The sequence below is a fragment of the Aethalodelphis obliquidens genome, unplaced genomic scaffold (assembly GCF_003676395.1).
Source record: "Aethalodelphis obliquidens isolate GAN/ISIS:26980383/991018 unplaced genomic scaffold, ASM367639v1 scaffold43, whole genome shotgun sequence".
NCBI classification, from domain to species: Eukaryota; Metazoa; Chordata; class Mammalia; order Artiodactyla; family Delphinidae; genus Aethalodelphis; species Aethalodelphis obliquidens.
Genome location: NW_020837987.1, coordinates 11022715 through 11274268, shown reverse-complemented (window position 1 = coordinate 11274268; position 251554 = coordinate 11022715). Strand labels below are relative to the sequence as shown.

The 251554-nt window shown below is 54.9% G+C and overlaps 14 protein-coding genes across 35 annotated transcripts in view; 1 reads left to right on the top strand and 13 right to left on the bottom strand.

The window, feature by feature from the left end:
• The window catches only part of PPP1R37 (protein phosphatase 1 regulatory subunit 37), a 44411-nt gene extending 23971 nt beyond the window's left edge, over positions 1–20440 (bottom strand). For 2 of the 5 annotated variants that reach the window (XR_003427421.1, XM_027079833.1), the window contains exon 1: positions 18844–20439. Coding sequence is in view for 4 of the 5 variants with exons in the window: in XM_027079833.1 (XP_026935634.1) it covers positions 18844–19045 (202 nt within the window). In the remaining variant the exon portion in view is untranslated. Of the gene's footprint in view, positions 1–18843 lie in introns of all 5 variants that reach the window. The other 3 variants (XM_027079830.1, XM_027079831.1, XM_027079832.1) reach the window with 2 other exon arrangements.
• An 830-nt stretch (positions 20441–21270) lies between these two features.
• On the bottom strand, positions 21271–31644 carry GEMIN7 (gem nuclear organelle associated protein 7). 9 transcript variants are annotated; one of them, XM_027079812.1, is made up of 4 exons: positions 31520–31548; positions 24658–24745; positions 22335–22470; positions 21271–22053 (listed from the first exon to the last, which is right to left on the bottom strand). In XM_027079812.1, exon 4 carries the CDS (start codon positions 22043–22045, stop codon positions 21659–21661), a length of 387 nt encoding a protein of 128 aa, XP_026935613.1. In that variant the 5' UTR covers positions 22046–22053; positions 22335–22470; positions 24658–24745; positions 31520–31548; the 3' UTR covers positions 21271–21658. The 9 variants fall into 9 exon arrangements, with proteins under 9 accessions (XP_026935613.1, XP_026935614.1, XP_026935612.1 ...); XM_027079813.1 differs by lacking the exon at positions 31520–31548 and adding an exon at positions 28949–29246; XM_027079811.1 differs by lacking the exon at positions 22335–22470 and having other exon boundaries at positions 24663–24745; positions 31520–31644.
• On the top strand, positions 31568–35629 carry ZNF296 (zinc finger protein 296). Its single transcript, XM_027079807.1, has 3 exons — positions 31568–31886; positions 32182–32331; positions 34551–35629. The coding sequence occupies exons 1-3, from the start codon at positions 31589–31591 to the stop codon at positions 35528–35530; spliced, it is 1428 nt and encodes a 475-aa protein (XP_026935608.1). The 5' UTR covers positions 31568–31588; the 3' UTR covers positions 35531–35629.
• A 483-nt stretch (positions 35630–36112) lies between these two features.
• CLASRP (CLK4 associating serine/arginine rich protein) lies at positions 36113–59604 on the bottom strand. 2 transcript variants are annotated; one of them, XM_027079806.1, is made up of 21 exons: positions 59339–59603; positions 58420–58547; positions 51306–51403; positions 50633–50734; positions 50325–50404; positions 48095–48179; positions 46770–46918; positions 45871–45967; positions 44804–44882; positions 44646–44719; positions 43340–43381; positions 42212–42427; positions 41809–42096; positions 40130–40393; positions 39772–39811; positions 39413–39473; positions 39113–39171; positions 38973–39019; positions 37179–37261; positions 36546–36570; positions 36113–36262 (listed from the first exon to the last, which is right to left on the bottom strand). In XM_027079806.1, the coding sequence occupies exons 2-21, from the start codon at positions 58516–58518 to the stop codon at positions 36220–36222; spliced, it is 2031 nt and encodes a 676-aa protein (XP_026935607.1). In that variant the 5' UTR covers positions 58519–58547; positions 59339–59603; the 3' UTR covers positions 36113–36219. The 2 variants fall into 2 exon arrangements, 1 of the variants encoding a protein (XP_026935607.1); XR_003427420.1 differs by lacking the exons at positions 36113–36262; positions 36546–36570 and having other exon boundaries at positions 37191–37261; positions 39768–39811; positions 59339–59604.
• Positions 59605–59804: 200 nt separating this feature from the next.
• RELB (RELB proto-oncogene, NF-kB subunit) lies at positions 59805–88446 on the bottom strand. The gene is made up of 13 exons (XM_027080373.1): positions 88436–88446; positions 87955–88271; positions 86907–86954; positions 83470–83478; positions 81622–81968; positions 72928–73085; positions 71491–71582; positions 71179–71310; positions 69514–69618; positions 64968–65183; positions 64083–64151; positions 63867–63944; positions 59805–60624 (listed from the first exon to the last, which is right to left on the bottom strand). Exons 1-13 carry the CDS (start codon positions 88444–88446, stop codon positions 60239–60241), a joined length of 1968 nt encoding a protein of 655 aa, XP_026936174.1. The 3' UTR covers positions 59805–60238.
• Positions 88447–92922: 4476 nt separating this feature from the next.
• Positions 92923–121526, bottom strand: CLPTM1 (CLPTM1 regulator of GABA type A receptor forward trafficking). 2 transcript variants are annotated; one of them, XM_027079804.1, is made up of 14 exons: positions 121350–121526; positions 115413–115525; positions 108516–108639; positions 107500–107658; positions 105090–105207; positions 100710–100795; positions 99770–99890; positions 98935–99179; positions 97767–97860; positions 95399–95589; positions 95036–95131; positions 94595–94730; positions 93772–93939; positions 92923–93566 (listed from the first exon to the last, which is right to left on the bottom strand). In XM_027079804.1, exons 1-14 carry the CDS (start codon positions 121509–121511, stop codon positions 93307–93309), a joined length of 2073 nt encoding a protein of 690 aa, XP_026935605.1. In that variant the 5' UTR covers positions 121512–121526; the 3' UTR covers positions 92923–93306. The 2 variants fall into 2 exon arrangements, with proteins under 2 accessions (XP_026935605.1, XP_026935606.1); XM_027079805.1 differs by lacking the exon at positions 121350–121526 and adding an exon at positions 121098–121210.
• A 4010-nt stretch (positions 121527–125536) lies between these two features.
• On the bottom strand, positions 125537–127027 carry APOC2 (apolipoprotein C2). The gene is made up of 4 exons (XM_027079264.1): positions 126941–127027; positions 126433–126508; positions 126103–126262; positions 125537–125784 (listed from the first exon to the last, which is right to left on the bottom strand). The coding sequence occupies exons 2-4, from the start codon at positions 126485–126487 to the stop codon at positions 125694–125696; spliced, it is 306 nt and encodes a 101-aa protein (XP_026935065.1). The 5' UTR covers positions 126488–126508; positions 126941–127027; the 3' UTR covers positions 125537–125693.
• Positions 127028–127569: 542 nt separating this feature from the next.
• Positions 127570–129339, bottom strand: APOC4 (apolipoprotein C4). The gene is made up of 3 exons (XM_027079263.1): positions 129234–129339; positions 128007–128148; positions 127570–127774 (listed from the first exon to the last, which is right to left on the bottom strand). Exons 1-3 carry the CDS (start codon positions 129307–129309, stop codon positions 127609–127611), a joined length of 384 nt encoding a protein of 127 aa, XP_026935064.1. The 5' UTR covers positions 129310–129339; the 3' UTR covers positions 127570–127608.
• Positions 129340–139147: 9808 nt separating this feature from the next.
• On the bottom strand, positions 139148–141954 carry APOE (apolipoprotein E). The gene is made up of 4 exons (XM_027079803.1): positions 141821–141954; positions 140966–141031; positions 140292–140481; positions 139148–139997 (listed from the first exon to the last, which is right to left on the bottom strand). Exons 2-4 carry the CDS (start codon positions 141006–141008, stop codon positions 139280–139282), a joined length of 951 nt encoding a protein of 316 aa, XP_026935604.1. The 5' UTR covers positions 141009–141031; positions 141821–141954; the 3' UTR covers positions 139148–139279.
• Positions 141955–143714: 1760 nt separating this feature from the next.
• Positions 143715–155164, bottom strand: TOMM40 (translocase of outer mitochondrial membrane 40). Its single transcript, XM_027079802.1, has 9 exons — positions 154692–155164; positions 153904–153971; positions 153340–153432; positions 152363–152464; positions 151623–151728; positions 146098–146220; positions 145830–145906; positions 145607–145709; positions 143715–144376 (listed from the first exon to the last, which is right to left on the bottom strand). The coding sequence occupies exons 1-9, from the start codon at positions 154963–154965 to the stop codon at positions 144237–144239; spliced, it is 1086 nt and encodes a 361-aa protein (XP_026935603.1). The 5' UTR covers positions 154966–155164; the 3' UTR covers positions 143715–144236.
• A 1398-nt stretch (positions 155165–156562) lies between these two features.
• NECTIN2 (nectin cell adhesion molecule 2) lies at positions 156563–184917 on the bottom strand. 5 transcript variants are annotated; one of them, XM_027079800.1, is made up of 10 exons: positions 184585–184917; positions 172921–173316; positions 169547–169843; positions 168180–168297; positions 167431–167579; positions 160522–160675; positions 158872–159010; positions 158571–158634; positions 158314–158424; positions 157564–157675 (listed from the first exon to the last, which is right to left on the bottom strand). In XM_027079800.1, the coding sequence occupies exons 1-9, from the start codon at positions 184673–184675 to the stop codon at positions 158363–158365; spliced, it is 1470 nt and encodes a 489-aa protein (XP_026935601.1). In that variant the 5' UTR covers positions 184676–184917; the 3' UTR covers positions 157564–157675; positions 158314–158362. The 5 variants fall into 5 exon arrangements, with proteins under 5 accessions (XP_026935597.1, XP_026935599.1, XP_026935601.1 ...); XM_027079799.1 differs by having other exon boundaries at positions 157566–157675; positions 158338–158424; XM_027079796.1 differs by lacking the exon at positions 158872–159010 and having other exon boundaries at positions 156563–157675.
• Positions 184918–192018: 7101 nt separating this feature from the next.
• On the bottom strand, positions 192019–202806 carry BCAM (basal cell adhesion molecule (Lutheran blood group)). Its single transcript, XM_027079794.1, has 15 exons — positions 202271–202806; positions 200169–200290; positions 199373–199601; positions 199206–199276; positions 198880–198976; positions 198606–198788; positions 197940–198076; positions 197517–197673; positions 195426–195541; positions 195183–195324; positions 194884–195020; positions 194558–194702; positions 194325–194469; positions 193284–193401; positions 192019–193190 (listed from the first exon to the last, which is right to left on the bottom strand). The coding sequence occupies exons 1-15, from the start codon at positions 202773–202775 to the stop codon at positions 193185–193187; spliced, it is 2310 nt and encodes a 769-aa protein (XP_026935595.1). The 5' UTR covers positions 202776–202806; the 3' UTR covers positions 192019–193184.
• Positions 200755–221699, bottom strand: CBLC (Cbl proto-oncogene C). 3 transcript variants are annotated; one of them, XR_003427419.1, is made up of 12 exons: positions 221321–221699; positions 218601–218747; positions 218117–218273; positions 217756–217877; positions 216502–216639; positions 213745–213832; positions 212923–213054; positions 211094–211231; positions 210725–210805; positions 208014–208129; positions 207827–207892; positions 200755–204108 (listed from the first exon to the last, which is right to left on the bottom strand). XR_003427419.1 is itself a non-coding variant. In XM_027079795.1 (11 exons), exons 1-11 carry the CDS (start codon positions 221668–221670, stop codon positions 207883–207885), a joined length of 1479 nt encoding a protein of 492 aa, XP_026935596.1. In that variant the 5' UTR covers positions 221671–221699; the 3' UTR covers positions 207358–207882. The 3 variants fall into 3 exon arrangements, 1 of the variants encoding a protein (XP_026935596.1); XR_003427418.1 differs by lacking the exon at positions 200755–204108 and adding an exon at positions 207358–207721; XM_027079795.1 differs by lacking the exon at positions 200755–204108 and having other exon boundaries at positions 207358–207892.
• A 9454-nt stretch (positions 221700–231153) lies between these two features.
• BCL3 (BCL3 transcription coactivator) lies at positions 231154–240849 on the bottom strand. 2 transcript variants are annotated; one of them, XM_027079793.1, is made up of 9 exons: positions 240417–240846; positions 238535–238688; positions 234120–234228; positions 233677–233881; positions 233484–233572; positions 233195–233272; positions 232404–232571; positions 231918–232035; positions 231154–231780 (listed from the first exon to the last, which is right to left on the bottom strand). In XM_027079793.1, the coding sequence occupies exons 1-9, from the start codon at positions 240670–240672 to the stop codon at positions 231593–231595; spliced, it is 1365 nt and encodes a 454-aa protein (XP_026935594.1). In that variant the 5' UTR covers positions 240673–240846; the 3' UTR covers positions 231154–231592. The 2 variants fall into 2 exon arrangements, with proteins under 2 accessions (XP_026935594.1, XP_026935593.1); XM_027079792.1 differs by having other exon boundaries at positions 231154–232035; positions 240417–240849.
• Between the last annotated feature and the right edge of the window lie 10705 nt (positions 240850–251554).

The following is a 251554-nucleotide window of genomic DNA, read 5'->3' as shown; positions in this document are numbered from 1 at the left end:
TGTGTGTGTGTGTGTGTGTGTGTGTGTGTGTGTGTGTGTGTGTGTGTCGGGAGGTCCGCTGAGGCCTCCATGAGCCTCCAGCTGGAAGGAGCTTCCCAAAGAGACGTGTACATCTGAGGACACTGGTGACTTTCTGCCTCGTGGCACGAACCTGCCTTCTCAACACAGAACAGTGTGGCCGATGCCGGAGGGCGTGGCCTCTGGAGGCAGACTGTGCGTTCGGCGGTGCCTGTGGAGCCCAGGCCCCCTTCTCTGAGAGCTGTCCCCAAGCCCCCACGAGGGTGAGCCTGGCCCTCTCAGGCCCCATTTGACAGGAAGGATATGGGATCTTTGCTCAGCCTGCATGCGCCTCCTGCGCCAGGGACTTGGACTGGGCAGTCCTGTCCTGACCACCAGGACGGCAAACTATTGGCTCGTGAGCAGACAGAAAGAGGAACACATCAGCAGTGCCTGTGGCCCAAAGAGCTGGAAGCAGTTCTGGTTCCCGTCGGCTTTCAGGCACCCACCTCCTCCCCCGGGGCCCGGGAACTGGCAGAGGCCCCTGTGCCCTTCCAGTGAACACTCTCATTTACCTCACATGGCCCCAAGTGGATGATTCTGGCCTTGACAACTTAAACAGATCCTAACCGCTACAGGAGAAGGCCCTAATCTCTTTACGGTCGAGTCTCCTCTTCTGGAAAATGGTGCCAATGAAACAGACACAGACACACACACACACACACACACACACACGGGCTTCTGGAAGCAGTCACTGAGATCACTCGTGTGAAGTGTCTGGCATAAGGCTGGTGCGTAGTTAACCTGCAGTCACCATCAGCAGCGGCGCACAGCCGGACGCCTCGGCAGCACCGCCGAGAGCGGACGCAGGATGAGAACAGGGCAAACAAAGTGCTCAGCTCCACCTGGAGCTTCCCCAAGCATCTGGCTACAAACCAGCTGCCTCCACCTGTCCCCTGCCTCCTGGTCGCACCACTCTTGCTTGCCTGAAGACAAATATTTACCCAGGGCTGGGCACCCAAGGGCGCAGAAGTGAAGCCTTGGGGACAAATGAGGACCAACAAGAGCAGCAGGAGAAAAGGCCTCCAGGGAGCAGCCCGGCCGGGCCTCTCAGGTGTGGCGCGGGGCCACGCAGCGCTGCTCCTTAGTCATCCCGCCTGCAGCGGGCGGTGCTGCTCCCCACCCTGCAGGGGGCCGAGATCAGGAGCAGGAGGGAAAGCTCTCAGCCTAGCGCTCCAGGCACCCGCTTGCTGCCACTGCGCCGCACAGGGTTGAAGGCAGCAGACTCCTGGGGGACGAGCCGGGAGAGCTGGACTCCACCCTCTGCGACTCACGGTCCCCCCTCATCTGTGAAGTGGGGCGACAATACCACCTATCCCGTGGGACGGGGTGCGCACAGGACCAGCTGGCGCACGGAGAGCACTCAGCGCTGCGCCCGGTACACAGCGGGCGCTCTGAGCACAGCAGCCACCACCGTCCCAGCTGGTACAGACCTACAGGCCCGAGACGCCCCTCGCAGCCCCGACTGCTCCTCCGGGACTCCTCAGCTCCTGCCTCGTCCACCTTTTGCAAGGCTTCGCACACCTCCCAGTCCTGCCCTCTTCAAAAGAACACCCACGGGCTTCCCTGGTGGCGCAGTGGTTGAGAGTCCGCCTGCCGATGCGGGGGACACGGGTTCGTGCCCCAGTCCGGGAGGATCCCACATGCCGCGGAGCGGCTGGGCCCGTGAGCCATGGCCGCTGAGCCTGCGCGTCCGGAGCCTGTGCTCCACAGCGGGAGAGGCCACAACAGTGAGAGGCCCACGTACCGCAAAAAAAAAAAAAAAAAGAACACCCACACCAGCTCCAAGTCCCAGAGGGTTGGGCAGGCCTCCCGCTCCTCAGCGAGGCACTGCTGCCCAGCCCTCCCCACTGTCCGAGGAGGGAGCAGCTGGGGCAGTGGCTCGTCTCTCAGCTGCCGAGGGCAGAGGCCACGGTCCCTCCTTCTGCCACGGGGCCAAGCACGGGTCCAGGCATCTTGTGTGCTCAGCCATCTGCGGAGGTGCTGGACTTTGGACCAGATGGGCCTGGGGCCCGAGTCTAACTCCAACGAGTACTGGATACTGGACTCCATTTCTCTCTCTTAATCCCACCTGCCTCAAGGGTCAGTGTCTCAGCAGTAACTAAACAGATCCTTCACAGCTGCTCTGCGCCCCACCCCAGGCGGTGATACTGTGAAAACGGTATCCAAAGCAGCTCTGATCCCTGCCTACACGGGGCTCCCAGTCCAGTGGGGGAGACAGACCCATTCCCAGACAGTGATGGCCCCGAGGGGGCAGGGCTAGGGTAGGAGAGCCCAGAAGAGCACCTAACCTGGTCCGGGGGTCAGGGAGGGCTTCCTGGAGGAGAGGCTACCTAACAATGCTGGTCATGTGAGCACAGGGTCTGTGAGTCTCATTCATCATTGCACCCTGGAACACAGCTGCACCTGGCACAGGGCAGGTGCTCCACGGGCATCTGCTGAAGGAAGGAAAGCGGGTAAGGAGACCCAGGGAGGATGAGTAGGAGTCAGCCAAGTAAAGGAGGGAATATCCAATTGAGAGGGCTGGGCACGATCACGTAACGCTGCACAGCTCCAACTACAACCAGCAATTCCACTCCAAGGTCTGTACTCTGGCGAAATTCTTGCTCGCACCCCAGGTGACCTGTACACGAAAGTTCACAGCTGTACCGGTTTGTAATACTGAAAGCCAGAAACAGCCCAAAGGTCCACCAATGGCACAACGGGCAATCTAAGACACAGCCACACAATGGAAAACTCTAGAGCATCTACGTGGATGGAACTGGGACACTGACTTTGAGAGGAAAGGCAAGCCCCAGGAGTCCACGCACGACACAATGCCATTTTTATAACACTCAAAAACAAGCTAAACCAAACACCTTATTGTTCAGCATACACGCATAGGTGATAAAACTTAAAAGAAAAAAAAAGAGGCATGACATTCACAGTGTGCGTCGTAGTAGTCACAGGGCTCTGTGCTCCACCCGCCCACCCAGAGATGGAGGTAAGTCAATGGCAATGCTCTCAGCCGTAAATTGGGAGGCTCAGAGGTGTTCGTTATACTACGCTTGAACTTACGCGTATGCTACACATGCAGTTCATATGCCAAGAAAAGAATTTAATAACAATAATTTTAAAAGCAGAGAGAGGGAGGGACTTCCCTGGCGGTCCAATGGTTAGGACGCCGTGCTTCCAGTGCAGGGGGCATGGGTTCGATCCCTGGTTGGGGAACTAAGATCCCGCAAGCTACCTGGCGTGGCCAAAAAAAAAAAAAAGCAGGAGGAGGGAGAAGAGTGTTGCAGCGGAGGGAACAGCACGTGCAAAGTCTCAGAGGAAAGAGAACTGAGGCGCCTCTGGGGAACTGAAGGTCGCTGTCAGGGTCAAATAAGGCAAACGGGCAAGGGACCCAGCATGGGGCTGGGGGCATCGAGGTGCTTGAAAAGGGTCTGCAAGACACTCAGGGGCTCCCTGCTTCCCATCACTGCCACCCACTGAAGTCCTAGGTACCAAGCTCGACAGGCCAAGCTCGGGGAAGGGGACCTCTGAGAAAGCCAGTGCCCTGCCAGAACCAGCTGGGCTATTTCAGGCTGCCCACCTCAGGCTTCCGGGCAGAAGCGCCAGATGGCCAGCTGGACTCGGAGGCACTGGGGAGTTTGAGTTTGGAATTTTAAAATCAAGTAACTGTGAGCTGTTTACTGGTCCAGCAAAGGCTCCAGGGATGGACACTGGGTGCCTGGAACTTCTCATTGCCCAACCTGACTTTCCTCCTCTATGAAAGGTAACACCACTTACCCTCACGAGGTCTGTCTGGGAACTAAAGGACGTATCATTCTTTACCTAACGATCTGGGCTGGGCAGACAACAGAGAGCAAAACAGATCTGCGTCCCTGCCCTTGGGCAGTAATTACTAGGAAGGCAAATAATCACACAGATAAAAATGACAAATTATAAGAAAGAAAACACTCTTATAGGGCAGAGGTGATGATCATTTAGGTTGGAGGGAGTCATTGGGCAAGACCTGTAAGAGAGAGGAACATTTAGGCTGAGACCTAAAAGACCAGTAAGAGTCAGAAACCCATTCATTCCTTCCTCTATTTTTCGAGTGCCTATTCTGTGCCAGGCGCTGTTCTAGATGCCAGGGCTGCGGCAGTGACCACAGCGCTAGAACGTCCCCTCCAAGTTGCTTACACTGGAGGAGGCAGGCACAAGACAGTCAGCAGATGCACAAAAGTCGTGGAGAGTCTCCCAGGCAGAGGCAAGAGCCAGCGCAGAGGCCTGGCACGTGCGTGCTGGAGGAGCTGGGGTATAGGTTCCCGGGGACTCATTAAGGCTGCAGCGGAGGCAGACTGGATGTGCCCAGGGCCCGGGCCGCCCTGGCCTCTGCCACCTTCCGCGAAGAAGCGTGACCTCAGCAAGTGACTGATGGTACCAAGTCACAAAATGAGGGGCCCCACCAGCTGCACCGGATTGCTCGGCCCGGTGCTCAGCAAACAGTGGCTGCAGTTGTGTTTACAGGAGAACCTCTCCGGAACCTGCTGTCCCTTCGCCTGGGCCTGGCCGCCACTGCACTGCCCCCAGGGTGCGGGCTGCTTCCCCCTCCTCTGCGCTCTCCGTTGTGGAGAGCCAGTGAAAGAGCAAAGGGTAAAGTGATTCTTTCTAAGGAGGCTCCCTGCCTCCACCTTTCCAGAAGGCAAATGATAAATGAGGAAAAATATATCTGCATAATGAAATTCCAAACACTCAATATCTGAAATAGACATAGAATGCTTACAAAAAGTCCCAAAACAAAAATGGGCACAGGGCATGAGGAAGCAACTCTGGGAAGTATGTAACTAACATGGTAACGATAAACAGGTTAACTACTAGTTAAGGAATGTTCATTAAAGGCTTCCCTGGTGGCTCAGTGGTTAAAATCCACCTGCCAGGGCTTCCCGGGTGGCGCAGTGGTTGGGAGTCCGCCTGCCGATGCAGGGGACAGGTTCGTGCCCCGGTCCGGGAAGATCCCACATGCCGCAGAGCAACTAAGCCCATGCGCCACAACTACTGAAGCTGGTGCACCTAGAGCCCGTGCTCCGCAACAAGAGAAGTCACCACAATGAGAAGCCTGCGCACCGCAACGAAGACCCAATGCAGCCAAAATCTAATTAACTGATTAATTAATTTTAAAAAAGGAATGCTCATTAAAACAAAATACCATCTTGGCATCAAGACACCCAAATGCAAGTATTATTCATTTATTCATTCTTTCCAAAAAAAAAAAAAAATCAAGAGATACAACCAAGTCCCTCAAGGCTTCCAGTCCTGTGTGGGCACAGACAGTATATGAGACTTCAAAGGTTCCTACCCTCTGACCTGGTAAAACCACCTTCTAAGAATTTCTTCCGAGAAAGCTACCCGTGAGGAACAGAAAGATTTATGGACAAGGCTGAACGTCACTGCATTATTCATGCAGCTGAAAACTGGAAAGGACCTAAATGCTCAGCAACGCGGAAATGGCTGGAACAAATGGCAACGGCCTGATGATGACAATGGATTGTAATCATGCTTCGTAAAAAATGGAAAATGAAGCAAAAATGCAGGACATTCAACCGTATGCACAGGCTCCAGCCAGTTTTATTTTTATGCATCTGTGGCAGTGTATGGAGCCAAAGAAAAGAGATGGGAAGGAAGTGCTCTGGCATTTCACGCTGACGACATTCATGCACATGTGGTGCGTGTCGTTTCCGATAACAGTCTTGCATCTAGAATATATATAGAACTCTCACAACTCAACCAGAAGACAAATGATCCAATTTTAAAACGGGCAAGGGATCTGAATAGACATTTCCCTCAAGGAGATATACAAGGGCCCAAGAGGCGCGTGAAAAGATGCTCCACATCATCGGCTGTCAGGGAAATGCAGATCCAAACCACTTCATACCCTCTGGGGTGGCTAACGACAAGGACGTAGCATGGAGGGAGCGGAACCCTCATTCAACGGAGGGGCATGATCAGTGGGGCAGTTGCTCAAATGGTTAGAGTCACCAGATGCCCGAGCAGTTTCACTCCTAGAAACGTGAAAGTGTGCGGCCACGCAAAAACCTGAACGTGAATACCCACAGCAGCATTATTCATGACAGCCGGAAAGTGGAAACAACCCAAATGGACATCGACGGATGAAGAGAGCGGTATATCCATGCAACAGAACGTTCTTCAGCAGGAACAAGGAATGAGCTACAGACACATGCACAACGTGCGTGAACTCTGTAAACACTAAGCTCAGGGAAAGAAGACAGACACGAGAGTCCACGTATTGCAGGACTGCATTTATAGGAAATGCCCAGAAGCTAGCGAGACAGAAAGCCAATCAGCGGAGGCCTGCGGGGTGGGGGAGGGGCGCTGGCGTTGCCGGGTGCGGGGTTTCTTCGGGGGGCAATGAAAATGTTCTAAAATTGACTGTGATGACAGATGTACAATTCTGTGAAAAACTGAACTGTTCCCTTTACACTGGTGAAATGTACGTGAATTACATCTCAATAGAGCTTTTTAAAAAATTCCAGATGGTAAGATGAAGAAGTGATTTTCATTTTCTCCTTTAGACTTTCCATCTCTTTCTTTTTTTTTTTTTCTTTTTTACAGTGAACATACCTTACTTTTAAAGTCAGAAAAGAAGCAAAGTAGTATGAGCTTCCAGGGTGACTGCATGCCCTTCTCCCCCAGCTCCCCTCACCAGCTCCAGGAAGGGGGCGAGGAGAAAACTGAGCCACGCGCAGCGCAAGCTCGCTCTGCTGCCCAGTGGGCTGGAGAGAGAATCTCCATTTCCCCAGAGCCCATACACTTCCTATTAATAATAACGCCACACAGCAAGTCGGGGCGGGGAACCCAGGTTCACAACGAGGCAGGTCTCTTCACTTGCCCACCCCTAGGATGTGTCACTCCGCCCCTCAAAGCTACAGAGAAGCCATCCTGAATGCCAGGCCATCCCTCTCCAGCCTGCCGTCTCACTTAGAAAACAAGGAGGTTATCCCTCCACACCTGATAACCGGGATGCTGGGAACAGGGAAGGGGCCTGTGCCAGCCCGGGATTCTCACAGCTGGGTGGTCAGTGAGCACAGGCGTTTCGACCCAACAGCTGGTGGCGGCACAGTAAGCCAGGTGGCCCTGCCTCCCCCACTGCGCTCACCGGCCTGGGAGGTCTTCCCCCAGGACCAGACAGGGTCAGGTTGCTGTCAGGAGTGGGAGCTCTAAGCAGGGCTCCACAGAGGGCTCTGTCTCTGGGCTCTGCCAGTACCCACACCCCAACTCTATCCTAATGGAACAACGCTCACTGGGCACCTGCTCTGCGCCTGGAGCTGCACTGGGGACACAGCAGTGGCCAAGACAGCCCAGCCCTGCCCTCCTGGGGCTCAAAGTCCAGTGGGAAGACAGAGATAGGGCAGGGAAGCCTAGGGAAGCTCAGACCCCGAGGGCCGAGCCCAGGCCCAGCAGGAAGAAGACCCCCGAGCCTCACCCCCCGAGGAATGCAGCACTTTCTAGTCACTGTGATCAAAGTAGGGAGAGCTGGGTCAGGAAGCAAAGATCCCAGGGAACAAAGGGATTTACAGGACAAGGAGGAGATGGAGGAAAAGGAGAGAGGATGGAGGCCTGAGCTGGGGGGCCGGAGGCTGCACACCACTGACACCCTCCACCTCCTCCTGTGACACACCTTGTTGCTGGTGGGGCAGGGGATCAGGTCACCCGCCACAAAGGTAGAAAGGCACACCAAGTTACCAAAACCTGGGCTCTCTTGCCCCACCCCAACCCCCCATGACGAGGAGGAGGTCCTGGCACTCAGTTCCCTAAACGGTGGGGACGACCTATGGACAGAGACAGGGAAACACACACAGTGGGAAAAGACCTCAGACACCACCTTGCTGCACAGAAAGGGCAGTGCCGTGGCCTACAACCCACAGCAAGTCCACAGCAGAAGTGGGTCTGCAACCCCAGACCTGCACTCCCGCACTCCACTGGGCTGGCTAGCTTGGGGGTCTGGCAGACCCGGCAGGGGCGCTCGGTGCCCTCCTCCTCTCTTCAGACTTCCTTTTCTGGCCCTGGGCTACGTGAGGGCGGGGCCCATCTACTACCTGAGGCCCAGCATCCCACTGCGCTTCCTTCTCCACCTACCATACAAGCTCCTGCTCGGGGCCAGGCTCAGTGCCACGTGCTGTGGGCACCAGGGGATACAGTGGCACCGAACCCAACCCACCCCTGCCTTCACGATGCTTACAGTCAAGCGGGCAAGAGAGAACCTCCACAGGCCTGCAGACAAACAGATCGCTGACACCCCCTGGCGGGAACCTATTTAGTGCGCCAGGAAAGAAGGGTTTGCTGGTACCTGAAGCTAGAGCTGTGACAGCAAGGCAGGCCTTCCAGGACACGAGGTGGGGAGCTCCTCGCATGTAGGAACTGAAAAGAAGCCACGGCACTTGAACCCAGAGAGGACGTGGGGAAGGGAGAGCCCAGTCGTGGTCAGCGACGGCAGCGGGGACCGGCCTCCTAAGCTGTTTTAGGGATTCTGCATGGGGTGTGAAAGGCGGTGGGGGGGAAGTGGGCCATTAGTGTGACTGGAAGCTGGGGAGTAACAAAGTCCGCTTTTTCGGGAATGGAGAAGGGGCACAAGAGGGCAGGGAGAGCAGTCAGGACTCCTCCACCTGGCTCACAGCAGAGCGAGGTGGAGGCAAGGAATGAATGAATGCATGAATGAATGAATGCATGGAAGCATGAACAAATGACCCAATGAACATCTTCCTCGGCCCCTGCTCTCTTTTGGGCCCCGAGGCGCTGGCCTGGGGCGCTCATTAGCAGACCCACTTTGCTCAGAGTCCCTGTGGTGCCTGGGTGTGTCCGGTGGTTTGCCTCCTCCAGGGAGCCAGACACAAGATGTCGTCCCTCACGGCGCTGCTGGGTCCAGTGAGGGGAGATGGACCCAAACAAATAACAACAGCGTGAGGAGGTGTCACGGGAACCTGGAAGAGCAGAGCAGCACTCTGTGTGGGGACGACCTGCGCGCCAGTGCAGGAAGGCTGAGCACAGGGAACCAGGATCTTGGGTCAGGACTGAGGAGGACAGACACCAGCTTGGGAAGGGCCCCCACCAGGCTCAGGGGCGTGGCCTCTACCCTGTGGTGACGAAGGGGCCCTTGGAGGCTTTTCGGGAGCAGAGGATGAGCCCTGTGCCTTCTGGTTCAAACAAGGCTCCTTCCCTTACTATCTGTGTGGCCTTGGCACCCGTGAGCCTCAGCTTTCCCTTCTGGCTGCTGTGAAGAGCTTAGATCACCACCATCGTCATCACCACCCCAAAGCATGACCCTCCGCAGGGTCACTTCCCTGGCGTTTGCTTTCATCTTCCGGCAGTCCCACCCTTCCTCCCTCCCACCAGCCCTGTTGCTCTGAGGAACCCAGTGAGTTCAGCTGGGAAGGTGCTCTGCTTTGCACAAAGGGGAGGGCTGCCCAGAACACGAGCGGCTCTCCCACTACACTGCTGATGGCAGCTGGCAGGAGACTAAGGCTGTGGAGAGACGGAGGGGTGGGCGTGAAGGTGGCACACGAGTCAGACCCCAACGGGTTCCAAGAGGGGCCCGCCCACCCGACTGGGGAGGACATCCCAGCTGGGATCCAACAAGGCCTCCGCAGAATCAGACCACAGGGCTCCCACCCCAGGCTTCCGCTGGAAAGGGAGAGGGTGTCAGGCAAGTGACATGAGCCGAACGGCTGCCAGCAGACACTTCCAAGCTGCCACCCCCACCCTGAGGCAACGGCTCCACAGCAGTTGCAGAAAGTAAGGCAGGCGGTGAGAATAACTTTACAGAGTGCCACCGTGTACCTCCATCCACCGCCGATCCATCCACATGAGGGCCTGCGGAGCGCCAGGCACCACGAGAAGTGGGACCCAGAGGGAAGCCAAAGCAAGATGGGCTCTGCCTTCGTGGAACTGCCTTCCCAACAGCGGGGGAAACAACCAAAGCATGATGGCTGTCAATCACTCCTGTGGCCACCTGGCCTCGGAAACGCCCTTCTGGAACACGGGACCCCCTCCATCTCTCCCACACCAACTGAAAACGCCAGACCCCAGCCTCCTGTTGCAGCTCTAGCCTGCAAAGCCCCCCGAAGAGGGGGCTGCCCTAACACGAGCAGCACCGGGGCCAGGGTGGGCAGTGACGGTGGCAGCCGGGAAGCGGTGACATCCAGGACCCAGGGCATTCTCACCAGATCTGCTGGAGTTGGAGTGTGCTCCTGGCTGCGAAGGCCCCGGGCCTGGCTCCTCCCAGAGAGCCAGAAACCTTTGAAATAGACTCCTCGTCTGCCAAAATAGCTTCACGAATGAGCAAATTGTGACACAGGGAGGTTTGGGGACGTGCCTGAATTCCTGCAGCTGCATTCACAGCAGGCAGAGCACTCGCCTATCCCATCCAGCCCAGGGTCACGGGACGGTCAGCCTGCTCTCAGAGAGGAGGGAGTCCGGGCAGGCTCACGAGGGACACGACCCCATTCAACTCTAACAACCCCTTACTGAGTGCCCGCAGTAGCTGGTTACTGGGCCAGTCGCTTCCCAAGTTCCGAATAATCGAATCCTCAATCCCCATACAAATGGGGATACTGAGGCAGAGAAGCTGGGCGACCACCTCAGGGCAGAGCTGGACTGGCACCAGCACGCTCCAAAGCCCGAGCCCCAGGCTGCCTCTCCTGTTACTACCGCTTCACAGATACGGGAATGGGGTCCACTGGGGGCTCCACGGTCTCCTACTGGAAACTCTAGGACCACATATTCTAGAATTCAGAATTTCCTGGCTTTCAGAAAGGTGATAGGATACCTACTACTGAAATATTACGTAAGACCCCCCGCAGGGCCTGGGTCAGATCTTAGAGCTTTCTGGATCCGGGAAGTGGGGGCCCTAAGGGGATTCTACAGGTGAAGCCAGTGGCTGAGGTCACACGGGGGAGGTAGTGTGAGCACCCAAGTGCACAGCGGCCACTGCCCACCACCTCACCCAAGGGCAGGAGGAACTAACGGGGGGCGGGGGGCTGGAGCTCAGAGACCCAAGGAGGGAACGGATGGGGGAAACTGTCACCTTGGAAGTGTTAGGGAGAACACTGCAATGGCAAAACCTTCTGGGGGAGGGGGAGGTTCAGATAAAGCTGGTGAATAAATGAAGAAGTCAAATGTCAGCTACTAGGGGCTTCCCTGGTGGCGCCGTGGTTAAGAATCCACCTGCCAATGCAGGGGACACAGGTTCGAGCCCCGGTCCGGGAAGACCCCACATGCCGCGGAGCAATGAAGCCCGCGTGCCACAACTACTGAGCCTGCGCTCTAGAGCCCACGACCCACAACTACTGAAGTCCGCGCACTTAGAGCCTGTGCTCCGCAACAAGAGAAACCACCGCAATGAGAAGCCCGCGCACCGCAACTAAAAGTAGTCCCTGCTCGCCGCACTAGAGAAAGCCCGCGCGCAGCAACGAAGACCCAATGCAGCCAAAAATAAATAAATTAATTAATTAATTAAATCTATTTAAAAAAAAAAAAGTCAGCTACTGGCCAGTGCAGGGCCACATGGAGCCAAGAGCCTACAGGCTCGTGGCCCATGGCTACCTCCCTGGTCCCCAGCCTCGGTCTCACCCTCTTCACGCCACACTCCCAGAAGGTTCTGTTAAAAACAGTAGGCATGCCCCACCTGCTGGCTCCCCACCACCCTCAGGCTAACACAGCCTACAAAGCCCCACCTGGGTGGTCCCCCCCAGCCTTCTCCAGTCTCACCTCCGACCCTCCTGCCGCCAACTCGACTTCTGACTCCAGTAAGGTCAGCTTTTTTCTCTTCCCAGATGCTCCTCACTGGCTCTCTCTGCCTCCAACCCTTCACACATACTTCCACTGCTCCTCAAGGGGCTAACTCCAGTGATTTCTTCAGGCCTGAGATGGCCCTTCCTCCAGGAAGCCACCTTTGCCCTGCCCGTCAGCCCTCAGCTCTTCCCAGTCAGGGTCCTGGGCACCCCGGTTGGATTAGAACTGTTTACTGTGGGTCTCCCTCACTCAACTGTGACCTCCATGGTGGCGGGGCCGGGCCTGTCTTCTTCCCAGACCCCTAACACTCGCATTCACTAAATGAGAGGCTGCTCACGCATTCGGCCGGGAGGTACTGAGCGCCTACCATGTACCGACACTGTGTAGCACGCGAGGAACTTGGGCCCAGGGTCAGGATAGGGACCCGATGGGGAGGACAGGGAGGCTGCGTGAACCTCCCAGGCCTCCGAAGCTGTCCAAGAACGACGGCGAGCCCCTCCTGAGCGCCAGCCAGCTGGGCCCTTCACTCAGTCTGCTTCTCATCCCTCCACTACCCGGCGAGGCTGGAATCGTCATCTCCGTCTTACAAACGGTCATGGGTTCAGGATGAAGAAACTATACGGCATGCAGAACTGGACGCAGCAACCTGCCGAAGCTCACACAGCCGGGACACAGGGACAAAGAGCGCAGGCCCCGCAGCCAGACTGCCTGGGTTTGAATCCCAGCTCCCCACTGCCTGGCTTTGTGACGACCTCAGGCAAGTGACCTCGCCTCTCTGTGCTTCCATTTCCTCATCTACAAACCGGAAAGAATAGCACCTACCTCCCGGGCAGCTGGGAGATGTAACAGAGATACAGACTCAACCCAGCAATGGGCACGTGGGAGCAGTGAGCGGTGACTGCTAGGGTCACTCGGAGAGCAGGGACTTCGGCCTGGGCCCCTCTATGCTCCACCGCAGCAGGCTGCCCGCCCAAATCACATTTCTGCAGTTCCCGCAAGTCCGACACTTCAATTCGCTCTAAAACAAGTCCATGAGGCCAATCCCGGCCAACCCCCGAACTGAGGTCTGGAAGGCAGCCCTGGGACTGAGTGCTGAGTGGCTGAGCTGAATCAAGGGCCCTCAGCAGAAGGACAGCCAAACCTGGCCGTCAGGGGAGCTTTCTAGAAACACAGATTCCTGGCCTCCATTCCCAGAAGCTGCCTCAGTCACGGCCAGTTCAGCCCGGAGCGCCTGGCTCCATGCTTCTTAATACTTTTGCAGCCAAACGCCTGTGAGAGACAGGAGACGCCTGGCTCCCAGTAACATGCGCTCACACCGCAGACGACCCCCCGGATGACCGTGTGCCGAGCGCCCGCGGTGAGGGGACCCCACGGGGCCCGAGAGCTCCTCCTCGGGGCGCTGAGGGAGAGCCCCGTCCGGGCACAGGCCAGTCAAGTCCTCCCAAAAGCTTTCTCCCAAATGCCACGGCGGCACATGAGATCCGACGGAAAGCCTCACTCTCCTGCCACTCATCACCCCGGCTGGTGCCCCGAGCCCTCCTGGGTGCCAGGCAGAGGTCACAGAGGTGACTCTCGTGGTCTTCGCCCTTGAAGAGGGAAACACGATGAGAAAGCGCAGCGGGTGTAGGAAGGAGGGTGGCCCACCTGAGCCCCAGGGCGCAGAGGGCCCAGCCTGGCGAAGCAGGCGCTCCCCACACAGGCCCGTCCACACAGTCGGGTCCCCACGGGGCAGAGGGCCGGGGAGCCGGGCCATTCTACAGAGGGGAGGGGCTCAGGGGGCAGCCGTAATTTGTCGACAGTCACGGCCAGCGGCTGAGAGGCTGCAGGTAATGCTTTGAGCTCGACTCTTGGTGCCCTTGCTGCCTCTCAGGCTGGGGGAGGGCCGAGACAGGCTGATTGAGTTTCAGCTCAGAGAGACCAGGCAACTTGCCCAGAGTCACCCAGCTTGTAACGGGCAGGATCATCCCTGTCAGGGACGTCGGGGCACTTGTCTCGGAGGAGTAGGCCTCTGAAGGACAGACAGCAGGGTTCTGACGAGGGAGACGCTAGGGGAGGCAGTAATGCACTGAGGGCGCGGGGCGGGGGGGGGGGGGGGGGGGAGGCTGGCAACGACCGGAATAACGAGGGGGACACCCACCGAGTGCTTGCTGTTGACGCTGTTATCTCACTTAATCCTCACCGCCCTGTGAGGAGGTACTAATGTCAGCTGTATTTTATAGAGAGAAAAATCACAGGCAGAGAGAACAATTGCCCAAAATCACACGGCAGAGTCTACGTGCCAACACCGGCAGTAGGAGGTGAGGTTGGGCCCACATGGAAATCTGGGCGAAAGCATTAAAGCCGCCCCCCAAGACCCCACTCCCTCCGCCCCAGCAAGACCACCCACCACTTAGGCTAAAACGAGCCATTAACTAGTAAGAGAGCCTCTCCCACCACTGACAGGTACCTTCTCACCAGTCCAACCAGTTTCAAGGACTGAATTTGCAGCACGGGTTTCAATGAGAACAAACAGTAAGGCATTTATTTCCATCCTCTCTGATCGTCATTTAAGAACATCATGGCCTGTGTACATATAGCTGTTTCACTTTGTTATAAAGCAGAAACTAACACACCACTGTAAAGCAATTATACTCCAATAAAGATGTTAAAAAAAAAAAAATCGTGGCCACTGTCCCCACCACCCCTCCCCCCTCCCCACCCCAGCCTCGAAGCTTGGGCAGCTAGAGGTGGGCACGTTCCGGCCCCCTGCACCTTGCAGACACCTCCACTTCACATGAGGAACTTCCTGGTGGGCACAACTCCCCTACCCCCACTCCAGGACAGACTCCGCAGGCTGGAGGTCAGGGAGCAGGGAATGAGTCATGGGCGGGACTGGAGGGAGGGGAGACAGCCTTCCAGACCGCAGCCGGTGTCATGTGCTCTCCCGATGCCTGCCTCGCAAACCCCATGTCTCCTCCCCACATGGCGTTCAGCTGGGACTGGGGAGACAGCTGAGCCTCAGGTCATTCTTGCAGTTTGGTCTGAAGAGTTCCTGGTACACAACCGGCCCTGGTCCTCAGAGGAGCTGGGAACGCAGGGCCTGCCGCCACGGGACTGGGGGGCGGGGGCGTGCACCAGGCCAGCCCCTCCTCCACCGGCATCCACTTCCACCCCCCACAGGGAGAGTGGAGCGCACCCTGTGCCCAGCCTGGCAGTACTGAGGCAGCCTCCTCCCCAGCTTCACGTCCCTTCCACTCGCAACCGGCTTGCCACAGAGACCCTGCCTTCCCCACCAGGTCCATGCCCTCCATTCAGATATCCTGGGTGGTCAGCAGGGCAGGGATCACAATTTCACAGATGAGGAGACAGACAAGCTCAGCAAGAATAAGTGCCTTGCTAGGGCCGCAGCATATGCTGCGGCCAGGGCTGGCCTGGAGGCGCACCCCGGCTAGAGGGGCCCCAAGGATGGCCTGGCCTCACCCCTTCCAAAACGGCTGCACACACGCCCCTGGCGTTCATTCAACCACGATAACTGTTGTGTCTTTCGAGGGGCTGGGTAGAAACGAGGACAGACAGTGTCTATTCCCCGATTCCAGCGGGGGAAAGAGACCACCGAAACAAAATAAACGTGCATGGTAACAGGAGATGGCCTTTAGTGCAATGAGAAAATAAGCAGGCCCCTGGCACTGGGGGCAGGCGGGGACACCATGTGACATGGGAGCCAGGGAAGGCCCTTCTGAGTGCTGGGCCGGGTTGACCCTCTGTAGGCCTGAGACCCTCCTGCACCATCTCCCTCCTTCAGACGTCTGGTCTCCAGGAATCCCCCAACACGTGACCTCTGACAGGGCCTGATGGGGCTCTTGCCTTAGGCAGACACCCCCAGAGGCTCCCACACAGCTGGGTCACCACCTAGTCTCAGTCCCAGCCCTCCTCCACCCCAGTCAGAGGCTGTGTCAGAGCCTAGCTGAGCTCTCCTCCCAGGGCAAGGCCCTGCTGAAAGGGCGCCCTGTGCTGGCCCCCAATTCCTCTAGTGGCTGCTTGCTCCCAGCTCCCGGCTCCCAGCTCCTGCACCTCCTGGCCGAGGCAACTTCTCCAACTCTGCGATGGAGAACAGCTTCTGAAGGACCTCTCTTCCAATTCAGATCCGCCAACTCCTCCCTCACCCTTGGCCTTGGGGTCGTGTCACCACAGCAGGCCCCAGAATGACTCCTTCCTCACGCTTCCCACTAGGGCCACAGCTCAAATGACACCCCCTGTGCTTTCCCACAGTTTACAGACCAACTCCAACAGATCTCCTGCCCCTCCTGCAAGTCTGGCCGGCTCCTCCCTGAAGCCCCCAGCCAAGATCCTTGGCTCTCTCAACTAGGCAGATCCTTGGCCCGACTTGCCACGGCCTGGGGGGCGAGCCTCCACCTCCCTCAGTCCCAGGCCAGCCCACCCCTCCACTGTCCTCAGGCACTGCCAGGCCCGCCAAATCCCACCATCCAAACTCACCAACTTCACCAACGAACCCTGCTCTGCCTGGGGCCCAAGATCCCCCAACTCCTTCCCTGTCAGGTCAGTGGCAACCCCTCTCCCCGGCCCAGACAGACCAACTCTCCCAGCCGAAAAAAATCGATCCATTTCTCCATGTCATCACCTCTCCACCTCAGACCCACCGACTCCTCCAGAGGGTGAGTCCATACCCGTCCTTGCCACCCCTCCCTAAACTTCCAGGCATGAGAGACTCCCCCAGCCCGTGCGCCATCACCACCTCCACCCCTTACGGGGGGGGGGGGCAGACCAGTCAGCGACCATCCTCATCCTCTCAACCCCTCCCAGCCAGACGCCAATTGACCCTCTTTCTCGACATTCTTCCCTCCCCCCCCGGGGGTTCCCCCCTCCAAATTCCTTCACTGCATCTCCACAACTGCCACAAGAGAAAAAACAACAACAACAACAAAAACAAAACCGAACTGAATCTGCCTGGATAACAGCAGCTCTTATTTATGTGGCAGGAACTTACAAGGACTGTCTTATTTAATCCTCACAACTACTCCACAGTAGAAATTAGCACCTCCATTTGCAGAGAAAGAAACAGGAGGCTTAGAGAGGAAAAATGGCTTCCCCAAAGCCCAACAGCTGGTAACACACAGCTGTTCCCCTTCTGGGAACCTGCAGACCAGAAACTTTCCCCCACTCCCAACCCCTCCCCGCTCCAGAATCTCCAGCTACGCTAAGGTCCACAAACGGGAACACCTTCCCTTCCCCTTGCCCCGAGCCCACAAATGGACCACCGTTCTGGCCCTCTCCTGGAAGCCTGTGAAGCGGAAACATCCAGGTCCCAGCTCCGTGAACCAACTCCTCTAGGCTGGCCCCTAAAATGACCAGTAGCACCTAACATCTCCCCTAAAATGACCAACAATACCTGCGACTTTATGAAGGCTCACCCTGGCCAATCACTTTGCACACACAATCTTAGTCAGTCCTCTCTGAAACCCTGTGACGTAGTTTTCTCACCCACTTACAGATGGGAAACGGAGGCTCCGAGGAGTGAGGTACCCAGCCTGAGGTTATGCTTCGGGTACATGGGAGTCAGGATTGAACTGGAGCACCGTCTCATCACCATCCTGCTCTGCCTCTCCAGGTCTTTCCCGCTTCCTGGACTGGATATCATGCTGTAGCCGAGGCCCATTCCAACTCTTCCCTTCCTCAGCCCCAGTCCCCCAAGCCCTCCAACCCAAAAGTGCCCGCCTACTCCTGGGGCCAAGAGCGCAGGGACTGGGCTGGCTCCCAAGGCCAAGAATTTTAAATTAACCACCGTCTCTTTAACAATTAATGGCCAAGATGGCATTTATGGTGGTTCCCCGTGTGTTCAGCTTCCAGTTCCCACGTCTCCCACGCTCACATCAAAGCCACCAATTTCTCCACTGCCCACAGACTAGCAACAGTTCCTCCTCTCTCCCCAGGGCCAACAGACCAACTTCTGTAGAGCCGGGGCCGGGCTGATCCCTCTCTTTGCGGGCTCCATCCCAGCAAGACTGCCAGACCTGGCCAGGACTCAACACTGCCAATCCACCCCTGAAGCAACTTTCCACCTTCCCAGCCCTATGGATAAAACACACTCTTCCAACTGCCCTTTCAGTTTCAACACTGAGCCGACCTTCTCCAGAGGACGTACAGCCCATGGACTTGCTCTCTCTCCCCACACCTCAAGCCACCAAAGTTCTTCAATGCTCTCACCTTCAACTGACCGGCAACTCCAATTCCCCAATGCTTCCTCAGGGGAAAGAGAAAAAAAAAAAACACCCTCCTAGAGCCAGGCTCCAAAGTTCCTCTGCTCCTGAGTGACTGACAGTGCTGTGCTTCCCTTTTTTTGGGGGGAGAGGAAAAGGAGGCACGCAGTGACTTTTCTTAAGGCCAAGACTGAATATCTCCTCTATCTTACCCACCCCCAAACTGACCACCAACTCTGCTACTTTTCTGGCAAGTTTGTTTACTTCGACTCCCTTTTCCCAGCCCCAGGATCTACTGACTGGTCTAGAGCCATAATCCAGGTTTATTCCTCTTCCTTCTTTCACCCAAGGAAGTGAACCACATGACCATCCCTTGCCCCGAGGCTTGCAGAACAGCAACTTAACCTTTCTGTCCCCATGGGCCCATCAAACTCCTCCAACTGCCCTTTCAGCGCCAATGTTGACCCACTCTTCCTCCCCTGACCGCTTTATCCTTCTCTGGGGAAACTATAAACTCAAAGGCTACCGCCCTCCTAATCTCCCCAGCCACCAAACTTTCTTTGATTGCTCACCGTTTCAATTCCTAAACAGATCACCTTCAGCGTCCCTTGGGGGGGGTGAGGGGGGGAGTAGCATAAACCAGCTACTTTTCACCTTCCCAACCCAACAGCCACCTCCTCTCTAACACTCTCCAGCTCTAAACTGACGACTGTCTCCTTAAATCATTAGGTGCAACTTATTGAGCTCCACCTCTGTGCTGGGGTCTGCACTGACTCCCAGGTCCCCCACCAGCCCGCCTCCACGCTCCAGCCGTAGCTACCGTGTCTCCACGGGTCTTTGGGTTCCACAGCTCCGGACACGATATCTTCGTCGGACGGGAATGTAACGCGCTTGGCCGCAGCCTTGAGGCGCCCGTCGGCCGGGGGCGATGCGGGGCTGGGAGACGGGGCCTCGGCGGGGGCCTCCTCGGCTTCGCCGTCCGCGCCCGGCTCGGGCGGCGCCTCCTGCGGCGGGACCTCCATCGCCGCCGCCACCTCCTCACGGGGGCCCTGGGGACATGCCCCGGGCCCCGGACTTATCTCTCCGGGCCCTCCCGCCGTCCCGGGGCATGGGCTCAGCCGCTGCTTCAGGCGCCGCCTCCGTCCGCTCTCCTGGTCGTCGTAGTCGTCGCCGCCGGGAGCTCGAGCGCGCCTCCCCCGAGCCCCGTGCGCGCCTGCTCGTTCGCAGCCGCACTTTCGTTAAAGGCCGGTGAGCCCGCCGAGTACCCAGAAAAGCAGAAAATCAATTTAAGTTATTTGCAGGTAGAGTTGTCTCGTGCTTTGTTAAAGGGGGCAAACAAAAGGCAGAAAGAGCCACAGGAAAAAGAAACGTGAGCAGTGAATCTGCAGAGCCGGAACTGCAGAATATGAGGGGCGGGGCGAGGTGGACGCCGTCTCCCAGAGCAGCACGCAAGCGCGAACCTGAGCCGCCCCCACCGCGCCTCCCCGCTTTAATCTAGATAACTAATGTTTAGGCTCTCAGATATTCGTCACGAGCTCAGGCACGGAGAAGGGAATGGAGTTGATAGAAATAAAAATATCTGCTTGGTGGGGCTAGGCCAACTGGTAAGGACAGAAGTAAAGAGATGGAGAACTTGAAAGGGAAGGCGACAGAAGCTGTGTTGAATATATAAGTACAGGTGATGGATGCGGACAGAGGGACCATCTGCCTGCAGACGAAGCCAGTCCCCACTTGCTGGTTAGTCTCTAGCCTTCCATTTGCAGACTGCAGCTTCATCAATAACCCTCTGTATTTGGATAGCGTTGTATAAAATACAATTTAAATTTAAAAATTGAAATAGGAGCCCATAAGGAATATTATAGCCCTGATTTAAGTTGTTTAAAAAACTGAACGAAGGAAGAAATGCCAAAAGCAAGGGACCAATCTGCCAACCAAAATACCGGGCGATGGACCAGGTAGATCACGGAGCCAGTAGCGAACTAGCACGAACTCAAGCCACGCCCCCACAAGGGCTCGATTCAGTCGCTTAATATTCGCATCCGCACTTTCTCCACGCTATCCCAGCCCAACAGGCAACTCGGGGAAGGAGGAGCTAAAACCAAAAAAGGATACATGGGGAGGAGCAGGCGACATCGTTGCTTAGGCAACTCGAAGCTAGGCCCAGGAGTCGCCAAAGGTAGCTCTGTGAATGGATATATGGGAGCTGAGGCTCTCCACATGCTTCATTCAACTTCACTGGCCACCGCGCTTTGACGACTGAGGAGGAACAAAGCAAATCTCATCCATATTTAATGGAATCTTCACTTACCTTCTTAAATAGATTGGACTACAGAGGGGGCAGAAATTACTTTTAAAAGTAAATCTGGGCTTCCCTGGTGGCGCAGTGGTTGAGAGTCCGCCTGCCGATGCAGGGGACGGGGGTTCGTGCTCCGGTCCGGGAGGATCCCACATGCCGCGGAGCGGCTGGGCCCGTGAGCCATGGCCGCTGGGCCTGCGCGTCCGGAGCCTGTGCTCCGCAACGGGAGAGGCCACAACAGTGAGAGGTCCGCGTCCCAAAAAAAAAAAAAAAAAGTAAATCTGCTGAGGGAATCCCCTGGCGATCCAGTGGTTAGGACTCGGCGCTTCCACTGCAGGGGGCAAGGGTTTGATCCCTGGCCCGGAATCTAAGATCCCGCATGCCGCCCGCGGCGGCCAAATAAATAAATAAAAACAAATCTGCTGAAAGACTACTAGTAATGGGGCTAAGTAAAGCGAGTGATACGGACGGCCACGCTACACAGCTGGGGTGAAATGGAGAAAGGGCAAAGTTTCACCCTAACCCTTAATCCTCTGCCTTTTCCCAGTGGTGCCGCCACACAGGGTTAGACAGGTCCCAACCAGTCCCCGTATGGGCCGGGAAGCGACTCTACCCACCCAGAGGCCAGGCAATAGGAGGAGCCCTTGCGCGTGACCATGTGACCCAATGCGAGAAGCGCAACTCGTTATGGACATCCTAGACCACCCGAAAAAGAAATCAAGTCCAAATCTCCCAAGTCTGGCATCCAGGTCGCTCCAGCGTTCCCAGAGACTAGCGGGAGGTCCAATCACCACACCTTTATCGGAGTTCCTCCCACTCCCTTGACGTGTCCTCCCCTTCCTGGCCCAGCTCCATGGGATTCAGCCCGTAGATAGCCACCCTGCTACTCCCTAAGTCTGGCTCAATCCCTATAGGGTACATTAAAAAAAAAAAAAAAAAAAAGGAGGCAGATTTTCCTGGGATAACTGGTACTTTGGCAGGAGGGGAGTATTTCCAGGGCGGCTGAACTTTGCAGCCTCTTCAACAGACAATTTCCCACTAGACAATTTGCCTTCCTTTATTCCCTTTCTCCACCCGGAATCTTCAGGAATGGGCATGAGGCCCATGTATCTGTACAGTTTAGAGTTCTGTGAGGTACAGCCTTCCTTTCAAGAGGATCTAGAACTCCTGGGGCCGCAGAATTTTACTGTCCCAAGAAGCCAGAGTTGCTTGAAGCTTGGCTCAAAATTCCAAGGGTGTTCCGAACTCTCTGGGGCCCTGAGGTCCAAGCTCAGGAGAATATGGAGGCCTGGGAGGCTGTGGCTACGCCCAAGGAAGAAAGATGAACACGATCACATCTTTACGGTTTGAAGGTGTATGAGATAATGTCACTACACCGGAGCAGCGCCTCAGCCTGCACGCCTATCGGAGTCTGCAGCTGCGACACGTAGAAGTTGGCCACGTCCAGGTCAGTGGCTCCGAAGTGGGCGGTCACATGCACACCCTCGTGCAACGTGAAGCTCACCTGGCGCCCCACCATGGCCAGCAGGCTGCGGAGGTAGCGCTCCCGAAGGGCGGCTCGGGCCCGCTGTTCCTGGGATTCCCGAGATTCTTGAGACTCCGGGATTTCAGGAACCACCGGTTTCAGGAGGGCTCTGCGTCCGTCGGGCGCAAAGCCTCGGCTCAAGCCATCAGGGCCCCGGGGGAGCCGGAGCACGGGCACAGTAGTGGTCAGTGGAGTCTGCATTATCCTGGCTGTTGGGTGAAGAAGAAGAGCAGGGAGCCATTATGGGGAGTGTGGGGCTACAGGAAGAGGGAGCCCGGAGGCCTGGGAGCAGAGCGCTGTCTACCCCACCTCCACTTAACCTGACCAAGACCCAATTCCTGAGTCCCCCTCCTAAAATCTGTGCCACCCCTCACCCAGTCCCCCTCTTCCCAGGAACTGGCACCACCATTCATGAGGTCCACGAGAGCAGGGCCTTTGCACTGCTTTGATCACAGCTTTATCCCCAGTCCCTGGCAATAAATACATTTGCTGAAAGAACGAGTCCTGGCCTCCTCTCTTCTCTCACACACAGCCCATCCAATCCATCATGAAATGCGATCTTCCAAACAAATTCCCAGTCACACAGGAGTCAGCTTGAAAGGGCCAAATCCATGAGTCCATACTTACTGTAAATAGATAAATGAAGAAATACATGAAGGGGGAGAGGGAAAAATCCGCATCGTACGACGGCAGCTAAAATTGTCAATGGATGCTAAAACTTGTCAGTGAACGTTTCAGAAGGTCCAGGATATCTACAAAGCCTTAAAGTACCTCCTCACAAGATAGTCCTTGTTAAGACTAAAGAGTAACTTTATGGTGGAGAAACCTGGTGGACACCAGCCTAACTTAGGCACGAAAGCCAACATGTGCAGCAATAGGACAAACAAACACCGTGTGCATCCTGATGCGATACACTGAGGGCAGGGCGCCACTTCTGTGGTCTTCCTGCCAAAAACGGATGACCTGCATCTAATCACGAGGCAACTCAAATTGAGGGGCGTTCTACAAAAAAAAAAAAATTATCCTGTTGTTCGAAAATATCAAGACCATAAAAGACAAAGAAAGAAATACTTGGGCGGGGGCTGGGGGGGGGTAAGTTCCCTGGTCTAGTGGTTAGTATTGGGCAGTTTCACTACAGTGGCCGGGGTTCAATCCCTGGTCGGGGAACTGAGGCAGCCAAAAAAAAAAAAAAAAAAAGAAACACTCAGGGGGAAAATATATTTTTTTAATTAAAAGAAAAATGTGTATATGTATTCACAACCTAATAGTTCTCACTCTGTCCACTGCCAACATCTCGGTCCAGCCACCGTCACTTCTTGCCTGGACTACTGAAGTCAGCTCCTCACTGGACTCCCAGTTCCACCTTCACCCCCTGCCAGTTTGTCCGCACACATGGCCAGAGGGATCCTGTTAACACCTGAGTCAGATCACATCCCGCCTCTGCTCGGAGCCCTCCCCCTGGCTTCTGTCTTGCTCAGAGTCAAAGCCAAAGTCCTCACCACAGCCCTCAAGGCCCTGAATGCTCCAGATCCAGCCAGCACCCTCGCCGAGCGCAGCGCTTACCCTCTCCACCCGGCCACACTGGCCTCCTCGCTGGGCCTCAGGCATGCCTGGCGCGACCCCTTGGTGGGCCCTGGTACTTGCAGTTCCCTCTGCCTGTACCTCCCCTCCCCTTCCCTGACCACCCTGCCTTCAAGATCTACCCCTCAGCCCCCTCCGTCCAAACGGGCTTCCTCATTCTTTGTCGCACACACCACTCCTGCACGTGACGTTGTCTATTTATTTTTCTGCTTTGGTCTTTCTCCCTGCGAGACGGCTGACTCCCCACAGGCAGTGACCTTGCTTTCTTTGCACTGCTGTGCCCCCAGCTCCTGAACGCTAAGTGGCACAGGGACCAGGCTCCTTAAATACTGTTTCTGCTGGAATGAATGGAGTGGAGAGTGAGCTCCCAGGCCTGCTTATCTGGGTGACCTCAAGCAAGAGACAGTTTCCTCTTCCATTGTGTGGAGGAATGGCACCAATGGCTGGCCACCTCGCCTTGTTATCAGGATTCAACAGGCTCATGCCGGACGGGGCCTATTATGTAGTAGGTTCTCCATGAAAGTTACAGTTGAATACCGACTGTATTAGAATCAGTATTGCTGTGTGACCTAGGGTAAGTTGCTTAAATGGTCTGTGCCTCAGTTTCCCCATCTATAAAATGGAGGTGATAAGAGGACCAACCTGACAGGGTCGTCACGGGGACTAAATGACCTAACAAACGTGCAGGTTAAGCAATGGCCTGGAACATATTACATGCCACTGCACTGAGGTGTTTGGGGTTTTTTTGGGGTTTTTTGTTGTTGTTGGTTTGGGGTGGTTTTTTTTTGTTTTGGGGGGGTTTATTTTTATTGAAGCATAGTTGGTTTACAGTGTTGTGTTAGTTTCGGGTGTACAGCAAACCGATTCAGTTACACATATATATGTGTATATATATATATTCTTTTTCAGATTCTTTTCTCTTATAGGTTATTACAGAATATTGAGTAGAGTTCCCTGTGCTATACAGTAGGTCCTTGTTATCTGTTTTACATATAGTAGTGTGGTGAAATGTTAATCCCAAACTCTTAATTCACCCTCCCCGGCCACTGCACTGCTGTTGACTGCATGCAGGGAGATGCAGGCTTTGTGAGGAGGAGAGAGAGAGAAGGACCTAAGTTTCAGGCAGCTGCACCCCTCCCCTCCCTGTGGCTCCGTCCCCTCTTCTCTAAAGTGATTAACTGAAGTGACTGACACGCATCAGGCACCCAGCGTCCCATCCCAGGGCCACTCACCGTACAGGGGTGATTGGGATTGTCCTTCTTCTTGTGAGGCTCTTCCTGTCTCTGCAGCTCAACTGTCAGCTCCTTGCAAGAAAGGATCCTGCAGAGCAAAGGACCAGGGCTTCTCAACTTCGGCACTATTGACAGTTGGGCCTGGACTATTCTTGGTCGCGTTGTAAGGTGCTGTCCTGTGCATAGGTGTAGGGTTTGGGCAGCATCCCTGGCCTCTACACGCTAGAGGCAGGAGCGTCCCCCACCCTTACCCCAAGCTGCGACAACCAAAAATGTCTCCACTGGTGAATACTTCGGTAGGAGAATTACAACCCAATAAAGCCATTTTTTTAAAAAGAAGATCTCCATCTATTGCCAAATGTCCTCTGGGGGACAAAAAAAAAAAAAAAAATCATCTCTGGTTCAGATGCAGACAAACAGATGGACGGTGGGTAACAATGACTACTGAACACATGAACATATTCACAGCCTCACGGACACTCAAAGAGGGGCAGTTTGACAGTCTCCATGAAAACTGCAAACAGGGACCTCCCTGGAAGTCCAGTGGTTAGGACTCGGCACTTCCACTGCTGGAGGCCTGGGCTTGATCCCTGGTTGGGGAACAAAGATCCCACAAGATGTGTGGCACGGCCTAAAACCAACCAACCAAACAAAAAAACTGCAAACGCACATGGGTCATTCAGCCCATGCAGGGCCCGGGGTGGAGACTTTTAGCTGTCTACCTTTCTTTACCTTTTAAATTCTGTTTGAATTTGGATCCATTTTGAATCTGTATAACCTTTTCAAAAGAATTTTGAAATTCTAGTTTTTAAAAAGGAAGGGACATATCGGAATGCTTCCACGTCCCTTAAAAAATGTTAGATCCTCCCTCAGGAATCTGAACTCCCTCTCCTAGCCTTACTGTCACGCACTCCCCAAACCTCTTTCTGTCCCTCACCTGGATCTTTCCAAGTCCTCCTGATAGGACACCCCCGCTGCTGGCCCAAATCTTATTAGCAGAACATATAGCAAAGGTCAGCAAATCTCCTTTGTCAAGGGCGCAATGGTAAATATTTTAGGCTTCAAGGGCCTGTCTCTGTCTCTGTCACAACTACTCAACCCTGCCAGGGTAGGAGGAGAGTGGCCAGACAATACGGCAGCACGTGGAAACGTGGCGGTGCTCCAATCAAACCTTACTTCTTGGGACACTGATACCGCATTTTATATACTTTCATGCGCCACAAAAGATTTTGTTAGTTTTTCAACCACTTAAAAATGCAAAACCCACTCTCAGCTCTTGAGCCATATGAGAACCTGCGGCAGGCCACAGCTCACCACCTGGCATAGGGGATGAGGGTGTGGTCTGGGGGAGAGCGGGTGGGTCCCAGCCCTCCCAGATTCACTACAAGGGGTCTGGGCAGATCCCTGCAACTCTGGGAGCAGCCTCCCTGATCCGGTTCCTCATCCGTGAAATGAAACGTTAAAAAAAGACCTCCTAGGGCTGTCGGGAAGATCTTTCAGGGGGAGGTTGCCGATCACACAGGCAAAGGACATCTGCAGTATCCTGGGCTCCTCACTTTCTCTCCCACCCACACCCAGTCCTTCAGTCAAGTTTGTCAGCTCCACCCTCAAAAATGCATCCAGCATCTGGGAACTTCTCACCATCCCTACTCTGACCCTTCCTCGGTCTAGCCACCATCACCTCCCACCTGGACTATTTCAGTAGCCTCCCCACTGGGCTCCTGGCCTCCACCTTCACCCCAGTCTGTTCCCCACATGGCTGTCAGAGGGATCCTCCCGTCAGAACTAAGTCTGATCACACCCCTCCGCTGCCCAGAGGCCTCCCATGGCTCCTATCCCACCCAGCGCAAAAGCAAAAGTCCTCACGATGGCTACAAGGCTCTATCACCTCTCTGGCCTCATCTCCCACCCTTCTACCCTTTGGTCACCAGTGTCAGTCCCTGAAAATGCCAAGCACATTCCTGCCTCAGGGCCTTTGCATGTGCTGTTCTTACTGCCTGGAACCCTCTTCCATTTGGGAGACATATATATATTTCCAGATACATGACTCACCTTCCTCCCTTACTTCATTCAGCTCGCTGCTCAAACATCATCTTTACAGGGAGGAAAATAATAGCCCTTTCACCCTGCAGTGTCTTTTTTTTCCCACAGCACTATCACCTCCTGACAATATGCATTTACTTGTTTGCCTGTGCGCTGTCTGTTCTGCCACAGGACATAAGCCTTCGAGAGAAGGGATATACCTGATTACGTCACAGCTCCATCCCCAGCCCTAATTAGGGCCTGGCAACCAGGGGGGACTCAGTAAATCTTTGTGGAAGGGTTCACTCCCCCTGTTATCTGAGTGCCTGCTCTGTGCCTGGCCCATGCTGGGTGGTGCTAGAGACACAGCTGGGAGTGAAAGAGCCCAGCCCTGCCCTCCTGGGCTCACAGTCCAGTGGATGACACACACTAGGTCTCCACACAATGACAACCCAGAGTGGGCAGGGCTGGAATGAAGGAGCCCGGGGGCCTCAGGAGCCCAGAGCAGACACCTGGCCCTGCCTGGGGGATAAGAGGTGGTTTTCAGGAAGGGGCTCAGGAAAGATCTCTCTGATAAGGTTACTTTGAAGCAAAGACCAGAATGAAATGAGGAATTCAGCCATGTGGAGATCTGGGGGGAAAGCATTGCAGTTCGAGGGAGCAGCAAATGCAAAGCCCATGGAAGGGAGACTGAGGCACAGCAAGGAGGCCAGTATGCAGGGGGCTGGGGCAAGGGCAGAATGTGCAGGGGCTTGAGGACTGGGGTCTCGCCAGGGGCTGGTTCTGAGCAGAGGAGGGGCAGGGTCTGACTGGTGGTAATCACGGGATCCCTCTGCCTGCTGCAAGGAAGAATGGACTGTGAGAGCAAAGGGAGAAGCAGACAGCCTGGTGAGGAAGCCACTGCAGTGGGTGGTGTGGAAGATGACAGGTGTCTGGGATGGGGGTTGGGGGGTTGGGGGTGGGGGGGTGGGGTGAGGAGAAGTGATTGGATTAGGCTATCTTTTGAGGGTTGAGAGCCCTCACTATTTGCTAATGGACTGAGCAAAGCCGAGGAAGACTCCCTGGTTTTTGCCTGATGGGCAAGACCACAGTGAATGGAATTAATGGGATTGGTACATTTTCATTATCTCACCATTACTGGCTGTGAATGAGATTAAGGGATATATACATTTTCTAATGTATCTGACCACTGCATTCCCAGTTTAGTCAAGGGTCATCAGCTCCCAGGGCTTTTTCTCCCAACCTAGGTTAACACTTAAGTATTTTAGGAGAAACACTCTCCTCTCTAGGGCTAGTACTTAATGAAGGACCGATGGGAATTATGCAAGTGGCCAAAGAATTATGTTCTTTGGATTAAACGTGTTTAATTACATGACTAATTAAACATGTTAGTCATGTTTTCTCCATTAGGGAGGAAAAAAAAAAGATTTGGTCATACCTGCACAAGCCCCATTTTCCCGAAGAGGAAACTGAAGCTGGACGATGCCAAATCATTGACTGGGTGCAGGCTTGCGATTGGCAGGAAAAGGGAGCAAATCCAGGCTGGTCTGATAACAGAGTCAGGGCCATCACCCCTGCCCTGGGAGCAGGGCAGTTTTTTTCAGCCAGCATAGGGGAGTCCTTGGAGGTTTGGGAGTCAAGGTGTGACCTGATAAGAAACTGGTTTGAGAAAGGTCACATACGGTGGGCCCAAGACAGCAAAAGCAGGTATTATCCATTCTCCCTGGTGACCAAGCCTGAGAGTCCTTTATCCTGTCAGTCTCCAAGCCAAGGATTTCCTGCCCAGGTTTCAGGAAAAAATGTCCAAACCCCTTTCCCACTAGAAAAACTAAAGTGCCCATCGCTTTGGTCAATGGCAGGGCCAGGAGATTCACAGACTTCCATCCCTGGGGCCTCAGTACTCACTTTCTAGAAAATGGGAACGATGTGTTCCGTGGACAAACTAACCCTTCAGTTGCCAGGTGGAGAACCAGCTGAGTTACCAGCTTAACCGAGATACTGACCAGCCTACACCCACCTCATGGGTGGGCCCTGTCTGGATGCAAATTAGTTAAATGGGCCACACACACACATACACTCACACACACCCAGTGAGGATCGGGACCCCAAATGCAGAATCCCACCCCTCAACCTCCGCCCACTGGGCCGGTCAGTTTCCTTTCAATTCCGCTCTGGCCATGCATCGCTCTCCTTTTCTTACACTAAGTAGGTCCTCCCGGCCCTCAGGCGTCCACTCCCCACTCCGCCCTGGGCTAGACGTTCTTCCCACCTCCCGGCTCAGATTAGGCGAGCGATTCCACTCCGGGAAAGGCGGGAGTCTCAAGACTGCAGCCGTTATTACTGTTATAATATCGTCGTCGTTATTGTTTTCCCGAGGGGGTGCATTCCGCCCCCACCTCCACCCCGGGCGCGGGAGTGTGTGCGCTGCTGCGTTCGGAACCAGAGTCCCGGGTGCAGGCGTTCGGGGACCAGAACGTCCCAGCAGCCGGCGTTGCAGGCGCGGACTTGACTCTTGCCGCCACTCCCGGTCTTGCACGCGGGTGGGCGTCCCGGGCCGGTGCCGGGGAACGGGAAAGTGCTCGCAACCCACCAGCAACAATCCCACACTCACCGAGGTCTGCAGCGGCTGGAGCCCCCACTTCCGCCGGCGCCCCAGCTGCAGAGGCCCGGGCGGGCCGCGAGCCGCCGAGCCTGGGTTCCGCCCGCGCCGCCAACGCCCCACGTGGTCTCGGGCGGGCTCGCGGGCTCGGAAGCCAGCACAGACCCGGGCGCCATCCTGCCAGCGGCTTGGCCCAGCGCTTAGAGCTGATCCACCAGTCTGCGAGGTGGGGACGTCCAGGATACCCATTTTACAGAAGAAGAAATTGAGGCGCCTCCCGTCTGAGTTAAGTGCAGATTGGACTTGGCACCCCCATCCCCCTACACGTGCACACTCCTACCCCTCACCTCCAGTCCGAACCCCACCTTCCCTACTTGATCATGCTCTCAGCAGCCACGCAAAAAGCCTTGGAGAGCAGCAGCTGGGAGAGACCAGAGGCGGTCATTCCTGCAGCCCTCCCCGCAGCCCCATCTTACACAGGGGGAAACTGAGGTCCTGAAAGGCAAAATGTATGGCCTGAGGTGGAAACGCGCTGCTGTGGGCTCAGAATTCACTTCTTCCACACGGTTTCAGTAAGGCAGGGCCTTGTGGGCCTTGGCTTCCCAGGGGACCCCCAAGACCCGGTGCCTGGTACGCAGACCCTCTGCAAATATCTATTGAAAGAATGCACATAGCAGGAGCTCAGTACACAATTTGTTAACTGAACTATGAACGATTAGGGGCTCTATTTGTGAACAAGACAGACTCCGCTCCTGCCATCTCAGAACCTACATTCTAGGGAGGCTGAGAGGGACACCACAGCTTATTACATGAACAAATACATCGACAAGATCCTTCAGGGCTTGACAAGGATGTAAAAGGAATAAAATAAGGGCAATGGGGTAATGGGTGGCAGGGTTGAGGGAGGTTGGGTGGTCAGGGTAGGTGGCACTGAGGAAGCCACCTTAGGTAACAGATGGGAAACCTGAGGCCCAGGAGGGAACTGGGGACAGATGGAGGTCATGGAGTGTAAATTGTAAGGCCTTCAGCAGGGTGGGGCTCCTTTAGATCCTGTGGTCAGGGAGGTCCTCTGCTCTCAGGAGGACAATTGAGCTGAGACCTGAATAACAATATGAGGAACCCTCAGGCCTGCAGTGGAGATTAGCATGTGAAATTCCCTCAGTGCTGGGCTTGGGGACACGGCAGGGGCGGACTGACCCTGGCCCTGACCTCAGGGGGCTTGTGTTGGGGGAAGGGGTGAGAGGACAGTAAACAAACAGTTGTAGATCTGATGTGGTTGGTGCCAGGAAGAAAAGAAAACTTGCAGGGTTGAAGGGTGGGGCAGGGTGTTGATACCACTTCAAACAGTGATCAGAGAGAGCAGCCTTGAGGAGGGAAGTTCGAGGAGGCCCCATCCGAGGGAGGCAAGACGGTTGGCTATTTGGTTTTAAAGACGATCTCAGGTCTAAGAGCAGAGTCAATGTATATGATCACGACCCTCCTCTGCTCAAAACCTTCCCAGGGCTTCCATCTCAGAAAAGCCAAAGACTTTAAAGTGGTCAAAAGACGCCCTTGAAGCTGACCTCGTTTTCTCACAGAACTCAATCAATACAGAACTTAATCACTACAGAACTCCTAGAATACGCAGGCCCGGCATGGGGAGAAAATTGAGGCCCACCCGTCACCCCAGTAATCCTGTCCCTTTATAATCCTTCCTGGATTTTTTCTTTTTTTCTCCATGACAGGTGTCACGGAAGGCACTCTGTATTTTACATAGTTATCTTGTTGAGAGTCCTGTCTCCCTGAACGAATAAACTGCATGAGGCCAGGGTTATCGTGTTTTGTACCCTGCTGCATCCCCAGTACTTGGTCCAGAACCTGGTGCATAGTAGACGCTCAATCAATGTTTGCCCAGGGAACTTTTATTGTAATGCGTTTAATGGAACAGACCAGATTACTATCAGGCGCCCAGGTAGAAACGTGGCCCCTACCACTTTCTCGCTTGGGGGTGTGTGTGGGCACCTTGTGCCTCAGTTTCCACCAGCCCGAAAACGGGATCAGGAATAGCTGTTTCTATGCGTGGTTGTGTGAACTCGTTATGGTTAAGATTTGATCACTTAGAGAAACGCAGGGGGCATGGTCCAGATTAAGTTTGGCTGAGGGTGGGGCAGTCCTCTCGCGTCAGGCCCCGCCTCGGTGGGCGGAGCCACGGGCCGGGCCAGCACGTGTAAGAGTTCGCCGCGGGTCGCCGCAGTCACTCACCTGGGCGCCTCGGTGTGAGCGCGCACGGCTCGCGAGTCCTCCGCCCGCCAGTCCGCCTGCCCGTGACCCATGTCCCGCCGCAAGGCCGGCTGCATGCCTCGCCGAAGAGAGCCCGCTCCCGCCGCCAACTCAGACGACGAGATGGAGATGCCGGACCTCTTCATCGATGTGAAGCTCGAGCCGGACCCGCGGCCCCTACAGGCCCGGCGGCTAGGGCCCTTCAACCCGAAGGAAATGCCCGCGCCGGGGCGGTTCGAGGGCGAACCCCGCCACTCCCCCGGCCCCGTGCCCGCTGGCGGCCTCTTCCACGCCCTGGGCCTGCGCAACCAGTGGGCGCCGTGGACGCCGCTGACCCCGCACCTTCCCGGTGAGCGCCCCCTGCCCCTGCCCCGGGCCCGCCCGCCTCCCTCCCCTCTCTCTCCTCTCTCCTCTCTCTCTCTCTCTCTCTCTCTCTCTCTCTCTCTCTCTCTCTCTCGTGGGACCTCCTTCTCGGGGCACCGCCCCCCGCATCCCCCCACCCGCACTAACCCCCCTGCCTTATTTTCCTCGCCAGGTCCTGGCCTCCAGCTCCCCTTTTGACCTTCGGGTTTCCCCTCTCCCTCGGAACCCCCAGGCCCCATCCTGGCCCCACCCCACGCTCACCACCCGCTTCCTCCCTGCAGACCGCCAGCCGTGGACCGACAAACACCCAGATCTGTTGACCTGCGGCCGCTGCCTGCAGACTTTCCCGTTGGAGGCCATCACTGCTTTCATGGACCACAAGAAGCTGGGCTGTCAGCTCTTCAGAGGCCCCAGCCCCTGCCAGAGCTCAGGTGAGTAAAGCCGGAATGCAGTCCCTGGTCTCAAGTTCAAGGGCCCAGCTTCCTGTGGGAGAAGGGGCTGACCTGGACAGGCGGGGCAGTGAGCACTACTTCCCCTTTCTGGCTCCCCACTGGGTGCAGCCTAGGCGTGGCCAGAGCCTGCCCTGTCCTAGGGCTGAGACTAGTGGTGGTGAGGGGGGTGGGTGAGGATGGGGGCTGGGCAGGGAAGCAGGGCCACCCACAGGGTGTGGCCAGCCCCAGAAGACTGGTCTGGGGATTTGCCATACACACACCCCCAATCTGGTTTCACTTCTCCTTCCCCTTGGCCAGAAATAACTGGCCAGGTGGCTGGACCAGTGTGGCAGCAGGGGGCACCTCTGGGGAGGGCAGCAGCCTGGGGGAGGGGAGCTGAGGCCAGCTGGACCGGGGGGTGTTGTCACCCCCTCCCCCTCTTTATCACTTCTGATTGAGGTGCTGGGCATTTGCTCAGAGCCAGGGAAGGGACTTCTGGTTTCCCTCCCTGATGGAATCTCCCAGCCTTGCATGCTGGGAAGGCCCTGTTTTGAGCCAGGTCCTGGGTGTCTGGATACCTGGGTTCCTCCCCTCGGGTAGGAATTAAAACTCTTAACTTGGTACTAGACTCTTGGCGAGCTGAGCTTTTGGTCAGCGTTGATGATGGGGCTCATCCACAGCTCTAGATTGCCAGTCTCTGGGCCATGTGCTCCTGGGGATTTGTGAGAAATGGAATTATATTCAGGGCCGGGCCAGGGAGAGGGTCCTGTGGTGGGAGGGGGGGAGGAGGAATTATGATTGGCTCAGCTGTAGAGTTAGGGCCTGGTGGGCAAAGGAGGGGCTGTGATGGGATCATTAGAACAATACACTCTTAGGTGCTTGGACTTGGGAGAATTGTGGACACCTCAGCTAATGTTTACTGAGGGCCTGATGGATCACAGCTCTCAGCTGGTTCTGAGCTCACAGCAAGTCTAAAGGGAGAAGACCCCTAGATCCCCATATTCTAGCAAATGAGGAAACTGAGGCTCCGAGAGGGGTATTTCTTGCCCAAGGTCACACAGCTAGGGAGCAGGAGAGCCAGCTGGAAGTCAGGCCAGGCTGGCCCTCTCCAACCCCACCCATGCTCTTGACCCTGGTGTTGCATCAGGAAAGCCACCCCCATCCAAGACATAAAGGCAAATAGATCTGGCAGTACCTTACTGACAGTACCTGGGGTGTCTCGATCTGGAGGACTCTCAATTTGGGTTCCATAAAGAGGGAGGGGAACCTAGCTCACCGTCCACACCCCTACCTCGCTAGGTGGCTGCTAAGCCTTCTCCCCATTTAGACCTTGGCTCCCTCTTCTGTAAGGCAGGAAAAGGGGATCATGCGTGGGACCCAGGAGCCTGGGGCCTGGCACAGAAACCCACTCAGTTATCAAGAGCTGTTTTGATTATTAAACCAATCTTTTTTCTTGAAAACCTCTATCTCCCACCCCCTGGGTTTCTGGATTGAAACCCCAGCTCCACCCATTCCTAGCTGTGTGACCTTGGGGAAAGGTCTCTTTGCCTCAGTTTTCCCGTCTGGAAAACGGAGGTCTTATTTCCTGCCTCGAAGGAAAGTTGTGAGAGGGAGCTGAGCGTGCCAGGTGGCAGGTGCCTAGCGCACTGAACTGGATCACCTGCTTAGCAAGGCCTTCCTAACCCCAGTAATAAAATAACACCCCCCCATCCATCACTCTGCTCTAACTTGTTTTTTTCTTTTTTTTTTTGCGGTACGCGGGCCTCTCACTGTTGTGGTCTCTCCCGTTGTGGAGCACAGGCTCCGGACGTGCACGCTCAGCGGCCATGGCTCACGGGCGCAGCCGCTCTGCGGCATGTGGGATCTTCCCGGACCTGGGCACGAACCCGTGTCCCCTGCATTGGCAGGCGAACTCGCAACCACTGCGCCACCTGGGAAGCCCTCTGCTCTAACTTTTAAGTTTTTCTTGAAGATTTTTCAAACACAAAGAAAATCCCCAAGTACTTATCATCCACTGCACGGATTTTCCTTGCTTCTTGTCTGTCCACTCACCTCTCTGAACACCAGCTTCCTGAGGGCAGGGAGTCTCGCCTCTTACTGCTGCCTCTCAGCTCCTGAAATAGAGCCTCTCCCCCAGCAGGTGTCCAGCCGGCAGCTGTGAACAGCAACTGCTCTGACTTGCCTGACACACTAACCCCTGGCCCTTCTCTTCTCTGCAGAACGCGAGGACCTGAAGGCCTTGAGCTGCCTCCGCTGCGGCCGACAGTTCACAGGAGCCTGGAAACTGCTGCGCCACGCCCAGTGGGACCACGGACTGTCCATCTACCAGACGGAACCCGAGGCCCCAGAGGCCCCGCTGCTGGGCCTGGCCGAGGTGGCTGCTGCCGTGTCGGCGGTGGCGGGGCCAGAAGCCGAGGCCAAGGGCCCCCGGCTGGGTTCCACCCGACGGAGCCCCACCTGCCCCGTGTGCAAGAAGACCCTCAGCTCCTTCAGCAACCTGAAGGTGCACATGCGCTCGCACACTGGCGAGCGGCCCTACGCCTGTGACCAGTGTCCCTATGCCTGCGCCCAGAGCAGCAAGCTCAACCGCCACAAGAAGACCCATCGGCAGCAGCTACAGCCCCAGAGCCCCTGCGTGGCCGATGCCAGTCGGGAGCAGGCCTCCGCTGCCCCTCCGGAGCCGGCCGCCCATGCCGCCGCCCCGGCCAGCATCCTCCAGTGCAGCGGCGGAGAGGGGGCCGGAGCAGCCGCCACGGCGGGGGTCCAGGAACCTGGGGCTCCTGGCGGTGGGGCCCAGGTGGGCCCCGGCGTGGACGGCTGGGGAGCTGACACCAAGGAGCAGAGAACTGACCCCGAGAAGAACCAGAAGACGTCACCCAAGAAGACGCTGAAGCCAGCGGGCAAGAGCCGGGGCCCCGGGCCCGGGGGCAGCTGCGAGTTCTGCGGGAAGCATTTCACCAACAGCAGCAACCTGACGGTGCACCGGCGCTCGCACACGGGCGAGCGGCCCTACGCCTGCGAGCTCTGCTCCTACGCCTGCGCCCAGAGCAGCAAACTCAACCGCCACCGCCGCATGCACGGCCTGGGGCCTGGCGGGCCCCGCTTCAAGTGCCCCCACTGCTGCGTGCCCTTCGGCCTGCGGGCCACCCTGGACAAGCATCTGCGGCAGAAGCACCCCGACGTGGTTGGGGATGCCTGAGCCGCGGGAATGCCCCCTGCGGTCCCCCGCACCGCCGTGAACCGCTTCTGTGACCTCCCTGTCCTTCCCCTGCAAGTAAATCCTCCCTCCCCACAGTTACACACGCGTTTGGACTCTGGCTTTCTTGGGGTGTCTGAGGTGGGGCGGGAGGCTTCACTCCTTGGGGTGGACAGCTGGACAGACCGGTTTGGAACGAGGGGGTGAGGGGAAAGGCCAGCACCCAGTGCCTGGGGCACAGCAGGACTGGCACTGAAAGCTGTGCTCCCGGTTCCCAACGTGGGTGTGGGTGAGGCCAGGGCAGGGGCCGAGGCAAGAGCTGGGAGAGGCCTGGACCTGTCACCACAGGCCCCTGGGCAGATTCCTGGCCCATCGTTCCCACCGCGTCGCACCCCTGCCCTCACTGAGAGTGGCAGGAGTTCTGATTACCAAGGAGCCTCCGGTCCAATGCCCAGACGTGGGTGGGACCTCCACCTGGGCCACAGCTGAACCCACCAAGCTCCTTCCTCAGCTGGCCTTGGCTGGCGGGCACTGGGGTTTGGGAGCCCTGCACCAACCACACGGACGACACGGAGGCCAGGTGAAGAGAATTAAATAATGTGTGATTTTATTCCATTAGAGATAAAACCAGCAGCATCACAGCTTGAGCCCTCGCCCCACCCCCTCATCCCTCTGCCCCGCCACGCTTCTGCCTAATGTCGGTAATGGGGGCTTCGGGATCTGGACCTTGAGCGCCTGGAGAGAGAGAGGGGAGAGAGAGGCCCCGTGAGGGCTGGGCAGCAAGCAGGGAGCCCTGCTGTGTAGGCACGTGCACACATACACTGACATGCTTGGGACCACTGGGGCTTCAGTGATGGGGAATTCAGCTGCAGAGAGGGATGTTCCCGAGGGGTGAGGCCAGGCCCTATGACTGGAGGGGATTGGAGGGGGCTGCGTCGGGATGGAGCAATCAGGGCTGGGACCTCGTGCCAAAGGGCAACTGTGATTTCCCAGGGAGCTGGGCCAGCCTGCTTATTACCTTCGGGAAGAGCTGTATTCTCGACCTGGAAAGAAAGGATGGGTGAAAACAAAGTAAGTGCCCAGGACCAGGAGTGGGCTCCAGGGCTGGGCTTCCAGTGTCTCCAGCTAAGGCAGCGCCGGCGCTTCCGGCGTGTCCGCTGCTGGACGCTACCTGTGCCCCTTGGCCCACACCCACGCGCTAAGAATGAGCTTTTCTTCCAATTCCTGTAAGTCCCTTGTGACTAAAGCAATCACCGTGTGTTGTGTGTGTGACTTAAAAGTTTTAATTTATAGAAGGCTGATGTGGAAAAAAATGTACCATGGTTTTTTTGTTTTTGTTTTTTGGGTTTTTTTTTGTGGTATGCGGGCCTCTCACTGTTGTAGTCTCTCCCGTTGCGGACCACAGGCTCCGGACGCGCAGGCTCAGCGGCCATGGCTCACGGGCCCAGCCGCTCCGCGGCATGTGGGATCCTCCCGGACCGGGGCACGAACCCGTGTCCCCTGCATCGGCAGGCGGACTCTCAACCACTGCGCCACCAGGGAAGCCCTACCATGTTTTTTTTGTAACCCAGTTTGACATCTCTTCTTTTTTTTTAATGCCACAGAGCCTCCAGCCCGGCTCTCCAGACCAAGCGACCACGCGGACACTCACTGTAACGGGGGGAGGGCGAGCGGCTCTGCCGGCTGTACTGGCGTTCCCATTCTTCTCTCTCCTTCTCGCGGCGTTCCCGTTCCCTGCACGGGGAAGGGGAGGCAAACCAGGGGAAGGGGTGGGCATTCGGCTGGCGATAACACTGAACTGAACTCGATGGCTGGCTGGGTCCCTGTCAGGGCAGGTGCTGCCGACAACCTAGTCCAGGTGGAAGAATAAGCCAAGGGGGCATGTCCTGCTCCTCTCCTCACTTGGAAATGAGGGCACTGAACTCGGAGAGGGGATACTTACTGGCTGGCAGAGCCAGCATCTGAATCCCAGTCTGCCTGGCGATGAAAGGCTTGCTGAAGGGCTGGAGAGTTCGATAATTTCCTGTCACACTCAGGGCACAGCCTCAGAACAAAGGGACTTACATGCTAAGTGCTTAACTGGTCTTTGTCAGAAGGACCAGGATTTGCAACCCCAAGGGCTACATTTACTGGGTGCCTTCGTGCCTGGCTCTGATCTCACGGAATCCTCTCCACCAGCCTAAGAGCTGGGACAACTATTCCATCCGCATTCGGTAGATAAGCAAACTTAGGCTTATCTATAGGCCGAAGGCTCAGACAGGAGGAAGGCGCACAGCTGGTGGGTAGCAGAGGCAGGATCAGAACCCAGGTCCGACTGACTACAACGCTGAGTCCCTAGGCACTCTGCTCCTCCACCCCCGATGGGAGCACATGGCAGCCCTGGAAGCCCAGCACATGATGTGCCTGTAATAAACAACTAACAGCAGCAGCTCCAACCATCAAGCCTCCCCACGTGCCAGGAACCACACACCAGGTGCCTTAACGGGAGAACCCCATGAAGGTGGCTGCCTTATCACATCTATCTCATACAGTGAGTCCTGGCGTAGAGAGCTTAAAGTGCTTGTCCAAGGACCCACAGCAAGCGCAGGGTAGAACCAGAAACAACAGGTGACCCGACCCTGCGACTGACCAACTCTCCTCTTTGCTAACACCAAGCGCTACGGCCTCCAGTTCTGCCCATGGGTACTGGGTGGGCTGAGGCTTTACGGACACTAATCCCTGAGTTACCCTGTGCAGTTGGCACCAAGGTCTGTTCAGACTCTGGGCCAGTGCCCACCCCAGGGCCACACAGTCAGAGAGGCGGAGCTGGGAATGAACCCTGAGTCTGCCTGACCCAGGCTCTGAGCCACTCAGCTCTGCAGGGGAAGAGTCAAGGTGAGAACTGGAGCAGAATGGGAGAGGGGAGAGGCCCTGGCTCCCAGCGCGGGGCTGGCTTGCATTCAGCCGTTCCGTTCGGCAAACGTTTATCGAACACCAGTGTTCTAGGGGCAAAGCACACAGCAGGAACCCAGCAGCCACACCCGACTTCTTAATGGGGACACGAACAAGAATGAGTGAAGGACACAGACAGTGCACACTGGGATGCCAGGTGCAGATTAGTGCTATGAAGAAAAGCAGAGTGGGGCTGGAGGATGTCGTGTTTTGGGGTGCTACTCCACAAAGGATGGTCAGGAAGGACCCCTGAGTTCAGCAAGGGAGGGAAGTGGGTGGGTATCTTGGGAACAGCAGGAAAGGTAACCCAAGCTGGAGGGTGGCGGAGCTGGGAGGAGGTCACAGTGGCCGAAGTAAGCTGGGGATGGGAAGGAGACTGGGGGACAACATGAAGGCCAGGCGAGGGCTTTGATTATTTTCATCCACCCAGAGGGATCGGCCAGGGCTCTGGATCGGAGCAGGTGGTGGGGAACACAGGGCAACCCAGAGGCAGGTGGGAGGGAAGGAGTCTTACTTCATACGGATCTTGCGGGCCATGGCTCGAAGCTCGTCTTCCCGCTCCTACGGCAGAGATGGCAGGATGGCAGGATGGCAGCGAGGGCGGGGCCGGGCCGGCACCCTGTGTGAGCCCTATGCCCTCACCCCAACCCGTACCTGGCGCTCATGCTCCTGCTGGATCATCTTCTCCTGAGCCGCCTTCTTATCCGCCTTGACTGTGGGGAGGGAGAGACACAGTGATGAGGGGTGCCCTCAAGCCCCGCCCCCAAGATGTGGAAGCTGAGCTCAGAGAGGCCAACCAGACTGCCAAGGCCCTAAACGTGGTGGCCGTGGGGCAGGTGCACACCCACTCCTCCCCAAAGGGCCTCCTATCTGGCAAAGGGCAGGGCCTCCCCACGGCCAGGCCAGAAGGAGGAGGGGCAGGGGAGCCCTGGAGGGGCAGGTGGCGGGACATACACTGCCTGTTCAGTGCCTTCTGCATCCTCAGCTTCAGCTTCTCCTGTGGCGTCAGCTTGGGCTGGGGAGGGGGAGAAGAGGCAGGAGACCGGGTGGGTGTCCCGGAGCTTCCACAACCCACCTCATCCAAGAGCCTGGGACTTGCGGGGGCATGTGTGGAGGACGGGCAGGCTGTGGAGACTGGCCACGAGGGTCTGGGAGCCCCAGTGGACAGTTGAGGAGGGAAGGGAGGCACAGATCTCAATCCCCGGGGCTGGATCTCCCGGCCCACCCGGGCCCCCCTGCAGGCCCACCGGGCCCAGCTCTCGGGCACTGCTGCTGGCGGGAATTACACGGGCGAGTTCCAAATTCTTACTGACTTTGGCAGCTCCTGTCTCTTTACCAGCGGCAGGTTCGGTCCTGGGAGGAAAGAAAACCAGCTGCCACCTTCGACCTCACGCGCCCTCAGCACTGCCCTCAGAGCAGACAGCCAAGGTCATGGGCCCTTAACACCCCCCAGGGAGAAACCAGGTCCCTCCCGGACCCTGCAGGACAGGGCCATGTCCCCCTCTGACCCCCGACCCAAGGCAAGGGCGTGACTCCTCAGAGCCCCTAAGGGCAGAGCTGTGGCCCCCTCAGACCTCTCAAGACAGGACCAAGTTCCTTCAAAAAGAGCACAGTGGAGTCACCTCCTCACCCGAGCTCACAATCCCCTTCCCCCAGCCCTGCCCCACTCACTTTTTCAGCTTCTCGCCCACAGCGGGGGACGCTGCCGGCCTGCCCAGCTTCTCCCTTGGGGGCGACGGCGAGTGACTGCGACTGCGGCTGCGGCTGCGGCTGTGGCTCTGGCTGGGGCTGCGGCTCTGGCTGGGGCTGCGGCTGCGAGTCAGGCTGCGACTTCGGGACGGGCTGAGGGACCAGCTGCTGCGGCTGCGGCTACTGCTGTGGTGCCGGGGCCCCCGGCCGCCCCGCCTGTACCGGTCCCCTGAGCGGGAGCGGCTCCTGGGGGTGCGGTGAGGCAGGAGAGAGGCCGTGAGGCTCCAGGGACCCCAGGTGCGCAATGCCCCACCCAGGCACTGAATCTACGAGCCTCCTCCGAGGCCCTGGGGTCCTTGTGTCTCCACTCCTCTCCCGCTACTTTCCTCAGAAATCCTCCCTGGCCTCCCTCAGTCTCTAAACAGAGACCGCCCTCTAGATACACCGGCCCTAAGACGGCTCTTCAATTCTCACTAGACACCCATTCACCCACTTCTCTGAGAGGTGACTTCTGGGGGGGCAGAACTTGGCTGGCGGCCCCCCCTTGTATGCTCACGGCCTCCTCACCTTGCCAGGTCCAGGGTCTCGCCACTAGTGGGGATGACCCCCCCGCCCCCGTGCAAGACTGCAGCACAGACCCACAGGATCCAGTCTGGGGACGTGCAAGCCCCACCCTCTCTCTGCTCAGGACCCTCAGGCTGGCCTCAGAGATGTGACCAGGGTCCCCCTCCGACCCCAGTCTTTCTCCTGACACTGCCCTGTGTCAGGCTCCAGGGAACGACCCAGAAGCCAAACCAACGCCACACACTGATTCTGGTGGGACTGTCCTGGGTTTTTACAAAATTCAAATTTGTTGGCAATATTGAGAAAACAAGAGCTGTCCTTTAAAAATCCAACCCAACTTCTCTTGAAAAACCAGAAGACTGAGCAACACCACGCCTGCCACTGAGTGGCCAACGAGCCCAGCAGATGGGACGTATGCTCCCGGTTCACCGGGGCCCACGCGGCCCCTCTATTTTACCTGCTAGACCTTGTAGGTAGCTGACGTTGAGATCCACACAACAATAACACGGGTAATGATGCTGATGACAATAAAAGCACTCACCGAGTGCCAGGCCCTGTACTGAACACTTACATAGAATTCACTTGTCACAACTTCATGACCCAATAAAGGGGACACCGTGACTGTATCTCTTTTTACAGATGCAGAAACAGGCCCCGAGAGTTCACTAGCAGGGCCAGAATCCATACCCAGCCAGGGTCTCCGCAGTCCATGCTCTCATCCACCAGGCCCCCTCCGGGAATAGGACCGGAGGGATGCTCCCGTCCCTAGGTCACTTTCCTCCTGCCCCATGTGCAGCGCTTGTCTCACGCCCCGCCTTCTCTCAAAGGGCTGCCTTGACTCTCCGGCCCCTGCCCACGGAGTGCCCCAGTCCTAAGGGTCGCCAGCTGCAAACACCTGGGGACTTCCCGTGACAAGCACAGCTCAGTCTCCCTCCCCACTGCATCCCTGAGAAGGGAGGCTGTGCTCCAGCCCCGGCACCACACCTGGAGTGAGCACATTCCCCCCTGCACCAATCCCAGGTCTCCCCTCCCAGAGCCTGGTCTCGCTGAAATGGGGCCCACGCCCAGCCCAGTCCCCACAACCCAGCCCCACGCACCTGCTTCTGCGCCGGGGCCCGTAACCGCCACGCCGGGCAGGCGAACGGGAGTAGCGGTGTCCGTCTCGAGAGCCCCCACCTGAGTGCCGCCGGCCACGGCTGCGGGATCTCGAGTAGCGCCGAGAGCGGGAGCGGGAGCGTGACCAGGACCGGGAGCGGGAGCGTGCGTGGCGGCCAGAGCGGTAGGAGCCCCCGCCGCGGCGGGAGCGGGAGCTGGAGCTGGAACGGGAGCGGGAACTGGAGGTCCTCGAGGCGGAAGAGGAGGAGGAGGTGGTGGAGGAGCGGCGGCTGCAGGTGGGGCACGGAGGGCGGGTCAGCGCCGGCCCGGGCCGTGGCCCACCGCCGTCCCGAGTCCCCCCCACGGCGGCCGGGGTGTAGGGCAGGCAGCGTGAGCGTTACCGACCGGGCGCTGGCATTACGTCCCGGTGCGGGGCCGCCTGGCTGGGGGGGCGCGGGAGGCTTCCCTGTGGCGGCCCCTGACGCAGCTGCTGCAGCTGCGGCTGCGGCTGCCTCCTCATCGCTGCCCCCAAAACTGGTGATGAACGTGATCTTCTCCTCTCGGCCTGGGGTCGGGGAGCGGGAGCGGGAGCGGGATTCGGAGCTGGATTCCGAGGGCGACCTACAGAGCAGGAAGCAGGGGGCTCGAACGCCAGGCTCCTGGAGCCTGCCCACTGGCTAACAGAAGCCACCACAGAGCAACAGAAATCAGAACAGCAGAGCCCCGAGCAACGGCAGCCACCGGCGCAACGAGCAGAGCCAATGGGCAGAAAGACACCAGCTGTGCAAGGATCGGATTCCTGACCACGGAAACCTTCTCAGAACAACCAGGAAAAGGAGGAACAGCAAACTGTACTATTAAAAAGGGATGAGCACATCTGTAATGTAACAGGAAAAGATTTCCTCAACATAGATGTCAGGTCAGGTGGAAAGCAAGTTCTAAAGCATTAACTGTGATTTAATTCCATTTTTGTGAAAAAAAAGTATACCTTATCCCTAATGGCGCCCACGGATTGAGCACTTACTGTGCCAGACTTTTCATCAAAAGGTGCACCTGCCTCATCTCACCTATCCTCCCAGGAGCCCCGAGGGGGCCCTCCCACACCATTCTGCAAAGGGAACTGGGGTCAGACCAAGGTCTGTCACCCTCAAAGCCTCTGTCCCAACCACTCCCACAACCAGGAGACACACGCGTATGCAACCAGGCTCTTCTGTGCCTGTTATCTCTCACTGCTTATTTCCGGGAGTTCAGATTAAAGGGACTTGACTTCTAAGTCCTGCCTTCCTGCCACGTCTGGTCATTTTCCACACAAGACTACGTTACAGCTAAATGAGAACAAATTTTTAAGGTTCACGTTTAAAGGAAAAAGAAATCAGGAAAGCAGGCTAACACTCTAGGAAACAAAAAATGATTCAGACTCCCAGAACACATTCTCCAGTCTGTGATCTCAGGGCAGCCTACAGGGTGGGCCCCCTGGCCCTCCTCACCACCCCTGCCCTCCATGAGGAGAACTGCTGGGCCTTGCGAACTCACCGCTTATAGGGGTCATAGGTGGGGCTGTCTCGGCGGGCGTAGCTATGAAGAGAAGAACGGGATGGGACAGGTGGGGGGGTTTGGGATTAGTGTGCACAGAAGTAAGGCCAACCCCCAACCTGGGCGCCCAAGGCCACACGCTGGGCACAGTGATGAGGGGGCTGCTGGCCAGGTTACGGGCCCTGATCCCTCCTCCTACTCACCTCACATCTGTCCGAAGCCTGAACCTCAGCCCTGACCCACAATGTGCCAGACCCACCCTGACCCTGAGCAACAAGGACTTCAGCAGCCTCCGACCTGGCTGGCCTCCGGACCCTAGACTAGAAGCGACACTCCTCCCACTCCAAGTCCCTGGCTCTACTGGGTCCTGGCTTCCTACTGATGATGATGTTGAAACTAGAAGAGCTAACACGTCTTAGAGGCACACTATGCGCCAGGCACCAGGTGCTTTACTCAGTGAACTCAATCGCTCTTCCTAACAACTCTCTGACGTGGGTACTGTGATTCTTCACACTTCACAGCTGAGGAAACAGGCCCAGAGAGGTGAAGTCACTTGCCCAGGGCCACACAGCTCATAAACGAAAAGAGCCAGGATTCCAACCCAGGCCATGTGGCCCTAAGTCCAAGCTTTTATGCACTACACTGACCTGCATCTCTACAACTCTTTAAGGAATATTTTCCAGACCGCACATCAAACCCTGAACCCACAACAGGTCCCTTAAGCTTCACAGCAACCCTCAATGACTCCCATTAAACACACGAGATGTGTCAAAGAGCATGGGTTTGCCTGGAGCCCCAGGCTGGGCTTTCCACATCAGACTGCCGCATCCAAACCTGCCCGAGACCTCGCTGTGGGCACTGGCATAGCCCCTCTCCTGGGAGGTGATGGTGCCCCTTTTCCAAAAAGGAAACTGCAGCTCAAGAGAGAAAGTCACCTGCCCAAACTCTGACCGTGAGGAAGCGGCCAAGCAGCAGAACCAGGTCAGAGTCCGGGGCCAGGCCCGTGCCCCTTGACTCTGCTCTCAACCCTTCCAGCCACCCCATGCCACCTCGCCACTGGCTCTCAGGGAGCACGGCAAGCGTCCCGAGTCCAGCAGGGTGAGGGGAATGGCTGGCAGGGCAGGTGTCCACACGCCCCTCACAGCCACGCCTACTCCAAACTTTCCCTACTCACTGCCCTACTAGGAGGGAATTGCCTGCAAGTGGCGAGCTTGCCCCCAAGGTCTTCCTGAGCCCCGGCTCCTCCCCCAGAGCCCTGAAAGACTGGTGCTGGCAGGGTGGGGGCATGGGGCAGAACCCGTCCTACCTGGGTGGGCTGATCTTGCGGCCCCTTAGCCGCTTCTCCCGGAACTCCCTCCGCTGGCGCCGGGAGCGACGGCCCTGGAGCAGGGTGGGTACGAGGCTGGTGAGGGTGTGCCGTCCATGAGGCACACACCTGCCCTACCACCCCGGCCCAGCCCTCACCGAGTACATGGCCTTCTCCTCCTCAAGGGCCTTGGCATGTTTGATGGCCTCTGCCTCCTCCTTGTCTTTCCGGAGCATCCTACAGAGGGGCACGAGGGGCACGATGGAGGAGGGGCCAGGCCACAGGCAGTGTCACTGCAGGAAGTGAGAAACCCCAAGCCATCCTGGGGGTCTCGCATTCATTTTGCACTATTATTGAGCACCCACTGCATGCCAGGTGCTATTTCAGGTATTAGGGATTACTGAAAACAAACAAAAATCCCCACCCCCTTGGGCTACCATTCTGGGGAGAAGAGACACAATGACCAAGGTCACATAACATGGTATGTTAGACGGTGAAAGCCTCGATGGGAAAGTAAATCTCAGAAGAGGGAAGGAAGTCCAGGGAACTGGTAGAGGCTGCTGCAGCCTTCAACAGGGAGGTTGGGGAAGCCACCCAGAGAGAAGTGACAGCTGATGAGAAACCCGGGACAGTGAGCGGAGCAGGTGCCGACAGAGCCAACGGCACACTGAGCGGCCCCGAGGTCAGGTGGGGCCTCAGGCACCGAAGGGGTAAAGAGGCCATGGAGGCCGGCAGGGGTGCAGTATGTGGGCAGAAGACCAGACAGGTGAGACTCTGCGGCCGTGGTGAGGAGGCTGGCTGCGCCTGAGGGAGGTGGGAGTCATGGAGGCTTCTGGGCAGAGGACGCTGTGTTCAGACTCCAGCTCAATACCCTGTCAGATGGGACCGGTCTATGTGACCCACACAGGTATGGCACAGGGCAGAGGCTCAACCAGCAACTGCGAGTGAATGATCCGGGGAGCGAAGCCTCTCCACTGGAGGGCGCTGTCCACCAGGCCCAGGAACCCGGGAGTTTCCAGGAGTCCGGTGGCCTCAGGTCACACAGCTGGGGGCAGCCTCCGCTTCGACAAGGCTGAAGCCAGTCACAAGTACCCACCCCACGAGCTCAGGAGCCTCTGTGTGTGATGCCCTGGCGCAGGGCCAGGCACACAACTGCTCGGGAAGAGGGGTAACAACATATGCCAGGTCCACAGGACGTGGAGAGGCGTCAGCCCGCCGGCCTCACCTGACGAAGTCGCCATCGGCCATGCCATAGGTCGTGGCCTGTTTGTTGAGATCTGCCACCTGCTCCTGGTTCAGTTCGTCCACGTCCACCTCCACGTCTACACCAAAAGAAAGGCTGTCAGGGACCAAAGCCGAGCGAGAAGGGGAGAAGGGGCAGTGCCCCGGGAGTTGGGGGCGGGGGTGCCCACCAGACCGCAGGCCTCTGCAGGGAGGGAACGAGTCAGCTCATCTTGGCATCCCCAGGCTGGCGCAGGGCTTGGCCAGAGGCAAGCACAACAAACGGTGGGTGGGGGCCGGGAGGGGTGTGTGATGTGGAGGAAGTAAACGGGGGAGTGAACGGGGGACGGACAGAGGGCGGCTGAAGATCTAGGTGGGCGGGAGGCAGGGGGTTCGGGTCACAGGCATTCAGAAGCCAGATGCTGGATGACTCAGTGGAAGGGGGACGGACACTTCACATATGTCTGAGTAAGTCTGAATAAACAGTGGGTGGGCTGAGTGAGAAAGGGTGAGAGGTGGAGGGAAGACAGGCATTTAGGTGGAGGTGGGTGGCAGCATGGGGGATGAGGCTCTATAACTGGAGGAACACTTGTTTTCCAGAAGAGAGAGAAAGAGAAGGGGAGGGAGAGACAGAGAGGCTGACACAAGCAAGGAGGACAGACTCAGAACCTAGGTGGGGACAATATCATAGAAGCAGAATCCTAGAAACGAGGAAGGAGAGAGACATAGAAAGGGAGGCTGGACCAGGAGGACACGAGTGAGAAGGGAGGACAGCAGCGCCCTGGAGCAGGGGCGGGACAGGCGGGGCTCCTAAGCACGGGGGCACCCCACAGAGGGGGCGGGACGAGACACGAAAACAACGCCCAGGGACTGTGGGGGGGGAGGGCAGAGAGGGGACCCCACCGATGTCGGGGATGACCTCATCTTCGTCCGAGTTGCTCTCCTCCTCGGCCGGTGACTCCTCCTCCTCCGGCTTCTCTGCCACCTTCTCCACCTCAGCCACCGTGCTGTCCTCATAGGTGTAGCCAATGGAAGCCTTCTTCTCCGCCAGCCTGGGACAGGGGAGCCATGAGCCAGGGAGGTGCGGGGCGGGGGCGCAGACTATGGGCAGGATGCAGCCCAGGCCAAGCCTCGAGGGCCCGCACACCGCACGCTGCCCTCCCAAGTTCCAGGGCAGCTCGGCACCCTTGCCTGCAGACCCTCACTCACGCTCGCCCTCAGCCTAGAACCCTCTGTGGCCACCTCCCACCGGCTCTTCCCTCCTCCTCCAGCTCCAATGCACCATCCTCCAGAAAGTCCTCCCTCAGGCGGGGTCCAGCCCCATCGTCAGATCCCCAGCCCCACTGCTACTGGATCTGTCTCCCCCGGCCCCAGCCTGTGAGTCCTGCAAGGGCAGGCCCGCGTTATCCCGGGTAACAGCACGGCCCAGCTTGGTCCAGAGCGGCGTAGGGGCCTAGTGCACGCCTGCTGCTGAATTTAGTCAACACTCCCTGACGCTGTCCCGGTGCCGGCCTCGTCCTGAACGGGGGGGGGGGGGGGGGGGGGGGTGTCAGGGATAAGGATGAGAGTCATCAGGAAGCTCCCGCCACACCGTGAGAACTCTTCAGAGGGAGGGAAGCAGCAAGCACTAGGATCGCAGTGGGGGAGCTGCGCAGCAGCAGGTGGTAAGGAGGCAGGGCTCCAGGACCGCTGGGGAACAAGTGGAGCAGCGGCTGTCCTGGCGAAGGGGGGCCATTCCTCAAGGGACACAGCCTGGAGAGGTCCCTCTCCAGAGCGACATCAGCCGCTGCTGACCACAAGCTTACTTCACGGCAGCAGAGGACAAACACTTCACAAGCTCCGTCTCCTGCAGCCCTGGAAAGTCCAGGCAGGGGGCACTGCCGCCAGCCCCCTCACAGGGGAGCCCGCCAAGGCTCGGAGGGAAGTCCTCACTGGCAGGTTTCAAACCCAGGCCTGTCCAGCCCGGGGCCTGCTCTAACTCCCTGCCCTAACTCACCTCCTACCATCCCATGCGTTGCAAACGCAGTGTAGAGGTTTGTCAGCAGACCCTTCCTGTCCAGCTGCTGCTTCCTCCTCTAAACATTGATCAATCGAGCGCCTACCCTGTGCCAACCACCAGCCCCAGCTCTGGGGAGCCCAAGGTGGACAGGATGGACGAGGCTGTGCCCTGTGGGGCTCACAGTCTGCCTGCCTCCCTCAAGCCCACGGTGCCCCAGACCCCGGCTCACTTCTTCTTCTCATCCTCACTGGGTCTCTGGAGGCCTCCGTACAACTCGTCAATGTAGATCTGGTACAGGCACTGCTCCTCTGAGACTGGGGCAAGGCAAGAGGCACGTGGGTCAGGGGATGCTGGGGACACTGGGAATTCAGGGGGGACACAAGAACGGAGGGGGTAGGAGGACAGGTGTGACCCAAGCACAGCCAGGGTCAGAGTCACGGATTCCCAGATAATCACACCGTGTGTGTTGAGGACACAGCACCTGCAGGAGGGCCCTGGTGACACCACTGACTCGCCATGCAACCCTGATCAAGGAAATGAGCCACTCTGTGCCTCAGTTTCCTTTTCTGTAAAATGGGATCACTGGCAGAACGAGCGCGTTGTATTTTGGCGCTGCTACTGTTACCACTGTTAGGAAGGTCTTCAGCTGGACCCTTCAGAACGACAAAGCTATCCTGAGCACTGGACGTCAGTCACCTGGACCCCACGGGCCACTCCACTCTGTGCCTCTGTGGGCCAGTTTAAATTAAGCGCGGTTAATCTGGGCTCTCGTTCATCCACAACACGCAACTCAAGGAGCTCAGCAATGTACTGGAGCCTCTCCGGGTCTTCCTGCAGTGAGACATGCCTGAATCCCAGTGGGACCCTGGCCTTGCCTCGGTGGGCCTCAGCTCTTCTATCTGTAAAGCGAGGTGCGTGGGCCGGGCGGGCCCAGGCGGGCCACGGTACAGCCCTCCCCGCAGCCTCCGTGGTTCTGCTGGTAGGTCCACAAAGCCCCGCTGACCTGCCTCACGTGAGCTCCAGCCAGCCAGCCCTCCCTGTCCCCCAAGGCCACCCCGCCCCCTTCCCCCACAGGGCTGTCCTCCTGGCCCGGAGTCCAGCGGCCTCTCCTCACTGGGGAAATCTTGCCCACCCTTCCCTGAGCCAGCCTTGGCCAAGCACCTCAGAACAGCACACATCTGTCGTGACGGCGCCTTAGCTGTGACTACCACCTGCTTTCGTGATTACATGGCTCCCCCACTAGACCCCTGCTCCCAGAAGAGTGCCCGACGCACCACAGGTGCTCAGGAACTGCGGGAATGAATGAACGAATACAGAGTCAGAACTGAGGGAAACCCTGGCTCCATCACCAAGAATCTATGTAGCCTGGGGGGAAGGCAAAAACAACAACGGCATCAATGATGACGCATTCCCCCTGATTCTAAGGCCTCAGTGATTGCCGAAATTTGACAATCTCTGATTTTAGAGATGCTAAAACACCTATTTTAGAAACAAATACGGGGACAGTGAACCCACTGGGAGGGCTGACTGCCAGGCGCGGTGCAGGGCCTTATGCACTCCTCACCGAGCCCTCACAACCACCCCAAGGGACAGAATCCACCTTTATCACCCTTCCCCAGGAGGAGACCGACACTGGCCAGGCTAAGGGACAAGTGTGTGGCCCTTAATTTCACAGGGAGATCCTGGGAGTGTGTGTGGGGGTATCTCAAAGTCCTTCTCAGGAGGCGAGCTGAAGTTCAGAGCTGTCCAGCAGGAGGCAGCAGTGGTTAAGGGCAGGGTGAGAACCCCAACTCCTTGGACATGGTGTCCCCCCCAACCACTGAGCCTCGATATCCTCATCTGTAAAATGGGGGCATCATCCCTACCTTGCTGGGAGGTTATGCAGATGTACTGAGGTAACAGAGACAAAAAACTCTAAGTTTGTCAGGGTCTGAACCACCACAAGCCCAGAGAGGGGAAAAGTCTCTAAACCTATTTTCTCATTTGTGAAATGTTAACGGTGATGGCTTGGGAAAAGAACACTGGACATATATGAACGCTTGGCAAACTGCCAAACTGTCTAAATATTCATTTAAAACAAGGAGAAATTTCCTTTCCAGAGCTAACATTCTGACCCATGCAGGCGGGGGAAATACACAGAGGAAAATAATGTATTCTTGCTATTTTCACCAATTTTTTAGGAAAAAACGCCACAGAGTTAGAGGGCATGGGATGTGGTAGGACCATCTAGTTCACCAGACATCTCCTGTACCAATTCCAGAGACAGAGGGCCCCAAGAGAGAAAGGGATGTGAACAGAGCGGGTCCATGACAGAGCTGGGACCAAAACCCAAGGCCCCTTAGTAGAAAGGCCTGGGATAACTTTTCTTGCCAACCTTGTCGAGGTCTTCCAGTCTCCAGGGACACCCTCCGCCCCTCCCGCCAAAAAACCCCACTCCCCTGCCGCCCCAGGTCACTTACTGCCAGCAAAGTCGTTCTGTACCAGGCCTCGGTAGCGCTCGTAGTTACATTTCCGCTCGTCCGACTCCTGTTCTGGGGAGCTTTGGGGGAGGCCAAGGTCTTGAGACCACAGGGAGAGGGCAGACCCCCATCCCAAGCCAGCAGGAAGGGGGATGAGGGGCCTGGCTCAGTCTGACGGGCGGGGGGGCCTCCCCACGTGCACACCTCCTTCCTTCCCAGGATGGTGACAGGCAGGCCAGGGCTCAGGAAAGAAGAGGTGCTGCTGGGTAGGACTCCCTGCCTGGCAACCCCTGGGGGAGGCAGCTTACATGGTGGTGAGCAGAGGTGGGGTGTAGTCAGGGATGTGGTCCAGGTGGGCACGGACATCGAAGCGGTCAATCATGTTGTTGGTGTCCCCCTGCCAGGGCATCCTGAAGTGGGGAGCAGGGGAGCAAGGAGCGTAGGGTCCCCATTGCCCAGGACACAAAGTACCTGCTCCCTGCCACCTCACGCTTGGGAGTCTGGCCCCCAAGCCCTCTGATCCCCATGCCAGCCCCACCCTCACCCCCCACCACGCAGTCCCTTATGCCACCAACCCCCCCACCAAATCTACATTCAGGCTCCTGACAAGAATAGGGCCCTGGGGAAACTGGGGCCCTGTTTTTCAGAACCAAGCAAGAGTGGAGAACTCGAACCACGTCCTAGGAGCCACCTTTATAAGCCCAGTCACCCCAAAACACCCCCTCTGGCAACCTACTCTCTGCTGCATCTGGGCCTCTGGCCCCGGCCCCACTCATTCTCCTCTAAGTCCTCCTCCAACCACTACACCACGGGGCCTTTATCCCAACCGCTGCCGTACAGCCTTAGCTAGTGACCTTCACCTTCCCATGCAGGCCAAAGCTTCCCTCTCTCAGACTCCGAAGGTCTGTGTCCTACCCCAGGTCCCTTTGGCCCTCCAACCCTCAGTCACAGACACTACCCTACCCCCAGACCCAGTCTTACATGTTAACGGGGCTCTCGGCGGCCAGGGCAACTGCAGAATCCAGGTGCACCTTGCAAGCTCGACCATGCACCTGCAGGAACTGGGCTGGGTCCTTCTTCTGCAGGGAAGGACAAGATGGAGGTCACCACCCAACGGAGCCCCAAACCCTGCCACTCCCACACAACCAAGTTAGCAGCAGGCTCACCTCTGACGCCAAGAGGCCCTACTTCAGAGGTAAAAGAACCTACACAAGGCTGGCAGCACTAACGGGGGCCACCTAACCCCTGGAGACAGGGGAAGGGTTTCCTCTCGAGGTGGTAGCAAGAGGCTCTGAGCTCTGGCCCCACCTTCTACACAGCCAGTACCAAGACCCACCTCCCTAAAATACTTCCCCCAACTCTTCACCCCACCCCCACCCCAAGGCCACTCATTCAGAGGCAGGTGTGAGCACTTTGGCCAGGACCAGCCTCTAAGACACCAGGACTGCATAAGCTCATGAAAGGACAATCAATGTCACTATTCACCAGAGACACAGCAATCAGAACTACAAGACACCACCTCACACTAAGATGGCTAAAGTTGAAAGGACAGATGATAGCAAGTAATATTGACAAGAGTATGCAGAAACAAGGTTCTTCAAAAGGTTAGACAAAGAACTGCCGTATGACACCAGGCAATTCCACTCCTAGGTATATACCTGAAAAAACTAAAAACAGAGACTCAAATACTTGTACACAAAAGTTCACAGCAGCACTATGCACAATAGCCAAACCCTGGAAACAATCCAAATGTCCATCAACGCAAGACAGATAAACAAAACATGGCATATCCAGACAATGCAATATTGTTTGGAAGTAAAAAGGAATGGAGTACTGATCTACACTACCACACGGATGAGCCCTGAAAACATTACACTAAGCGAAACAAGTCAGTCACAAAAGGCCACACATTGTATGATTCCATTTATGTGAAATGTGCACAACAGGCGAATCCAGAGACAGAACGTAGACTGGTGGCTGCCCAGAGCTGCGGGGCGCGGGGAACCGACCGCTAATGGGTATGGGGCTTCTTTTGGGGCTTATGAAAATTTTCTAAAATTACATTGTGGAAATGCTTGCACAACCCTGTGAATATACTGAAAACCACTGAATTGTACAGTATGTGAATTATATCTCAATAAAGCTGTTTTAAAGAACAAAGGTACCTAGATGGAGAATGGCCCCTGAGTCGCTCCCACCACCTGATGTTACACCTTACACTCATCGCCTCAGGCCTGAGGCCTCCTGTGGGGAGTCACGATTCCAAGTCACCAGAACTGCGTCAGGAAAGGATAAAATCTAGCCGCAGCAGCTCCCACCACTGAGCTTCCCGAGAGCCGGGCCCTGGCGAGCTGCAGCCCCTGCCACGTCAGAGGAACCCACAGGAGCCACGAGCCGGGCTGCTGGTGCTCCCCACTAAACCCTGGCCAAGCTCCCAGCACCACCGCCCCAGAGCCCAACCACTTCCCATCCCGCCTCCCCCCTCCCCCGCAGCACTGCCACCTTCCCCAACCACTCTGCGGCCTCCTGGCCTCCTCCCCGCTCCCTGCTACCACCCTTGCCCTCTGCAGCCCATTTTCCGCGAGGCAGCCTGAGGGGTTCTGCTAAAACCTATTAGGCCACGTCCGCCTGCTCAGAGCCTCGCCGCTCCGCTCCAACTTGGCCCTCTCTGACTTCTCTCCCCCGCCTCTGCTCCAGGCGCCTGGCCTCCAGACCACAGCACACATTCCCCATCTCCTTCTAGCCGCCTTCCTTGTCAGCTCTGCCTAACAGCTCCCCCGCAACCCGCCTGACTCTAGCTCCTTAACCGCACCGTCTGCTTCGGAGCACCGCCCCTCACGGGTCACCTGTCTCCCACACTAGACCGCAGCTTCCACGACGCAGGACCTGTCTTGCTCACTGTTGTATCCCCAGCGCCTAGAGCAGGGACCGGCCCACGGCAGGCGCTCAGGAACACTGACGGAAGGAAAGAGAACAAACCCTCACCGACAGACGAGGAGGCAGAGCCCCTGCAGGAGAAAACCGTCAGCATCAAGCTCCCAAGCGCCTGCACTTCCCGCTCTGCCTCCACCTCCCGCCCCAACCGCCAGGCGAGCAGGAGCTGAGAAGGACGCTCCCCAGTGACCACAGCTGCTACGGGGCTACCACCTGTCCTGCACTCACTAGGCGCCAGGCCGCTCTCCCTCTCCTCTCACATGTGAAGACGCTGAGGGTGGGGTACACCCGAGCCCACGGAGTCCAGCGGGGTGGCGCTGCTGGAATCCAACTCCTCATCCCGCACCTCCCCTGCCTCCCTCAGTCCCTCACCTTGGGCCACACAGCGCCCTCGGCCCGTGACCGCCCCAGCCAGGTCTAAGGCCAAGAGCCCCTCGTGTTCTGAGGCTGCGCCAGGCCAAATGCCCAGCTCCCACAGCCAAGACTCACGTGGGACACTGTGTGCAGGATGGACTTCGGCCTGTAGCGTGAAGCCACCGGCAGTGCCAGCACCACAACAAGGAAAATAGCATTGGGCGGGGAGTAAAAACCTGGGTCCATGGACTGGCTCTGTTGGGAGCATCTGGAAAAGTCAAGGAACCGTACTCAAAGCCAGGAGTTGGGGACTTTCCTGGTGGTCCAGTGGTTGGGATTCCATGCTCCCAATGCAGGGGGCCCAGGTTTGATCCCTGGTCGGGGAACTAGATCCTGCATGCATGCCACAACTAAGATCCCGTGTGCCCCAACTAAAGAGCCGGTGCAGCCAAATAAATAAATATTAAAATAATAATAATAAAAATAAAAGCCAGGCGCTGAACTAAGTGCCTTATGTACATCTCAAACGTCTCAGTCTTGGGAGAAAGGTGCTACTCTTACCCCCATGTCCCATGAGGAAACTGGAGCTCAGAGTGGGGAGGCTCACTTGCTCCTGATCACACCAGCCATAAACAAAACTAGGATCTGAGCCTAAATGGTCCTGACTCCAAAATCCACTCTTTTTTTTTTTAAGTGAAAGGTACAATAGCGTTAATTATATGCACCTTGCTCTGCACCGGATCTCTAGAACTTTTCCAGCTTACAAAACCGAAACTCTATACCCAATGAACAACTACTCCCCTTTTCCCCTCCCGCAGCTCCTGGCAACAACCATTTTCTGTTTCTAAGGTTCTGTTCTGTTTCTACTGCTTCTAAGACCTCATACACATGGAATTTTGCAGTGTTTGTCTTTTTGTGACTGGCTCATTTCACTAGACATAATGTCCTCAAGGTGCCTCCACGCAGTAGCATGTGACAAGATTTCCTTTCTTTCTGAGGCTGAATAATATTCCACTGTATGTATGGACCACTTTTCTTTACCCATTCATCAGCTGATGGACATTTAGGTTGTTTCTACATCTTGGCTATGGTGAATCATACTCCAACGAACAGGTACAAATATTTCTTCAAGACCCAAAATCTATTCTTAACCAACGGATCATTACATCTCCAGGATCAGAGGGGGTCACAGGAGTTCATGGAGTCAACTGTTAAGCAGGCACCGACTCCAGGTGCAGGCGTTGTGCTAGGGCCATGGCACTGACTGAGACAGCCAGCCTGGCCCTCAGGGCTCACAGTCCAGTGTGGGGGACAGACCCATCCCCCACAGTGACGACCTAGAGTGGGCAGTGCTGGGATAGGGGAGCCAGGTGATGCGTCATTTAGCCTGGGCCCTCCTGGGTAAGGAGATGCCGGAGCTGAGATGTTTTATTTCCCACTTTCACATCAACAGGGAATTGTTTCTTTATCCAAACCGCTGATCAGAAGAAAGCTGACAAGGACAGGAGAAATGACAGAACTAGGGTCAGCTAGGGAGAGAGAGCAGGCACCGTGGACAGATGAGCAGAGAAACCGGCTGCCTAGACACACCTGCCCGGCCCATCACAGCTGACCTCAGCTTCCTCAGTGCTCGCCTCAGCTGCCTCCCTAGGCCCAAGAGCAAGATGAGAGACCCGTGTGACAGCCCCATCCCCTCCTCAAAGCAGCTATCATCCACAGCTTGGTGGCCGTGATCTGAATGCTCATCACGTTCTCGTACGGGGACAATGGTTGCTTGTACAGGCCTGCACCACAAAGCACCCCACAGACACTGTTGTATTCTTGAAGCTCTTCCCTGTCACCCTGTCATCACCACTGTCCCAAGGGGGAAAACAAAGCTCAGGGAGCTCCCCAGCTACAAGAACAAGAGCACGGAGTCCCAGGCCTTCTAAGTGGCCCAATTCCAGCCTTTTTTCCTCCACACCATCCATCAACCTGGATGCTAGTCCAGCTCTACTTGGTAATAACAACAACCTCAGAACCAACAAGAGCCGGCATTTACTGAGCAAGTTACCCTGGGCAGGCCTGCCCTCAGTGGTCTCTGTGCCCAATCTCACTACACTCCAACAGCCCGGGAGAGAGGTGTCCTTGTCCCCACCATTTGTGGCAGACCATGAGTTGGCAACCAACATCCATTGCCCCTTCCTCGATAGTAATAAGACTCCTAACTGGCACTAGGCCACCCAGGATACAGTCTACGCCTCTTAACCTTCCTGACAGCTGTTTGTGACCATGGGGTTACTTGCCGGCCAGGGGGATATGAGTGGACATACCATGTGCAAACATCTAGAGACTTTCTTAACTGGCATGAGCCCCCTGGCCTCTTTTCCCTCCCTTCTTCTTCCCCGCTGGATGTAATGAACACATGATGGCTAGAGCTTGAGCAGCCCTCTTAGACCTTAAGACAACACTGGGAAGAGAAGCCATGCATGGCTGAACAACAAAACGGTCCCTGAGCAGAAATGGCCGCCTCTGCGCTTTTATGTGAAAAGGAAATAAACTTCTATCTTGTCTAAGCCATTGATGCTTTAGGTCTCCGTTATTCACAGCCAAACGTGATTTTATAGGATACATCATTTCACATGCAGAAGAGGAAACCAGGCTCAGGGATACAGTCACTTGCCCGGGCCACATGGTATGTAAGTGGAATAGCTGGAATTGGAACCCAGAGCCCTGTGACTCCAAACTCTTAAGGACCTGGTATGGTTTGGTATTTTGCCTCCCGGCCGTGTCACCTTGAACAAGCTGCTGCACCTTTCTGAACTTCTATTTCTGCAGTAGAAAGCCCAGGTGAAGAGCTAAGAGAGGTCCAGGGTCAGAGAGTCTGGGTTAGAATGCCAGCTCTGCCCTCTTGCTATATGATCTAGGCCATGACTCTCTGAGCCTCAGTTTGCTCATCTGTGAAATGGAATCAATAAAAAGCAAACCACCTCCCAGGCTGGGCGTGACAATTTGGTGAAGTGGAGACGCATCAAGTGCTCAGCACAGTGGATAACACATAAATGCTCAACAGAATTAGCCATTGTTATCAGCATCACCTTTAACACAGGGATCAATACCAATCTCTCAGGCCTGCTGAAAGGACTAGAAAGAATGTGCCAAAGTAGCAGGCACAGGGCCTGGCACACCACGAACCCTTAACAAATGGCAGCTATTCACTCCTGAGCACTGACTGTGTTCTTGGTCCACTGCTGGGGCCTCACCAATAAGCAACATAGACCCAACCCCTGCCCTTGTGGTCATGTTATAGTTATTCTGACACCACTGGAGAGGGGCTCTCTCTACAGCCCAGTGGTTCCCTCCCGGGTGACAGAAGGCAACTGAGGCGCTCTCAAAGATTCCTCTCCTAGGGTAACAGCAGCCTCTGTCTCATGGGTGACTGTGGGGATTCAAAGAAATCACGCATCTAAAGCTCTTTTCAGAGCCTGGTGCCTGAGAAGGACCAATTAAAATGGTAACTGCTATGCTTTATTCATCTGTTCTTTTAAACCACGTTGGGCTCAAGCTTGGAATGCAAACATGACCCAAATACACCTAGTCCCCAATGCTACAGAGCTGGATATGTGTGCTAAATTCCGCAAAGGGGAATGACAGGGAGCTATGACGGCTGAGTATGGAGGATGAGGAAAGACTTCCCTGAGGACTGAGATCTGACAGATGAGCAGCAGTTAATCGAGTAATAGGAAAAGCTCATGCAAAGGCCCTGTGGCTGGAGAGGGCTATATAATTTGGGGAGGTAAAATGGTAACTCTTTATACATCTTTTTTTTGTTAGAAAAAGTAGCCTAGATATTGAGGACGCCAGATGGCGTGAGCAAAGGAACAAGGCAGAAAGCAGAGTGACAAGAGTCTGGAGGGGGTGGTAAAAGGCAGAACATGTAGGGTCTTAAACGCTGGGTTGAGGAGCCCGGCACTAGGGAGTCACAGAGAAGTTCTGAGCAAGGGAGGGACAGGGTCAGCTTTGTGCTTTAGAAAGACCTCTCTGGCCCCTCCACCCTGGAGGGTGGATTAGAGGCGGCAGGACTGGAGGCCAGGAGACAAGGGAGGAGGCTGAGGCAGTGATGCGATGGTAAATGAAAACGTCTATAACAAATACCATCTAACAGGAGAACTGAACTGGCAAATGCCAGTTCATAACTGAACTGAAATGGCAAATGCCATTTCAAGCTGGGGTCTCAAGAGCAAGTAACAGTTAAATAGGTGAGAGGACGCATTACAGGTTCAATCCCTGTGGTGGCAGAGACAGAAAAAAGGCCAATGGAGCTACCTAAGGATGAAGCTGAGAGGCCAGACCACAAGGGCCTTTTAGATCACAAGATGCAGTGCACTCTTCTCTCCAAAAGCAACTGAAGCATCAAACAGGGGAGGGAAATGGTCAGACTTGACTCAGTGAATGATGACGGCACTCCTTTGGGGTGCCAAATTCAACCTCAAGAATGCTGAGCTCTTCTGGGCACTGTGAATACAGCAATAAGCAGGATAGACACCATTCGGAGGTGGCCAATCTTATGTCTGGACTGCTCTGAGTGTTACAAAGACTTTCCTCCTTCCTACTGACCCCAGCTCTGTACTGAGTCCACACCAAACAGTGCAGTATACTACAATAAACAGAATGCCTCAAGTTTTTACCAATGATTATGCTCAAAAAATGGACATTCTCTGGAGGAAACTGGGCTCTAACATTAGCGCACTTCCAAGCCCAAATCGTACCAGGAGGACCGGGCCCCACCCTCCAGCAGAGCTCCCAGCCCAGATTAAAGGTTACTCACGATCTTTTCATAGTACTCCCGCCGCCGCTCTGCCCTCTTTTTGTAGTCGACCATCATACCTCGAAGCTTCCGCTCATGCTTCCGAGCCTCGTGCCACATCGTGGTGAGGCCAAGCCTGGGGCCTCAACCTGAGGGATAAGGAGACGGGTGTCAGACGGGCTTTAAAAACCATATAGACAGACTCTATGTCATCTAACAAGTTGGTGACAGAGTTGATCCTGAAGAGCAGCTTCAGGGAGGGGAAGTGAGGCTATGGAACCCTGCTCCAGATGCTCAGGTGTATCCCAGGCAACTCTGATCCAGTACCCTGGGCATTCTGAAACCGCCCCCTCGGGTGATTCTGGAGTGAGCATCCCTGGGAAAGGGGTATCCTGTGTTCGAGGAGCCAGAATCAAGGATGAAAGGTTCGGGAATGGAAGGAGCGAGTGTTGGAAGCAAGGTCTGGAAACAGACCTGGAGCAGCTGGGGCTGGAGCTCAAGGGAGGGGAAAGAGCTGAAAGGGCTCCCACCAGGGGGCATCTGTGGGTGTGCCTATGGGTAGCAGGGGTCCGGAGATGAAGGCAAGTGGACGAAGAGGAGAAAGATTTTATGGGAACAGAGTAGTGGCTTGGCGGTAGGGGTCGAGGGCAGGTGAAGGGCGTGGACGGAAGACGTCGACCCTTGGGGGAGGAGGGGGAGCATGGGAGAGTGCTGTTAAGGAGAGACCAGAGCGCGGCTTAAGTCTAAAGACGGAATCTAAATTGGGGGCGGGAGGGTAGGGTAGAGACTGAGGGAAGCGGAACGGGCAGACAGGACGGGGTGGGTTGAGCTTCGGGGCGAGGCTGGAGGACAGAGGCAGAGCCCGAAGGTTTGGACAGGGCCGAACACCGGGTCTGGGCCTGAGGGTTCGGGTTAAGTTTTTTTGACAAGAGGAAGGGACCTGTGGCAAGCGGCGGGGTCCGACGCGGCGAGTTCGGCCCGACGGCGGGGGCAGGGCGCGGCCTCAGGCCCGGCAGGCCGAGGGGGTGCGGAGCGGTCGGCCCTCGAGGCCGGGGCCGAGCGAAGGCTCACAACAGACCGGGGAGAGGTCGCGGCAAGGACGAAGCTGGGCTGACGACCGCCCGAAGCCAGGAGGTCACGGCCAGCAGCCTGCACTCGGCAGCTCGCCGCCGCCTCCCACTGCTGCGCTCGCGCGCGGCCCGCACCGGAAGCGGAAGTGGGAGGCTGAGTGAAGGGGGAGGGGCGGAGCCTCGCGGACGGTGCTTCCGCTCACGCGAGGGGCGGGGCCTATATTCGGGCGAGGGGGGAGGGGCGGGGCTTGAAGGAGATCAGCGGTGCGTCAGGAGATCCTGGAGACTTTGTACGTAAGGGCCGCGGGTGTTTCTCAAGCGGAGAAGAGAAGAGACCCCCAAAGCTCAAAATCTCATCTTTATTGGGAAGACTCAGAACAAACAACCTACCCCCCACCTTCAAGCCTGGGGACGGAGGGCGGGGGATCTGCATCCTCCTCCCATATGTACACAACAGAATCCGCCTGGAGAAGGTGCCCCCGCTTGTGAGGGCTGAGGCAGCAGCTTTAACAAGCGAGCGCTTGAGAGCCAAGCAAGCCCCTTTTCCTCTCCAGACTCAGTTTTCTCACTTGTAAAATGGGCTCAGGGGAAACCGATGCTACGGAGTTTCTCGCCAGCGCTGAAGATGTCCGATTCAGAAGGATGAGAACGTCGGAAGACTGACCAAGGGCCGCCCAAGGGTATGGGGGGTGCTGGATATCCTGGTTGGGTTCGCACGGCCCCTTCCACCTCCCTCCCCACCCAGCGCCTCTCCTCCAGCGCCGCGGGGGCTACGTGGCCTCAGGCCCCGGGGACAGGAGGCTGCCCCCAAAGCCCGCCTCGCGGTACTGATTGGGGAACATGTTGCTGCCCACGAGGCTGGCAGTGCCTCCGTCCCCGGGGCCCGGGGACTGGTACGAGTCCAGCGTCAGCGGCTCGGTGCCGGGGGGCTCCCCGACCGCGGCCCCTGCACCCCCATTGCCCGCGACAGCGCTGGTGAGTGGTGGCGCTGGGGGCAGCATGTCCAGCATGGTGAAAAGCGTGGGGGCAGCGGGGTCGTAGGCAAAGCCGTCGTCCAGGAGGTCCGGCTCGCAGGGGGGCTCCAGGCCTGGGAGGGATACGGTGCCCGGGAAGAAGTCTGTGTCTGGCAACAGCGCTGATGGCGGGAGGAACAGGCCTGCAGGGATGAGAAGAAAGAAGAAAGTATGGTGGGCTTTTAGGGTCGACCTCTGGCCAGGCCCTAACTCAAATGCCCCCTCTGTTGCTAAATGCTTTATCCGTGTGGCCTCTTATAATGCCAAGAAACTCTGAGTAGGGACTATCACCGTTCTCTATCTCCCTTTTTTTGTTGTTGTTACAATAATTTTTTAAATTACAAAGTTACAAAATACAAAACATTTGTAATTACAAAATAATTACAATTTTTTGGTAATTTTTTGTTACAATAATTTTGTTGATGTACAGTATTATATGTTCCAGGTGTACAACATAGTAATTCACGATTTTTTAAGGTTATACTCCACTTATAGTTATTATAAAATATTGGCTATATTCCCTGTGCTGTACAATATGTCCTTATAGCTTATTCATTTTATACATAGTAGTTTGTACCTCTTAATCCCCTGCCCCTATCTTGTCCCTCCTCCCTTTCCTCTCCCTACGGTAACCAACTAGTTTGTTCTTTGTATCTGTGAGTCTGTTTCTTTTTTGTTATACTCACTAGCTTTTTTCTTTTTTAAGATTCCACATGTAAGTGGTATCATACAGTACTTGTCTTTCTCTGTCACTAAGCTTATGTCCTCCAAGTCCATCCATGTTGCTGCAAGTGGCAAATTTTCTTTTTTTTTTTTATGGCTGAGTAGTATTTCATTGTGTATATGTACCACATCTTCTTTATCCATTTATTTATTGATGGACACTTAAGTTGTTTCCATTTCTTGGCTAATGTAAATAATGCTTCTATGAACACTGCGGTGCATGTATCTTTTCAAATTAGTGTTTTCTTTTTTTTTTTTCATTTTTTTAAAAATATATACCTGGAGTGGAATTACTGGGTCATATGGTGTTTGCAAATGATATGACTGATAAGGGGTTAATATCCAAAATATAAACAGTTCATACAACTCAACATCAAAAATTAAAAATTAAAATTAAAAAAATGGGCAGAAGACCTGAACAGACATTTTTCCAAAGAAGACATTACAGTTGGCCAAAAGGCACATGAAAAGATGCTCAACATCATTAATCATTAGAGAAATGCAAATTAAAACCACAATGAGATAGCACCTCATACCTGTCAGGATGGCTATCATCAAAAAGACACGAATAACAAATGTTGGCAAGGATGTAGAGAAAAGGGAACCCTCCTACACTGTTGGTGGAAGTGTAAATTGGTACAGCCACCGTGGAAAGCAGTTTGGAGGTTCCTCAAAAAACTAAAACTAGGATCATTCTCATTTAATAAGCAAACAGGCAAAATAACTTGCAGTCCACAGGTGAGTTGCAGAAGCAGGGTAGAAACCATGCTCCTGTAGTGCTAGGGAGTTTTCCCCAAGAATGAGGAAGAAGAGGAGGCTCCAAAGCCCCCCCTCCCAGCAAAATAAAGACAACCCGATAAGTGAAACATCCACACCATGGGAGACCCAAGGGAGAAGTCACAAGCCCCAAAATTGTATAGTAAAATGGTAAGTGTCACTGTGGGAGAGTCTCTCTTTTTGAGACAAGACAAACCTCACCAGCAAAGGCTGACTACACTTGTCTCAGAAAGAGACGCTGCGCTGCTGGGACTCTTATTTCCCAGCCTCCCTTGTAGCTTGATGTGACTAAATGCTGCTGGCTGAAATCTGGGCGTGATGGCTGCAGCTGCAACAGCCACCTTGGACCATGAGGTGGAAACTATGAGCTGAACATGGCAGGAGCTTGGGTCTCTGATGATCATGCAGCCACCAAACCATCCATGGACCACCTCCCTCTGGACTGTGTTTATGTGAGAGGGGAAATAATGTTCTATCCTATTGAAGCTCCTGTTATCCTATTGAAGCTCCTGTTATTTGGGGGTTTGCTATGAATGCAGTTAAACATGATCAAATGCAGCTAAACAAATGCAGGTGGCATTCCTGCTTTCTGGCAAGTTCCTAACATCTCCTGGGCACCAACTCTATGTCAGCCACTGTGCTAAATAACTGTGTGATGTGACCTCACTAACTTCTGGAAGGAACCCTAAGAGGGAGGGTCTCCATCTGCAAGTTAAGTAAACTGAGGCCCAAAGAGGTCATACAGTGGCTAAACTGTGTCCTCAAATTCAAACCCAGTCTGATTCCGGAGGCCATGCTCCTAACCACCACACTCTAGTGCCAGGGCAGCTTTGCCACAAGGATGAGAGAGGGGAACTTTAGACACTGGGAAATCGGGGTGATAGAACAAGTGGATGAATGACAGGTGGCTGATAAGCAGAGGCTTTGGGGATTGGGAATCGAAGGTTGATGAAATAGACTAGGATTGGGGGTTTCTAGGGGCAGAGCTGTTGGGCATTGGTTACAGTGGGTTGCGGGGACAACAGGTGATAACTGAAACCTTCAAGGTGGGACTGGCTGGAGTGGTCCAGGCTCAGCAGACTCTGAGTGGTTGGCAGCTGGCTGGGAGCTGGGCGCCGTGGGGTAGCTGGGGTGTTGGGGACAGCATTCTTAGAGCTAGTGGTCAGCGAGTGGGGGGGCTTTGGATGGCAGCCAGACAGGGTTAGAATTCATGGGAACTGGAGGCTGGCATGTGAGTTGAGACGAAGGCCGCGGTAGAAGAGGCCAGAGGGTGGCTGAATTCAAGGCTGGCTGGCTCTGACACCACCCCCATTTATCCACCGTCTACTCCCTACTACTGGTTTCACATGTCATCACTAATCTAAACCTATACCCAGGTGCAGCTCCCCACCCCACCTCAGACTGGCTGTGTGACCTTGGGCAAGAGACATCGCCTCTTTGGGCCTCAAGTTCTTCACCAGTAAAATGGTGGTGGGGCGTGGGGGGAGATGACAGCACCCACCCCCCCCAGGGTGATTACCCAGATTAAGTGAGTAAGCACACACAAAGCAGTTATGTGATTATATAGTGTCTGTAAAAATAAGTACATTAAATTTTAAAAGGTCAATGAGGTAGGTATGTGGTGAGACTTTTCAGAGGAGCCCTGAGGATCTGAGAGGTAGAGCAACTTGATGAAGGTCACACAGCAGGTAAATGGCCCAGCGGAGATCAGAGCCTCCAGACCGTGTCCAGAACCACTATTCTTTCCACTTTATGTTGCTGGCTAAGTGGTAAGGCACTGCCCTAGTAGGAGCTCCTGGGGGACCTGAAAAGGCCAGAAAAGCAGGGATGCAGCTCACCCTCAGCCCACCTTGCGGGCAGGGGCTTGCACTGAGCCAGGACCCACCTGAGCTGTGGCCGGGCAGGAAGTGATCCAGAAAGACCGGCTTTTTCCTCCGCCGTTTGCTTTCGATGCCATGGGGGTCTGAGGGAAGACAGAGATGAGGACCCCTGGATCCCAACAGCCCCTCCTCCCCAACCTGGGGTGGGCCAGGGCAGTGGGGTCAGTCATCCCCTCCCAGTAACCTGGAGAGGGATGTGAAAAGGGGCAGAGTGAACACACCAGAGCTATTCAGCTCCCCAAGGACATCGGGCAGCCCCCGTTTCCGCTTCTTGTCCACACCGTAGCTGTCTGTTTAGGAGATACCAGAGGCATACAAAATAATCCATTAAAAATAAGAATTAATTAAGAATTAATTATAGAGACCATTTGGGAAGTTGTTATGCTGTTCTGGTTTTTGCCCAAACAATGCATATAGATGTCCACATCTTAATCAGAATAAAACCCAAATCCACTTCTAGCTACACTGGAACGTCCCAGGCACTATGCTGCCTCAGGGCCTTTGCACTTGCTGTTCCCACTGCTTAAAACACTCTTCCTCAACTCTTACCACTTCCCTGGAGAATTGCTTAGTCATCCTCCCATTCTCAGGTCAGCCATCCCCTCCTTTAGGAAGCTCTCCCTGAACCCTAAGGCTGGGTCAGGTGCCCCACTCTGGGCAATCCAAGTTCTGTAAGCAATTCCAATCCCAGCCCTGCCCACTCTGGTTGTCACTGTATGGGAATGGATCTGTGCCCCCTCTCCCCATAAGACTATGAGCCTCACAGGGTAGGGCTGGAGCTGTCTCAGTCACCGCTACGTTCCCAGCACTACCCAGCGAGGGCCAGGCACGAGCAGGCGTGCTGAGGGGAGGAATGATTAAACAGTCCCAAAATGTCATAAAATGGGTACTATTATTATTTCCATTTTGCACAGGAGGAGTCTGAGGCTAGGAGAAGCCAAGATCTCACAGCCAGTAAGCAGCAGACCAGGATTTGAACCCCAGTCTGTGCAACTCTGAGCCTGCATTCTACTTCTGCCACTTCCCCTTTCCCCTTTGGGTCACCACAAGCAAGACCAAAGACCTAGTCTCTGGGGCGGTGGGTCACCCTGGGTGGCCTTGGTTACCATGGTCCCGAGGCAGGTATGTGAAGGGCAGAGGCTCACTGCAGACCCCATCAGTAAGCCGCTGCAGGAAGACATTCACTGTCACAGGTTCAACAATCTCCAGGTCCTCGTAGGGTGGTGTCTTGAACACAATGGCAATCTGGCGGTGCACGTCGGCCTGGGAGAAGTCAGCCCGGCCTTCCCAGGAGGCTCTGCTGAAAACCACCGATATATCCTCTGGCAGGAAAGTGGGGGTGTCAGCTGAGCCAGGACACTGGTCCACCAGAGACCCAACTCACTCAGCCTCCCCCAAAATCAACACCAATATTTCTAAGAATAAAACTAGTCATAATAAAACTAATCATAGTGGCAACTAACTTTCTGTTGAGCACCTACCATGTGCCAGTCACTGACATACACACATACACACACACACGCACACACACACACACACACACACACACACACACACACACACTCATCTAATCCTTTAACAATCCAAAAGGCAGGTAGACTTAATATTTCCACCTTATCAGGGGCCCCCAAGACCACCATCAGATTCAGAGATTCACTAACGGGACTCACAGGACTCAGCATATAGTTGTACTCATGGCTATGATTTATTACAGGAAAAAGACATATGCACGCGCAGTTAAGAGGAAAGGTGCCTGGAGCGAAGTCCAGAGGAAACCAGGTGCCAACTTCCAAGAGTTCTCCCCAGGAGACTCACACAGAACATGCACACCGCACACTGCTGCCCCCAGTGGCAACACACATGAAATGCTTCTACCAGGGAAGCACATTAGAGACTTACTGCCCAGGGTTTTTACTGGGAGTTGGTCAAGTAGGCTCCCTCTAACTGGCACATATCAAAATTCCAGACTCCCAGAAGGAAAGCAAATGATCTGCACAAACCATATTGTTTGTACGGTTTAGGTACAGTGAGCCACTCTTAACAGTCAGGGAATGGTAGGAGCCCTCTCAAAGTTCCCAAAAGCCAGCCAAGGGTCAACCTTGTAAGCTGGGCTTCCAAACACTAACAGTCTCAGACCTGCTATGTTAACTCTTTTCTAGACACCCACTTCATAGATGGGGAAACCGAGGCTTGGAGGGTTTAAGAGACTAACCCAAGGTCATACAGCTGGTAGCAGAATAGTCGGGATTCAGTATGCTACTCTGCCTACTATTTCTTTTTCTTGTCTTATTGCATTGCCTCTCATCACACTAACTCCATATACTGAGGCTTTATATGTGTTGGACAGACATGGTTTGCCTCTAAGACACATAAAAATCCTATGAAAAAACTACCTTTAGGAAGTCCATTATATTGAGGGGAAAGCAAAGGCACAGGGAGGTTAAGTCACTTGTCCAAGGTCACAGAGTCAGCAAGTGGTGGAGCCAAGATGGGGATCCAGGCAGGCTAGAGCTCTTCACCACCAGCTGCTATAGCTTGAGGAAGTTACTGATATCTCTGGGCCTAGTTTCTTCACCTTCAAGAGGGAAAGTCATAGTACTCACCTCACAAGAGTTGTTAGGAGGATTAAATGAGTCACTCCAAGAAAAGGACTTAGAAGAGGGCTTAACATAATAGGTGCTCAGTCCATGTTAAGTATGATAGTTTTTATTAGTATTATGCAAAATACTAACTCCAGGTCTGGCACTCAGGAAATCCTCAGTAAATGCTAACTCTCTGTAGTGTAGTTTTTAGGTACGTGGGATCCCATCTCATCCTAACACCAGCTCATTTTAGGGATGAGGAAACAGGCTCAGGGTGGTGAAGTCACCTGCCCGAGATCAGTCAGTGAGTGAGTAACGGAACAGGACTCACATGTACCTCGAATCATTCACCCAGGGCAGGAACAGTTTCCCTGCCCTGACCCCAATTCCCAGACTCCTAACAGCCTCCTTGTCATTCCTCAGATTTGAGCTCAAATATCACCTCCTCTGGGAAGCCTTCCCAGATGCCCGGACCATGTCTGGACTTCCTGTTGTTCAATCTCAGCACTTTGTCTTCTTCCCTCTCAGCATTACTCACATTTGTAATTTGTCTTTCTTTCCCTACCTCCCTCTGAACTGAGAGCCGTGTGAGGGCAGAGGCTGGGGCTTTCTCTGTCACTGCTGTGTCCCAGCACTGCCTAGCACAGAACCCAGCACAGAGGAGCCACCCAATAACCATTTGCTCGTTCATTCAAAATCTTATAAGAACCTTCAACTCCTGGGTACATATCCAAAAGAACTGAAGACAGGTGTTCAAACAAAAACTTATACACAAATGTCGAATACGCTATTCATAATAACCAAGAGGTGAAAATAACCCAAATGCCCATTAACTGATGAATGGATAAACCAAATGGGATATATCCATATATGGAATATTAGCCATAAAAAGGAACAAAGCACTGATACCTGCTACAGCATGGATGAACCTTCATAACATTACGCTAAGTAAAAGAATCCAGACATAAAAGGCCACATATTGTATGATTCTATTATATAAAATGTCCAAAATACGTAAATCCATAGAGACAGAAAATAGATTGGTGGATGCCAGAGGCTTGAAGAGAGGGGAATAGGGAGTCACTGCCTAAAGAGTACTGGGTTTCTTTCTGGGGTGATGAAAATGTTCCGGAACTAGAGAGTGGTGGTGGCACAACCTTGGGAATGTACTAAATGTCAATGAAGTATACACTTCAAAATGGTTAAAATGTTTTGTTTTAAGAGTAAACCTTGCAGAAAAAAAGAAAAATAAAAGAGAGAGAGAGAGAGAGAATCAGGAAAAAAAAAAAAGGTTTTTGTTTTTTTTTTCCCTGAGAACCTCATGTGTGCTTGGCCCTAGACTGGGTGGTTCTGGGGACACAGCTGCTCACCAGGATGTTCCCAGGTCCTGCCCAGACAACCCAGTGGCGGAAGGGTGGGGATGGAGATAGACGTTAACTATATAACCATACAACCTGAGAAAGGATTGTGGGCGGATTCCTGAGGCTGTAGCATGTTCTCCTACCCTCCTCCCCTCTCACTGCCCTCCTGCCCCATTGGCCTCACTGTTCCTCCAACAACTAGGCCTGCTCCTACCACAGGACCTTTGCACTTGCTGTTCCCTCTGCTGGAGCACTCTTCCTCTCATGGCCACACAGATTCTTCGTGGCTCCAGTGTCACCTCCTGAGAGCGGTCCTCCCTGGCCCCACTAAGTCAAACTGTGCCCCACAACACCTCCAGCCATCTCTCTCTATCCCCTTCCTCAGCATTATCTATCTCCAGATACTACTTTTTCACCACCTTCCTGATTTTTTTTCAACTCCCTTTCTTTATTTTTCCTCCCAGAAGCACAGACCACCTGGATTCAAATCCTGTCTCTACCTGACTACCTCTGTGACCTTGAGCAAGTTACTTAATCTTTCTCTGCCTCGGTTTCCTCATCTGTAAACGGGGAATAAGAGAATCTACCTCATAGAACTGTTAGGCAATTAGATGATTGAATAAATGATGCATACAAAGTGCTTAGGACAGAGTTTGGCACTTAACAAGAGCAAGATAGGCTTCCCTGGTGGCACCGCGGTTGAGGATCTGCCTGCCAACGCAGAGGACACGGGTTCGAGCCCCGGTCCGGGAAGATCCCGCATGCCGCGGAGCAACTAAGCCCGTGTGCCGTAACTACTGAGTCTGCGCTCTAGAGCCCGCAAGACACAACTACTGAGCCCACGTGCTGCAACTACTGAAGCCCGCGCGCCTAGAGCCCGTGCTCCACAATGAGAGAAGCCACCGCAATGAGAAGCCCGTGGGCACCGCAATGAAGAGTAGCCCCCGCTCACCACAACTAGAGAAAGCTCACGCGCAGCAACGAAGACCCAAGGCAGCCAAAAATAAATAAAATTTAAATAAATAAATGTGGAATTAAAAACAAAAAATAGATCCCGCATGCAGCAACGAAGATCCCACGTGCTGCAACTAAGACCCAACGCAGCCAAATAAATAAATAAATATTAAAAAAAGAAAAAAGAGAAAGCTCCCCCCCAGGCAATCCTGGGTTGTTTTTTCTTTTTAAAAAAAATCCTGGTTTTAATTGGTCCAGTGGTTAAGACTCCGCCCTTTCAATGCAGGGGCCGCGGGCCAAAAACTTTTTTTAAAAACCAACAAAATATCCCAAAAACCCTATTTGAAAAAGGGTTTTGACATTTGAACAGATGGGGAAACATCGTCCATTTTCTCCATTCGTAGCCCTGATCCAACTGTCATAAAGCACTTATTTATGCACCTCCACGATTTTAATACCAGAGTCCCCCCGGAACTCATGATGGCAAGGCCTGCCAGGTACCCAGCGCAGGCCAGCACTGTTTGTTTGTGCCTCCTTCTTTGTTCATGAATGAGTGAGCAGGTGAGCGAGTGACTCAGTGAGTGAATGAATCAATGGGCTATTTCTGTCTGCCTCCAAAACCAAAGCTCTGGACCCTTCCACTCGGCTCCCCTGGTTAACTGGCTCTTCTTCACCCTCTCATCCTCCAGGCTCCCCAGCTGCCCCTGCAAGCCGGCAGACCCCACTCCGCCCACTTGCTGCCCCAGGCCCCTCACCTTTCTGCACCTTGTCGCACAGCAGGTAGAGCTCCTCGCCGCCCGTGCACGGCCCGCTCTCCTTGTTAATTCGGCAAATCCGCAGCTCTGACGTGTTTGTGGACTCTGGGAAAGAGGAGAGGAAGGGGCACACAGAAAAAAACGAGAATTCAGTCATCAAACCCTTACCAGGTACCCCATGGGTGCCCACCCTGGGGTGTGGAGAGGTGGGAAATGGAGAAGCCAGGGTGCCTGATCCTTCTGGAACCTGTGGTCCAGGTGGAAAAAGAAGATGCCCAGGCAGGAGGGGTTAATGGATGATCATGAGTCCTCCGTGCTGAGGTCCGGTGAGTGTCTGCCCAAAAGGGAGACCCTCAGACCTCAGGGAGGGGTTGGTGGGGTCAGGAGTCAGGGATGAGTCTTAGATGAGAGCTAATGGCCTGAAACTTGTAGTGGACACATGTCGTTTTGCCAGTCTAGCAGTCCTGGCCCTTCTTTTGTTAACAGCCCCCCCAGTTTTCCTTTAAGGAACCACCCCCCACCTCAGTCATGGGGATTGGGTAGGGCGGAGCCCATTCCCAGCTCAGCAGTGATCATTTGCCCTAGACCTGGCCAATCACAGCATCGCCTCCTTCTGGCTACAGCTGATTAGTCAGAAAGGAGGACATGACTAAAACTAGGCCAATGAGAGACAGCCCTGGGACTTTGAGCAAAAATGCTGAGTAAGAGAATCTCTCTTTGGGAGCAGGGGAGAAGTGTCATGCTGGTAGGATGTAAGACTAGAGCTGCGTACAGTTATTTTGCCCCTGCATGGGAGGGCCCTGCCAGGAGTGACTCTAACATAAAGGAAGCATGGCTGAGAGATGGAAAGAGATCCCTAATGACATCACTGAGAACCTGGATGCAGCCAGACCTGAAGCACTGTGCTACCTCTGGATATTTTTAGTTAATGGAACAAATTCTTCTTTTTTTCCTTATTTGAGTTGGGATTCTATCCCCTGCACCCATAAAAGTCCTGATTGAGTGAATATCCCTGCCCATTTTGATGCTTGTGGCAGTCACTGCAGGCTGGCTAAAATCTAACAGCCATTCCCAATCTCCTCTTCCATACCTGTACCTCTCTACAGAGGATGAAAAACCTAGATACTTGCTTCCTCAGATTCTCTTGCAACTAAGGGTGGCCGTGGGACCAAGTTCTGTCCAATGAGACATAAGGAGATGTCTACCAGGGTGATTCTGAGGAATATATTATTTTCTCTATGAAAGAGAGAGAGATTATTACTCATGCTGCCTCTTCTCAAGGGCTACCTAGTATAGTTGTCCTGGTTGTGCATTCTGCAACACCAGAAAGCCCCATTCCCAGAGGCTACCTAGTAAATGCTGACCCTTAGAATTGGGCAGTGTACAGCCTGCACACCACACAGGGTGTCACTGCCCATCATGCCTTGAACACAGACATGATGTCTGGAGCTGTGGCAGCCAGTTCCTGACCATGAGGGAAAGCCCAAGAGAATCACAGAGCTGCTGAACCAGCACCCTGATATAGCTGAGCAGCTGAATCAACAGGAACAGCCTTAATAACTGAGAAAAAAAGAAGAACTCCCTGTTTGTTCATGCCATTGTATGTGGGGCTTTCTGGTACCTGCGGCCAAAGACAACCCTAATGGAACAGCACCCTCGACTCACTCTTGTCGTAGACGGGCTCAGAGAGCACAGGGTCCATCCGGCGCATCTGTCCTTGCTGGTCCCTGTATGAGGCCTGGAAGCAAATCCTCACGACATTCATGTCCACCTCCTGATGGTTCTTCAGGGACCCAGCTGCAGGAGAGATATGGGAAGGCTGAGTGTGGGGGGTGGAGACCCTGGTGGGGGATGGGGGACAGGGAAGGGATGGGGCTGTGGTGATGGCGGATACTGGAGAAGGCGAGGGGACAGGGGTGGCAGAGGGGGCGAGGGGTCTGAGAGGACAGGATGCTGGGGCTAGGCGTGGGGACTCACCATTGTAGGGGTCGATGCCCAGCTGAATCTTCCGCTCAATGGCCGCCTCGATCTCCTTCTTCCTCACACACTGGATGCCCAGGTTGTTAAAGCTGAGTCGGGGGGAAGGGGGGAAGGGGGGTAATCCTGAGGGGGCAGGTATAGCCCTAACCCACAGGACGGCTCTGGTAGATGCTGTCTCAGGGCTCACAGTCTCAGAGGCTGGAGACCCCAGGCCCAGGGGTCCCAGCATTGGGAGGGGACTGGGGTTCAAACCTTTCAGGGGTGTGGAGAATTCTTGAGAGAACTTATCTTTACCACAGGAAAGCACCTGTTGACCTCATTTATAATAAGAAAACTGCAAATTAAACAGCAATGTGATGCCAATTTTAAAAAAAACTCATCAAAACAGCAGAGATCAAAACATCTGACAATACCCTCTGCCTGTGATATTGTGGAGAATCAGGCACTCTCACCCATTGCTGGCGGGACTGTAAATTGCCCCAGCAATCACATATTGGAGGACAACATGGCAGTATTCATTCATTCTACCAATATTTCTTGAGCACCTACTGTGTGCCAGGGACTGTGCTAGGCACTGGGGGATACAGCAAGGAACAAAAGAGATAAAATCCCTGCTTTCATGGCGCTGACATTTTCACTAAGTTTATAAATCACTAAAAGTATAAATGCACAGACTTGGGGCCAGCAATTTCATTTTTAGTAATTCATCCTGCAGAAGAAAGAGTATATATGTGAAGCTGTTCACTGAAGCACAGTTAGTGATAGAGCAACAAGAGATTGGAACCATTGTGGGTGCCCATTCATAGGGACTTAATTAATTGTGTGCATCCATACATTGGAATACTATGCAGTCAATAAAAAGGACAGGACAGCGCTAACTGTACTGACGGGAATTATCTCTAAGATGTACTGGAACATAAAAACAAGGTGCAAATGTCTGCTACCATTCATAAGGGAAGGAAAAAAATATAAATGCCTAGCATATCTTTAGCTGCCTCCAGAGAGGGGCACTGGTGGCCAGAGGACCAAAGATGGAAGGAAATTTATTTTTCACTGCATACCCTTTCTGAACCTTTAAATTTTTAAATTAAAAGCATATAAATTATAAAGCGAAAGAAAGAATGGGATTTGCAGCTAAGTCAGGTCTGCAGTCAAATTCCAGCTCTGCCATTGGCTATCTGGGCTCCTTCGCCTCTCTGAGCCTCAGTTTCCTCCTCTACAAAATGGGGATAAATATAATGCGTGTGAATGCGTGTGCGGCAGGGTTCCAGGCCTAGGTAAGACCCTCCACGGCCCCCAGGCCTCAGTTTCCCCATCTAGGAAATGCAGTGGGGAGAGTCTGGCTAAGCTGCCTCTGCTCCTAAGGTTTTCCGGGGTGATCCTCAGCCCCTCAAAATCTCCGTGACCAAGGGTGAGGGGTCAGGGCTCAGGTACCTGTGCCGGGGGCTGACATGAGGCCGGAGCCGCACCCTGCAGACACCGTCCGTGCAGTCTTTCCCCACGAGGCTGTGAGGGTGAACGCGGTGAGGCCAGTCCTTCCACACCAGGCACGCGGTCACCTCCACCTCCCGCAGCCCTCCACAATCCCGGAGCTGCAGGAAGACAGGTGCTCTTGGGGTCCCTTTGCAAACACCTGCACCCATCCAAGCCTCCTTTGGTAGCTCCCCGCCCCTCCCCTCTCCCCGACGATGGAGGAATGTTTGCTGAAGACCCCTCCAGGATCCTAAACCGAAGGCTTCCAACCTGGGGGCCTCATAGCATGAGAGCTGCCCCACAGATGTGCCTTCTTTCGCCACTTGACTTTAAAAACATTGCATGCACACAAGGTCTCCAAGCACAGCCCACAGATAACATACTAATTGTGGAGAGACCAGGTAGACACCACCTTAACCATATGATCAAGGTCAGTGTCGCCACTACGGGGCCAAAGTAACACAGGCATCCCCTGATGGGATGGACTGGGAAGAACACGTCACTTCTATGACAGCCCCTTCAGAAGTGCATCACCGGAATCTAATCAGGAGGAAACATCAGAAAAGCCCAAACTGTGGCCATCTGGTCAGACATGAAAGACAATAAAAATACGGGTGTCATATTTTGGGTTAAAAGAGAACAAAAAATGTATTTTGACCTGGCTGGTAGTTACACAGTTACACATATATATATATATATACACACACACACACATATATATATATATTTGTCAAAATTCCTAGAGCTATACACTTAAGATTTGATAAAATATAACTCAATTTCAAAAAAAAAAAAGAGGAGAGAGGCTACAGAGACATGATAACCAAATGCAACATAGGATCCTTGACTGGATCCTGGATTGGGGGGGGAACAATTATAAAACACACATTTGGGGGACAATTGGGAAATTTAAGTATGGACAGTATATTAGATGATATTATGGAATATTATTAATTTTCCTAGGGATGGTAATGAGTGTCCTAGACATGCAGGAGCTTATTTTTAGGAGATGCCCATTGAAGTATGTAGAGGTGAAATAACATGATATTTACAACTTATCTGCAAATGGGTCCGCAAAAAACACAATGTGTATTTGTGTGTGTGTGAGCGCTGTGCACGCGTGTATGTGTGTGTTTGTGTGTATGGAGAGAGAGTGACAGATATAGCGAATAGGGCCAAATGTCAACTGGTACGTATAGGTGAAGGGTACACAGGTGCTTATGGTACTCTTAATTTTTCTGGAGATTAAAATTTTTTTCACCTAAACTCATCAAAATGTGTACATTAAATACATGCCTTGTTTGTATATCAGTTATACCTCAATGAAACAAACAAACAAAAAACCTAGAAAAAAAAAGATTTAAAGGATTTTTTTTTTTCAGAATAAAAAGTTGGGGCAGGGTGGGGGAGGGAAGGACTTGGAGTCTGGGGTCAGCAGATGCAATCTCATATATAGGATGGATAAACAACAAGGTCCTACTGTATATCAGAGAACTCTATTCAATATCCTGTGATAAACCATAATGGAAAAGAACATGAAACAATATATATATATGTAAATATAAATATTTATAAATATATGTATAACTGAATCACTTTGCTGTACAGCAGAGATTAACACAACATTGTAAATCAACTATACTTCAATAAAATAATGTTTTTAAAAATACAATGAACAGGTGCGTCTCAGTGAGGCAGTACTGCCCTCTAGGGGGCGTTTGGGATACTGAGGACAATTCTGGTTGACACTGGGATCGGGACCCACAGCAGGCAGTACAGGGCCACAGATGCTACACAGCCTGCAATACCAGGACAGTCCCACACAAGTCCTGCAAGACCTCTGAATGTCCCGCCAACATTCACATCAGTGACAAACCTGTTTTAAATGGTCAGAACCCAGAACCTCCTTCCATTTTACATGTACAGTATTTTTTCCCATAACTTCCAAACACACTGAATTTTCAAGGACTGCAATCACCATGTTAATTGAGAGAAGACTGGTTTCATTTGAACTGGGAATTGTTCACCACTTTGGTGGCCTTTTTTTTTTTTGCTGCGCCACTGGACTGCCAGGGAATTCCCAATTGTTCACCATTTTGGAAAATCCTGTCACCTACGGCCACGCTGGACGTGTGGCATTTAAGTCGCCAAGTCCCCACGCTGGGTCGGGCTGCATTCATGCTGCTGTATTAATGAAATCCAAAGCAACCGCTACTTTGTTTTCATTTCCCTGAGGCTGTGCCCGAGCATTTACATACTGAAATAAATGTGCTTGTATAGGCTGTATAATTTTATTTCTCCTTCATACTAAAGTTGGGGCATTATGGATTTCAGGGATGATTATGAGTAGACAATTTATATTGAGTAGACAAATTTCATTGAGTCAGATGGGTTAAAACCATTAGTTTAACCAGCTCCCTGATGGAACATTAGGAGATTCTGAAAAGCAAGATTTCTGCAAGGCTGAAAGCTTTTCATCCCTTTTTTTTTGGCTACACCATGCGGCATGTGGGATCTTAGCTCCCTGACCAAGAATAGAACCCGCGGCTCCTGCAGTGGAAGCTTGGAGTCTTAACCACTAGACTGCCAGGGAAGTCACGAAAGCTTTTCATCTTTGAGATGTCGTGCGAGATTGTGGATAGACGTTAGGCCTTGAAGTCAGTCGGAACTGGTACCAAACCAGGCTCTACCTGGTGATAAACCTCTCTGGTCTTACCATCCTTATCTGTAAAATAGGTACTAAGTACCTGGCACACAAGAGCACTTAGTAAATGGCAGTAATTACTACAATGAATTTGCTGTGTACCCTTGTGCAAGTAACTTACACTCTCTGAGCCTCAGTTTCCTCCTCTAAAAGATGGGGATGAAAATACTAAATCGAAATTTGGAGTCAGGTCACCCCCTATTGTTGGACATTTACTGTTCTAACTCTTTGAAATCAAAACCAACACAAAGCTAGAATAACTGTCTGGAAAGACTTAGAAATAAAAAGTTGGGGAAAACACAGCTTCAAAATATCACCCCACAGGTAATGTATTAATTACAAAGAGAAAGCTATACCTTTTCAATGGTGGTCACTCCCTGTTATGGACTAAACTGCACGCCCCCAAAATTCATATGTTGTAGCTCTAGCTCCCAGTACCTCAGAATGTGACTGTATTTGGAGATAGAGCCTTTAAAGAGGTGAGTAAATTAATGAGGCCTTAGGGTGGGTCCTAATCCAGTCTCCTCATGGCCTTATAAGAAGAGGTGATTTGGACACACAAAGAGTGTGCTGACACTGCTGACACTGGACACACACCAGTGCTGACACAGAGGAAAGACCAAGTGAGGACACAGCGAGAAGGCAGCCGTCTGCAAGCCCAGGAGAGAGGCCTCAGAGGAAACCAGCCCTGCCAATAGCTCGGTTTTGGACTTCCAGCCTCCAGAACTGTGAGACAGTAACTTCCTGTGGTTCAAGGCACGCAGTCTGTGGTACTTTGTTATGGCAGCCCGAGCTGACTAATACACCACCTTCACCACGGGCTCCGACTCAGCATCAGATATTAAACTACCACCCCATGGCCATGATGTGAGACTCTTAGAGGCCCACAGCATCACCACTGGGGTATTCCCACCAAAATGAATAACCTGATCTAATTTGGAAACAGCCAATAAATCCGGAATGTGGGACATTCTACAAAACGCCTTTCCTGTCCTCCATAAATGTCCCTGTGCTGAAATGCAATGACAGACTGAGGAATGAACCCAAGTCAAAAGATACCAAAGACACCTGTCTTCCTCTGTTTGGGCTGCTGTGACAAGATACCATGAACTGGGTGGCGTACACGCAACAGAAATTTATTTCTTGACAGTTCTGGAGGCTGGAAGCCCAAGATCAGGGCGACAGCACGATTGGGTTCTGGTGAGGGCCTCTTTTGGGTGCAGACTGTGTCACTGTGACCTCACATGGTGGAAGGGACCTTCCCCATCATCTTCCGGGTTAGGGTTTCAATATATGAATTGGAGGGTGGGGGACACAAACATTCAGACCATAGCAACACCTGACAACTAAAGGCAGCACGTGATCCTGGACTGGATTTTAAACAAGCAGACAAGAAAAGAAACAGGTATAAAGGATATCTGGGGTCAGCTGGGATCATTAGACTATGGACCTAATCTTAGATAATATTCTTGCAGGAATATTACGTTTCTAGAATGTGATAACAGCATTGTGATTAGACAAGGTCCTACATTGTAGAAAAAAGTCATGGCTCTTGAGAGATGCAGGCTGAAACATTTTGAGTGAAGTGTCATATCTCTGACTCACTTTCAAATCTTCCTCCGTAAATGTCTATATAAAGAGAGGCAGGCTTCTCTGGTGGCGCAGTGGTTAAGAATCTGCCTGCCAATGCAGGGGACATGGGTTCAAGCCCTGGTCCAGGAAGATCCCACATGCCGCGAAGCAACTAAGCTCGTGAGCCACAACTACTGAAGCCTGTGCACCTAGAGCCTGTGCTCCACAACAAGAGAAGCCACCGCCATGAGAAGCCCACACACCACAACAAAGAGTAGCCCCCGCTCACCGCAGCTAGAGAAAGCCGGCGTGCAGCAACGAAGACCCAACACAGCCAAAACTAAAGTAAATAAAATAAATAAATTTATTTTTAAAAAAAGAAAAAAAAAGAGAGAGGCATTGGGAATTCCCTGGCGGTCCAGTGGTTAGGACTCTGTGTTTTCACTGCCGAGGGCCCGGGTTCATTCCCTGGTCCAGGAACTAGGATCCCACAAGCCTCGCGGCATGGCCAAAAAAATAAACCAAGAGAGAGGCATAAAGCAAATGTGGCGAAAGGATGTGGGTGTTCATTGCGCTATCCTTGTCTACTTGGCATAGGTTTAAAATTTTTCCAAAAAAGTTGAGACATAAAGTTGAAAAAATATCCCTTATCAAATTGGAAAAACAGACAAAATGCTTAAAGATAAATGAGGGGCTACAAAATTGCCCCTTAACGTACCAGACTTGCCCATTCCTGAAAAGCCAGTGATGGAATATACGTTTCAAAGTAAACCGTTCTTTTCACCAGAATGTCCCGCTAACACGCTACTTCTGGCCACAACGCCTGGAGCCAAATCCAATAACAACAGCTACAACCACCTGTCTGAGTAAGGGGTCCTGCACACCAGTGCTGGGCCATCTCCCTGGTTTCCTCACAGTGTCCTGTGGGGGCAGGAGCTTCATCCCCATTTTACAGATGAGGAAACTGAGGCCAAGGGAAGCACTGGACTTGCCCTACATTTACAGCTGGTAAATGGCAGCGCCAGGACCAAAGCCCAAGTCTTTCTGACCCTAAAATCCAAACTTGTTGGGGTAGGACAGGGTTGCTCTGCTAATCCCCCAAGTAAAGCTCTGAGTACAAATCCCACTGAGGAAGAGGAGAGGGAAACAGATCTCACACGAGGGAGCTGGGACCTGGGGCTGGGGTCAGGGATGGCGTCCCTGAGGTGGGCTGAGGCCTCACGGGTGAATAGGAGGTGACCAGGCTGCAGGTGGAAAGCACTCCAGGCAGGAGGAATGGCACAGGCAAAGGGCTGGTGGCTGGATGGTGGTGAGTGAGGAGGGCTGGATGGGAATGAGCAGGAGAAGCCGGACCATGAAAGGTCTTAGAGGCTCAGGAAGGATCTCGGGTTTCCTCCTGAGGGTGCTAGGGAGCCAAAGGAGGATTCTGAACAGGGGAGAGGAGCAGATGTGTAATTTAACAGCACCCCTCTGGCGGTCTTGTATGGGGAAATCTGGAGGAGACTGAGAGCTGGTCACCAGGGAGGAAGCTGGAGGTCAGGGAGCAGATGAGCCCGGGATCCAGGGCTGGTGGGATGGTGAGGACATAATTCAGGGTCCACGGACACTTGGGCAAAGATCCAGAAACACATGAAGTCTCCGTATTGGAAAGGCACAGGAACCAGGCCTCTCAGAAATCACTGGGAGAGACAGTCATGCATGCAACCCCCCGGGCAGGGCAATTTGGCAACAGCCGTCAAATTATCTTTGACGGGCAATCCCACTTCCAGAAGTTGTTTTTTTTTTTTAACTTTTATTTTTTGGCCATGCCACCCAGCTTGCAGGATCTTAGTTCCCCCACCTGGAATCAAACCCGTGCCCCCTGCAGTGGAAGCGTAGAGTCTTAACCACCTAAAATGTGTTTTTTATAACTTAAGAATGTATCTTGGAGCTGAGCTCACATCAGCATGACTGAAGCTGCCTTATTCTCTTTACCATCTCATCCCACCGTGTGGACATAGGATACTATATTGTGCAAGTCTCCTATTGGTGGACATTTTGGTTGTTTCCTGTTTCCCGCTATTACAAGCAGGGCTGTAGAGAACGACTCAGTTCATCTATTATTTCCTTCATGTGTGTCACTCAAATAACTTCTGGAAGGGAATCTGGTGGTCCAGTGGTTAGGACTCCATGTTTCCACTGGCCTGGGTTCGATCCCTGGTTGGGGAAATAGATCCCGCAAGCTGCGTGGCACAGCCAAAAAAACCCAAAAAACAAAAAACCCCACACATTTTATATACACACGCGCACGCGCGCTCCCCTTTATGTAAAAAAGGGGGATAGTATATACGTATATATATATTTGCCTGTATAATCATTAATCATAAAATACTCCTGAAAGGCTCCATGAGATATTGATAACAATGGTTACCTCTGGGTGGCGGGGGGAACCTGGAGGCAGGAATGGGGGACTTTTGTTCATTTTAATTTAATTTAAATTATGTTAATTTAACATGACTCTTCATATTTTTGAACGTTTTGATCCACGTCATATGATTCAAAATTTTAAAACAAAATAAAGGGCTTCCCTGGTGGCACAGTGGTTAAGAATCCGCCTGCCAATGCAGGGGACACGGGTTCAAGCCCTGGTCCAGGAAGATCCCACATGCCGCGGAGCACCTAAGCCCCAGTGCCACAACTACTGGAGCCTGGGCTCGCAACAAGAGAAGCCACCACAACGAGAAGCCCATGCACTGCAATGAAGAGCAGCCCCCGCTCGCTGCAACCAGAGAAAGCCCGCGCAGCAACGATGACCCAACACAGCCAAAAATAAAATAAAAAATAAAATAAAATAAAGATGGGTATAGTTGAAAATCTTGTCTGTACCTTATCCATTCAGCACTGCCTCCAAAAAAGAATTCACCTGTATTTGTTTTCCTTTCCAGAGTTTCTGTACGCAAATACTACCAAATACCAATTGAAAATCTTATTTTCCCCTCTTTTTGACACACACGGTAGTACAGTTTACCTTGAACAATGTGGGGAGTGGGGGAGGGAGCGCTGGGGCATCGACCCTGCCTGCAGTGGGAAATCCACCTATAACTTATAGCTGGTCCTCAGTATCCGTGTTTCTGCGGTTCCGCCTGGGGGGATTCCAACAACTGGGGATCGTATTTACTGTTGAAAAAGATCCCCGTTTGGGCTTCCCTGGTGGCGCAGTGGTTGAGAGTCCGCCTGCCGATGTAGGGGACGCGGGTTCGTGCCCCGGTCCGGGAAGATCCCACATGCCGCGGAGCGGCTGGGCCCGTGAGCCATGGCCGCTGAGCCTGCGCGTCCGGAGCCTGTGCTCCACAACGGGAGAGGCCACAACAGTGAGAGGCCCAAAAATCCCCGTTTAAGCGGACCCGCCCAGTTCAAACCCATGTTGTTCAAGGATCAACTGTATAATACCCACAAAATTCTGCACCTCAATTTAAACAAAATTAATATATCATGGAGATGGATACTTCCACATCAGTACCTAAGGGATGGCTTCATTTAAAATTTTTTCTGTATTAACTGTATGTATTTATATTTATCTGCACACTTACACAGATACATTTGTCCCTGCTGCATAGGATTGCAATCGGTAGATTATCGATTATTTCACCAGTCCCCTGATGATGAACACGGAAACTTCCAATTCTTCTCTATACAAACAAGGCTGCAAGGGAGAAACTTGTACGTCCCTCTTTCACCCAGATGCAGGCATATCTACATGATAAGTTCCTAGAAGTGGAATGGCCCGGCCTAAGAGTAATAATGATAATAATAATTATACTAGTAATACTAGAAGCTCTCTCAATCGAGCACTCACCATGTTGGAGGTACTTGGCGTGTGTAAGTAACTCATTTACTCCTCCCAGCAACCCCAGGTGCTTGGTTGTTATTATTATTCAGTATTATAATTTTTTTTTGGGCCACGCCACAGGGCCTGCAGGATCCTAGTTCCCCAACCAGGGATCGAACCCGGGTCCCCAGCAGTGTAAGTGTGGAGTCCCAACCACTGGACCGCCAGGGAAGTCCGTATTATCCCATTTTGTAGAGGAGGAGGCACAGAGGGACCGAGTAACCTGCCCAAGGCAGTACCTGGATTCGAATCCAGATACTCTGATTCTTAAGGCCTCACTGGTGAACCAGGAGGCTACCAATGATAATCTTGACCAATACTGTCAAATTGCCGGGAAGAAGGCCTTTCTTTGAATGCCCTTTAAATTTAAGGCCAAGTGACAGTGGTATCATCCGCTCCAACAATAGCAACAGCAATAATAATAACCACTATAAAATACATGAATAATGAAATACATGCATATGGATCTCCGGGGCGGGGACACGCGAGTCCCACCGCCCCTGGTGCCCACCTCGATGGCGGGCAGCGTCTTGCTGGCCTCTGTGCTGCTCTCCCCGAGGATGCTGCCGGCCGAGCGGCCCTCGCACTCGTAGCGGAAGCGCATGCCGCGCTGCTTGGGCTGCTCGGTGATGATCAGGTGCGGCCGTGGCCCGGGGCCCGGAGCCGGGGGCACCAGCCGGCCCAGAGGGCAGCCCCAGGGCGGCGGCGTGGCCGGGGGCGGAGGCGCCGCAGCGCCCAGGGTGACGGTGCTCAGGGAGGCCGCCCCGCGAGACACCAGGCGCGGCAGCCCCTCGCCCGGGCCCGGCTGAGCCCCCTCCAGGCCGAAGCCATTCTCCTTGATGTACTCGTCGATGATCTCTGCGGGAGAAGCAAAACCTAGGGATGACGCTGATTGTCAAAGAAAAGGCTTTTTTTACCCCCAGACTTGTGCTGCTCTCGCCTTTTCCCGTCCGTTCATTTCTTCAAGACATATTCCTTGTGGGCCAAGGGCAGGGGCGTCAGCTCCGAACACAGAAAAGCCCCTGCCCTCCTTCTTGGAAACAGACGCGTAGCGTCCCCCAGTTTCTTGAAGCCCAAAACCCCAGGGGTCGGCCTGGTTTCTCCTTCTCCTGCACCCTCCTGTCCACCCGCCTCCGAAACAGCTCCTGAGCCCATGCCTCCATCACCTCTCACCTGGATCAAGGTAGAACCAAGTCACAGGTACCCCTGCCTCCATCTTGCCCCATTTAATAACAACGAGAATAACAGGTGCTCTGCCCAAGCCGTTCCCATCTCAGAAGGCAGCACCACCATCCACGGTGCTCAGGCTGTAAGGAGGCACATCTTTATCAGCTGCTTACGATCGCACGTCTACTATGTCCAATCCATGAACCTCTCCTCCCTCTACCTCAAATATACATTTACGTTCCCACCACCTGTCCCCACGCCCACTGCTCCCTCCCTGGGCCACCCTCTGTCATTCTCCATCTGAACCACTACTCCTGTTCCCCACCTCGCCTCTTCCAGTCTATCTGCCAAACACAGCCAGAGGGATCTGATGTCAGACCCTGTCCGCTTCTGAACAGAAGCCTCCAGTGGCTCCCATCTCCCTAAGAGTCAAAGTCAACACCTTCCCCATATAAAACTCTCCCCAAACTCCACTCAACTCAGGAAAACAGGACAAAGAAAAAACCCACACCCCCGACCTTGGCCACAGAGCCTTCTGTGGACGGGCCCCCTCTGTCCTGGGCTTCTTGCCTCCCGCTGCCCCCTGTCATCATGCTCTGGCCTCTTTTCTGTCACTTGCACCCACCAAGCCCGGCCCTCTCTCTTCAGGGCATTGGACTGGCTCCTCCATCTGCCTGTTCCACGCTTCCCCCCATTCAACCCATGCTGGCTCCTTCTCATCCTTCCGGTCTCAGCCCACCTCTTCAGAAAGGCCCAATCTAGTGTGTTTTCCCCAGGCCTCTTGCTGTTTATTTCCTTAGCCCAGTCTAACATTGTTTTGTTCTTTATTCCTTTTCCTCCTGTCTCTGCCACTAGAGTATCAGTTCCAAGAGAGCAGGGACTTTGGTTCGTGGCTGAATCCCTGGTGCCTAGAACGGTGCCTGGCGTGCAGCAGGTGCTCAATACAACTCATCGAAGGAATGAACAATAGTTGTAGTAACAGTAACTAATATTAAAGACGGCTGGCCTATGCTGAATCTTCACTAAGTGTCAAGCATTGCTAAGTACCCTGGGAGCACATGACTTTGTTAAAATCCCCCAGCAGTCCCAGAAGTCATACTGTGACCTCCTCCCCAACAAGGAAGGCCAAGGTCTCTCTCTGTGAGCACTTGGACTCCCCAGCCTCCCCCCAGAACTGCCCTGTGATACTCACCCAATTCATCTGTGGAAGGAAGAGAAAGAGAAAGGTGAGGTCCAGCAAGTGGTCAAGACTTTCATCTTTTAAGACAGATTCCCCAACCCCATCCCCTCCCGGAGCCCTTCCCCCTTCCTCCATCCTGGGAAATCCTGGGCTCTGACTCCCTGGGATGTTAAGCCCTAACCCCCCATCTCTCCCTCCTGGCCTACCCTCCCTTCAGCTCCCAATGTTGGGGTCCCAGGGTCAGGCTACCCTCAAATGCCTCCCCCTAAAAACCTTTAGATCGGGGATTATGAAGCAGTGTTGAGAATCTAAGGAAAAGCCAAGGGTCTCATCACCAGGGGAAAAAAATGGATGCCCAAGATTCTAAACAAAATGTGGGGGTGGAGCCCTCCCTAAAGCCCACCCTAGACCCCAGGAGATCACTTCCTGGTGTCTGAAGACCCAGGAAGGCTGATCCTTCACTTCTAGGCAACCACCTCCCTCTGCGTCCCACGCCAGTCCCCAGCAGTACCCAGCCGGTATCCGGGATTTGCCCCTACTTCCTGAGGGAGGAATGACAGCAATGCTGGGGAACCCCTTATCACCTCCTCAGGAAAGCTCAGCCTGGAAGGGACCATGAAGGATGGAAACCAACCTCCCATGATTCCACAGACAGAACAAGGGGAGTCCAGAGGGAGCAAGCAAGCCTGCGGGGTCACACAGCAAGGGAGGGCAGACCGGGGCCAGATGCCCCATCCAGGGTTGCCTGCGTTGGCCGCTGGCCACTGAATCGTTGCCAGCCTGCCCTGCTGCCAGACCTGTCCTCCTCCTCCACTCTCGGGGAGTGGCTCCCAGAGCCAGACCTTTGCTCCCTGGAAAGCAGTCTTCCCGCCCCGCTTATCTCATGTGATCTGTGAAGTCACCAGGGTGGGGAGGACATCCCCACTTGGTAGATGGGGACACTGAGGCTGGGAGAGAGGAAGGGACACGCTACAGATCACTGGCAGGGCCAACTTCAAGTCACTTCAACTTGGAAACACCTTCTCAGGCATTCGTGCTGGATGACCTGGGGATCCAAAGATGAGTTAGACTTTGTCTGAGCCCTCAAGGAGCTCCCAGGCTGCGAGGGGAAACTGAGGCCCAGGCAGCTGTGGCTGAAGCTTTGTACTGCCTCAGTTCAAATCCTGGCTCTGTTCCTTGCTAACCATGTGGCCTTGAGCCCATTACTTAAACTCTTTTTGTGCCTTGGTTTCTTCATCTATAAAATGGACACAATAATAATGCTTGTCTGGCTGGGTTCTTTAATATACGGGAAGCACTTAGTACTGCCATAATAGTAGACGATACATAAATGCTGCTGTTGGGTAAGGTGTTGGGAGACATTATTTTATGGATGTGGGTAAATTGCTTCCCCTCTCTAGGCCTCAGATTGTCTGTCTATAAAATGGGGAGGTTGGAAGACATGGTTTCAGAGCACGGGGTGTGGAGTCACAGAGATGTTAGTTTGAATCCCGGCTGTCACTTCTGGCTGTGTTGCCTTGGGAAAGTCGCCTAACCTCTCTGAGCCTCCTTCTCTATAAAAAGGTCTGCTATATCTCAGGCATTAACATGAGGATTTAGAAGCACACTGGGAAATTGCTTAGCACAGGGTCCGACCACTTCAGGCCCTCCATAAAACTTAGCCATTATTATTATTATCTAAAATCCTCTTTCAGCCAGGAAATGTTAGGGACTTCTTCTCTTTATTCAGGGCTCAGCTCAAATAACAACCTGCCCCCCTCCCAAACTCCCACACAAACTTGCCACCATTCAGGGCCAGCCAGGATGGGCCACACTTGAGCAGCTGTCTTTCATGCCTCAGGGCCTTTGCACAGGCTGGTCTCTACCAGAATGCTCTTCCTTCCGACCTTTGCATGCCTCCTCCTCCACTTTCAGGTCCCTGGTCAAATGTCACCTCCTAGATGGGTCTTCCCTGACTACTTTATCCAAGATAGCCCCCAGAACCCCCACTCCAGTCACTCACAGTTAGGTGCCTTGGTTTTATCATTTTCATGGCACTGGCTAGGATTTGACATGACCTTATATTAGAGTGATTCATATCTGTCTCCTGTAGACTGTGAACACCAGAGAGTAGGAAACACACCTGCACCATCCCCACTGTATACCCAGTGCCCAGTATGTGTTTGGCCCATCAAAATGAGGGAAAATTTCCCTCCCAGTCTATCTCAGTCGTTCTCCCATCCCCACCATGCTATTTAGGTGTCACTGATCCCAAGATTTGTTTAGGGCCTTTATATCACATTTTATAATCCTACATTTAATTCATTGTGTACATATCTGCTTCCACATCTAGGTAGGGAACCCTGTGAGGGCAGAGCCAGGGCTGTCTTGGTCACTGCTGAGTGCTCAGCACTGCCCAGCACAGGGCCAGGTATGCAATTGGAACTCAATAAATATCTGCTGAATGGATAACGTCAGAAATTACTCTCAATTGAAAGAAACCAAAGATCTAGGTCTTGGGTCAGAAAAGTCTCAACCTTGCTCTTGCCCAGAACCAGTGCTTGGCAGTACCTGTTCCCAATGCCATCTCCCACCTTTCACTATCTCCCAAACTCACAAACCTCTTAGAGAACCCGCAGGGCCTCCTCCACAGCCACGCCAGCACTTCTGGGGTCCATCCCAAGATTTTACCTCCAGAGAGAGGTTCAGACCCAGCCCACTGGGGCCACTGAGTTTTCCTGGTGGCAGGACTCAATCCCTGCCCTCCAAATTCCAGCACATTTATGAGAGATGATGTCATCCTTTGGCCATGCTTCTGCATTTCCTTGGGCAGCACTGAATTTTGGATGGTACAGGATGAGGGGCCTTATAGACTAGTGGTTCTCAACATCTCTTGGGAAGTTGCTAGAAATGCAAACTCTTAGAGCCCATCCTGGAGCTACTGAATCAGAAACTCTCGAGGTGGGGCCCAAAACTCTGTTTTAACAGTTCTCTGGGTGACCCTTAACTGTGTGCCAGACACTGCTTTAATACTGTTATTCCTTTAATACTGATACTGTTTAGCTGTATCAGCTCATTGAATCCTCTCGGTCCCTCTGAGGCATTGATATTATGCCCATCCTACAGATGAGAAAGACTGAGGCCCAGAGAAGGGAAGTGACTTACAGTGAAGGGGTGGTGGCACCAGTATGTAATTATTACGCTCTGCACTACCATAGTGAATCTCTAAAGAGGACTCTCTTAGAGAGTGAATAGGTGGTTAGTTTTACTTCCCCAGCTCCCTATCACCCGGGAGGTAGGGGCATCTGGGGACCCCATCTCAATGGGCAGGGAGGGATACAGGCTGAGGAAAGCTGAGGTAGACCTCCGCAAAACCCCCAGACAGAGGCGTACACAATGCCACCTCCATAGGATTCCTCCTGCCCCATCCTGAGCGTGCAGATGGGCAGGAACTGTGGAGGGCTGCTCACCCGTGGTCCTGGAAACGGCGAGCGAGAGCGAGGAGAGGTCCGCGGCCCCTGCAGGGATGGAGGCATGTCTCAGGAGGTGATGGAAATACGGCGGGAGAACCAGAGAATCTCCCAAGCCCCACCCCGTTCCTCTCCTGGCCCCGCCCCTTTGGAGCATGCCCCTCACCCTTCTAGCCCGCATGGTCCGGCCTTCCTTCCTTAACTCATGGACAGGTTCCCTAGTTTCTGTCAGTCACCCCACCCTTCATCACACTCAGGCCCTGCTCCTTCTCTCCCTTAAGAAGGCTGAGAAGGGCCTGGAGGAGCTCTTCTCAGCCTCAGTTAGGAAAGCCCCCACCCTCTTCCTTATTTCAGGGTCAGACCCTCCCTCTTCACTTTTCCAGTGTCAGGCCCGTCCCCTTCTCCCTCAGACCCTGCCACTTCTCTCCAAAGGCAAGCCCCACCTCCTCTTTCTTCTCTGAGTCAGACCCCGCCCTCTTTTTTTCAGAGCAGGCCCTCCCCCTTCTCTCTGCCAGAGTCGGGCCCGCCTCTTCTCCCTCTCCGAGTACGGCCCCGCCCCCGTATCTCCCTTAAGCCCCGCCCCTTACTCTGAGTAGATGAGGCCTTGCTTCTTTGAGTTTAGGTCCCGCCCTCTTCTCGCACTCATGGTCAGGCCCCGCCCCCTTCTGTGGGCCAGGCCTCTCCTTTTTCTCCCTCTCTGTGTCTGGCCACGCCCAGTCCCTCAGGAGCAGCTCCCGCTCCTCCTTCTCCGAGTCAGGCTCTGCCCCTCCCCTCTCGTAGTCGGGCCCCGCCCCCTTCTTTGCCTCAGGGTCAGGCCCCGCCCCCTTCTCACTCTCTAGTGGGACGTCTCTCTCTTACCTTGGACCGGACCCGGTCACCATCCTCTGCCTCCTTCCTTCCCTTTGATATAGTGTCCCCGGTACCGTCACACTCTCCCCGCAAAACCCCTAAGACTCCTGTAGGAACCCCTAGACCACTCCAGGGCCCCAGGCCTCCCGCATCTCCAGTCCCGCCCCAGACTCCTCTCCTGAACCCCGGCCCCTCTTACCCAAGGCCCCCAGCTCCGGCGCAGCGGACGATCTGGCGACGCGGCGACTCGGCATGGCCCAACCAGTGGGGACTGACGGCCCGGAGGCCAGCCCAGACCAAAACACACACACGCGGGCAGGCCGAGCGGCCAGGTGGCACGGTCTGGCGGACGATCGCGGGTCGGGAGAGCGACGCAGGGGCTGGGGCCGCAGGCCGGGCTGGACGCGCGGCGCCCGGGTTGCGGGGGGCGCCGGGCCGGGCCGGGCGGGCGGCGGGCGGGGGCGGGGCGGCGGAATTCCCCGGCGCCGCCGGCCTGCGCGCTCATTGGCCTGCACCCTGTCGTTACGTCACGCCAGGGAAACGGGAAAACCCCCACGCGTCACGTGGCCTCGGGGGCGGGGCCGGCCGGGAAGAGGAGGCCGGGGCACAGGAGGGGCCCGGTCCGCGACGATGCCCATTGCTCTGGTTGAGACCACTGAGTCCTGCTTGGGGCCACTCACAGCCTACCCATGGAGCAAGTAAGAAGACTGAGGCCTGCCCACCCCAGGGCTGCCAACCGGACTTGACCTGTTGTTTCTGTCTCGAGGGGAAGCTTTGGGATCAGGAGGTTAACAGAGCTCCACAGCTGCCAATGATGATAATCTTTTCGAAACCTCCATGGTCTCTCTACAGCTCAGTTCCTTAACCTGAGTAAATCGGGAGTGATCCTACGTAAAAGTTTAAAGCTAGGATGTCAGCTGTAGGACTTGTCTGTTTTGTTCCTTGCTGTATCCCCAGCACCCAGAACGGCGCTTGAAAAACAGTAGGTGCCCAATAAGTTTTTACTAAGTGAATGGATGGATGTTTTATTCCTCCCCACAGCTCCTCCAAGTTTCCTAATAGCCCGTAGCACTTTCAGCTCAAAGGCTCAGTAACTTAGTCCAGGAACGGTAACAGTGTAGCCCCCAGGATACATATTGAGCTGAGTGCCTGACCCCTGGGCTTACCTGGGGGCCTCACAGATACCTCACACCTTGCACCAGCATCAGAGGAAGGTGATAGAATTGGAATTACTGCAGAGAGGAGGAGACTGAGGCTCAAAGAGGGGCAGCCATTTGGTTAGATCACATTTCTAGGCCTATTCCTAAGAAAGATGGGATGACATTAGGTCCCAGCTTGGATGCCGGGCACCCTCAGACCACAGAGCCAAGGTTTGATGTCCTCTGTCTCCCTGTGAAAAGTTTGAGTGTTCCATTTCTACTCTTCACGGCCTACATGGACTCACTGATTCAGTCGACATACATTTATTGAGCACCTGCTGTGTGCCAGAGCCTGCACTGGGTACTCGGGCACAGCGCTCACCAAGCCAGCCCTGGCACCTGCTCGTAGGAGGCAGGCTAGTCTACAACAGTTCTCAAGGTTGTGGCCCAGCCCTTCAGGTGATATGATGCAAGCTCAAGCTGGAGAACTACTGCTATAATGCAAAATATGGAGCAGACTTTTTCTGCAAAGGGCCAGATAGAAAATATGCTCTGCTTTAGGCTTTAAGGGCCAGACGGTTTCAAAACTCAACTCTGCCATAGCACGAAATCTGCCAAAGACCATACAGAAACAACGAGCATGACTGTGCTCCAATAAAACGTTATTTTATGGACACTGAAATTTGCATTTTGTATAACTTTCACGTGAAACAAAGTATTCTTCTTGAGATTTTCTCCAACCACTTAAAACATCTAAAAATTACAGAAAAACTGGAAAATGCTGGTTTTGGCCTGCAGGCTGTAGTCTGCATATGACAAGGGCATTGCCAGAAACGCTATGATTTGAAGGTTCAGAATCAGCCTGCCTAAGTTCAAATCCTAGGTCTGTCACTTACTAGGAGACCTCAGGAAACTGACTTCATCTCTGTAAGCCTCTGTTTCCTCATCTGTAAAATGGGTGTAATAGGATGGTTGTGAGGATTAGATACTAATAATAGTTGACACGTATAGACCTCTTTCATATGCTAGGCGCTGTTCTAGCACTTTATGTCACATTACTTTGTGAGACTTCGGACACATTGCTTAATTTCTCTGGGTTTCAGTTTTCTCATCTGCTCTTGTGAACATTTGACTTAGAGTCATTGCACACAGGGTAACAGTACCAGGCACTGCTCCAAAAGCTGGAGACACAGCACACAACACAATAGACAAAAGCCCCTGCCATCATGGAACTGAAATCCAAGTGGGGGAGACAGATGGAAAAGAGATAAGCAAATATATGTCTGATGGTGATGGCAGTCTTACAGACGATTAAAGCAGGATACATGGCTTGAGTTTGAAGGGTAATATTTGGGTTAGGAAGTTTAGGGAGGGTCTAAGGTGACATCTGAGCAGACAGCTGAGACAGTGAAGGATCCATGTGGATATCTAGGGAAGAGTGTTCAAGGCACAGGGAAGAGCAAGTGCAAAGGCCCTGAGGTGGGAATATGCATGGCAATGTTGAAGGAACAAATCGCAAGGAGGCTGGAGTGGAGTGACAGCTGGGGAAGTAGTGGAGATGGGTAATATTAAATTTAAGGAAGCGAACCACACGCAGCACTTAGACTAGAGCTTGGCTCATGATAACTGTTGAATAGTGGCTCCTACGTGTAGGAGTAGGAGCCTACCTGATTCCCCTCTGCCCCTTGAAATGTCAGGCCTCACAACTGTTTGTTGGGTCAACGGCTGAAAAGACACATCAGAAATCCTCAGCGTTCAGGATTTCTGTGGGGCTCTGAGCCCCATGAGGGCAGGCCTGGGGCTGTCTTGATCCCTGCTGTGTACACAGAACCCCCAGCTCAAAGCAATGTCCAGGGGAGGGGCTCAGGAAACATTTGTTGACTGACTGTATGTCAGTCTCTCCACCGATGTCTTAATGCAGACCTCATCAAGGTCCACACTTCTGGCTGTGTGCCTGTGTCTGTGAAAGTCAGGATTATGCAAACATGCACTCAGCAAATGATCCCAGAGCGACTCCTCTTGTGCTGTGGACACAGCAGTGACCAAGACAGCTCTGGCTCTGTCCTCACAGGGCTCAGTCCAGTGGAGAAAGACCTGTCTCCAGGTAGTGATGACCCACAGCAGGCAGGGCTGGGATGTGGGAACCCAGGGAGCTGGTGGGTGGGGGGGCAGTGTCCCAGAGGAGGTGGTCAGGAAGGGTTTCCTGGAGGAGGAGCCATGGAGCTACAAACTGGAGGATGCACAGGGCAAGGTGAAGAGTTGCGTGCCTGGAGGTGTGTCTCAGTTTAGGGAAGGGTGCCAGGAGGTAAGCAGTCACAGCTAGTCAGAGCAAGGGAGATGAGGCTGTAGGAGTTAGTAAGTCCCCTCCCCCCAAGGTATCGTTCACCACAGTTAGCAGCCTGGGCTCTTCTCCCAAGGGTACTGGGGAGCCATGGTAGGTTCTGAACAAAGAACGGGCAGGGTCAAGTTTGTGCTTCAGAAAGTTCTGGCTGCTGGGGACTTCCCTGGTTTGTCAGTGGTTAAGAATCCTCCTGCCAATGCAGGGGACATGGGTTCTATCCCTGGTCCAGGAAGATCCCACATGCTGCGGAGCAACGAAGCCCGTGCGCCACAGCTACTGAAGCCTGTGCGCCTATAGCCCATGTTCCTCAACAAGGGAAGCCAGCACACTGAGAAGCCAGCACACTGCAACAAAGCTCGCCGCAACTAGAGAAGGCCCGTGCGCAGCAACAAAGACCCAAATCAGCCAAAAATAAATTTTAAAAAAATGGTTAAGATGGTAAAAAAAAAAAAAAAAAAAAGACTCCATGCTTCCACTGCAGGAAGCACTAACTTCCACTTAGTTCCTGGTCCAGGAACTAAGATCCCACACGTGGCCCGGGCTGGATGAAAAGTGAATGGGAGGAGCAGGGGACCAGGGAGGAGGCTGAGCTGGGATCCCAGCCTATGAGGAGGAGCCGGGACCGGGTGGTCTCAGTGCAAGTGAAGAGGTGAGAATGCCAAGCAATTGTGGGGTACAGCTGATAGGCCCTGCCAAAGACTGTGGGATGAGGATTTGGGCAGGGGGTAGGCCAGTGAGTTTAGGTGGCCTGAAAGCCGACACCCGGCTTGGTTCTATGAGCTCAGCAGGGGAGGGAGTAGAGCAGGTCTGTGGCTGACTCAGCGATGGAGCCTGCAGAGTGTGTGTGTACATAGGTGTCTGCACACAACTCTCCTGGGACCTCGTGGATTCCCTGCCTGGCTCTGCAGGGCACTGTGGTGGTGGAGCCCAGGGGAACCTGGCTTGGTTCCCAGCCCCGGGCCTCCTCTCCCAGAAGTGTTGATGAGAACACCCCCCCAAAAATAAAACCTGGGAATGTGGGGTCCCAACCCCTCAGAGTGCAGGGTCACCCAGGGGCCTCTGTCTCCTCATCCACAAAGTGGGTGAACGGTTCTGGTACCCAGCTTGCTGGGAAGGCATACGCGCCACATACTAAGAGTCTGGCTGGGTCCTTGGCACAGGCAGCCCTAAGGGTGCTGATGACACCCCAAAAGCTATGGCCGCTACAGCTGGGCACCACTCTGAGCCAGGATTCACTCCCAGGGTCCCCTGGAGACGAGCTCATAAGCCCAGAGAAGCAAGGTCAGGCAGCCAAGGTCCCAGGATTGCTGAACAAGGCAGGCTACTGGGACGGCATCAGTGGTGGCTAGACGCTCCTGCCCTACCGGGCTGTGTGAGGCCAGGAGATAATCAGTGGCACAGGCGAGGCTCCGTGCCTCAGCAGGTCTCGTGGTTAAGAGCACTGGTGCGGTGAGGTCATGGCGAGCAGCTTCCCAGTCTGTGAAATGGGGACGGTTACGGAAGCCCCCTCAGAGGGCTCCTGGGAGAGGGAGGAGGAGGAGAAAGGGCCTGGCCCAGAGGGTCACTGTCCCCAGTTTAGCATGTCCCGCGTCCTGCAGGTCTCCGTCTCCCTGCCAGACTCAGGAGAGACACCCCCACCTGCTCTCCAAGGTGGCAGGGGAAGGAAGGCACAAGGCGGGGGGCTCTGTTGAGTTTAAGTTAAACACCCATATGAATTTATTAAATCCAGACTGTGTTAAAGGGCGGCGGTCTGGGAGGAGGGAGTGGTGGGGGATCGAGGGACAAGATGATGGACGGCCGTGGGTGTCCCAAAGAGGGGCCCGGCCCCTGCCCCGCCTGGCCCACCCCCTCGGCAGTGCCATGTCAGCTTCACCATGATTCCTGATGGTGTTGGGCTGGCGGGGCGAGATGGCTGGAAACACGGAGGGACAGACAGATGGTGCCTCCACAAACGACGCGCCCTGGCCCCCACACCACACACCGGGCCCCAGCCCGATCTGTCCAGGGAAGCGGCGACCGGGAGGGGAGGCGAGGGGGCCGGGGCGGCGGGGGTGGGGGTCACCAGGAGCGGCTAATCCCTTTTTTTGTCCTCTGCTGGCTTTGGAGGGGCTTCCTGGGGCTCGCTGTCAGAGCTGGCCCCCTGGGTGGGCCTGGTGGGCGGGGGTGTGGAGGCCTCCTCCCTGGCGGTGGCGGTGGTCGTGGTGGGGGCGGGGGCCGGCGGAAGGGCCCCTGCTGCTGTCGGGGCCTCGCCACTCATGCCAAACTCGTTCACCCGCGTGGGGTCGACGCGATAGATCCACCGTTGGTAGAGGTAGATGAAGAAGACCACATCTGGGGGTGGGGCGAGGGGGCAGCGTGAGGGGAAGGGGCAGGGCCCACCGGCTCACTGTCAGACTCGGGGCAGGGGGGTCCTGCAAGGAGTGGGCTGAGCCTCCAGGCTGAGGCCGGCGCGCCTCCCTCAGACCAGGGCCCTGCCCGTGCCCAGCTCTGGTGGGAGCCTGCCGGCCAGCCCACCCACCTGCCCACCGGGCCTCACCGTCCCGCAGGCAGCCGATCCGGTACATAACAGGCATCTTGATGACAAAGGCGAACAGGTCATCAATGAAGGTGTTGAGGGCCTTGTAGGTGAGCATGCGCCAGGGCAGGTGGGCCACAGACTTGAGCTTGTAGTTGATGAAGAGCTGGGGTGTCATGGTGATGAAGCCTGCGGCGGTGAGGAAGGGGCATCCATGAGCAGAGGAAGGGGCGTCCTGACCCTCCACCTCTTTGACTGCATTTCTGGCCTCTGTCCCTTCACTCACTCTGTCCCAGCCACACTGGCCCCCGTGCTGCTTCCAACACCCCAGGCACATCCTACCTCAGGGCCTTTGGACTTGCTCTGCCTTCTGACAGATCTCTGCACAGCTCCTTCCTTGGCACCTTTCAGGCCTCAGTTTACGTATCATCTCCTCAGAGAGGTGATGATGGAGGTCAGGGACACCTGACCAGCCTCCACGCCCTCTCACCCTGGCCCCTTCAGAGCACTCATCACAGGCTGTAACTCACTTGTCTGTTTACTCTGTCCGTTCCCCTGAGGACGAGGACTGAAATGCACTGTCCAAGGCTTCCCGGAAGCCCTCCCTGACTCCCAGACCGGACCGGGCACCTCTCTGAGGCTGTCCACGTGCCACCCCTGCTCCCCCTGAAGTGTCCCTGTCTGGAGACAGGTCTGTCTCCCGCACTGGACCCCAAGTGCCAGGAGGGCGGGGCCCGGCTGACTCGCTCACTGCCGAGGCCCAGCACGGCCCAGCACGCGGCTGAGGACTGCTGCTGGACGCCTGGCTGACTGCGGGGGCCGCGTATGGTGAGGGCCTGCTCACCGAAGGTCAGCAGGAAGCCATAGAGCATGCTGAGCACCCAGGAGTACCAGCCCTTGTGCTCCAGGTACAGGAGGCTGTAGACGGCATAGCAGCCCAGGAGTGGGAAGAGGATCCAAGACAGGTACCGGAACGCCATCTGTGGGGCACAAGGTGGGGCTGGGACCCAGCTCCTTGGGCCCCACCTGGCACCCCTGCTCCCCGCCCTCACACACCCACACCTGGTCTGGCAGGCCAGCCCGGGGGAATTTCCAGGTGGCCCTGGGAACTCTGGACTCGGCCAGGAAGTATATGTGGCTGGCAGGGGACACTAGAGGGTATGATGCAAGCCATGAAGCATGGGGCTGTCAGCCGACAGGCAGACATCCTAGCCATGTCCTGGGTCCCCAGGAGCGTGTGGGTACCTGCAGACCCTCCCTGAGGCCCACTGTGGGGGACACTCACGTCGTCATACACTTTGGTCGAAGACTCAACGTATGTTGACTTGTCTTTGAAGGTTGGGCGGGGGAAGAGTCCTGCCACCTTGTGCTCCCGGTCCAGCTGCGGACAGGGAGGGAGGTTGCAGTCAGCTGCCACGCTGGCTCCTGTCCCCCAAGCCAGTTCCAGCTCCCGCCCTTCCCCACCGTTCCCAGTTCCCCTGCCCCACGTGTGACCCGAAAAATCCCCTGGTGCGAAAATCCCCTTGGTCTTGGGAGTGTGGCAGGCATTGGGAATCCCCTAGGGGCCAGCTCCAGGGTCTGGCTGGGCCACACGACCCTGCTCCCAACCCCTGGCAGCTTCTGAAACAGCATGGCAGCCTGGCCTTACCCGGACATCCATGACCTTGGTGATCTTCCAGAGGTCGATAAGGACCCCGATGAAGACGCTGACCTGGACCACGAAGTTGGTCTCATTGTCCAGGATATAGAGGAGGACCACGAAAGACTGGAAGACGCCAAAGAAGACGGAGCGCACGGACAGGCCCTCCAGGGACTGCCGGCTGTTCCAGAACTGGATATCTGTGCACAGGAGTTGGGGAGGAAGCCAGGAGGGTGAGGAGCCCCCGAGTCCCTCCCGCAGCTCCCTCAAGCCCCGTCCTCCGTCCTCCTCACACCCCCGGGGCAGCGCTGGGTATGCCAGGGAGGAGGGTGCACACTACTCCCCCTTGCGGTGAGAGTCTGCTCCACAGGCGCCAGCCAGAGCCCCAGGCAGGCAGGATCTCTGCAGCCTCACACTGGACACACCCTGCCCCCCAGGGTGCGGTCGGTCCCTTGCCTGGCAGTGACGGTGGCGGAGACTGCTGCCATGTGCCACATCCCTAAGGCCACACAGCCTGACCCAGCGGTATCTGCATGGAAGCCGGGTCTGTGTGACAACAGACCTGAGCTGTCCGCCGTGGCACCGTGGCGCCTCCGCTGGGTGGGAAGGTCTGGGACATGCACATCAAGACCGCCTCTTCCAGCCCACCACCCCGAACCTGTGAAGGAACCAGCCCACATTCCCTGGCGGTCCAGGGTCCAGTGGTTAAGACTCCGCGCTTCCACTGCAGTGGGCGTGGGTTTAATCCCTGGTCAGGGCACTAAGATCCTGCATGCCGCAAGGTGTGGCCAAAAAAAAAAAAAAAAAGGGACCGGCCCACAGACACGCTCAGGACATGCACAGGGGCCATGGGCTCTGCTCTCCAACCAGAGCTTCTTCCAGTACTACTCTCCCGGGCCCCCGCCACCCCCCACAGGGCCCAGCTCAGCCCCTCTCCCAGCCCTGGTCTTCCCATCGGCCAGACGAGGAAAACGGCACCACTGGACTCTGCCTGGGCTGTGTGTCCAACACCTGCCGCCACAGCAGGCCGACCCAGCACGATGCCCTTCTTCCAGGCGAGAAGCCATGCCCGAGGTCACACAGGGGCGAGACCCGGGTGCTGGCCACCCCTCCGGCTCTGACTCTGATTCCAGAGCTCCAGCACACCCGGTAGGCTTACACCTCTCCCTTCAAACCATCAGACCCTGAGGAGATATGAAGGGGACACTCACAGGAGCCCCCCCAATCCTAACCGGGAAGAATGCGTCTGAAGACAGCGTTCTGGTGGGGGTGGGTGGATCCGAGTTCTGCCTCAGACCAGAGAGGCAGCAAGCACAGGCTGTAAGGCTGGGCTCGCCCAGGGCCCATGCCCTTGCTCTGTGACCCTGAGCAAGTAACCACCCCCTCTGTGCCTTCATCTGTCATTAGGGAAAAAGGGACCCTAGGGGACCCAGCTTGCAGTCAGCAAGAGCGTTTGCAAGCATGCGCCCACCTGGCACAGCCAGGGCTCCACGCACCACGGCTAACACATGCCTCCCTACTGGGGTGAGCACCACTTACTGTTTGGTTTTGATGTCATAATTTTCCAGAAGGTAACTCAATCATGGCAATGTCCTCTTAATAAGAATGATGATGATAATAATAATACCCATTACTACTGCCACCTCCAGAAGCTGCAGAGCAGCAGGCCTCCTTCAGACCAGGGTTCTCTAGGACAAGGAAGAAGTGGCCAGCAGGGCCTGGAGTACGGAGAAGGCTGCCTGGATCTAAATCCTGGCCTTGCCACTTGGGAGCTGTGTGACTGTGGGCAGGTAACCAACCTCCCCAAGCCTCCGGGTCCTTGCTATGATAGTGGGGGTAACGACGCTTCCTCACGGGGCTGTGGCTGCAGGGCTCAATGCGCTCACTGGAGGGCGCTCCAACCGTGCCTGGCATGTGGCCGGTCCCCCTCAAACGCTGGCCATCACCACTGCTGGCCTTTGGAACCTCGGGGCCCTCTGGGACAGGGCTGTCACTTTCCCACTCAGGTGGGCCCTGTCCACTCAACCCGAGGGGTCTTCCCCAACAGGCGGCCTCCCGGGCAGGGCGGCAGAAGCAGCTCTGGGGCTTCCCTGCTCCCCGCCTTGGAGTTCCCCGGCCCTGCTTCCTGGCGGCTGTCCTGGCCTTTGCCAGAACGCCAGGCCCAGCCCCTCCCCCAGCACCACGCCCGGTAGATGGGAGTTTCTGGGCTGGGAGTTGGCGGCTGCTCACCAGGCCTCTGGAGAGTGGGGCTGACAGGCCCCAGGTAGGGGGAGGGCCCAAGAGGAAGAGGGAGGGAGCAGGCCCTATCCTCCCACCACACACCCCCTTGTCCCCAGTCCCCCACGGCCTCTCACGGGGCCCAGGGTCCCACCCTTACCGTTCTTGAAGGCCAGGAACTCAAAGACACTGTGGACAATGGACACGATGATGGTGAGCGCCAGCAGGTAGGGGTTGGTCTCTAGGAGGGCAACCTGGGGTGGGGGTGGGGGAGATGCTGTGAGCGCTGCCGTGCCCTCATCAGCCGACCCATCTCTCCTTGCTCTGGGCCCCGGAAGAACCTCCTGATATTCCCCAGACCTGACCCCAGGGCTTCCCAGCGGGGTGTGGTGCTGGCTGGGAGGAGAGCAGGTCAGAGATGGGTAGATGCGCACAGAGAGGTGGGCGAGGGATGCACGGAGAGGGAGGGAGAAAGATGGAGACAGAGGAGAGATGGGGAGACAGTGATGGGGGTAGGCAGAGAAATAACTGAGAGAGATGAAGGGACTGTCAGAGCCAGGGACAGAAACCCAACACCAAAGACAGCCCCGGGCAAGCACAGACCAGGCTCAACAAGACAGACACAGGCAGAGAAGAATATTCAAGGACACAGTGAGAGGGAGCAGACACATGGAGTCAGAGCCCAAAGTCGGAGGCACAACATGGGGCCGAAGAAGCAGGGAGGGGTAGATCCAGACCCTGAGGGCCAGGCCTTGCAAACAGAAAAGCCGTGACAAGGAGGACCATGGGGACTTCCCTGGTGGCGCAGTGGTTAAGAATCCGCCTGCCAATGCAGGGCACACGGGTTCGAGCCCTGGTCTGGGAAGATCCCACGTACCGCGGAGCAAATAAGCCCCTGAGCCACAGCTACTGAGCCTGCGCTCTAGAGCCCGTGAGCCACAACTAGTGAGCCCGTGCTCCGCAACAAGAGAAGCCACTACAATGAGAAGCCCGCGCACCGCAACGAAGAGTAGCGCCCACTCACTGCAACTAGAAAAAGCCCGTGAGCAGCAGTGAAGACCCAACGCAGCCAAAAATAAGTAAATAAATGTAAAAAAAAAAAAAAAAAAAGGAGGACCGTGGAAGCCTCAGAGGCAGGACCCCCAGAGTCAGCCAGAGCCAGAGGGCCGAGTGCGTTTCCTGCCCACTGCAGGGAGGGCGGCTGGGAGGTTGTGAAACTGTGGGCAGGGGAGCATCCGCTCGCAGCCCCCAGGCCATCGGCCTGGCCCACTTCCCCTTCCCCTCCTGCCGCCAGGAAGGGGCTGGGAGCCTCCCGCCACCCCCCCCACCTTCACCGAGTCCTGCTCCTCATCTGACTGCTCGTACAGCTCGTCGCCCAGGAAGTTCCAGGGCGACTTGGTGCTCTGGGCAGCGTAGAGCTGCCAGCGCCAGAGCGAGAGCGGGCAGAAGGAGACGCGGAGGGGCAGGCTGGCCAGACTCTCGTTGATGGGGTAGTAGTCCTTCTGCAGGTTCCAGTAGTCGTTGAAGTAGATGATGGGGTAGTAGTCACCGCTCACGGCATCAAACTTCACATCTGCAGGCACACGGGGCAGGGGTTACCGCTCAGCCTGGACCAGAGGCCACAGGCACCCACGGGGGTGGGGAGACCCCTCAGCCTCCGAGGACAAAGGTGTCAAATTCGGATGTTTGCAGGGATCCAGTGGGGCCCCTGGGACAGAGACTGGGGCACAGGGAACATTTCTGGGCTGTGCCAAGGAGTCAGGGAGAGGGCAGGCTAGGGAGGGCTGGGTAGGCCCTGGCTGAAGGGGACAGCTGCAGCTCAGCTCCAGACTGTGGCTGCCCCGAGGCTCTCCACTCGTCAGGCTTCAGTAAAAGAAGTCAGAAACCTGGGTTCCTGAGTGATGCTGCCCCAGTTTCCAAGGCTGGCAACGGAGGCACCCCTCCCGAAAAAAGCTCGTGGCTAGATGAGACCAGTTTGGACACACGGTGGTCAGGGCTGGGGTCACCAGGGGGTGTGGGAGGAAGAGAAAGGGGAGTGTCTAGAGGGGCAGGGCAGGAAGCTTGGGAGGGTGGAGACCTAGTCAGAGATCTCGGGCTGGGGGTGGGGCCAGGAGACAAGAAAATGGCCTGGTCAGGAGCCCAAGAGGGTGGCCGGGGGCTCACACTGGTCCAGGGGAGGAGGCACGCTGCCCTTCACCCACGGCGTGTGGTCGTCCACAATGTTGATGGTGATGTTGGGGTGCCAGTGGGAGATCACCTCCACAGGCCCGTAATCCTCAGCCCTCTGAGGGGAGACAGGGGGTGGTGGGTCTCAGAGGCACCTGCTCGCTTCCTCCTGAGGACTCCCGTGACAGTCGCGACAGCAGAAGAGCAACCACCACAGCGACCGCTGGCCGAGGGCTCACCCTGGCCAGTCCCCGCACCAGCCTCTAGACCCCGCTGCCCTGGCTGCCCCCAGCCACCTCACGGAGCAGAAAACCCAGGCCTGCCCATATGGATGGCACGGCGCACCAGGCTGCAAAGTACAGCCTCATGACCGCACAGCGTGGGACCCGCGTGCAGCCTCCGTACTCAGGGGCCGCCCTCCCGCCTGGAACCACCTCGTGGAGGGAGGAAGACTCTTGGTGCCACCGCGGGTTAACGTCCCCGGATTAACCAGGAGTATTCCTTCTAGAGCCAACGTTAGCAGGTACCTCATCTGTGCCGGGCCGAGCCCGGGCTCTGGGGTCCGGCTGCTTGGGTGTGAATCCCAGCCCTGCCACTTCCTGGCTGTGATACTTCGTGTAAGTCTCCTTGTGACGGGACTCACCCAACAGGGCTGGCGCGAGGCTTCCAGGTGGGTGCGTGTACGGCGCACAGAGCACCCGCCCTGCCACTGCTGGAGGTCAGCTGTAACCTCGCCGGCAACGCCCCCACTCCCTGAGAGCTAGCTCTACGTTCTAACCCAGTTTCCAGGGAGGGAAACTGAGGCTCAGAAAGGTGAAAGCCCCCGGCTACCAGTGGCTCAGTGGTGGTGTCAGAAGACAATCCCCGTGGTCCGGCTGCTGGGCTGGGAACGGGCCGGACGGCACCCCCAGAACTCGACGGCTCTGCTCGTGTTTACCTTGATCATTTCTGGGTCAGCTTCCGTCTCTCCCGTCAACAGGTTCTTGGTTTTCTGAAACCGCCGGCGCTTGTATTTGTTGATCACTGAGGGCGAGGAGGCAGGGAAAGGGGGTGGATGTGAGACCTGCTGGCACTCGCAGGCCCCAGGCCCCAGGCCTCTGCCCACCCGGTTCCCGGCTCCCACTCTTCCACCCACCAACCGACGGCGGCAACCAGAAAGCCTGCACTGCCTTCTCAAATCTCACCCCAGTCCCAGGTTCCCCATCTTTACAGTGACACCGGCATCTACCAAATTGCACCAGGAGTCTCCTCCTCCAGGATTTGCTGCATCTGTTCCATCAGCCCACCCCGGGTGAACGGCCCCTCCGACACATGCCTCAGATACGAGCACTGCCTCCCACCTCCAGAGCCCCACCCCAGGCCGGCCACGGCGCCCCCTCCTGGATGACCGCAGTCACCTCCTCACTGGCCTCCCAGTGGCCACTCTTGCCCCTAAGATCCAAGTAACTGATCGAGTCATCCCACTGCCTCAGAATCCTAGACAGCTCCCGCTGCCCCGGGCAGGGCCCCTGACGTGCTCACCACGGCCCCACCAACCTCAGCCCTCGCCACCTCTCATCCTTGCGCACCCCACTCCTTCCTCCTCAAATGCGCCGACCTTGGGCCTGCAGACGTGCTGCTGCGCCTCCCCGGCAGGGATCCAGCATGGCTGGGATCTTCCTGGTTGGCTCCTTCTCCCCCTTCCAGCCCCTGGTTAAATGTCCCTTCCGCCCACTCCACTGAGGGCGGCTCCTGGAGCCCGGGTGGGTTCCTCGCCATTTCTGTTTCCTTCACCACAGTTCATCACGACCCACTGGTTCACCTGCCCACTGGTTTACTTGTTTGCTGTCTGCCCCCTCAACCAGTCTGCAAACCCCAGGTGGGGCCGGGCCCGTTTTGGGCCCTGCAGTATCCCCCCCCAGTGACGAACAGCAGCATTGATAAATATAAACAGGTGGGCCGAGACAGGGCCGGAGAAGGCCCAGAGCCGCCAACGCGAGAAATATTTTGGGGCTGTGAATCCCCGGGCAGGAGTGGACCTCACTTCCTCTTGCCGAGGCCAGGTCAGACACGGGCTCCCTGCCACGCTGTCCCAAACCCTGCCAAGACATGCCAGGACGACAGGGCTCGTGCTTGTTCATGCTCCATCTCCCCGCCTCCATCCGGGTCTGGGTAACTGTTCAGCTCCCCCTTATGCTGGGACAACACATGGCCTGTCCCTCCTGTGACTTCTCCATCCTGCCCCCACGTGCTAGGGAGATGGGGAAATGGAAGAGGGAGCTGGCCAAGAGCGGGGGCCCTGGGGTCACATCCTGGCTCTGTCTCCCATGAACTGAGGGACGCTGGTGAGCTACATCACCTCCCCGGGCCTCAGTCCCCCCTCTGGAGAATGGAGATTAAAGCCTCGCCTCTTCTGGGCAGGACCACTGCGAAGTGGCTCTCTGCTCTACAGAGCCCAGCCGGCAGAGCACCCCTGCATGTCACACTGACGCACGCCACAGGGCCCAGATCCCTCCCACCCGCTCAGAACCAGGGGCTTCTGGAGTCTATGGATGAGCTCAAGTTCAAAACCACTTCTGGGAATTGACTCAGGGTTTCAGCCCGGGGGCCAGCTGCTCTTACGGTTTCCATGAATATCATCCCATCACTTCTATCACAATTAACGCATTTGAGACCTTGCTCCCACGTCAGGGGAAAGCAGTAAACACCCAAGGGTGGGCATCCTGGAGAATAAATTCCCCGGGGACATGCTCCGCTGCTGTCTTCCACACCCATGAGAGGCTGTCCAGGGCAGGGAGGGACTGTGCCCGGCCAGCCCCAGAGGCGAGAGGCTCTGGCTCAGGTGGAGAACATTCTGCAACTTGGTGGCATCCAGATGGGGTTATGATATGAGATGGACCTGGCTTCCGTAGGGAGGAAGAAGCCCCCTTTTCTTGGAGTTAGACTATACCCTGAGCACTGACAATGTGGCTCGTTGAAACTGAAATGTGCTGTGAGTGCAAAACACACACTGGGGTTTGAAACTTAGTGCAGGAGAAGAAGAGTGAAAGTACCTCATTAATTTTTTTATACTGATTACATGTTGAAATGACAACACGTTGACCTCAATAAATTACTATCGTTCATTTCATGGCCTTTTTTTTTTTTTTTAAGGTGGCCACTTAGAAAACTTACAATGCCTTCTGCGGCGGGCACTGTATCCCTCTGGGACAGTACTGTGCTACTTTGTACTGGCCCTTTGGGGAAGGGAGGAGGGGGCTCTTCCGATCCCACACTCTTGCTCTATGCCCTGGAATGGGCCGGTGGCCAGCTCCATGTCCCTTCAAGCCCCTGCCCTAAGCGGGCCCAGGTGTGAGGCAAGCCTGGGGGATCCTGGTGGTTTCTCAGGTCCACAGGCTGCAGATTCTATTTTGCAGACCACACCAACATCTGTCACGCTGACCATGAACACGACCTCACCACACAGTGACACGGATCACGTTCACCAGAGACAAAACCACAGAAGATGCTGGCATTGAGCGAGGCTGGTCGGTATAACTGGGACGCAAGTGAGCGGCCGCCCACCTGGGTCACGTTCAAAGCAACCTCTGACGCGTCAGGCACATGTAACCCAGACTTTCGGGGACACCTCCGTGGGGATGGCCCCTGCAGGCCACACCCCTCAGCCTGCCTCTGCCCACATCTTTGCAGATGCGCTCCACGGAAGCCAGCCAGCCAGCCAGCCGGGCGGAACGCCCTACAGAGCACAGTCCGCAGACGTACTTGCTTAGAACAGCGCTTAGCACACCTGGGGGACTTTTCCAAATCAGCTTTGGGTACTGAAATACAGTCACTAGAGTTTTGTTTCATCCAGTGTAGATGGTCACAAAAAAAATTCTCATCCTTTGGGTTATTTTTATACCAGAAGAGGTAGGAAAAGACCTAACCCATGCAAATTAAAGCACATCTGTCTCTGCGCCACACAAAACAGCCACAGGGATCTTAACCAAGTCCACAGGCGCAGCAGAATCAAAGTGAGGTGGAGCACGCAAAATTCACACGAAGGGAATGGGGGGCTTTTGGGAGGGGGATGTGGGGGGCTGTCTGTTCTCTAGATCTGCTGAAACTGAAGTGCAGCGAGAGAGTCCCACAGCTGCCGATCAGGAGACAGTGGACTCAAGGACAAAAGACACGAAGGGCAGGCAAAAAAATGCCAACAATTATTAACCTCATAGAAAAGGAGATGTTGGACAGGAAAGGAAAAATAAACTACACACACTGTATGGTTCAGATGGGAAGAAGAGTCACATACTCAAAACCATTTGAGTGCTGAATATGAATCTAATCAAATTATGTTCCTGAGTTGAGATTTCCTCTTCCGGAGAAGGAAGTCAAGAGACAATGTCAAAACTGAAAAACCAAGAAATTGCATTATCATCTTATTATTGGGAGCCTTGGAGATTTAAGTAGCAGAAACAGCTAAAGCAGTTGCCTGTGGGGAGTGGAAACTGGGGGAACACAAGAGGGGGAGAGCAGGAGACACATGAGTGTCGCTGTCTGGTTAAATTACTTGAATTTTAAACCATGTACTTATAACAAGAGATTAAAAAACATTTTTTTTAAAGAAGATGCCCTGGGCAGAGAGAATCTGTTTCAAAATGAGGTCGTGTCAGAAGTCCCAAATGGCCACAGTTCTGACCCAGGGCTTCTTGGGGTCACTGGCAGTCCTGCGGTTTGCTCACCCAATCAGGATTCTCAGGGGGGGCACCAGGAGGGTGGCCAGCGAGGTGAGAACGGGGCCTGTCCGGTGACGTGGCCCTCACCAGCTTGCCTCGTCAAGGGAGGCCCTACTCAGAGGTGTGCGTGCGGGGGCGGAGGCTCACAGCGCAGCCATGCAGGACGCGTTCAAACCTGCAGCCTGGGAGCCTCGCACGGCCCCGCAGGAGCTCCCAGGGCGGTCACTGTGCAGCACCCATTCCAGGAGCGGCCGACACAGATGCAATCACAGAGAGCACGCCGGATGCAACTAATGGCAAAGGGCCTGCAGTCTCCCTCTGCTCGTTTAATCAGCCATCGTTCTCTCATGGGCCATTCTGGAGTGTCTGCTCTGCCAGGCCCGGTACTGTGCACACGCCGGCCTCGCCCTTCCTCTTCTCCGAACTCCCTTTCTCCACCTGCTCTTTCTAAGCCGATTCCTCTCCTGCCTGCCCACGGGTGTCCAGAGGCATGCAGGGTACGTGGGGTTCGAGCCCGGCCACCAACCCCAGCCTCCCTGAGCACAGGGTTCTTGCCTGCCCTCGTGGACCTGGGAGTCCAGGCCCGCGGCACCACGGGGGCCCCAAGATGGAGAGGGACTTACTCCGAGACATGTGGACCGTGGCGAGCCGGCGATACAGCGCCTTCTGCCGGGGGTCTGGGTGGAAGCCGCTTTTGGTGAAGTAGACGTGGATATAGATGGAGCCGTTCTGCTGGACGCTCTGCAAGGCGGTCCGACGGGGACAAGGAACAGTGAAGCCCCTCACGACGCCCGCCCCCCACGGCTTCCTCACCCCCGTTACTGAGTGTTCAGGGTGGGCAGTGTAGTTAAGTGGTTAGGGGCCAGACACTGGAGTTAGGCTCAAATTCAAAACCAGGCTCTAGCCCACAATGGCTGTGTGGCCTCAGGCTTCGCCTCGCTGAGCCTCAGGGCCCACCTGCAGGACGCAGATCATCAGCACTGAGGGCACAGCAGGGCCGTAAAGATTATCTGAGAGCGCTGAGCACGGTTACTCAAGCACCGAATAGGAGCTCAACAAACGTCAGCAGCCTTAATTCATTAAACGGTAGAACAACGAAGGCCAGATACCACTCTGGCGCTTCAAATGGTAACTGCCCGATCCAGTGAGTCACGTCCGTATAACTCACGTAAACCTTGGGCACTGGGGCATGTTATTATCCCATTTTCCAGATGTGGTGACTGGGGCTCACACAGAGAGGCTACATGCAGCGAGTAAGTGGGTCCGAACCCAGTCTGTGGGCTCTCCCGTGGCCCTGCCTCTCACCGTCTGTGTCCTACCTCTCTGCCCGGGTCTTTCACCTACTATTCTCACCCCCCTGCCACACCCACCCAGATGAGGAAACTGAAGTGGGGTGGCCACCTGCCTGAGGCGCAGGGTGGGTGGCCGAGGCCGCACTGCAGCCTGTCTGACCTTCGTGGTAAGCTGGGATTCACCTGGCCACGCTGTGTCCTCACGTCCCTGCCTTTTAAATCCACCTCTGTGTCAACCATGTTTTTATATTTCATGCTGTTTTCACATCTGGCAGGGAAGAGACCGCCCCTCCCAGGTCTAGCTGATTCCTGGAAATAATAAACAACTCGCCTAACTTTGAATATAACTTTAAAATGCAAACCAACAAACCCAAGTCCACACCCCAGCCACCCCCTTAGGGACTGGCAAGCAGGTCAGTCCTAAGGTGTTTCCCCACCTGCCCTGCATTTCCTGCGGAAACCTCGATAAAGGCTTCGGCCTAGGCCTCCCCATGCCCCTTCTGCTCCTGTCCAAACCTGGTGCGTCCCCATGTGGCCCTGCGTAGTGTGGTGGGCCCCCTCCTCTTGGGAAATGTAAGCAGTAAATTCTCCTTCCAATGGCCTTGGCCTGTGTGGCTGCTCAGTCGCCTCCATAAATTAAAGTCAAGTACAACTTAGACACGCTCCCATCACAGAGCTGGGAAGGAGGGTTAGCAGCAAGTCCTTGGAAGCTTCTCTCACTGCCTGGCTTACTGCCCCTCCGTCTTCCTTGGATCTGGGGTTGGGGGCTGGGGGCTGGACGTGAAGTCTCAGCGGGAGCCACCTCTCAGCACGGGCTATCCTGTCTGCCTCAGAAAGAATGCCTCCACCCACTGCTTCCAGCTACCCAAAGAGACCCAGACAGAGCCAGACAGAGCAGAGATGCTCCCTCCTCCCCAGGAGGCCGAGGAGAAGACTTGACGGGGAGAAAGGAATGAGAGAGCAGCCCCAAAGAGAGGCCAACATTCACAGGTTCATCAAACTCATCGATTATTCAGCAGCCACTGATTCTGCACCCAGTCCTCTGCTGGGCAGAGCTGGGGACAGAGCTGTGACCAAGATGGTCCCATGGGGAAAACAGATCCATATTCAGGTAGTGACAACCCCCCAGAGCCGGCACGGCTTGCGCTGGGGAGCCCAGAGAGGGTGCTGGCTAGCCTGAGTGTCAGGGAGAGCTCCCTGGAGGAGGCAGGATTTGAACTGGGGCTGCCAGAGTCCAGAGCCAGACAGCCTGAGTTCAGTTCAGTTGACACTGGCTGTGCGACCTTGGGTGGGGCTTCTCTGTACCTCAGTTTCCTCATCAGTCAAATGGAAATAACAGTTCCCACTTCCTAGGGTTGCTGGGAGGTTTCCACCAGTCAGCCCAGGCTGGTGCCCTGTACGTACTCAATCAACATTAACTATTATTTTCAAACCAGGCTGGCTGACTGGCCACCCCCAGGGATGATTACTAATCTTTCACTGGTTTATACCACAGACTTACACAACCCTGAAAGTAGCTGGGAGGATCCTACGCCAATTCCAACTCCATCCAAATGGAGAGGTGGGGAAGACAAGGCCCAGAGACCTCAGGGACCTGCCTGTGGTCACAAAGCATGTGAACTGAGAGTAGAGCCAGGCTTGGAACCTGGACTCCCGATTGCAGGACTGGGAGCTGGTTCAAGGAAATGCCCTTAGTGCTAGCCGAGCAGCCTTGGGGCCAGAAACCAGAAGCTGTCCCCACCTGTGGAATGTCGAGCTCAGCAAAGTGCTCGTAGCAGCCGTCTGAGTTCTCGCCACTCGTCCAGTCGCCATACACAAGGTCATGCTGCTCCCAGAAGAGCGCTGATGTGGCATTAAAGTCTGTAAAGTGCTCGTGCTCTGAGATGTACACGTGCAGGTTCTGTTGGGAGGGGGAATGGGGGGAGCTTCGTTAGGGCTGCTTACAGGACCCTCTGAAGGCTGACAGATAAAGAGCAGATGAAGAGCCGTGGCAGCAACGGCCCACTAATATGAACAATTTGCGGGTGGGGGGGGGGAGGTTAGTGGAGAGAAGAGCAGCAGCTAGTAGAATAAACTTTCTCTTTCCTCATACCCCCACCACGTCTGTCCTGGTCTGAGAGCAAAAAACAATTAAACAATGTCCAGCCTGCCAATTAGAATTTGGGGTTAGAAAGGATCCGGACCTCCCTGAATCATCTCCCCTCTCAGCCTCTCATGGGCTTCTTGGTCAGAGCGCCACAGGCTTATGGATAAAGCACAGTCAAGATGTGCAGGAGTGTCAGCTGGCTACTGAGAACCGAGGGGCACTGGGGAGCTGGCCTCAGAACTCCCTCCTTTCCCAAGTCCCCGTGGCCATCCTTGTCCAGAGCCCAGAAGGCCCACTGGTAAAGAACAGCCGAGTGGTGGTCGCCCTGCTGGCCAGAATTCCACGAAATCAGGCATCCCAGAGCTGCAGAGAACCGCAAAGGTGGGAGAAGCCGAGATTACTGAGGTTAGAACACCTGTTGCAGGTGCTCCCGAACAAAGTCCTTCTACGCAGAAAGACCACCACCACAAACCCAAAAGAGTTACTTGCTCCTTGTGTCACCTGAGTGACTCAGATTTCATGGGCTGAAGATGCACCTGGAGTCTCTCAATCCTTGACCCGTTCACAGACCTGACAGTGACCAGGGGTCGCGTCTGCCCCAGCAGCCCATGCCACTCCCCGACACCTTCCCCGCCTCCTCTCCCGGGTCTGGCCTCCCAGCCAGTGGTTACCATTAAAGTGTCTTTGGGGAACAGGTTGCGGCTGGCGACGCGTGGGGCTCCTCCGGGGCCTGCCTGGTCCTGAGGGGCCGGCCCGCGGCGGAACCAGCTGCTGATGGCCCAGATGATGAAGATCCTGAGGAGGCAAGCAGGGCAGGCGGTGAGTCTCCATGCCTTTTCTTTCCAACGTGGATCTGCTTGACCTTCGGACTCAGCACCTGCTGCGGCCTGACCCGGGGGCTGATCGAGTAGGGAGGGTCCCTGAGAAGGCAGTTGTAGGGCTGCTGAGAAGACAAGATGCCCCCAAAGGCCATGCCCGGGGATAGACCCCAGATGCCTGGCACTGACTCCCTGGAGTCTGGCGGCCACAGGGCTGCAGGGGCTTCGACCCTCGAAACTTCCGAACTAGGAAACCTAACGTCCCAGTCCCCTGGAATCCCAAAGTGTGAGAAACCTAGAACCTGGAATCCCAGCATTTTAGAGACACAGACATCAGGCAGAGCAACATTTCAGAACTTCAAATCAACTGAAAACTGCAGAAGCAAACAGTAAGTAATGGGTGAGTCCCTATTTTTAGTAACACTGCGCTAGGTTATTCAGACCAACTTTCCTGTTGGAAACAACTTGGAAAAGCTTGATAAAAATTAATATACGAAGAATATACTAACACCAGTTTTACATTTACAATTATATATCTCGATATAGCAACATATTCTATATGTTCTTCTATTTTTTTATATATTTTAATCAAGCTTATATATATATATGTAAACATATATTCGTTTTTTAATTAATTAATTATTTTATTTAATTTATTTATTTTTGGCTGGGTTGGGTCTTCGTTGCTCTGCGTGGGCTTTCTCTAGTTGCAGCAAGCGGGGCCACTCTTCATTGCAGTGTGGGGTTTCTCATTGTGGTGGCTTCTCTTGTTGCCTAGCACGGGTTCTAGGTACCCGGGCTTCAGTAGTTGTGGCGCACGGGCTTAGCTGCTCCACGGCATGTGGGATCTTCCCAGACCAGGGCTCGAACCCCTGCACCGGCAGGTGGATCTTTAACCACTGCGCCACCAGGGAAGTCCTTCTTCACTTCTTTGGTTCCCATCTTCCTTTCAGTTTTTGCCTGGTAAGTCTGCAGTCTTGTCCATTCTTCAATGCTTTTAAGAGTAGATGTTTACAGGGCTTCCCTGGTGGCGCAGTGGTTGGGAGTCCGCCTGCCGATGCGGGGGACACGGGTTCGTGCCCCGGACTGGGGGGATCCCACATGCCGCAGAGCGGCTGGGCCCGTGAGCCATGGCCGCTGAGCCTGTGCGTCCAGAGCCTGTGCTCCGTGGCAGGAGGGGCCACAGCAGCGAGACGCCCGTGTACCACAAAAAAAAAAAAAAAAAAAAGAATCCACCTGCTAATGCAGGGGACACGGATTCGATCCCTGGTCCGGGAAGATCCCACATGCCGCGGAGCAACTAAGCCCGTGCGCCACAACTACTGAGCCTGTACTCTACAGCCCGCGAGCCACAACTACTAAGCCCTCGTGCCACAACTACTGAAGCCCATGTGTCTAGAGCCCATGCTCTGCAACAAGAGAAGCCACCACAACGAGAAGCCTGCGCACCACAACGAAGAGTAGCCCCTGTTCGCTGCAACTAGAGAAAGCCCGCACGCAGCAACAAAGACCCAACGCAACCCAAAAAGTAAATTAATAAATTTGAAAAAAAAAAAAGTAAACAGCAATGTGATTCAGTTATATATACACATATTTTTATATATATATATAATTGATAATATATGATATAATGAGTATATATATTCTTTTCCAGATTATTTTCAATTCTATGTTATTACAAGATATTGAATATAGTTTCCTGTGCTATACAGTAAGTCCTTGTTGTTTTTCCTTTTTTTTGGAAGCTTCTTTTGGTGTTTGAGGACATCTGCTAGGTGTTTTGATGGGTGAACAAAAACGCCAGCCCAGGGCCCACACAGGGTAACCAGAGACCTACTCTATGAGAAGCTAAGACTCCACAGGGCTCGCCGCCAAGGTCACGGGGAAGCAGGTGTGCCCTAGCCCTCCTCAGAGTCGCACGCCAGGTGGGCACAGCCAGAGCCTTGAACCTGGTACCAAGGAGACCCCGAATGACAGTGCTCCAGGCAGCCAGCAGAGGCAAAGCAAGTCCTCTCTGTAGGAAAACAGGTTCATCCTAGGCCTGGAATGATTCCTATAAATAATTTTCCAAGTATGATGATCAACACCCAGCCACAGATTAAGCCAGGCGCACAAGGAAACAAGACACTATGAGTGAGAAGCAGCAGAAACCAAAACCAATCTACCTAATGGCACTGTGGTAACCTAAATGGGAGGGAAATCCAAAGGGGAGGGGATAGCTGTACGTGTACGGCTGATTCATTCTGGTGTGCAGTGGAAGCTAACACAACATTGTAAACAACCATTTTCCAATAAAAATTAAAAAAAAGACAGAAAAGAAAAGAACCCAAAATTTGAGATGCTCAGAAGCACTGGAGGTTTCAGAATGTTATAAAACCCTCAAAATGTATATTGAGAGAGCGCTTCAGAAGTATCCACTCTGAACAACATGATAGAAAGAAATCAAAATAGAAACAAAATGACAGTTAAAACAAATATACTCAGAGTCATTTTCTCAATTTACAAAACTGAATAGACATAATACACAGTCTTTGTGTTGTAAATGAAGTAGAGATATTTACAGGATACACTGTTTAAAGAGAAAAGCAAGATGAAGGAAAGTGTACAGAGTAGCCATCCATTTTTGTGTAATATACTATGTGAAAACGAAAACAAAAACCTGGGCTGGGGGAAAGAGAAGTGGGAGTTAGTGTTGAATGGGGACAGTTTCAGTTGAGGAAGATGAAAAAGTTCTGGAGATGGATGGCAGTGATGGCTGCACAATAACGTGGATGTACTTAATGCCACAGAATTATACACTTAACAATGGTTAAAAGGGTAGATTTTGTTATACGTATTTTGCCACAATAAAAAAAAAAAAAAACCCCAACAATTTGTAATGCACCTTTACGTCAACATAAAAGTAGAGAAAGGTATAAAATACACATCAGACTTTAAAATGGATTCCCTTGGTTTGGGGGAATAGGGAAGGCCTAGGGGTAAGCAAAAAAACCCCAAATGCCTCAAAACGCAATACTGCCTTAAAAAAAACTCTGCACAATGAAAACAACATGCACGTGAATCAACATGGGAAAGGACCGCCACCAATAGAGGAATGATGAATAATGGTTACCTTCAGGTGATTTTTGATTTTCTTCTTTATGCTTTTCTTTTTGAATATTTTTTAATGAACAAAATAAAAGCCCCACAATGAAACTGTAGCAGACTGCTAGTTGTTTCCCAATATTCATCTTTCCCTTTTCCCTCAGAAAGAAGACTCCTAAATTTTAACTGGACCCCTTGGCTACCTGGAATAAAGACTACAAAATCCAGCCTTACAGCCAGGTGTGGACACATGGTGAAGTTCTGGCCAATAAAATGTAAAAACATTGTGTTTACTGGACTTTGGGGAAGTGTCGTCAATAGAAAGAGCATCCCTCCTTTATTTCTTCTTCCCTCCTGGAATGTGGACGTGATGGTCTTATCCTCAGCAGCCATATTAGGCCATGAGGATAAAGGGCAAAACCTAGCAATGGTGGAACAAAGAGCAGGAAGCAATCTGGGATGCAGAAGCCCGCAGAATCCTGGTCTGCCTAGGCCCAGGATAGTACATGAGAGACAGGGAAATGTCTATCGTGTTAATTCGGGTCTCTCAGATACATGCAGCTCTATAATTATTAGATGAGACAAGTACTTATTGATTGCAGGTGTGAAAAGCAATACAGTTGACCCTTGAACAACAAAGGTTTGAAGTGCGTGGGACCACTTATACGAATCTTTTTCAACAGTAAATACTACAGTACTACACGATCCATGGATGGTTGAATCCGTGGATGTGGAAACACAGATATGGAGGAATCGCTAGTACAGAGGGCCAACTGTAAGTGATACGTGGATACACAGGGTCGGCACCCCCCATCCCCATGTTGTTCAAGGATCAACTGTATAGCAGAGAGGTTAAGTGCTCAGCCTCTAAGTTGCAATATCTGGATCTGAGGCCCAGCTCTCCTACTTCCCGACTGGGTGACCTTAGGCAAGACTCTTAACCTCTCTAGGCCTCCATTTCCTCAACAGTTAAAATAGGGATAACAGGGCTTCCCTGGTGCCACAGTGGTTAAGAATCCGCCTGTCAATGCAGGGGACACAGGTTCAAGCCCTGGTCCGGGAAGATCCCACATGCCGCGGAGCAACTAAGCCCGTGTGCCATAACTACTGAGCCCGCACTCTAGAGCCCGTGAGCCACAACTACTGAGCCCATGTGCCACAACTACTGAAGCCCGTGCGCCTGGAGCCTGCACTCCGCAACAAGAGAAGCCACTGCCATGAGAAGCCCACGCACCACAACGAAGAGTAGTGCCTGCTCGCTGCAACTAAAGAAAGCCACGCACAGCAACAAAGAACCAAAGCAGCCAAAAATAAATGAAAAAAAAAAAAGGGATAACAACACTTCTTACCTCGTAGGCTTGTCTACAAGCATTAAATGCATTGATATGTACACACACACGATATAATACATCATCTAGAATGGAGCCTGGTACATACAGTAAGTGTTTTAGAAGTGTTAGCTATTATTGTTATTTTCATCATAGGAAAAAGGCATACCAAAAACTTCAGAATGGAAAAACACTACAAGAGAATTCTAGCGTGAGTGGGCGCCTCCCTGCTGAGCCCCAAACCACGCCAAAGGGCAGCATCAGGCGCAGGGACTTGCCTCTGCCTGGACAAGCCATGGAGCCCTGGGGTCCGGGGTCTCAGGGGCCATGGCCCAGCTGAGCTATCTGCTGCCTCCCACCACCCCAGGAGGTCCCTGATGCGCACGGCTGGGGAAGGTCTGGAACTGGCCATTCCTGGGGACCCCTCCATTTCCAAGGGAGGCTCCCATTTTAGTAAATATGCCAAGGGAGAGTGTGCGAGCAAGGACACCCACAGGCAGCTGTGCCCCGGCTTAGCGTGTGGCCTGCAGGGGGCCCACGCACTCTGGGCTCCTGGGTCTCAAGGAGCAGACTGGACTGGACTTTCTGTAGGATTCCAGATCCCCAGTTCCCTGAAGAACATCTGCTCACCATGGGCCCTCCATCCCCGCATCCCAGACCAGGAAGCCCTGCCCTAGGACACCAGGGCTGGCCCTCACCTAATGCTCATATCCTCCCTCCCACCCCAAGCAGGCATTCTACATTCACGGGGAAATTTTAAGTGTATGAAAAGACATACGACAACTCTCCCTCCCACCCCGCCCTCCACTCCAGGTAACCACTGGTATAGTTGGAGGAAGTGCTGAAAACCACGGGCTCTACCCTCTACTCTCAAAACAGGCCATTCTCACGCCATCTGCTTGATGCTTCAGAGAGCTCACAGGCCCCTGAAAACAAACCCTGAATCCCATCTAAGAGCTCCAGATGGAGACGGTCTTCCAGCACCCACCGGGGCTGATTCTTGGTGGCGCCTGGCCCTAAGGAAGGAAATGAGCCTGCACTGTGGCTGTATTCAAAACGTCTATCTGAAGGAAGCTCCCTTATGTACTGATGTGGAAAGATTTCTAACATATAGTGTTAATGAAAAAAAAGATCAAGGTGTAGAACTGTGTAAAATAGGCTACCTCTCATGTAAAAATGAAGGGAAAGATAAAAGTAATCTTTATTCCTAGCTGCTTGAAGCATGAAAAGAAGAAACTGATATATAAGAAAATCCTAAGTCCTTATTGGACACGGAGGCAGGGGGAGGGGAGGGAGTGGCACGGTGAAGAGAAAGGAGGGGCTCCACGGATGAAGAAACCCAGTCCCAGATAGATCCCCCTGCGCCCTCCCAGCAGCTCCCCAGGGCCTCACTCAGAGGCCAGGCTTCCAGAAGGCAGGCCCTGTGCTCCCGGTACCTGGGAACGGTCACACGCATCCGCGTGTAAAAGGATCTGCACCAGCCACTCTCAAAGGCACAGCCTGTATGACTTCACTTACAGGAGGGACCCAGAGCAGTCAAATTCACAGAAATGGAAGGGAGAATGGCGGTGGCCAGGGGCCGGGGGTAGGAGGGAGAATCGAGGAGTTAGTGTGTAACGGGTACAGAGTTTCAGTTTGGGGAAGATGAAGAAGTTCTGGAGATAGGTGGTCTGATGGTTGCACAACAATGTCAGTATACTTAATGCCACTGAGTGGTGCACTTAAAGATAGTTAAAATGCTAAATTTTATGTAATGCAGATGTTGTGGCTGAATTGTGTCCCGCCCCGCTCCAAATTCATGTGTTGCACTTCTAACCCCCAGTATCTCAGTGACTGCATGTGCAGATAGGGCCTTTAAAGAGGTGACTAAGGCTAAGTGAGGTCATTACTTAGGGTGGGCCCTAATCCAGTCTGACTGCTGCCCATATAGGAAGGGGCGATTAGGACACAGACAACACAGAAGAAAGACCATGTGAAGACAGGAAGACGGCCAGCTACAAGCCAAGGAGAGAGGCCTCAGAGGAAACCAGACATCCTGACACTTAATCTCAGACTTCCAGCCCCCAGAATTATGAGAAGGTAAACAGGTCCCCAGCGGTGCAGTGATGACGGGCATCCTCAGCGATTCTTGCCTCTTTTTAAAAAAAATTTGTTTGTTTGGCTGTGCCACAGGGCTTGCGGGATCTTAGTTCCCCGACTAGGGATCGAACCCGTGCCCCCTGCAGTTGAAGCACGGAGTCCTAACCACTGGACTGCCAGAGAATTCCCTCCCTTCCTCTTTATGCTTTTCTTACTTGAACTTTTTTCAATGAACAGAACCAAAGCTACATCTGCTCACCTGAACAGCACGCCTTTGATGACCTGCCAGGCATTGGGTGCTGGCTGGGGTGGTGGGTTCTGGGGCTGGGTCTCCGCCGGCGGGTCCCTCCCGATGCTGCCGTTGCTCGTCACCTGCAGGGACAGAGGCCAGGGTGAGGAGGGAGGATGCATCCTGAGGCGCCAAGGCTGTTGTAGGCACCACCATGTGCCGAGGCCCAGTAAGGGCTGATCACAGGGAGGGCGCCTGGCCCATCCTGGGGGTCAGGGAGGGGTCCTGGAGGAGGAGACAGCAGAGCTGAGCCCTAAATCATAACCAGTTGGCTGGTGCAGAGGAGGCAATGAGGGAAGCAGCAGCTGCAGACAACAAGGTGAGAGAGACAGTCTGCCTCCGAGGATGGGCCAGTGCACCCTGGGGCTGGAGCCCAGGATGCAAGGAGATGGCTACTGGGGACAACATAGAAGGGGCTAGGCGGCAGGTGTCAGATTCTGCAAGGCTTGGGTTTATCTGAAAGGTCCTTCCGTGGGCAAACAATTCTTGACGCCTCCTCTGTGGCCAGCCCTGTGGGGGGCCCATCCCTCCAGGGGCTCTGGATCTAGCAGGTGAGACAGACACAGAAAAACACAATCAGACTGTGAGCCACACAGAGGTGTGTGAGATGTACACAGCACAGACCACCCCGTGAGGCCAGAACCAGGAACACTGCCATTTGGCAGCCGAGCAAACGGGGGCTCAGGGAGCCTAAGCCAACTTGTCTGGGTCACTCAGGAAGGATGATGGCAGCACGATGACAGGAGTGTGGGCAGGCCAGGGAGTCAGGCAGGACTTCCCAAAGAAACAATCTTCATTCAGAAACAGAAGCTCAGAAGTGACAACTCCCGCCAGTTGTCCCCTCACCCTCCAGCTTTTAAGAGACAGGACCAGGGCTTCCCTGGTGGCGCAGTGGTTGAGAGTCCACCTGCCGATGCAGGAGACACGGGTTCGTGCCCTGGTCCGGGAAGATCCCACATGCCGCAGAGCGGCTGGACCCGTGAGCCATGGCCGCTGAGCCTGCACGTCTGGAGCCTGTGCTCCACAACGGGAGAGGCCACAACGGGGAGAGGCCGGCGTACTGCCAAAAAAAAAAAAAAGAGAGACAGGACCCAGGACTGTCATGATGGCTGTTAGGTGGGAGCACTGCCCAGCCCAGGGCTGGCAGAGAGCAGGGGCTCAATAAACACCCAGGGAATCAACAAATGCTCTCTGAAGGGCTTGCCCTGAACACTCAGGCCACCAATCCACCCATTCCTGGGCCTCCCCAGTCCCCCGACTCCTGCCTCAAGCCCGCTCCTCTGCAACGTCTTCTGTCGGCTTCAAATGCCCCCAAGAGTAGGGACAGAGGCTCCCAAAGCCAGATGAGGCTGCCACGAAGCTGAGGCCAGCATCTGTTAAAGGCGTCACTTGTCACTTCCTGTCCCCTTCACCAGCAAGAGCTCTTCCCTTTCATCTCCCAAGTGCAGAAGAGCACTGTGGTAAAAGGTGGGGCTCTGGGGTCTGACAGACCTGGGCTGTGGACCGGTCCCGCGGCCCCTGGCTGTGAGAGCTTGGGTGTGTCACTTCCCTCTCTGGCTCTTCAGCTCTCTGACCCAAGGGCCAGGCTGTGATCATACCCGTACATTTAGGGTAGAACAGATTTCTTCTGTGTGTCGATAAAAGTAACTCCTGAGTACCTACGTGCGCCAGGCCCGTGATGGGCAGCAGGGTCAGTGGAAGCCACACAGCTCTGGGGTCTCTGCCCTCCCAGAGCTCAGGGTCTAGAGGGAAAGGTGCCGGCAGAACGGTAAACAGGATAATTAACAAAGGTAAACAGGAAAGTGTTCCAGGGGAAACAGGCAGAGGGGGTGACCGGGTGGTTAGGGAGGCCTCCCGAGGAGCTGTCTTTGACATTTGGGTGAAGGGTGTCTAAGGGAGAGAAGAGGTGTGGGCAAAGGTCTGGCTGAGGGGCGGGCGAGGTCGAATAGGCATAGGGCCCCCTTGTTCAGGGCTGGCCTCGCTCATGGGAGCACTGGGTGGGGGGGGCAAGCAAGGGTTTGCAGCAGGTCTGAGCTGATTCTGGATCAAGAAAAGGAAGCTTGAGGCCGGGCGAGGATTTGAACCCACGTCTGGCTGGCTCCCAGGTCTGTTCTCTTACCTGCAATGGTGGACAAGCTGGCTGGAAACCCTCCCAGGGAAATGCAAAGGAAAGCCAAATGCAAAGGTGCCACTTCACTAGGATGCCCGTAATCAAAAAGATGGACAATCACAAGTGCTGGCGAGGACGTGGAGAAACTGAAAGAGCTGTACACTGCTGGCGGGAGAAATGAAGCTGCTGCTTTGAAAAATACGCAGCTACTTAAAAAGCTAAATGTGCCCCTGCCATCCGAACCAGCAATCCCACTCCGAGGTCTCTGCCTCCGAGAAACGAGAACTCTGCGTCCACACAAAAGCGTACACGCAAATGTTCACAGCAGAGCTACTTGTAAAGCCAGAAACAACCAAAAGTCTTGCGATGAGTGACCGGTGATGGATCTGCACGACGGAATACTACTGAGCAATGAAAAGGGACACTGCTGGGGGCAGAGAAAGTGCAAAAGGGAACAAGGGAGTGTTTTGCAGGGATGGGAGTGTTCTCAGACCACACGGTGGTGGTGACTGTACTGCACAACTGCATAAATGTGCTGAAAGCCACTGAACTCCACACTGACAACAGGTGAATGTTACGGCATCTAAATTACACTTCAATAAAAAGGTAACTCTCCTGTGGCTTCCCTCAGAGTACAGGTAAAGTTGTCACCATGGCCTCTGAGGCCGGGCATGATCCTCTGTGCCCATCTGCTCTCACCCCTCTCCCCTCAGTCACCAGTTCCAGCCACATCAGCCTCCCTGCTGCTCCCTCATCACACCTGTTCCACCTCAGGGCCTTTGCACTGGCTGCTCTCTTTACCTGAAAGGCTTTCCCCCACCATATGTGTGACTCCCTCCCTCATCTCCTTTAGGTCTTTGTTCAAATGTCACCTCCTCAGAAAGCCCTTCCCAGACCACTGTATTTAAATGGCAACCTCCTACCCACCCCTCTCTTCCTATGCTCCTCCCCACCTTTAGTTCTGCCCATGGCACTTAGCACCATCCGAACCGCTGTATACTTTTCTTATTTACCTTGTTCACTGTTCCTGTCCCCAACCCCACCCCACACCCCACTCCCAGCCCTCAACAAATACATGGGCTCCAAGAGGGCAGGGCCTCTGTTTTGTTCATAGCCATAGCATCAGCATGGGGACTAGCATGTAGTGGGGACCCAACCACGTTAGCTGAAGCAATGATTACCAGAGCTGTGGGCCTGGTGTCTGAGTCCCTGCCTGAAGGAGGAGCAGGCTGGCTGGGGCAGGAGATTGCTGAGGGTCTGCGCATGAGCCAGGAGAGGGCAGCGGTGGCTGCGGACACTGCAGTGACTAAGAAGCAGTTCCTGCTCTTGCACCCATGAGCCCACTCTCACACACAATCCCCAGAACACCCACTAAGGGGCCCAGGAAGCAGCTGAGGCCATGAGACTGGGCCGGGGCTGGGAGGAAGTCAGGGCATCCTCCCTGACTGCCTGGATCCACCATGGGAATTCCACCTCAGCCCAGCCTCTGCCTCAAGACCCATTCATTCCACTAACGCTGAGGGCTTGCTCTGTGCCTGGTCCTGAGCTGGGAAGCGCTGGTGACCAAGACAGTTCCTGCTCTACCCTCCAGGGGCTCCCAGTCCACTGGAGGAGACAGACAGTGACAACCCAGAGTGGGCAGGGCTGGGACAGAGGAGCCCAGGGACTGTCGGAGCCCTGACCCAGTCTGAGAGGGTCAGAGAGGCTTCCTAGGGGAGAGAACACCTGAGATGCACAGGACTAATAAGGATCAGGCAAGTAAAGAGAAACATGTGCAAAGGCTACGCGGTGCAGAGAGAGCGCAAGGCACACTCCTGGAAATAAAAGAGCTTCACGGTGGCTGACGCTCCTCTCGTCCAGTGACTCAAGCAGGGAAAATTCTGCCCCCCAGGGGACATTTAGCAACATCTGGAGACATTTTTAGTTGTCACAGCTGGGGAAGGAGATGTGTGTGCTACTGATATCTAGCACGGCCAGCGGTGCTGCTAACATCCTACAATGCACAAGGCGGCCCCCTACCACGAAGAATTATCCACCCCCAAATGGCAATAGTGCTGAGGCTGAGAAATCCTAGCCCAGTCTGAGGAAAAAGGGCAGATCATGCAAAGCCTTGATCTGCCAAAGAATTTGTACTTAATCCTGAAAGCAAAGGAGTAAGCCTTGAAAGATTTTCAGCAGAAGTGGGACAAGAGGAGATCTTGTGGGGGAGGGGTCCTCTGTAAGCTCAGGGCAATCGGGGCACCCTGAGCCCTAGTCTCTCCGATCACCCCCCACCCAATAATCAACAGAAACGCAGAGGGGGAAAAGACCTTCTTTCAGCGAGACTGGGAAGCCCCTAAAGATTGAGACGGACATTTCCTAGGGCTGCCCCCAGGGCCAGGCCCTGGCTGAAGATGCTGAAAAGATCCAGACCAGGGATGCTGGCTCTGTCACACAAATCTCACACTAGTGTCCTCCCCAGGTGATATTATTTGCTCCTCCTCTGGGCTCCCTCAGTTTCTGACACAGACTTTTTGTCACCATCCTTGTCATCCAGGATTATAATTCTTTGTTTACACACCAGTCTTCTCTCTCACTCCACTGATGAAGGGACATGGCTGGAGCTATCTTCATGGCCCATCACAGGGCTGGCCCTCCTATCCAATCCCTCCATTTACCACTGGAGAAATGAAGGGGGAAAGGAACTTTCCAAGGTCACAGAGTGTCAGCTTCAGTTTCGTTTTCCCCTCCCAACCTGCACTCTTCTCCCCTGTGCTGCCTCCCACGTGTCAGTGACATCCCAGTGGGTGGGTCGACAGCACCTCCCTGTCACTCCATCGATTCCCTAAGCGTCTGAAGGGTGGCTGCCTGAACTAGTATGTTCTGCAGCCTCAGTTTAGTTCAAGTGGCAATGGGTCAGAAGTCATCAGTACCAGGACTTATTCCGGCACAGGACTAGTTTATGCTGAAAATAAACCCATCTCAGTCCCGACCACCTTGCTTCAGCAATGGCTGGTAAGTTCTACAGGGAATGGATCCCAGAGCTAACCTGGGTGACCTTCTGTAGGCGCCTCTGTCTGTTCCTTGGATTCCTAACTATAAAATGGGTCTGTCAGCCTCCACAGCGCGTGCCCTTATCCACGATGATTACCTGACTTCCCCAGAGTTAGAAAACTCCCAATCAATCAATCATTGCCCACACCTAGAGCACCCCGTGAACGTCAGCCCATTCTAGGAACTGTCCTGCAGCCTGGAATCACGGAGTCGAGAACCCAGGGCGCTTGGGTACAAGTCTGCGCCCCTCCGCGCCACTGTGTCCTCAGCTCGAGCAACGAGCCTGGTGGCCGCCCGGCGCGAGCATGCAGGGGAGCCGGCGCGCAACAGGGCCCCGCTCCCTACACTGTCCAGCCTCCCGGGCTGCCCGGCCCCACCTGGGCCCGGTATTCAAGGTCCCTATGGGCAAGGAGCCCCCAGTGCACAGGATTCTGTGAAAAGAGGCAGGACACGCCCCGTGGGAGGCCCCCCGGGTGGGGAAAAGCCCCTCAGGCCCCTCTCGGCCTCCGTACCTGACCGGAGCTGCCTCCCCCGGCCGCCACTACGGCGCTGCCGGCCCCGTCCGCCTCCTGCGCGGCCGCCATCTTCCCGCTCCGGGTCCCCGCCCCCGCCGCCAGCCCCGCCCCGTCCCTGACGCTCCAGCGCGATCGCGCGAGATTTCACGCGTTCCCCGACCTGCCGGCCACCGTAACCCGCAAGAGCGCCTCAGCCACGCCTCTCAGGAGCCACTAAAGTCTATGAAAAGACCAAGCAGGCCACCGTACTCTCCGTCGCGTCGCAGCCTGTTTGTTTTCGCGTAGTAGACACACTGCATGCCCCGAACTCCCAGGGCTTTCTTGGCCAACATGTACGCTTCCCACAGCCTGCGTTCTTTCTGCCCCCACGAATAACCCGCTTCTTCCAGTTATACGAGCCTCCTGGGTCATCCTGTCCACTTTGCCCCGCCTATTCTTTAAGTCCCAAGTTCTTGAGCTTTCCCGGCCACCGTAACTCTTAGAGACGCTCCACTTGAACCACGCCCCTCCTGCGTTAAAGGAACCTTCCTGGCCTCCGCACCCAAGACTCGGAGGGCAGGATCTTTGGTCGGTGGCTTCGCTTTCAGACCCCTCTTCGTAACACAGCCCTTTCCTCCGACAAGTCTCCCTAGGTTATAGTTCTGTGCATTTAGTTACTACTTCAGTGTTCTCACGCCACCACACTTCCAAATCGGACCTTGTCAGCCCCTCCCTAAGCTTTCGGGCCGCCTAGTTTAATGCGCATGCGCGTTCCCTTAGCGGCCCGCTTTCTAGTAAACCTCGCGGCTATAGCCTCGGCTTCAAGGGCTCTAAGAACTCCGTACTTTTTCATTAGCTATCTTCCTACAGCTCCGGGCTTGGACACGTGTTGAAAGACCCTTGGCCCGGAGAAGGAATTATGGAGGCCCAGAGAGGACAGAAGACTCAGCGGCTTTTAAACCTTCACCAATGAATTGGGTGGAAGTCTGACCTGGGTTCAGACCCTGGTTGTGCTGCTGACCGACTAAATGATCCCGGACAAGTGACCTATCTCTTTGGGCTTCATTTTCTTCCTCTTTTATAAGCTAGGCATTATAATGGTACCCGCTATTCCTCTCCGCCTTTGCCCCGTCGGGTTATTGGGAAGACCCAGTGAAATCAAGAATATAAAACACCTGGCCCGGGTTCTCCGTGTGGGGCTAAGTGATCAGTATCACGCACTGTTATTATGAACTTTACATATTATATGAAAAGGAGAGCAGGCTTTGCATAGAGATATTTTAATTATTTATTTATCATTTTACTGTCTATTGATAATCCTCCACTTTCCTCGCGGTCTCAGCTCAATAGTATTATCCCTCCTCCCTGGCCCCCAGACTGGGCGGGGCACCGCCTCCCAGTCCTCCTAGATCCCTGGACTCCCCACCCCCTCCCTGCCCACTTTGTGTCATCACTGACAGAGATGGGTGTGTCTCCAGCACTGTCCCAGGGCATGATTGCCGAGTGAAAGGATGAAACTTTGAGTGGGGAAGATGAATGAATTACCTCTGTGAACCAACACAAGGACAAGAAGAAACCTTGGAGAACTTCTTGGGACTACCCTGGTGGCGCAGTGGTTAAGAATCCGCCTACGAATGCAGGGGACACAGGTTCAAGCCCTGGTCCAGGAAAATCCCAAGTGCTGCGGAGCAACTAAGCCCGCGTGCCGCAACTACTGAGCCTGTGCTCTAGAACCCGCGAACTCCATACTCCTGAAGCCCGCGCACCTAGAGCTGGTGCTCTGCAGCAAGAGAAGCCACCGCAGTGAGAAGCCCACCCACCCCAACGAAGAAAGCCCTCGCACAGCAACGAAGACCCAACGCAGCCAAATTAATTAATTAGTTAATTAATTAATTTTTTTTAAAAGAAAACTTGCCCGGTCCCCTTCTCTTACAGACAACAATGACAGTAATAACGATTCTGTGAAATTGTAGACCCAGTCTTCAAGTCTAGGGATGAAATGAACGTACTGATGAAGTCCCCCAGAAGATGGGCAGATTGAGATTTTTGTGGGCTTCTTTTTTAAAAGTACAAAATTACACGTACACATATAAATAGAGAACCACAGAAAGCCCAGGCAGGTGAGGGGCTTTGAAGCTCATCTTCTCCGGTTTCATTGTTATCCCATCTCTGCTCTCAGCTCTAGGTCCCCTAACGTCCTGTCTCATATACCGCAGAGTCCTGATCTGTTGGAACACTAGAGGCTCTTAGCTAGACTGTGACCTCAGGTGGGGCCCTTGTAAAGCCCTCCCCCATGTCTGCTGAGTGACCAAGTAAATTCTTCCGTTCCTACTAACTGTTAAGTGAATCACAGGCCAGACCCACACTGCGCTCCACTAGGGGACGCCCAACACCAACCAGAGGCTGGGATTTCAGGTTCTAAGGGGGCTGGGGACCTGAACTTCTGGGTCCTGAGGAGAATGGATTGGAGGTCCTGAGTTCTGGGGGAGGAGGAGTCTTGGGGCCTGGACTCCTGGGGTCCTGAAGGGAGTGGGACTGGGGTTGGGAGCCTGAGAAAGGAAGGCGGAGTCTGGGAGGTACAGCAGGATTGGTTGGAAGCAGAACTGGCCTGGGCAGTGGTTTGGTTTGGCTTGAGTCTGTGGGAAACAAGTGGACAGAGCAGGGATTGTTCCTCCAGGGTTCCCCCCTCCCCATCACCCATTGGGCTTGGCAGCCTCAGCTCTTCCCAGGCCCTGGGGACTTGGGGGCATTTCTCACAACCCTTCCCCAAGGCCCCTGTTTTCTGCTAGATTCACAGCTGCCCAGCCCCAGAACCTGGGAAAACTGCCCCAAGAGTACTGAAAAGGCTGGCTGGAAGTTTATGCCAAGTCTGTTAGGAGAATAGAGGCCCCGCATCCTCAGAGGCCAATAGCCCCGCCCATAGGACTTGGCGGCCCAGGACCACTCTCTACTCCCTCCAGATGCAGGAGTCCAGGCTCTTAGCCCATCTAACCATGTGCCCCAGCACTGTCCTCTCTCAGACTGCAGGGCCTCTGCTCTTATTTGCACCCTGTGCTTTTGGCCTGTAATCCCCCACTGCCCAGATACCCTCTTCCATCTGCTCAGACCTGGGAGCCAAGTGAGTACTCCCCTCCCCCTCCTTGCCATCAACAGTAGTCCTTACCACACTGCATTGTGACGCATGCCCTGTGACCAGCCCAGCTGGGTCCTCTAGAGGGCTCTCCCCGTGCCCCAACCCAAGGTGGCCGCCCCCAGACCTTGAACTCACTTCCTCTCCTTTTCTTCATGGCCCGCATTGCTGTCTCAAGTTATCTTATCCATGGGTCCTCTTGTTCATCCTCTGCCTTCCACCCCCTCAGCCTCTCTATGTGTGGCTCAGGATGGATCAGAGCTCCTGGCCCTGAGTAGGAGCTCAGGAAGTGTTATTACTATTGCTAATAAGAAGAGAACAGCTAAAAAGCATACCACAAAACGGTAATCAATAAAACCATGTGATGGACTTCCCTGGTGACGCAGTGGTTGGGAATCCGCCCACCAATGCAGGGGACACGGGTTCAAGCCCTGGTCCAGGAAGATCCCACATGCTGCGGAGCAGCTAAGCCCGTGCGCCACAGCTGCTGAGCCTGCGCTCTAGAGCCCACGAGCCACAACTACTGAAGCCCGCACACCTAGAGCCTGTGCTCCGCAGTGAAGAGTAGCCCCTGCTCACCACAACTAGAGAAAGCCCACGCACAACGAAGACCCAACGCGGGCAAAAATAAATTAAAACAAACAAAAAACGTGTGAAACTGGGTCAGGACCCAATCAGTACGTTTTTGCGGGGGCCACGTGAGGGCAGGTCTTTTCCCTGCTGTGTCTCCAGCACCTGGTTGTGTCTCAATAAATACACGTGGGACAAATGTATAGGAACTGGCACAGAGCACAGCGTTTACAGTTCTGTCCTCTCGGGTCTCAGCCAACCTGGGCGCTGCCTTGCCACGCTCAGCAATGACTCATGGGCACCGCTCTCCCCTCTGCCACAGGGCCACTGGACACCTCACTGCGATGGCACATTCAAAGTGTCAGCCCAGGACCCGGACATGGCCAGAGTCCACTGCAGATTAGCTATATCCATTTATCATTTTATAAATGAGAAAGCCGGGAGTTCCCTGGTGGTCCAGTGGTTAAGACTCTGTGCTTCCACTTCAGGGGGCATGGGTTCGATCCCTGGTCAGGGAATAACCACGCATGCCACATAGTGTGGCCAAAAAAAAAAAAAAAGAAGAGAAAGCCAGACCTTGGTGAAAGGCAGTCTCCAATTATTGTTGTTATGATTATTCATTATTATTATTCACCTCTTTATTCCCATTGACCAGGTTAGGGCGATATACATAGAATAGACACTCAATAAATGTTGGCTGGACAGCATCAGATCCTCCATCTTGACCTTGAGGTCTCAGAAAAGCAACCATATCCAGAAGAATAAACTTGGCTTTTTTTTTTTTTTTATTATTGATAAGAAGTCAGGCTAGAGTTGGGAGCAGGACGCTGAGAGTTGCTAGGAAGTGGGATGGGGTATAGATCAGGGGACCCAAGGGGTTGCTGGGTCTCCCCCCGAGATTGGGGGCCCAGCTGTTAATGTTCTCCCTTCAGCAGAGAAATGACCTGGTCAGTAAAAATCCCTGCATAGGTGGTCACAGCTGCCGTGCTTTTGCTGTATATGTCCCTGGGGAGAAAGGACAGAAGGGCTGAGGAGGAGGGGCTGGGGGCTGGGACTCCTGGGTCTGAGGGAGGAGGGGCTGGGGCCCAGAATCATGTGTCCTGTGGGAAAACGTGGCTAGAACCCAAACTCCTGGATCCCTAAGTAGGACAGGGCTGGCATCTCAGAATCCCAGGTTCTACTGGGACTAGGGGCTGGGAGCCGAGATCTCTGGGCCTTGAGATACCAGGTCCAGGTTTGAACCTGGACTCCTGAGTCTGAGGGAGAAGGGGCTGGGGGCTGGGAGTCCCTGTTCCTGGGGTGGGGGTGGGAGGCGGGTGATACCTGATTTTCTCATCCATGGCGGGCAAGTATGTCTTCTTGTACAGGTTGTGGGCAGCTGCCTTGGCTCGATCCCAGTAACCTAAGAGTGATTCCTGCACCTTGGTGAGCACGGCAGGGCTGGCAGTCTCTTCCTGCTGGGGCACAGGGTCGCCCTGGACCTCTGCAGGAGGAGAGTGAGTTAGGGGAGCTGAGGGGCCTGCAGCAGCGGGAGAATGAGGCAGGGAAGGAGAGGAATGGGCAGGGGCAGGGCCAGACAAGAATTGGGCTGGGAAGATGCTTGGGGCTTATCCCTCCCCTCATAACCCCTCCTCTCCTACTGACCACACTCACCGAATCCCAACACCAGGAGGATGAGAAACAGAGCCAGGAAGTATCGGGTGCCCATGGTGTCAGGAGACCTGGAATGCTGAGGAGGGTGTGGGACAGGGCCACAGGAGATGTCTAATCCTAGGGTCCCCTGCGCTCAGGGATACCAGCCTGGAACCCCCTCTCCCCCTCCCCCCCACCTGAGTCAAACCCCTAATGGCTTGACTTGGTTGGCTTGGGCCTCACTTCCTAACATTCTCTGATGCTACTCCCGATGGCTGATTGTAACATCTTAATTTTTTTTTTTTTTTTTTTGGCAGCCCTGTGCTCTTGCAGGATCTTAGTTCCCCGACCAGGAATTGAAATGCGGCCGCAGAAGTGAAAGCCCCGAGTCCTCACCGCTGGACTGGCAGGGAATACTCTAAATTCCATGATTCTATCACTGGAATCTAATATCTTGACTCTCGCAGTTTCTGCTCTAACAATCTTGGCCACCTCCTGCAGTCCCCCACCCGCCATGTCCCTCTCTTACCGGATTCTGGCAGGCTGTCCTCACCAGCTCCAATCAGGCAGAGAAAGGCTTTATAGCGCTGGAGGTCCACCCCTTCACAGCCACCACCCCGACCTCAACGCCTAGGCCAAAGTCCTGGCCAACAGAACTGCTTGTGGGGGGTGGGGGGGAGGCTGCGGGCAGAGAGGGCAGTGACATCCCTGAGGTCAAGCCACAGGAAGCCTCCACTCTGAACATTCACCGCTGAGAGAGACAGGCCGGGTGGGGAGTGTGGAGGTGATGGGGGCTCTGGGTGCCCGCCAGGCATGAGGCCTGGGGTCTCCATCCCGTGCGAGGTGAACGCAGAGCGCTGAAGGAGGGGCCGCTGGGGGGGGCTTGTTAACCCTGCCTGGTCTCCAGCCTTCACCCTCCACCCCAAACTGAGAAGCCTGAAGTCTTCCGCGCCGCCCACAAGCCTGCAGTGGTGGGTCTCAGCACTGGGGGAGCAGGGTCATTCCCCCCCCACCGGCCCCCACTCCTTCCCCCGCCCCCACTGTCGCTCCCCTGCCACGTGTGTCACTTCGTGTTGTCACTTCCTCTACTCCTTAACCTCCGGGGGGCAGATGGGGTGGGGTTATCTCTGGCAGCATCCGGGAGGGACTGGGACAGGGACAGAGGAGAACTTCTTTATTGCAGAGGCTGTGAACACTTTAATCCCAGTAGCTGTCCCTGCAGAGCAGCTGGGGACACAGGTTGTAGGCCTTGTTCAGGAGGCTGTCCTTGGAGCTGTGGAGCCAGGCCTGGGTGTGGGAACCCAGGTCCCCCAGGTGGTCATCATAGAAGGTCTGCACAAAGCCCTGGAAGGCCCTGGGGCCCCTGTGGACATCACAGTGGAGAGTCCAGCTACCCCCCGAGACTTCTGCCCCATTGACCCCTTCCTCCCTCTGACCCAGGAGTCCCTGCTCTCACCTCTTACCCTCTACCCCTCTGGGACCCAGGGGTCACAGCCCTGCCCCCGCCCTGTCCTGCTCCCTGGGAACCCATGAGTTCCGGCCCTGCCCCTCCTCCCTCAGACTCAGGCCCCCAGCCCCGTTCTGTGCACACGCACCAGAACCACTGCCAGCTCTCTCTTGTCCTGGTCACGAGCGACTCCATCCACTCCTTCATCTTGCCCGGAACCAGGCTCCAGGAACTACTGGCCGGCTCTGGCGGGGGGCTCGAGGTTCCCCCAGGCCCTTCTTGCTGACATGCTAGATGGGATCAGAGGGCAACTTGGGACGGCTGGGACCCCAGAACTCTTCCATCTCCTTTTCCCTCCATGCTCACCGTCACCGTGGCTCCTGCCGGTCCTCTCATCGCCTTCTATGTCCCTCTTGCCCCTCGCCCCCCTTCAGCCAGCGGTCATCTCCTTTCACTATCTGTGCCCGGGAGCCCCGTCACCCCTGCGTCTGCCTGGGGTTTCCTCCCTCAGTCTGTAACGCCGCCTCTCTGCCCCCTGCCCCGCTCCTGATGCCTCCCTCACTTCCTGATCTTGCCGCCCCCTCCGTTCTCCTGTGACTCCCGCACGTTTTGAACAACCTCCGCAGGCAGTGAAGGATGTCCCCGGGGATGGAGGTTGGCAAGGCCATATGTCAGGCTGGTGGGCCAGGGGTTCTGCCAGGAATCACACACACCTGTCTGTCCAGCACCCATGCACCTGGGCAAAGCCTCACCTACAGAGACCAGCCATCACACGGGTACACGGGTACACATGTGTACAGAGGCACCCGTGTGACCTGTGGTGTGCCCTTGGTCAATGACTTAACCTCTTCAAGACTCAGGTTCCTCTTCTGTAGAATGGGATAATGACAGGTCCTGGCTTATAGGGTTATTGTGAGAGTTAGGGGTTAACATGTAGAAGGCACTTGCACCGGTTTCCTGCACATCGGATGCACTGCATATATATATATATATATATATACACACAATTTAAATACATGTGCAGAACGCAGACATACTCACACACCAGTACACATAGACACCCTTCCACATGCCCAGACTGTCAAATCTTTTGCATAAATACCCCCTAAAGACACACATGTGCGCACAAGCACACAAATGCATGTTCACAGACTTAACATGTTTACCATGACTGCATACCCATCTGCTGACACACGCACAAATGCATATCCACGATCACTGTCATCTGTACCAACCCCGTGTACACTGTTCACTCATGGCCGCCCGTGACACACACTCCCAGACACACACGCACATCTGCACGCCTCACAGCCGGTCACACTCACACCCCATGCTGCATCAGGGTCCCCACACCTGCCCACCCACTCCTCCTCACCCACGACACAGGCCAGGACCAGGACGCAGAAGCAGAGGGAGGACAGGGCCCGGGACCTGCATCCAGGGAACAACATTTCTGGGGGCCTCTGTCCCTCTGTCCTTCTGTGCTCAGCTCTCTGAGCTGGGGGAGGGGGAGGCTGCGCTGAGCAGAGCCCTCCCCTGGCCGCCTCCCCACGCCCCTTGGCAAGGACTTCAGATAGAGAGGGGCCCAGGTGACGGTGATGATCCGAGGCCATGCCCGCCCCTGCTGGCCTTCTTCCTTTCTCCTTCCTATCCTCCCACCACCCTAAACTGACAGGGGAAGATTAGCCTCCTGTGCTGAACTGGGTTCAAATTCTGGCTCCACCTCGTGTGACAGCCCCTCTTTTGGGCCTCAGTTCCCTCCTCCGTAAAATGGGCTCACAGTCCATACTTTAGGACGTTAATTAAATGACGTGAGAACAAGGGAAATTCTTTTTTTTTTTTTTTGGCTGCGTGGGGTCTTCGTTGCTGACGCAGGCTTTCTCTAGTTGCGGCGAGCGGGGGCTACTCTTTGTTGTGGTTCGCGGGCTTCTCATTGCGGTCGCTTCTCTTGTTGCGGAGCACGGACTCTAGGTGCGCAGGCTTCAGTAGTTGTAGCACGCGGGCTCAGTAGTTGTGGCACACGGGTTTCGTTGTTCCGCAGCATGTGGGATCTTCCCAGACCAGGGATCGAACCCGTGTCCCCTGCATTGGCAGGCGGATTCTTAACCACTGCGCCACCAGGGAAGTCCTCAAGGGAATTTCTTAATGTGGAGTCTGGCAACACAAGTGCTCACAGATCAGACCTGTTTATTATTATTTCTTTTGTCTCGGAGATCCGTTGGCCACTGGACTACAGGGCCAGACACACCTTCACTGCGTGACCAGGGCAAATACATTCACTTCTCTGGGCTCAGTGTTTTCATCTGTAAAATGGGGATGGTAGTAAGTGCCTGCCTCCCAGAGTCCACATGAAGGCTGGGTGAGGCCCTGTGAGGGAGAGATTAGTGAGAGGTTGTCAACATCAGGCTTGGGCCAAACACCAGCCAGAAAGAAAATGAGCCTTTTTCTCCCAGAGGACCCAGCCATGAGCCGGGGTGCACAGTTTAGCCAGGGAACCATGGGCTGGATTCCTTGCTCTAAGGTTGCCAGATAAAATACAGGACGCCCTGTGATATTTGAATGTCAGATAAATAACGAATCTTTTTAAATTAATTGATTTATTTTTAAAAATTGGGGGGGGGCATGCACAGCATGCGGCATCTTATTTCCCCAACCAGGGATTGAACCTGTGCCCCCTGCAGTGGAAGCACATAGTCCTAACCATTGGACCGCCAGGGAAGTCCCATGAATCTTTTTTTAGTGTAAGTATGTCCCATGCAATATTTGGGAATTATACTCTTATTTATTTGTTGTGTATCTGAAATTCAAATCTAACTAGGCATTCTATATATTTTTTCAATATTTATTTATTTATTTTTGGCTGCCTTGGGTTTTAGTTGCGGCCCGCGGGATCTTTCATGGCGGCACGCGGGCTTTTAGTTGCCCTGCAGCACGTGGGATCTTAGTTCCCCGACCAGGGATCGAACCCTCATCCTCTGCATCGGAAGGCGGATTCTTAACCACTAGACTACCAGGGAAGTCCCACGTCCCATATTTTTATGTGGTGAATCTGACAACCCCACTTTGGCCACAACCTGGATGATTGTACAGGACAAATCCAGAGGCTTCCAGAAGAATGCTGTCCATTCCAATGGCCCCAGCGTGGGCTCTAGCACACAGTAGTTGCTCAACGAATGCTCCCTGGAGTTCCTCACTGACACTAATCAGCAAAATAAAATCTCCTGGAGTTTCTGTTTGGGATGCTGAAAACATTCTGGAAATGGATAGTGGTGATGGTTGCACAAGATTGTGAATGTAGTCAATGCCACTGAACCGTACACCTAAAAGTGGTTAAAATGGTAAACTTGATGTTATGTATTTTACCATAATAACAAAAGAAAAAGGAAACACCCACTTTGCATGGTGTTAGGAGAAGCAGCATGGTGTTGGGTTCACAGTCCGGCTCCACCTCCTTCCTGCTGTGTGACCTGGTGTATGTTGCTTAACGTCTCTGGGCCTGTTTCTCCGTCCAGGAACCAGAGTCACGTTCCTACACAGGAGAGTAAAGCAGGTCGTTTACCTAAAGTGCTTCGAGCAACAAGAGACGTGCAGCAGAGCCGTGCTGCCAACGCCAGCCGCTATTCATTAAGCTTGTGTTTCCCGCGCGCTCACTACGCAGCAGATGCCACCGCAAGGCTTCAGCGCATGAATTCACTGAATTAACGTCAGACCTTATGAAGTGGGCATCTTTTTCATTCCCATTTTACATATAAGGAAACTGAGGCTGTGGGGGGTGGGGCTCCCCAGCCACCAAGTGGTGAATCTGAACCCAGCCCTTTCATACTTCGCTAGCCGTTTCTGGCTAGCTAAGCCAGAAACGACCTCTGCCCTCACCTCCCCACCCCGATTCTAGAGGGCAAGAAAGAGGTTGAAGCAGGGCCAGGGTTGGGTGGGCCCGGGGGAGGGGGGAAAAGGCCTCTGACCCTGCCCTGGCTCCAAGGTCAGCATGAGCTGTTTGCTGCTTGCAGTGTTTGCCCATCTGTTATCCAGGGCAGGAATGGGCTGAAGGTCGTTCGGGGTGGACCTCAGAGGCAGCTCAAAAACAACAGCAGTTGGGAGGTGGGGGCAGAGAGGTCACAAGGAGGGACTGGGGGCTGGGAGCGGTGGGCCTTGAGACCCCAGCACGTGTGTCTGGGGACAGGTAGCATCTCTGAGCCTGCACCTCTGTGTCCACAAGATCGTCAGTCCCACCACCAGACTCCCGAATCACTCTCTCCACGCCAGGGTCCCTGCTTCAGTCTGGACCCCATCCCCTCTCCCCTGAATCCCTGCAGCCACCTCCCTTCCAGCATCCCTCACCACTCACCTCCCTGGCTGCTCTGGGTTGTGGCAGGGAAGTCGGGGGGGTGGGGGTGGAAGAGAGGTTGCTCTGTCCCCTCATTGATCTCTTCTTTCTGCCTTTGTCTGGAAGATCTCCATTCATTTTTTAAAAATTGAGATATTCAAAAAAACCCAAAAAACAACAACAAAAAATTGAGATGTTCACATACCATAATTGTCACCCTTTGAAGGTGTACAATTCAATGATTGTTGGTATATTTGCAAAGTTTGCAACCATCACCACTACCTAATTCCAGAACATTTCATCACCCCAAGAGGGAACCCCACACCCTTTAACCCTCACTCCCACCCGCTTCTCCCCAAGGCAAGGCAACCACTAATCAGCTTTCTGTCTCTATAGATTACCCAGTTCTGGACATTACATATGAATAGAGTCATATAACATGTGGTCTTGAGGCTTCCCTGGTGGCGCAGTGGTTAAGAATCCACCTGCCAATGCAGGGGACACCATAAGGATTTGACTTACATACATCATGAAATGATTATCACAAGTTTATTAAACATCCATCATTTCGTATAGATACAAAATTAAAGAAATACAAAAAAAATTTTTGTGATGAGCACTCTTAGGATTTACTCTCATAATAACTTTCATATAACACACAGCAGTTTTTTTTAATTTTAAAAACTCCCAAGGTGATTCCTTTTTTTAAATAATATTAATTAATTAATTAATTAATTTATGGCTGCGTTGGGTCTCGGTTGCTGCGTGCAGGCTTTCTCTAGTTGCAGCGATGGGGGGCTACTCTTCATTGTGGTGTGTGGGCTTCTCACTGCAGTGGCTTCTCTTGTTGCAGAGCACGGGCTCTAGAGCACAGGCTCAGTAGTTGTGCCGCATGGGCTTAGTTGCTCCGCGGCATGTGGGATCTTCCCGGACCGGGGCACGAACCCGTGTCCCCTGCATCGGCAGGCGGACTCTCAACCACTGCGCCACCAGGGAAGCCCCTTGTTTTTTAAATAAATTTATTTATTTTATTTATTTTGGGCTGTGTTGGGTCTTTGTTGCTGTGCCCGGGCTTTCTCTAGTTGCGGCAAGCGGGTCTATCCTTCGTTGTGGTGTGCGGGCCTCTCATTGCGGTGGCTTCTCTTGTTGCGGAGCACGGGCTCTAGGCACGCAAGCTTCAGTAGTTGGGGCGCACGGGCTCAGTAGTTGTGGCTCGCGGGCTTAGTTCCTCCACGGCATGTGGGATCTTCCCAGACCAGGGCTCGAACCCGTGTCCCCTGCATTAGCAGGCGGATTCTTAACCACTGTGCCACCAGGGAAGCCCCCCTGTGTGTCTTTTGAGTCTTTAACCTGAGCGATGTTTTGGAATTTAGAAAAATGCTTGGGAAATCATTTGATTGGTTCCAAGGTGAAAAAAAAAAAATTGACCAAGTTAAAAGTTAGTAATTTTGAACTTTTTTTTTTTTTTTTTTTTTGGCTGCACCGCTTGGCATGCGGGATCTTATAGTTCCCCGACCAGGGATCGAACCCGCTCCCCCTGCGGTGGAAGGTCCAGCCTTAACCACTGAACCTTCAGGGAAGTCCAAAAGTTAGTATTTTTTTAAATGAAATTGTTACAGAATATACCCACATACTAACTAGCCAACAGCAGTGTGACTCCTCATAGGAATTATATATAATAAGGGACGTGGGTGCATTTTAATATGCTGGATGTAATGCCAGTGGGGCCTGGGGCCAGATGTGTGTGCATAGCTGTAGCCCATATGATAGGCAGGGTGATTCAGCAGGGGAGGAAATCAGTCAGGATGTGGCCCCAGGATCCCCACCTGGGTTCAAATCCCGTCTCTAATCACTTTGGGCTTTGGGATGTCTGACAAGTGACTTTAGCCTTCTGTGCCTCAGTTTCTTCCTTTGTAAAGTAGGAGCAGTGACAGTATCTGCCTCAGACGGGTTTTGTGAAACTGCCACATTTAGTTTAGGTTTTGTTTTGTTTCTGATTTAGCATACTTGTTTCACCTAATTTTTTAAAAAAATTATTTATTTATTTTTGGCTGTGTTGGGTCTTCTTTGCTGCACGCAGTCTTTCTCTAGTTGCGGTGAGCGGGGGCTACTCTTCGTTGCAGTGCGTGGGCTTCTCATTGCTGTGGCTTCTGTTGTTGTGGAGCATGGGTTTTAAGTGCGTGGGCTTCAGTAGTTGTGGCGTGCAGCCTCAGTAGTTGTGGCACACGTGCTTAGTTGCTCCACGGCATGTGGGATCTTCCCGGACCAGGGATCGAACCTGTGTCCCCTGCACTGGCAGGCGGATTCTTAACCACTGCGCCACCAGGGAAGCCCCAAGACCACACATTATATGATTCCATTCATATGTAATGTCCAGAATTGGGAAATCTATAGAGACAGAAAGCTGATTAGTGGTTGCCCTGCCTTGGGGAGAAGGGGATGGGAGTGAGGGTTAAAGGGTGTGGGGTTCCCTCTTGGGGTGATGAAATGTTCTGGAATTAGATAGTGGTGATGGTTGCAAACTTTGCAAATATACCAACAATCATCGAATTGTACACCTTCAAAGGGTGACAATTATGGTATGTGAGTCTCAATTTGTTGTTGTTTGTTTTGTTTTTTGAATATCTCAATTTCTTTGCGTTAAATATCTCAACGCAACTCGCTGCGTTGCCTTCACGACTTGACTCAACCACGTTACTCCTCTGATGATGGAAAGGAATCTGATGCGGCCTGGGGCCGCCTGGGCTGGGGCTGGGAGTGCCCAGAAGAGGGTCAAGTGTGCAAAAATTTTCAAAATGGAAGCCCTTTAGGATGAGATTCCAGGGATGGGAAAGGAGATCCTTGAATGTGTTTCTGGGGGTCATGGTGTTAGAATGCGGCGAGGGGTACCAGAACCCCCAGATCAGGCTCAAGATGCTGAGAATGCCTTGCTCTCAGCACCGGACTGGTCCCCCGCCCTTTCAAGGCTGTAAAAGCAAGCCAGCCAATCCCGGAGGAGCAAGACTGAAGACGTCATCGGTTGCTAGGGCTCCCCTGGGCAGATTGCCACCCACTGGACTAGCCTTTAGGGAACGCTGAAACTCAGCTGGGCGGGTAGAGATGGGGGCAATTGGGGGATGACATGGGAACCAGGGCACAGAAGGGGCCCCAGAGTTCCCAAGGGTCATCTAAGCCTGTGCCCCAGGCCCATGACAGCTTCACTCTTCCAAATCTCAAACTCTCAGTGTCCCATCCCACTTTCACCTCCCAAAACCACAAAGAGAGCCACCGTCACGACCAGGAGGGACAGAATGAGCCTTGTGGTGGGGTGGGGCCAGAGAGGCACTCCGAATGTTCCTTCCTGGGCACTGAGGCCGGCTTGGGTGGCCTGGCCCGGGACCTTTTTGAGGCGGGGGGGGGGGGGGGGGGGGGGGGGTGGTCAAGTTAATCTCCCTCACCCTAAGCCTCACCTGGCCACGTGCCTCCCTGTGCCCACCCACCTCTCTTCCTTCACCCCTCCCTCGTGGTGGTGGGGACCAGGTGGGCACAGGGCTGAAGCCTTAGGCCCAAAGCGTCTTGCTCTTCAGCACCTGCACCTCCAACTTTCCCTGACTGTTGGGGACCCCCAGCTGCCAGAGTCCCTTCCCCACTCAGGGGACAGCCTTCCCCCTCTCCCTGTGCCCTCTTCCCTTATGGGTCTTGCTGCTTCATACCTTTCTCCCAGCCTCAGTGGGTGTCTCTCGGTAACCCTCAATAACTCCCTAACTCAATTCACACTGTGTCCCCAGGCCACCTCTACCGTCCCCTCCCCCTTCTCAGCAGGCCTCTTCAGCTCAGGGGAATCTGGGGTCACACAGTCTGCCTCCACACTCCTGCCCACCCCATGCCACCTCCAACGTCACTCTCATACTAGCTCTTCTATTCCCCCACCTTTCTGCCTCTGGGAGACTCCCAAACCTCCCTGGATGCTCTCTGGGGTCTCTATTCCCCCAATCTCCCTTTTGGACAGAGGTCTTTTTTTTTTTTTGGCTGCCTTGGGTCTTCGTTGCTGTGCGTGGGCTTTCTCTAGTTGCAGCGAGTGGGGTCTACTCTTCGTTGCAGTGTGTGGGCTTCTCACTGTGGTGGCTTCCCTTGTGGGGCACGGGCTCTAGGCACATGGACTTCAGTAGTTGTGGCGTGCGGGCTCAGTAGTTGTGGCTCATGGGCTATAGAGCGCAGGCTCAGTAGCTGTGGCTCACGGGCTTAGTTGCTCCGCAGCATGTGGGATCTTCCCGGACCAGGGCTCGAACCCGTGTCCCCTGCACTGGCAGGCGTATTCTTTACCACTGAGCCACAAGGGAAGCCTGAGAGGTCTTTTCAACCTGTCAAAAGTGCAAAACCTCAGCTGCCAGGCTCCCGATGTGTGCCCCTCCAATCACTCCACCAGAAACTCCCTTCTCTCTGCTTCCCCACTGTCCAAGCCTCCAGGGCCCCTGTAAACGCCCCATCTGCTCTTGTGCACCCTCTCTGGCCGCTCCGCACACCAAGCACCACCGCCCTTTCCTTCCACCACATCAATCCCTCAGGGCTGCCGTCCCCCTTCCTACCAGCTGCCTTTTTTTTTGGCTGCATCGGGTCTTCGTTGCTGCACACAGGCTTTCTCTAGCTGTGGTGAGCAGGGGCTACTCTTCGTTGCGGTGCGCGGGCTTCTCATTGCGGTGGCTTCTCTTGTTGTGGAGCACGGGCTCTAGGCGCGCGGGCTTCAGTAGTTGTGGCTCGCGGGCTCTAGAGTGCAAGCTCAGTAGTTGTGGCACGCAGGCTCAGTAGTTGTGGTGCACGGGTTTAGTTGCTCTGCAGCATGTGGGATCTTCCCGGACCAGGGCTCGAACCCGTGTCCCCTGCATTGGCAGGCGGATTAGTTAACCACTGCACCACCAGGGAAGTCCCATCCCAGCTGCCTTTGACTGCTAATGAACCCTAGCCGCTGGGGGAGGGTGGCCCTGGCCCCAGACTCCAGGTTGGCTGGCCTCATGTCCCCACACGCACGTATCAGCCTTGGGGTGAGGGGGATGGTTGTGAAAGGGAAGCACAGACACCACCCTGGCGGGATTGCAACAGCCCTCCAGCCAGCTCCATGCTGCCAATCCCTGTTGGCCCCTCAGCAGCCTTCCCAGACATCTGCTTCCTCTGTGAGCCCCCAGCGTTCCCCACACATCCCCCAAATGTCTCCTCTCCTCACCCCACCCCACGAGACCAGAACGCCAACTTCAGTTTGCCAGTCTCATCCTCATGTCAGCTGTAGGAGTTTCTGTTTACAGATGAGGCAACTGGGGGGTAGCCAAGAACATTCAACGGCTCAGTGAGAGGCTCTAAGTGTCCTCCCCTTCTTTGTCCGTCATCTTCTCCCTCCCCTTCCTGGACTTCAGGCTGTCTCTCTGGATCCCTGCTGGGGTCAGCCTCCACCCCACAGCACCCCGTTCCAGCCTCCTTTCACAAAACTAACCAGGGTGGGGGGCTGCTTGCAATGAGGCGGGACACCCTCTCCGCTTAGCTGGCTTCATACCGAATTCAAGATTCAGATCTTCAAGTGGGCGATATGGCTGACGCCCCCGCCCTCACTGACAACTGGGAAACAGGTTCAGGGGACTTGGCCCCAGGTCCTGGGCACACAGTGAGTCAGCAGAAACTTGGGTGGGACTGGGCCCCCTGCCTCTGAGCCCACAGATAACCTCCCCTCCTTCCTCGGCCCCAAGGGTGAATCATCTGGTGGGGGCGAGGGGGGGGGCTGATTCCACAAGGGCAAGCGAGGCAACTTGGGCGAAGCTCGGAGTGCAGAGTGTGTTGGAGCCAAAGCAGGCAGAAGTCGGCCTGGGAGATACAAGTCCTGGCCCGTCCCTGTGATGGGAACCTTGTTCTGCTCCTCGGAGAACTGAGGACGTGAGAGGGGAGAGCGCCCGGCATCTCCAGGCTCCAGCCACACTTCTCTGTGTGTCAATTTCCAAGTGGATTGTCCAGCCCTAAACGCCAAGGGGCCTGCTGCAGACCCTCGCAGAGTGTGCCTCTCTTGGCAGCCCGAACCCGGCAGCCTGAACCCAGCACCCGGTAGGCTCGTCAGGGTAGACCAGAGGCTAACCAACCAGCCGGAGGAGAGAAGGAACAAGAATGAGGAGAGAAAACAAATGCAACAGAATGCTGGCAAAGACAAACCCGGATGAAGAAGGGAAAAAAGAAATAAGCGGGACCAGGGGCAAGAGAAACTGGAGGAGGGAGAGAGAGAAGACAGAGGTGGAGGAAAAGAGGAAGCTGGAAAAACGAAGCCTCTCTGGGACAGCGGGACGGAGACAAAGCCCAGGAGGGAAGAAAGCCGAATCAGATTAGACAGGAGGGAGAATGATAGTGGGGGAAAAAAAAAAGTGAAAATGGCTCACAATTAATGACAGCGATCTTAGGTCTTTTGAGTCACAAGGCTATGAAGCAGGTATTGTGAAGCTGGGCCCCTGGAGGCTCAGAGAGGTTGCTTTTTAATTTTTAAAATATTAATGAATTCATTTTATTTTGGGCTGGTCTTCGTTGCCGCACGTGGGAGATCCCACTGTGGACCATGGGGCTCAGTTGCCCCACGGGCATGTGGGATCTTAGTTCCCCGACCAGGGATCGAACCCGCATCCCCTTAACCGCTGGACCGCCAGGGAAATCCCTCAGAGGCGTTGCTTTTTTGCCCACAGTAGTCAGGGGCAACTGTAGGGTTTAACCCACCGGTGGATTGGTTCCAGAACCACATCTCAGAGACGGAAGGGTAAGAGAGGCAGGGAAGAGAGTGAGCAGAGATGGAAGAAAAAAGGAGACTCAGAAAGGGGCAGAAGGAAGCAAAGACAGACTTCGAAGAGACAAAGAAACAGACACACACAGGCAGAGGGGGCAGGACAGAGCGCTGCGCGGCCGGTGTGGGGAAGGAACGAGAAACTGAGGCTTGAGCTGTGAGAAATCACACACGGACGCCCAGCAGCTGCCATGAAGCTTGATGAAACTTTATTAAGCTAGGGCCCACCGGGAGCTGGGGCAGGGACAGGGCCTCCTGTAGGCTGGGGGGACGTGGGGCCAGCACAGGAGCGGGGCCTCCCAGGGGGATGCGCGGGCACTCAGTTACTCTCGATGGGCGCAGAGGTGGGGCTGGTGGCCATAGCCAACTGCACTTTCTCCACCAGCCCAGCCCACTGGCGCTGCATGTCTTCCACCAGAGGCTCGAACCAGCTCTTGAGGCGGGCCTGGAAGGCCTCCGCTTGCAGGCGCATCTGGCTGCCCTGCTCCTCCACCTTGGCGCGCACCTCCTCCAGCTGCTCGCGCATCTCCTCCAGGTGGTCCCGGGCCTGGGTGCCCATCTCCTCCATCCGCCCGCGCAGTTTCTGGTGCCAGGCCTCGGCGCGCTCCCTCAGCGTCTGGCTGGCCAGGGTTCCCACGGTGGCGGCCCGCACTCGGCCCTGCTCCACCAGGGGCCCAAGGCGCTCGCGGATGGCGCTCACGCTGCGCTCTGAGCCCTCGAGCGCCCCCGCGCGGTACACGGCCAGGCGCTTCTGCAGGTCCTCGGCGTCGCGGAGCAGCCGTTTGCGCAGCTTGCGCAGGTGGGAGGCCAGGCGGCCACGCAGCTCGTCGGTGGTCTGGCCCATCATGGCCTGCACCTCGCTGCGGTACTGCGCCACGCGACTGCGCACGTCCTCCATGTCAGAGGCCAGCCGGGCCTGCGCTGCCTGCAGCTCCTTGGACACACGGGCCTGCGTCTCCTGGGCTATGGGGCCCAGCTGCCCCTCCAGCTCCTCCCTATAGGCCTTTACCTCCTTCATGGTCTCGTCCATCAGCACCCTAAGGGGCGAGAAGGAGGGAGCATGGGCGTGAAGAGAGCGGAACAGGGATCCTGAGCTAGAGTGATGGAGCGAGAGACAGAGAGGAACATGCCAGAGACAGGAAGGGTCGAAAAACAGAATCAGAGAGAGGTAAAGCCAGGAGCTAAAAAGGGAAAGAAAGCAAGAAGTGAAGAGAGATCCAGACCACCAAGAGTTGGTGATGGGGACAGAAAGAAACCCAGACCACTGGAAGCTGAGGGTCTGGAACGCACTGCCCACCAGGAGGGTCAGGGGCCAGGGCAGGGGCACTCACGTCAGTTCCTGAATGACCTGGGTGCTGAGCAGTTCCTCCTGCACCTGGTCAGACAATGTCTGCACCCAGCGCAGGTAATCCCAGAAGCGGCCCAGCGCCTGCTCCCAGGGCTGGCTGCCCTGCCACCGGGGCCACTCCCGCCCCAGCTGCACCTCGGGCTCCGGCTCTGGCTCCACTTCCGCCTGGCATCCTGCACGGAGCAAGTTCACAGCAGTCAATGTCCTCCTCTGTTCCCTCCAGGCACACAGTACCTGGTACAGAGTGGGTGCTCCACAAAGGCTGGTGGGCTTCATCAGAGCACTGGTGGGCAGGGAGGAGGTGGAGGGACACCCAGCTTGTTTTAATCACTTGGCAAGCATTGATTGTGTGTTCCATGCACCGCCATGCTGGGGTGATGGAGAATAAAACTAATCACAGCTGACGCTTAACTACTGCTCACTACCTGCCCGACAGCAAAGGATTAGAAACTGTTACAACTCTCATTTTAAGGATGGGGAAGCTGAGGCTCAGAGCGAATAAAACAGCTGCTCAGAACGAATGAATGTCGGAGAGACCTCAGACCTGGGGAGATAGACCAGCAAAAGAGGGGACCCAGGGACGGGAAGAGGGCAAGGGGTACGGCTGAGGATGGGAGGGGGAGGGGCAAGGAACCTAAGCAAACCCCATCCCCATACCTGCCAGGAGCGTGATCACCAAGGCGACCCACAGAACCTTCATTTTCTGGCTTGCGATTGGCCAACCTGGGGGAGGGAGACATTGTCACTCAACAGTGGGGACTCCTCCCACTCAGAGCCCCGCCCCATCAGGTCTCGGCCCTCAAAGCCTTGCACCCCATAGCTAATCCAATCACAAATAGTTACGAAGCGGCCCGGCCCCTTCATTGTCTATTTAATTCCCATTGTCTTCTCCTATATCCCCATCCTCAGGCGGTCCCTGCCAAAAATTCTATCCCTCTCTCCCAGGGTTCAAATTCCACTCACCCCACCCTCCCCTCCACCCCGGAGTTCCCTGTGAGCCCCAACTGGACTTTCTAAGTTCCAACCTCGCATTCCTCATCGTACCTTCACATTCTAAGCTCCAACTTCACATCTAAACGGTATCTTCCACATATTCGCTAATTTAATCCTCATTCAAAAGTCCTTCAACCGACGCTCTAGCTACCCTGCCGACACCCCTGGTCGCCGCCACCCCTGCGCCTCCCACGAACGGAGATCTTAGGATGATGGGGGCACTCAGTAGGTGCTCAATAAACGACAGTGACAATTGGTGGGCTCTTGCTATGGCTCGTCTGGTTTTCCTACAGGTCCAGCTGCTCCCCTGACCCCACCTTCCAGCCCAGACGGGATGCCCCTGCTGCCCCCCCTTCTTCTAGGTCCAGTCCCCTGCCTCTGGCCTCATCCCCTGCTCCTGCTTCTGTCCTGGCCCGGGCGTAGGACCGCCACCTCCTCCTCCCCCCACCCCGTGCACCCCCAGCCCATCCCCCACAGAAGCCCTGAGCTGGACTTTGCGCCCCCAGCTCTGCTTCTCACCCGTTCCTGGGGAATGGTGTCCTTCGCTTCCTCCGGGGCTGAGTAGGAGTCAGGGATCCCAGGTTCGTCCAGTTATAGGGCTCCCCCTGCCCCGCCCACTCCTCCAGATCTAGGGCAAGCTGGGCCAGCCCCTGTCAGGTCACGAGGTGGGCTCTCCTCCCCCTCCACACACAGCAGGGAGGCGGAGGGGGGTGGGGCTTGGAGGCTAGCAGCTCCCACTCCCAGCCTCCGTGAAAAGAGATGACATCTCACCCAGTAACTCAGGCGCCTTCCTCCATTCTGGTGGGTGGGTGAGTTGGGGGCAGGGTGCTGGGCATGGAAGGGGAAGCAGGCGGCTGTCCGGAACACCCATTCCCTGTTCCTCTCTTTTCCAGCGGATGGATGAATAGAATTTGAGGAAAGGGCTGGGGGCCCAAAATCCTGGGTCCGAGGAAGAAGCGGGGCTGCGGTCTGGGATTTCTGGGTTGGGGGAGAAAGGAGCTGGAGGCCCAGACAGAAATGGCATGGGAGTTCTGGGGACAGTGTAAGGCATCTGGTAACAGCCCAGGCTTTGAGAGTGAAACCTGGGTTTTAAGCCTAGCTCCCTCTTGGGCTGTGACCTGGGGCACGGGTGAATGCCTCTCTGAGTCCCCTTCCCCATTTGTGACTTGGAAATCCAGCATTTCTCCCCAACACAAGCATCGTGGATTCCAGGAATCGGTGCGTGTTGTAACTTCCGCAGGGCTTGAAGCATTCGTGTTGTGTTGCCTGGTTAGGACTGTGGACTCCGGAACCGAACTGTCCGGGCCTGAATCCAGGCTCTGCCGGTTGCCATCTGTGTGACCTTGAGCAAATGACCTAGCTTCTCTGAACATCCAGTTTCTTGGTCCACAAAACCGGGAAAACAGTTGCACCTAACACCGTCGTTCGGCGAAGCAACAGGCTACTATATGTAGGAAGTACTGAGCAGTTCCTCGCAAACAGCAGGCCCTGAGTTGGAGTTAACTTCTGTGATGTGCCACAGTGGGCCCTTACTGTCCCCTCCCTCCTTAGCACCTCTGTGACATGAACGCCAGCTGTTACACAGATGGGAGACAACTGAGACAAGATTCAGGATTGAGGTGGATGGTAAAGCCACACTGGATGAACTGGAGGAGCTGGGATTCACTCCTGGTCCTTTGAGGGGTGGGAACATTGGATGCCATGGGGTCAGGGGAGGCTGGATGCCTGATCCCAGGAAGGGAGCCCCAGTGCCAGCCAGGCCCAGGCCTGTTGTTTGGGGCTCAGCTGGCGCTGGCAGGGAGCCGGTGGGGTGGTCTCTGGGCCGTGACAGCTCATCACGGGTCAGGTCGGCAGCCTCCCTCCCCAGTGTGAGAGGCGGGGTTTCGGCTCCTCTGTCTGGCGAGGGCTCAGGATGTGGGTCTGCCTGGAGCAGGAGTGACCGACTCTGAACTCTCTCCATCCGGTGCTTGAATGCTTCCTGAAGCTTCTCGGAAGCTCTGACCTTCCTATCAGAAAGTCCTCACACCCCTTCGTGCCCTGCCCCTTTGGGAACCTGGAAAGACCCCGGGGAACCTGGAAAGACCCCGGAGTCCCAGCTCGCCACCCCCACCCCTGCACCCAGAGACAGCCTCACCCCTGTTGCTTCAGTTCACAGGGACAAAGTCCTCTGCAGCCATGCTGGCCAGGCCAAGACCACAAGACCATGCGAGGGAAGGCCTGTGATGCCCCTGTAGGGAAGGTCACAGGGAGGCTGTGTGATCCTCGGCCAGGCCCCTCCCCTCTCTGGTCTGGGCTCTGGCCAGGGACTCCGCTCAATTCCCTTGGCCCCTGCTAGTCACTGTGGGAGGTCAGACCAAATGAACAGGCCAAATGGACCACAGACACGTGGAGGAAAACAGACGCCTGCCATTTCTTTTTTTTTCCATGTATATTTTTTGTAGGTTTTTTTTTTTTTTTGTAAAATGTCCCAGTTCTTCCATAACTTATAAACATGATTTATACCGAAGGGTGGATGGGAAAGCGGGCAGGGTGGAGTGACTGGGGATGGGGAAGCGCCTCTTCTTGCTGCCCCCTGGGGGCTAGGCCTAGGGCCCTCTGGGGCACGGGGACACCCCAACACCTCCCTGAGGTTGTCTGGCCGCCTCTGCCCCTGGTGCTCAGAATCCCGGGCGCCCCTAGATTCCAGAATCCCTTCCTGGACCCCAGGCCCACCGGGCACGCCGCCCCTGGTACTCCGAATCCTGACGTGCCTGTGGTTCCAGGAGCCCCCCGCCAGCTGCGGGGGTGATGGGTCCCCTCCTTTCCGCTGCCCCCCTGACCCCCGAGGAGGAGGGAAGGGAGGGGGAGGGGGGCTCAGGTCTCCCCTCCGTGGCAGGGGGAGGGGGAGGTGGGATCTGAAGGAGGAAGGGCGTGGAAGGCCGGGGCCAGGAGGGGCTCAGCCGATGGTGAGACCAAAGCCGCACTGGAACTTGTTCTTCCGGTGATTCAGGAAGGCCCCGAGGGCCAGCGTCAGGGGCAGGGGTGGGAGCTTCTTCTCCAGCGTGGCGCCCACGATCCAGTTGCTGTCCACGGAACCTATGGGTGAACAACCGAGCTTAGAGCCTTGCGCTGGCTTCTCGCCCCATCCCCGCGAGCTGCCCTCCGGCCCACCTCAGATACCACCGGCCAGACCACGGACCGTGCTGTCCCCGCCACCTGAAACCTCTTCATGCCCTCCAAGTACTTCAGCTCTGAGCTCAGTGACCCCTTCCCTCCGGGAAGCCCTCCGCCACTTCATGGGCCCCGTCATCCCAGTCCTGTCCACACCAGGTCGCTGCTCTCTGGGGATGGGTCTGTCCCTCCCACTGTGAGCCCCGGGGCTTGGGGGGTGGAGGTGGGAGAAGGGGCCTGGTCACTGCTGTGTCCCCAGCATCCTCGGCACAAGGCCGGGCACAGAGCAGGTGCTGAGCATCTGCTGAAGCAAAGACTGAAATCTCTAACTCTACTCAATACTCTGTAATGGCCTATATGGGAAAAAAGTCTAAAAGTGGAAATATATATACACATGGCTGATTGACTTTGCTGTACAGCAGAAACACAACATTGTAAATCAACTATACTCCAATAAAAGTTTTTTTAAAAAAAGTGAGAAAGACTGAAATCTCCTCCAGGGCCTGTGCCCCAGGACCTGACAGGTGTGCAAGTACCTGGTGTGGTCCCCACAGGGTGGAGCCTGAGAACTCACTGAACCCAAACCCAGCCTCTGACCCCGGCTGCCTGCAGAGCAAGGGCTCGAGAGGTGGGCAGGGAAGGCGGGCTTCAGAAGCAAAAAAAAACCCAAAACCCGACAACAATAAAAACCCCCAAACCCAATCCCTGGCCCTCCTGGCTGCCTTCGGAAACCCTGACCCAGGCCCACTGAAGCGGCCCTTCCAGGGCTCTCTCCACACACCCCAAACCTGAGAGCCACTGAGGCCCAAGAGGAAACTTAAGACTAGAGTCGGTCGGCCTCGGGGAAGGTTCCGGATCTGGCTGTGACTGGGCAGCCTCCCTAACGTGAGACTGTGGGGTCGGCCGGCTGTGCTCCAAGTTGCCTTCCACTCACGAGAAAAAGAAAAGCGAGGGCCGTGTGCGCAGACTGGGAGAGGGCCACTTGGGGGGTGGTAGGTGCAAAGCTCAGGGCCCAGGCACCCATCCACCCTCTCAACTAGCGTTCCTGGGCAACCTGGGGGCCCGGCACACTGCCCTCTACCATCTCCCCGGCCGGTATACCCACTCAGAGCCACCTCTTGCCTGTTTCCCACACAGGGAAATGGAGGCCTGTACCTTTGAAGAGGAGGTTGGCCTTGGGCAGATCCAGCTGGTACCCAAAGGAGACACTTGTGTCCTGCATCCTGGTGCTGGCCTCGAACTCCACGCCCACCTGCAGCTGGGGGGGCCAGGGCGACACACACGGGTCAGCCTCCCAGGCTGAACTCTCAGGCATGCCAGCCCCGGGCACCCCACACCCAGCACGTGTGCCACGCGGCCAGTCCCTGGACCAGCTCACCTGGTCACTGGCTTTGTGGTAGTATGTTGCATGCATGCCCGCCTGACCCAACGTGACTGTCGCCAACCAGTTGTTCACTGTAAGAGAGCAGGGTGGGGGGTGGGGCAGGTTACCAAGGGGGCTCGGCATCTGGGAACCCAGGTTTTCCCCCATCTCCCTCAGAGCCAGGAGTCCAGGGCCCCAGGCTCCTCCTCCCTCAGACCCAGGAGTCCAGGGTCCCCAGGCTCCTCCTCCCTCAGACCCAGGAGTCCAGGGTCCCCAGGCTCACATGTGTATTTCCCAGCTAGTGACATAACAGTGCCCTCCTCCCCAGGCCGCCGGTGGTAGACCAGCTCTCCGCCCAGGGCCAGACACGGCGTGATGCTCTGGAGGTAGTGGGCCACGAGGATTCCTGCAGGTGAGATGGGAAGGTATTACTTCTGGGCTCGGTGGTTAGTTTCTGCCCAGCTGGACTCCCGCTCCCTCAGGCCTCCCACTCGGGCTCTTTTTAAAAATTAATTAATTAATTAACTGATTTATTTATTTTTGGCTGCATTGGGTCTTTGTTGCTGCACGCAGGCTTTCTCTAGTTGTAGCAAGCGGGGGCTACTCTTCGTTGCAGTGCATGGGCTTCCATGCACGGGCTCTAGAGCGCAGGAAGCCCTGCGGGCTCTAGAGCGCAGGCTCAGTAGTTGTGGTGCACGGCCTTAGTTGCTCCGCGGCATGTGGGATCTTCCCGAACCAGGGATCGAACCCATGTCCCCTGCATTGGCAGGCGGATTCTTAACCACTGCGCCAGCGGGGAAGCCCCAACTCGGGCTCCTTGCTCAAGCAGTTCGCAGGGCTCTGAGGTCAGCCTCCCAGGCCCCCTGGGACCTCATCTGCTCTGCATTGATTTGTCTCCATTTACAGAGGAAGCCACAGAGGCTGAGGGGGTAAGTCACTTCCACATGGTCACACGATGCATCAGGGGCAGAATCCAGGCCTCTCCAAGCCCTGAGCCCAGGCTCTGAGACACTATGCCGCCATGAGCAATAGGAAGGATAGGGCTGGTAAGAGCACACCTCGGGGGGCCAGACAGCCTGGGTTCAAATCCCAGCCTTACCACTTGCTGGTAGAGTAACCGCGGGTCACTGGCCTCACTTTGCTGTGAATGGGACACCCCATGAGGTTGTGAGAAGAAGTAGAGGGCTGGATGCAGGTGCGGTGCACAGGGAGGGCCTGGCACACAGCCAGCACCCGGCAGTCAGGAGGACAGGCCCTGCTACCTCTGTCCCTCGGCAGGAGGGATGGCTCTGACTGAGGCCGCCTGAGTGTCTGTTAACCCATGACTCCACCACTGGGCTGAATTCCTTGAGCCTAAGGACTCATTTGCGTCTGTCTTTGAAAGCCCAGGAGAGGAGACGCCACAGATGTAATCTCTGTGGAGAGGAAAAACCAGGGAGGAAGAGAGAGTGATTGGGGGTTGCAGAAGGAGTGGTGACAGAGAAAAAGAAAACAAGAGACATCTCTGTAGAGACAGGGAAACAATCAGAAACAGACAGATGGGGACTTCCCTGGTGGTCCAGTGCTTAAGAATCTGCCTTCCAATGCAGAGGATGCCAGTTCGATCCTTGGTCAGGGAACTAACATCCCACATGCTGCGGGGCAACTAAGCCCGTGCACTCTGGAGCCCGCGCGCCACAAGCCGCAATTAGAGAGAAGCCTGCGTGCCGCAACGAAAGGTCCCGTGCACCACCACGAAGACCCAAAGCAGCCAAATAAATATTTAAAAAAAAAAGAAAGAAAAAAAGAAAAGAAATGGAGAGGGGTGGAGGAACTGAAGATTCCCAACCTGACAAGACAGAGCAGGTGAGGACAGGCGACATAAGCTTAGAGTTGGACCCCCAGCCAGAATGAGGGAGACCAGAGCAGAAGGGAAGGTAGGGACAGGGAAAGCCCAGAGCCGGGGGTGGGAGTGGGATGAAGCCTCGGGGACAGGAGCACGAGGTGTGAACCGGAGACGGGAAGACGCTTCCCAGACAGAGATCAGAGGCACAGACTAGGGACCGGCTCTGGGAGCAGGGCAGGACGGGACGACAGGATCAGGCTGCTCATATCTTCAGGCACACCTGGGTGAGGGTTGCCACCACGGGGGCTGAGCAAGGCTGAGGGCTGCTGGCCAGGGCTCTGGAGGTGCCCTGGGGGAGGCTGTGGTCAGGGCGGGCTGGAGCTGGCTTCTCCCCATGAGTAGACGACACAGATCCACCTCCTAGCCCCTACCCCTTGAGGCGGCTATTAAGCCATTACCAGCACACCTCTGGCCAGGAGCAGCCACTCCTTCAGTAGAAGAGGGACCTCAGGCCCACAGAGGGAAAAGTGACCATCCAGAGATCACAAGGGGACTTAACTCAAGAGTCTCTGGCCACGATTGGAACTGAGTGCCTCGCGGGCCCTGAACTTCTCTCCCACGCCCCATCTCCCGGGCCTGCCTCGCCCTCTGCTCCCCAAGCCCCACCCCTCTCCCTGGTCTCTTGCCCCAGTCTCACACACTCCAAGCAGCTTCGCATGCAGCAGACAGGGATCTTGTTAAAGCACACACCTGGCTCTGCTCCCCCTTCCCCGCTCCAGAACCCGCTATGGCTCCCCAGTGCCAAGGAGACCCCAGCTCCTCAGGGCACAGGTGCAAGGCCCCACGTGGCTCGTCCCCAGCTTTGAAACAGGCTTCCTCCGAGAGCTTCACAACTCACTGTGCAGCGCTTATCTCCACACAGGCCTTTTTCTTGAACATCCCAGCCCTTCCTGCATCTCTCTCCTTAAGTTGCTCTGTTTTTTCCTCCCACTTGTGTCCACACCCAGCTCCCCCGGGAGCTCCCCAAGGCAGGGGCTTTGTGAAAGCCAGTGGCTCTCAACCAGGGGCCATTCTGCAATGTCTGGAGTGGCCATGAAGAACCTGTTGAGTTCAAAACCTCATGAGAAGGAAAGAAAGTGAGTCAGAGGTCTGTGAGCAAAGAAGAGGCCTTGGGCAAGGGGCAGAGCGCAGACCTGGGAAAGGAGCATGGTTTCCCGAAACCTGCAGGGCTGGGGCCACATCTGGATCCCTGCGGAAAGTCACCTCGGGCAGGAAGGGCAGGCACCCAGGGCAGATGCTGCGGCGGGGAGGCAAGCACCGAAGGGAAGGTGGTTCTTCACCTCGGCCCAAAAGAACGGCTTCCCACCCTCCCCTCACCGCGCTCCTTGGGGCTCTGTCCATGCAGAGCCCTCTTCTGGGAGCGGTGCCCTCCTCTTCCCCTGCCTCGGTCTAGACACTGCCCCTGTCACTCCAGGAGAGATGGGACCTCCGTTATAAGCTCTCACGGCAACCTGGACCTTCCCAGCGTAGGATTTCTCCCAACAGTAATGCAGTCACCGTGTGATTGTTTGTTTAGAGGCAAATGTCTCCCCCACCGGCCTAAGAGCCCGGTGAGGACAGGGAAGGGCTGTGTGTGTACGTGCGCGCGCACGTGTGTGTGTCCCAGCAACGCCCCGCCCAAGGTGGGCACATGCTAGGTGCTCAGAATGAAGCAGAGGCTCCAGACGAGGGGCCGAGGCCACGGCTGGGGACCACGTACGACCACTGGCTCCTCAGTTAGGCCTAGGCCGTGATTCAAACTCCAGCTCCTCTGCTTCCTAGCTGTGATCCTGGGGGACTGATTTCACCCTGGGCCTTGCTCTCCTCATCTGTGAGAACCCTGATCCGCCTGCCCATGTGGGGTGGCATGGAGATCCAACCCAGAGCGAACCCTAACTAGGCATGTCAGGCCCCGCACTTGGGGCTGACAGCTTCTCCCACTGACTCCTTCAGCAAGGTGACCTCCCTGCAATTGTGCCCATGAGATGGATGAGGAAACTGAGGCTCAGAGCGGATGGAGCACCCAGCTGTCAGTGGTCAGTTACTCATGTGCTCAGCACTGACCTGGGACCAGAAGTTTTGATCAGTCCCTGAAGGGAGGAAGGGACACCTGTAGGAACTAAGAGACGAGAGTGTCACTGGCTTGGGCTCCAGGGAGGAGGGACCTAGAGGCCAGTGTTGAGGAACACGAAAGGCTGATGCCGGTGAGTGTTTGAGGGGACGGGGGCCCTGTGCCCTAGAGAGGAGCATGGACTCTGGAGGCAGCCTTGCTGTGTCTCCTTGGGAAGTTACTTGCCCTCTCTGGGCCTCAATCAGACGGGGATGATGGCAGCGCTACCCCACAAGGCTGTTGAAAGGATTCCACGAACCATTTGCTCACTGCTCCATCCCTAGTGCCTCGAGGGACTGAATGAAGGACCGGGTACGCACAGTATGCTTAGGACCTGATGAAAGGCAGGAGGTGAAAAACAGGACCTGCTGTGACCACCGCTCACTCCTTTGCTCAGTATTTTCTGAGCGCCTACTCTGTTCCCAGCAGCGCTCCAGGTGCTGGGCATACAGGTATCCTGGCTTCCCACCTTCACACACCTTTGCTCAGCACGCACTGCCCAAGAGCCTGCTCTTCCTGACAGAGCCAACAGCAGACACAAGAATCCGGAATCACCACCTCCACCCTTCTAGTTGCTCAAGACAAAAAAGGCTGACCGCTCATCTCGGACCTCCCTCTATCTCCCACACCCAACCCAGCAGCAAATCCCATCGCTCCACCTTCAAAGTACATCCAGATCCCGGACTACTTCTCACCCCCTCTGCTGCCACCAGGCTGGAAGCCCTTGTAGTCTGTTCTCCACACGTCAACACAAGTGGTCCTGTTAGAAGCTAAGTCAGATCCTATCCCTCTCCAGTGGCCCCAGACTCAATCTGAGTAAAGGCCAAAGCTCTACAAAGCCTTAAGGGACTTGGCCCTGTTAGCCTCTGACTTCTTCTACCACTTGCCCTCCTTCCTCATTCATTATAGCCCCAGTCCTCCTTGATGTTCCAGTGAAGGGTCCTACCTCAGGGCCTTTGCACTTGCTGTTCCTTCCGGCTGAAAAGCTCTTTTCCCATATATTTGCTTGGCACCTTCCCTCACATCCTTCAGTCTTCATTTTCAGTTATCACCTATGTAACGAGGCCTTCTCTCAAGATGCTGCCCACCCCTCCCGAGGCCGTAATTTTACCACACAGCTCCATCACCCATCTGCTTTACTTAGGTCACTAGAATGGAAGCTCCCAGAGGACAGACCTAATTTTCCTTTGTTCACCACCATATCCTCTGGACGCGGAAGACATAGAGTACGTGATTGATAAACTCACTCAACAAATATAGAGAAATCAAAAGCAGACACTCAGAGACAAAAATAAAAAAGGGGGAAGCAAACTGAAGAGATCAGAAGTCCAGACATTAGTCAGCTGGTGCCTGCCCCCAGCCAACCTAAGCAGCAATGTTCCTCCTCCAACTCCATCTCAGACTTACTTGCCTCCCCTCAGCTGCACGTAGACTCTGCCTGCCCCCGAGCAACCCCAGAGCCCCACGAGTAGTAACAAGAACAGCTCATTTCCTTGGGACCCATCACATGCCTGACCCCATTCGAAGCTCTCCACACATGACCCACTCAACAACCCTGTGAGGCAACCCAATTTTACAAATGAGGAAACTGAAGCCCACGAGGGTGATGGAAGCTCCCACAATCGCAGTTAAGCCAGTGGCAGAGCTGGGACTTGAACCTGCTTTCTCCCCAACAATGCTACGGGCTTGATGTTCTGTGTTCTGAAGTCACACCTGCCCGTGACTGTTTCTTGGATGGTAGAAGAGGGCCAGCGAAAGAAATGGATTTGCTGGCAAAGCTGGGACTGGGGTTTGATCCCCCCACCCCACCCCCACCAAGCCCCGTGCCTCTTACCTGAACCCACCAGGACGTCTGGGTTCCCCAGGGTGACAGCCGCCGTGAAGTCGGAACCCCGGTACTCCCCGTCCACCTGCCAGTTCACAAACTTTGACTGCTGGGTCTGTGGAGGGGAGGGGCAAGTGTGAGGGTGAAAGCGAGGAGGACCCCATGGGGCCCTCCCAGGTACAAAAAGCCTTTTAGTCCCCATACTCAACCCCCATTTCTTGTTTGTAGAGAAAAGGCTTCAGTCTCCTAGGCCTTCCCCTAGGGCAAATCCAAACCTTTTCTAATCAGGGAAGGAAAGGAAAGCAGAAACAAAGGAAAAGCAATCAAATAATAGTCAAACAATAGTGCCTCGATAAGGCGGAATCCTAGCTCTTTCTCAGGGATATAAAAGGCCCCCCACCCAGGTGGAGGATGGTAACTTCAGGCCGAGCAAAAGATTCCTGGCATTCCACCCTGTTACCTCACGATCAACCAACCAGAACAAAGTCAAACGTCCTGCAGCCCTCTCCCCCCCCCCCCCCCCATTTGTCTTTTAAAACTCTTCCATGTAAACTATGGGGGAGTTTGGGTCTTCAGAGCACAAGCCACCTGTATCCCTCGCTTGGTCCTTACGATAAACCTTTCTCTGCACCAAACTCTGATGCTTTGGTCCGTTTGGCCTCACTGTGCGTTGGGTTCTTGGATTCAATGCCAAGGGCAGCCTGGTGCTCAGGGTGGCTGGGGGAGCAGCCGACTCGACCCCCACTCACCTGGATGGCCATCTTGGACCTGAGGCCGGGGCCCAGCTGGTGAATGATCTGAGCATTGAGGCTGCCACTATTGTCCATGTCACCCACCAGCACGGGGAAGGCCTGTGGGGCAGAGGGCAGGGTTAGAGGTCTAGCATCATAGAAGTATATGCGTGATGGGCCTCGGTGAGAAGCCTAGGATTAGAAAGCCTCAGAATGAGGTTCTCTCCTCCAGGAAGCCCTCCAAGACCACCTTGGCTGAGTTAGGCTCCCCTCTGGGCTCACACAACCTTTGGGTTCCCCCATTTCAGTCCCACTCTCCCTGGACTGTTACTCTCTGAGGACAGGCTGCTCCCTTTCTCCAGTAGGCTGTGAGCCCCATGGCTGTTTCAGTCACTGCTATGTCCCCAGCACCACCCAGCACAGGGCTGGGCACAGAATGGGAGTTACAATGAAGGTTTGTTGAATAAATGAATTTATTGGAAATCATTATGGAAATCATTAATATAATCAAAGACCTAATTTAGTCCCGCAACTCTGTGTCCTGCCCAAGCCTCCTTCCGGGTCTCCGGTTTTGCCTTCACTCCCCTAACCTAGCCTTGGCAGACAGCCTGAGAAATGCTATCTACCTCCAAAGCATTCATCTGATCACGTCTTTCCCTCACTTAAATCTTTCTGTGGCTCTCCTGCGCCCCATAGCGAAAGTTCAAATGCCTAGCTTGGCCTTCAAAGCCCTGCAAGACCTACAGCTCAGCCCTGCCCACTCTGGGTCATCACTGTCTGGTGACCTTGGTGTCCCCAGACTTAACCAGCACAGGGCTGGGCAGAGACGTGGGCGTCAGGATGAAGGGATGACCCAGGTTCCGATGCACCTTGGAGAGACAGTCTCCACCTCCCAACACTCTCAGCAGTCCTGGCCTCCTACTGACAAGGCCTTCTTCGCCTGACTGGCTGCATTGTTAGAAGATACAGTAAATGAATGGCAAAAGGAACCTCACCTCTGTTGGACTCAGCTGCTTTGTCCCCACGTACGTGACCCCGAAGTGGTAGTTGGACTCCCCGATTGTGCTGAGGGCTACTGTGTGGTTCACCTGGGAGAAGAGGGAGGGCTGTGGTGACGAGTCTGTGGGCCACCCCTTAAGGAACCCAGTCGAGCCCACTCCCAGGACAGCTCCTCTCCTGCCTGGGATGGGAGATACTTGCCAATCTGGCTTCCCCATCAGGGCATCTCTAGGCTGGACAGGGGATGAAGACTGGGAGGTGTGGCCTGACTGGATTAGAGACTCAGAGAAGGGATGTGCTGGGGCTGGGGCTGGGGCTACACACCTGGTACTTCATTCCTGCCTGGATGCTGGCTGAGGGGGGATGGTGTATCTCTGGATTCTGGGTCCCTAAACCCTACCACTGGCCGCTATTGTGTGATCAGCCCGGCACTGAGTCTCTGAGTCTTTCCAAGTACCAAGGAGCCCAGACCTTTAGGGAGGAGTAAAAGGGTTGTACGTGCAGATGCAGGGGGATGGCCGGGATTACCTCTGGAGGATAATGGGACCAGGAAGGCTCACCTGGAAATGATTACTCAACCCTTTGTTGACTGTGAGCTTGACACCTTCCATCTGAATAGGAAACAGCTCTAAAGGAGAGAGAAGTGCTGTCACACTCCAACACACACACACACACACACACACACACACACACACACTTCTCATCCCTTCCTTCCGTACCGTCCCCGCTTTCCCTTCTCCAGGGATCCCAACCAGTAAATAGCCTAGTGGATGGGCCCAGAACCAAGGCCTTTGCCTGCATCCAAATTCCAGGGCCACCACCTACTACCTGTGTGACCTTAGGCAAGTTACCTTATCTATGTCAAACTTATCATCTGTAAGTTGAAGATGCTCACCACATAGAAATATTGCAAGGATTTAATGAGTTAACACATACTGAATGCCAGGACGGTGCTCAGTAAGCTGCTGCCACCACTTTTGTTATCACAATTACTCCAAGCCAGGATCCAGAAGCTTTGGGTCCCACCTCCACTGGCCCTTTGCTGACACTGTGACCTTGGGCCACAGTTTCCCTCCCAATCACAAGAGTCTGGCTTGGCTGATTCCTGGGGCTCCTGAGGTCCCTAAGGCTTTCTCTACTGCTCTGGCATTCTATCCTGAGGTTCCACCATTTGATCCCATCGTTCTAAGCCCCAAGCTCAATGTGCCACCATTCGATCCCAATGTCAACTCCTAACGCTCTGTTAAATGATTCCAACGGTCCGTGCCAATTCCCAAGGTCCTCAGTGTGCTCCTCCTTCCCCCGATATCCGGGCCATCACAAGCCCGCCGGGCCCCTAGCCCCTCACCCTTGCACTTCCGGTGGCACTCCTCGAACGTGCCCGGGTTGGGCAGGCAGCCGCAGGCCCTATCATCCCCGGTCCCTCCAGCGCTGGCGGCCGCAGTCCCCGGCGTCCGTTCGGAACCTCGACCTGCGCCAGCTCCAGCACCCAGGCCGCCCCCGATCGGCGGCAGCGTGAAGCCCGGAGGAGAGGGCGGAGGCGGTGGCAGTCCCACGAGGGGAGGCGCAGGCGGCGGCGGCGGCCCTGCGGGCGGCGAGCTAGCAGCCAACACGTTCCCCATGGTCGCCTGCAAAGGGAAAGGTCAGAGGGCAGAGGTCAAGGCCCGCAGGCTCCAGGCCCAGCGCCAGCGAACACCCCTCTGCTCGGAGCCCCGTTTTCACGCGCGGCAGCGCCTCCCCCCGGTGTGCTCCGCTCCCACCCCGTGCGCCACGCGCAACCGAACCCGCTGCCGCCGCCGCCGCCGCCAGCACCGTCGCCCCGCCCCGCCTAGCCCATTGGTTTACCGGGCCCTGGTGTCCGCCCACCAGCTTCAGTGTCTGGCCTTACTATTGGAGTCATGGATGAAAGTCCCACCCACCTCTTTGGAACGTCCTTTTCTGTTGGTTCCCACTCGCAGACAGGTCAAAGCACACCTCCCCCCCTTCCCATTGGCTTGGGGAGCCCACACCGATTGGCTCTAGATGCCGCGGGTTCCGGTGCTCGCCCGCCATTGGTCTGTGCTGCACACTTTGCAACGCCCATTGGCGAATCGCCTCAGCCCCATTCCAGAAGGCGCCCCTCTTTCGACTCCGCCCCTCAGCGAAGTTGCCATGATAATTGGTCGGCCTTTGCCCTTGAAGCATCCTGATTGGCTCCTGCATGTACAGGGGTCGGACCCTGGTGACGTAATCAACGTTTTGTGTTCATTGGCTAATGTGCCAGGGTCAAGGGACACGGATAAAGGTGGGTTGCGCGGCAGAGGCTGCTAGGCAGCAAGGTCAGGCCTCGCGTCCCACCAGGCACCGCGGCAGAGGGGCGGCCCCCTAGTCCGGAGTCGCACACCGAACGCCGGAAGTGCTAGCCCTTCCCACAGTGCCACGGGAGATTTCTAACCCGTTATGTGAACGCTGTCCTGCTTCTTGTTACCCACAATGCCCCTTACCTATTTAACGGGACAGTTGCCGTAGACCCACCCCTTTCGTTACCCATCATGCCTTCTGGATCTCTCCCCCCAACCCTTGCCCCGGTCACTGCGTCTTCCATCTTTGGCCCATTCATTCCTGTCCCATTACCCAGCATGCCTTCTGCTCCATTCATTTCAGCTTGGTTGCCTGTACTACCTTTAGCCCATTTATGCCCGTTCATTTCCCTAATTCTTTTAGCTAATTCTTAATTGACCATAAGGTTTTGGGTCCATTGCCCATCATGCCTGCGGCCCCTATTTCTCCATTATTCATCCCTCTGCCCCTGGCTCATTCTTTCAGACCTATTACCCATCACGCCCTGAGCTCCTATTACAACATTATTCATAATTTGCCTTTGGCCTATTCTTATTGCCATTTATTCATTACGCCCGAGCCCCTCGTACTTAATTACTGCTCTTTCTACTTTGTTTCGTTTATTTCGGTCCATTACCCATTAGACTGCTGTTGCAGATTCCTTTTCGTTAATAAAAATGCCCTGGACTCCTCCCCACTCCTTCCATTACCCATCACTGTTTTTGGCTATGCATTTTTGCTCATTATCCCCTCAATTATCTTTTTCACATCTTTGGCTCTTTTCTTAATGTCTGTAACCCATCTTGACTTCTAGTCTACTGATTCCCTGAAGCCCTCGACCCCCCTATTCATTACCCATTATGTTCCACCCCCATCCCGTTCACAGCCCACAGTAAACACGAGTTGAGACCTGGTCAAAGTACAAACTCATTTTGTAGGAAATGCTGTATTACAAAACAATATCACATCCCCTACCCCTGATCCAGGTGATCCATTCCCCACCCCCCACCCAGGCGGGTGGGTCCAACCCCACTGGGCAGGAGTAAGAGAACTCAGTAGTCTTCAAAGTTAACAGCAAATTCTCCGAAGGCTGGGGTCAGCAAGGCCCACTCTGCATGAAGCTCACCCCATGTAGCCCTGAGCTGGGGCATAATTCTCTGTACACAGGAATTAGGGTAGTGGGAGCTCAGGGAAGGGTTTGTACCCTGAGACTCCTGCCTGCAGGAGGGAGGAGATGGGGAAGTTCTGCTTTGGGCTGGGGAAATCCCCTCCCTCCCACCACTGGGGACAGGGTGGGGACTGGGCGAGTGGGGCTCTGCCACCTGGAGGGCTCAGGTCTGAGCAACAGGATGCCCCCAACACCCACCCAAGCAGAGCTGTTAGGAGTGACGGCCTGAGGTCCAATCAGAGGTCTTCTTTGGGATTTGGGGGGAGTCTGGAGATGGTGGGACATGAGAGGTATAATCTAAGGTCACAGTCTGAGGACCCCTTGGGTAAGAGGTTGTGAAGAAACCTACCTTCTCCAGCCCCTCCTAAGATAAGGTTATCAGTTTTCCATCGTCATGGCCCATTTCTCTGAGTCAGAGATCATGGATTAGAGGTCACAGTGGAGCCACCAAGATAGAAGACACAGATGAGATGCATGTGTGTTAACTGACAGTGGCCAAGCGAGAGATCGGGGGCCCTAGATCCCTGGCAGAAAGTTGAGGGATCAAAAAATGAGAGATGAGAGGCCAGGACCATGGCGGCTTACACATACATGGCCCGGGACATGACAAAGCCTTTGCCCTGGTAGGACTCAGAGGGGCTGGAGTAGGACAGGGAATCGTAGATGGGGTTGATCTTGTCCAGATAGTCTTCCTCCTCCTCCTCGTCCTCTAGATCCAGGGAAACCGTCTCCAGAGCAGGCATCCCTGGAGGCACCAGCATGGGGGACCCCAGGTTCGTGGCCCCCAGGAGCAGGGGCCCTGACCGTTCTTCCAAGGTGGGAAGCTCATGGTATCGAGGCATTTCCTGGGGATCGGGAGGGAATGAACCCAAGGTCACCTCTTGAACATGACACAGAATCCCACTCTGCTCCTTGACCCTCAAATCCTGACCACCATCTCCCCATGCCAACCAGACCTGACCTCACCCTATGTCACCCCTTGTCACCTGGGTTGATATTGAACTGGGACAATCATACAGCTGGTCCCTAACTCAAAGCCCAGAGCATGGACTCTACCCTGTTAATCTTGAGCCTCTCCTTTTCTTTTGATCACTGACCCCAAGTCTTTCCCCATGAGTCTTTGACTTCAATCTTGACCTAAACTTAAGCTCTAAATAGCCCCTTGAAAACTGACTTGTCTCAAACTCAACATCCAACCTCTGATCTCCAGGAGGCCACTGAGGGGAGTGACTGTCTGTCTTGTCCCAGCTCCAGGTACAGTGTCTGGCAAATGGAGATACTCAACCAGTCTTCTTTGATGGGATGACTTTAAACTCTCACCCCATGTCCTTGGACTTCTACAACCAAGACCTCCCCCACTGAATCCTAAATGTATCTCAGAGCTCTAAGGTCTAACCAGAGATACAGCTCTGAACTTGAGTTGTAACCGTTAGTCCTTGACCTCTTATGTAAGGAGGCCCTTAAACTCAGATCCCAAACTCACCCTTGTCCTCTCCCGAGCTCCTACCTGCTCAGCGCACGAGACACTAGCATCAAAGTAGGGGGTCTTGAGCGGGTTGTGCTCCGAGGCCCCCAGGGTGAAGAGCTGGGAGGGCTGTGATGCGAGAGAGGGGGACAGGTCAGGACCACCCCCCCTCCCAGACAGCCTCTCCCCACCAGTCCCCGCTCCCAGCCCTGACCTCAGTGGCAAAAGTGGTGTGGGGATGTGGGGGCAGCCTGGGCTCCAGGGGAAGTGCTCACCATGTCCGGCTCCTCCAGCTTTGCCTCTGGAGTCGGCGGCTTGTATGAGGGAGGCCCCTCTAGGCTGTGGGGTAGGAGGTAGGTCAGGTGAAGGCTAAGCCCTGAGAAGCCCTCTACCCCAGGGCCACTGCACAGTTCTTTCCTCTGTCTGATCTCTCTTTCCATCACCCACCTCCCCTTACCCAGCTTACTCATCCCATGAATTTCTCTTCTTCCAGGAAGCCCTCCTGACTCTCCAGGAGGATCTGGAACTCCTGTTATATGATCATATCTACCTATACGTCCCTCACAGGGCACTTACTGAGTTTGTATTTGAAATATTATTTCTGATCTCATTCAACGACTGTACCCCACTGTGAGCAAAGTGAGGGGAAAAAAATGAGATCTGTGTTGTCAACATGGCGTTCCCAGAACACACTATGAGGAATATCAGGAAATATCTAGAAGAGGGAATGAAAAAAATGAATGAAATGCTTTCCTGCCCCCCAAACTCTGTTAAATTCCCTCATTCTACACACCCTCAGACCAGAGCATCCTATATATATAATAATGATGGAGGCTTACTATGCCTTCAATCCCCATCTCAGATGTCCCTGCCTCCAGGAAGCCCTCCCTCATCTTTCAGGCTGAGTCAGGTGCCCCTTCTAGCCTCTCCCAGCTCCCTCAGCTTCCCTAGCCCATCCCTGGCCATGATGGACTGCCACTGTCTGGGAACAGGTCTGTCTCCTTGAGACTGTGAACCCTGGGAGACCAGGGCCAGGGCCATCTCAGACACCACTGGGTCTCATGGGCTTAGAAAAAGAGATCAACAGCAAGTTGTTGGTTTGCATTGACTAGATGATTAAGACAGTGGTTCACAAACTTTCTTGTGCATCGTAGGGAGTTTGTTATAAATACAGATGCCAAGCCCTTCTTGTAAAAGTTCTGATTCAATAGGTTTGGTGTAAGCCCAGGAAGGTGCATTTTTAACAAGTGTTCCCCCTCACACACACTGGGTCGTATTATTTCAGAACCATTTTGCCCCCAAAATGCTGTCTTGCTGGATGAATTTCAGCAAGTGATTTCAGCTCTCTGAACCTGTTTCCTCTTTGAGAAAATGGGTACCCTTAGCTCCATCTGAAAATCAGGTTTCCATGATATGATATGTTTTTGTGTGTGGACGTCTTTTATTTATTTTTTAAATTTATTTTATTTTTTTGGACATCTTTTAAGTGTTTGTCTCATTGTGTTCCTAGCTTTCAGGGTCTTGCCCCAAGCGGGTACTTTCTGAATACCTATTGAACGAACGAATGAATGGATGGATAGGAGGCTTCACTGAGATCACGTACATAACATACATCTCATCAAGCCTGTCACATAAGTGTTCTACACAGAGAAGTGGGGCTAGTTTCCCCCAATATCTAGGCTCCTCTTTTCTCATAGTAATAGAGATTTTGGCTGGGTACGTGGCCACGAGAATAAAGACTACGTTTCCCAGCTTCCTTTGCAGCTGAGGCAGCCATGTGACTAGGCCCCTGGGAAATGGGAAATTAGAGGAAGTGATGGGTTCCCTTACAGGGCTGCTGACTGCCTTCTATTTCCATTTCCATTTCCCTTTCCCACTGAAAGGAATGGGGTCATTGAGGCCAGGATGGCCATGTCTGGTTGTCATGTACATAGACAACAATAAAAGAGAGGGGAGCTATCTTGGAATGTGAATGAAGGTCACGCACTAGGGAAGGTGGAGCAAAAAGATAGCAGGAGCCTGGGCTCTGATGATGTCACAGAGCAGAACTGTCATAGACATGATTTCTAGGAGACAGAAATAAACTCTCCTCTCCACCCCATTTAAGTCATGGTTATTTTGGGTCACTCAGCCATTGCTGATGACTTTCTCCCGGCCTCCTCCCCAACTCTGTGCGCCCAGTTCTGGGACCCCTCCCTCATCCACTTCTTAGGGCCCATCACTCACTCCTCCACCTCCTCTGCCCCCTGCAGCCTCTGCTCCTTCCGCTGCTGTCGGCAGATGAGGATGCCTGTGGCGGCCACAGCAGTCGCGATGATGGCAGCAATGATGCCCCCGATGATGCCACCTGTGGCCCCTGCGCCTGCTGTGTTGGGTGTCTCTGCAAGAAGAGGGACAGTGTGAGGGAGTCTCCAGGCGGAAGCCACAGTGCCTTATTCCCAGCCCCACCTCCCAAGTCACCACCCACCTGTCTACCTCTTTTCCCAAGGGCAGAGGACATTCTTTTTATTCACTTAATCCTTAATGATCATTTGTTGTGTGATAGAGTGAACAAAACATACAAAAGTCCTAGTCACCTTGGACTCATGTTTTGTTGGGCAGGGAGGACACCAGTAGAGAAATATACACAATAGCTAATATGCCAGGTGATAGTAAGTGATAGAGGATAATAGTGTGTAGTAGGGTAGGTGATAAGTGACAGAGCAGGGGTCCTCAAGGGCAGTCAGAGAGAGCCTTACTGTGAGATGACATTTGAGCAAAGATCTGAAGGAGCTGTAGGGGGTGAACCATGAGAATATGAGAGCATTCCAGGCAGAGCGAGCAGCCAGCGCAAAGGTCCTGGGGAGGAAGCCTCAAGGTTTTTTTTTGTTTGTTTTGTTGGTTTTTTTTGCGGTACGCGGGCCTCACTGTTGTGGCCTCTCCCGTTGCGGAGCACAGGCTCCGGACGCGCAGGCTCAGCGGCCACGGCTCACGGGCCCGGCCGCTCCGCGGCATGTGGGATCTTCCCGGATCGGGGCACGAACCCGTGTCCCCTGCATCGGCAGGCGGACTCTCAACCACTGCGCCACGAGGCGCAGTTTTTCAAGTTGTTTTTAAAGACAGCAAGGAGGCCATATGGCCAGAGCAGAATGATGACGCGAGAGTGTGGAGCTAAGGGAAGAGAGGTGATGGGGAATGGAGAGAAAAGGCAAAAAAGTTGGGGGGCGGAACGTGATTCTGGATTTGGGATCAGACCCCCTCCTTCATTACATAGAATGGAGTCATCCTAGGCAGAGAATCATAGCTCCTCTAACCTAACAGGAAAAGGGGTGGAGAGAAGCCCGTGACCCTCTGGGCCTCTCCTTTGTAACACTTCCCACTTCCTGAATCGTTTTCGGAGCAATTACCTGTTTACTTGCCAATTTCCACACTGCGCGCTCCAAGGGGTGGGGTCTGGCACACAGTTGGTGTTTTTCTAGACATGTAAGGCGGGGCCCGGCAGGGACACTTAGGGACCTACTGTCTGCCAGAACAGCCAAATTCCCGCCCCTGCCCTCCTGGCACTACCCTCCCATTGTGGGAGGAGGTGGGGGGGGGGCCCTGGACAGGGTGGTACCGACAATAAACAACTAGGGGAAATAACATGTGTGCCAAAGCCCCATCCACAGGCTTCCCCCTTCCATCAACCCCACTTCACAGATGCAGAGAGAAAGCTGCCGGTAGGAACGCTGCCTGGATCCCTGGACTCTCCGATTTCCACAACTTCCTGTTACACAGCCTGGCATCCTCTGGAGGGCTTCAGAGCGCGGGGGAATATCAGAGTAACTGCTGCTCAGTCTACACACGCTCACCCTAAAATTGCTGCTATTCCTGTTGTCGACTGCATATCCGGGAGGGCAAGGCAAGCTCTGCCCGAGTCACCGCAGTGTCCCCGCACCGTGAGTGGAAGGCAATGCAGGTGGAAGAAACGGGCTCACCAAGCCCCTCCTGCGTGCTCAGCCCCACGCTGGGCATTCGGGCGCAGCCTTACTGAATCCCATGACAGCCTCAGGAGCAGAGATGAAGGCCACTGGTGTTTTACCAAGGTGGTCACGGGGCTCAGGAGAGCAGAGGTAACCCTGCCCCCCGTCATGCCTCCACCGCAGTTCCCTGCCCGGGTTTGGGAGATTTTCTAATGGTGGTGGGGAGTGAGAAGGATGCAGAGCTGCAGCCCCTCCCTCTGAATCACCGAAAATCCCCTTGGGCACAGCCTGGGGACAAGGGAACACAAAGGAGGTAGGAAAGGCCACTGCCTTGTTCTTCCAGAGGCGGGACTTTCCTGGTTCCTCAGCACCCCCCCTGCCCCATCCCCTCAGGGCCCCCGAGAATGAAGGGGCGGTCCTCCCTCCCAGTATCCTCAGCAAGCTCTGGGAGGTCGGGTCTGAGCTGCCCTCAGAGGATCAGATCACAGCACCTCCCCACCTTCAAGGGCCCACAAGTCCAGGATCCCAGCCCCGCTCTCCCGGGGAGCTCAGTTCTCCCGCCAGTTTGGCCCCTCCACCCAGGGAGGCAGCCTCTGTCCTGGAACTCCCGAGTCCAAGCCCAGTTCCCAGTCCCACTGGCTTTAGGTGTCTCGGGCACCCAATGTGTCCTTCAAGGACCCAAGTGACCAGAGCCCACCCCCGCCGGCCCCCAACCCCAGCCTCACCAAGTCTAGCCTCCACCAGGCTCCCAGTCTCCAGGGCCCACCCCCTGGGACCTAAGCAGTCCCTGTCCCACCCCCCAAGGAGGGGGTCCGATGTATTACAAGACACCCCCAATGTTTTCCTCCAAGGTGTTTATTAACTCCTGAGTGTCATGGGGCCAGAGCAGGCTGGAGCCCAAATCGAGTCTCTGGGGGGGAGGGTGCTCTGTGGTTCCCCATTCCCGAGCTCCCCGGGGTGGGGGGCTCCCCTGCCCCATGCAGCCCTGGAGACAGAAGTCCAGTGTGTGACATTCCACCTCCCTCCACATCCCAGGAAAGGAAGCGGGAGGTAGCTTTGAACTCCAGTGTCTTCCGGACAAACAAGTTCAACCAGTATGGGACCCTTGGCTGTCTGCCTGTCTTGGGGTCACACATAAACTGCCCGCCGGGAGATGAGGGAGCCGTCCAGCTGGGACTCCATGTCGTCCTCGAGTGCCGGGGGCGGAGGCAACATGAGGCCTTTCTCTGCCTCTTCGTCCTCTTCGTCCTCCTCGTCCTTACCCTCTGGCCTCAGGGGACCAGGGGCACTTGGCGTCCAGAAGACGGGACCCCCATTCCCAAACACCTGAGTTTTCGGATCGTAGGACCCTCCTCTGCCGCCGGGTCCTCCTCCTGGGCTCTTCCGCCTTCTCTTCACCCTCAGCACGATGAAAGCCAAGGGCCCCCCAGCCAGAAGCAGCAAGAGCAGCAGTACGCCCCCACCAGCCCCCCACACCACTGGACCCACGTCTCGGGGCGAGGCCCGGGAGGTGTCTGAGGAGAGAGAAGAAGGGGTGAGAGAGAAAGGGAGACACGAGGTCAAGAGGATACATCTGGGAGTGGGGAGGGGGGACCCAGGACACAGCAGGGCAGTGACGGGAACTAGGGAGGTGACTCAACTTGGGCAGAAGAAGGTGGGGGGAAGGGAGAGCCCGTTCCCTCTTCGCTACAGGCTGGGCACTTTGTATGCGGAGGGGTTGCCAGTGGGTGGCCTCCAGATGGATCTCTTTACACCTGCACAGCGTTTTCCCCAAATTAAACTTGCTAACAAAATAGAAAACCAACCAACCAACCAACCAACAACCAAAATTAAACTTGCCAGCTAACATTTAAAGCACTAGGCCATTTCACTGCAAATTCCAGATTTCTTTTAGGGGGAAAAAGAAAATCAGATCCCAGGGACTACCCTGGCGGTCCAGTGGTTAAGAGACTGCGCTTCCACTGTAGGGGGCATGGCTTCAATCCCTGGTGGGGGAACTAAGATCCTGCATGCCATAAGACGTGGCCAAAAAATAAAAAAAAAAATCATTTCTGGCAACACTAAACTTTCATCTCCTCCACCTGGTGAGATGGGCTGTGGATGAGTCAGGCTGGTGACTCCGAAGGGGACAGAGTTCCACACCTAGCCACCCCGGTCACTCGCCAGGACCCTGTAGGCATCCGAGTTTGAGACCCCCTCCCAGAAACTCTGAGGTCAGCGTCATGGAATCTTGGGGCTGATCCAGCCAGGAAGAGGCAGCCTAGATTTGAGTGTGAGGCTGTCTGATTCCAAAGCTCTTTGCACTTGAGAGAAAGGGGATTGAGAAGGGCGAGGGGCCTCCTGGTAATTCCTCCCCCCACACACACACCGGGAGCGGGAGTGGCTGGGAGCACGTGTCCCCAGTGTGGCGAATGGGGCTCCTGAAGCCCCCAGTCCCGGTTTCCTCTCCCAGCAGGCCCTGAGCTTGTGGGAGGGGAGGGGTCTGGGGGAGGATGGGGGGTGGGGTTGGGCGGAGAAGGAAGTCAGGGAGCCCTAAGCGGGTAGGAGTGAGGATGAGGGAGGGGGCATCCAGGCCCCACAACAGGGATAGACATGGATGCAACTGGCATCTTATCAGATTTCCCCGCTTCCCCCACCCCTGCATGCAGGGTGTGACTGGGAGAGACCGGGGCGGGGAGGGGGGGGGGGATGGGGGGGGTCCACTTACACCTGACCCTCCCCTCCCTGCGCCTCTGCACACCAGAGGGGCTGGGACCCAGGCATCTGTTTCTGGATGCTTTCCAAAAAGGGGGGGGTCACGACCTAGCAGGCTGCAGATCAGTCTGGTGCCTCACAAGCAGCAGTAAAACAAAATAGAACAGAAAAAGTTTACCTCAAGTGTGAAGGGTAAGTAGTATTTTGTGAAGCTTTTTAGGGGGAATGTACCCTGGAGATGGGAAAGATTTCTTTCAGTGAAGTCTGGAGCCCAGTTTTCGCACGTGTCGGAACGTGTGTCTGTGTTACTGGGGATGATGATTTGGAGATGGTGGGTGAGCGTGTACCTGTCTGTGGGTCAGAAATTCTCTGAAGCAATGTCTAGCCTGTGGCCTTGCCTGTGTTCTCATGTTTTCGCTGGCGCGAACCCCAAACCGGGCGTGCGAGCGTATGCGGTTCTGAGTGCGCGTGGGGACGTGAGGCGTCTCTGAGACCCTCTGACGTGACCCTGTCAAGAGCTGTGAGTGAATCTCCTCTCCGGGCAAGGCCACCTGTTGGCACACTCACTGCCCGTGATGATTTCTAGGGTGCTCAGAGGGTGTCCCCACGTTCGTTGGCGTCCATCCGTAGGTGCACGTCTTTGCCATGAAGCTTTTGACTGTCTGCGGGTCTGTGGGTACCACTGGGAGAGTCTCTGGGGGTGTGATTCTCTGTGCATTACCCGCAGCCCGCAACTGCCCAGGTTCCGGATGGGGCTCTGAGTATGTGTGTTTCACTTGGTGAATATCACTCGAGGCTGAACTCTGAACCCAGCGTGTTCGCTTTGGGGTTTCCAGTGGTGGATATCCCTGGGGTTTCTGGGTGTTTCGGGGGCATGTCCATGCTTTCGTGGCTCTGTCTTCCTCCGATGGCCCTCAAGTGTGATCCCGCCTGTGTTCTGCAGGCTCCACCCCACAGAGGTGCCTAGTGACCCAGTGCGGGTGGGGAGACCAGTTTCTCTGGTGAGTTTCTGGGATAGAGGTTCAGGGGGTGTATTTCCAGTTGGGCACCTCGCTGGGTGGGTGGAGCTGACCCTCCTCCAGCTGTTCCTTTGAGGGCAGGGACTGAGACTGGGTCACCATTGTATTCCCCACATAGAGGAGACTGCCTGGCCAACAGGAAGACTCAGCAAATACTTGTCCGATGACGGTTTGTTGAAAGAGAATCTCCACAATGGGGTTTTTGGAGTTTCCGAGGGTGTGCACTTGAGAACGTCTTCGAGTTACCTTCTCAGCATCTGTGTGTGAGCGCCGATGTTTCCGCGCATGGAATTGTTGCTGTCCGCGGTTCTTTTGGCTTCTAGCATGTTTGCGTGATGGTGTCTGCCTCCAGGTGTGTGTGTTTGTGCACCTGACCGTGTCAGATGCGCTGAAGGTGGGCCAACAGTCTTTCTGGGTGTGTGGTCTGTGACACTATTTCTCAGTAGCTACATCATATCTCCCCGGCGAGTGTCTGAATTCCTCAAGAGGGATCCGTTTTCACTTGGGTGTCTTTCCGGGTGTGCGTGTGCGTGTGTGTGTGTTGATCATCTCAGTAAGGGGCCTGCTTCCGTCTGTCTCCAGGTGTGGGTGTGTCTGTCTTCACAGCGATGCCTATGAGTTTGTCTTTGGTTGTGTTTCTGAGGGGGCCCTCCTCCCACCCACTGAGGCCCCCTGCCTCCCTCTAAGCCTCCTGGGCTACAGTTGTGATTGCGACCCCACTTCCATCAGCCCAAACCTGGGCTTTATTTTTGGCTTTATTTATTCCCTCTCCAGCTAAGTCTTGGGTCCTATCTGTGTTTTTGAGTTCCCATTGTGGAGACTCAGAGAACTATTGACCCATAGACACATCAGCCACCATTTCCAAAATACCACCTCCAGAGAATTCCCTGGCAGTCCAGTGGTTAGGACTCCACACTTTCATTGCCGTGGGTTCGATCCCTGGTCGGGGAACTAAGATCCCGCAAGCCAAGTGGTAGGCCAAAAAAATCCAAAAACCAAAGCAAAGCAAAACAAACCCAAAATACCACCTCTAGAAACACAAACATCCCAACACACACTCAAACAGGTTTCTGGGTCATACTGACCAGCCCTCACTGTAAGAAGTCCATTGTTCCCCAGTGTTTGTCTAGCTGCCCTCACATGACTGTTAGTTGTGCAATTCTGTGGGCGTGTCTCACTGGCTGGAGGCCAGGCCAATGTCCCTGGAACTCTCCCTGAAGGCCCTTCCCAGGCCTCTACTTTCTAGGAAGACCCCAGCTCAGGTCTCAACGTCCTAACTCCTCTGTCAGCACCTACCCTGTCACCCCAATCCAGATCCCACCTGGGGGCAAGCCACACCATCCCCCTCCCATCATTGAGGCGGGTCTGAATTCTCCCCAAGTCGGCGGCGCAGCCTCCTCCAGTGCAGCCCCAGGACCCAGAAGGGAGGAACACTTGGGGAGCAGACCCAGGCGTACACACCATCCCCAAGACCCGCTTACCTCGAACTAGGACCACCTGCTCGGCGTGGCCCGTGCCCACGGCGTTGGTGACGGTGCAGATGAAGGTGGTGTTGAAGAGCCGGTCCACCGAGTGGACGATCAGCTTGGGGCCCTGGGCTACTGCTGAGGCTGGGAAGACGCCTGAAGTCCTGGGGGGTTTGGGGGTCACATGAGAAGGACAGCATGGTCCACGGGGAGTACAGGTCACACAGCCCTCAGGAGCCAAGCTCTACGGACCTGAAACTTACTCCTCAATACCCCAAACTGCGAGTCCCTCTTTCTGGAGGAATCACGGTTTCAGGCCGCTGGAGCTCCTCTCTCACGGCACAGTAGTCCGGGACCCCAGCCCCTCCTCCCTCAGCCCCAGGATCCAGACCCCTGGCCCCTCCTCCCTCAGACTCAGGATCCAGACCCCGGCCCCTCCCCCCTCAGACCCAGGATCCAGACCGCGGCCCCTCCCCCCTCAGACCCAGGATCCAGGCCCCAGCCCCTCCTCCCCTCAGACCCAGGATCCAGGCCCCCAGCCCCTCCTCCCTCAGCCCCAGGATCCAGACTCCTGGCCCCTCCCGCCTCAGCCCCAGGATCCAGACCTCGGCCCCTCCCCCCTCAGCCCCAGGATCCAGACCCCCGGCCCCTCCTCCCTCAGCCCCAGGATCCAGGCCCCCCGGCCCCTCCCCCCTCAGACCCAGGATCCAGACCCCGGCCCCTCCCCCCTCAGACCCAGGAGTCTGGGTCCAAACAGGACTCACGTGCTCCAGTCGTAGCCTGTGGGCTCTGGCTTGCTGCGGACGTCACAGTTCAGGGAGGCCTCACTACGGCCGACATACCAGTTGTCATCATAGCCAGATATGGAGACCTCAGGGGGGTCTGGAGGAAATGGGGGGACTGGCTCAGTGACAGGGAGAATCCCAAAGGGGGTGATAGGTGAGCAGATAGATAAGAATCCTAAAGAAATGGGCTGGCAGGAGGTGGACCCATGGAAAATGCCTGGGGCAAATCAATCCGGGCTGTATAGACACTGTCCAGGGACACGGCTGAGGGTCATTTTGAGGAAGTTACTGTTCGTTGCAGGCAGCGCCCGAGGCAGCCACTCTAGATAACGTGTGTCATTTCTGACATGCCCAGAGTGGGTAAGGGAGTTAGTTTAACTGAAGGCATTGTCTGGGGAACTAGTATAGAAAATGCTGAGCTGGGGTATGGGGTGTGACTGGACAGCGGCTGGAAAAGCTGCTAAAGTAACTGTTTGGCAGGGTCTGTGGGAAGAGTGCCAGGGGGAGCCTCTCTGGGTAATATCAGGCAGTGTTGGTGTAAGCAGTTTGGGGAAGAGCTAGCGCAGAACATGTCAGAAGGGGTTGATATTGACAGCGTGCAGCGGGGAATTCCTTGGTGGTCCAGTGGTTAGGACACGGCTCTTTCACTGCCGTGGTCCCGGGTTTAATCCACAGAGTGGCCAAAAAACAACAACAACAAAACACATATTTTGTTGATAGGTTCCAGAGGGGCCAATGTGATTACACTGGGGGGCAGAAGTAGGAGAGTCAGTATAGACAGTGTCCAGGGAACCAATTTAGACAGTATGAATGGGGGTGTGTATGTAGACACTATTGGGTTGGGTAGTGTAGACAGAGTAGTGGATATAGACAGTGAGGGAGCAGTGTCAACTGGGGTCCACGAGAGCCAGAAGATTGCTGGGTGCAGTTGTGTGCTGGTAAACTGGCTCTCTGAAAAGGGAGAGGAAAAAAAATAGAATAGCCCTGATTTGAGGTGTTTGCCAATTTCCTTGGTGTAAATACTCCACATGGCTGATTGAAGCTACCGGTAAGACTTCACTGGATGTGGAATCGGGAAGAAATGTATAATACCGACCCTTGCAAACCCGTTCTGATTTACCATTGATTGTGGCAGCAAGGTGAGAGCCTCGTGAAGCCGGTATAGACAATGAGGGGGCATGTGCAGATGTTGTCCCGGGGAGCCAGTGTAGACAATGGGCAGGAAGGCAGTGCAGAATCTGACCCAGAATGCCAATGTAGACAACACTCAGGGATAATGTATACGGTGCCTTAGAGAAGCCGGTGTAGACTGTATTGGGGGTGTGGTCATATCCTGATGCACTCACAGCGCACAGAGAGGGTCACAGGCAGCAGAACTGGCTCCTCAAAGCTCTCGTGCTCCACTTTGCAGGTGATCTTGACACCATCTGCTTGGCCCAAGGGTACCAAGGTGAAGCGGCTGGTGACGGTGACTGTACCAGGCAGGGGTCCTGACACCTGGCTCTCTCTGGCCTCCCCATCCAAGGGTGAGAGCCAGGAGACTCGGGCAGGTGGCCGGCCGCCCGTGGAGACACAGCGGGCCACGGGTACAGGATCCAGACTGAGTGTGACTTCTTGTGTTTCGGCATGGTTCTGGGGCTGGGCTGGGGAGAGGAACAGAGGGCAGCGTGGGTCACTCCATACCTAGAGTCATTCAACAAACACCTCAGCAGCAGTGGAGCTGAGCAGTTAAGCCCCAGCTGCCTGGGTTCAATTCCCAGCTTTGCTGCTTTGCTGCTGCATGGCTTTGGGCAAGTCATTTCCCAACTCTGCACCTCAGCTTCCTCTTTTGTAAAGTGGGGATAATCATAGTACCCACCACGTAGGATTGTTGTACAGATTAAATAAATTGATATGTAAAGCACTTTGGACGGTACTTGACACTCACTGTGCTACCTAAGTATTAGCCATTATATTTTCTGTTCTGCTCTGCTAGAAAAACAGACAATGTCCACAAGTCTGGAAGAGGCCGAGATTTTAAAAGGAAAGCCAAAGCAGAATAATGAGGTTCAAAGGTCCAGCTGAAAAGCCCTCCAACTTCTTTTCCTTTAATCATCATTAGATTGTGGTGCCAGAAGTGGGATAAAGGCAATGGAGCTTCCCAAAGCTGGAAATTTTTTGCCCTTTTCACTCATCCTCCTGGAAAACATGGAAAAATATGAGGCAGGGTAAACCTCCACGAGGAATAATAATGACAACCCACAGTTACTAATGTGTGCCCATAACCAGACACCTGAGTTCTCCACCAGGTGGAGAGATCCAGGAAGCATCTCTAGCTGCCTCCTGGATCTCTCCACCTGGATATGTCCTGAGCTTCTCAACGTGGTACTGCCTTCCTCTCCTTTCCTATCCTTCCTGCATTCTCTCCTGACCGCCAAAGTCTGATGGGCCTGCTCACATCCTCCCTGATCACCCTCCCATCAGTCCTATGACAGCTCCAGGCACACCCACCCCATCCCTGCTCCCACCCACTGCAGGGTCTTAGCGACTTGCACTGCCTGGAGTGCTCTGGCCTCCCTTCTCCTTGTCTTGTTCTTCCTCCTCCTCCAGATCCCAGCCTCACTTCCTCAAGGAAACTTCCCTGACATCTGACTCCCCAAGAAAGCAGAGGCTTCACTGTTCTGCACCTTTGTAGGCACCTGGTGCATGGTAGGCGCTCTCTATGCATCTCTTGAATAGAACAAATGATTGCAGAAGAGAGACCTTTGTGACGGATGAGCGGGGAGAACAGCTGTGCTTTTTGTGAAACAACTGTGGTCTTGGGGCACCTTGGGAAGGGAAGTGTGTACTGAGGGACAGTACACGGTACACTTCCCCAACTCTCTGGGGCTGAGAGGGGGGGACTTAAGTGTCCAGAGTGACGTGGCTTCTGTGGAGTTGCCGGGGGACGATGGGATCCCAGGGGATTGCCTAGATTTAGCAAGAAATAGCATCTTCAAAAAGACGCCTTCCCTAAGTCTTCCCCATTTCGCTAAGTGGTTGTGCGGGTCACCTTCCTGCTGGACCAGAGGGCTGGGAGTTCTTGATTCTCCTCCTCCCTTAATTCACGAACAAGCACCTTCTGTCTCTTAAAAATGTGATTATTTCCACTTCTCTTTTTATTCCCCTCCCCTCCCCTCCCCTCCTGCTTCTTCCCCCTTCCAAGCCAATGCCTCCTCTCACCTGGTCTCCTTGCTTCCCTCTACCTTCGTCTACCCTTCTGATGGCCCACACACAGCAGCCAGTCATTTTTTTTTAAGCAATTTCAAAAGCCTTGTCAGGATGTTCTTATGATTTGAAACCCTCTGATGGCTCCAAATAATATTTCAGATAAAGGGGATTCCCTGGTGGTCCGGTGGTTAGGACTCCAAACTTTCACTGCCGAAGGTGGGGGTTCAATCCCTGGTTGGGGAACTAAGATCCTGGAAGCTGAGCGGCGTAGCAGAAAAAAAAAAAAAAACATTCAGATGAAGTCGAGCCACCTGGCCTCTGTCTACGAGGCCCATGCAATCGTCATGACCCTGTCGGTTTTCTTGCCTTGTTGAGGGTCACTCAAGCCCCTGCCACCAACCCCACCAGCCTCCTCTCTAGGACATGCCAAGCTGGCTCGCATGTCCCAGCGTGTGCATAGGCTGTTCCCTCTGCTTGTGCCTTCATTCCTCTGCCCGTGGACGTGTCCCTGGGGGTGGCTCCTGCTCACACTTTGGGACTCGACGAAGAGGCTTTTGCTGACCATTCTATCTAAATGAGTCCACTGGGGCCCTCACTCTGAGTATTGCAACATCCTGGTGTTTCCTTTGTTTGCCAAATTGATTGTTCTCTGGCTTTACCTCTAAAATATTTCCATAATCCAATCTCTTCTCATCTCCCCCACTGCCTCCATCTTGGTCTACATGCCATCACCTCCCACCTGGACATATGCCGTCACCTCCTTAGTGGTCTCCCAGCCTCCACCCTCACCAACCACATAGCCAGAAGGAGCCTGTGAAAACCCAAGCCAGATCGCATCCCTCTTCTGTTCAGAATTTCCTGTAGCTCTTGTTCTCTCAAGGCAAAAGCCAAAATCTTCACGTGGTCCGTGAGGCTGTGATCTGTGCTCCCCCATCACCTCCTTGACCTTGCCTCCTTCTACTTTCCTCCATTCATGCATCTCCAGCCACACTGACTTCCTTGCTCTTCCCCAGGTGTGCCCTGCCTCAGGGCCTTTGCACTTGCTATTCCCACTGCCTGAAACCCTCTTCCCTAGACCTGCAGGGCTCCCTCACCTCCTAGTTTGGGTTATGGGTTAGCACCAGACCACCCTTGCTTACAATTGTAACCTGCTCCCTTCCAACTTCTGAAGCACCTATAACCACCTGACTCACTCTTATTTTTCTTATGTATGTTGTCTACTCCTTTGTTTGGAGTATAAGCTCCAGGAGGGCAGGGAGTGCTGTCTTCCTCACTGCTTTATCCCTAGAGCCTAGCATAGTGCCTGGCACAGAGTAGGTACTCAATTTGCTGAACACTTGTTGCCGGCTGTCTCTCCAACTTGCAGAACAGCGTGTGGCAAACAGTAGGTGCTTCAGCTGCCCATTGGCTGAAGATCACGGACAAGGTCGATATCACAGCTAAAGAGGAGAAACAGACCGCTGAGGGGCTCTCGTGCATTGCATCCCCGACCCTCCCACTTCGTTGCAGCCCTGCCCCCCACCCTGCTCACCTATGACTCTGAGCCAGGTCACTCCCCGACTGGTGCCCCGGGGGAAGGTGGCAAACTCGCAGGTGTAGTTGCCCTCATCCTCCACCGTCAGCCCCCGGAGGGCCAGTGTGGCGTCCCGCACCTCCAGCTCTGTGCCTTGCCCGGCCCCGGTGCTCTGCCCGGCATTGACGAAGGACAGCCGCTCCTTGCCAGGCTTCGGGCTGGGGAAGCTGGGACCATACTGGGGGTGGAAGATAGCCACGTTCTGGTTACCCTCAGGCGCGTCTAGGCGCAGCCACGTCACCTGTGACACTCGGATTTCAGGCGCTGGGGGCAGCAGGTGGCACGGCAACTCTACGGTGTCCCCCAGCTGGCCCCGCACCTCGGCTGCAGCCCGAACTCGCACATCCTGGGCTCCTGCGGAGAGACGAGAGAGGGAAGTCGGGTCAGTGAAGGACCCAGACACCTCCGGGCCAGGCCGGGACATCACTGAGGGGCCGCCCCCGGAAATGCAGACCCGCAATGCAATGCAGGAATCTTTATGAAATTCCAATTCCCAAAAGGCCAGCCAGAAAGAGTTTGAGGAAAACTAGGGACATTTGTGTCCAGGCTAGATGACATATGATTATGGAATTACCATTCATGATCTTAGGTGTGATGATTAAATTGTGGTTATGTAGTATTCCTTTAAAATTAAAAAAAAATTTTTTTAATTTAATTTAATTTTATGCCGCGCCGCATAGCTTGCGGTATCTTATTTCCCCCACCAGGGATTGAACCCAGGCCATGGCAGTGAAAGCCTGGAGTCCTAACCACTGGACCGCCAGGGAATTCCCTATTTTATTTTTATTTTATTGAAGTATAGTTGATTTACAATGTGTTAGTTTCAGGTGTACAGCACAGTGATTCAGTTTATATATATCTCTCAATACATATATGTGTATTGTATATTCTTTTTCAGATTCTTTTCCTTTATAGGTTTTACAAAATATTGAGTATAGTTCCCTGTGCTATACAATAGGTCCTTGCTGGTTATCTATTTTATGTAGTATTCCTTTTTCTTAGAAGATAAATGGCGGATGGGACTTCCCTGGCGGTCCAGTGGTTAGGACTCTGCGATCTCACTGCCGAGGGCCTGGGTTCAGTCCCTAGTCGGGGAACTAAGATCCCACAAGCTGCGCGGAGAAGAAGGAGAGGGAGAAGGAGATGATAAGGGGTGGAAATGTCATATCTGTAAGGTACTCTCAAATGGTTCATCAAAAACAACAACAACAAAAACGATAAAGTGACAAAGTCAAACGTGGCAAAATGTGACCCTTTGTCAAGTCTAGGGGCAGAGGATGAGGGAGGCTGCTGGGTCATTCTTCCAACTTACACATGTGTGTTTGAAACTTTTCATTATCAAATGTTTGGAGGGAAAAAAGAATCCTCCAAAAATAACAAAAACCTGAATCTATCCCAAAAGAAATTTTAAAAAAATTCGAAGTGTGAGGACAGTTTTCATTTTTTTTCCTACCTAGGAATAATACTTTCTCTCACCTTTCTATAAAACCTACAGCCCTCTGTGCCTTTTTTTTTTTTTTAATTTTTATTTATTTTTTGGCTGCGTTGGGTCTTCACTGATGCATGCGGGCTTCTCATTGCTGCGGCTTCTCTTGTTGCAGAGCACGGGCTCTAGGCGCGCGGGGCTTCAGTAGTTGCAGCACGCGGGCTCAGTAGTTGCTGTGCCTATTTTTTTGAAAACAGCCTTGCTGAGATATAATTCCCACTCTCCCATTAAAAATGTACAATTCAGGGCTCCCCTGGTGGCGCAGTGGTTGAGAGTCCGCCTGCCGATGCAGGGGACACGGGTTCATGCCCCGGTCCGGGAAGATCCCACATGCCGCGGAGCGGCTGGGTCCGTGAGCCATGGCCGCTGAGCCTGCGCGTCCGGAGCCTGTGCTCCGCAACGGGAGAGGCCACAACAGTGAGAGGCCCGCGTACCGCTAAAAAAAAATTAAAAAAAGGAAAGAAAAGAAAAAATGTACAATTCAGGGACTTCCCTAGTGGTCCAGTGGGTAAGACTCCGTGCTCCTAATGCAGGGGGCCTGGGTTTGATCCCTGGTCAGGGAACTAGATCCCGCACGCATGCTGCAACTAAGAGTTCACATGCTGCAACTAAGTCCGCGTGCCGCAGCTAAGACCTGGCACAACCAAAATAAGTATGTAAATAAATAAATGTCTATATCTTATGTATATTTTTTTTAAAGTTAGACTAATAAATAAATAAAGTACGATTCAATGGCTTTTCATATATTCACAAGAGTTGTGCAACCATCGCCAAAATCAAGTTTAGGACATTTTTAAAATCCCCCAAAGAAATCCCTGTACCCATTAAACAGTCCCTCCCCTTCCCCCTCCTCCCACCCCCTAGCAATCACTAGTCTATTTTCTGTCTCTGTAGATTCTCTTCTTGTGGACATTTTGCATAAATCAAATCATACAACATGTGGCCTTTTGTGTCTGGTTTCTTTCACTTGGCATAATGTCTTCAAGGTGCACCCACGCTGTAACATGGGTCAGTGCCTTGTTCCTTTTTATGGCTCAGTAATATTCCATTGTATGCATTGACCACATTGTGTTTATCCGTTCATCAGTTCATGGACATTTGAGTTGTTTTCACCTTTTGGCGATTATGAACAAAGCTGCTGTGAGCATTTGCGTACCAGTTTTTGTCTGAACGTATGGCTTTTATTTCCCAGCTTATCTTTTGTTTTCTGATTGTTAATAAAAACTGGAATAAAGGGGACTTCCCTGGTGGTCCAGTGGTTAAGACTCTGTGCCTCCACTGCAGGGGGTACGGGTTCGATTCCTGGTCAGGGAACTAAGATCCCGCATGCCATGCGGCGTGACCAAAAAAAAATCTGGGGCTTCCTTGGTGGTGCAGTGGTTGGGAATCCGTCTGCCAACGCAGGGGACACGGGTTCGAGCCCTGGTCCGGGAAGATCCCACATGCCACGGAGCAACCAAGCCCGTGCGCCACAACTGCTCAACCTGCGCTCTGGAGCCCGTGAGCCACAACTACTGAAGTCCGTGCACCTGGAGCCCGTGCTCCGCAACAAGAGAAGCCAACGCAATGAGAAGCCCACGCACAGCAACTAGAAAAAGCCCGCACACAGCAACGAAGACCCAGCGCAGCCAAAAATAAATAATAAAAAAAATAAAAACCAGAATAAAGATGAATGTTTCTCTGCTGTGTAAGGCAGTACAGCATGGTGACTGAGGGCAGAGTGCCTGGGTTTGAATCCTGGCTCGGCAACTTACTGACTGTGTGACATTGGGCAAGTCATTTAACCTCTCTGTGCCTCAGTTTCCTCGGCTGTAAAAGGAGGGTAATAATGGTGCCCATCTCCTAGGGATTGCCGTTTAAGGATTAAAGGATGTTCGTAGAGTACCTGGCACACGGGGTCGCCGGAAACACAAGATCAGAGCTTGGTAAATAAACATAGCCAGGTGAGTGTAATTACAAGTAGCCCTCGACACCCAGCCTCAAGGCAAGGCCCATGCCCAGCTGTCTCCAGATGTGCGGGGAGGAGCCTGTGCCACCGCTGGCCTCACACAGGAACCCAGGGAAAATTAACAGGGGCCCCTAGTGAGAGGGTCTCCAGCAGAAGGCAGCCCCTTGGGCAGGACTCGTCCCAAGCACTTCTCAAAACAAGTCATCAGTGAAGGCCATTGTGTGACACAGACGTCATCTCGTGGAAGCCCCACGTATATCTTGCAACTCAAACCCAAGGGTGCCACCTTGGAAGATGGGCTCCTCCTCTGCGGCGGGACCAAACTGCAGAGTGTCATGTGTGGGCCCCCGGAGCACCTGGCTGGGGGCTTCCAGCTGGCTCTGTCCCTTTCCAGGTGGGGACCTTGTTTCGAGCCTAATTTCCTCCATCTGTGAAATGGGGATGTTTAAGCAGCCCTGCAGGGTCCCTTGTGACAATTCCGTTACAATGATTTTCTCCTGTAAGATCCTCAAAGGGCTGGCAGGGCGGGGGAGTCAAGCAGAGGCGGCCAGCCATCCGCTGCAGGCCAAATCCGGCTCTCCCACATAGTTACTTTTGGCCCACATAACATTGTTCCAGAAGTGAATTAGCACCACAGAAGGGTCTGGAGATTAAAGGTCGAATCCAGACAAAAATCAGGATATGAGGCTCTGGTGGCAACAGTTAGGCGGCGCTGAGGAAGGGCCACCCCCTTCCCTCAAGGTGCCAGGAACCCACATGGCCCCCAAAGGCACTGAGTATGGGACAAGGGTTCCCAAAGGCTATGCCCCTTTCTAGCTGGGTGAGGAGGGAAGGGCACTCCGTCAGGGAAAAACCCAGGCCAGTGTGAGCTGCAGAAGCAAAGTAGGGCAGGGCCAAGAGCTTAAGTTTTCTTCTTGAGGTAAATGGGAGCCATTAAGGGTTCTTCACTTGGAGAAGGACTTGGCTAAAGTGAAGATTTTATTTATTTATTTATTTATTAAGCTTATTTTATATTTATTTTTGGCTGCATTGGGTCTTTGTTGCTGCGCACGGGCTTTCTCTAGTTGTGGCGAGAGGAGGCTACTCTTCGTTGCGGTGCATAGGCTTCTCATTGCGGTGGCTTCTCTTGTTGCGGAGCACTGGCTCTAGGCGCGCGGGCTTCAGTAGTTGCAGCACATGGGCTCAGTAGTTGTGGCGCACGGGCTTAGTTGCTCCGCGGCATGTGAGATCTTCCCGGACCAGGGCTTGAACCTGTGTCCCCTGCATTGGCAGGCGGATTCTTAACCACTGCACCACCAGGGAAGTCCCTAAAGCGAAGATTTAGAACTTCAAGGGCATGAATGGTAGGAACCTTCCCACCGGTTATTCTTTCCCAGACTATGCCAACCAGTGGGCAAAAAACAGTGACTCAACCCGCAGGCCCTGGGTGCTAGAGGGTCAGCCCCTGAGGACAGAGATTTGCCTGTCTTGTTTCCTACTGTATCCCCAGAGCCTACACCAGGGCCTGGTTATAGTAGGTGCTCAATCAATACTGTTAAGAAAAAAAAACCTGTTGAATAAATATCAAACTCTGTTCTGGGGGCAGGTACCACAGATGTGTCAGGACAAATCACTTGCTTGTCCTCTAGGAGCTTACATTCAGGAGGGGAGACAGACATTGTACAGACAGTGATCACCAAGCACTTCGCTGGAAAAACTGAAGGGGTGGGGCTGGGGAGAACCTAGAGCAGGGGCCTGACCCAGCTGAGGGGAGAGGCAGGAGAGCTTCCTGGAGGAGGAGACCCTTGCCAAGGGAAGCCAAGCTATAGCCCACAGAGCCCCACACCCCGCTTTGGGTCGCTGGGTCCCTTCTGGGACTCAGATTTCCTGTCCTAAGGAAGTCACTGTGGCTGCAAGATACCTCTCTTCTTCTGGGGAGTTCTCTGGCGGTCCAGTGGTTAGGACTCGGCACTTTCACTGCTGTGACCTGGGTTCAATCCGCTCTTCTGAGGGAGGCTGCCCTCCTGCATCTAGAGTGGCCCTGGCTGCTTCAGAGGATTAAAAAAAAACACCCACTTTTAGGAATTCCCTGGCGGTCCAGTGGCTAGGACTCTGTGCTTTCACTGCGGAGGGCGCAGGTTCAGTCCCTGGTTGGCAAGCCAAGTGGCGCAGCCGAAAATAAACAAATAAAAATTAAATTTAAAAAACCCACGTTTAGCTTCTTGTGGGGCAAGGTTCTCAGCAAGTTCTTTCTCACCAGTACTCTGTCCCCGATGGCCACAGCCCTCCTCTCTCCAACTAGCTGGCCCTCGTTCCCTCACCCGGCACTTCACTTTCTCTCCATCTCACACAGCAGAGTTTCATGACCTTCTTGGCTCTCTGAGAGCAGGAATTCTTTGCCTGGCTTTGCTCACCCTCAGTATCTGCAACAGAGACTGGCTTCTAGTAGATGCTTAATATTTGCAGAATGAATGAGGTTCTAAAATCCCATGGCTTGGACTTCCCTGGTGGTCCAGTGGGTAAGACTCAGCGCCAATGCAGGGGGCTGGGGTTCGATCCCTGGTTGGGGAACTAGATCCTGCAATGCATGCCCCAAAACTAAGATCCCACATGCTGCAAAAAAGACCCGGTGCAGCCAAAAAAAAAAAAAACAAAATCCCACGGCTCTACAATCCCTATTCTAAGTGTCTCATTCTGAATGAATGAATAGGATGGTTCAGCCCCTGTGGGGTTAATGGCCCATTTATTAGGTATTTCCACCTCAGTAAAAGGTTCAGGATGGAAGCTTTGGAGTCATCCCTGACTCCTCTCTTTCTCTCACCATCGCCCCCCACTCCGCGCCACCCATGCAATCCATCAGGAAATCCTGTCGGCTCCATCTTCAAAATATATCTGCAAAGCGGACCAGGTCTGATCCCTGCATTGCCTGTATCCTGGTCTAAGCCAGTGGCATCTCTCCCCTGGGTCATCCCCCCAGGGAGGGTTGCCGTTGCCCCTGAAGTCTGTTCGCACACACAGCTAGAGAAGCTACAGCAGATCAGGTCCCTGCTATGGCTCTCTCCTCACTCAGAGAAAAGCTCAAGTCTTTACAGCGGCCCAAAAGGCCCTGCGTGACCTGTGCTCATCCTCTTTCTGACCTCATCTCTCACCCTCTCCCCTTGGTTCACCCTGCTCCAGCCACACCATCCTCCTCGCTGTTCCTCAGACATGCCAGGCAAGTCCCACCTCCGGGCCTTTGCACTTGCTGTTCTCTCATCCTGGAACACTTCCCTTTCCCTCCCTCCCTTCGGATCTTTGCTCTGGGGCGTTCCCTGACCACCTTAATGATGAGAACAGGAACTCCATTGACCCTGCTTCGATTTCCTCATAGCAGCTGATGTCTCTTCCCCACTAGAACATCAGTGCCAGGGGCAGGGATCTTCGTCTGTCTTGGTCACTGCTGTATCCCCAGAGCCTAGAACAGTGCCTGGCACACTGTAAGAGCTTGATAAAGGTGAAGACGGGGAATCAGCAGTGCACTAGGTCATACAGGCTGAGGCTGAGTTAGAGTTTGGGCTTTTTCTTGGGGGCACTGGGGAGCCACAGAGAGTTATAGGCAGGTGGAGGGACAGGGTTTGGTTTGTGCTTTAGAAAAATCCCTCAGAATGGAGTGGGTCGGGCTTCAGGGGTCAGGGTTGTGGGGATGGAGGATGAACCAGATTGGAAACACATTCAGAAGTTGGAATGGTTGGGACACAGAAGCTGACTGGCTGTGGGGGTGAGGGGGACGGGGTTAGTGTGGGCTGATGCCCAGATGTTTTGCGTTTCAGGCAGAAGCAGGAGAAATGATGCCAGGAGGAAGGCTGGCCTGGAGTTCGGACCCTAGTGTCCAGCACACTGCTGGGCAGGTGATTGTGCCCTGACCTTGGCCAGGACGTGACCAGCACCACAGCAGGGGAGAGTGTGGCCATGGGAACATCGCCCTCCCTCAGCTTCCCTTGGCCAGCCAGGCTGGTGACAGCTTCATGAGGTGTCAGCTGGGTCCCCAGACACACTTCCTCTGCCTGGGCCGTGGGATGCAGGCTTCCTATGGTGGCAGAGTCGGGGCTGCCCAGGGCGTTGTGTGAGCCCAGGGGAAACATCTGGGGGCGTGCAGAGACTTATAGCCTGAGACCCTGAGATCTGGGGAAGGGAAATCAAGGCAGAGAGGAAGGGGCTGGGGACCCGGACTCCTGGGTCCCTTCCTGGCTGGCTCCTCCAGGCTTGTCTCACGCCCTCCAGACCAATAACACATCATGACCTGCCCTCTCACCATGGGGTGCAGCAGACTCCAGCAGGTCCTTGAAGGCCGGCGTGCTTGGAGCGCTGGCCTCAGCTGCTGCCTCAGCTACCTTGCCAATTAATTGACTGCATTAATCACAGTGCCCACCCTCACAGCAGACATCCAGGAGCCGGTCTGAGGAGGGCGTGCGCAGCGGTAGCCAGGATATGGGGCTGTCTGTCTGGGCCTGCATTTCGGCACCTCCCTCCCCCAGCCCACCTCTCTGATCGTGGTCATCACTCACCTCGGGGGACCCCTTCCCTCCCTGGTCTGAGATTTCCCTGCCTTTCTGCAGGGGTTTGACCCCCCTGAAGGTTTCTCCTGTGGGGTCTGATACTTCTGGGGGTGAATCTCTTCCTGGTCAAGACCCTCAGACAGAACCCCACTCCCACCGATCTGCCCAGCGTAGAGTTTACACCAAAACATTTCTGTCTCTGAGACTCTGGCCTCCTCCTCCTGCAGGTCCTGTCTCTTTGATCTTTTGTGTCTCTGTCTCTGATTCTTAGGGTTCCGAGTCTGCCCCCCGCTGTGTCTCCCAGGAGTCCCTGGTCTCTGCTCTCTGTGTGTGTCTGTCTGTCTGTCTTTCTCTCTAATTGCTTTATTGGGATACAATTCCCATACCATACGATTCCCCCTTTTAAAGTGACCAGCTTGGGACTTCCCTGGTGGCACAGTGGTTAAGAATCTGCCTGCCAATGCTGAGGACACGGGTTCGAGCCCTGGTCCGGGAAGATCTCACATGCCACGGAGCAACTAAGCCCAGGCACCACAACTACTGAGTCTGCGCTCTAGAGCCCGCAAGCCACAACTACTGAGCCCGAGTGCCACAGCTACTGAAGCCCGTATGCCTAGAGCCTGTGCTCCGCAACAAGAGAAGCCACCGCAATGAGAAGCCCGTGCACCTCAACAAAGAGTAGCCCCCGCTCACCACAACTAGAGAAAGCCCGCATGCATCAACGAAGACCCAATGCAGCCAAAAATGAATAAATAAATAAATAAAAATAAAGTGTCCAGCTCAATGGCTTTTAGTAAATTCATAGATTTGTGCCTCCATTGCCACAATCAATTTCAGATCACTTTCACCAGGCCAAAAAAATCCTAGCTGTTCTCATCTTCTTTTTCTTCTGTATCTCCAACATCTGAGGTCTGGGTCTCCTAGTCTGTGGAATCTGGCTCCCTGCACCGATTCGTGGGGTCCCTAATCTCTTCAGGTTTCTGGTCTCCATGTCTCAGGGCCGCCGTTTCTCGGTGTCCCTGACCCTCAGCTCTCTCTGCCTCCTGGGTCTCCCCATCTCTGCATGTCTCTCCACACCTGTGACACACTTTCTCTTTGCTGGGCCATCTTACTGGGTCCCCTCTTCTCCTCCCCCTCCTGCTCCATTTCTCAGCATCACCGGGACATTAAAAATGTAACAGCATCCCTGGCGGAGGCGGGGGAGCTGGCCAGAGTGCCCAACTCCCTGTCCCTCCCATGTCCACCACTCCCCGTGGCCCCCACACACTGCTGGCCTTGAGGGTCGCCTGTGCCCCGACCTCCTTGGGTCATGGCATCGCCGTCACTGACTGGCTGGGGTCTTTTGGGCCCCCTGCCTGTCACCAAACGTCTGTCTCTCTCTTTATGCTGTTCCTGCCTTTATCCAGATGTCCTTCCAGCTCCCTTACCCCCCGGCTCCCACTCCCACACTGCCCCATCCCTGTGGCTGCATTTCATTCCCCCATCTCTCGGTTCCATTCCTGTATGTGTCTCTGACCCCATCCCTAAATTTGTTTCTGATGCCCTCCCTCTATTGGCTTCTGTCCCCATCCCTTTATCTCCAGCCTCTCCCTGTATCCCTCTCTCCCCTCTCCTCCCCCTAGGATGTAAGCAGACCCACCCTTACTTCTCCCCTGTCCAGTCCCCCTTCCTTAACAAGAAGAGACAGCAGGCGGGCAGTCCCCTGTCGTCCCATCCCCCTCCGCTACCGTGGGGCTGCCTGGCTGACATGGATGAGCAGTGAAAGCTGGGAGGACTGGGGAGGGCAGCCACAACAGGAAGCCCAGGTGGTGCACCCTCATTCCGTGGAGGCCAAGGAGGGGGAAGGCAGAGGAGCCAGGGACAGGGAAACAGAGATGGATGGAAAGGGGAGAGAGAGGGCAAGAAAGGAGGAGAGAAAGAGCTTGGAGAGAGATTAGAGAGCCAGAGGAGCAGAGGGAGAGGGTGAGAAATGGAGAGAGGAAGCGGGGAGAGAAAGTGAGGGAAGGAGGGGAGGGAGAGCAGAGAGAAAAGGCACAAGGATGGAGGGTCAGGAAAGGGGAAGACCTCCTCCTCAGGTGCTAAGAGCTTCCCCACCCCCGCCCCCCCCCCGCCGGGGACCAGTGGGACCTCTAGATTCCTCCAATGGCCCCGCAGGGAAGGAATTATCTCAGTTTTCCAAAGGAGGAAATGGAGGCTCAGAAACACTTTCTGAAGCCCACCAGGCAGGGCAGAGGCAAGAAAGGCTCTGAAGTCTGCAGACTGGCTGTGGACCCTGGGAAAGTGGCTTGCCCTTTCTAATCCTCTGTTTCCTCATCTGCAAAATGGGAACAGGAACTGGACCTGTCTCCCAGGGTGATCAAGAGCCTTCCGTGAGATCACGCACCGAGTCAATGTGTGGCCCAAGGACGGGTGGATTCTGAGCATTCTCACAGAGGTGGCAGGTTCTGACTTTATCTCCCTATTTCTGACACAGAGCGAGAGGCAGGCGATGGAAGAGTCAGTACAAAGTTCTGGGTCAAAGCTGGGAGACAATTCAGACACATGCTGGGAAAAAAAGACCAGGGGTCCCACAAGCTCCCTCCGTAGTTTCTGGCAAACCTTTGGGAAACTCCAGTATCCTGAATTTCTAGCTGGGAATAAACAGCCGGGTCACCGGCAAAGGGGCGGGGCCAGAGCCTCCTTCACCTGCTTCCTCCCATCCCCTCCCTCTCCCGGGGCTGCACCCCTCCCCTACGGGAGGTGGGGGAAACGGGAGGCGGGGGGTGGGCCGAGCAGAGGGAGAGACAGCGGATTAGGGCGGCATCTCTTCGCGTCCACCTCCCGCTGCGGCTCCTAGGACAAAGGCGCGACTAGAGGAAAGATAAGGTCCCGAAACCGGGAGTCCGGGACCGGGAGCCAGGAGAGCGCCCGCCCCCGCCTTGCCCTGGCTCGGCGAAAGTGAAACCCGGAAAACTTCCCCAGGGATGCCCCGCCGACGGCTCTCAAGGAAAGGGAAGTGTCCCAGCCGGCGGGACTCGGCCTCCTTAATCTACCTGGGACACAGCCGACCGAGCCTCCAGCTTCCAGACAGGGCCTCCGGCCCTTAATTATATCTATAACCCAAGAGTCAGGGTTTCTGCCCACATTTATGTCTGAATCTCAGGAGATATTCCAATGCCCACAATTAAATCTGGAGCCCAGGAGACAGGGCCTTTTGCCCTCCCCTCCCCCCAATTCTGTCTGGGACCCAGGAGACAGAGCCCCGTGCTCACAGTCTGGAACCCACAAGTTTGAGCCCTTCCTGACCCCAATTCTACCAGGACCCCAGTAGACAGAGCCCCTAGCCTTCATTCTTCCTGGGACCCAAGAGGTAGAGCCCTCAGCCCCTAATTTTTCTGGGGCCCGGGAGTCAGAGCCTTTAGCACTCTCGGGCTCGGGGTTGGAGCTCGCAGGCCCTTCCCCAGGTCGCCCGAATTATCACTCTTGGCCCTCTAAGGGACCCAAAGTCCGAGCTCCCCGCCCCTCTCGAGGACCTCGGCATCTGGCTCCCTGCCCTCAATTCTCCCCGGGCCTCAGACTCCCAACTCTGGGTGAAGGAAAGGGGGGTGGTCTCGCCTCATCATCGCCACCCTCCTGCTGGGGGTAGGGAAGGGGATGGGTTCGCGCGCGGCGGGGAGGCGCCTGCGGTCTCTCACCGGTTTCCCGGAGCAGTAGCAGCAGCAATGGCAGTAGAGGCAGCTTCAGCGGCGACAATTTCGACGGCGGGAGGGCTGCGTCCCGGGCCATGGGGGGCCCGGGGAGGGACTGGGCCCGGGCGGGGACCTGCAGGCCACTCTGCGTGCGCCGATCGGTTGGGCAGACGCGCAGGTGCCTGAGTGGCTTCGGCTCCCGGCTGGCTCCCGCCGCGCTCTGCTCTCCCGTCTCTGCTCTCGCGGTCCGGTTCTCCCGGCTCAGCGCCCCCGGCCCCCGGCTTCTTTCTGGCTTCGGACTCGCTGACGTCACAGGACCCACCCCCTTCTTCCCCCGGGCACCGAGCCGCTCTTAGGCTCGGGCCACGCCCCCTCATGCTGGTCTGACCCCGCCCCCTCCTGGGATTCCACTCCCGCCCCGCCCCCCAGCATTCCTCTCCCTCCCTGTCGTAGGATTCTACCTACACCCGCTGCTCCTCAGGATTCTCTGTCCGCCCCTCCCAGGTTTCTTTGGTCACCGCCCCCCTGTCCCAGAATTCTATCTTTGCCTTCTCTTAGCGTTCAAACCCCGCCCCTTAGTGTTCTAGCCACGCCCCTTTACACCAGAGGTTGTCCTCGCGCCCCGCCCCCTGTCTAACGGGGTACGCTTAGGGGCTTCCGAACGTCCCGCCTCCGTGAAGCCCCGCCCCCCAACACGGCCTCTCCCATTCGTTCTCCAGGTAGTCTGCCCCACCCCTTCCCAGGAGCTAAGTATACCCTGGCCTCGGTCCCGCCCAAAGTCCTAACCCCGCCCCCTTCAGTATTAGTCCTGGCCGTCTCGTCACACCCGCGTGAGGCACGTGGGTTCTCATAGGTTCGCCCCTCTGGAGCCCCGCCCCCACGCTGAGAGCCCACCCCCACCCCCTTCCCCGCCTCGAGACTTCCCCAGTTCTCTCCCCGGGGCCACTGTCTCTCCGGTCTGTACGCCTCTCAGCCTATCTTCATCTTTTTCAATCTCTGCATGCGACTCTGGGAGTCGTTTCTTTTTAGATTTCTCTCTGTCTCTTTTAGTGTCTCTGTTTTTGTGTCTATCTTTGCCTCTTTTTCCGTCCCTGTGTTTATCTCTGGGTTTTTCAGTCTTCACGTTTCCGTGTCTCTTAGTGTTTCTGGTCTCTTTCTTCCTGGTGTCTTTTTCTATCACTGTTTCTGTGTCACTTGGTTCCTTGTCTCTTTCCATCCCTTTGACTTTGTTCTCTGTGTTTCTGTCTCTCTCGCTCCCTGCATCTGTGTCTCTCTCTGCGTCTGTGTCTCTGTATGTTTCTATCTCTGTCTTTCTCTGTCCCTCTGTCTCTCTGTGGGTTTCTGTGTCTCTTTCGGTATCTCTTGTTTCTCTCTGCGTCTCTCTTGACCTCTCGCTCCCTGCATTCCCCAGTCCTCTCGTGCATCTGGTCCGCACCGTCTCCTTACCGCAGCCTTCCGCCAGGGGGCAGCACAGACCACCCCTGGCGCTCCGCTGGCCCTGCGGGGCTGGGCTAGGATCGGGCCTCCAGACTCCGCTGGTCCCTCCCCGTGTCCTTGTCCCACTTCTATCTTCCCAGCCTCCTCGCGTCTTTGTGTCTCTGGCTCTGACTCGGCCCCTTTGTCTCTCCCCGGCGGCTCCCGCTCCTCCCCACCCCCACCTACCTCTTCACATTCCTTGGACTGCCCGGGGGAGCTGGTGAGGCCGCCCAGCGTGTAGGGACGAGGGCGGGAAACAGGAGGCCGAGGGAGGGGATGCCACCGAGCGCCTGAAATCCCTCCGTTCCAGTTCCTCTGAAAAGGAGCTGATCAGCTGGGGGCAGATGCTTGGGAGCTTCTTGCCCTACCAAGAGGACCCCCATAGACTTGTCCTCCCTTCCCACCTGCCACGCACCTGAGTTTTTCCCTTCAGAAGGGCAAGATCTTACATGGTGGAGACTCTTACTGACTGGCATTCACGTCTTGGTAAAAATGCTATTAATAAATGTATTTAGCACTTACTATGTGCCAGGCACTGATCCAAGTGCGCTACAAGTATTATCTCAAATAACCCCCACAGCACCCTGTGTGATGAGGAAACTGAGGCACAAAGAGAGCTGAAGTGACTGGACCCAAAGTCAAAGGGTTTGCTACTTGTCAGTTAATTCCGCACAAGAATCCCGTGAAGGGGACACTTATGATCCCCATTTCACTGAAAAGTACACAGAACACAGAGTGATCATTTGCCCCACGCTACCCAGCAAGGAAGTAGCAGACTGGGAGCTCCCCATAATGTGTTTCTCAGACTCGACACTAGGCTGGTGTGAGGCCAGCTGGACAAATACAGTAGTCCCCTCTTATCTGCGTTTTCAGTTACCCCACAGTCAACAACAGTCTGAAAATATCAAATGGAAAATTCCAGAAATAAAACTTCATCTTTTTTTTTTAAATTTTATTTTAATTTATTTTTGGCTGCGTTGGGTCTTTGTTGCTGCAGGCGGGCCTTCTCTAGTTGCGGCGAGCGGGGGCTACTCTTCATTGTGGTGCTTCCAGTAGTTGTGGCGCACCGGCTTAGATGCTCCGTGGCATGTGGGACCTTCCCGGACCAGGGCTCGAACCTGTGTCCCCTGCACTGGCAGGCGGATTCTTAACCACTGCGCTACCAGGGAAGCCCACTTCATTGGTTTTAAATCATTCTGAGTAGCGTGATGAAGTCTCGAGCCCTAGACGTAAATCATCCCTTTGTCCAGCATATCCTCACTTATACACTACCTGCCTGTGAGTCACTTAGTAGCCGTCTCTGTTATCAGATCTATCAGATCGACTGCGGCGGTATCACGGTGCTTATGTCCAAGTAACCCTATTTTACTTAATAATGGCCCCAAAGCACAAGAATAGCAATGCTGGGGACTTCCCTGGCGGTCCAGTGGTTAGGACTCCATGCTTCCACTGCAGGGGGCACGGGTTCGCCCCCTGGTGGGGGAAATAAGATTTCTCATGCCACAGGACGTGGCCAAAAAAAAAAAAAGATGCTGGCAATTCAGATATTCTCTTACTGTGCCTCATTTATAAATTAAAGTTTGTCACAGGGATGTATGTATAGGAAAAAACATTGTATATGTAGGGTTCAGTACAATCTATGTTTCCACTGGGGGTCTTGGAACATACCCTCCACAAATAAGGGAGAACTACTGTAGGTACATAATAAATTCTCTCTAGAACTCTCTGTCTTCTCCCCATCTGGGGCCAGACTAAGGCCAGGATCTCTTGGGTTAGTGCCATCTTTGCTACTAACTTGCTTTGTAAAATTCTCTCCCTTCCCCCATTTCTCCCTTGAATAAAATAACCAGTCCCCAGGGAGACTTCTTCCAGGAAGCCCCCCTTAGCACCCATTCTTCTCCTGGTCTGTCAAGGAGCGTGCTCAGCTGTCTCCTGGCTATTCTTTGTGAGCTGGGGTGAGCCCAGGAGGGAAGGCCCAGGAGGGTGGTAGGCTAGAGTTTCATGCCCCCGGTCACATGGATAAGGTTGAGCACTGCCTGTGTGTTTGTTGACAAATGACTGGGTGGGTCTCATACCTGGGGAGTTAATTTCCAGTGTCAAGGAGTCTCAGAGGTGACAGTTCACTGAAGAGCCATAACCACCAGGAGGTAGGGGCACAGGGCCAAAGGCTTCCTGATGGAGCTGGGGAGTTGATGCCAAGTATTTTACCCGCCCAGTAACCTCTTCCATACTAAGCCCTTCTGGTTCAGAGTGAGCCTGGCCAGTCCTGGCCAATCAGAGCATTCGATCCCCTGGCCACAGGGATTGGTTCAGTGATGGGGGTGGGGCCCATTCCTGACCAATAAGAATTAGCCCTGAGACTTCTGCTTGAACTAATAGGAAAGGGACACCCTCTTTTGATGGGGGTTGCTAAACTTGTAGGGTAGAAATCTGGTACTATAGATGCCTCCAGAGGCAAAAGACCCTGTCCGTGCATGGAGGACAGCAGAGCTGAGAAATGGAAAACGACAGCTTTCTGGGTTTCCCTGGGGGCGCAGTGGTTAAGAATCCACCTACCGATGCAGGGGACACGGGTTTGAGCTCTGTTCCGGGAAGATCCCACATGCCGTGGAGCAACCAAGCCCGTGTGCCACAGCTACTGAAGCCCACGTGCCTAGATCCCGTGCCCCGCAACAAGAGAAGCCATGGCAATGAGAAGCCCGCGCACCGCCACGAAGAGTAGCCTCTGTTTGCAGCAATGAAGACCCAATGCAGCCAAAAATAAATTAAAAAAAAAAAAAAGGATAAACCTCCCTTATAAAAAAAAAGAAAAAGACAGTTTTCTGATGAGACTATTTGAGCCCCTGGATCCAGCTATGCCTGAAGGTAGTCAGCCTTTGCCTTTGATCTTCCTGGTTATATGAGTGAATAATTTTCCCTTTTCACTTACACAACTTTCTGGCTTCAGTTTTTTGTCACTTGCAACGAAGCATATCTTTACTAATAAAATCTGCACGAGTCCAGAGGTGGCACAAATTCCAGTAAAGTTCCAAGGGCAAGGAACAGGGAGTGAAAACTTGTCAGAATTCTTCAAGATGTCCTGGCTTTGAAGGACAGGCAAGCCTTGTTACAGCTGGAGAAAACGAGGAAGGACGTTCCAGGTGGAAGGAATAGTAAAGTCACAAAGGCACAAGGTGTGAGAGAGAGAGCAGTGGGTGTGTGAGGGGCAACACCTTAGCAGGTCCTGAAAGCAATAGGGAGCCACAGAAAGTTGAGGAGCAAGGGGAGTCCACTCCAAACTTGCCTTCACTTCCTGGAGCCCCAGATCCTGGTGGTTCATTCCTCCCCCTCTCCCCTTCCACCAGACCCGTGGCCAAGGTGGGAGGAGGGGTCAGACTGAGGAGGGCGCAGGCTACCATCTGTATGCAAATTGCCTGGGATGTCATGCAGATAAGGGACCTTATGCAAATATATGCCCTACTGGGAGACAGGCCAGGACCCTCCCTTCATTAACTCGGGGACCAGGTGCTGGGCAGAGCACCCCTTCCTCCCTGGGGTCCCCTTTCTCCCCTCCCCCAGCCATCTGTTCACTCCCTCTCCAGCTCCCCAAATCCCCCTTCACCAATATCTGCCCTTAGAGTGGTACCTCTCTCCACCTGGTCCCTTCCTTGCTTTTCTTTCTGTCCCTCCATTTTCCATTAATGATGATATGATAATAATAATAACAATAATAATAATGAACACATGCTCTGTGCAAGGCTTTGTACCAAACACTTTCCACAGTTATCAAATTCTCCCAACCACCCTATGATTTTTATGTGTGTCTGCTGTATTTTATTTTATTTTATTTATTTATTTTTGGCTGCATTGGGTCTTCATTGCTACACGAGGGCTTTCTCTAGTTGCAGTGAGCGGGGTGGGGGGCTACTCTTTGTTGCGGTGCACGGGCTTCTCATTGTGGTGGCTTCTCTTGTTGCGGATCACGGGCTCTGGGCACACGGGCTTCAGTAGTTGCAGCACACGGGCTCAGTAGTTGTGGCGCACGGGCTTAGTTGCTCCACGGCATGTGGGATCTTCCCGGACCATCGTTCGAACCTGTGTCCCCCGCATTGGCAGGCGGATTCTTAACCACTGCGCCACAAGGGAAGCCCTGCTGTATTTTTTTTTAAAAAGAATATTCAGCTGGGGAGGGAGGGATGGATTGGGAGTTTGGGATTAGCAGACGCAAACTATTACATATAGAATGGATAAACAACAAGGTCCAAGGGAACTCTATTCAATATCCTGTGATAAACCATAGTGGAAAAGAATATGAAACAGAATGTATATATATGTATAACTGAATCACTTTGCTGTACAGCAGAAACTAACACAACATTGTAAATCAACTATACTTGGATTAAAAAAGTGAGCTGAACGTAGAGGGGAAGGATGGAAAGATCGAGTAAGCCCCAAGTATCTGAGAGTCCTTAAGGTATTTCTCGCTGGTGACTTTCGCTCTGCTTGGTGAGTCCTGTGCCCACGTATGTCATGCAGGTAAAAGCCATGACCACCAAGCACATTTTCCTCCAGCTGCAGGTGTGGCCGAGCGCATTTGCCCCCATGTGGCCCTGGCATCTTCTGGGTGCAGAGCCTCCTGGCTCCCCCTCGACTCTGGGCATGGAGACCACACCACAGTGAAAGGACAAGAGAGCCATATGGACACCAGAGGTCAGGTAGGGGGCCCTTTGATGGCTTGCGCCCCAACTCTCTTGCTTCTCACGTTTGTTTTAACCTGATTCAATAAACCACGGGATTTGAGCACCTTTATTCGGCCACTGTGAGCTCTTCTGCTCTGGGGCCTCTGGGCGTCTGCTCAGTTGCCTACAAGGAGGCTCCCACAGCATCAACTTCACGTGGCTCCAACTTCGCACGGCCACAGATCCCACTTGGTCCACTTCGTGGCTGAGTAAGCTGATGACAGGGGGTGGGGTCACCTGCAGAGACCTCCCAGCATGCATTGCACAGGGATGGCTGCTCTCACTTCTCACAGTGGCCATCCACGGCCCAAGTGTGATTTATCTCCATTTGATGGACTCAGGGAGGTGAAGTCACTTGCCCAAAGTCACACATGTCCGTCCGCCCCCCTCCCCCAGCCCCCTCCTCCTGCTTCGGAGCTGCTCCTTTCAAACATTTTTTCTCTTCCTTTCTAACTGGAAGGATCTCTCTGAATCCCAGTTCTGTGTTTCCGTCTTTGTCTCTACAGGCCTACCTCTCTTTATGGCATTTTGCCTTATTGCGCTTCCCAGATACTGCATTTTTCACAAACTGCAGGTTCGTGGCGACACTGTGTCGAGGGAGTCTGTTGGCGCCATTTTCCCAACAGCCTTGGCTCGCTTCCTGTCTCTGTTGATAATTCTTGCAATATTTCAAACTTCCTCATTGTTATTCTATTCGTTATGGTGATCTGTGATCAGTGATCTTTGATGTGACTGCTATGACTCACTGAAGGCTCAGATGATGATTAGTGTTTTTAACAAGAATGTGTTTTTTAGTTAAGGTATGTACATTGTTTTTTTGGTTTTTAAAATAAATTTATTTATTTATTTTGGGTGCGTTGGGTCTTCGTTGCTGTGCACGGGCTTTCTCTAGTTGTGGCGCGCGGGGGCTACTCTTCGTTGTGGTGCGTGGGCTTCTCATTGCGGTCGCTTCTCTTGTTGTGGAGCACGGGCTCTAGGTGCGTGGGCTTCAGTAGTTGTGGCTCGTGGGCTCTAGAGCTCAGGCTCAGTAGTTGTGGCTCACGGGTTTAGTTGCTCCGCGGCATGTGGGATCGTCCCTGACCAGGGCTTGAACCCGTGTCCCCTGCATTGGCAGGCGGATTCTTAACCACTGCGCCACCAGGGAAGTCCCACATTGTTTTTTTTGGCATAACGCTATCGCACACTTACTAGCCTACAGTATAATGCAAACATAACTTACATGCACTGGAAAACCAAACAATTCATGTGACACGCTTTATTGTGATATTTGCTTTATTGCCGTGGTCTGGAACTGCACTGGAAATAGGTCCAAGGTATGCCTGTATTAGTCTGTCTTTGCCTCTCTCCCCAAATCTCTGTCTGACTCAATGGCTCTCTCTCTTCTCTGAGCCGCCCCAGTCCATCCCTCTACCTCCCCTTAAGCCTCTCTATCCTCCTTTCAAATCCCTCTTCCTCTGCCTCAGTAAGTCTCTCTAGCTGGCCTTGCCGTTTCTACCCTCTCTTCTCTCTGCCCCAGGCCCCTTCACTGGGGTTCCTCCAAGTCACCCCTCCTCCCCCAGGGAGTCCTCAACTGCTGGCACCAGGCCACCCTCAGAGTAGACAGCTAAATCCCTAATTCCACCCACTCTACGGCTCAGAGAGAGCTTTTCCTCTGGAAACTTCAATTCCCCTGGGTCTCTGGCAAGAGAGACTGGGAACTTTTACTTAAGGGGGCGGCACCCCACCCCGCAAATAGGCACTGGTCCTCAGGGGCCAGGCTCACCTCCCTCTGGACCCCCAGCACCTCTCTCCTCCACCCTCAACCAGCTGAGTCGCCTCTTTCTCTCTCTCTCTCTCTCATTTCTTTCTCTGTGACATCAGATTCTCCCGAGGTGCAGCAAGGGGGCGGGAGGGCCAGGGGGGAGGGGAACATCACCTGCGCCTCTTTCCCCTTTCATCCCCCGGAGGAGGCTCTGGCCACAGGATGGTGTCCACGTGACAGACAGCATTTATTCCAGACTCCAGTGTCCACAGATGAGGGGGCGAGGGCAGGGGTGGGGGGTGAGGTGGGGATCCAGTGTCAGACTCTGCAGCAGGACGTCAGGTGGGGGGACCAGCAGTGGAGACAGGAGGTAAAAATAGCCCCGGCCAGCCGACCCTCGAGTCTCGTCCCAGGCCAGGCCTTGGGCTTGGGTCCAGGAGCTATTCTGGGGCCTGGGAGAGTCATACTCCCTGGAGGAAGGTCTCCTCCCTCCCAGCAGCGGTAGGGCTGCTGTGGTCCCTGCCCAGCCTACAGAGGAAGGAAGGGAGGGCCCGAGAGGGATGAGGGTAGGCCGGGAAGGCGGGGGCAGGCGGAGGCGTGGGCAGGGCTGGTTTTCTGGTGCCCGCAACTCCAGGTCGGGTTCAGTGACTGCCTCTGGGAGGTCCTCGGGCTCAGCACTGGGGAGAAGATGGAGGGGTCAGCCTGGGCTCATAGAGGCTGTGCCACCCCCGGCACTCCCCTCTCACCAGGGTGCCCAGGCCCTCACCCACCTCATCTCCAAAGCCCCTGCTCCCATGCCTGGCTCCTCCAGAGGCACCCCCCACGAGAAGGCCCGTCTGCTCCGGCCGCTCTGACCCTGAGTGGCTCAGCTCAGGTTCCCCAGGTGGCCTAGTGGGAGGAGGCAGCATGTTGGAGGTGGTCACGGCCAGGGAAAGAGCTGGGCACGGCGTGTGTTGGATGGGGATGGACTTGGGGATGGGTGGGAACGGTTGGGTTGGGGTAGGAGGTGGTAGTGGCACTGGGGTTGGGTATAGGCTGAGGCCACGGTCGAAGATGCTGTTGGAGTTGGAGCTGGTGATGTCGCTGGGGTCGGTTTGGAGGATGGGTGTGGGGATGGCTGTGGACTGGAGCTGAGGGCGGCCGTGTGGCTGTGCTTGGAGATGAGGTCAGATGGGGATGGGTTCGGAGCTAGGAATGGGAACGGGATGGGGTTTGCAGGGGGGCCTTGGGGATGGGCATGTGGCTGAAGCTGCCTTTGGTGCTGGGTACGGGCTGGAGTTGAGGATGCGGCTGGGGGAGGGGCTGGGGATGGAGAGGAAGCTGGAGTGTGGGGTGAGGTTAGGGGCATGGTCAGGATTGGGGTTGGAGATGGGGATGTTTATGTGTCAGGGCTGAGGATGGAGACATGGAGGTTAGACGGGGACGGGTTTGGTGATGGTTATGGGCTGGTTTTGGGGTTGGAGTCGCGGCAGAGGAGGCTGGGGTACAGATGGGGTTAAACTGGGGTTGGGGTGGGTTTGGGCATAGTTATGGGTTGGAGTTGGGATCAGAGGTGGGGATGAGGCGGGGGATGGGACTGGGGTTAAGGTGGGCTGGGGGGGGTCAGGAGGTGCTTATGGGTTGGGTGGGGCTGTAGCTGGGGATGAGGATGGGGGAGGGCATGGTCATGCATCAGCTCTGAGGTCGGAGATGGGACGGCACCTTACTGGCGACGGAGCTGGAGTTGGGGATGTGGTTGGTTTGGGGTAGAGGTTGGGGGTGAGGTCAGAGTTGGGTTCGAGAGGTCAATTTCAAGGTGGCACGCCACTCACGGAGATCCCTTCTCCCCCCGCTGGCAGCAGCCGGGTTGCCCCTTGCGTCTCATGCAGTAGAAGGCGGCCACGATGAAGAGCAGTAGGCCCACGCTGACGGCCACGGCCATGACCGCAACTCCAGCCTGGGAGGTCTGGGGGGCCACTGCGGGGCAGGACGGAGGGGGAGGCGGTCAGCCAGCAGCGCTGTCTGCCCCGCACCCGGCTCCTGTCCCACCACTGCGGTCACTCACCAGTGCCGAAGTGGAAGACGTGCCGGTCGCTCCCGTAGGGGTTGGAGGCCTCACAGGAGACGCCATCTCGGCTCAAGGCACTGGTCACCTTCAGGGTCAGGGAGCTGCTCACCCAGCCCTGGCCTCCGGGGGCTGGCTCTGCTAGCTGTGGAGGCTCGTGTCAGGCCTGGGCCCACGGGGCCAAGGGCTCGGGTGAGGGCACAGGTGAAGAGGAAGTGGTCGGCGGAGGGGCGAGGGGTGGGTGACACACAGTGCTTGGACCGTTGAGGGGGCAGGGACTTGGGGAGGGTGCCAGAGGGTTCGGGATGCAGAGGAGGGTCCCTTACGCTGCCGCCCAACTGGCTCCAGCTGAGTTTGGGCTCTGGGTAGCCGCGTGCGTAGCAGGTCAGCCTGACTTCACTTCCTTCCCTCCAGCCGCCCTCTGCCTTGGGCTGAGTCTCCTCTGCCCTTAACTCCGGTGGGCCTGCGGGTGGTGGGGTGGGAAGGAGGTGAGCGGGAGGCACCCCGGGGAAGGGGACAGAGGGAGAGAGAACGAGGAGAGAGAGAAGGACCAGCTGTGGACCCTGTCTTGCTTGGTCCTGGCCCCCCACTCTCCCACACTACCCCTGTTCTCCCGCCCCCAAACCTTGGACCAGCAACTCGAAGCTTCGGGTGCGACTAAGGACGGGGACCGTGGGCATGGAGGCCTCACACGTGTAGGTGCCAGCGGAATCGAAGGTGACGGAGCGGAGGGAGAGCGTGGGGCTGTCCCCCAGGGGTACCGAGTCCTGGGTGGGGAGAGAAAGAGAAGGTCAGGCCGGCCGTGAGAGAAGGGAGGGGTCGATGGGAGCGGGGGGTCTTGTGCTGGGGGGATGTCTTTCCCTCTCACCTTGGTCCAGCGTAGGGCTGGGGTGGGCAGGCCTCGCACGGAGCAGTTCACGGCTGTGCTGTTGCCCAAGGGTAAGGAAAGCTCCTCCCCAGTGCTGAGCTCCAGGGGGTCCAGGTCTGGAGGGGGGGGTACAGACTGTCACCTTCCCCGGACCCTCACCCACTCGGCTAGGGACTCTCCAGGGCTGTTGGGGGTGCAGACGTGAACGGACAATTGTCAGCAGAGAACGCCAAGTTCTCCCCAGCGCCATGAACTCTCCACTCTCCCAGCCGGGCCCTGGAGCCCAGATCTAGGAATCTAACTCCAAAATACATGCCCACCTCGACCACTTGCCCCCAGAGCTGATGTCTGGGCCCAAGGTTAATGGATAACCTTGGAGGTGGGAGGCGCTCCTTCTTTGACTTACCACCCACACCCTGGCCTTCTCCTCTGTACTACCCATCCTTTTAGCAAATATTTCTCTGCTCTGCGCCGCGCCCCACAAATGGATCTTCTCCCTTCTTTCCATCTCTGACCCCAGGGTCCAACTGCCTTCATGGCTGCAGTCACCTCCTCACTGGTCTCCCTACTGGGCAAGACTCTTATCCTCTCTGGTCCATCCTCTGCTGAGCAGCCAGGGGGATCTTTTCAAAACACACACTGGTCAGCCCTTGCCTCTGCTTAAAATCCTGCGGTGGTTCCCCAGTACCGTGGGCATCAAGGCCACATTCCTTGATGAAGCCAAAAAACTCTGCCTGGTCGACCCTGCCCACTGCTTCAACCTCATCTCCCACCCTCCCCCCTTATCCCAGGAGCTCCAGCTACCCTATTCTCTCCCTGTTGTTCTACAGTATATGCCAAGTTGGGTCCTGCCTCAGGGCCTTTGCATGTGCTGTTTCCTTGGCTTGGAATGCTCTTTTTCTGGCTCTTTGTATTTCTGATTCCATTCTTTGGTTTCCTACTCAAATTCCCCCTTCTCAGAGAGGCCTCTCTGACCCTCTGTTGTGGACACTCAGGCTTCCCCTTTGGCACTGAAGGATTTGTTCCCCCAGCTGTTGAGAAGGGTGTCAGCTGTCAGCCCTCAGCTGTCAGCCGGCTCTGGAAACTGCCTGAGCCTCAGAGAGCCCCTCGTTCAAGGTCATGTCCCCTCCTCCCCCAGGCAGCCCACATCCAATAATGGGTTGACGTGGGCGGTATAAAGGCCCGGCCCCCACGCCCCAACTGGGAATATCCCAGCCTCCAAGTGCCCTGCGGGACCGACCGAGGTCTTCCTTAGACTGAAGCCCAACTTCCCCCCCTGCCCAATCCTGCTTCCTTCCCCTCCCCACCCCCCAATAGGTGTGGATCCCAAGGCGCTCCCCGTAAGTTTCCTGCCTGTAGTCAGAATCTGCTTCCTAGGGACGCAGCCTTCAACACCCCCGATCTAAAATAATCCCCTCTCGCCGGGCAATTCCTCATCCCATCCCTCTGTGTTAGTCTCTGTAGACGCAGGATTGCTACTCAAAGTGTCTTGTTCAGTGTTTACCATCTGTCTCCCCTACCGGACCTGGAGCTCTGTGGTGGCAGGGACTGGGCTGTCTTATTCACAGAGCTGTCCCTAACATCTGGCACTGGGTCTAGCCCCAGGAAGGGAGGTGGAAGGAGCGTGGAGGAGGGACAGAGCCTTCACACAGGGCTTGGGTGCAGGTGGACAGAGAAGGCTTCTTAGAAGACTGGGACCCATGAGATTGATCCGGAATGGATGGTAGAGAGGATGGGGAGTTATTGTAGGAAAGAGGAGAGGAGCTTGTGGTGTGATGGGGTGAATGCCTTGGCCGGAAGAAGGGTCCGCCGAAGGTGAGGCCAGCCAGGTGGGCCTCGAAGGCCATGGTGAGGCATGTGGATTTTCTCCCGAGAGCACTGGGGAGCCATGGCAGGTTCCGAGCAGGGGAAGGTCAGGTGTTTATGCTTTGGAAAGGGCTCTCTGGCTGCCTTGTATGGGAGACTGGAGGGGCCTGGGGCATCTGGACCAGGGCAGGGACCACAGAAAGGGCTGGAGGCAGGCCGCGGAGGGGTGAGGGTGAGGAGGCGGCTGGTGCCAGGCACCCCCTCCCGCCCTCCCAGGGCTCTCACAGGCCACGTGTAGCTCCAGGGTTTTGGAGAGCTCTGCGTCCTCGGCAGCGTCGTAGTCTTCCACCCTGCAGCCGTAGGTCCCGCTCTGGCTCCGCTGCACCCCTTCCAGGGTCAAGTTCCCCTCGAGATTTGTTTTTAGCACATCCTCCTGCTTGTCCTGGGGGACCAGGAATGAGGAACCTGGTTCAGGAGATGCCTTAGGCTGGCAGGGTCATGCTAGGTCAGGGGTCATCCAAGTCAGGCATCACGGTGGGTCAGGACTCTCTCAAATCAGAGGTCAGAGGTCCTGATAGCTCCTGGGTCACCGGACAGGTGCCCTGCTAAGCCAGGCACCACCCACGTGAAAGGTCAGAAGTTGGTGCAGGTGAGTATGTTGCAGAGGTCAGAGGTTGGCGGTTCCAAGGGAATGATGGGGTGAGTTACCTGAAGACGGAAAAACGTGTACTCCGGGTTGGGGCTGCCATCCCCCCGGCAGAACAGCTGGACAGAGTCACCCTCGCGAACCCAGCCTGCAGTAGTGGACGGGCTGCCCAACCAGAACTGCACGTGTTCCGTGGGATCTAAGGGAAAGGGCAGACTCATGAAAAGGGTCAACTGTAAAAGGTAGGGCTGGATTAAGGGAGAGAGGCCAGTGAAAGGTTAGAGGTTCTATCTTTCTTTCTTTTTTCTTTTTTTTTTTTGAGGTTCTATCTTTCAAGGTTCAGGTTCGCACTTATTCTGAGATCAGGGACCCGAGGTCAGAGGTTGAGATAGGCTGAGAGAACAGGTCAAGGGTCAGAGGTCGGTGTGAGTGACAGGTCAATGTGAGATTCAGGGGACCCAATGTGGTGTGAAAGGATGGGGCACAACGTTTAGTCATGAAACTCCGTGGGGTTCAGGGTGCTATGGGGGGCGTCAGAAGTCAGGGTGGGGCTCGTGCTACCATTTGAGCTCAGAGGTCAAAGGCCAGAAGCCAGTACGAACTGCACCACGAGCTAAGGGAGTGGAAGGTCAGAGGGCAGTGGCGGTTCATGGGTCTGCCTGGAGGGTCAGGCCACAGTGAGGTGTAGAGTCCAAGGTCAGGGCGGTCAGAGGCCGGCACGGACTCACAGTGCAGGGTGAGGTGGAAGGAAGGGCTGTCCAGGCGGCCGTGCCGGCCCGTGGGCAGGCGGTAGTGCACGGAGCAGTGGAAGCTGGCGTCCCGGTCGGCCTTGTGGAGCCGCAGGTAGAGGGTGCTGGTGAGAGACAGCAGGCCTGAGGCCTCCCGGACTGTGCGGCTGGTCATATAGCCCTCTGGGAGAGAGGGAGGGACGAGGGGGTCAGCCAGCCCGGCCCCGTTCCGCCGCAGCCCCCAGGGAGTCTAGCTGGGCTCCCGCGCGCTCACCGGAGTTCACCTCCATGGGCACCTCCAGGCGCTGCCCGTTCCGGTACCACGTGATCTGCGGGGCCGGGTTCCCATTGCGACTGTTGCAGGTGGCTATCTGGGGCAGACACAGGCCCGCAATGGGCTCGGAGCCAGGACCCTGAAGTCTGGGTCCCCCTCCCTTAGGGTTTCTGCCCAGCCAGATGCAGGAGTCCAGCTCCCAGCACCCCATTCCTCAGACTAGGAAGCCCAAGCCTCCAGCCCCTCCTGCCCTTAGGATGCAGGAGACCAGGTCCCCAGCCCCCTCCGCCCCCAGAACCCTAGAATCAAGGTGTGGCCCGAGGTACCTCCTGGGCGAAATCCTCCATCACAGACAGTGTCCCTCTGTTGGGGGAGACCTCGGTGGCCTCTGGTTTCGCTACGGGAGAGATGTCATGTGAGGAGCCCCTTCCCGGGGTTCTCACCGGCCTGCCCCTTCCCAGGGCAGCAAGTGGGGGGGGGCCCCGACACTCACCAAACACACTGAGCCTCGCGGTGGCCTCGGCGGTGCCCGCGGCCCCCGCCTTCACCAAGCACACGTAGTCCCGCTCGTCGCCCACCTGGGCCTCGGCCAGCACCAGACGGCCCCGGGAGTCCAGCTGGTATGGTGGGCTGCGGCTCTGGGAGTCGTGCACCTTGTCCTGGAGCTCAGTGCCGTGCAGCTCGGCTGAGGCCAGGCGGCGGCGGACCCCAGCGCGGTCGGCCTGTGGGTGGAGGAGCGCCTCAGCTGGGGGCTGCCCGGTCAGCCCGGCCCTCCCTCCTCGATGTTCCTCTCTTTCTGCTGCTCCGTGGATCTCTTTGCCTCACGTTCTCTCTCTCTCTCTCTGGTCCCTCTGTCCCTCTCTCCACCCCTCCTCCCACCCCTGCTCCCTGTCTGTTGTCACATTTTCCTCTCTCTGGCTCCCTCTTTCTCCATCTCCCTCTGTTCCCACCTGTCTCCCTCTCCCCTCTCTTTCCTTTTTCTCTTTGGTCCCACCCCCCAGGCTCTTGCTTTCTGGGTGTCTGCCTCTACATGTCCTCTCTCAAGAGCCAGCGCTCTGAGGGGTACGTCCTCATTCTAGCCTCGGCTGTGCCTGGACACCAGGGGACCCTGGAGAGGGCCTCCCCCTTGCTGCGCCTCCACGTCCCCACCTGCAAAATGGAAAGGCAGCTGGGTGGAGCTTCTAGGGGCCTTTGGGCTCTGATGAGGGAATGAACGTCTGCAGCCCCACTGCGCCCCCACTCTCAGGCTCCCCTCTGGCATCCCCTGGCCCCCAGCCAGCAGCACTCACCAGGAACCATTCCAGCACGAAATGGTCATGGGCCCCCAAAGGGGTGCAGTCCAGAGTGACAGGCTCCCCCCTCATCACCTCCACCAGAGGGGGCACAGACAGGCGCACCTCAGCCTTGGCACCTGCGGGAGGGCGACTGAGCTCTCTCCCACCACCACCAGTAGGTAGTCTTCCAGACACAGCCCCTCCTCCCCCAGGACCCAGGAGTCCAGGCCCCCAACCCTTCCTCCCTCAGCCCCAGCCCCTCCTCCCCCAGACCCAGGATCCAGACCCCCGGCCCCTCCCCCCTCAGACCCAAGATCCAGGCCCCCAGCCCCTCCTCCCCCAGACCCAGGATCCAGGCCCCCAACCCCTCCTCCCCCAGACCCAGGATCCAGGCCCCCCGCCCCCCCCCCCCCAGGACCCAGGAGTCCAGGTCCCCCGCCCCTCCTTCCCCAGGACCCAGGAGTCCAGGCCCCTGGCCCCTCCCCCAGGACCCAGCTCCTCTCTCCCTTCATCTGTCATCTCTGCGCCTCTGAGCTTCAGATTCCATCAGCATTTCTCTCCATCCCGCCCTTCACCTGCAGAACTAAGCGCTCCTCCCCTGGGCCACCCAGGGCCCCGGTGGCCTCCATTCAATCCTCTTGGGCTCAAATCATGTCTGTCCTTGCTTTTCTTACTATATCAAATGCCCCTCAAGCGCAGGGCTGGGTGGGCTCATTCCTTTGCCTCCAGCACTTTGCATAGGGCCTGGCACAGTGCTGTGGGATAACCGTCTCTCTCTCATCTTAGTCGCCGCCTCTGCAGGTGTGTCACTCCCCCTGGGTCTCCATCTCTTAGTTTCCCGGTCTCTGCGTCTCTCTCAGTCTCCATGTGGCCCGGCCCTGTCCCTGGCCCTTTCCCTCAGGAGTGGGAGGCTGGGGCTGGGGCTGGGCCGGAGCTGAGGCAGGGTGGGTGTGTGGGCGCGGTGAGGGGGACAGGGCTGGGCAGGTTTCAGGAATGTGGGAGGGACAGGCTGGCTCAGACCTGCCCGAGCCCCCTGCCCGCTCCTTGGCCCCTCTGACTCTTTGAGAGAGCAGTGTGTCACCTCAGAACAGTACAGGGTTGAGGGCCCGGATCCTGGGTCCCAAGGGAGAAGGGAGCTGAGGGCCGGCACTCCTGTCCCAGGATCCTGGCAGATAGAGCTGCTTGCATCGGGAAAGCAGGCTCTTTCACTCTCTGGGCTGGCATCCTGGCCTGAGCTCTCAATTCTTAGAAACTCCGGTCCCTTCCCCGCCCAGACTGGCCCAGCTCTGCCCCTGGGGACCCACTACTTGCCATGCTTGTGCCAGGGGCCTGGATTCCCAGGCACCTACCTGTGGCTCAGGCCTGCCCCCTGGGAGGGAGGTGGGACCACGCTGGTACCCTAGGCTGGGTCTGAGCGGCAGACAGCAAGGGCGGACGAAGAGATCTCTTTCTACCCCAGTTCTCTCATCTCTCTGTCCCTCTGCTGCCAGTGCCTCAGGGCCTCCTCCCCTCCTCCCACCACCATGCAGGTGTGTGGATTTTATTATCTGGGGCCTCCGGGAAGGGGGCACTGTCACTTGGAAACACTTGGTTCCGCTGTCAGGGCTGGTGCCCCAGCCCTTTCCCATGGAGGTGGAGGCGGGGCAGGCGGGTCCTTTTGAGTCTGGGCTCTGAAGCTACATGGGGGAGAACCCTCAAATGCACGTAACTTGTTGGTTTCTAGACACAGCGTCCCTGACCCCCTCAAAACTTGACAACTTTTGAGCGGGTAGATCTGTTTTGGTCTCTTCTGTGCCGGGGTAAGCTCCAGCCACTGAAAGCCTGGACCTCTGGGGGCAGATCCCAGGGTCTGAGTAGGGGAGGGAGAGGAGAGCCCGCGCTCTTGGGTCCCGCGACTTCTCAGGTCGCCTCTAATCCACTGCAGTGGATCCCCAGCCCCTCTTCCTGGCTGTCCCCATGTCTCTCACTGGGAGGGGCACCCCATGCTCCCATATCCCTCCTCCCTGGGGTCCCCAGGTTAGGCTTCCTGGGTTGGTAAAAGCCCCTCCCCTCTTCCCTTCCCGGGGTCCCCCAGGGGCCGCCCCTGAGTCGCGCCCTGCTCTCAGCCCGAGCCATACCTCGGTGCGCCCCCAGCAGAAGCGCGAGCACCAGCAGCCGCGGGCCCCTGCGCGCCCCGGCCCGGGCGTCCGGGGGCTCCATGTTCAAGGTGGCGGGTGGCGGCGGCGGGCGGCGGCGGCGGGCGCGGCGGCAGAGGAGGAAACAACTGAGCCCGGGCTGGGGCTCGGCGGCCGCAGGGCTGGAGAGAGGAGGCCCCGCCCCAGGTAGCCCCGCCCCGCCCCGCCCGGCCCCCCTCGTCCCTCCCAAACCCGGGCGCGGGGCCAGGACCTCCCACTGCCCGGAGACGACCTCCCAGCGCTCAGCCGGGAGCGGGGCTCCCTCCGCCCCCAGCCCGCGGGGTGTCAGGCTCAGGCTGCCCAGCGCCCGCGGCGGGTGCCCTGACCGACCAGTCCAGCCGGTGTCCCGAGCGGGGACCTCAATGGACAACCGCGGACCCTCTCTCTCCCCCTCAATCTGACCGGGGGACTCGTTCTCACCATGGCCGGTGGCCTGGGCTCGCCTCATCGTTTTGAAACAGCTGGTCCCGGTCCAACGAGTGGCCTGCACTGGCCTCCCCAGTCCAACCAGCAATCCCCAGCCTGACCAGAGGCCTAGAACGGCTTCTCCCAGTATGCCCCGTGAAGCCTCCCCAGTGGCCAGTGCGCCAGGCTGCTTTCCTGTCTGACCAGTGGCCTGGAACCCACCAGTTCAATCTCTTGTAACGAATGGTCTTCAAATCCCAGGTCTGCCCACGCCTCTGTGATAGATACTGGGGCCGTGGGGTGCACTTTCCTCCGCTCTCCTCCGTAGGGCCCTCCCTCTCTTCCCCCCATCCAGGGAATCCCAGGAATGCCACCCCCCCTTCCTCTCTCTTCCCTTCACTCCCTCCCAACTTTGGGGGGAGGGGAAGAGAATCCGGCTGGCAGTAGCAGGTGAGTGGGGGAGGGGAGGAGGCCAGGGCACCTGAGGGAAGGGATGAGCCCCTGCCATGGGTCAGAAGGAAGGGTCACAGGTCAGACTTGGGATCACAGATCAGACTGTGCACAGCTCCTCACAAACCAGGCCTGACTGGGACAAAATCCCTAGATGCTGGCTGGGGGATGGGGGTGAGATTTCACTGGTTACCTGGGAGAAGCTAGCCCTCAACACTGGTCAGAATAGGGGGCAGCTGGTCATGCTGGGAGAGGTTCCCCGGGCCTCTGATCAGCTGGGGGTGGGGTGGTCACCGGTCAGACACCAGGGAAGTCTTAGATTACAGGTCAGCCTCTGAGTTATTGGTTAGGCTGGTCAAGGCTACCTTGTCCATACAGGAGAGCAATTGTTATATTGGGAGAGGTGACCTTTTAGTATTAGCCGCACCATCCCCTCCTCCAGGAAGCCCTCTCTGCTCCCCTAGGCTGAGTCAGGGGCCTCCTCTGGGCTCCCCCACCCCAGCCCTGCACATTCTGGGTCATCTCTGTCTGGGGACAAGTCTGTCTCCCCCACTGGACCGGCAGCCGGTTAGGGGAGGGCCAGGGCTGTTTCGGTCACTGTTGTGTCCCCAACACCGCCCTGCAAAGGCCAGACTCGGAGCAGGCACTCAGGGAAGGCTTGCAAGGCTCAAACGCAGAAGCACACAGGCTCACGTGCAAACCCCACCCGCACTAGATCATCGCAGGACGCACGTGGAAACAACTCACGCGTAGACAAAAGTGCTCCCTGGGACAAGCTTACGCACAGTGACCCCAGGCACCCACTCCCCTGTTGCTCTGGCCCTGGCTCATGTACCTACTGCTTAGGACGCTAGGCGCCCTCTCATCAGCACCCTGCCTTCCACCTTCCTCAAGAGTCCGAGCAGCTGAGATTCTAGGTGAGGATTCTACGGAGTGTGGACGAAGGAGGGAAGTCATAAATACCAGCACGGTTCCTCGCAGACTTGCAGAAACTAGTACTGAAATATCATCTGCCTTTGTCCCCTACAATTTATTTCCACAAAACAGCCGGAGGGATCCCATTAAAATGCGAGTGAGCTGCTGTCGCTCTTCTGCTCAGCACCCTTCCACGGCTCCTGTCACTCTGAGTAGAAGCTGAAGTCCTCTCCGTGGCGCACAGGGTCCTAGATCTGGTCCTCTACTTCCGTGACCCCATCTGCCCCTCTCTTCCCCCTCGCTAGCTCTGTTCCTGCCACAGTGGTCTCTTTGCTTCCATGCTGTTCTTCCAACGCCAGGCGTGTTCCAGCCTCAGGGCCTTTGCACTTGCTCTTTCCTCTCCTGGGACATTCTTTCCTGCCATAGCTCCCTCCCTGACTTGCTTCAAATCTCTACTCTATCACCTTATCACAAAGCTTCCCTTGACCATCCTATCTCATTTAGCAACTCCTGCTATCCCAGCCCTTTCTCTCACTACATTTTTCCTTTGTAGCACTTATCACCCCCACATATTTATTTTTTGTTGTCTTGCACAGAAGCTCCAAGAGAACAGGAACTTTTTTTGGTTCACCACTATATCTCCAGTGCCTAGAACAGTGCTCGGCATGAGAAGAAGCTGAGAAAGTATTTGTGGAATCAATGAATTTTCCAATTCCATCCATGCTGTCCCATGTGTAGATACTTACACATTTTAATTTGGAGGGGCAATGTCTATTCCCCAATGATTCCAGACTTGCACTGAAAAATGTAACTACTGAAAGTTTGTGTTGATAAAAATATACATATCTTGTTCCCAGGAAGGTTCTGGGTCCCAGAAAGTTTCCGGGTTTGTTAAAGCATCAAAAATATGAAATGAGGGAATTCTCTGGTGGTCCAGTGGTTAGGACTCCGAGGTTTCACTGCTGAGGGCCCAGGTTCAATCCTTGGTTGGGGAACTAAGATCCCACAAGCCATGCAGCGTTGTCAAAAAAAAAGAAAGAAAGAAAGAAAGAAAGAAAGGATAGTGATGATTCGCGGGTTCGAGCCCTGGTCCAGGAAGATCCCACATGCCGCAGAGCAACTAAGCCCGTGCGCCACAACTACCGAGCCTGTGCTCTAGAGCCCGGGAGCCACAACTACTGAAGCCCGCGAGCCTAGAGCCCGTGCTCCGCAACAAAGAGAAGCCACCACAGTGAGAAGCCCACGCACTGCAACGAAGAGTAGCCCCCGCTCACCGCAACTAGAGAAAGCCCGCATGCAGAACGAGGAGCCAACTCAGCCAAAAATTTAAAAAAATTTAAAAAAAAGAGAACTTTTGGGGGAAGAGAATGTAAGTGTAGAGCAAAGGATACATACTGATGTTGAGTGTTCAAAGGGGTGGATGGTCATGGGCTTTTTGGAGGGAGGGTTGACTAGCATGTGCATCCCCTTCCCACATTGAAAAGAATCCCTGCCATCCGAAAGCCTGTTACCCTCTGTTGAAACCAGTAAGGACAAATGTTTCTTTCCTCCGTTTGCCTCCGTTGTAGCTCAGGTGACCTAAGTTTGGCGAATCCCGCTCTTACTTTGGAATCATGTGCTAGCGATGCCAAATGAACAGAGCCTGGCTAATCTATTACTGCTGTGGCAGCCGGGGCAGACTCTACTTTCCAAAGATGGCCGTGACAATAGCTCTCATCCCACACGCTCTTTTTTTTTTTTTTTAATTAATTAATTATTTTTAGTTTTGGCCGTGTTGGGTCTTTGTTGCTGCGTGCGGGCTTTTCTCTAGCTGCGGGGAGCGGGCTTCTCACTGCTGTGGCTTCTCTTTGTCGCGGAGCACGGGCTCTAGGCGCGCGGGCTTCAGTAGTTGTGGCACGCAGGCTCAGTAGCTGTGGCTCGCGGGCTCTAGAGCTCAGGCTCAGTAGTTGCGGTGCACGGGCTTAGTGGCTCCGCGGCATGTGGGATCTTCCTGGACCAGGGCTCGAACCCGTGTCCCCTGCATTGCCAGGCGGATTCCCAACCGCTGCGCCACCAGGGACGCCCCACACACACTTGTGAACAACCTGATCTTGACACTCTTTCCACTGAGAGATGGGGGTCTACGTCCCCTCCTCTCTGTGCAGTTTTGTGACTCCCATGTAACCATTAGAATGCGGCACGAAGCGACGCTCCGTGACTCCCAAGGTTGGGTAGAAAAAGCCACGTGGCGTCTGCCTGCTTCACTGGAATACTTTCTGTGAAGGCTTCAGCCACCATATAAGCAGTCGGACTACCCTGAGGCAGCCATGCTGTGGGGAAGTGCAAACTAGCAAGCGTGGAGAGAGGTCTGAGACCGCTGAGGGATGCCTGTCCAGCCCCCAGCTGCCCCGCTGCCAGCGCCACTTGATCGCACCCTGAGCCAGACCCCCCCCAAATCCTGAGCCCTTCCCCCAGTCCTGGCCCATTGCAACCATGATTACTGTTGTTCACCAATAAGTTTCAGTGTGATGTGTTCCACGTTAACAGCTAGCAGACACAGCCTGTTTCTGGGGCAGCAGAGGCAGAGAGATGACCAGGGTCCAGTGGTCACTGGGGCACCAGTGTATCCTCATCAGACGGGTTCTGTGGTGTGATCGTGGCTGGGCTCTGGGTGGAGGCCAGCTGTTCGTCGTGTTCTTGATCACTTTCCAATCCTGGCTCTCTAATCACTCCTGGGAATCTGAGCGATCCCGAGTCCTCTCAATCAATTCCCTCCCTGCCCCAGAGGTTTCTGTTGCTTGGAACTAAATCCATGACGCATGCGTCCATGCTCTGTTTACACTGAAATACCTTTTTCTCATCTTTTCAGACTCAGCTTAGACGTTCCCTCCTCCTGGAAGCCCTCCCTGACCTCCCAGGCTGGGTCAGCTGTCTGCTCCAGGCTCCTGCAGCCCCCCGGGCTGCCCTCGTCCCAGCTTTGCCCACTCTGTGTCACCACGGTCTGGAGACAGTTCTGTCTCCCCCACCAGACTGTGAGCCCCAGGAGGGCAGCGATTACTGCCACATGCCCAGCATTGCCCGGCCTGGGACTGGGCCCTGGGCAGGGGCTCAGGGGATGCCAGATTGTTTAAACTTAGGCAGAGGGATGGAAGAAGTTTCCCAAGAGGCATGGAGGAAAGAGAGAGCGATGAGAATGGATTGTGGGAATACTGGGTGTATAAATAACTCTCAAGGAAATGTGGGGTCTTTCTGCCTTGGATAACTGGGTTTGGGTCCGGGAATTTTTTTTTTTCCATGCTGGGGAAAGGGAGTTGAATGCCTGATTCTCTGAGAACTTGGGACTCTGGACTCCTAAGTCCTGAGGGCAGGACTCCTGGGTCTGAGAGGGGAGGGGTCTGGGAGTCTAGACTCCTGGATCCGGAGGAGCTGGGTCTCCCACTCTCAGCTCTTGGAACCCCAGACACTAGGGTTAAGCAGGTGGGGCTCAGACCCCAGGGACTGCCGTTCCCGACACCAAGCTGCCCCCTGGTGGCCCCTACGCTCCTTCTCCACAAACCAGAGGACAGACCCGGCTTGGCAGTTTATTTCCACTTCCCAAACCCCTTCCAGCCCCTGGGACTCCCTTTCGCAGCACATCTGGGTGCCCTGTGAGGTGGAAAGAGCGGTGGGTTAGGTAGTATCACATCCGGGTTGGGTGGGGCAGGCAGGGCCAGGCTGAGGGAGGGAACCTGGACGATGCGGGGCCCTCACCTGGCATCCAGGCCTTCGTGGGTCCCTCAGGGGCAGATGGAGGGGAGACTTTCCCTTTAGGAGTTTCTGCAATAGGGAGAATTTAAGGGGGGATGTCAATTTCCTAGGACCAGTGTTTCCCTTCCTCCCCCACCTCCTCCTCCCTCAGACCCAGGAGTCCTGGACCCCAGCCGCCCTCTCCACTTACCCTCTGGTGCCCTCCCTGGCCTGGGGGCTGGAGGTGATTTCCAATGAGGCTGAGGCCTCAGTCCAAAATCTTGGCAAGGTTAGAGGGGCTCGAAGTCTGGGGAGCGCCAGAGGTGCCTGGAGGGGAGGAGATTAAGAAATTTCGCAGATGAGCTGCAGCTGTCAGGCCCAGACAGGGATAACCCAGTGATGGCGGGGATGGGGGGTGGGAGGGGGGGGCGGGCAGTGTGGCAGGGTCTTGCCCTAGTCCATGCTGTTTTTTCCCCCCAACACCTCTGGCTTGCTTAGAACAAACTTTTGTTTGTCTATCCATCCATTCATCCACCCATCCATCCATCCACCCATTTGTCCACCCATCTGACCAACCATTCGACCATCCATCCATCCATCTACCCATCCATTCCCCCTTCTATCTCCCCATCCATCCATCTGTCCGTCTGTCCATCCATCCATCCACTCATTCATTCATTCATTCATTCCTCCCACAAATTTCCCAAGCAGCTACAGTGTGTCCGGCACTGTTCTGGGCTCTGAAGAGTCAGCCAGGAACCAGATAGACTAAAGTCTCTGTCCTCATGCAGCCAACAGTCTACTAAGCAAGAGGCTTAACATGAGTCATCAGTGCACGAACAAGGAAATATCCCAGAGTGTTAGGTGTCCTTCAGAGAACTGAAATAGTGGAGGGGGAGAGTGGGGGCTGATCAGACATGAGGGTGGCTGGGGAAGGCCTCCTGGAGGAGGGGAAAATTGAACAGAAGCCTCAGTGCAAGAAGGATGTGGGCAGAAGGCTGCAGTGGGTGGTGGGCTTGCTGGCTTGTTAGAAGAAGAGCAGGGGGTCCATTGTTGCTGGAAAGGAGTTGAAGGGGTGGTAGGAGGTCAGAGAGGTGGGGAGGGGGTCAGATCCCCAGGCCTTATGGGCTGATGGAGAGGATGTTGGCTTTAATTCTTGGAGTCCTGGGGTCTTGGGGGCTTCTAAGAGGTGAGGGAGGGGATCTGATTCAGGTTACAAATGCCCAATCTTGCCGATTTCATCACAACTCCCGGGGCCCATGCCACGCTTGTCCTTATTCTCCACATGGAGACACTGAGGATGGGAGAGGTCCCCTGTGGCCACAGCGAGGTGCCTGGGTCCCTTTGAATGACGGTGTCAACCCCTAGAGGGGGATTTCTCTGCTGGAGAACAGCACTGTGAGGGAGCATGTCTAGCTGGGGGATTCCTCCAGTGATGAATGGACGAATCCCCTCATGGCAGGGACTGGCATCACGCCCATTTCACAGACGAGGAAATTAAGGATGAATTCTGCAGTCTGGAGCCAGGGGCCTGGGTTCCAGTCCTGCCTGCCTCTCTCACCTTTGAGCTGGGTGACCTTCAGATCTTGGAGCCTCGGTGTACCCCTCTGTATAATAGGGATCATAACAGCATCTACCTTACCAGGTTGTCATGGCAACTAAATATAGCGGGAGTTACACACGCGTGTTAGCTATTCTCATTATGACAGTCACCTTGCTGGGAAGTAGCACACCCGAGGCTCTCTTCTGCCTCGTTTTGAAAAATGACGGAAGAGGAGTTGACTGGAATTTGAATCAGGCCGGGTTCGGGAAAGAGGAAAAGGTCTGCCAGGCGGAGGGCACAGCCTCGGCATAGGTGTGACCCTCTGGCCAGAGGTGCCTGTCATCCTCTGTCCCCCTTCATTGTCCTCAGAGGCTGAGTGCCTCTGAATGTTTCCATTTGTTTTTGGCGGCAGGTTGCGATCTGTTTTTAGCTTCCCTGGCTGGTGTCACCGCCCCTGCCCCCCCTCCCAGCTGGCTCTCTTGTTTGCTGTGGTCGAATAATGTTCCCAGACTTCCTGAGCTGTTTGTTTGAAGACTGCCCAGTATTGATTGGATCTGGTGTGTACTCAGCCTGAGATGTTAACAGAGACTTCTCCCTACCTCCCCGCCCCCTGTACCGCAGGAAGCCAGGGGCTCGGAAGCCGGGGTGGGTGGGGGGAAGAAAAAAAGCAAGGCCAGGGCTCACTTAGAAAATAAGCAGATGATTTTGGGGGTTTTTAAGGTTTCTCCTCTTTCAGGCTGTGTGTTTGGGCAGGTGCAGTCACCTCTCTGAGCTTTTTTCTTCTGGAAAATGAGGAGAGGAACATTTTTGACTTCACAGGGTTGTTGGGAAGACTCATCCCATTGATTCACTCAACACCTATTTATTGAGCACCTACTATGTGTCAGGCACGATTCATATAACAGAGAATAAGGCAAAGTCCTAACCTTCGGGAAGGTGACAACCTGCTAACGGTGACAGAAAACAATAGACCATACACTCTGCCAGCCAGTGCAAAGGACTGAGAGAATGCAGCTGGGCAGGGGCTTGGAGGGACAGGGGCGCTGTTTTCAATAGGGTGGTCAGTGAAGGCCTCCCTGAGAGGATGAGATGAGAAAGTGAGCCTACGGAAAAGAGATACAGGCAGAGAGAACAGCTCGTGCAAAGGCCCTGGGGTAGGGCACACCTGGGATGCTGGAAGGAGAGCCAGAAAGCCAACGAGGGGGGATGAATAAGGAAGAGAAGAGAAGAAGCCATAGAGGTGTGGATGCCAGATGCCACCTCGTAAATGGGTGCAGAGAGCAAGTGCCTGGCCCATACCCCTGAGCACCTGGTCAGACTGGGGACCCCAGGGATGAATGGGACCCAAGTTGCCCACCTCAGACCAGTGCCTGACTCACCACCTTCAGCTGGTATTTGCTTCTCAGACTCTCGGGGGGCAGATCCAGCCGAGGGGGCAGGGGAGGAGGTGACGGGGTCACCTAAGGGAGACAGAGGGTGGGGAGGGGGTTATGAGCTACCATTTTCTTCGCACCTACATGTCCCCCTGCCTGGAGGCCCACCGTTCAGGCACTTTCTAGGCTTTGGAGGTGGAATGGAGAATGAGACAAAGTTCTACCCTCAAGAGGGTTATACTAGAGAAAGCCATAGCCCCAGACCCTAAGGGATGCAAAAGGCCATGCCCCTGGGACCCCCGAATCCTGCCACCAGCCCCCTCCTCCCTCAGACCCTAGGGATTCCAGCTCCAGCTCCCGCCTGGCCCTACCTACCTGCTGCAGCTCCCCTCCGTTGTCATTGCTGTCCTCTGAGTCCTCAGCAGTGGTGCTGGCTTTGAGCTCATGGATAATCACAGCCGCTTGGCCCTTGATCTTGCAGCGGCAGAAGGGGCAGGTCTGGCTGTCTGAGTGCTGCGGGAGTGGGGAGGGAAAGGATCAGGGTCTCCCTGTTCCCCATCAGGTCCCCTGGGACTACAGGGGCCTTTATCCCCAACAGAGTGATGTGGGGAGGACACACAGAGGGAGGGAGATGGAGACAGAGAGGAGGAATTATGAAGAGAGAAAAATGGAGAGACATGCAGGGCAGAAAGGAGGGGCTGGACCAGAGCCCGAGAGAGCCGCGGTGCTGTGTAGGTCTCAGCTGCACAGTAGTGATGCTATGGGCTAGGAATGCCTGAGACACTCAGCTGGGCCATATGTATTCACTGTGGGGAGTCCCACAGACACCCCCCTGCCACCACCACTGGGGCCAGTGTTATGGCTGGGCTAGCCCTTTGGTTCTTTTTTTATGCGGTACGTGGGCCTCTCACTGTTGTGGCCTCTCCCATTGCGGAGCACAGGCTCCGCGGCCGTGGCTCACGGGCCCAGCCGCTCCACGGCGTGTGGGATCCTCCCGGACCAGGGCACGAACCCGCGTCCCCTGCATCGGCAGGCGGACTCTCAACCACTGTGCCACCAGAGAAGCCCGCCCTTCAGTTTTTACTATGACTGCAGGGCGCATCTCAGTATCAACCATCAGGGGACTTTGAAGAACAAGATTTATTACTCACAGGTCCTGGAGGGTACGGGAGCTTGCAGTGGAGGTTACGGGAGGTCGCAGGCAGAGGGAAGGGAGAGAGGCAGGGAGGGAGGCGGACCTGGAGCTCTGCTTTTATTAGGGGCCAAATGGGGTGCCTAGGGTTTCTGGGGTTCATTATTTGTTGGCAAATTTAAAGCAGAAGAGCAAGAATCAGGGTATGGGGAGAGAGAAGCAGGACCACTCCAATGCTCCGTTACTTAGGGCTTTCTAAAGGGAAACTTCAAGAGTTGGGGTGGCTAGTTCCTTATCTAGTTGTTTTTTTTTTTTTTTTTTTTTTTTTTTTTGTTTTTCGCAGGCCTCTCACTGCTGTGGCCTCTCCCGTTGCGGCGCACAGGCTCCGGACGCGCAGGCTCAGCGGCCATGGCTCACGGGCCCAGCCGCTCCGCGGCATGTGGGATCTTCCCGGACCGGGGCATGAACCCGTGTCTCCTGCATCGGCAGGCAGACTCTCAACCACTGCACCACCAGGGAAGCCCTATCTAGTTGTTTTGTTAGTCGCTGTGTCAGGGAGATGGATGTCTTTGTTATGATAAGCTCCGCAATCAGAAGCTTAAGGTCTAACACTTACATCACAATGGAAAACTTAGTATCGGGCACCCATACTCCATAGGGGTTCCCTTTACCCAGAGGCCTGGACCCTCCCTTGGGAGGTCACTACCACCAGCCCCATTCCCCTGAGAAGGCAGCTAAGGCTCAGAGAGGTAAAGCCACTGGCCCCAGATCACCCAGAGAGGGAATGCTACGGGCTAGGAATGCCTTGGCCATATTTACTGTGGTCAGTCCCACAGACACGCCCCTCCCACACCAGGGCCCATGTAGCATCTTCCACTAATAATGTAACTGGAGAAGGAGAAGCAGAGGTGACAGATGCAGAGTGAGACAGAGGCATGAATGGAGCAAGTTTCTCCTCTCCCTGGGCCTCAGTTTCCCCATGTGATCGATGAGGCGTGTGGGCGATCCTCTAGGGGCTCTTACTATAGGGAGGCGGGGACCGGGCGGGAAGGCAGGGCAGGGTCGGACCCACCTGCCAGGTAGCCAGGCAGCGGCTACAGAGCAGGTGCCCGCACGGCTCCACCTTCACGTCCTTGTTGCTCTCGGCACAGATCTTGCAGAGCTCAAACGTGGAGTCCATGGCCCAGTACAGCTGCAGCTGCTCCTGGCAGGCGAGATGGGGATGACGACGACGAGTGGTGATATCAGCCATGGAGATGCAAGTCGGGCCCCAGGAAATAAGTCCCAAACCTCTGCACCGGCCCTGAAGCCTCCCCTAAGTTCAAGGCCGTGTGTCCCAATGCCTCCTACATGTGCTTTTGCTATGGGACTTGTTCTCTGGGGGTGGTCTACGCTCAGGGCTGCCAGATTCAGCCAATAAACATACAGGATGCCCTGTTAAACTTGATTTTCAGATAAACAATGAATACATTTTGAGGTCTAAGTGTGTCCCGAATATTGCTCGGGATATGCTCATACTCAAAATTTTGTTTGTCATGTCTCCTCTCACCCATGGGATGGCTGAAGACTAAAAGCTGACACAGGGGCTGCCTCTAGCGAGTGCGCAAAGTGCATTAGCTGCTCTGATGATCTCAGCGGTATCATTTCCTGGTTTTATTCCCATGAAAAGCCCCGGGGAAGAGGCAGGGGGAGCTATGTTTTCCAGAGGAGGAACAGACAGGCTCAGAGAGGCCAAGTGATGTACCCCAGCTCACGCGGCCTCCAAGCCAGTACAAAACCCCAAGCCCTCTGCGAGTCCAGGGCCTGACTCATGGGAGGGGATCCCTGAGCCATGGTGCAGCGGATGGAGGCGGTGGGCGGTGAGCCGGGGAGGGAGGCCGGGCTTGCGCCTCACCTCCGACACGTGGACACGCTGATGGGGTTTCATCTGGCAGAGTTCGGTCAGGTCCGGGTTGTGGTTCTTCCCATCTGGGTAGAGGTAGCTGGGGGAAGGGAAGAGGGGGTACCGAGGGGCCCTCCAGCACCCCTCACCCCGCCCTGGAACATCTGCCCCAAATACATAGCTGGCCTGGGGATATTTTCCCTCCCTTCTCCTGAAATTGGGATTTTCTAGGGCAAGCTGTGTCCTCTCAGGCCCCCAGGGTAGGGCTGTGTCCCCTCAGACCCCCATAGAAGGACAGACTAAGTGACTCCAGCTCTGGAAACTCCAGATGCGTGAGAACCAGGAAACATCAAACCTCAGGCCCAGGCCTCCCAGAACTTTACCCGTCCTACAGTCTTCAGGTCCCAGCGTAATAGCCTCTTAGTCACAGATTGCGGGAGTGACCAGATCCTAGAGTCTTCGGCCCACACGGCTGGAAGGACCCCCCTAGTCCGTCTACACTATTCTCACTTCACAGAGGGTGACCGGGGCTCAGCGTGGGACAGGCAATGCCCGAGGCCACAGGGTGAGGCCTGGAGGGATGCAGAACCAGGGTTGTGGGCCGGGTCTGAGAGCCTGGCTCCAGGTCAGCCCACAAGAAGGCTCTGCACACCCTGGGTCTCCCGTCCAGGTCATAACTGCAGCCCCAGATCAACTCGGGGCCGCAGGTTCCCCAAGGCCGGTGGCTCTGCCTGGCCAGCCAGGTAAAGCAGTGCAGGCACCCCAGCCTGGGCCCTGGTGCGGCTTCCCACAAACACACTGTGTGACCTGAGCTGGGCAACTCTACCTCTCTGGCCTCAGTTTTCTCTTCTGTGAAATGGACATAATTGTGCCTAAGGCAAAGATGGGTGGTGAGGATTAAGTAAGACAGTGCTCAGAAAACGAGCAGGACTTGCCCCCACACATAAGTACCCAGTGAGAGGGGAACTGCTAGGATCAATGTGCGACCCAGAAAACTGTCTTGCTGGGGGGTAGAAAGAGCTTGGGGTCGCCTGCCCCCTCTCTCTTGATCTTCCCATCTCTAAAATTGTGTGTATGTGTGTGTGTGTGTGTGTGTGTGTGTGTGTGTGTGTGTATACATAGGGTAGGGGGGTTAAACCAGATGGATGGTATTCACACTTATTTTAACTCTGGGAATCCTCCACCGAAATCTGACCTGGAACTTGGTACTTTATGCGTCAGGCACGAGTTCTGAGCCTGGCTGCCTGGCTTCAAATCCCAGTTCATTAGCTCAGGAGCTAATGTGTGACCTGGACAAGTGTCTCTGTCTCTCTGTGCCACAGTGTCCTCAGTTATCAGATAGAGATGATAGTATATGTGTGGGTATGTGTATACATAGATATACGTACACACACACACACACACACACACACACAAAATGGATATTCATTACTCGCAGACTCTGTAATTTGCAGACTTGCCTACTTGCTAAAATGTACATGGAACCTCAAAATCAATACTCCCTGCGGCATTTTCACAGTCATTCATGACCAGGCCCGCGCCCAGCTGAGGAGGAACAAAGCAGCATTTGGCCTTTTCCTTTCAGTTCTCATACTGTAAACGTGTCCTTTTTACAGTCTATTTGGTGCCCCATTTTCCGCGTTTTAATGCTTTTTCTCGGTGACTTGGCTGGCTTAAAGGCCCCCCCAAGCAGAGTGCTGAAGTGCTGTCTCATGTCCTAAGCACAGGAAGGCCGTGATGTACATTATGGAGAAAATACGTGTGGGAGATGAGCTTTGTTCAGGTGAGTTACTGTGCTGCGGGCCGTGAATTCAATGTGAACGTATCGATGATATATCAATGTATTAAATTAGGTGTCTTTAAACAGAAATACACATAGAGGTTATTATGTAGTGACTGGTTGACAAAAATGTGACCAGAATCTTGCAGGAACCTACAGCTTCATTTCCCCCAGGAGCAACGGCTCAGGATTCACTAATTCAGTGTTGGCTGCGATTCTGTAGAACAGAACTACCACAAATAATGAGAAATAATGAGAATCAACTGCATATCTATCTGTCTGTCCGTCTGTCCGTCCGTCCGTCCATCCATCCCTCTACCTAGCTACCTAACTACCTACCTGTCTAATGTATGTATCCATCCATTCTTTCTTTCTCTCTCTCTCTCTCTCTACCTACCTACCTATCTATCTATCTGTCTATCATCATCCGTGTATCTATCCATCATCTATCTCATAGTGTATCATATAGACATGACCGCTAGCTAAGGAGGATCTGGTTAAGTGTCCAGGGTGAGACTTGGGAACCTCACCTACCAATCTTTCCCCTCCCATCCTACCCAAGGCAGATTCCGAAAGAGGGGCCCTGGGGCAGCCAAGATTACAGATTGAAAACCCCAGTCTAGCTTTTTGCCCAGTTCTCCTTCTGCTCTAACAGTCTAAATTCTAGAATAGGATATGGATATCTAGAAACAAAAGCCCTCGAGTGCAAGTCCAAGGAAGGGGACCACTGGGGTTGTGCTCAACTCCCACACACTCCTCGGAGAGCTGCTGCTAGCCCAACAGGGCAGCTTTGTGGGAACTAGAAAAGGTGCCCTTTCCTCTGGATCCTTGTCTGCCACCTGCTGGCACACTGTAGTACTGCAAGTTTATGTTGTCTACTCCGTGAACCCTGTGCCCTCATGCGTGGTGATCTTGGGCAGCGCTCTACATGCATGACCTTTCCAAGCGCATTCTGTTGACACCCTCCGCCTGCTAGGATGGTGACTCACAAGCCTTCCTTTTGTCCTTCCAGGAGTGCCTGGAACAGAGGTTTGTTGACAGGGATGGTCTGCAGGATGTTGCCATCTGAGCTCACGAATCCGATGGCCCACTGCCCCGGGCGAGTGCAGCTGGGCCGGAAGACGTAGCTGGAGGAAGAGGTAGGAAGGGATGGGGTGAGGGAGTGGTCACTGCTGTCCTTTCTAGAACTCGCCGGCCCTTCACCCTGTCGGGGATCCAGGTCTCTAAGTCCTTGCTCCCTTATAAACTTCTAGGCAGTGAGGTGCTAGATAGATCCTTGGCTGCCACTATAGCGAATGTCTGCTGTGTTCACCTGCTTGGCTCCTCCTCCACCTTCACTGGGGTTTAGACAAAGCTGATTCTGTCTTGGCCAACCAGTCCTTTTCAGGACCCCGGCCAGAGTGATGGGAGTCAGCCATGGGACTTTTGCTGGAAGTATTAGGAGTAAGGCACTCCATTTCTATAGGGTTGATAAGCTGGTAGGGTGTAAAGCTGGGGCTTCTAGAAACCATTTGCCACCATGAGGAAAGACTGTGGTTGAGAATGAGGCTAACAAAGAGGAAAGCAGGGGGAGAACAGGAACTGATTTCTGACAATAGCACTTGAGCACCTGGATCCAGCTGTGCCTGAAACCCAAACGTAGTCTTTTCAATTATGGGCATTAATTCATTTCTTTTTCTTTCCCTTTACACCAGTTTGAAGTACAACTGGAAGAGTGCTAATATATACCATCTTGGGGGTCCTGCACCTCAGTCCTGCAAAGACGTAAGAATCTGACATCCGATTCCCTTAACTTCCAGGGAGCTCAGTCCCTCAATTTTTAGCCCTCTAGAGGGATCCCACAGCTCAGAACTCCTGGCCTGAAATACTTTAAGGACTCAGGTGTCTGGTTTCCCAGAAGGTGGGAGGTCATATTTAAAATATTTAACAGATGGTACTGCATGGGCTCTAACCTATCAGAAACAAATCTTATCCTGGGGCGGGGTCTTCAGGCCCCCTTGCCAGACCAGGTATTGTCCCTTTAGCTGCTGGATCGTGGGCAGGTCTAGGTGGTCCCGGGAGAACCTAGGTTGTAGGGGGCACTCAGCATCCTACCTCTGAGTTCTCGACTCTCTGGGGTCCCATGTACTGCGGCCCTTCGGTTCTTACTTTCTGCAGGATGTCTAGGCCATCCAGACACCCCAGCCTAGGACCCAGACCCCTGCACCCTCGGCAGCCTTCTCCTCGAGTCCTGGCCCTTTTACCTGCCTGGCTTGTCTCTGTAGGTCTGCAGACGTGCTCGGACCTCATCGTAAGTGAGGAAGGCCATGTAGCCTGGGTGGTTGACGGCCAGGAGCTGCCAGTTCTTGAGGAGTGTTGGCCATGGCTAAGGTGGGGCAGTGCTTGGGTCAGGGAGTGTCTGCTGAGGAAGCAGCCCACACCCCTAGTGCCTACCAGAGTCCAAGAACCCAGACACCTCCCTCACTCCCAAAGATACTCCCTCAGGAATATATTGGACACAGAAGATTCCAGACCCTTCCTTCTCCAGAACCCAGGAATCTGGCCCCCAGCCCCTCCTCCCCCAGGACCCAAGCGTCTGGGCTTCAGGCACTGGCCTTGCCTGACCTGGAAGAGCCTGGTGAAGATGTCAAACTCGAACATGGACACATGGCCGCTGCAGGTGAGGTCAATAGTGGAGCGCAAGGCCAGGGTGGTGCAGCCAGGCTCCACGGGGTGGCAGAGGCACAGAAGCAGCTCAAACTCAGCCCAGGGCAGCACACACCTAGGGGTAAGGGCGTGGGGGGAGGGGGCTGTAGGCAGAGCCTCTGGGAGGCTAGAATGGGAGCACTTCTGGGAAGGAGGCAACAAGGGGCCTGGGGCCTGGGTCTGAGGGGGGAGGGGCCGGGGGCCTGGATCCTGGGTCTGAGGGGGGAGGGGCCGGGGGCCTGGATCCTGGGTCTGAGGGGAGGGGGTGTCTGGATCCTGGGTCTGAGGGGAGAGGGGCCAGGGGCCTGGGCTCCTGAGTCTGAGGGAGGAGGGGCCGTGGGCCTGGACACCTGGGTCCGTGGGCAGGGGCAGGATGGGGTCCCAGGGGCGGGTGCTCACTCACCGGGCTCCGCAATGGTCTCTCCAGAAAGTGTGGGCCGGGACCTTGGTGAGCTGGTACGTGTGTCCACAGTATTTGCCCCCAGGGAAGAGTGCGCCCAGCTCCGCGCACATGTGGCTGAAGATGAGGGTCAGCTTGGCCAGCTGTCGCCTGCGAGGTTGGGCTCTGAGGACCTGGACTTGACCTTGGGGCCCCCACTGACACCTCCACCCTCTGGCCAGAACACCCACAGGGGTGAGGCCCCCAGAATCTGTCTAGGGTGTCAGTGCAGGATAAAAGTAGATTCCAAGACTGCCTGTTGCAGTGCTGATGCCTCCCCACTCAGAACCTCAGTGTCCCCGTCTGTGAAGGAAAGGGAGGTACCACCTAATATCCAAGGCATCCTCCAGCAAATAAATCCCAGCCTCTGCCTGAAGCCTTGCCTAGCTGGACGTGGGGACCACTAGGGCTGGGGCCATTGAGGGCGGCCTGAGTTCGGAGACTCCCTGTTGTTTTTAGCAGCACTGGGTGGTGGACCCCTGTGCTTCCTCCTGCTGGCTGCCTCCCTGAGGGGCCGTTCAGGACGTGGCGAGCAGTAGAGGGGAGCTCTGACACTTAGTTGTGTGATTTTTGGCAAGTTCCTTTTTCCCTCCCCTGCTAAGCCTCAGTTTCCTCAACTGTGAAATGGGCATAAATACTGGGTAAGTACAGCCTCTGCTTCACAGGGGGAGCGATGAGGATTCTTACCCACCTTACGAGCACCTAAAATGCCAAGCACAACCTAGTATACAGTCGGCACTCAGGGCATGTAAATTACTATTACTGTTCTTATTATTTTATATTAATAACCTCCAGGTCTGTAGGATTCCTGATGCCTTTTTTTTTTTGGCTGCATCGGGTCTTGGTTGTGGTACACGGGATCTTCATTGCAGCACGCAGGCTTCTCTCTAGCTGTGGCGCGCGAGCTCCAGAGCACGTGGGCTTAGTTGCAACATGGCATGTGGGATTCCTAGTCCCCCGACCAGGGATCAAACCCGTGTCCCCTGCATTGGAAGGTGGATTCTTAACCACTGTACCACCAGGGAAGTCCCCCTGATGCCTTTTATAGGGCCACCCTTGACAGTTTCTAAGCACCCTCCCTTCCCAGAGTCTGTAATATAGTCACTATTCACATGTGACTGGTCCAAGTTGAAATGTACTCTAAATGTGAAATACACACTACATTTCAGAAACTTAGCGCAAAAGGAAAAAAAAAAAAAAAGAATGTGAACGATCTCATTAATCATCACCTTATATTGATCATAAGTTGAGATATTGGATATAGTGAGTTAAAGAAAATGTTACTAAAATTTATTTCACCTGTCTAAAAAAACTCTTTGTAATATGTCTACTAGAAAATGAAAAACTACATATGTGGCTTGTATTAGATTTTAGTGGAAAGTCCTGGTCTAGAATCTCCGTCAAAGAGTTGCCAGGACCCTCAACTCTAGAAAATCCACTGAGATACTCACTGAGCCCCTGAGCTTCCTAGTTTCTAGAACCTACTGCATCTAGAACAGTGGTTCTCAGTGGAGTTATACCACCATTCTAAGGAGCTCCTAGAAATTTACTTGAGGCTGGATTGTGGGGACAATCCCCTCCAGTTAGATGTACCCACACCCCACTCAATCTTCCAATGTCCCATCAGACATCTGTGAAGGTGGAAAATCCGTTTCTAATGATCTGAGCTTAGAACCCAGTTCAGTTTCACATAAGCATTTTTTATGGCCACGCCCCGCAGCTTGTGGGATCTTAGTTCTCAGACCAGGGATTGAACCTGCCCTCTTGGCAGTGAAAGCATGGAGTCCTAACCACTGGACCGCCAGGGTATTCCCTACATAAGCATTTTTTGCACTTTGCAAATTGATTTTGAATTTTCCAGAAATTCACTATCCTACGTATCCAGGGAAGTCTGTTTGATTCAGCAATAGTGATTTTTCCCTCCAAGTGCAAGTGTCTGACTCGTCAATTCTACCTTCCAGAATAATTGTAACTATGCCTTGGCACTTTCATTTGAAATATAGATAATTTTATTATGAAGAACATTCCTTTTATCTCCTCCTTATAATACATTTTGGGCATTATAGTGGTTTTTTTTTTTAAAGAATTATGAATAGGTAGGTTATTTACCCTATGTATTTCATTTCAGGATGGATTTAAAGAAACACTACAAAATATGTGCTCTAAAAAAGGGGCGTGGGGGCCTGTTGGGATTGAGAACCGCTGTTCCAAACCTTGTTCTGGGCTCTAGGCCTCAAACCTCTGCCCCTGTCACTCAGCAGCCCTTTCCCCAGAATTCAGAACTGGAGCCGCCAACCTGCAGACAGGCACCAGGTCCTGAGCTAGCTCTTCCTCAGGAACTAAAGAGGCTCTGGGAGTCCCTCAGGCGGGGGCGGTGATGGGGGCTTAAAGAGTACTTTGTCTAGCGATCCTCACGCAGGAAGCTCCCGGGGGTCTCCACATTCCAGGATGTGTGTCTAAATCCTCTGGGAGAGCAGCCCGCTTCTTAGCCAGGAAAGAGGGGGAAATGCGGAGCTCGGTGCCCAGGTGCCCCAGGAAGGAAAAGCCTGGGTGGCCCCGTTTTCCATGTTCCTTCAGGGAGAAGGGCTTGGGACCGGGACCCCTGGGTCCGAGGGAGGAGGGAGCTGGGAGCATGACCTGGGACCCACTCGCGAGCTCACCTTTGTCCTGGCGCAAGGGCTCACCTGAGTCTGGAGCCCTCCCGGAAGAGCTCGTCGTTGGTAGTCTTCCGGCCCCGGGGTGGCAGCAGCGCCGCCACCTGCCTGCTCTTGGCCTCCAGGTTAGCGAGATAGACCACGAGAAAGTCCTTCGCACCACCGGGACCCTCGGGGCCGTCTCCGCCGCCTGCCCGCCGGGCGTGCGCCACCTCGCGCAGCAGCTGCGCGGTGCGGGGCAGCAGGTCCCGCAGCGAGGGGGGACTCGAGGCGAGCCGGGGGTCACCGCATTGCTCTTCCAGGCGCTGCAGCAGCCTCACCGCCCGACCGAACGCTTTGGATTCGCTCCACTGCCGTCCCCGCGGGGCCGCCGCAGCCATGAGTCCCTCCAATGCCGGAGGAGGTGAGCGAGTGGCTGGGAGAGGCGCGGCCTCGCCCAGCCCGAGGTGGGGGCGGGACGGGGCGGGCCAGGTGAGGGCGGGCCCTGGAGAACCCGGGAGGGGACTGCAGGTACCCGTGTGTCCAAAGGGGGCGGGGGCTGGGGACTCTGGCAACTGGGTTCCTTAGAGATGGGGTTCAAACGTCTGATCCCCAAAGAAAAGCCGGATGGGGTGGCTTTGGTGGGTGGCGATAGGACTTCCTGAATGGGTGGGAATCGCAGGTAAGATGCCTGGGCCCCTTCTGGGAAGGGCTGAGGACTGGGTCCCAAGATAGCAGTGGAGGAGGGGTTGGGGGAAACCTAGGACTTTTGTTGGGGGCGAGAGTGGGGCTGGGAGTTTAGCTACCCAGACCCTGAAGGGGATGGGGTTGGAACGTGGCTTTCCTGGGTCGTGGCTCAAAGTTTGGGTCATGGGTCGTGGCATGGGATTAAAGGTCAGAGAGCTGAACTTTCTAGGAGGAAATGTTAGGGAAATATTGTGATCCCTCTGTCCCTGAGAAGGAACACAGCGTGCCCAGACCCGTGGGTCCCCTAAGAGCAGGAGTTGGGAGAAGGGTGTCTGAGGGAGCAGGAATTTGGTGACATAATTCCTGGGTCCCCACAGCAGGGGCCTGCGAAAAATCGGGCTGGAGTTGAGACACCCAGATTTCCAAAGGAGGTGGGGGCTTCTGGGTCCTCAGGGGATGAGGCGGGAAGATGGGGTTCATGAATGCGGAGGCCCAGGCGCGGCTGCTCAGCGCAGGGCTGGAGAGACGTGGTTCTCTCCCCAACCTGCGCCACCTGTAGCATCTCCCCAGCCAGGGCTGTGCGTTGGGCGGCCACGGCGCGGGGGCGTTGTGGGCCGGACCGTCCCTCCGCCCCCAAGGCATCCAGGCCACGCCCCTGGGCGTCCTGGCCACGCCCCGGCCAGGAGACTGGCCAAGTTCTGATTACAAATGTGCACATACCTAGAGAATTTCCAATCAGAGAATAATAGTAATAGCTAACATTTATTAAACATTCACTCTCTGTCGGTCCTTGCGCGTCAGGCTTTACATTTTCTCACTGAATTCTCAAAAACTCTTTGAGGTAGGAGGGGGAGAGGGATGAGAGATGAGGCTCCCATTGCACCCCACCCTCCTCCTCAGCCCCCATCCCCCATCTCTCAGAACCCGAGAATCCTTAACTTGTGGAATCTTCGAATTTACGTCTCAGACTAAGCGAAGACCCGGGCTTTGCCGTCGGGATGGAGGGGTCTGCCTCCCAGCTCCTTGCCTTCCTGCATCCTCTGAGCCTCAGTTTCCACCTCCGCGAAACAGGATGAAAACCCACTGGCCTGGCAAAAATTCAAAGTTTTGATGATACCAAGTGTTGACCAGGAGCTGATGGAAGTGTAAACGGACAAATTAGGTCGGAGAATAACTTGACAGGATCCGTCAAAGCCTTGGCAGGGCAAGGCCATTGCCAGCTACCTCCTTCAGAGCCGTGGCTTGCAAACGCTTTTGCTCACACTGGGACGTTATACACCTGAAACAAACAAGTTTAACAGGGCAATCCTTACCCCGACTGTGTGCATGCGCTCTCGTATCTTCTATTCAATTTAATTGAATTTCATCAAAGGGAAAATTGTGTTTGCAACCCACGAAATTGATTTCACAACCCACTAATGGATCTTGTCGGGCAGGTTGTAAAATACTGCCCTAAGAAACTCCAAGAGACGTGTTCAGGGATGTTAATTGCAGCCTTGTCGGAAATGGAGAAAACTGGGAACAGGGCAAGTGTCCATCATCAGAAGCAATGAATACATTGTGGTATCCGTTCACAAAGGACTCCCACAGAGCAGTTCAAGTGAATGAACTGGACACACATTCCAACAACCTGACTCGTAAAAACATAATGATGAGTGTACTGTGTTGAACAGTACCCCTCCCCCATTTGTGTCCACTGGAACCTATGAATGTGACCTTACTTGGAAATAGTTTTTTTTTAATTTTTTTTAAATTAATTTATTTTATTCATTTATTTTTGGCTGTGTTGGGTGTTCGTTGCTGTGAGCAGGCTTTCTCTAGGTGTGGCAAGCGGAGCTACTCTTCCTTGAAGTGCGTAGGCTTTTCACTGCTGTGGCTTCTCTTGTTGCGGAGCACCGGCTTCTCATTGTGGTGGCTTTTGTTTGTTGCGGGGCACCGGCTCTAGGCGCGCGGGCTTCAGTAGTTGTGGCACGCGGGCTCAGCAGTTGTGGCTCGGGGGCTCTAGAGCGCAGGCTCAGTAGTTGTGGCGTACGGGATTTGTTGCTCTGCAGCATGTGGGATCTTCCCCTACCAGGGCTCGAACCCGTGTCCCCTACAGTGGCAGGAGGATTCTTAACCACTGCGCCACCAGGGAAGCCCAGAAATAGCGTTTTTGTAGGTGTAACCGAGTTAAGATCAGGTCATACTGAATTAGGGTGGTCCCTAAGTCCGATACAACTGGACATTTGGACACAGACACAGGTACACCCACAGGGAGAAAGCCATGGGACGACAGAGGCAGAGATTGGAGTGATGCATGCATAAGCCAAGGATTGCTGGGAAACACCAGAAGCTGGGAAGCGGTAAGGAAGTACCCTCCCCTAGAGCCTTCAGAGAGAGCAGAGCCCTGCCAGCACATTGGTTTGGGGCTCCCAGTCCCCAGAATTTTGAAAGAATAAATTTGTTGTTGTTGTTTTTTTGGCGGTACGCGGGCCTTTCACTGCTGTGGTCTCTCCCGCTGCAGAGCACAGGCTCCGGACGCACAGGCTCAGCGGCCATGGCTCACGGTACCAGCCGCTCCGCGGCATGTGGGATCTTCCTGGTCCTGGGCACAAACCTGTGTCCCCTGCATCGGCAGGCGGACTCCCAACCACTGCGCCACCAGGGAAGCCCAAATTTGTTGTTTTAAGCCGCTGAGTTTGTGGTCCTTTGTTACAGCAGCAACAGGAAATTAATACAATAAGTTAAAAAAAAAAAAAAAAAGCAAGTGCAGAAGGATTAGTACAACACAATGTTGTTTATACCAGGTAAGGAAACCTGCAAAGGGAATTCCCTAGCGGTCCAGTGGTTAGGACTCCGTGCGCTCACTGCCGAGGACCCGGGTTCAATCCCTGGTCAGGGAACTAAGCTCCCACAAGCTGTACAGCGTGGCCAAAAAATAAAGAAAAGAAAAGAAAACCTGCAAAACCAATGCTCTATATTATTGGGGGGATGCATCGTATGTGATAATAGTATGAAACCATGAGTGGTAATGTTGAGCATTAAATGCAGGACATGTCGAAGGAAAAAGATGGACTCTGAGGATACAATGGGACTACGATATCGTTAACGCTTTAATTAAAAAAAAACTGTGCCAAATATGGCAAACTGGTTAAGAGTTCATATAGTTGCAAAGTGGATACAAAAGCAGTGGATGAGGGCTTCCCTGGAGGCGCAGTGGTTAAGAATCCGCCTGCCAATGCAGGGGACATGGGTTCGAGCCCTGGTCCGGGAAGATCCCACATGCCGCGGAGCAACTAAGCCCGTGCGCCACAACTACTGAGCCTGCGCTCCAGAGCCCATGCTCTGCAAGAAGAGAAGCCACCGCAATGAGAAGCCCGTGCACCGCAAAGAAGAGTAGCCCGCTCTCGCTGCAACTAGAGAAAGCCCGCCCGCAGCAAAGAAGACCGAACACAGCCAAAAATAAGTAAATAAAATAAAGAAATTTATTTTAAAAAATCAGTGGATGATAAGAAAAGATACTGAAAAACATTATCAGGGAAATGAAAATCCAAACCACAAGGACATCCCACTTCACACCTGCCAGGAAGGCTATAATCAAAAGGACAGACAATAATAAGTATTGGAGAGGCTGTGGAGAAACTGGAACTCTCAGACAGTGCTGGTGGGGATGTAAAATGGTGCAGCTGCTTTGGAAAACGGTTTGGCAGTTCCTTAAAATGTTAAACATAGAGTCATTGTATGATCCTGGAATTCCATGCCTATGTATATATATCACAGAGAACTAAAAACATATATCCACACAAAGATTTGTGGAAACCACTTAAATGCCTGTCAAATGACAATGGATAAATGGGTAAATTAAACGCAGTGTTCCCATATAATGGAATATTATTTGGCCATTAAAAGGAGTGAAATATTGATACAGGCTACAACGTGGATGAACCTCAAAAGCTTTATGCTAAAGTAAAAGATGCCAGTCACAAAAGACCACATATTGTACGACTCAATTTATATAAAATGTCCAGAATAGGCAAACCTATAGAGACAGGAAGAATATTAGGGATTGCCTAGGGCTGAAGGAAGGGGGTTAGGGGGAAATAGGGAGTGACTACTAACGGGCAGGGGGTTTCTTTTGGGGATGAAGAAATGTTTTAAAATTGATTGTGGTGATGATTTCACAACTCTCTGAATTCACCAAAACCACTGAATTGTACACTTTAAATAGTTGAATTGTAGGCTATATACATTATATTTAATAAAACTGTTTATACAAAGTGGAGGCCGGACCCCAGGGTAGCCACAAGAGGGCGCACTAAGCACAGATTTACCTCCTCCCTTGGGAACTGAGCTTCTCAGGCCCTGCCCGCAGACCCTGGCCACACCTTTGAGAATCTGGCCACGCCCCAAGGTTCTGACCACACCCCAGGATATGGCCTGTCCTTCATCATCCAGGCCACGCCTCTGAAACTTTGCCCACACCCCGAGACCTTAACACACCCTAAAGCCCGTGTCATACCCCAAAGCAGAGTCTGAGGCAGCAAATTCACACTCCCAACTCCGCAAGCTCTGAGCACAGATGCATGCACAGACTTAAATCCTCTTAGAAACACAGAGCCTTAAAACAATGACTTGCAATTTGCAAGCGTCCTTTTCTTTTTTGAAATCATTTTAAACTTATAGAAAAGTTGCAAGAATAGGACAAAGGTTTCTTGTATACCCTTTACCCAGACTCATCAATCGTTAACAATTTGTCAATTTGCTCTCCCCCTCCCTCGAACCATTTGAGTTAAGTTTCAGACATTCTACCTCTTTGCTCCTAAACACTCCGATGTGTATCTCCACGTACAAGAACATTCTCTTACACAGTCACAGTACGGTTATCAAAAGCAGGACAGTTAACAGTGATACAATACTAGCATGTAACACTGCAGCCTATATTCAAATCGCCAGTTGTCCCCAAATTATCCTCATAGCAAACCATTTTTTCCAGTCCAGGATCCAATCTGAGATCATGTGTTGCATTTAGGTTTTTTTAAATTTAGTTTATTTATTTTTGGCTACGTTGGGTCTTCATTGCTGAGCGCGGGCTTCTCTTTGTGGTAGCTTCTCTTGTTGCAGAGCACGGGCTCTAGGCGCGTGGGCTTCAGCAGTTGTGGCTCTCGGGCTCTAGAGCGCAGGCTCAGTAGTTGTGGCGCACGGGCTTAGTTGCTCCGTGGCATGTGGGATCTTCCCGGATCAGGGCTCAAACCCGTGTTCCCTGCACTGGCAGGCAGATTCTTAGCCACCGAGCCACCAGGGAAGTCCTGCATTTAGTTTTGATGTCTTTATACTGTCCTTCAGTCTGGTATAACCGCTCAGCCTATCTTTGTGTTTCATGAAGTTGACGTTTTCGATAAATCACAGGCCACTTCTTAGCTCTTTGGTAAGGTTGTCTGACATTTCCTTGTGATCAGATTCTGGTGGCAGGAATATTATAAAAGTGATGCTGTGTCCTTCTCAGTGCATGGTATCAGAAGGTACACGATGTTTGTCATCCCATTCTTGGTGATGAATTCCTTCGCTTGGTGAAGGTGAATTGTGGAATCCTGGACTCACCGACCCACCAGGTCAGTGTCTCCCCTTTCTGGGCCTCAGTTTCCCTTTCTGTAAAATGGAGGTGTGGCTAACTTGAGGGTCTGCTCACACACCGAACCAGCAGATGTGTTCTGTTCAGTTCTTATGCTTTTAAAAGCATTTTGGGGGGACAGCACCCACATTTAAGATTTGGCAGATTTCATGCAAGCGCTTGAAAGAGATGTTCTCTGACTGAGCATCTGGGTTTACTCAGGGTGGTGATAACAAGTGAAACTTTGCAACAGAGGCTGGGCCTCTGGAGCAATGCATTGAAAGTATGACTTCTGGCTCTAGAATGCAAGGACTTTCACCGATGAGAACAGTTCTTGGTGGTGGTGGTTAAGGGGGGTGTTTAATTCTGGGAGGGCTGGGGGGGGGACTGGAGACCCTCTATATAGCCCTTCTCCCCTCTCCTTCGAGTCTTTCTTCAGGGGAAGGGGGCCGGGTGTGGAAGGACACGTGCCCAGTCCCAAGGTCAGGAAGCTGAGAGGGGGTTTCCATGTGTGGAGAGGCCAGATCCTTTGTTTTAGAGAAGTAAGTTACCAAGGTCAGGGCCGGGTTCAGCTTCTGAACCGGGGGATAGTTTCTCACACACAAAGAGGCACATCACCTACAGTCTGGACCCACAGATACAAGGAGATCTTGACACACACTCCAGGCTGGTGATGGGGCTGGCACCTACACTCTCATCAAATCCTCATCAACCCATCAGCCCTCAGACGTGGGCATTATTCGCATTTTACAGATGCGGAAACGGAGGCTCGGGGCCTGAAGTCGCCTGATCAAGGTCACATGGCTAGAGAATGGAAGGGCTGGACTCGAACTCAGTTCTAACTCCGGGGCCTGTGCTCTCAACGACACACCACCTGTAATCTTGCAGCCTTTCCACACACACATGCGTGTGCACACACAGAATAATAGGCACAACCACATACAACCTTCCTGTGAGTCAAGAGGGCCCAGCGACTATGAGCGTGGGTCTAGGAGGCAGGAGACCTGGCCTTGGATGGGCAACTTGCTCTCTCTGAGTCTCAGTTTTCTCATCTGGAATATGGGTACCATCATGGTCAATACATGGCTGCTAATATTTGCTCCCAAACTGGTCACACAGTGTGACAGGGGACCAGACACAGCCACAAAGAATCACAGACACCATAATGCAATGGGGAGTGGGTGAGGCTCACTCATTCCACCATCACTTCTCAGGGGTCTGCTCCGTGCCAGGCAGTGTGCTGGCTGCTGTGGGTAGGGCAGCAGGAGGAAACTGTCCTCCCAGGGCTCATGGTCTGCTGGAGAGACAGTCACTGCACATGACCTTGCTCATGTGGTGGGATTATCACGTGGGAAGTTCTCACACACAGCTGCTTGCGAGGCCCAACAGTCACCCTCTGTAGTGGGTTGAGCGGTGGCCTCCCACAAAGATATGTCCCCATCCTTACCCCCCAAAACCTTTAAATGTGACCTTATTTGGAAAAAGCGTCTTTGCAGATGCACTTAAGGTTAGGATCTCAAGATGAGATCATCCTGGATTACCTGGGTGGGTTTAGGGCTAAACCCAGTGACAATTGTCCTTATGAGAGCCAGAAGAGAAGACACAGACACACAGCAGAGGAAGCCATGTGAAGATGGAGGCAGCGATTGGAGAGATGCAGCCACAAGCCAAGGAATGCCAGCAGCCACCTAGGATCCTCCCCTAGAGCCTTTGGAGGGAGTGTGGCCCTGCCGACACCTTCATTTTGAACTTCTGGCTTCCAGAACTGTGAGAGAATAAATTCATTTTGAGCCATCTAGTTTGTGGTCATTTGTTACAGCAGCCCTAGGAAACCAACATGTCTTCCAAATCAGGCAGCTCTAGGGACACCATAGCCCAGAGGCAGCATCAAAAGCACTGGCACATGGCTTCCCTGGTGGCGCAGTGGTTGAGAGTCCGCCTGCCGATGCAGGGGACGTGGGTTCGTGCCTGGTCCGGGAAGATCCCACATGCCGCGGAGCGGCTGGGCCCGTGAGCCCTGGCCGCTGAGTCTGCGCGTCCGGAGCCTGTGCTCCACAACGGGAGAGGCCACAGCGGTGAGAGGCCCGCGTACAGAAAAAAAAAATTGGGCTACCCAGTCAGAGCTGCCCCAGAAGTGCGTGTACATGGATGTGTGTGCGTGTGTGTACACACACGCACACACCCCTAGCCTAGACGCAACAGTGTCTCCTAGGAAGATGTTAAGGCAGTGGGCCCCACAGATACAGCATGTTGTGGAGTCACCGCAGCAGAAATGCTCACAATCACCAAGACATACAGAGACCCAGAGGCCCAAGGAGGGCCCGCCAGACTGAAAAACCCACACTCAGCATCACTCGGAAACACAAACACATGGTCACTCAAGAAGACCAATAGAATGGGACCAAGGTTGCCAGCTTCTCCCAAAGGACACCCCTTTCTCCAAGGCTGGAGGCACTGGGGGCTGACATGGGGTCCAGCCCTTTCTTGGGGGGTCCAGCTTGTCCTTGCCCCCCCATTGTACATCCATCTTCCCTTCCCAACGGGCAAATCCCTGTAACAAATCACTTATCCATATACCCACCGCTTAGTGATGTTGCTTCTCTGATCGAATAGAGACTCCGATGATATTTACATCCTAACCCCTGGAACTCTGTGAATGTTACTTCATATGGCAAAAGGGATTTGGCAGCTGTGAGGAAGTTAAGGGTCTTGAGATGGGGGAGGTTATCCTGGATTATCTGTGGGCACCTGGGGGAATCACAGGGTCCTCCTAAGAGGGAAACGGAAGATCAGAGTAGATGTACAGATAGAAGCAAGAAGGTGCTGTGATACAAGGAAGGGGCCATGAGCTAAGGAATGCAGGCGGCCTCTGGGAGCTGGATAGTGCAAGGGACCAGATTCTCCTCTAGAGCTTCCAGGAGGAACCAGCTCTGCTGACACTTTGACTTTGGTCCAGTCAAGTTGATTTTGGACTTCTGACCTCCAGAACTACAAGCGGATGAATCTGTGCTGTTTTAAGCTGCTGAATCTGTGGTGCTTTGTTACTGTGGTAACGGGAAATGAATGCAAACCCTGACTGATACGTAAGAGACGCGTCCAGACGGTCAAAAATATATATGTATGTCAGGGGGGCCCTGGAGCCACTGAATCAAAATGTGACACACCAAGTGAGGCAGTCACATAGAAACAATCACACGATGACCGCAGGTCTCAACGTTAGGAACACTCACAAATGCTACACGCACGGAGACCCAGAGGCAACTGGCATCAACAGCTTACCACAGGTACACAATTGGGGGGAACCAGCTGTGGTACACAGGGACCCACAAACCGCAGAATCCTTCAGAAGCACACACACACACACATGCACTATGGAATCCAACAGGGTCCTCTGGAAAGATGTCACACTTCACGTCGTCCCCAGAAACAATGGCACAGTGACACAATGACAGAACATTTACAACACACCGTAAGTCCTAGAGTTGCCCACACATGTCACTGTCAGTCTGAGACTCACACAGAGTCAGCTGGATACAGCACCCAGGTGGGCACACACACAAACACACTTCCTCCAGACCTCCTCATGAAAGAGGCCTAGCAAAGCCAGGGATATGGTACAAAAATAGTTTATTACAAAAGAAATTCAACCAAAAAGCCTAATAATTTACATTGATATCAGTGCCTGGCTACAGCCCATCTCTCCCTCCTTACTGAACTGGGTAAAGGCCAGAGGGGAGGGCTGTTCCTTGGTTCCACCAGCTCTGGGAGAGGAGAAGGAAATGAATGATTGGGTGAAGTTCCAGATGGGAGACCGGTGCCTGAGAATAATAGGGTAAGAGTCCCGGGCTGGGGGTGGGGATGAGATGGGGGCATATCCATGCTGAGAAGAGGGGGGCGGTTATGGGTAAATATATGTGCCTCTGTGCAAATCCTGGTCCAGAAGATGGGGGGGGGGGGCAGAGTGAGATCTTCACAGTTTCCAGGAGGGCCGACCCCATAGGGCAGCGAGGTCCCTCCTCATGAGTCCGAGATCTGCCCCCCCATCCCTCTCAGCTACCTCCTGGAGCTGGGGAGGGGGGCACCGGCCGGCCAGGGGCTCGGAGGACCCCGGCATAGGGCAGGAAGGTCGGTGGAGATGAGGCAGGAAGGAAAAAATTGGGGGGAACCATGGGGAATCCAGGGGGGTCCTTGGGGGGAGACTGGGAGGGCGAGGAGGGTGGTGATGCTGACAGAAGACCTGTGGGAAGAGAAGAGAGAGGAGGGGTGAGGGCAGCGAGAGGCTGGATCCAGGGGGAAGGGGGCTGGGGACCCCCACTCCTGGGTTCTGAGGGAGGGCGGAGCTGGGCTGCTGGAAGTTGGGAGCCGGTTTCTCACCATTGGAGCTGAGGCGGCTGCTGCTCTCAGGGGAGGTGGTGGCACTCCGGTCAGGGGAGGGCTCTGGCTGGCATGCAGGAGCAGCCCGTGTGGCCTTCCCTCTCAGGATGTCGATGACCTGCGGGGCGATGCGGGGGTGGGGTCATCACCAGGCCACCCCTGCCCACACAGCCCTGCTTCTCTCCATCTCTCCTACCTCACGGGGTCTCCTAGCTCAGGGAGCACCGCCTCTTTCTCAGTACGTGCAGGGGGACAAGTCACTTCCTTTCTTTGTGCCTCAGTCACTCCTTTGTCTAGAACTCACACCCACGCCCTCAGGCTCACCGGCTCGCCTCCACGCCCTGGCACAGACGCGCACACGCCCACCGCCGCATCCCCTGCACGCACGTGCCCACTCACCTGTCACATCCGCGAGGACCGGCGCTCGGGCACAGACACCCCTGAAACCCCTGTAACCCCCGCCGCCACCAGCGCGCACTCACTCACCCGGCGGCTGCGCGCCACCATGAGCGGCGTGTCGTTGTGGCAGTTCTTGAGGCCGCTGTCTGCGCCGCTGCGGACCAGCGTGCGCACGAGCGGGAGGAGCCCGCGGCCTGACGCCGAGTGCAGCGCCGAGCTGCCCGAGTACATTTGCGCGTTCACGTTGGCGCCGTGCTGCGGGCGGGGAGGCGCGGGTCAGGACCACCGCCAGGTCCCGGTGGAGCGGGGGGAGGGGGGCGGAACCCTGGGGGCGGGGCTACAGTGAGGGGCGGGGCCGGCGTGAGGGTGGGAATCACAACCTGGGGCGGGGCCAGATCGGGGTTGGGTGATAGAAGGGTAGAAGTTGGAAACAAAGGCGGGACAGAGCGGGATTGGAGAGGCGGCGCCGAATCAACCAGAGCTGGACTCGGCAGCCCCGGCCAAAGCAGGGGCGGAGTCAGAGAAGGGAAGGGTCCAGAGTCTGGGCCTGATCCTGGACGGAGTCGGGGAGGAAGGACAGCGCGGGGACAGGGCCAAAGCCGGAAGGCAGGGTCAGCAAGACTCTAGGTGGTTGGGGCCTGGGACGTTTTGGGGCCGGAGGAGGGATGGGAGAAGACCCGGGACTAGTTCGTAGCCTGGAGGGGTGAAGTCCTAGGGTTGACAGAACGAGGCCTAGAAGGAAAGGTCGGGGCTGGAAGCGCAGCAAGAGCAAGAGCCAGAACTGGAAGGCGGCGTCGGTGGCAGGGATGGGGCGACAGCCGGGTGGTGTCAGAGGAAAGGGTGGGCGAGAGGCCACGGGCAGGGGCCGCCTTACCCACCTGTAGCAGCAGCTGCACCATGCTAAGGCTGTTGTTTTCCACGGCGTGGATGAGTGGGGAGCGGCCGCTCTTAATGTCCTGCGGCAGGGCGGGGAGGTTTTAAGCGTCTCCTAGCACTGCCCAAACAGCCGGCGGCCCGCATCCTAACCGCTGGGTCCAGCATCTCAATCCCCTTAGATTCTTCAAGCCCCACCCCACCCATTCGGGCTCTCTCCCACCCAAGCCCCGCCCCGTTGGCCCCGCCCCCTTTGCTCCTCTTGGCCCCTCCCCCCGGCCCAATCGCGCTCACCACCGCGTCGATGTCCGCGCCGTGCTCCAGCAAGAGCAGCACCGCTTCTTGGCACTCGGTGTTCACGGCCACGTGCAGGGCGGTGAGCCCTGAAGGAGAGGGAGGCTCAGTTAAACCTGGGCCTGGGGCTTTGCAGCCTCAGGACTCCAGGTCCTGCCGGACAGCCCCACCCCGCGCCCGGGTAGATGCTCACCGTCGTAATTGCGGGCCTCCAGGTCCATGGTGCCCCCGGCCGCGCTGTCCAGCAGGGCCCGCAGGCAGGCCGGGCTGCGGTGCTCGCAAGCTAGGTGCGCTGCCGTCTGGCCGTGGCGGTCCAGTGCCATGGGGCTGGCACCGGCCATCACCAGGAGCCGGACCACAGACGGCAAAGTGGTGATCACAGCCAGGTGTAGCGGTGTCTGGGGAACAGAGACTGTGAGGGACCCGTTCCCTGCCCTGCGTCCCAGTCCTGCCTTCCTCAGAATTCCTGAGTCCTGACCCCCAGCTGTAGTCTTAGGCAGCAACCAGAAATCTGGAGCACCTCGTCCCTCAGATTCAAGAGTCAGGGCCCCCAGCTCTTCTTCCCGTAGGAAACAGGAGTCCGGGTTCCCAGACCCCTCTCCCATTAGATCCAGGCCCCCAGGTCCCCAGCCGCACCTGCCGGAGGTTGTTGTAGATATCCAGCTCCCGGCCGCCATGCTGGAAGAGGTTGACTAGCCGATGCACAGCTGGTAGATTGCCCTGCACCACCGCAATGTGGAGTGGCCTGGGGGTGGAGGATCACGGGCGTTAGAGGCTGGTCACCTCTCAGCCCATACTCTCAGCAGTGCTAACTCCAAAATGCGCAGGATACTTTAGAAGTGTCTCTAGAATCCAACCACTGCTCCCCACCCCCACTCCCTCCATCCTGTCAGGCACCACCATCTCCCCTCCTGGACTGCCCTCTCCTCGCTGGCCTCCCTGCTTCCATCCTGCTCTACTGTCTGTCGCTCACATAGCAGCTAGAGGGACCCTTTTAGACCCTAAGTCAGGTCATGCCCCTTTTCTGCACAGAATCCTCAGAGTAAAGTCCTCACCGTGGCCCACAGGCCCTGTGTGATCTTGTTTCCTGCTCTTCAGTTCCTTTTGATATCATCTCTGTCCACTCTCCTCAGCCCACTCTGGCCACTAGCCTCCTTGGTGTTCCTCAAACATACCAAGCATGCTTGCCTCCTAGGCCTTTGCACTGGCTGTTCCCTCTGCTGGGAAGAGTCTTCCCCCCATACCTGCGGGACTAGCTCCCCTCATTTGGGCCTCTGCTAAAATGGTACAGCAGCGGCTCCCTCCCCCACCCCCGGCTTTATTTTCCTCCAGTTCATCACCTGATGTGGTACACTTTACTTGTTTCCTGTCTGAATCTCCCCCGATAGAATGTCAACTCCACCAGGGTAGAGCGTTTGGTGTGCTTCCATCACTGCCCAGCGCCTAGGACAGCGGCTGGCGCTGAGCAGGTGCTCCACAAACACGCTCTGAATAGATGAGTCCCTCTCAATGATCCCTGGCCATCCTTGAAGCTGGTAACCACATTCCCACCCCACTCAAGGCCACAGTTTTCTCATCTGTGGAATGGGTGGGGATGAACTCGATACCACCATCAAGGTCTCCATCAGTGGTGACTGGAGATCACGGTCAGCCTCCATCCCAAGAGTACGTATTTTGCCCAGAAGGGAGGTGGGACAAACTAGTCACTGTTTGGGAAGCTGGACTGTGCAACCCAGGTCCCCCCCCCACACACACCACTTCTGGACTGAAGGACTCATTCCCTCAGCTTCTGGGAAGGTTGTCAGCTCTCAGCTCTCTCTGGGAATTACCCTCCGCTGAAAAGAGCTGCTTGCCCAGGTCATGGGGGTGAGGTGGGTAGATGCCACCCAATGGCATCCAGTGACTGGTCCGTGTGGGTGTCGAAGGCCTGGGCTTCTGGCCCCAACTCTGAAGGCCACTCCAGCTGCAACATTCCCTGTGGGATAACTGAGGCCCTGATGAAACTACGTAGCAGCTCAAATTCTCCCTGTGCGCAGTCCTGCTTCCTCCATCTCTGTAGGCGCTGATCTGGATAACACTTTCCAATAAACTTCCTGCCCCTTCCCAGGGCCCCGAGCCTGGAAGAGCCATTTAGAGCTGAGAGCAATCTGGGACCACTGTATGGGGTGGGGGACATTAGCGCTGAGGGCACAAGGCTGACTGGAGGTACACAGTCCCTACAACCTTTCTTTAAAGGCCATTTTCTAGAGCAACTTCTTTCTCACCCACCACTGCTTGCTGACAAACCAGAGTGTGGCTAAGAGAGGTGAACCGCGGTTCTCCCAATTGTGGAATTTGCATCTAGAATCCAGCTCCCTAGGTACTGGAGGCAGAGAAATCCTGCAGCCCTGGAGGCTCTGCCGGGGCTGAGTAGGCCGGCGCTGCAAATTGCGTTACAAGTCTCTCTAGCTGTGCGCCTAGGCGGCCCTTTACAGCCTCGGGTTTCTCCTCCGTAAAGTATAGCCTACAAGAACGCCCATCTCCCAGTAGGAGATTATGCAGGTGTAACGCTGAACCTGGATCCTGAGCCGAGACAGCCAAATTTAAAAAGAAATCTTGGGGGAGGGGTCGGAGCTGGGCCAGGGCCCCCTTGGGAAGGGCTCCCTCCCCTCCCTGCATCTCCCAGGACGCCCGGCCTGGGTCCCCTTCGGGGCGGGAGGGGTTAAGTGAGGGCAGAGGGAGAAAATTATTTCAGAGAAACCGTCCAGGCCTGAGTTCCCATAAACGCGCGGGCCGCAGGGGGTGGGGCGGGGCTGGAGGAAGTGGGGACGGGAGGGGCGGCCCAGCCCTCGGACTTCCAGTAACAGGTCTGCTGGGCGGGGCTCCGCTTCCTGCTCCCGGGGGAGGGAAGCCTGTCTCGTCGGGGATCTACCCCGGCCACCCGGACACCCCAACTTCCATCCTCGAATAGGGCGGAGAGGGGAGCCTAATCCAAAGCGATCTAGTTACCCTGGGCGTAAGGGCCCCAACTTCTCCAGCCAGAGGACCCCTCTGGAACTCCACCCTCCAGGGCTCCGACTCCAGCTGGCTCCCTAACCCCCACATCTTGGCATCCATCCCCAAGATCTCTTGGGACCCGGGAATACGGTGCCCTAACTCATTGCGGATACGAACTTTCCCCTTCCCTCCGAGTTCTAGATCCCCAAGCTGCCCTGCCCGCTGCTCCTTACCCGCTCAGGGGTCACGGAAGGCAGTCCCCCAACCTCTGCTCTCTGGGACTCAGAACGCGTTCCCCCCTCTCTTGGAGACCCAGACTTCCATCTCCCCAGTGCCTCCTGACTTCTTGGTGGCGGGGGGTGGGGGTGGGGGGTGGGGAGGTTGTCCGAATGCCCTGAGATCTTACTCCCTTGAATCCCTAGAAGTTCAGCCTCCCAACCACAGCTTTGCCGTTCCAGGGACCCAGACCTAGCGTGTCCCCCCTCCCGCGCCCCCGCCTGGCCTGTGCCTGCTGCCCATTCCGGTAAAGTCTCGGCCCCAGCGGAAGGGGTTAAGGTTAGAGGGAGCGCCAGGAGGGGGAGGCTGTGAGTGAGTGACGGGTGCTGACGTGGGGGAGGCAGAGCAGCTGGGCTGCGGTCAGGTTCTGCGGGAAGGGATTTCCCCCAACAGGCAGCTGAGGCAGAAGTGTTTGCTTTGGGGGAGAGTGGGGAGGGCGGGGAGGGCGGCTGGGGTGTGGGGCTGGAGACTGGTGTGCCAGGTCGCCTCTGCACCCTGCTTTCACAGGTTGCAAACAAATCACCCCTGGGGACGGATACAAATTAAATCTATTTCACTGATGACCCCAGACGTACCCAGAGTGGGCGGGAACTAGCTTTACCGAGCCCTGTATATGTATATCTCAGGCACTTCCTCCTGCTTGGGTTCACAAGGATAAGTCCACGACAACCCTGGGAGCTCTGTTCAACCAACCAAAAGCCGCTCCCATGTACTGAGCACCTACCGTGTGCACCCCCCTCCGTTCTATGCACTGTATGTACGTACATCACTGCACTGAATCCTAATTGTGATTATGAGCCCGGATTTCCAAATAGGGAAACTGAGGCTCGAGGATGTGAACACCCAGGAGCCAGTGGTGGAGGCCCCCCCCTTTCCTTGTAGAAATAGGCTAGTCCATCCCATCTCCACCTGTGGTTTCCAGTCCCCAAACCCCATTCCCAGACAATCGCTTTATAGAAATCATTTCATTTCTGCCTCACAGAGACCCTCATCTTATGCTTCCTGTTTTTACAGGGGGAAACTGAGGTAGAGAGGGGTGAGAAAGTGGCCGGCTGAGATTCAAACCGAGGTCGATAGAATAACAATAACCATGGCGGTCAAGTATATCGAGTGCTTACTGTGTGCTAGGCCCTCCCGTGCAGGATTTCTCAGCAGCTTCATGCTGCTCGGAAGCATGGCCCCTCAAATGGCAGATGATAAAACCATGAGATTTGGGAAGTCAACTTAAGGAGTCATCAAGTTAATTTAGTGGGCTATGACCAGGAAACCATGACATAAGACTAGAATAGAAAATCCCAAAGTAGATCCCAAGTCGTAAGGGTGAGTGTTGTTTTGTTCTGTGCAATTTTTATTTCAAGTTTATATGTGCGTGTGTGTGCTGGGTTTAGTAAAAAGCAATAACGATAATAATACCAGTAATTAACACATATGGAACAGGCAATCTGCGAGGCTCAGTGCTAGGAGTTTAACATGTATAGTTCGTAGAATAAATTGGTCAGTGAGATGTCTTCCTCAGTTTGGGATTTTGATAAAACATTTGAAGCCCACTGCTCCAAAAACACTCCTGGGAGGTAAGTGCTCTCAGGGTGCCCAATTTTTCAGAAGAGGAAACTGAGGTCCAGAGAGGGAAAGGGGCTAGCTCAGAGTCACACAGCAGTGGAGACAGGGTTCTAACTCAGGTGCAGGTAACTTGAAAGCCCACGCTGAGTGCCCCTGTGCTGTGGTGGGTGGGTGAGGTATGTGGAAGGTTGGTCTCCCCACTCCCTACTGCCCTCCATGAATGGGGGACTGTCACTCACGTGTCTCCGTCCTCATCCGCATGGGTGGCCATGGCGATGTCAGCCGACAGGGGGTGTTCCATGGAGCACATCATGGGGTACAGGGGTGTAGGCAGGTTCAGCAGAGGAAAGCGGGAGCCCATTGTTGGGGTGGGGTACAGGGACAGTAAAGGTCCTGGGCAAAGAAAGGACATGCGTGAGACCAAGCCCACAGATCCTCAACCCACTCCCCACCTCCCGGCCTTCACTACTGCGTGTCACCTGCCCTTTTTCCCAGGTCCATTTTGCATCTCCTACTGAGTCCTCAAGGTGCAAGACAAACTCCTCTACCGCATCCCTCCTCTGGGCTCCCGCAGCTTCCCCCAGCCTACCCCCCGCCCCAGCCCTGGACACTCTCACTGTCACATCTTTACTTGTGTCTGATGCCCCATCTCCCACTAGGCAGAGAGTCCCTTAAGGACTGAAGCCCCATCATCACTCAGCAGGGGGACCTCAGGGCCTGTTTGCTGAGTGAATTTGTGGCTGAGGGAGGTAAGGATGGATGAAGCACTGGATGTAGGGTGTGGGGTGACTGTGTACAGAGTTTGGGGAGAGGGAGTGCTGCCAGAAACATGTTCAGATCAAAGTGTTGGAAGGGACCATGGTAGCAGGCAAATCCATATCCACCCATCACACAGATGGGGAAAACTGAGGCCCAGGTTCTCATCGGGGGAATAGGAAAAAAGGAGAAGGCTGTGACCGGCCTCCTGATGCACAGCTTGAAGCTGTACTCTGAGGGGGTGGAAGGTGCAGAAACTGGGCACAGGTCTGGAGGCACTAGGCATGGGGTCTCTGCAGCTCTGAGGGTCACTCCGAGATCGTGAGGTGGGCACAGCTGTGGGAGGGGCCACCCCCTCCTGGAGGTCAGGGATGAAGACAGGATCGGGAAAATGGATTTTGGCCTTCTCTGTCATCTCCTGGTCCTTGGGGGTTCCCATTCCTGAACCCCCAAGTTTCCTGGTCCTTGCATGTCCAATACCAGGCCTTGACACCCTGAGGCCTTCTGCCCAGAGACCCCTGAATCCTTCTTCCTGGCTCTAAATCCTTGAGTCCCAGAAGTCCCCAGTCCTGCCCCCAATTCTTAGACTGAGCCCAAGCCCCCTAAGGCCACCTGACCTTGTGACCCCAGCGAAGACACTGGTCACTTGCAAGCACACAGAACTGGGTGCTCAGAACCGCAGATCTCTGGCCTGCTGGCTCCTTAAGGACCCCTGGTATCTGGATCGGTTTCCTTGGGTCCTTGTGATCCCAGATATTGGGGTGCTCAGAACTCCAACGCTGTTCTCCTAATTCCCATCGTCTCCCGATATCTTGGTTCCCGAGATTCTGACATCCGGGGATCCTTAATATCTGTCTCCTTAGAACCCCAGTCTCTGTGCCCCTGACTTCCTTTGACCCCACATATAGTTCGGGATGCCAAGACCCCAGTTTCTTGGGTCCAAGTGCTGATTCCTTATAACCCTAGATATGTGGGTTCTGAAGAGTTTATAATTCTGTGTTCCTGGGGCTTGATTCCCTGAGAACCCATTTCTGTACTGCTGTGCACTGTCTCCTAGCTCCCTATATGTGGCACTCGGACCCTGGGCTCTATCCCTCAGGGCCCCCTGACACCCAGCCTTCCTACAACCCCGATACCTGTGTCCCAAGGCACTGCTCCCTGAAGCTCCCATATCTGCACCCCTGGGACCTCAGGCTGTGCGCCCAGCTCCCCAGGAACCCCATATCTGTGCCCTTGGGACCTTGGCTTCTGTCCCTCAGCTGCCCGAGGCCCCGTATATTACGTCGGAGCTCTGCTCCTGGCTCCGGTAGTGACCCTCTGCACTGCCTGGCCCCCACCCGGCCATGACCCGCGGAAGCCACTCACCCTGGTAGTAAATTGCTTCTGGCCGGGCCAGGCCGTGGGGGGGCGCAGGCACCGCTGGCGTGTCTAAGCCACCGCGGAGGGGATCCGGGGGGACGATGGGGCCCACAGCGCCGCGGGGGGCGGCGGGCTCTGGGGAGGGCGCACGCAGAGGGCGCTTGCGGAGCGGCAGCGCGGCGCCTGGGGGTCCGGAGCCCTTGGGCCGGGTACGCAGGTCCACAGGCCCCTCGTCCATGGTCCCCGCGGGGCATCGGGGCATGGGGCCGCCGGGGACGGCGGCCGAGCGGGCGGCCGGAGTGCGGCTGGGTTGGCGGCACGGGAGGGTGGCTGCGCCGAGCGCCGGGACTTCCCCTGCTGCCGGCTGAACTGAAGGGACTTTTGTCGGCCCGGGCGGTGCCGACAGCCTGCCTCCCCGCCCCCGGCCCCCCCGGGGCCACCCGTCCGCCCCAGGGGTTTCCTGGACCCGCCGCCGCTCCCGCCGTCCCGCGGTGCAGCCTGCAGAGCGCCCCGCCCGCGCCGCGCCCCGCGCCCGCCCCCTCCCAGCCCCGCGGCGCCCGGAGCGGCCGGGTCTTGGCGTGGGGCGGGGGGTGGGTGGGAAGAAGGCGGGGTCGCGGGTTGCGGGGTCCCCACCCCTGCGGCTGCGGGCGTCAGGCTCCGTCTCCGCTTTTTTGTCTTTCTGGCTATAGGCCTCTGTATCTCTCAGTCTGGCTTTCGGGTCTGGATAGATGTCTCTCTATCTCTGTGTCTCTGTTCTCAGTGTCTCTGTCTCTATCGTCTCTTTGCTTCCCTCACCATCTCTCTGTCACTCGAGTGCTGTCTGCTCTCAGCCTCTCCTCCAGGGAGGCAATTCCCTGAGGCCCTGGGGTCGCTAAGACGCGGGTTCGATTCCCTACTCCTACTTCCTCGCTGGGTGACCTTGACCAGGCGCTTCCCTTCTGTGAGCCGTTTCCTCCTTTGTGGGAGCGAAAAGACGCACCCGGGGTAGGGACTACGCTCCGCAGGCGCCCAGGCACTATCCCTCAGCCTGCCCTGCCCCCATCTCCGCCTCCTCCTGTGCCTCCTCAGCTTTGGGTTTGAACTTCGTTGGGGGTGGTGTTCGGTGGGGAGTGCGCAGGGAAACAGTGAACGTGTTTCTTCCCGGCGGGGTCCCTGCACCCAGCCGGAGCCGCTGGGCACAGGGTGGGTGCTCCGGGAATCCTCGATGCACAGAGAAAGAAAGAGACGTGGCGAAAGGGGCATGGAGGTCGTGAGAGACTAAGGAGGAGGGAGACGGGGACATAGCAAGAGCCGCAGGGCCGCAAGACCAGAGTCACAGCGACCAAAGCCCGGGCCCGCGAGACGGGGGCCGTCTGGCTCCCCTTCTGCCCCACGTCCCGCTCCCATCCCGGGCGGGGTTGGTGGGTGGGGAACAGGCCAGGCTGGTTGGGGGCATGACTCAGAGGCAGGCAGGAGCTGCGGGCGGCTGGGCGGGGTGGTGTAAGCGGGGGGGAGGGAAGGGCAGAGGCGGGCTTCTCCCGTGTCCCCTCCCCGGCCTCCCTTCTCCCCGCCCCGGGGAGGGGCCCCAGTCGCGCGGGGCTTTCCCGGATTTCCCTGGAGGCGGGGCCGTCGCTGGGGTTGAGTGCCGGTCACGGAGTTACCGGAGGCGGAGCGGAAGGCTTTGGGGACCTAAGGGGGCCAGGGAATGGGTGCTGCACCTCGAGTCTGTCCAGGCGGCTCGCAGGGTCTCCCTGGTTCTGTGTGTCTCCCCATGTCTTTGCATCTTCATCCCCGGCCTCCCTCTCTCTGTCTCCAGCCCCGTCCCATATTTTTGTCTCGCGATCTCTGGCTGCGCCTCGTCTCCCCTTCCTGGGACCCTGAAAATGGGTGTGGGCCCCCGGTTCTCAGGAAGGGACTTTGCCCAAGACTGGGGCCCCACCCCAGTGGATCGTTAACCGGGATGTGAGGAGCAGCTGTGGGCTGACAGAAGCCTCACCCTTTTCCCCCCTTCTCTCCTTTCTGCCTCTCTGGATCTCCCCCTCGGCCGCCTGTAATGGGAGAGCATCTGGGGGCAAGACCTGGGTTCAAGTCCCACTTCCACCCCTTGTTGACAGTGGCCCTGAGACAGGTCATTTCTCTTGAGACTCAGTTTGTTCTTCTGGAAAATGGGGCTGATGTCACCCCCTGCCCGCAGAGTTGTGGCTACGAGGGAAAAGGTGAGGGAATTAGGGTGGTAAGTCTGGGGTCCCCGCCTACCCAGCCCTCACCTCCCGGGACTCTCAAACACAGGGGAGGGCTGGGATGTAGAGCACTGCCCTGCTGTACAGAGGGCAGCTGAGCCTCGGAGCAGCGGGGCCTGTCAAGGTGACGGCCCTAGGAAGTGGTGCTGGACGGCTGCCCAAGGCCCTCCCACTCCCGGGCTCCCTTGCGGCCGGTGGAGAAATGGCTGTGGGCCCAGATAGGGGGAAGGGGGTGTCTGCGCTCGGCCCACAGGGGCTCGGAGGGGCTGAGAGAGCGGGCGCTGGGGGTTCTGAGTCTGAGGATGGAGGAGGGATAAAAGAGTCTGAGGGAGGAGGTGAGGGTCTGAGGGAGAAGGAGAAGGTCTGAGGAGGACCAAGTGAGGACGGTGGCTCTGAGGGAAGAGGAGAGAGTGGGGGCGGCGGTTGGAGGATGAAAGATCTGAGGGAAGAGGAGGTTTGAAGAGGGTCTGAGGGTGGCGGGGGGAGGAGAAGGGAGGCCTGGAGTCAGCACCGCCCCGCAGCTGTCTCTGATTTCCCAGAATCTTCTGCTGCTCAGGAAAGTCCCAGCTCCCACAGCTGCCTCCCTTCAGTGTCGGGAACAGAGGATGAGGAACCAGGATGGCTCCCCCCTCCTTTCTCCCCTTGCCCCCTGTGCCCTCAGTGGGAAGGACCAGGGTCTCCCCTCTCTGGGCCTTGAGCTCTGGAGGTCCCCCACCGGTAGGGGCGGCCCCTGGATGAGTCCCAGAAACTTCCCAGAGAAGGCCCGGAAGTCCTGCCTGGTGTCTAACCACTTTCCCTCACACAGGCCACCCTTTGTACCTGTTCAGTACAGTACAGGTACTCCTGCCTCCTACTGCTTCTTCTCCCCTTGTCCTTCCCCAAACGTCCCTGGGGGAGGAAGGGCCACGATTATACCTGTTCAAGGTCCCAAGAGGGAAATGAAGTCCTAGCTAGAAGGCTGCGATCCTAGGACAGCTTTCTTGCTCTTGGTGGGGTCAGGGTGGGGGAGAGCTCAGTTCCTCCTAAGAGGAGAAGATTGGGCTGGTCAGACCCTAAGTTCCTCTTGGCTTCATTCCTGGGCCTTCTCCTCTTTGCTTCTGACTGAGGCCTGGGTATAAATCTTGTCTCGGGCTTTCATTAGCTTTGTCACTTGCAGCAATTATCTAACGTTACGGGGTCCCAGCTTCCTCATTTATAAAACAGACTAAACCAAGAAAATACGCTTCCATTCTGTAGGTCCTAAATTATAAAGTGCTCAATACAGCGTAGTGGCGATTGTCATTCTTCCTGTTATAACTTGGCATAGGGATAATAACAATGATTATTATTATTATCAATTGACCCAAATTTTCAACGGCAGGACCCATTTCATTGAGGAAATTAGGATTCAACATGCTGGGCTTAGAGACATGGGTTGGAGCCCTGGCTCTGCCATGTGCTGGCTGTGTGACCTTGGATAGGTAGCTTTCCCTCTCTGTGCCTTTGTCGTGACTTTAAGGTTGGGGATGTTAACAGCTTCTGCCTCTCAGGACTGCTCAGCAGATTGAGACCAGGTGTGCAGAATGGATGGCTGAATGAATGAATGATATCTGTTCTCGTCTCCACGTTGCCTGCCTTCACCCACCAGGCCAGGTCTTCCTTGTCACCGTTTTCCACCCAGAGATGAGACAAGATGGACATATTCAGTCTAGCTGAGCTCCCACTAGGAATTGACCCACTTCATTCTCTTGACACCTTGTGAGGAAAAGTCAACGAAAATCCCTATTTTACAGAGAAAGAAACAGGCACAAAGGAGTGAAGTCACTGCCTAGGGAAATGTGAGAGACAGGGGGAGTCATGTCTTTAAACCAGGTCTCTGTGATCCCAGCATCCTAGTTGCTGCACCACTTACCTGGGAGGGGTGGTCATTAGTCCCAGAGACCGCAGGCCTTCCCTCTCGGCTCTAATTCTAGACACTTCCTGGGAAGAAGTGGTTTAGATGGGGAAACTCAGGCACAGGAGAGGCAAGGTCACGGGCCCTGGGGTCTACACTCTCCCTACAGTGCTCTTCTGCAGGCCAGGGAGGGTTGCGCCAATGGAGAGAAGGTCACATTGCAGCAGGAGGGAATCAAGTTAGCTTTAAGAGAGGCTTGGGGAGAGCAAGTGAATTTTGCAGACAGAGGAAAACAGAGATGGTGATCGGGATGGGAAGGGACTTGCCCAAGGTCACACAGCCTCCCGTCTGGGCTCTGGGCTGCAAGTCCACCCTGGGTTGGCAGGCAGCTCTGTTCTCCGAGGCTCCGCCCCACCCCCAGGGGCGAGTGCAGGCCAGCTTCCTGGAGCATGCCCTGCACCTCCTGGTTCCTCCCCACCCTGGGGCCTTGGAGGCTACTGGAATCCCTGGCACTAGGCAGGATCAGCCCATCTGGGGCTTGGGCCAAGACTTAATCTTCCCTTTTCTCCCTCTTGCTGGGTCTGCACGCACTCTGCTGAGTCAGAGGATTGCAACATCCTCTCCAGGCGGGCTTTGAGACTGGACAGCCTCCCCGGCATTCACTGCCTTGATCAGACAGGGGCGACGTGGTGGGAGAGGTTTGTGGATATCAGCATCTGCCCTGGGCGGGGGTAGGGGGGGTGGTCAGGTTCTGGGAAGGTCAGGTGTAGGGCAGAGGGGTCCCAGTGAGCTGATGGTGGACAGTCAGGAGGTATAATGCTGAGCCTCAGTGTACTCATCTGTAAATGGGGCTCACTCTTTAATTGTGTGGGTTCAAACCCCAACTCTGGCACTTAGCAGCTGTGTGACTCTCGGCAAGTGACTTACCCTCTCTGAGCCTCAGTTTCCTCATCTATAAAATGGGGTAAAACAAGCACACATCTCACAGGATGGTCGTGAGGGTCAAATGAATGAACACACGTTGGCACAGGCTGGCATGGAGTAAGTTGTCAGTAAATGGAAGCTGTAATTTTCAGATAATTGCTGTTATTAATATAGGGTATGGGAGGGCTGCCACAGAGGCGCGCTGCTTGGATTCTCTTTTAAGAAAGGACTTGTGGCCCAGCTGCCAGGTGTGCAGTTGGCTAACAGTTGGCTCCTTCAACTTGGTCTGCCTCAGCTTGCCAACTGGGGACATGGTCTCCTGGGCAACCTCTGGCCATTAACAGAGCCAGGCAGGGTCGGAGGGTCTGGCCATTTCCACCCACTGTGGGATTCCTCTCATGGGCAGTCTTTGCTTCAGGGGCTCCCCCTGGGGCTGGCATCATGGCCTGATGGTCCCCCTCCCCAATTCTGCTTCCCCCACCCCCTTTTCTCATAAACATTTTGCCTTCCTAATTGTAAGCGTCTGCTGTCTGGGGAACCCCATCCACGACAATCGGTTTTGGAGTCAGACAACCTGAGTGTGAGTATCAGCTCAGCCTGAGTGGCTTTGGAGTGGCGTCTGATCTCTCTTGGCCTCAGTTTCCCCCTCTGAGTCATGGGGATGATAACATGATGGCCGAGAGGATCCAGTGAGTTAGCAATAGCGCCTTCAGCACTGTTGTCGCCGTCATCCTCATCTGTAAGGAGTGAGACGAATCGACTCTGGGTCTACCCAGAGTCTCTGGGTCTACCACTCTGCCAGTTTCCAGCCCTGTGGCCCTTGCCAAGTGCTTTGCCCTCTGAGCCTGGTCTGGCCCTCTGGGTCCTGCCTCTTCCATCAGACTAGCTCACTGAGTGGTGTAGCTTGAATCGGCCATCTTACTAGGAGCACTTAATGAGATTCCGTCTCGTCCCCAGTATTAAAGGGCAAGCTATGAATTACCCAGGAGGAAGCTGGTGTCTGCGTCACCCATCAGCCCAGCCAGTCCCTGGATGAACCCCCTCCTTCCCAAGCCCACCTTCCCAGGGCAGAGCACAGAGCCCATCTCTGAGGAAGGGACAGCACCTTCCCTGAAAAGCTGGCCTTTTCCCTGGAAGTCGGTGCCTCCCCAGCCCGAGGCCACAACCTCCCCTGCAGCCACCACAGCGTAAAAACACAGATGCGAAAGTTCCCCAGGCTCCTGGAAAAGCAGGTCACGCCAGGCCCTTCCTCATTTGAGCAGGGGCCCCGGTGGACTCACCTTCCCTGGCCCCATCCGCTGTCCCAGTCTGGGCCACCCCTGCCCTGTAGCACTTTCCCACAAGAGTGAGGATGGGGCGGGCGTGTCTCCACTACCCCTCCTGCCCCGTGGAATCAGTTCGCAGGCTGGGAGCGAGCAAATCACTGCACTGAAGCCTCCCAGCTGCTCAACCCTGGGCAGGCTCGGTTTCTACATCTGAAAGACTGGGGCTGGTCACCTGCAGCCCTGGCTCTGGGCTGGCTGGTGACAGCTGGGGTACACGAGACCTCTTACTGTCAGGCTTACTGTGGGAGGTGGGAGTGAGGGTTGGCTTGTGGCATCTCCTTTGGACATTACCCACCTCTGAACTTGTCACTTTGGCCTCCTGTGGTCACACGGTCACAGGACATTCGCTCGCTTCTGGGAAAATCAAATTGTATCGTGTGTTTCAGATCCCAAATTCTCTTCTGTGGCTTCTCACCGCACCCTCCTGCCCCAGCCTCAGGAATTTTGCCACCTGGAGAACCAAGTCATCTGAGGAACGGAGAGGTGTGGAATCATGGGATGAAAAAGAATATATATTTTAAAATTATGGACCATAATGTGGAGAATTGCGTGACATAGAATGTTCCATTTTGTGAACAGTTAGGCTCAGAAATGGTTCTGCCATTTCCTCAGAAGCCTCTTCAGAACTCACTTGCCTCTCCCTCCTCTCAAGGTAACTCATTCTTTTTTTTTAGATTTTTAAAATTTTACTTATTTATTTTTGGCTGCGTTGGGTCTTTGTTGAGGCTCTCAGGTTTCCTCTAGTTGTGGTGAGCAGGGGCTACTCTTCACTGCAGTGCGTGGGCTTCTCACCGCGGTGGCTTCCCTTGTTGCGGAGCGTGGGCTCTAGGTGCACGGACTTCAGTAGTTGTGGCTTGCGGGCTCAGTAGTTGTGGCACACGTGCTTTGTTGCTCTGCCGCACGTGGGATCTTCCCGGACCAGGGCTCGAACCTGTATCCCCTGCATTGGCAGGCGGATTCTTAACCACTGCGCCCCGGGGAAGCCCAAGGTAACCATTCTTTTTTGCTTTTATTGCTTTCCTTTTACTACCTGTGAATACACACTTGACCACTACAGTTTTGAATTCATTTATTTATTTATTTTGCAGGACTGAAACTGTCTTTATTCACATAAGACATGGTTGTGTACATAGAAAATCCCATATCTAGGAAAAGCCACCATAATAATTCAGCAAGTCGTAGAATATTAGGTCAGTTTACAAACGTCAGCTGTATTTCTTTTCTTTATTTTTTTATTATTTAAATTTTTTTAATTAAAAAAATTTTTATTTTATATTTTTTTATTTTTATTTTATTTTATTTTATATTGGAGTAGAGTTGATTTACAATGTTGTGTTAGTTTCAGGTGTACAGCAAAGTGATTCAGATATATATATATATATATATATATCTTCAGATTCTTTTCCCTTATTGGTTATTACAAAATATTGAGTATAGTTCCCTGTGCTATACAGTAGGTCCTTGTTGGTTATCTATTTTATATATAGTACTGTGTATACGTTAATCCCAAACTCCTGATTTATCCCACCCCTTCCCCCCATCCCCACAGTTTTGAACCTTAGGTCTGGCTTCTTGTACTCAATCTTATTATGTCTGTGACGTTCACTCATATTCTTATGTCTGTTGGATTGCCTTCATTTCCACCACAGTGTATTTCTCTCTTGCACGGAAAACCACAGTTTCTGAATCCATTGTCCTGTTGATGGGTATATGAGTGGTCTCCAGATTCTGCCTCTTTTGACAATGCTGTGTGCGTCTCCTGGCACCCATGAGTACACGCATTTTCCCCCAGAATCCAAGAGTGGAATTGTTGGGGCATAGGGTGTGCAGATGTCCAGCTGTGGAAGATACAGTCGGACAGTTTTGCACCAAGTTTCACTCCCATCTCCAGTGTCTGCTGTGAGTTCTCCTTGCCCCACATCCTTGTCAGCACTGGATCTGGCCAGACTTTGAAAATACGAGTCATCCCGGTATTCGTGCCTGTGTGTGAATCTCATAGTGGGTATAATTTGCAATTCCTCACTCCTTAATGAGGTTGAGTCCACTGTCCACTTGAATCCAAGCACACAGAATCTTGAGGACAAAAAAACTCTAGCTCCTTAGATAAACCATAATGGAAAAGAATCTGGAAAAGAATATATATAAATATGTATACCTGAATCACTTTGCTGTATGGAAGAAATTAACACAACATTGGAAATCAACTATACTTCAATTAAAAAAAGCAACAACAGCTCTGGGACCTTAGAATCTTAGGGGCAAAGAATTCTAGAGTCCCAGACTTTTAGGAACAAGGCATTCCAGAATCCTGTGCCTCAGTTTCCTCCTTTGAGTAACGGGGATTGCTCATGTCTTTAACTCATAAGGTTGGGGACAGGATGAAAGTGCATAGTGAACGCTCGGGAAGTGTGGTTTCCCCTAAGGCAGGAATTTCATCCATTTTGTTCTTTTCTGTGTTTGTCACCTCACACAGGATAGAGGCTCAATGAATATTTACTGAATGAATGAATCTGAGACTCCAGGGATCCAAGATACTTGCCATGGTGGAACTTTAGGAGCAAAGACGAACAGAATTTAAGTCATGAAGAACGATCAGGCCAGAGAGCCTTAGGAACTAAAGAATGATCAAAAAGCATCTTTGGGGCTTCCCTGGTGGTGCAGTGGTTGAGAGTCCGCCTGCCGATGCAGGGGACACGGGTTCGTGCCCCGGTCCGGGAGGATCCCACGTGCCGCGGAGCGGCTGGGCCCGTGAGCCTGCACGTCCGGAGCCTGTGCTCTGCAATGGGAGTGGCCACAGCAGTGAGAGGCCCGTGTACCGTAAAAAAAAAGCATCTTTGACAAACCTTAGACTCACTGCTTTCATGCTTTAGAAACGAGGAAGCTCCATTGGCAGAGGCCTCCTAGCTCTTGGAAGGGTCTCAGGTGGGACCTAAAAGACAAGGCCTCTGGCTTCTCATCCTACTTGTACCTGCTTCTCCATGTGGCTCTGACAGCCACCTGATTCCCATCGCTTCCACTCACCCTTCCAGCCTCTTCCCGCCTCGTCCTCCCTGCACACATGGATGGATTTTGAGAGAGCTATTCCTGCCTGGGGCGTGAGTGGGAGAAAGTCCAGGCTCCTGCCCCAGAGGCCCTGAACCAGGCACCACCTCCCTCCTGCCTTATCTCCCACTGCTCTGCCCTCACCCACACCCCAGCTTTCAGCAGCGGCCTTTCCCTTATCCTCCTGCCCACACACGCCCCTTTCACTTCAGCCTCAAAAATCCATCTCTCGCACTGAGATCCAAACCAGGGCACACAGCAGATGTTCAATCAACGTATCAGGGCTCAGCTCTGGCAGCCTGTCCTCCAGGAAGCCCTCCCTGATTTCTCTCCATAGGTTGGGTCGTGCCCCCCTCTGGATTCCACAGCCGAAGTCCCAGCCATTCCGGGATGTCACTGTCTCGGGGCAGATCAATCTCCCCTACATGTGAGACTGTGAGGGCAGGCGAGGGGCTGTACATACCCAAACTCTTTCCCGAACAGCTGAGACTGAAGGGACCTGATCTGTCAGCTCCATCTGACTATTGAAAAAGACTTTCTTACAATGCTCTGAATTGTGCAGCCCTGATGCCATCCCTCTGGGACCCAGGGATGGCTCTCCTCGCTTTTCTAGGTCAACAAGGAGTGCCCAGTTGTTCAAAGGGACTCAGGTAAGGCCTGACAGTGCTCAGCCCAGGACCTGCCCTCCTGAGACACAGGAGCCATTGTCAGCGGCTCAGCTGTCTGCCCCCAGTTTCACCCTAAAGCCTTATAAAGCCCTTCTGTTTTGTTTGTAAACATTTCTTGCGTGTGCTTGTGTACCTGTGTACCCACGGTGAGACCGGAGACCTCAGCGCCCACCTCCTCCCCGAATCCCTCCTCCTTCACCGGAGGCACAAAGAGGTTAGGGGCTTTGCCTAAGGTCCCACAGCCAGGGAAGGGCAGTGGGAGATAGGATTTTTAAAACCTTATTGAGGGGACTTCCCTGGTGGTGCCGTGGTTAAGAATCCGCCTGCCAGTGCAGGGGACACGGGTTCGAGCCCTGGTCCGGGAAGATCCCACATGCCACGGAGCAATTAAGCCCGTGCGCCACAACTACTGAGCCTGTGCTCTAGAGCCTGTGAGCCACAACTACTGAGCCCACGTGCCACAACTACTGAAGCCCGCATGCCTAGAGCCCGTGCTCCACAACAAGAGAAGCTACTGCAATGAGAAGCCAGCGCACCACAACAAAGAGTAGCCCCCGCTCAGTGCAACTAGAGAAAGCCCGTGCACAGCAACGAAGACCCAATGCAGCCAATAAATAAATAAATAAATAAATAAATAAATAAACAAAAAAAACAAACTTTATTGAGGTGTAATTTACAATACAATAGATACAATAGAATGCACTCATTTTAAGTGTGTACCAAGGACGGGTTCTGATGAAAGTTTATAGTCGTATTATCGCATCACAAGCAAGATATAGGAGAATTCCATCACCCGAAAACTACCCCTATTCCCCTTTGCAGTCAAACCCTCCCTTCATCCCCAAACCCTGGCAGCCACTGGTCTGTTTTTTTATTCCTATAGTTTTGCTTTTCCAGAATGTCATATAAAGGGGATCATATATTATTGCCCTTTTAGAAAAACTCATGAAAGAATTTGCATACAGTAAAATTCACTCTTTTCTCTCTACTGTTCTATAAGCTTTGTGACACGCATGCAGTAGTCACCGCCGGAATCAAAATGCAGATGGTTTCCATTACCCCCAAAATCCCCTCCTGCTGGCCCTCTGTGGTC

What these genes read in the sequence shown, in the direction of transcription:
- NECTIN2 (XM_027079796.1), bottom strand. Translation starts at nt 184,675, where the DNA reads ATGGCCCGGGACGCAGCCCTCCCGCCGTCGAAATTGTCGCCGCTGAAG. An exon ending in ACAGGCTACGACTGGAGCAC is followed by an intron (nt 167,580 to 168,179) that starts GTGAGTCCTGTT and finishes CAAACCCCCCAG; the next exon opens with GACTTCAGGCGTCTTCCCAG. An exon ending in GCAGGTGGTCCTAGTTCGAG is followed by an intron (nt 160,676 to 167,430) that starts GTAAGCGGGTCT and finishes CTCTTCTTGCAG; the next exon opens with AGACACCCAACACAGCAGGC.
- ZNF296 (XM_027079807.1), top strand. Translation starts at nt 31,589, where the DNA reads ATGTCCCGCCGCAAGGCCGGCTGCATGCCTCGCCGAAGAGAGCCCGCT. An exon ending in GCTGACCCCGCACCTTCCCG is followed by an intron (nt 31,887 to 32,181) that starts GTGAGCGCCCCC and finishes TCCTCCCTGCAG; the next exon opens with ACCGCCAGCCGTGGACCGAC. An exon ending in CAGCCCCTGCCAGAGCTCAG is followed by an intron (nt 32,332 to 34,550) that starts GTGAGTAAAGCC and finishes TCTTCTCTGCAG; the next exon opens with AACGCGAGGACCTGAAGGCC.
- APOC4 (XM_027079263.1), bottom strand. Translation starts at nt 129,309, where the DNA reads ATGTTGTTCCCTGGATGCAGGTCCCGGGCCCTGTCCTCCCTCTGCTTC. An exon ending in GGTCCTGGCCTGTGTCGTGG is followed by an intron (nt 128,149 to 129,233) that starts GTGAGGAGGAGT and finishes GATCCCATCTAG; the next exon opens with CATGTCAGCAAGAAGGGCCT. An exon ending in GAGAGCTGGCAGTGGTTCTG is followed by an intron (nt 127,775 to 128,006) that starts GTGCGTGTGCAC and finishes TGATGTCCACAG; the next exon opens with GGGCCCCAGGGCCTTCCAGG.
- GEMIN7 (XM_027079808.1), bottom strand. Translation starts at nt 28,290, where the DNA reads ATGCTGGCTGAAAAAAACTGCCCTGCTCCCAGGGCAGGGGTGATGGCC. An exon ending in GGAAAATGGGGCTTGTGCAG is followed by an intron (nt 24,746 to 28,117) that starts GTATGACCAAAT and finishes TTTGCTCTGCAG; the next exon opens with GATCCTTTCTTGCAAGGAGC. An exon ending in GGACAATCCCAATCACCCCT is followed by an intron (nt 22,054 to 24,662) that starts GTACGGTGAGTG and finishes TTCACCCAACAG; the next exon opens with CCAGGATAATGCAGACTCCA.
- TOMM40 (XM_027079802.1), bottom strand. Translation starts at nt 154,965, where the DNA reads ATGGGGAACGTGTTGGCTGCTAGCTCGCCGCCCGCAGGGCCGCCGCCG. An exon ending in AGCAGCTGAGTCCAACAGAG is followed by an intron (nt 152,465 to 153,339) that starts GTGAGGTTCCTT and finishes TCTGCCCCACAG; the next exon opens with GCCTTCCCCGTGCTGGTGGG. An exon ending in GGCCAACCTCCTCTTCAAAG is followed by an intron (nt 144,377 to 145,606) that starts GTACAGGCCTCC and finishes GTTCACCCATAG; the next exon opens with GTTCCGTGGACAGCAACTGG.
- CLPTM1 (XM_027079804.1), bottom strand. Translation starts at nt 121,511, where the DNA reads ATGACCCAGGAGGCTCGTATAACTGGAAGAAGCGGGTTATTCGTGGGG. An exon ending in ATCAAAGGCGTGCTGTTCAG is followed by an intron (nt 108,640 to 115,412) that starts GTGAGCAGATGT and finishes TTGCCTCCTCAG; the next exon opens with GATCTTCATCATCTGGGCCA. An exon ending in GATCGGCTGCCTGCGGGACG is followed by an intron (nt 93,567 to 93,771) that starts GTGAGGCCCGGT and finishes CCCCACCCCCAG; the next exon opens with ATGTGGTCTTCTTCATCTAC.
- BCAM (XM_027079794.1), bottom strand. Translation starts at nt 202,775, where the DNA reads ATGAGGCGAGCCCAGGCCACCGGCCATGGTGAGAACGAGTCCCCCGGT. An exon ending in TCGTGCTGGAATGGTTCCTG is followed by an intron (nt 199,602 to 200,168) that starts GTGAGTGCTGCT and finishes CTCCACCCACAG; the next exon opens with GCCGACCGCGCTGGGGTCCG. An exon ending in CTTCGAGTTGCTGGTCCAAG is followed by an intron (nt 195,021 to 195,182) that starts GTTTGGGGGCGG and finishes CACCACCCGCAG; the next exon opens with GCCCACCGGAGTTAAGGGCA.
- CBLC (XM_027079795.1), bottom strand. Translation starts at nt 221,670, where the DNA reads ATGGCTGCGGCGGCCCCGCGGGGACGGCAGTGGAGCGAATCCAAAGCG. An exon ending in CGGGAGGGCTCCAGACTCAG is followed by an intron (nt 218,748 to 221,320) that starts GTGAGCCCTTGC and finishes CCAACCTCGCAG; the next exon opens with GCGACAGCTGGCCAAGCTGA. An exon ending in GAAGGACAAAAGGAAGGCTT is followed by an intron (nt 213,833 to 216,501) that starts GTGAGTCACCAT and finishes CCCTTCCCCCAG; the next exon opens with CTACCTCTACCCAGATGGGA.
- BCL3 (XM_027079792.1), bottom strand. Translation starts at nt 240,672, where the DNA reads ATGCCCCGATGCCCCGCGGGGACCATGGACGAGGGGCCTGTGGACCTG. An exon ending in AGAAGCAATTTACTACCAGG is followed by an intron (nt 238,689 to 240,416) that starts GTGAGTGGCTTC and finishes TTCTTTGCCCAG; the next exon opens with GACCTTTACTGTCCCTGTAC. An exon ending in GGAGGCCCGCAATTACGACG is followed by an intron (nt 233,573 to 233,676) that starts GTGAGCATCTAC and finishes CCTCTCCTTCAG; the next exon opens with GGCTCACCGCCCTGCACGTG.
- APOC2 (XM_027079264.1), bottom strand. Translation starts at nt 126,487, where the DNA reads ATGGGCACCCGATACTTCCTGGCTCTGTTTCTCATCCTCCTGGTGTTG. An exon ending in CCTCCTGGTGTTGGGATTCG is followed by an intron (nt 126,263 to 126,432) that starts GTGAGTGTGGTC and finishes CTCCTCCTGCAG; the next exon opens with AGGTCCAGGGCGACCCTGTG. An exon ending in GCCATGGATGAGAAAATCAG is followed by an intron (nt 125,785 to 126,102) that starts GTATCACCCGCC and finishes CTTTCTCCCCAG; the next exon opens with GGACATATACAGCAAAAGCA.
- RELB (XM_027080373.1), bottom strand. An exon ending in GCCGGAGCTGGGGGCCTTGG is followed by an intron (nt 86,955 to 87,954) that starts GTAAGAGGGGCC and finishes CCATCCCTGCAG; the next exon opens with GGGCCGCGGACCTCTCCTCG. An exon ending in TGAGCCCGTCTACGACAAGA is followed by an intron (nt 69,619 to 71,178) that starts GTGAGTCGAGGG and finishes CCTCTTTCCCAG; the next exon opens with AGTCCACAAACACGTCAGAG.
- CLASRP (XM_027079806.1), bottom strand. Translation starts at nt 58,518, where the DNA reads ATGTGGCACGAGGCTCGGAAGCATGAGCGGAAGCTTCGAGGTATGATG. An exon ending in TGAGGTCATCCCCGACATCG is followed by an intron (nt 45,968 to 46,769) that starts GTGGGGTCCCCT and finishes CTTTTGGTGTAG; the next exon opens with ACGTGGAGGTGGACGTGGAC. An exon ending in ACCTATGACCCCTATAAGCG is followed by an intron (nt 42,428 to 43,339) that starts GTGAGTTCGCAA and finishes CCTGCTCTGTAG; the next exon opens with GTCGCCCTCGGAATCCAGCT.
- APOE (XM_027079803.1), bottom strand. Translation starts at nt 141,008, where the DNA reads ATGAAGGTTCTGTGGGTCGCCTTGGTGATCACGCTCCTGGCAG. An exon ending in GGTGATCACGCTCCTGGCAG is followed by an intron (nt 140,482 to 140,965) that starts GTATGGGGATGG and finishes TGCTCCGTGCAG; the next exon opens with GATGCCAGGCGGAAGTGGAG. An exon ending in CAGGTCATTCAGGAACTGAC is followed by an intron (nt 139,998 to 140,291) that starts GTGAGTGCCCCT and finishes CTCGCCCCTTAG; the next exon opens with GGTGCTGATGGACGAGACCA.